The 222153-nt window shown below is 27.9% G+C and overlaps 5 protein-coding genes and 2 long non-coding RNA genes across 11 annotated transcripts; 2 read left to right on the top strand and 5 right to left on the bottom strand.

The window, feature by feature from the left end:
- Window positions 1-15131: 15131 nt before the first annotated feature.
- LOC136084013 (uncharacterized) lies at window positions 15132-19328 on the bottom strand. 4 transcript variants are annotated; one of them, XR_010640281.1, is made up of 8 exons: window positions 19076-19328; window positions 18847-18976; window positions 18532-18748; window positions 18362-18458; window positions 16680-16767; window positions 16351-16562; window positions 15976-16134; window positions 15132-15363 (listed from the first exon to the last, which is right to left on the bottom strand). XR_010640281.1 is itself a non-coding variant. In XM_065804007.1 (7 exons), exons 4-7 carry the CDS (start codon window positions 18449-18451, stop codon window positions 16033-16035), a joined length of 492 nt encoding a protein of 163 aa, XP_065660079.1. In that variant the 5' UTR covers window positions 18452-18458; window positions 18532-18748; window positions 18847-18976; window positions 19076-19328; the 3' UTR covers window positions 15889-16032. The 4 variants fall into 4 exon arrangements, 3 of the variants coding, with proteins under 3 accessions (XP_065660081.1, XP_065660079.1, XP_065660080.1); XM_065804007.1 differs by lacking the exon at window positions 15132-15363 and having other exon boundaries at window positions 15889-16134; XM_065804009.1 differs by having other exon boundaries at window positions 15132-16134; window positions 18532-18976.
- A 2866-nt stretch (window positions 19329-22194) lies between these two features.
- Window positions 22195-25213, bottom strand: LOC136084012 (uncharacterized). The gene is made up of 2 exons (XM_065804006.1): window positions 25036-25213; window positions 22195-24870 (listed from the first exon to the last, which is right to left on the bottom strand). Exons 1-2 carry the CDS (start codon window positions 25059-25061, stop codon window positions 24183-24185), a joined length of 714 nt encoding a protein of 237 aa, XP_065660078.1. The 5' UTR covers window positions 25062-25213; the 3' UTR covers window positions 22195-24182.
- Window positions 25214-32242: 7029 nt separating this feature from the next.
- On the bottom strand, window positions 32243-38864 carry LOC136083480 (protein FAM200C-like). Its single transcript, XM_065802881.1, has 5 exons — window positions 38810-38864; window positions 38155-38413; window positions 33375-33563; window positions 32822-33279; window positions 32243-32727 (listed from the first exon to the last, which is right to left on the bottom strand). Exons 1-5 carry the CDS (start codon window positions 38862-38864, stop codon window positions 32243-32245), a joined length of 1446 nt encoding a protein of 481 aa, XP_065658953.1.
- A 20901-nt stretch (window positions 38865-59765) lies between these two features.
- LOC136084011 (TNF receptor-associated factor 3-like) lies at window positions 59766-138567 on the bottom strand. The gene is made up of 9 exons (XM_065804005.1): window positions 138414-138567; window positions 117809-117988; window positions 109158-109212; window positions 108904-109008; window positions 107956-108120; window positions 87231-87305; window positions 86945-87022; window positions 66896-67342; window positions 59766-60030 (listed from the first exon to the last, which is right to left on the bottom strand). The coding sequence occupies exons 2-9, from the start codon at window positions 117973-117975 to the stop codon at window positions 59776-59778; spliced, it is 1347 nt and encodes a 448-aa protein (XP_065660077.1). The 5' UTR covers window positions 117976-117988; window positions 138414-138567; the 3' UTR covers window positions 59766-59775.
- Window positions 138568-151475: 12908 nt separating this feature from the next.
- Window positions 151476-152555, top strand: LOC136084392 (uncharacterized). The gene is made up of 3 exons (XR_010640536.1): window positions 151476-151980; window positions 152278-152380; window positions 152459-152555. It is a non-coding gene; the product is annotated as an uncharacterized LOC136084392 (long non-coding RNA).
- Window positions 152556-154849: 2294 nt separating this feature from the next.
- On the top strand, window positions 154850-187703 carry LOC136084010 (intraflagellar transport protein 140 homolog). Of its 2 annotated transcripts, none has more exons than XM_065804004.1 (9): window positions 154850-155123; window positions 155316-155388; window positions 177423-177477; window positions 181160-181342; window positions 181419-181619; window positions 181697-181908; window positions 186631-186795; window positions 186938-187079; window positions 187283-187703. In XM_065804004.1, the coding sequence occupies exons 1-4, from the start codon at window positions 154971-154973 to the stop codon at window positions 181224-181226; spliced, it is 348 nt and encodes a 115-aa protein (XP_065660076.1). In that variant the 5' UTR covers window positions 154850-154970; the 3' UTR covers window positions 181227-181342; window positions 181419-181619; window positions 181697-181908; window positions 186631-186795; window positions 186938-187079; window positions 187283-187703. The 2 variants fall into 2 exon arrangements, with proteins under 2 accessions (XP_065660076.1, XP_065660075.1); XM_065804003.1 differs by having other exon boundaries at window positions 154884-155123.
- Window positions 187704-194576: 6873 nt separating this feature from the next.
- Window positions 194577-195202, bottom strand: LOC136084009 (uncharacterized). The gene is made up of 2 exons (XR_010640280.1): window positions 194966-195202; window positions 194577-194891 (listed from the first exon to the last, which is right to left on the bottom strand). It is a non-coding gene; the product is annotated as an uncharacterized LOC136084009 (long non-coding RNA).
- Window positions 195203-222153: the final 26951 nt, after the last annotated feature.

Below are 222153 nucleotides of genomic sequence, written 5' to 3'. Positions count from 1 at the left end.
GACTTTCGGCTGACTTTACCAACAACTTCATGAAATAATATATAAGAGAAAATAGTCCACTGACAAACATTGTCATTTGGTATCTTCAAACCTCCACGATTTATTTCTGCAGTATAATCACCAAATTCTCCATAGTAAAATTTAGCTTCTTCTTGCTTTTCCACTTCATTTCGCACAATACATCCAGCAATATATACTAATCCTGCTTTTGTATCTATTTGTAAACTTTTTTCTAACTCAGGAAAATTATCAAATATATCAATAGCATTACTGCTAAGAAAGTATCCACATTTTTGGCAGTTATGTCCACTTTCTGCAGATAAAGAATTAATATCTATACCAATGTCGAGACTTAATTTTGCTCTTTGATTTTTAACTTTTTTTATGACATTTTGCACATTGATAAAATATGTGCCTCCAGATCCTAGTCGAAGTTTTCCAAACATTTTTTTTAGTGGATCAGTTGTAAATTTTCCTAGTATTACATACTTAAAAGAATGTTGTAACAAAAATTTAGTAATGGATACTAAACCACGACACGTATGAGCTAAAGCTGCACCTGTATCTCTGATCAACTGAAATTGTCTGTTTCCCTGTTAGCTGGACATTTGTTCTGCCATTGTTGTAAGGAAAAGTAAAAAAACTAGTCTAGCATCTTCTGAAGTTGATATAACTGCTCTGTCTTGATCTTTATATCGAATATCAGCATATGGTCCTTTTGACAATTTTCCAGAATTTTACAAGTATTTCAATAAAAGTAATGGTATCGCCTGCTTCTTTTATGCTACTGTTTGATTTTAGAGCAGTTGCGGTTTCATCACAAAAGACTTGTAGGCAAGTAGACACTTTTTGTCTCTCAATTTAAAACATGAAATCTTATCAGCAGCTAAAAACATATCAAGTTCATCGGCTATAATGTTTCGGACAGATGAAGATGCTTTAAAAGTTGTTCTTAATGGTAGTGGGAAAGTGGGTATCAAACTAGGCTTGACACATGTGAAAACTAATGGAGGATCGCGAGGCCTTTTATGGCCAAATTTGGTAATTGTTGGATATCCAGGTGGAAAGTGTCTTTCGCAAACAACTGCATCAGGGCTGTCAGGTATATTATTTCGTGGAATGGCATTCATCCAACGATTATATTCTTCTTTTTCAGACGGAAGCCGAAAAACCTTTTCTTTATTTTGCTTATTATAATTACCATTACAGTTGGTCACGCAACATATTTTAGGCATTCTAGATAGACTTTAGATTTAAACAAGATAATACTTTACTTAAATTGAAAATTAACCAAGATGTCGCTAGAACTTACAAGATAAGTTTAAGAGTATTAGATTACGAAGTTTACGAGGCCTGTTAGTACAGACGGCCATGTAAGAATAACAATAGCAATAGGAAACATTTGCGTCACAAAACAATGGGAAACATTTGCGTCACGTGGAAATACTTTAATATGATTATACATCAAAATGGCAACTGTCTCATTTATCCATTTATATAAAAAAACTTAATTGTGCAAATTATTGTGATTAATATATTTTACTATTTTGTTTAAAACTGTTATATCTATTTAATTACCCTTGTATAACTCCTGTATAACTACATTATATTACAAAAAGTTTTTGAATCATATAAGTATTCACGAACCCTACTAAAACAAATTCAAATACCAAAAAATATCAAAACAAAGTTGTGAGACAAAAAACGATTTGATTTTCATCAAAAGTGAGAAGTTTAAATCTGTAAGAAAATGGTAAATTTAAAGTGAAGGGAGTAATGGTCTCTTGTTCAATCTTTAAATGATCTTTGATATAACCTACAACACGTAGATAATTCTTTTTACTTTACAATATTCATATTAGTATATCATATATTACATTTTTACAAAAACATTATTTTTGACGTCAAAGTTTTTTTACAAATAAGTTAATATTACCCCGCAAACATTTGGTCTAAAAAAGACCAAATGTTTACTGGGTAAATATCTTAAGGTGGTTCACCTATAAAAAAAATTTTTTGATAAAAATAAGCTCTACCGAGATAATTTTTATATAATAAAATATTGAAGAATTGAAAAAATAAATTGAAAGTAATTTGCCTCGATTATCCATACCTTTTTTGTACACTTTCGTGTAAAAAAATGAAAATTTCATCACAGGAAACTAAAAATGTTTACATCAGATACTGCCAAAAATTTACATACTTGTTCTAAACTACCTTATCTCTCATTTGTGCCATGGTTTTTAAAAATACATGCTCCTGTGTGATGATATTATTATTATTTTTTTAAAGATTGCACTAAAAATCAACATTATTGCGTGTTACATTGCATAAAAATAATATTTCCCATTATTAGTATTATAAATCCATGGCATAAATGAATCTCTTAACTATAATGAACAAACTGTGAAAATTTCAAGTGTTTATTACTTAAAAGCAGGTGTTTAACTAAAATTACAATGTTTTGAACTTCTGAAAAATTGTAAAAACTAAAAATCAAGTAAATCAAGTTTTAAAACTTTTTTTTATAGTTTTAGACAATTACAAGTTGAACAAACGCATCAAAAACCCCCAGCTTCATATCCCAGTTGTTCCTTTTGGTTTTTAATATCAAGATACCCTTTTTTTATTGTTCTTAAAGTTTTCCAACGCTCTTTAACAGGTTGACGAGACTTGTGTTCCATACGTGTTATTCGAAGAATATCTTGTTTCTGAGTTTTAGCGGCTGTTACAAAACCATCACATCCAAATGATGATAAAACTTCTCTAATACCATTTCCTCCATCATTAAAATGTAAGACTTCAGAGTATACTGCCATTTCAAAAACCTCTCTGGTAACAAAAACTGATTTTGGACACTTTTGCCACACTAATGAATTAAGACATTCATTAGCATTTTGAGTTTCCCCATGGAGACATTTTAATAACAAGGTATCAGCAGATAAATCAAAGAATATAGGCTTAATTATATCATGAATCCACTTTGGTAGTGATATTTTGTTTTTATAGAAAGAGGTTTCTTTGATTTTATCATATTGCCATTTACACCAGGTGTTTTCAGACCGTGGGCAAAATGAATGTCTAAAGTTTTGATCCGGAAACTCCGAGTGAAAAAGAATAGCAAAAACTGCTTTCTTCATATCATAGACATTACTCAAATTTTTTCTTATAACAAGACCATAATAATATTTCATACTGTTTATAGCAGACTCAGTCAATTTATTTCTACCATGAATTGGGGTCTTCGTACTTTTATATGACTGTACAATACTGCGCAATCGTGATCCTATTCGCTTTTGAGCATGTCCTACACATTCAAGTTTTTCTGGTGTTATATTGTAAGACTTGTATGGCTGAGAATCAATAACTTCTTTATAAGAACTTGAATCGCCATCTCCAAGGTATCTATCATAAATGATGTTATAATTTTCAATGGAACGACTGAAAATGTTTATCGCACCAGCACTTTCCATAGAACGAGAAGACTTTAAATGATTAATTGAACAACTATGAGATAGTTTCCAAGTTTTATATTTCAAAGAACCTTTACGACTCTCAACATTTTACACCCCCGACAAAACTTAGAAAGTACTTCTACATCAACACATTTGTCTGCAATGATTCCAGACACGTAACCATTTAATGAAATATATCCTCTTTTTTGTCAAGCACCATCAATTTTAATACATCTTCTTATTGGTTCATTATTAAAGTCTATTTCCTTACAAGCTGCATTTTCCATGGATACAATGGCTACATTTTTATATTCCTTTGCAACCTTTTTTTGTATGTAATAAATGAATTGTTTGTCATACTAAACATATTCATGCATTTTGTAAATTTCTCCATTCCACTGAAACCTTTTCCTATCTCACGAAAAGCAAAAACAGCACGTAGGTTTGCTTCAAACACAGTTTTACCTTGAGACTTATCTGTAGTTGAACACTTTACTGATGTGTATGAAGACTCATTCCAATCACAACAAGTACAACTAAATTTGAATAAATGACAAAAACCCTTTCGAGATGTTAGGTTATCTGTTAACGTTAATTTACTGTTACACTCAGGGCATTTTAGAAGTGTTACTAGATTCTTTAAATTCCAAAAGTTTACAATACATAAATAATTTTCATTGTTATTAATACTTTTGTTTGTGTCATTGCATTGATATTTTTTTCCAACTAATTTTCCAACAAATTGGTTGCCAGTATGTTGCTATGTGCGTTGCCATGCGTTTTAAAAATACGTAGTACAAGATTTTGTTTAATAACAAAAAAACTAAAATATATTTTAAACTTTTTTTTTCACAATAAGAAAGCTGTATAAATTTTGTACAAAAATCATCCAACATAGAAAAAACGCTTTTTTTTTGAATTTTGTGCCGTTTTTTTATAGGTGAACCACCTTGAATATGTCTTTTACACGTATTAGACGTGTTTTATTATTTTATTCGAAATGTTTGCTGGGTAAACAAAGCTTACATATTAATTAAAAAGTTTTCAAATGCATGAGACATTCTTTATTACATAAAATGCATTTATATTTTTCAAAAGTTAGTATTTTACGACTATTAAAACATTTACTGAATAAAGTTAGCCTAAACAAAAATATCGGTTAAGAGCCGGTTTATTTTACAAAACTATTTCGAAAAATGACGCTGAGAATTCCAACCCGCATAGAAATTCAGTAATTTGCGGCGCCTCTGATCTAGAACAATGCGTTAAACGTCTATTTAAACGTACTTGGTTTCCATTGCGGCGGTAACAATTTTATAATTTTATAAAGTTGACGAGGTTTCATACCTACTAATTGTTAATCAAGAAATCCCTACAGAAATACTTTGGAAATATCTGCTAATTTAATTATTTTGTTTTTCTCTGCCGCATCTTTCCAGGCTTTATTGTGTTGTCGATCAAAAAGTTTTAAGATTTAGCTGAGCTGTATTGACTTTTATTTAGTCGTCGATAAAATTAAGGCCACCTTTTTTGATAGAAATTTTGGAAATTTTTTTTATTTTTATGGTATTATTGTCGCATAAGTATTTTTTAAATTAGTATTAAAAAATACTTATGCGACAACAGTACCATATATAATAATCTTTCTATGGATTTAATTTTTTAGCATTCAGCAACGGAACTGATACTGTAAAAGCAAGACGGTATATGTTGCTGAGGAAACTTTGGTTAATTACAATTCTTTTCTTTTAAACAATTTAAAAAGTTTTCAACTTATTATTTTTTTCGATTGTATTAATGCATTTAACTCATTGTTGTTGGGTGTCAAGTTTGTGTTGGAGAAGACGACACCTAAACTTTTGAATAAATGGTCTTTCTAAAAGAAGTTCAAATAAATTTCTTTAATTTCATTTCTGATTTTACCCAGCCAGATACCCTGGCATTTGTTTAAGTTTATCTTAGTTTATGTTGTTAAATTATTACGAGCAAGGGCTTCTCTAAAAGTTATGATTGAATTATCAGTTGTAAGAAAAATATTGGTATCATCAGCATACTGTTAGAGTTTCGTTTCTTTGTTGTTCATAGTAATGCGTTTTATTTGTGTATTTTTTTCTGATTTAGCTTGCAAATATCTCCGCTTGTATTATGTACAGAGTCATAGATATAGTGTTCCCGTAGACAGGTGACTTTGAAAGTTTTGTCATTATAATAGGATAAAAATGTAAACAAAGCCGATATAAAAAAAAATTAATTGTGCAGTATTTTAAATAGAATTTAATTGCGAGCGTTTTTTTATTTATAAAACATAAAGTATTATTTTTATTACATAATAGCTATCATATATATTAAATAACGATATGGTTTCTTCTTGTGGAGTGTTTGGTTGCTCCGTAACTGAAAAAAAGCAACCAGATATCAGAATTAACAGACTTCCTGGAATTATTAATTATGACGAAGAGTCGCGCTCCCTTTCAGAGGAACGTAGAAGTAAATGGTTAGCTTCATAAAACAGAACTAAACTCAAAAACAGTTGTCAACAATTTATTCAACTTTACTAGTTTGTGGAAAACACTTTATCAACGGTGAGATTCTGTATATACTGTGTATATAAGCCTTGAAAATAGATTGCAGTTTAAATTTACAATAAAGTTAGTATAAAACCTGCTCTAGATACTTCTATATCTTTTATGTTGCATTATATTTATTTACGTATTTTGTATTTTAGGAAAAACAGCAAAACTATTTGAAAAAGATTTTGCAGATTAGGTTCCAACACGTTATATGAGTAGGAAAGGAGGTTTAATGTCAATGAAATTAAAAGATGATTTAGAATTAAAAGTAGATAGATTAAAATGACTTAAAAAAATAAAGGCAATGCAAATTCCTCATGTTATTGATAATAAAAGAAGTAAATTTGACAAAGGTACTTTTTTGTTAATGAGTTATTAAGGATAATCTTAATAACTGATAAATCAAGTTTCATTTTGTTTTACTTTAAAAAGTACGTACATATTTTTTGTTTGCTATTGTTTTAGATATTGAAGAAGTTGAAATCAATTTATGCCAAGAAAGTTCATCAGAAGTCAGAAAAGAAAAGATAGTTGATAAATTGAATGATGAAATCAGGATGTTAAATGAGAAATATGAACCATTTATTGATCAAAATCAAAAAAATTTAAATGATGCAACAGAAGCATTGATTTCTAAACAACTTTTTAAAAATAATGCTGAAGCAGTCATATTCTTCACTGGTTTACCAGATTATAATACCTTATGTGCTGTGATTGAACTTGTAAATAGATAGTGCAATTATTCCATGTACTCTAAATAGTTTTTTGTCAGGTAGTTTTGTGTCAAATGAAACTTCGTTTGTGATCTGGAACAATTGATTTTGCACACCGTTTTCGTGTTTCAAAAACAACTGTCTCAAGATTATTTCTTCACATGATCAATTTATTTTTCATTAAACTATCACCACTCCTTATATGGTCCGAACGCTCAGAAGTAATAAAGAATATACCTCTTATATTTAAAACGAAATTTGGAGACAAAATTACAAGTATTACAGGTTGCTTTGAGTTGTTTATTGATAGACCTTTTAACCTAACAGCAAGATACTTAACATGGTCATCATATAAACACAACAACAACGCAAAATATTTGATTAGTATGACTTCACAAGGTACAATAAGTATTATTTCAAAAGAATGAAGTGGTAGATCGAATTACAAAGTAATTACTGAAAACTTTGATTATTTGAATAAGCTGGCTTATGGGGACCCAGTTATGGCTGATAAAGGTTTTAATACTGATGATATTGTAAGGTAATTTGGAGCACACCTGGAAATTCCTGGTTTTACACAGAGAAAACATTAGTTTAGTGCTATTAAAGCTATCATAACACGTCAATTAGCAAAAATTAGAATACATGTTGAGCGCGTTATTGGTACTTTAAGACAAAAATTTTCATTTCATTCAAGTTTTCAACAACAAAATACCAACTGACTATTTGTTTACTAAAGACGGAAATTGTTCATTCTACCTGTGCTTTAGTTGTTAACTTATGTCCATCTTTAGTAGCACTTAATTTGCATTTACTTTGAATAATAGTTTGACAATATGTTATCATATTAATTAATTAATATGTATATATTACATAATATAATATAATATCTTAAAACGAATGTAAAACATCTCTATCTAAATAACTAAATATAATATATAAAAAAATAGAGTATATATGTTTAATATATATATATATATATATATATATATATATACATATTTATATATATATATATATATATATATATATATATATATATATATATATATATATATATATATATATATATATAGTATATATATATATATATATATATATATATATATATATATATATATATATATATATATATATATATATATATATATATATATATATATATATATATATATATATATATGTATATATATAAATATATATATATATATATATATATATATATATATATATATATATATATATGTATATATATATATATATATATATATATATATATAGCGAGCCATCGGATAAAGCGAGCCGGTCGCCTAAATATTGCAATTTTACGAAATCAAATTATGCTTTCGATTTAAACAATTTATTTAATATTAGTTATTCATTTTAAAGTCTAATGAATATTTAAAAACAGTTGCTAAGCAATTATTTTCGCGGTGGTATAATTATAATCATTCGAGTAGTAACAAAACGTATTTTCGCTTTAAGACCTTATATTTTGTTTAGCTTCAATTAAGAAAAGTGAGTATTTCATATTTGACACTATTTATAGTAAAACCCTCTTGATGCCAGTGCCACACAGAGATCGACCACAAAGCAGTCGGCCACGTAAGAAACCACCATCTTATGAATTGACATCAGAAGAAAATGTAGCATTTATTCAAGAAAGAGCCAAACCAATAACAAAAAAAGCAGCTAAAGAGCAAGAGACCAGCAAAGAAAAGAAACAGAAGAAAACTGTTAAACAGAAGGTTATAAAGAAAAAGAAAGAATCCAAAAAAGAAAAGAAACAAAAAGAAGAGGACATTTGCAAATATTGTGGGTTTGCATATGGTGAAGCAACTGATCCTCTCATTGATGATGAATGGATTGAGTGTGACGCGTGCCGTGATTGGTTACATGAGAGCTGTATCGAAATAACCGTGCGTGGACAACTATGTGCTGATTGTGTTCAAACAACAACTAAGTAAATTAACTCTAGTTAAGACTTGATATTTTGCATTTTGTACTGCATCATTTATCTGCAGCTTTAGCAGTATTATTTTTATTAGACTAGTCGCTGACATTTTTATATTGCTTTTGTTCTTTAAATTTTTTGCATTGTATGCATTTGAGGTTAATGTTTGCAAACTTTTAATACCAGTTTACTATATTGTAGGTAATAAAGTTAATATTAATATAGAAAATATTATTTGTAATAATACTTCCAATTTTGTAAATTTTTGTCTGAAATAAAAGCCTAATGGCTCACTTTAGAATAATCATATAAGCTATTCGCTCGCTTTACCAATAATGGTGGCTCACTTTATAAATTTGTTAATATAAAGCGAGCCTTTCCTATGTATCATATATAGTTTACTTGGCTCACTTTATATTAGTGTGGCTCACTTTACATTATATCATAGTTTAGGTATCTGTTATAGAGTTTTCTAGTACAAGAAGTATTAAGATATCTCACATAGTTATTAATACACACTGATTTTAGTTTTATTGGCTCGCTTTATCCGAAATGACCCTAGTTTAAAAAATTTATCATGTAAAAACTCACTGATAAACCTTTCTCTCCATATTAAAAATTTGAAGATCAAGAAGTACATTGTATGTGATACAACTGTACAGAATTATTATTTACTTGGATGTAATAAATTGGTATAATGCTCAAATCTTCATAGAAAATTCTATTACAAAAGACAACAATAAATGATATATAAACAAAAATCCAAAAAGTCAAACAGTCAACATAATTTTTTCATAAATAGAATAGCCAACAAATGAAACCATTTATAACTAGAAGTTGTGAAAGCGAAAAACCTAATTATACTTTTAACACTCTACGATAAATAAATACTTAACTGTAAAAAGCTGTTAAGGTCTGACATCTACTTTTGTAAGACTATACACTAATAATGTGCATCAAAATTTGTTGGTTTATTTATATTTATTTATTGTATTTATAAGTAAACAAATTAGCAAATTTATTTAGATAAAAATATTAAATATTGATTAAACTCCTAGAAAAAAATAAAAGTAAAGTCCACAACGAATATTTCAAATTATTCTATTCCAAATCTAGATATATACACTTGATTATTTTTCCTATCTAATGCCTCATATGTTAATAATACTTAGGTATCCATTTTTTGACTTCAACAACTTAGTATAACACTACAATAATAATTTTCTTAATCTTTACATATAAATAAGATGTTATTTTCATATATTTTAATTTATAAAAGATAAATGTGTTAATAACACCCAAATTATATTAAAGAAAAGTTATAATTATTACAACAAAAAGATAATAAAATAAAGCAAAATTATATCTACACAATAATATAAATATATTTAATACATTTCCTTTTCTATCAAGGCAACATTTCTATCAATTTTTTTCTATCAATATCTATCATTTTTCAATTGCCGTTGATTCCATAAACTAGGTTTAAAGTTTCTCTAACTAGTTTAGCTTGGCAAAAAAATTTAATTTAAACATTAAACCAATTTAGGGTGGAATGCAAGAAGCGAACTTGAGTCAAGTTCGACTTGAACTTTACATTGAAACCAATACAGTGGGCCAGAATGCACTTTTACTGGACAAAATTCATAACTAATTTAATATTAGAGCTATATTCACTAAAATTAGTATGAGTACTAATATGATGTCTGCGCTTTTTATGAAGGTAACATTTTTTTATTTCGTTGCTATGGATACCTTTATTTTGCTTAGCAACAACCTACTTTTGTTATCTGCAGATATTTTATAAGTGCTATATTCACTAAATTTGGCATGAGTACCAATATGAGATCACACTTCTTACAAAAGTGATAATTTTTTAAATTTAGTTGTTATGGATACTTATATTGCTTAGTTACCGGATACTTTCCTTAGTTACAAAGTGGTAAATTGATATTTGAATATCTTATCGGATTTTTGACCCACCTATATTGAATAAAAATTGAGTATTTAGGTAAATAATGTTTTAGGAATAATAAAAGCAAAAAATAGTGCAAGAAAACGTTATCAATTTTAAATTACATCAAAAAAATATAAAACAATAATATCGTTTGAAGATTGTTTAAGTAATTGTAAAACATCTGAAGGAAATGCTTTATGATTTGTTTGGTGTGATGTTGATTTACGCAATGATGAAATAACAGGATCACTGGAAACTAGGAGTCTATTGATAAGATCAGTATTTGTTGCTTTTCTGGATGTTTTTCGGCTGAAATTTTCGCGATAAGATTTAAAGTCTTTATTTCTAGCCTCTTGAGCTTCCTCTGACATAAGTCCGATGGGTAATGTAAGGCTTTTAATTATGTCATGTCCATGTATCAATACTTTGTGAACTGATTGAGCCATGTAATACCATGGATAAAGGGACACATATAGTCTAAAAGTGTCAAAACAATAATCCTTGAACTTTAAGCAGTCTATTTCATATCCTGAAGAGAGCGTTACCAAGATAATGTAAAATCTGAATATAAGGTTTTGGTCAATACCCAGAATTTCAGCTGTTTGTTCATATGCTGCAAAAGCACGCCTTGAGGTATTGCCATCATTACTTGTTCCAGAACCACCACTTTTAGGGAAATCAACAACAAGTCCCATTTTGTTCATAAAATCAGTCTGAATCTTTTGTTTAGCTACAGATGCCTTTTCTTTGTGTTTCTGTGTGTTTTCTTTAGATCTTGCTTGCCACTTTCTTGATTCTTTTTTATATGCAATGTGCAATAACATCTCAAAAAATCGAATCCATGCATGAAGACTGGAAAGACCATATTTGAACTCTCTGTTAGTATAATCTATATTAGGATATCAAGACTATTCATATTTTTTGGAGAGACACCACACACTGAACAGCATTGGTATGAGTTATTTTTTTCAGATAATATTGTTTGAACCTTCCCATCAATCATTGTAAGTTCAATAATACAATTCACTTCAATAGAAGATCCGCAAACCTCTAATAAAATCATACCCAAGCTTTCTATCTCACTTTTAATGTACTGATCTTCTTCAATCACAGATTCCTTGGATTCCATTTTGTATGCAAATCTTATGGGTCTACAATAGGCTGTGGAGGACGACTTTTGATTTCTCCAAATAGGCACCTTTTCGTTGTTGTTGTTAAATCCAGTCAAATCCAATGGGACAAGACAAGTAATAAATAATGATTCTTCACGCTTTAAATCTCTGTTAATGTCGGGTTCTGATAAAACTTGTTTATAAATGCTTTGGCCAGTAGCACCATCAAAACCAGCCTTACACGTTAGTGTCATTGTTTTTATTGCTTTGTCGTTCAATATCAAGTGCCTTAGCACAGGTTCCTGAACTGCACAGATTCTTTGCAAAGTATGAGTCATTAAATCTTTTAAAGGAACTGAAGCTGAATAGTCCTCCACTGTTATGTTTGCAGGATAACATTTCAATTTTGCATCTCTGACATCATTGTAAGCGGGGTAGATGTTATATTCTTTCTCCAAGGCTCCGCTTCTAATCAATTGATAGGAAGCTTTTGTCAGACTTGCATCAATTATTAAAGCCAGTGCTTCGTCTGCTGAATATTTAGTTGCTTTATTTGTATTTGATATATTTAAAACATTCTTGGCAGCAATAACAATAGATTCATCTCTAAATTTTTTATTAGCAGCAAAAAATAATTCATTGGATGAATGAGATTCAATTAAACAAGATACACGCCGTTTTTTAGTTTTATTAGAACTATTATCAAATGCAACTAGTTTTCGACCACTTCTACTTGCAGTTGGTTCATTGTCTTTTTTTCTGACAATTAAATATTCATTAAGCCAGTTCACAAACTTCTTTTCAAAGTTTTTCACAGTATAGTTTGCAGATTTCCACTTTTTTTTATACAAGTAAACAAATCGTTGAACAGCATGTCTAAAATCAATTATTGTAACAAGTATTTTGTATTTAAAAGTAAAATGTTATAATATAAATGCCGCCTGGACTACTAATACTTGTTAGTAATTAAGTTACTACAAGTGTTAGTAATTAAAATTAAAAGTAATTAAATTACTGTCAGTGTTAGTAATTAAATTACTAACAACTACCGAAAATATGTTGTTGCTATGTTATGCAAAGTAAGGTATCCATAGTAACCAAAAAAAGTTAACCTCATAAGAATTCTGAATCTCATTTTAATACATACCCCCAATATTGTGTATTTAGCGCAAGTAAAATACTGTTAAAACAACGTTAATGTAAAAATGAGTTGTTGCTATGCAAAATTTAGTACCATAGCAACCAAGTTAAAACATACATAAAATCTGAACGGGGATTTAAGGGGACGAGCAAACAGTTAAAACTCGATTAAAGCATCATATAGCTCAAAAATAAGTTTTTTTTTTTAATCTATGATTTTCAAAGTATAACTGAGATAACATGCTATGACAAATTTATTTCACACATTGGTTTTTCTTATCTCTAAATACTCTAGAATAACATGTACTAATTTTTTGTTTCAAAAACGTAGATGTAATTGAAATATAACACAACATTGATGTCACCGTTAATTACTTATTTATAATTTTTTTTTTTATTTTATCTCAATATTCAAATGCTTAGAGTCCTGGTAACTAAGGGATTTAATATAAATAAATTATCAATAGATTTCTCCTAATATATGTAGATACTAAAATTAAATAGGTTTTCAAGATTAGACAACTAAAATTTTTCCCATTTTGTCCACCTACTGGCCCACTGTGCAATAGCGGCAGAAAATGGGTTTTCCCCTTAAAAAACACTCTGCTACTATTGGTTACAATGTAAAGTTCAAGTCGAACTTGACTCAAGTTCACTTCTTGCATTCCACCCTTAATGGTTAATGTTTGATGTAAATAATTACGTTTGAAATAAATAGACTTGTAAACGATGTTGACATAACATGATTAATATGTTATTTGTAGTCTAACAATACATTCTATACAAAGCTTTATTTATTTAAAAAAGGATTATCTTGCAATAATTTATTTAGCAATTATTTAAAAAACATAAATCTCCTTTTATAAAACATTGATTTTTAAAACTTATCTAGAAATTATTATGTACGCAATGTAGAATATAAAAAAACAGAATAGATTCTCACCTGAAAGTATTTTTTTAAACGATAAAGTTTTTAGATATATTTGTATGAAAAGTGGAAAAAACGACTTTCAAGATGGATGCGAAAATCTGCTCTGTAAACGTAAGTGCTCTTGTTTCTATCATTACTAATTTGATTTTACCACCGATGGGCCAGTATCGGCTAAGTCTCTGTTGTTCTGCTTTGGCAAATCTTTGTTGAACCATTAATGGTTTTTTTGCGGCTACCCAGCTCAGGCAATTTTGTAAATGACCCTGTTGCGGCTTCCCAGAACGGGCAATCCAAGAACGGAACTTTATCGGGTCTGTAATGAATTCACTGGCATAGGCTAGCCACTATCGGACCAGTGCTGTCCTTGCTGTCTGGGTATAGTTGATAGCTACGTTATTTATGACAAATATAATAGAGAGGTTCAAAGATACTTAGAAATTTGTAAAAATTAAATAAGAAATACATGAACCTTACCGCATGCTCATCTAAAATGCCTCGTGCATCATCAGTTATTAGTGTTTCAGTTGACTCATCCGAACTATTATACGAAGTATAATACTATTTTAACAGTTTTCTAAATTATGTCATCGTTGCGCATTTGGTTTAGAATAAATAACAGGGTTCTTATGAAAAAGCGGTAAACCGCCAAATTTCAATAGTATAAATAACTTTTATGTTAATATTAGCTAATAAGAGTTGCTGTTCTATTAAGTCTTAAAGTTAACAAAAGTGCAGGACCAAATAAAGTCAGTGTCAATATATTAAAATTCGTCTATGATATAATTGAACCACCCTTAATTCAAGTTTTTAGTCTACATTTAATATCAGGTATAGTTCCGGATAATTTAAAAGTTGCACGGGTCCCTCCAACATTTATGGCTGAAGATGAGTCAGACTACGGCCGTCGATCACGGGCCTGCATCGAAACGTCCAATGGAGCAGCATTAGCCCGCTAACCTTGAGCCAGCATTGGCCCGGAATTGTTCGCCAGCACTGGCCTTCGATCGTTTGCCAGCACTGGCCGGAATCGTTCATCAGCACTGCCCGCGATTGCTTGCCAGCACTGGCCCGTTAGCTGATCCCAGTACCTTATCTGTTACCAGTACCAGTATCCGTTATCTGTTACCAGTACCAGTATCCGTGATCATTTTCCAACATTCTTTTGTGGTTGCGTGTCAGCATTAAACCGTTACTAATTCATACACTAGCACGTTATTATTAGCTGTTTTTGTTTAAATTATGTGTTATCGCACATAATTTAAACAAAAAAGTATATTTCGAAACTTAAATTGAGAAAAATAGTAAGCATTTTTGAAATTTATTGCCAACAAAAAAGTTGTTGATAAATAATAAAATTATTATTACAAAATGTAAAACAAATTAAATATTTATTTTTGCAAGGAATTTTTTCGTTCTTCCCGAGCTTTACGTCCGCCATTTCTATCACCAGAAAGCTGAAAATATTTCTTCAGCCAACGTTCAACCTCTTCTGCTGATGCTCCTGAAGTTAAATGATTTACTTTTACAGCACCTAAAAAGTGTGAATACATTGTATATATTGGATATATTTACATATACATTAGTAAATAATTAAACTAATTCACACAAATACATATTTTTATGTATGTAAGTTGATTCGTTTAACAACTTTTTTTAAATAGTCTACTGCTCAATCTTAAATGTGTTCTATATAATAAAATAACACTACAATTAAAGTTTTTTTTTAACAAAATAATTTTAGAAGTTGCAAAAGAACCGAATTCGTAATATTATTGGGAAAAAATCAAAATAATATCAACCTGGTATTTAAAAGATGCACAACTCAATAAAAAACATGTTAAAAACATTTTTTATCAAAACTAGATGTTATAAATATAGAATAAAGATTAAATAATTAGCATAAACTTTTTTATGTCAGTTAAAAGAACACTTTTTTCAACTTTTTATGTAATAAATTTTGAAAAAACAATTTGCATATAGAATTATTACTATTTTTGTACCAGAACTAATATTTTAAATCTTGTTTTAGTATATAAAACACATTTAGGGTTGAGGAGCGGACTATATATTAAAAAAATCTGTTTTTTGAGTCACCCTAATATACATTTATACAAATGTTATATATAGAATAAAATTTCTTAACCAATAAAACTTTTTTTAATGGCATCGCTTTCAAAGCCATTTTATTGTTTGCATTGGATCAATTGATTTTCTTTTCTATATTGGGACCAATCACCATTGGAATTAAATTCCACACAATTCCCTTAACTGTTGAGCCATCCTGGGATGCCAATTTTCTGCTCTAAAATTTATATCATACATGATGCATTACATAATAACCAAATGCTTTTAAATCTAATATAAAAGTAACAAATTTTACCATACTTTCATTAATAACTTTTTAAAATTTTATTGATTGTAAAATACTTAGTACTGTAAATACTAAATAAAAATAATTTTAAAATGTTCTGTATAAGGAAATAAGAAAACAACAAATAAATGTATGGATCACATTTACCAATGCATTCATTACTTTCTTGTCTGATTCAATGTCTTCATTTAATTTGAGCAAACTTGCCTCATCACTTACTGGAATCCCAAAAGGTTCATCAACCAAAACCGATTCACTTTTTTGTTTAAACATTCCGATAAGCTGACTTATTAAAGCATTATTTGTATCTAACTTTTTATGCAGATTTTCTACTGAAATAAGCAACTCTTTTTCAACTGCTGTAAAAATATTTAATATAACATAAAATTTTTCAGTTAATGCATTTTAAAAAGTTATAGTTATAACTGAGCATTATAAAATTAACTCTAAGTTTTAATTATAAGCATACTAATAACCAGTGCATTGGAGTGTTCCTTCGTTTACTTTGGCGAATAACCGCCTCACAGATGAACATCCACTGGATGTCAATGAAGATCCCAAAAACTAGAATTATAAAAAAATAATAAATGGGACAGTTTCATTCAGTTTAATAGATTAGCGTGTATTTAAATGTATAAATATATATATATATATATAACATATATATATTTAGATCTTTTGGTCCCCTTGATATTGGGGACCATAAAATACCTATTCAGTTACTTAAAACATTTATTTGGTTGAAAATAACTTTGCAATGCATTTCATATATATATATATATATATATATATATATATATATATATATATATATATATATATATATATATATATATATATATATATATATATATATATATATATATATATATATACATATATATATATATATATATATATATATATATATATATATATATATATATATATATATATATATATATATATATATATATATATATATATATATATATATATATATATAAACAATTTTAAAATGCATTCTACAAATAAGAGTGCTCAATGTTCTTAAAAGAATATAGCAAGTATAAATTAGCAGAAAATCACTTAACAAATATTTTTCTCATTTTACACTGTCTTTCATCAATAAAAACTCATCAGAAATAAAATATAAATTAATAAAACTTCAATTTATACCAAAAATTAATTACAGGAAGTCGTAAATGTCTTAACTACTGTAAATTTTTACACATTTTTGGAATTTGCTGACACTATTATAAAAAGAATTCTTTGTGAATGATTACTTATGCTTTTTTAGAAAAATATTTTTTAAAATAGGGGACTTAATGTAACTATTACTTGAGCTCATTTATTTTTATAGTTTTTTAGGAGAAAAAACTTGTTTTTGTGCCTGCATTAAGAAATTAATTTTTTGTTTAATAAAAATTCTTGGTTTGCATGTGTAATTATTTCAAATTTTTCTTCTGGACATAATATACATTTTTTGGAAATATTGCTATATGCAGGCGCTGTTTTAAGGATGAACGAATTCAGTATAAAAACATCAATATTTTTATCTTTTAAGTCCCATATATATTTTGAAAGCATGGTGTCTTTTGAATACTTTTTACCCTCTGTTATGCCAATATATTGTTTACCAGGTACATTCTTGGAGGAAACAACACATTTTTTATACCACGATTTTTGATAAACAATTTCCACTCATTGGACAATTGTTTTTTTGTTTACAATTACACTTTTCTGTATTTTTTCATTTAGGGTTTCTTATTTGTTTAACAAAGCATTTTTATAATTCTTTCCATATTTTTTGTACAACTGCAGCTAACTTTAATTGTAATTCGATTAAAAAATTTATGTAATTTAATAGAGGGCGGGAAATGGCTATCGACCAATTTTAAAAACACTTTTCCTATGTTAGTGGAAACATTTTTGCTATGTGGGGGGTTGAACCAAATTACATTTCTAGTTCTATTTCGCTTTTTTTTATTCTTTTTTTCAGGGTCAAATTTTAGTTCAAAATTTTAGTTCAAAAGCAATCCTAAATGAAAGCTGATAGTACCTATGGTTTAAGTAAATTGATGTATGCACAAAACAAAATTAGAAAAATAACAATACACACACAAGCAAATTCTTCATTAATAAAAAATAAAAATTTTTAGTCAATAAAGCAAATTACCCCAGAATTGGCTGCAGACAACTGATTGCTTTCGCATAAAGCACCATCAAACTTGGTAAATTTTGATGCATGTTTGTGTCCCATTGACATAAACTAACTATATGATAACTTCAGAACATTATGGAATTCAGTTACATTTAGATTAAAACATATTCAAATGAAAATCATACCTCCTCTTCTAACACTTCCAAGACAGAACTTTGTCTTGAAAATTTATTTGATTTTAAGCAATCTGAAAAAGTAAAATATTCAGTACATAATATGGTTAAAGGATGAATAACAGGTGCCGGAACAAGTGTCTTTTTTTTATTAATAACTTTCTTTTGCTTTTTCTGTGGAGTGTCAGTTTCTTAACTTGAATACTCAAAGTTATGATACGATATGTCTCTGTAAAATAATGAAAGAAAACCAGCATGACGATATGATGATCATCTTCTAAATTATATATATTATCATCGAAATCACATTATGATTATGAGCATCACCTGATAGGACGAAGACTTTTCTGAATTCTGTTTTCTTCTGAATTTATTAGATCTTCACCTTCGTTGTTTGAGAAAAAATTTGAAGAAACTTCTGCTATAGTTAACTTCTCTCTTGCTTTGTCATATGTCACTAAATAAATTGGAATTTAAAAATCATAATATTGAAATATTTTTAAAACGAAATGAAAAAATTCAAAAAACTTATAAAAATTTATGTAAAATAACTAACCAGAGGGGACTAAACGAAGGAACACTCCAATGCACTAAATGATACTTATATCATAATCAGTCCAATCATCCCCTGGAACTTCACATTTTTTAATGGCTCTCTTAAGGCGTTCGGGCTTATAGGAGTAGAGCCACCTACAAATACCATTTGTTACCCATTTTACAGGAACAACAGCCGCCGAATCTTTTTCATCAATAAATTTAACAATATGATACATTTTATCCATTGTTCTTTTAGAAGAAGATTATAGACTAAATATAGTTGTATTATCGTTAATAATTATAGTCATTAATTATATTATCGTTAATAACTATAGGCATTAACTGCATTGATTGATAATCAAAATAACTTAAATTTTATAAATTTAAAAATATAGAACAATAAAAAATAGTAAAAGTATTTTAAAAAACATAATGCAAATAAAAATTGAAAGCATTTAAAAACAAATACAAAAAACACATTACGTAACATTTATAGAAAAAATGTTTATGATGTCATTTATATGATCAAAGTCATTTATTTAAATTATTAACTACCAAAGGTGTTATTATAAAAAATATTAATATAAAATTGTTAGTATTAGAAAATAGATACTTACAAAATAATAAAACAATTTATTTATTTTTTCATCAATAATAAAAGTAAATAAACTAATTACAAATTCCAACAAATATAATTATAATAAGTGAAGCAAGGGTGACACAACAAAACCATTGTCAACTTGCAACAAGACACATTTGAGAAATTTGTCATCTAAAATTGCAACATTTTCAACTTTATCTAAATGCGATACTAGAAATATTCCTAACAGACTTGAATCACAAGGATAAGTAAAAAAATTTGATTTATTCAAAAATGATCAGTACACGATATAGGTATATAAACAAATTTCATTTTCTATTTTAACAAAATTATTGCCACAAGTTGTCTTAAGACAAAAATGTGGTAAATATACTTCATTATATTGTATTGAAAATCATAAAAAATATGGGCATGGTCCTTTGTTATGTTGGTTTTTGAATATATTTTTTTTATCAGGTAAAAACTCATTTACTACAGTGTCACGTTCAGACTGTCTACGAATAAATTGACCTAAAGGGTGTTTTGGTTTTCTTACCATTTTTTTTAAATGTTGCAAATAATTTTCAACATTTAAAAAATAATAATTTGATTAATAAAATTAATAATAATTTGATTAATAAAATAATAATTTGATTAATAAAATAATAATTTGATTAATAAAATAATAATTTGATTAATAAAATAATAATTTGATTAATAAAATAATAAATTTGATTAATAAAATAATAATTTGATTAATAAAATAATAATTTGATTAATAAAATTAATAATATTTTAGAATAACTACAGCAAGTTACACAAAAGGTTAGACTTGCTAAAATAAATGTTGCTACATATAAAAGCATAAAATTGTTATACAACTCAATTGGAAGCACATTATGTAAAACAACCGCACCTGTTTACAACAAAAACTGGCGATATTCTGTTGCCTTCCATCGTGAAACTTCTTTGAGTGAACGAGGTTTTTGTGCAAACTCAGTAATAAGCCATTTGCCTAAAATAATTAACTCATTTGATATGTTTTCAGCAGAAGAAGATTGTAATCGACAAAACAATAGTCCTGACAACCACAACTTGAGCATTTTCTTTCAAACCCCAAAACAGACTGAATGCATATTACCTCGTGAAAATTGAGTGACAATTCCAATATCAGTATCCGAAAATGGACTTCGAATGTTATTTTCACCAATTTTCAAATGATGATCATCATTATGCATAAATCGAAAACTTTCATCTGTCCTTAAAGGTGCATCTACCAATGGATAGGTCATCGATTATCTATATGCTTACCAATTTGGATACATTTATCACAACCATAATACACATTGTGACCTTTTACAGCTTTAACAAATGCTCCAGCAGGAGCATCACAAATTACGCTACAAACTTTGATAATGATTTCTTTTTCACGAAATTAAAATCCTTTACCAATCTTATTTAACTCTAATACAAGATAACTAAAATATTCTAAAAAATTGTTTGGTTTAGCTGTTCCACGAAAAAGACCAACTAAAACAGGTTTTTTAATTTTAAAACTTTGCAGAAGACACAGAATAGGCCAAAATGAAATTTTTCTGCTTTAAAATAATGGTAAACCATCAATATTCATCTGCACATAAAGCGTTGAAAAGTTAGTAATTTTATCATAATAGTGATTTAATAAATTTGCTAAACTATTTACCAAACCGAAATAGAAGTAATTACCACCTGCTCAATGCTCAATTATAAAATTGCGTTTAGTTTTTAGAATAATTCTTGCATCTTTTGGCAAACTAGAATAAAACTGACGGAGAATACAAAGTAAAGATAATAAAGCAGTTAACGTAATATTAAACTGAACAGCAACAATCCTACCTGACACTTTGCACGGTTATATCTTACAGTCTAACATGGTTTCAGTATTGGCTTTTGTATTTTAATTATTTTTAGAAAGTATTTTACCCAGCACTATATATATGTATATATATATATATATATATATATATATATATATATATATATATACATATATATATATAAATATATATATATATATTTATATATATAATATATATATGTATATATATTATATATATATATATATATATATATATATATATATATATATATATATATATATATATATATATATATATATATATACATATATATAGTGCTGGGTAAAATACTTTCTAAAAATAATTAAAATACAAAAGCCAATACTGAAACCATGTTAGACTGTAAGAGATAAACAAGAAATAATTAGTGTAGAATAAGTAGTGGCAGAGTGACACTATGACTGAATAGTTGTTCATGTGCGGTATATGTGCATTGTGAATATTTAAGCAGTATTTGAGATAAAGGTATATATATATATATATATATATATATATATATATATATATATATATATATATATATATATATATATATATATATATACATATATATATATATATATATATATATATATATATATATATATATATATATATATATGTATATATATATATATATATATATATACATATATATATATATACTATTATTTTTCAGCTGTCAATTATGTCCACGAAAATAAAACTGGTCAAAGCCAATACAACGCTCATCACTAGTCTATATGAACTTGATGGATTCTCAAGCACAGGATCCAATAAAACAGAGCAACTAGACTATATAATATTCGCAGAATTTCTAACTGTAAAAGCACGCATTGTATTTCTAGAAAACAAAGTCTTGACATTAGAAGCAAAAAACAAAACCTTACAAAAATCTCTTTGCAAACAAAAAATTCTCATCACATCAACCGCAAATCTAATGAAAGTAAAAATGATCGGAATCTATTTCTAAATAAAGTAGGACATGAGCAGATATAAAGACAGCAAAAAGAATCAAGTGTTATAGTGGTGGGACTAGAGGTCTCAGACAAATATGACGAAAACAAACAGGCAGCCGAGAATTTTTTTAGAGCTGTTGGTATCGACACCTCAATTATTATATCAGAGGTTTTAATCTTAAAAAACCCAACACAGAACTCAGAAAAATCAAACTCATGTAGGTCACAGTTAAAGACTCTGAATCGCATGCCTCGGTCTCATCGAAAGCCAGGCATCACAGTCTCATCCCAGTAAACACAGATTGGTACAGAACTGGTCAATATTTAGGTGAAACCGGTTAAAAAATGGATATAACGTTTAGCGACTTATTATTAAGGAGATTTAGCAACGAGACGCGGGCATTATTTGACAACGGCGTTGCGCTATCAGCGCGTCGTGTAACTTCCACGATTTAGCATTTGTTGTGAAACGCGCGCTCAAAAATCGTAAACAAACATGGCGGCCAACTACAGTTTGAAATCCGTACGAGAATTAGTTCTTTTAAGTTATGCTGACGATTTAATTGATGACGAAGAGTATATAATTTTAAATGAGTTAAACGAGTCTCGTGAATCATATCCATATTGGAAATATGACAGGTTTGATATTAACAATTTTGATGATGCACAGTGTCAAGTTGATTTTCGTTTCAAGAAGAACGACCTAGCCACCCTAGTTGCTGTTTTTGGATTACCAGAAAAAATTATAACCTCGCAGAGAACAGTATGCAGTGGTTTAGAAGGACTTTGTGTTTTACTAAAACGACTTGCTTTTCCGTGTAGATACACGGATATGGCATCCTTATTTGGAAGAAACCCTACTGAGATATGCCTTATTTTATATTTTTAATACAGTAATTGATTTTATGTATGAAACCCACTGTCATAGACTTAAAAATTGGAATCAATCTATCCTCCAACCTCAAAAATTGAAAGAATACTGCGATGCCATTTACCAAAAAGGATCCCCATTAAATAATTGTTTTGGATTTATCGATGGTACAGTCCGAGGAATCGCTAGACCTGAAGTTGATCAAAGAGTTGTTTATAACGGCCATAAAAAAAAGCATGCTCTCAAATATCAAAGTTTAGTATTGCCTAACGGTTTGGTGAGCAATTTTGCAGGGCCATACGAAGGAAGGAAACACGATGCTACTATGCTGTATGAGTCTGGGTTGTTAGTTCAACTGGAAAACCATGCTTGGTTCAACAGACAACCTTTGTGCATATATGGAGACCCAGCTTATCCATTAAGTGTACATTTGCAAGCACCATTTCGGAATGCAAACATAACACCAGACCAGCATGCTTATAATAAGGCCATGAGTGCAGTTCGTGTTTCAGTTGAATGGTTATTTGGACTTATTTCTAACTATTTTAAACTTGTGGATTTTCAAAAAATGCAGAAAGTTGGCTTAAGCGCAGTTGGAAAAATATATGGTACATGTGCATTGTTACAAAATGCTCATACATGTCTGTATGGAAATATAGTATCCGAATATTTTGATTGTCAACCTCCAACATTACAACAATACTTTGCTTAGTAAAACAGTTATTGTATTTTTTTTAACAAAATAACAAAAAGATTTAATATATATTAGAATAATAACAGCAGCTAAAACATAAAACTAATCTTTAAGCAGTGTATTTTATGTTTTCAAAACACGTTTATTATTTATTCAAAAACGCATTGAGTATAGTGTTCTGTTGAGCCATCATGGCAATCATCTGTTGCAACATAGCATTGTGTTGCTGCTGTTGGATTTCAAATTGTTGTCTTGCAAGTTCTTGAGCATGAGCAACTTGCTCTCTCTCCAGTCTTTTATTTTCCTTATCATATTCTAACTTTTCTTTTAGAAAAATAAGTGTGTCTGAACTGCTTCTTCGATTTACCAATTTTTTTTTTTCACTTACATTGTCCTCGTCTTTTCGTTTTCGAGTCTCACCAAATCTTTCCATGGCCTTTGTTCGCATTTCTACTGCTTTATTTTTTTCAGTTTCATTTACTAGTTTCTTCTGTTGAGACTCATTGTCATTTTTTTTTTCAGTGTCTGTAAAAATATTATACAATTCTTCTATTAAGCCTTCTGATTCGGTAGGAATGTCACCTCCAAGTCCTGATGCTAGTTTAGCTTTGCTAGCTTTTGCTTTATACTTTCTCAACAAAATCATGAATCTTTCACGTACACCTCGAGGCGTGGCAACACATGGAAAAATATCAAGAGTGTTAATCACATCTGCAACAGCTGACCACCCTTGTCCGCGCTCTCTGCTTCCTTGTTTGTGTAAAAGAATTCCATTTCCAGCTATTTCTCTTAACATGAGAATGTCTTTTTCATCATCCCATTGCATGGATAACCTAAAAATATTTACTAAAAACTTTAACTTGGTAGAAAAAACGTTAAAAAATAAATATAAATAAAAACATTAATAAATATAATATACTCAGCTTATATTTAAAAAAGTAGAATACTTTAAAACGATAAGCATTGTTTTTTTTTAATGTTTGAATTATATAACTTACTTTTTGTCCGCAAAATATTCTGCCATTTTTAACGTACTGTAAACAACGTGAAAACTGAAGTTTTGAAGTTGAGAACGGGACGTATAAATTTAACACGCGTCAAATTACTTGTCACCAGGCTACTTTTAGGGTTTTCACTGAGAAAACATACGTACGCGTCGCATTTGCTAAATCTCCATATTGACTAAAAGCCGACGCATGATTTGAGATGTATATTTCAAACTTTTTAATATACACGTTTACAAAACGTCAATCCAACGTTTAGAATATCAACTTACATAAGTCAATATTGTAAACTTTTAATTGACCATAACTAAACGTAAATATTAAGAGATTTAAAGTCTACGTTTTAAATCTTTAAATATATACGTTTATTAAACGTCGATCAAACGTTTACATTATTGAATAATATAAGTCGTTATTTTAAAAATGTTTGATTTATATTATAATTTAGTAAAAAAGCCATCGGGCAGAAGAATTACATAACAGCTTAAGTCACGCGGTTTTAATAGGCATAGTTAAAACGAAATAAAAAACTATTTAAAAAATTATTTTTTTTCGTCAAATAATTAAATTAGACTTAAACGCGTTTTCAAGATTTACAACAGTTGAAAAGAAATCTACTGATAAATAAATAATTAACGAGTTTCGGGTGCGCCATTTTAATTCATGGAAGTTAAAAAGCTCTTATCGAAACAATCTACCCTCCTAAATGCCAACAAATCAATGGACACCGATGTTTTAGAAACTATTAATGGCAACATTGAGACGGTTAAAGTTATGAAAGTCCTGCTGCAAGAACTTTTTTTGTAAGTTTAACAAACAGTTTAAATTCATTTTGTAAACGCTAATATGATAGTGTAACAGTAGATATTCATCTTTGCAATAATCAAGAGGTTTAATAACTAAATATTCATTTTTTTGTTTTAGATGCAATTTAGCTTATTTTAGTTACATTTGCTAAATGAAATTGGTGGAACAGAGCTAGTAAAAACCACTTCATATGTTATGTTGTGACGTCACTAACTTTTTAATGTCAAAAATAAACATGGATGGTACAGGAAATTTCCTCCTAATAAAGGAGGTTTTATACATTATTTTATAACATTTATTTTTTAATATAACGCATCCAAATTTATACATCTTTCAATAATTATAAAATAAAAACTTTAATAAAAAATAAATATAGTTTTTAATTTTTATTTTAACTAATACTAATGCAGATATCAGAAAAAATTTTACCTAATTTACCCCTTATTTTAACTAAACTAATATATTTCCAAGACGAGAAAATAGTTCAGTTCGGTAGTTAAATAGTTTTAAATTTCGGAAGGTTCAATCGCTTAATCTAAGTGCTATTTTTTTTTTTTTTTTTTTTTTTTTAATAAATATAAATTCTACTTGTTGTTGTTGCTGGGAAAAGTATGACGAAAGATCTAAATCATTAAAAAATATCTATAAAAACTTAAAGGAACAAGTTCAGCTGTTTATCTTTCCAGGATATTCGATAAAAAACGAATGCTATCCATTAGTTGTTTGTTCTGGGTGCAGAAGAAATCTTTATAGACTTAAGAAGGGAGATTCGCCTCGTGGTGAAGGGAAGCTAAAGTAGCCAAGGTATATTTAATGATTTTTAAGTCCTAATTTTTATTATTCTTTCTTTCTTTTTTATAAAAGTTTCTTTATTTAGGTTGTGGAAAACTCTTTTAAGGAGTTTTTCCAGTGCCAATGTCACTCTTCAAGATGTGACAATCAATTTACTTAAATCTGAATTGAGCTTATGTTCTTTTTGTTATACATATCTTGCACCTGGTTATCCTCAAAACTGTAAACCCACCAGTGCAGTGACTAATACTATTTCATTAGCATTCTTACTAGGTTCTCTTCAAACTGAGCAGGTAAAAAAAAAAGTTTTTGGTGATTTTACATACGTATTAACAAATTATATTTAGGTTACTTCTGGAATCACAAAAAGTAAAATGGCTTCAGAAAATTGGGTTGATAGATCTACTTTTTGTTTATCTACAAGAAGAAATTCTCTTAAAGTCACAATTGGCACACCAGAATATAAAGCAAAAAGAAGTTCTATCCAACTGCTTTCCCTTGAAATAATTAAGCAATTGTGCTAGAGCTTTCAAACAGAAAAACAAAAGAGATGGTTGCTACTCTACGCAAAGGTTTAGGAAGTAAACTATCCATAAAGCCCAATATTTTTGGTCGTCTTCCTGATTTAGTATATTATATTTATAATTACTACCATGTACAGAAGTGTGCATTTATTGACAATATAGGCCATGTAACTTCAAGAGATCTTGCATATATTCAACATACATCAGATTTTGTGCTAGACTTGTTAAAATTACGTGGTTTAGACTCAACTTCAGCCTTTATAAGAATTTCACTGGATGGCGGTGGTTCATTTTTTGAAGCGATTATCAATACCTTTAATTGTCATAACAATAAAGATGATTCAGATGAGTTTTTGAATAGTGGTGTACAACGATCACAATTTGTAGCTATTGTTGAAGATATATTCCTGAATCTAATTATAATTTGAGGCAAATTATAGAAAAGTTAAATTTGCAATGTGTCAGTTTTTATGTTGCTTTTGACCAAAAATGTGGAAATGCGTTATTTGGCTTATCTGAGTATTCTGGGAAAGAGCTTGTTTATGGTGTGAGGGAATATCCACATTAGATTCAGGGACAAAACGAATTCTTGGCAGTATTGATTATTGGCACAATAAGTATTTAGAAAATAAATCAGTTAAATCATCTATGAAAAACTTCATGAACTGCATTAATCCCCGAATTTTGTATATTGATCTATATCCAGATACTTTAATTGAGCAACTAGTTCTTTTGCCTGAACTTCATTTGGCTTTGTTTCACTGCTAGGAAATTCTTTGTTGGATATCTGGCCAGGATTCGATAATTGGCTGAAGTCAAAAAATGTCATTCAGAGAGGCTATCAAGGTAGAGGCTGGGATGAAAACAATTCAAACAAAGTATTAGAAAACTTAGATTCCCTTGAAATAAAAATATTAGAGTCGTTTACATGTTTGATTCCAATTGTTCAGTGTTTAAAAGGTTTTCGTAACGTAAAAAATTGTTGTTTTTCTAGCAAGGTACAACCTGGCTTCAAAAAAGCAATAACAAATTTAAAGAAATCATTTCTTTTTGCACAAGAGGTTGCATTAAATTTAAATTAAACAATTAATGCAACATGAAAAGTTCACATTCTACTGTGTTATAAACAGCCATATTTGGAATACCATAACCAATAATTAGGAAACTTTGCTGAACAAATTGATAAAAGTATTCATGCAAAGTTTAAACCAACATGAACTAGATTTAGGAGACAAAAAAAGAATCCAGATCATGGCGACAGGCTATTATAGCAGTGGTGGATTTTGGGCGTGTACATATATATATATATATATATATATATATATATATATATATATATATATTTATATATATATATATATATATATATATATATATATATATATATATATATATATATATTTATATATATATATACACACATACATACATACATACATACATACATACATACATACATACATACATACATACATACATACATACATACATACATACATACATACATACATACATACATTCATACATACATACATACATACATACATACATACATACATACATACATACATACATACATACATACATACATACATACATACATACATACATACTACAGCATATTTATGTGAGCATTTGCTCACTTTTTTGCTTATCTAACTTGATACAAGTTTTTTTAGAAAAAAAACAAAGAATAATGAATGAAAAGATTACTGCCCCATGCCAAACCATTAGTCGATGTTGCAGCACTCCGCTGCGAGTCAGGCTATTTGTCAGTTGATGTATGTACTGAAGCCCCCGACAGCAGGCTATTTCAGTATGACGTCACACTGCTCATCTAAATCATCAGTATAAGATATATGTATATATATATATATATATATATATATATATATATATATATATATATATATATATATATGTATATATTTATTTATTTATTATACTTAAGTTAAGTTAGCGTATTCTACAAATAGAGTGCTTAAAGAACATAGCAATAATAAATAAATATATATATATATATATATATATATATATATATATATATATATATATATATATATATATATATATATATATATATATATGCATGATATTCATAAAGAACAAATAAATAATGTATATTTTATATCTATGCATATCATGTTTGCACGTTTATTAACATATTAGGTACATTAAAACATGTAGTTGTATCTACATATATCTACTTATATATCTGTGGCTTATATACTTATATATCTGTGGCTTATTAAAAGAAGTAGCAGAGATACTTTTAGTAGAAGCAATTTTTTGATTTTCGCATCTTTTATCAATCCACAAATATAAGTGTATAAGTGTGTGTGTACACATATATACATGTAAATTATATATAAACATATACACATGATTTATAAATATGCAAGTATATATTTTTATGCATACATTGGAATATATGTATATTCATATCTGAGTGTACATTTATTTACGTATTTAAATAGATGTATATAAATTCATATATTAATTATAGGTATATACATGTATTGATATGAACGTACTGTAACAGATATTTATAACTATGCTGTTGAAGATGTTATTTATGTATGAAGTTAAATAAAAGCATTTATGCTAATTTTTTTCAGAGTACAATTTCCTTATTAAAAAATATAAACAGTTTGATGTAACAGATTAACTACAAACAAAAATTGACAAAAAACAAAAATAATATTAAAAAAAAACGACTTTTAATTTTATAATTGGGCCGGAGACTCCCTCAGGCTTCCCCTTTTGCCCCGTTTTTGACCTTTAGCATTTTGTCCAGATTTTAAAAACTTATTTTTCAAAACCTACAGGACAAATACTGTTAAGTTCAAAAGGTTTTATATGAGTGCCACGAGATAAAACCTGGCGGTCTCTTTTGTTCACAGTGATGGGCCTAAACGTAATATTTTTCTTTGGATCTTTCCTTAACTACGCTGAACTAGCGTTGCCGAGTGGTTTGCTTGCAGAGCTTCTGGGCAAAAAACTTCTTTGGTTCGAGTCCTACCATTTTTTTTTTTATTTCTTTCAATTTTTTTTCAAATACAAAATAAAACACTTTTTAAGTTTTATAGTTATAATATACACAACATATGTAAAGATATTATACACTATAACAAAGGAAAGGACTTTTAAAAAAGCTAAAAATTCTAAAAACATCGAGAGAAATTTATTGCGTAAATTTGTGTCATGTCCTGCGGATGATCTGAAAAAAGTTATGATCCAAAAGTTAACAAAAAAATTGAATAAGACAGAAAGGTGCCGTAGAGTAGGGTGTGTCATAATTTTTATTTTTTATTTGAACAAAAACCTGTTATAAAGAAAACTTGTGAACAACTAAAACCAAATAACTAAAACTATATTTTTAACTAATAATTTTATAAAAAATTTCCCCAATCGAAGACCTTGACCGCGTCCTTTTTTAACTAGATCTTCTTATATAACATCTATAAAAGAAACAAAAAAAGAAAACTAAATACGACTATCAGAACATCGCTGATAAAACCAAAGAAGAATAAAGTGTATATTTTAACTGTTTTACTTGTTTTTAATTGTTTTTAATTTTCAAAAGGACATACATTTGTAACAGTGTTTTTTACATTAAACTTAAAAGTTTATGGTTTGATACAGATAAGCATTTACTTATAACTAAAACCAAAAGTAAAAATATGTTAAGCTATCGGAAAGTGTGTGTTAAAATTGCATATTTATGGCAAAATTTTCGTAATTAGCTTTGAACCGAACCACAGATACAGCTTTGCGTCCACGCATTTTTAAACAAATTTAAATACTTTAAACATGTATATATCTCCATGACATCCCAAAACAATTTTTTTCCAATAAATTCTATATTCTCGATTGAGACTGCGAATTTATCGGAGAAAAACCCTACCTCGCAGCTGCTGTTGACAGTCACTCAAACCATTATGAGTGAAATATGGAACAACAGATGCCACCATATGTTTAACAATTCAAATATTGACCCAATGGCACTGATCAGGATAATTACCAGAAACATCAGGAATATTATTACTTTAAAATATAATTATCATATATATATATGAAGTCTCGAAGGTATTATAAAAATTTTGGCATACAGGGAGTAGAATTTTTGAAAAGTTTGGTGTTAAATTTATGTAAAAAAGTTTTTTTTTTGTCATAATATGAATGCATATAATAAAAATATTTAAAAATTGAAAAATATATACAAAGAGGAACATATGTAAAACTTTTTGTAATTCGTATATAAGTATTTTTTATGCAGAGATAGTTGAAATATTTGTAAATAATTATTATTTTGTAATATCATACAAAAAAAAAAAAAAAAAAATTCACCCATTCATTTTAAATTCTACGTGTGACATGTGATATCAAAACTATAAAAAGTTGTCAACTTATAAATTGTAAAATAATAGCTTTTATGTTATTTTTTAATGTCAAAAAAAATTATTAAAAAAAAAATATTTACGCAAAATTAGGGTTAGTAATCCCATGCTATTTTTTAAATTTTGAGATTTCCGCATTACATTTAGTTATTACCGAGATCCTGGGATTTTTAAATACCTGTTGTGGAAAGATTTTAACGTATTATTTAAGTAAGGTTTTTATAAAGTTAATAACTTATTCAAAATATGTTTAGAAAAAACTAATTAAATTACAAGGAAGTTCTTTGGTTTTTCAATACTAAACCTACTTAATTATTATATTAAAAAGAACTTGTTGTTTTTATAGATATAATACAGTGGTTCTCAACCTTTTCTAACCCGTTCCCCAAATTATATATCATAAGATCTCCATGGACCCCTTTACTTTTAAAAGTTATTACAAGGCGAAAATTTTAATAATGTAATTTTTATTCATCAGGAAAACATTTTATTCAAGGTATTTTTTAATAGAATAGACTATCTATGACCCTAAAATATTTTATCTTAATTAATATATGATACAAAAACTGGTCAATGTGAATTCTGGCACTGCTTACCAGCATTTAATATCTGAAAATCTGGTTTAGTTTTTGATAGAGCACATCTAATATCTGCATCAATTTCAAGTCTATTTCTTTTTTAGGTTTTTATAGATAACATGGCTGAAAACCCTGCTTCACACAAACATGATGTTGAAAAAGGAATAAGAGCTTTAAGTGCAATTGTTGAACACAATGGATATGAATTCCTCATTTTCAACCAGAAGTTATTTAATGGTGTTATTTTGAAGTGATCCTTAGCAGTGGTATCATTCTTTAACTCTATAAATTCTTCTTGTGCTTCCTCATTCACATTTTTCACATCACAAGAAAATGGTGATATAATTACTTCACTGCTCAAAAGGTTCACATCTGGAAAATAGTTACCAAATTCATTAATCAAATTATCTAGGTGACAAAGTATTTCTATCTTTAAAACTTCGGGAAGCATGTTATTTCCAATTACGCTAGTTAAATTTTGAAACATTATCAAATTTCCATTATTGATTCTAGTCTTATACAGTTTGAGCTTTTCAATAAATGCCTTCAGTTTATCCGAGTGTGTAATGACATTACCATTTTTGCCTTAAAGTTGCAAATTTAACTTGTTAAAATGACCCACAATTTCCACAAGATAAGCAGTTGTTATTTCAAAATTGTCAAATTCAAAATATTCTACCAGTCCACTTTTCATTTGACAAATTTCCAGCAGAAAGCCATCGCACTGAAGTATAAAACAATAACTTATTGTGTTCAGCATCTAGGTCAGAACAAAATTTTGTAAAAAGTCGAGTGTTAAAAGCAGAAGATTTTATATGATTCACTAATTTGACCAATTGATTAAATACAGTTTTCAAACTACCTGGCAATGTTTTGGTTGCCAAAGCCTGTCTATGAATAAAACAGTATACACCAACTACATTTGGAGCAATCTCTTTTATCCTAGTCTGCAATCCAGACTTACAACCCATCATGGCAGGAGCTCCATCAGTAGTAATTCCTAACAAATATTTCCATTGTAATTTATTGTCATTGAAAAACTGTTTCATAATTTCCATAATATCAGCTGCTTTTGTTGTTGTTTCAAGGAAAGAAGAGAACAAAAATTTTTCTTTGAATTTATTATTGTGAATATACCTACAAAATACAATTAATTGTGCCATTGAACTTACATCTGTGGACTCATCCAACTGAATAGAAAAATATGGTGATTCTTTAATTTCATTAATAACATTTTTGTTCGAAGATCAGGATGGCACTTATTCAAGTGAATAGCAAGCTTTGAGGGTTTCATAGAGTCATTTCCTAGTACTTTATAACAAATAACACACTGTGGGTAGCAAATGGTTTCTTTTAGCATGTAGGTAAAACCATATTTCATATATTCATCTGAATATGACCTTTTTTTTACTTTTAGACATCTAAAGAATTTAAAAAATAATATAAAATAATGTAATATATTAACTCGAGATTTGTATAATTCATTTGAGAGAAGTATATTAACGACTATTCAAAGAAAATAATACAAATTACTTTCTTTCAAACCAATTAGTTAGAAAAAATATTTTTACCATAAGATAAGATAATTTTATATAGCATTTAAAATTTACGGATGTAAGAATAATATAAAATATCTATTGTTTCATAGTGGTCCGCAAGTCATTGACGGTTAACGTCGAATTGGCTTACACAGATTTTGTGCAACATATGTAGCCTAGCATGAATTACATTTTGAATTTAAGAATTATTTTTTTCTTTAAGACAGAGAAAAATATCAAAATTAAAAACTCAAATTTATTTTGAATTTACGTTTACCTTGTGGTCCGTTTCAAAAGTTCATATGGACCCCCAGGGGTCCATGGACCACCGTTTGGGAACCACTGATATAATATAAATATGTAATTATTTTTAATTATATTTAAAATAAGTTTTGAAGAAGCAGAGCACATCCAAAGTTTTATCGGCCATCGACTTATTATTTTTGTTGCAAAAAGACACGAAAAACTTCAAATTCCACACTGGTTCAATAGTCATTAAAAAATTATTAGCTTTTTGCAAAAAATCACCGCGTATTCTTTTATTTTCAAACAACAGCTTTCCGTTTGAACTTTCATTAACAGCCTCTTACATCGAATTGGTATGCAATTGGTATTACGCAAAAGGTTTGCAAATTTGCTATGAATCATGACAGTCGATATCATCAAGAATTAGAAAAAAGGAGCGAATCAAAGCTTTCTGAGTATATAGATTATGGAACAGATTTTCTTGTATCGGAGTTACCAACGCTAAAAGATCTTCTTTGATATGGTATAGAAAGAAACAATAAAAACGAATAAGAAAAAAGCAATAAAAACAATAGAATTTATCTGATTAAATACGTAATGAACGATGTTCACTCGAAGTTGATTGGTAAATGAATCCATGCAATTGCTTTATTTCTATATCCTGTAACACATATCGAACAACAGAAATATAAAATTACTGCGAGATTGGTGGATGATTGGAATGTAGCCAACCTGGTTGTTTAGGTAAAAGGAAGCTTAAAGGATAAAGAAATTCAAGACTAAACTTAACTGAATGGTAATTGCGAAATTATACTTGTAAAGAGAATTGCACGTTACAAAAGAAAAAAGATTCCTAAGAAAGAGTTTGTTTTTAGCTAAAATAACGACTACCGGTACACATCAAGTCGGATTAGCAGACTTAAAAGAAAAACAAAAAGCTAGATAAAATTGGAAAAGAAGATTGAAATAAGATTTTTTTAAATAGTAATGTTTTTAATTAATTATTAGTTAATAAATCAAAGTTAATTAAACTCCTTCGTAATATTAATTTTAGTTACATTACAAATATCTTCCTGCTTCGACGTAAAACTAACAAAATATAATTATATTCAAATAAATTTGACATACGGCCATTTGTATTTTACCTATGTTAAAACAAAACAGATAAAAAATACATTATTAAAACTACTTAGACTTTAAGTATTTTACAAACTTTAATGAAGGTTCAATTATTTTATCTATATTTAAAAAAAAGCGTCTGAAGAACAAATAAATAGAAGTCAGAAGAAAAGTTTGAATTTGAATTAACAAAACATTTATTACGAAACTACTTAGTAACGAATGTTGCATCACAAACAGCAATACAAAGCTCAATCAAATGTGTTGACAAAATAAAGTTCAGGAAAGTTTAAGAGGACAAAGGAACTATGAAAATTTAAGTCGCACACAGGTTTACTGAAGAACCGAGACACATCTTTTACCAGCTTAACCTTTTAAAACATCAATTAAGTGAAGTAGTTATGTCAATAGTTCGACGTTGAGCTTGGTACGCTTTCTCTGACTCCATGTTCTGCTCAGAGAATGTTGAGGAAAGACAGAACGTTATAGAGTTAATTAACGAAAAACTTGTCTGATAAAAATGACTTCATAAAACCTGATTCAAAAACACTAATACAACTAATCAACTAGTAGTTGATGTCTACTAATCGGTCAAAGTAAGATTTGATCTTTCTTTGACCGATTGACAAAAATAAAAATTGACCGATGACAAAAATGAAAAAAATGTGTAAATTTCGTTTTATTAAAACAATTATATAATAATTATAATAAAATTATAATAAAAAGAGTTCTTACTTTATTGATCAATAATAACAACTAAATAATGGATAAATGAATTTAGAAACTATTATAAAAGTTTTAATAATAATAGATAAAAAAAACTAAAAGAATACTAGAAAGATAATTAAAAGAAAAAGTTTAAGCCGTCAAAAATATGCAGCCAAAAGCAAATATTTATCATTCTTTAAAGAATTCTTCCGCAAACAAAATGATAATTCAAAATTTAAAATTCTTTTAAATTCGCGGAAATACGATCATCATAATTTCCGGTAGCTTAAGCAGCTGATTGCAAAGAGGAAGTAATGAATTATTTGCAACTTCTCATATTGAAACATTTTTTTTAATAAAAAAATTATAGTACTAATATTTTGTGTTATAAGTTAAAAAAAACAAACAATATTAATGTTTTTTTTTAAACTTAAAAAGTGTAAGCTTAAATGTAACCTAACGTTAAAAAAATCCATACTTTAAATAGAGTTACAATTACGTTTTGCTCGGTTATACTTTATAAATTTAAAAGCTTAAAAAAAATTCTTTTCCAAATGAAACTCAAAACCAATTTAATTATAATAAAGCTATTAAATTTATCATATCTTTATCAAGTTAATTAATTTAATATATCTTTATCAAATTAATTAAAGAGCTTAGTCTCTATTTGTAGTCCATTTAAGGGATTATTTATAGCTGCTTTACCGAAACTAGATAGCACTAAAAAATTGTTTTTTTGTTGTACTTTTCAATATAATTTTATATCTTTTATTTTGTTTTCGTAAAATTTTTTTTATTTGTTTTATTTTTTTTTTTTTAAGTGGTTTTAAAAGTTTGATTGTTTATGTAACTTTTTTAATTAGTACTTTTAGTTTTTACTACTATACCAGGATACATACACTATATAACGGGCGAGAATAAATTAGTTACACAAAAGTTAACTTGAAATCCATAATATTTTAATTTAGCATTCGAAATTATTCAAAAAAATTACTCAAAAAATTTACTCAAAAAATTTATTCAAAAAATATATTCAAAAAATTTACGAAAAATTACTCATAAAAATTGCTCAAAAAAAAACGTTAAACGGAAAAGAAAGGGCAGTTCTTCAATATAATGTCAAAAACTATTTTGTAAAAAATTCAAAAGTTACCAAAGTTGAAGTTGCTAACCATTATATTAAAAAAGGAATCTGTCGCAAAACAGCATATAATTATATCAATCAACACCTTACAGGACGAATATGAAAAAAAATATTCATATGAAAAAAAATCATTTAAAGTTGCTTTTAGCATAATTTGAATAAATAGACAAATAAATGTGTTTTAAAACAATGTTATTTACAAAAAACACCAAGAAATCAATATTTACATATACTCTTATTTATAAATAAGTAATTTCATAAATATATACTATCTTCAAATAAATCTCTTTAGTCTGGGATAAGCAATACGAGCAATGACAACTTAGTCATTGTTTTCAACTTCAACTATTTCGGTTGTTGGCCACATATAAATTTCAGAATAAAAATCTTCAAACTCCACTGGAATATAGGGTTGTAGTTTTTTTATGTTTGCCATTTTTTCAATCTTTATTGATACTTTAACTGCAGGTAAGCTTCTTTACTTGGAAAACATAAGTTTGGGAGACCTGTTGCTCTAAAAGAAAAGCTGTGATTCATTATAGAATCAATGAAATCGGCCAATAACCTTAGAAGGAAATGTTATATCATATGTGCATTGCATGAACTTGCTTATTGAAAAGTACTGCTTTTTGTCCTTTTTGACTTGCTTACCTTTGGCTTCATAGGAAACACAACTTTTTATATAAAACTGCGGCCACCACGTCTTGAAGTCTAAAATTTCTGAAGATTGAACTTTTTGTACCATAAATTTATCATTTTTGGAGGATGCGCTAATAAGGTCACATACTTAGTCTACTGTGTACAGCCTATCGTGTCAGTTTAGTTCTCGCTTTATTATACTGAAATCCATATCACATGGTAGGAAGGAGTGCCCTCCTATTGGGTAGAATTGCTGCTGCTCTACCTTCATTAAATAGTTAAATAGAAGGGAGCACACTACATCTGGACCCTTGCCTGCTGTGTTTTTGGAGCATTTAGGAACAGTCAGTTTTTGGAGCATTTAGGAACAGTCACAGAAAAAAGGATAACACTTAATTGAATGACGAGTAACACGAGAATGAATTTTAGTAGATGGCACCAGAGACGCTAGCTCTTTAGAGCAGTGCCCATTATAGTATTTGTAGAAAAGAGAAAGAGAAGCAACATTACGACAATGTGATAATGGTTGGAGCTTGGCTGCAAGACCAGGTCGAACTATGTTTACAATGCGGCCTTCCAAAGGAAAGATTATAGTTTTCTTTAAAGTAGTCAAAATACTTTGTTCCTCCAAATTTTATTGAAAAGTATTTCTCTTTAAACAGCCTATACAAAGTTTTAACATTTAAAGTGGCATCTAGATAGCATATAGGCTTTCCAAGATAATGGTTTTCTTTAGTTGGAAAGCTTTCAATGTGCTGTCTGATGAAAAGTTTGATTTCTTCAGACAGTACTTGTCTTATATGACGTCCTCTATTACCCACTGGGCTTTTCGCAATCATTTTCAAAGCTCGCAATCTTTCAACTCGTTTTTTAGTAACTGCATGAAAACATAAAAAAGCTTTAAAACAAACCGGCATTTGATCAGAACCCACCATAACGTGATACTTAAAGGTAGCATTTTTTTTTTTTTAGAACTCTCTTCCTTCCTGGGTCGTCTCTGCTTTACTTTTTGGGAATCAATAAAGGATTGTAGGAACAAATCTTGCTCATCTTTAGTGTTGAAGGTATGGAAATGGTTTAATATATCCATTTGATCCTCTTCATTAATAGTCTCAAGACAGTTGTTTCTCTTGCAGCCAATAGAACAAAAAAATATTTTATACTGTGTATTATGTTATACATTATGTGTATTATGTTATACAAGTTCTACCAATAAAAATAAAATTGTAAAACTGTAAAACTATTCAGTAATATTGAATACAAAATAACATACCTGCAGGGGATGCCAATACACTTTCGAGTTTTAGTATTTCCTTGGTAGTTAACATATTCTTCACCTTTTATTCTGGCAATCTCTATAATGTTTCTCAAAAACTTTGATCTGATTTTCTTTTCTTTGCTGAATTTTTTTCAAAAACCTCATCACGTTCATCTGAATTTATTTCCATATTTCCTCACTTAATTATGATATAACATAATACTAAGAAAACAAAACATAGAGTTAATTCATAAAGTTAATTCACATTTAGGGTAAGCTATATATAGTACAATATACACAAGACTAAGAACACAAGACATAAAGTTAAAAATAAATTTAATTCCGATTTAGATTAAGCTATACAGTACAATAACATAAGACTAAAAACAAAAGACAAAAAGTTAAATATAAAGTAAAATTCCTATTTAGTTTAAGCTATACGATACAGTAAAATAAATAAAAACAACAACTGCTCTCTGTTGCAGTCAATTGCGCAGTTCCGTCTACAGACGGCATAGGATGATTTTTTATGCTAAAAGGGGGTAAGTCAGTGATATAACTCCTTCTATCATGAACAGCTCTACAACTGATTCCAGTTACTGGGGTAACCAAGCGTCTGGCATGTCTGATTTTATCATAAATAGTTAAAACTAATTAAAACATGAAAACCATTATTAACTCAGTTTTCAATTATTGTGACTTATCCCCTTTTAGCATGACCCGATTTTATTGGTCTTATCCCTAGCGCCTTAGTCTTTACAGTAAGTATAAGACAACAAAATCAAAAAACGTAACACTATATAATATAAAATGTTTTTCTTAATACTTAATAAAATAAAAATCAATTGGTCCTAAAGTCCTACTTTAACTTTTCGCTTTTGCATTGATTAAGAAAAATTTAAAAAAAAAGAAGAAAAGAATATAGAAAGAGTATAGAAAAAAAGAACATAGAAACTATATTACTAAAAAACATGCAAGCAAATACGCATAATCCTGAAACTTTTCTTTTACACCAGCATATATCTTAAAATATGGGAATAATTTTTTCAAACCATAATTTTTTATATATATTTTTTATAAAAAAAAAAAAGAAGAAGATTTTAAGCAATAACAAGTGGCACAATACTTTTCTAAGGTCAAGCCCATAATGACAAACGTAAAATTGTTGGGTAAGTTTAACAGTAGCAATCATTAAAACTTCAGAAAAAGCTGAACGCTATGTCGTTCATCAGTAGTCTTTGCTTCAATTTGTTCTTACAATCATTAAGCGTAGAAATTGTTTTAAGTTCATTAGTTAATATTTTATTCCATAATTTCAGCCCTCTAGTAATAATTAATAATTCAGTTGCCGCAAAACAACTTTTGGGTTGAATATAACTGAAAGTCTGGTTAATTATCTATTCCGATTTATTTTGAATAATGGGTAAAATATTTTAGGAGATATATTTTTATTAATTTTAAACATAAATATAAGGATTTGAAAGACATTTAATTGATAAACATTCATTATATTTGAATTAACAAAGAATGCTAGGGTGTGTGGATAACAGCCCACATTGGAAATGATTCTGATTGATGGCATGCTTTTATTTATTAAACATTTTTTTTTTTTTAATTTGTACTTACTTTATTTGTGCCAAGCAATATTTGTATAATTAAGATGGCAATGAATGAACGAGAAATATAACTTGAAACAGCTTGATTGATTGAAACAGCTTAAAGCTTTTATAAATAAAAGCTTTAAGCTGTTTCAATCAAGAAAATCGAATTTATCGGATTTATGGGATGTCAAAGAGTTATTTACATATTTAAAATACTCCCATATTTCAACTAGAAGAAAACAGAAAGAAAAGATGTAAACGTTGTCCTCAATTTAACCCAAGTTTTGCATGTTATTTTTCACGATCTGTTGCCTTATGCTTTGGCAAGCAGAAGGTAAACTGTTCTTTAAAATACAAAAGAGTGTAATTTGTGTTCTGCTGACACATCTTTTTGCCTTTTTTGCCTTGATTTCAATTGTTGTTTTGTAGTACTGAGATGTTTTGTTGTTCCAGGGTTTTGGAAAATTAATTTGCCTTAAAAAAGTCGAGCTTCGGTTTTGTTTGGTAAATTTTAAAAGTGAACTTGCCACCCAATACTTTGAAAGGTAATAATCGTGGGTCCGCATTCTTTCAGTGTCACAAAGAGTGTTTTAAGACTTTAGACGGATAAAAAAAGTGCAAGTAAAAAAAGGGCTTATCTACCGACCGGATTGAAATTGGTATTTTGCAAAACTTGTCAACAAATAGTACTATACAGACGTTTTATTACCCATTCAGGAATGGGCAACACCTTTGCCAGATGCCGTTTGACATTGACATTGTTTATGTATTTATCATCATTGTCTTTTTTTTTTTTTTTTTCTAATATTTATTGTTGCTTTTTTTTTCTTTCTTTTATTACAAAATAATAAATATTTACAATTTTTTCTTTTAAAATTACATTAACTCATGTTTTATAGTCTTACAATTTATATTTTTGCAAATGTTCGTAAATATATACATTTTCTATTTTTAATTTATTTTATTATATATTTTTTGTATTTTTTATTTTTATTTTTTTGTGTTTTTTGATTTTTCATGTTTTTGTGTTTTTTTATTTTATATTTTTGTGTACTTTTTGTTTTTTATTTTTTTTGCCGTTGTGCAAAAAGAAATTGAGAGTTTAGGTTAGGTTAAAAAAAGGGGAAATTCTAAAATAGATTAAAGAAAGAATCCTAGGAAAAAAAGATTTGTATCAAAACAAATAAAAAAGAATTACAGGACTTTTACATAAACATTACGTTACGAACACTATAGATAAACACTTGTGTATTAAAATAATATTTCAAAAAAATAGGGCCGGCAGTGATTTGCTAATCATATATAATAACAATTTTGTTGTATAACATAGAAAAAAATTTCAAGAGGGAAGAAAGTCTTCACTAAACATACAACGAGCCGTTGTTTTATTTTAGCTCATATGCTTAGTTTCAGATTTCTATTCTCTATTTGACAGAAAACATTTTTAATACAAAAATACTCACAGAAAATGTCCGCGGTGTTTCTACGGACATGATAATTATATTTTAACGTATAATATTCCTGATGTTCCTGATTATTACCCTGATCACTGCCATTGGGTCAATTTTTTTGTAACTAAACATGTGGTGGCATCTACTGTTCCGATAAATCGAATTTATCGGAGAAAAGTTATTTCGGGATGTCAAGGAATTATATACATGTTTAAAATACTCCCAAATTTCAACAGAAGGAGGACAGTAGGCAAAGATATGGATGTTGTCCTCGATTTTACCACAAGTTTTGCATTTGTTATTTTTGACGATCTGTTTACTTGTGCTTTTGGCTAGCAAGGCCGCAGAAGGTAAACTGTTATGTAAAAAACGAAAAAGGATGTTTTGAGTCGGTCCGCATGCGTGGGAGGTGAAGTTTTTTTTCCAAATTTGGGTCCTCGGCATTGTTGTTTTTGTTGAACCGTTCAAGAAAAGTTCTGCGGGCACGATTGTCTTTTTGTTTTTTGCCAATTCTAAGTAAAAATATTTTGTTGTTTTTTAGGGGGATGTTAAAAAGGGACCCGTTTTTGCCTAATATTTCGATTGTAGTTTTGTAGTATTGAGACGTTTTGTTGTCCCAGTGTTTTGAAAAATTGTTCTGCTTTAAAAAGTTCCGGCCTTGGTTTTGCTTCGTAAATTTTATAAGTGAACTCGCCAACCAATACTTTGAAAAGTAGTAATAATCGTGAGCTTTGTCCTCTTCACATTCTTTCAGTTGAAAGAGTGTTTTGAGGCGAAGTGCAAGACTTTGCACCTTCGGTGATAAAATTCCGAGACCCCTTTTGACGAGTAAAAAAAGTGTCTCTCTTTTGACCGTATTGAAATTGGTCTTTTGCCACAGATTTTCGAAAATGGCTCTGTGCAGACGTTCTATTGCCCATTCAAGAAATGGCAGCACGTTTGCCAGAAACCGGGTACATTTTAGGATCAAAACCCCCAAGGGCGAGACCCTTGGTTTTTGAAGCATTGATCACTAAACCACTTGCCTTTTCAAACGGTTTTATTTTTTTCGAAAAAAAGCGGACCGATTTTACGTCCCTGGCAAAAATGTTCGAATCGTCTGCTTACTTATTTGCGTACGTATGTATTTTGAGGGGTTTAGGTGTATAAGGTAACAGGAAACCTTCTATTCTGCTGTCCGCTCTGATCACCAAAGCGAGAGCTTAGACAACAAAAACGTACAGCAAGAGAGTTAGGGGGTTGCCCTGTCTAACTCCTTTTTCCGTAGGAAAGGCAACTTTAAATTTTTTTAAATAAAATTTTTTTATTTGGTAGATCCTCTATATTTAGCAGAAAGAGGGATGTACCAAGTTAAATGGTTTCAAAGCTAAAAGTTTTTCATTAATGTTTCTTATTACTTTACACACAGCTCTAGCCTTGCTGCAGAAGATAAAGAGGTGAAGAGTGTCATTTTTTACAACTTTTGCACTTGGAGTTTCCATGGAATTGCTCACGTTAAAGTTTCCAAGTGCTTGATCCCTTAGCATAAGACTCAAAGTTCTGTTCCCATATTTGTTTTCATCGGATTGATTTTTTGAATTTTGCCTCCATTTGAGTTGAATTAGTTTAATGTTCATGTTTTCTTTTTGTTCAGAGATATGGGTTTAAATATATTTTTGTTTTTTTTTGGTAATGTTGAAGATCTCAACATTACCTTTTTCAAATAGATCTTTATAATAAAACTGGAGTTGATTTATGGATTTTGTATTACTTTTTCAAGTAAGTAACAGTCATTAAGGATATTTAGTTTCAACTTAGAGAGTATGCCAGGAAGTATTTTTGCTAGAAAATACTTTCTGGCAGAAAAATCCTTGGTTTCACTTACTTATTTACCCTTATTATCGGGTAATTTCAAAATGTCTCTTGTAATGGGTTCAGAGTATATGCTCTGCCAAAGGTAGGTAGAGATTGTTTTATCTATTTTTTTGAGGTCTTGTTTTGAGATAGGGAATACGTTTGCCACATGCCACACCATGACAGAGCAAGGGTGTTGACAAAGATTCGTTTGCATTTCAAGGAAAGGCAATTTTGGATATTTTTTTAGAATTTTTTTTGGCAGTGTGGCAGTTTGTTCTGTCTGTATAGGCAAAATCTGTGTGGAATATAATTCCGAGTATTTTTAAACCTGCCGTCTATAAACTTATTAGACTGAAATTCGCGAGTAAGCGTTTCCTCTGCCAGGCAGTACAGTATGAGGGATAATGGGTCTCCTTGACAGACACCCCTCTCAATTTTAAAGAGTTTGCCCTTCATAAACCTTGTTGTTTATGATAATGGATTGAGTGTCATTCATAAATTGTTTAAATGTGTATATAAAATTTTGACCCAAGTCAAATTTTTCGAGGATTTTAATAAAAAATTTTCGATTAATTTTGTCAAATACTTTTTCCTGATCGATAGTGATCTGGCAGCTTCCAATACATTTGTGTAATGAATAACATCTTTGGCAAGAACTATATTTAGAAGATGTTTCTTCTGGGTACTGCGCACGTTTGCGTTGATCCGAATAATACGTTCAGGAGTTTTGAGAGTCTCAGTTCTAGCGCTTTTGCAATTCATTTTTAGTCTGCGCATAGCAGTGAGATTGGTCTCCAGTTTTGTATTAGTGCTCGGTTCCCATCTTTGGGTAGTAGAAAGATGAGGGCCGTTTTTTGTGTTCAAGATAACTCGTTATTTAAATTAAAAATTTTTTTGTCAAAAAGGTTAGTCAGCTCCTCACCGCATATGTCCCAGTATTCTTGGTAAAGCACAATTGAGATGGTGTCAATGCGTGGGTTTTTCCCTTTGCCTAAAGATTTTGCGGCATTGTAGAGTTCCTCACTGTTTAATCATTGTGGAGTTTCTCAATGTTTAAAAAAGCGTTTCGATCATCGTTTAGAATATTTTGGAATGAATTTTCGTGTCTTTTGATTTTCTCTTTCCATTTAAAACAGAGATTTTGTGGGTTGCCTTCTTTATATTTAATTTGCTTTGTACTCACAAATATTCCTGTCAATGCAGAGGTTTTTTTCTCCTTTTGGAGTTGCTTAACTTTTTATTATCTGTGCTAGTTTTACTTTTTTTTAACTTCTATTCTTTATTCTAATAAAGTCTCTCGTTGTCTTTTTTTTTTTTTTTTCTTTTATTATCAATTTATAAATATTTACAATTTTTCTATATATTAACATTAACTCAAGTTTTATAGTATACAATATATGGTTTTTACAAATCTTCGTAAATACATTTTCTGTTTTGTGTATTTTATTATATAATTTTTGTATTTTTGATTTTTGATTTTTTTATGTTTTTTGATTTTATATATTTTTTTTGTTTTTTGTATTTTTTTTGTTTTTTGTATTTTTTTTTTTTTGCCATTGTGCAAATAGAAATCGAGAGTTTAGATTAGGTTAAAAAAAAGGAGAATTTTAGAAATAGGTAAAAGATAGATTTATATCAAAATTAAAAAGAATTACAGAACCTTTACATAAACATTACGTTGCGAACACTGTAGATAAAAACTTATGTGTTAAATAATATTTTATAAAATAAGGGCTGGGAGTGATTTGCTAATCATATATAATAATAATTTTGTTGTATAACATAGAAAAAAATTGCAAGGGGGAAGAAAGTCTTTACTAAACATACAACGAGCCGTTGTTTTATTTTAGCTCATATGTTTAGTTTCAGATTTCCATTCACTACTTGACAGAAAAAATTATTAATACAAAAATACTCACAGAAAATGTCCGCGGTGTTATTTCGGGATGTCAAGGAATTATATACATGTTTAAAATACTCCCAAATTTCAACAGAAGGAGGACAGTAGGCAAAGATATGGATGTTGTCCTCGATTTTACCACAAGTTTTGCATTTGGTATTTTTGACGCTCTGTTTACTTGTGCTTTTGGCTAGCAAGGCTGCAGAAGGTACACTGTTGTGTAAAAAACGAAAGAGGATGTTTTGATTCGGTCCGCATGCGTGGGAGGTGAAGTTTTTTTTCCAAATTTGGGTCCTCGGCATTGTTGTTTTTGTTGAACCGTTCCAGAAAGGTTTTGCTGGCACGACTGTCATTTTGTTTTTTGCCACTTCTAAATAAATATTTTTTGTTGTTTTTAGGGGGATGTTAAAAAGGGACCCGTTTTTGCCTAATATTTCAATTGTAGTTTTGTAGTACTGAGAAGTTTTGTTGTCCCAGTGTTTTGGAAAATTGTTCTGCTTTAAAAAGTTCCAGCCTTGGTTTGGGTTCGTAAATTTTATAAGTGTATTCGCCAACCAATACTTTGAAAAGTAGTAATAATCGTGAGCTTTGTCCTCTTTGCATTCTTTCAGTTGAAAGAGTGTTTTGAGGCGAAGTGCAAGACTTTGCACCTTCGGTGATAAAATTCCGAGACCCCCGCTTTTGACGGTTAAAAAAAGTGTCTCTCTTTTGACCGTATTGAAATTGGTCTTTTGCCACAGATTTTCGAAAATGGCTCTGTGCAGACGTTCTATTGCCCATTCGGGAACGGGCAGCACGTTTTCCAGAAACCACACTTTTGACATTGCTAACGTACTTTTCATCATAGTCTTTCCCCTAGGTGACAAAGTACGTAGTCCCAGAAACTTGAGTTTTTTCTCTATTTTGTTTAGAGTTACTAACCAGATAAAATTGGTAGTATCACTCAGTCTGGTGTAAAAAGTAACGCCTAATATTTTGACACCTGTCTTGTTGTTCTACTCTATGTCGTCCACTTCTGGCGTTCTTTTTAGGACCAAAACCCCCAAGGTTCAGTGATCAATGCCACAAAAACCTTTGGTTTTTGAGGCATTGATCACTGAACCACTTGCTTTTTCAAACAGTTTTATTTTTTCGAAAAAAAAGCGGACTGATTTTACGTCCCGGGAAAAAAGCTCGAATCGTCTGTGTTCTGCTGTAATTTGAGGGGTTTAGGTGTACTAGGTAATGGGAAACCCTTCTATTCTGCTGTCCGCTCTGATGACCAAAGCGAGAGCTTCGGTAACGAAAACGTACAGCAAGAGAGAGAGGGGGTCATCCTGTCTAATTTCTCTTTCCGTTGGAAAGGAGGCTGACAGGAAACCGCAATTCAAAACAGATGCCGAGACTTCTGAATATAAGGTGTTGACAAAAGATACAAAATTTACTCCGAAATTGAATGTTCGGAGAATCTGAAGCAGAAACGCATGATCAACTTTTTAAACGCCTTTTCTTGATCTATTGACAAAATGAAACTAGGTAGATTTTTAAATTCCGCGTAATCTGTAAGATCAAGGACTAAATGTAAATTTGAGAATATTGTTCTACTGGGATTCCGCAAATTTGATTTGGTTCTATAATTTTCCCCATTATTTATGCAAGTCTAAGTGCTAGCGCTTTCATGATTGTTTTGTAATCAGCGCCGATTAAGGATATGGGCCTCCAGTTTTTGCATTCGGTAAGATCTCCTTGTTTGGGAGTCAGTGAAATAATAGATTTTTTCATAGAGTGGCTGGTATGTTTTTCTACGAAAAGTATTTCGAAGGCAAGTTCTTCAAAATCTTTTTTAAAATGTGCCAAAAGGTTTTATAAAATTCAGCTGGAAGTCCGTCATAGTCCGGACATTTTCCGTTTTCAAATTTAAAAAGGGCTTCTTCTTGTTTCGCGACGGTTACGCGGGTGTTTAAAAATTGACTTTATGTTTTAGTGATGTGTGACAAGACTCAATTTTGGCTGTCTTTGCACAGACTAGTATTGGTGTAAATGTTTTTATAATATGAAACTAGGGAGTTTAGTATTTCACCAGGTTCACTCGTCAATGTGCCGTCATTCTTGCGAATTTTAGTAATTGACTTGTTCCTCTGTTGAACTTTTTCCAAATTATACAAAATTTTTGAAGGTTTTTCACCTTCTTTGATTTGTTTTTGTTTCGTGCGTAAAAACGCTCCTGGAAACTGGAGCAAGAAAAGAGCATCGTGTTTTTCTTTGATGCTGTCTAGATTCGGGTTAGCGTTTTGTCGCTCTCGTTGGATTTTGTTTTCAATCATTTTGATGTTTTTTTTGTTTCTCGCACTTTCCTGTATCGATACTTGTTGTAATTAAGCCCCAACAAGAAGTTTTCAGTCGTCCCACCATTTTAAAATTGAAATATAGGACCGTTTTTTGTTCGCCAATCTTGGATTAAGAGCTCATTTTTTTGCCTATGCATCTCTATTCCCAAGAGGGAGCAGTTTAATTTCCAGTATTCTGATCCTCTCCTGGTTTTTTTAAAATTTACAGTTGTTGACACGAACTCGTGGTCGGAAAAAGGGTTCGTGATAATTTTGTTGTATGTTGTTTTTTAGGCGACTTTTTCAGGGCAGTAGATTCTGTCGAGTCTACATTTAACCGTCTGATTGCGCCGTGTGAATTCTCTTCTGTTGGAAAAATTATAACAAAAAACATCTACGAGGTCATACTTACCTTGGAAGACCTTGAGTTCAGCAATGCCGTAGGTGTGATATTTAGCATTGTTTGTGCCCAGAGTTGTTACGACATAATATGTCTGGCAAGTCTGTCGACATATTTTCAGACATATTTTCTGCCGACATAAAATATGTCCCACATATTTTCGATTGACATATTTTGACATAATTTTATGTCTGAATTATTTTCTGCTGACATAAAACATTTCAGACATATTTTCTATCGACATATTTTGACATAATCTTATGTCTGAATTATTTTCTGCTGACATAAAATATGCCAGACATATTTTCTGTTGACATATTTTGACATAATTTTATGTCTAAATTATTTTCTGCTTACGTAAAATATGTCAGACATATTTTCTGTTGACATATTTTGACATAATTTTATGTCTGAATTATTTTCTGCTGAAATAAAATATGTCAGACATATTTTTTATCGACATATTTTGACATATTTTTATGGCTGAAATATTTTCTGCTGACGTAAAATATGTAAGATATAATTTCTATGGACATATTTTGACATAATTTTATATCTGAATTATTTGCTGTTTGATATTCTTGAAGAAAAAATCAATTTTACAAATTTATTGCGCATTTCAACTTAATTTACAGAGTTAATTAAAAATAGTTTAATAAATTTGTTGCTTTTTTGCAATCAATTATAATTGAAGGTCAACAAAAAAAATTTTGTTTCCTGGTGCCGAGCAAAGAATTTGTTTTTTGGATTGCATTTCACATTTTGATTTCAAATATGCAACTCATATTTTACCATCACGTCAAGTTGTAAAGATATTTTCAAATCTTTAGAATTTGGGGTAAAGTCCCTAATATTGTCAAAAAAAAAGTTGTTCAAAAGTATGTCAACTTGGGTCTCAAAAAAAGCGTATTTTAGAAGATAGTATAGAGATTTTAGAAAACATAAAAATTTTTCCGTAAAATTTTTTGGCAAAAAAATTATTTGAAAAAATGCTAAAGACTCTTAAAAAAATGTCAACGAAATGCTTTTCAGCAATAATACAAAAATTACTTATTTTTATTACAAACGAATAACATCTTTAAAATCTCTATAAAAATACGCTTCTTTTGAGACTCAGGTTGACATACTTTTGAACAACTTTATTTTCGACAATATTAGGGAGTTTACCCCAAATTCTAAAAATTAGAAAATATCTTTACAACTTGACGTGATGGTAAAAAATGAGTTGCATATTTGAAATCAAAATAAGAAATCCTACATAAAAAAAAAATTTTGTTTTTGTTGACCTGTGTTATGCCTTATAAAACTTTTATTTTAAATCCTATAAGCAAATATCTTTTGTTTCATAAAGGTCTTTTTCTGCCCTTTTTAGCGAAGTATCATTTGATAGTATTGACAAAGTATTTTTAGCGATGTATCATTTGAGAGTATCGACTAGTATTGATGCATCATTTGATAGTATTTGATAGTATTTGATAGTATTTGATAGTATTTGATAGTATTTGATAGTATTTGATAGTATTTGATAGTATTTGATAGTATTTGATAGTATTTGATAGTATTTGATAGTATTTGATAGTATTTGATAGTATTTGATAGTATTTGATAGTATTTGATAGTATTTGATAGTATTTGATAGTATTTGATAGTATTTGATAGTATTTGATAGTATTTGATAGTATTGATTAGTATGGATTAGTATTGGCGATTTCCCTTATGAGAATATAAAAACCATCTCAAGCTGAGCTTTTATTACTGAAAATGGTTTTTATTAATATGACTAAACTTAAAATTATTCTCTTGATTAAAATAATATTTGAAAAAAAACATTTTTAGTTACTTTTAACTAATAGTTGATTCATTCAATAAATTATTCTCCATTTTTGACTTTAAATCGTAAGGAAAACGAAAAAAATAATTATTCCAATATATATTTCACTCAAAACATTTTATGCAAGTTTATGGCAGTTAATTATGCTGTTATAATGCAATTGTCAATTATTTTATTGTTAAATAAATAGTAGTAGTATTGTATTTGCCGATTGAAAATAGTTTACACTCGTAATTTATAAAAACAAATATTTACATGACTGGGGCTTGAAGAAGACAAAATTCATCTTATCATTAAGCCCCCCCCAAAAAAATGCATATTCATCAAATAAAATGTTTTAACAAAATGCAAAAAATAAAATATAAAACGTTTAAAATATTTAGTAATTCAAAGAGTATTTATATTTAAGAACTGATTAGTAAAATAAGATGATATATAAGTATTAATATTACAAAAAGAATTTACAATAACTTTTTTTAATAAAAATTGAAATTATAAAATTTTACAATATTTTTAGTAATTAGTATTTCAAATAATAAAACTTAAAAAAATCGTTTGTAAATTCAAAACTTATAAGATAAGAAATACATTTACAATAGCAGACTATTGTTTAGAATATTAAATATAATATTAAAGAGTAATTAGTAGGTTAATTTTTGTTTTTGTTTGCTAGTTTAAAAAACATTTTAGAAGAACTTTAATTCATTTTCATGTATCATCAGTAATTGCTTAAGTTTTGTTTTAAACTGGTTTAAAGAATAATTAGATTTCAGCTCATTATTTAATATTGTATTCCACAGCTTAGGACCTCGGTTAGCAATTGAGAATTTGGTTGCTGAATAATGTGTTTTGGATTGAATGTAATTGTTTTTTGAAAATCTGGTACGGTATATGTGGTTTATTTTTTCAAAAAGTGAATTAAATAACATTGGTGATATTTTTTTATCAAGTTTAAACATGAAGATAAGAATATGGAAAAGGTTTAGTTTATATACATTTAGAATATTAAGTTTATTAAATAATGTTTGAGTGTGAGAGAAACGGTCTACGTTTGTAATTATCCTTATAGCCTGTTTTTGTTTACTAAACAGTTTTTTTACTTTTGTTGCGTTTGTGCTGCACCAAGCAACGTTTGCATAATTTAAGTAGCAATGAATTAAAGAAAAATATAAGTTTTTTAAACAAGATAGATTTAAAAACTGCTTGGCTTTATACAAAACACCTATATTTTTTGATATTTTATTTTCAATTAGACCTATGTGGTCCCTCCCGGTTAAATTTTCATCCAGAACCACACCTAAAAATTTTATTGATTGCTCTCTTTTTAATAATGCGTTATCAATAAAAAGATCAGGAAGTTTTAATGGAATATCTTGTTTTTTATGAAGACGATGGAACAAAGTGTATTTGGATTTATTGATGTTCAAAGATAGTTTGTTTGATTTGAACCATTGGGTTAATTTTTCAAGTTCTTTGTTTACTGTTTGAAATAATTTACTGATATCTTTACTAGAATAAAACAAGTTTATATCATCTGCAAACAAAATTAAGTTTAAAATGTTAGAAAATTTATATAAGTCGTTAATATAAACGAGAAATAAAAGTGGTCCTAAAATTGATCCTTGAGGAACAATTTTAGGTGATTGACTTATATTCCGTTTTTCCGCTATCATATGAAATAAACTGCTTTCTATTAGACAAGTAACTATCAAACCAGGACAAATTAGTATTTATTATACCATAACTTTTCAGTTTGGATAGAAGGATTTGATGATTGACAGTGTCAAAAGCTTTACTTAAATCGATAAATACACCTAGGGTATACTTGTCTTCATCAAACCCTTTAAATATATCATGATTAAGGTGAGTGATTGCATCATAACTATTAATACTAAAATCATAACTATTAATCATAACTATTAATACTAAAATTAATACTAAAAAATAAAAAAATCATAACTATTAATACTAAAAGTATATTTTTCGTAATTAGTTAAAAATTATTACCGGTTAGTCTTCTTAATATGAATTTAATGAGCTCAATATAACTTTTGTGAAATATTTCAAATTCTTCAGCTTAAATGAATTTAATTTGGCACGAATTTTTTGAAATTCTGTGAACCGTTTTTTTCATTGAATCTTTTGAATTCAATTTTTCATAATCAAATCTTTTTCAGGATCAACTAATACTTAAAAAAAATTGAAAAAGTTTTTTTTTTATTATTATTTTAATTAAAGATATAATTTTAAATTTAGTCATACTAATAAAAACCACTTTCAGTAATAAAAACTCAGCTTGAGATGGTTTTTACATTCTAATAAGAGAAAGCGCCAATACTAATCAATACTAATCAATACTATGAAATACTATCAAATGATGCCTCAATACTAGTCAATATTAGTCAATACTATCAAATGTCAATATTAGTCAATACTATCAATGTCAATATTAGTCATAATCAATAAATAAGTCATAATCAATAAATAAGTCATAATCAATAAATAAGTCATAATCAATAAATAAGTCATAATCAATAAATAAGTCAATAAATGCTAATATTAGTCAATCCTATCAAATGATACATCGCTAAAAAGGGCAGAAAAAGACCTTTATGAAACAACTGATGTTTGCTTAAAGGGTTTAAAGTAAAAGTTTTATGAAGCATAATTGATTGCAAAAAAGCAACAAATTTATTAAACTATTTTTACTTAACTCTGTAAATTAAGTTGAAATACGCAATAAATTTGTTAGATTGATTTTTTCTTCAAGAATATCAAACAGCAAATAATTCAGATATAAAATTATGTCAAAATATGTCGATAGAAAATATGTCTGACATAATTTATGTCAGCAGAAAATAATTCAGACATAAAATTATGTCAAAATATGTCGACAGAAAATTTGTCTGACATATTTTATGTCAGAAGAAAGTAATTCAGACATAAAATTATGTCAAAATATGTCAATAGAAATTATGTGGGACATATTTTACGTCGGCAGAAAATATTTCTCAGACATATTTGACAGATAACAACCCTGTTTGTGCCCTCTGTGTCAGGAGGCAGGCTTTCGACCATGTTGAAATCCCCGGCCATCAAGACGGGTTGTCCTGTGTCCTGCAAGATGTCTCCAAGGTCGCCAAAAATTCGTTCGTGTAAACAAACATTGGATTTAGAGAGTATCGCCACCCTACAACAGTTATGATTCGGACCAGAGTTCCAAATAGACTCGCCAGTCCATTCGTCACTCCACTGTTTAATGGTGGAAGGTCCGGATTTTATTTCCTGAAGGAGGATAAGATCGAAAAAGTACAATTTGAGAAACCCAAAAAAATTATCGCGTTTGTCTTGGTCGTTTAAAACGTTTATGTTGCACGTTAAAATATTAATTGCCATGTTGGAGAGGATCAGCTTTCCTAATTTGAAAACTCGTGCATCTTAAACGTAAATATAATAATTTTACAACCTGACATAAATTACACACATATAAACCTTAATCTTATGGCACGAGTTTTCGGTTGCTCTGACGTAATACGAACAGATGGACGCACTGGACAATAACATCTTACACAAAAGCGCAAACTACAACATTTTGAATTAACTGCTTAAGCGCTTATTTAAAAATGTGACATGCATAATTAATGAGTAAAAAAATAGAACGAAGAAAAATCGAAAAAAAAGGAATTTTTGTAGAAAAAAAAATGAAAGTTTAGAACGAAAATATTCGGAAAAAGAGATCAGAGTTGAGAACAAAGCGAAACAAAAAAAGTGAAAAGAAAAAAAACTCATACTAAAACTTTTTAGTCTCTGTGTTTTATCTTTCCGTTTTCCTGCAACGGGTTGCCTGTAAGGCAACTTTAGTTTGTCGGGTTTTTTTAAAGTTGCCTCGGGTTTTTTTAAAGTTGCCTAAAGTTGCCATAAACCTATACTACTCAACGATTGCCTGTAAGGCAATCGTTGAGTAGTATAGGTTTATGTGTCTAGAGTCTTTTACCCTTCCCTTACATCGGGTTGCAAGTAAGGTAACTTTAGTTTGTAAGGGCATTAAGTTGTTACAAAACAACTTTTGAGTAGAGAAAATTGTGTATGTGTGAAATACGAGCGTTGAAGGAAAATACTTAATCGTCAAACCCTGACCACGTAAACGTCTCTAATAAAAGCTTGCTATAGCAACTAATTTTAACTCAAAATTGTCTAATGAATTTAGTACATTGAAAAGAACCCTTTGTGTAAAATAACAGAAAATATAACTGAACCGAATACTTTATTCGCTCTTGAAAACGCCAATTTAGATCACGATCTGGAAGGCCTGCAAATTATTCGTAAAGAGACAATGACCGAGCTTGTCATGAAAACTAACAAGTCGAAATCGTTGATCCTTGAAAATGGACTTTTAATTAATGATGTAACCCACCATTTTCATAACTCTACTTCAACTAGAAACATATGCAAACGAGTTGCAGTATCTGTAATGGGTTTGCCTCTCGAAAAAAAATATTTACCTGTCGGTGTGGCTCTTGAGCAACTCGGATATGGGAAACACATACACACAAAAGCAATATATCGCAAAACGCCTAAAAACTGAACATCGTACAATACAGGAATACTTGTTGCCATGATGGATCAATTAATTAAACCAATACCTAGGTCCTTAAGACTAGGTGGATATAACGTCAGGATAATCTATACCGGTCAAAACAAAAAAGATGACCAAAAACCAAAAGAAAATTTTATTGAAGTGACTGAAGAACCTTGATAAAAAGTAGCGGAAACTAATGAACCAGAAGCATCGGAAAAAATACTTAAACCAACAGTTAAATTTTCTAAAACACAAGAACCAGAAGCCCCTATGGTGATATGCCAAAACTCTCTCGAAAACCAAATTATAAACAAAGATACCAATGACATAAATAAAACAAAACCAAAGACACTTGACCAAACACCACAACCGCCTGAAATAAATTCTCAAACACAAGAAACAGAAGCTCACACGGAAGAAAGCCAAAATTTTAAGAATAACAATATTGGAAACAAAATCGAACCTCACAATGACAACATCGTAAATGAAGCAAACATAACGTTAAAAGAAAAAGTAGAAGGACCAGAAAAAATAATCGAACTTCCCTCAGAATATCTTGTTTATAATATAATTGTTTGTTAATATAATATAATATAATTGTTTAGAATATACTGGGAGACATTTATACAACTTAAATTTGTTTTACGGTTTCGATAAAAAGAAAATGCTCAGAAGATGAACTATTAATATTTTAGGCATAGAAAAAAGCAGAATATGATCAGAGAAAATCCGAAAGACAAATAAAAAGAAACAAAGCATATAAGATACCCATCGGACAATCAACGGATTATATTAAAAGCAATTCACAAATCCAAAAAAGTTCTTCATACAATCATGATGACTGGACTTAAAACTAATCCAAAAAACAAAAGTAATACTTCAGAAATTAAAACTCTAAAAATATAAAAATTATATTAGAAAAAAAAAAAATATTGAAAAAATTAAAAAAAAGATTTCAAAAATTAATAAAATGCAAATAAAAAAAATACAGTATCCATTAACTTTAAACTAAGGTGAAAAAAACAAAGGTATAACATTAAAAATTAAAACTACAAAAATTAATAAAAAAATTATCTATAAAATTCAAAAAAAAAAAAAAAAAAATAAGAAAAGAAAAAAATAAATAGAGAAAATTTTTTTACGATTTCTTTTTCGCACACGACTGGCCTTCGTATTCTTCGTCAATAACTAAAATGTCAGCCTCATCTTCGCCAAGATCCAGATCTATTCCCCGGCGTAACAATTCCTCCTCCACGTCCATCGTTTCTGTAGTTTCCGGAATCGTGGTGTCCTGCTCAAAACTTTAGTGTTTGTGACTTTTTTGGGGGTTTCACCCTCCGACTGTCCCAGTCTTTTTCTGGTTGACTGGGTAAGTCTTTTTCTGGGTTGACTTTATTTGATGTGGTTTTTGTATTCAATGTAACTTCGTTACTTTTTTATCACTGTTTACACTATCTATGTTATTGCTTTCTTTTTCCTTGTTGTTTACTTCAGTTGGTTCAACAAGTTTGGGTTCAGTGGGTGAAACGATTGGATTTGTTTTAGGAGTGTTGTTTTCGGGTTGACCGACGTGTTTGTATCTAAGAATCAGCCCGTCCACGTTTTGGTAGCGAGGTAGAGGATTTTGTGAAGGGTTTTTCCAATTTTTAATAATGATAATTACACTACCGGTAAAAATATCTTCACCTTGTACTTTGACTTTCTGAAGGTAAAAAGCGTCGAATTCACCTCTGCCAGTTGCTAGGTGTTTTCCAAGTAAACTTTAGTTTACTTGGAAAACACCTAGCAACTGGCAGAGGTGAATTCGACGCTTTCGTAGTACACCAAAAATTGTAGTGTGCAACCTTTAATTTCGATTTCGCTGTTTAAAAATAACTCTACTGTAGAATTATTGATTACCGCAAACTCAATGAGCTTATTCGAGTAATGTCTCGTTACCCCCCAGACGCATGCTAACAGTTTGGAAAATGTTTCTGCGCAGATCTACGCAAACAATACACAAAATGTTCTACTTCTGTAAATGAAATTTTGAATTCTGAAACAAACTAAACACTGATGTCTGAAGGCTGGACAAACATAAGAGGCGATCACATAGTGAGTTTTTGTATTAAAGCGCCCGATCAGAAGTCTTTTTTTTACACGTAGATAAATACATCCGGAATCATTCAAAAATTTTCTGTAGTTGCCGCGGCAATCTTACAAGTTATTGAGAAGATTAACTCACAAAAATTTACCAGTTTCATAAGCGACAACGCTCCTGTTATGAAATCAGCGTGGAGGATCATCGAGGAGAAGTATCCACACATCTCGGCTAGCAGATGCGGAGCTCATGGAGTCAACTTGCTTGTGAAGGTCATAGTTTCTACAACTGAGGCCAGTCAAAGATGCAGAGAAAATTATCAAATATGTGAAAAATTATAACATCGTGAAAGCAAAGCTTGATGAAAGACGAATTGCAGCAAATATTTCTCTTTCATTGTCCGTGCCTGTATAACACAATGGTTTAGTTATTATAAATCAATGAGCAGCCTCCAGCTATTAAAATACGTTCTTATTAAGTTGGTAGACGAAGAAAGTGCATTCCTAAAAGAAATTCAACCAAAGAATACTTCTGCTGATGTTATGGCGTTGATAAAATCTAACCCATTTTGGAACCGTCTCTTTAAGCTTGTCAAAAGCATTGAATTTCCTTCCGACGTGAACGAAAAGCTAGAAAAGGATGAAGCTCCATTGTCTCTCGTGTATGATTACATTGGTCAAATGTACAATTCCTATATGGACGATAAAGACATACAACAAAAAGTGCAATCTCGCCTCGATTTTCTCTTTACACCAGGTATTGGAATTGCTTTCATAATAACGCCCAAAAATGCCGCAGAAGGTTTTTATTTGAATGAAGATAAAACCAATTTTATCACAGCTACAGTTGAGTTCACCAAAAAGATTAAATCTGAAATTGCTGAGGATGAATTGAATGCTTTTATAGGAGAAATGGCTGCGCTGCCTGAGAGAAGAAAGGAAACAATATTCAAGATGAACGCGCGAAATTATTGGAACATTATCGGTCGCGATAAATATCCTGCTCTTTACGAAATTGCTTAGCTTATTAACGAAATGATCTGCTCATCGGCTAGAGCAGAAAGAGCTTGGTCGACCTTTCGATTTATTCACTAAGAAATTTGGATTTATTCACTAAGAAATCGTCTTACGAATGAGAGAGTTGAAAAGCTGGTATTCTTGTATACCAATAGCGTGCTGATGAACACAAATGACAAGACTGTTTACATTCTTGAAGAAGGTGCAATTCTCAATGAAATTGAATGTCGAGAAATCACCGCATAGGCGCCGGCATTATATTTTTTTATTACTGTAAGAATCTTTGAAAACTCCTATTGTTACTAATCACTGAATTTATAATAAGTTAAAATATTACTTAAAACATTTTTTAAGTTTAAAACTATTTTTGTTGAATTCAAAAAATTGTCTGCAAAGCAGTAAATTTTGTCGGCATCGACGTCTGCACAGACGTCTGCGCAGACAAATCACACGGCCAGCGCATATCTGCGCAGATCTGCCCAGACAGTCCGAACCCTAATAAAAATAAACTAAAGGATTTTTTAAAAGGGGTTTTTAATGTTTACGTTTTCAGAACATTTCTAGCATTTCGAATGAGGTAATAACAATATCATCACGTATAATATGCGTGATCATATCAGTTGTTTAATTCATAAATGATCTCCATTTATTGGTGATTGTTCCTGTTACACGTTATATAACTCTTTATTTATAATGAATTGTACTCCAACCTTTCTCGAGAACAAAAAATAGAATAGTATATCATGCGGCTTTACGACTAAATAGAAATTGGCTTTTGCAAAATTTACCGCTAAAATTATGATAATTACTCACGCAGATAGTAAATGAAACATTCAGTCTAGTTAAAGTGACTTTTGCCATCAGATTTGAAAAAAAAAAAAAAAAAAAGAAAATTCCATTAAGTAGTCAGATAAGACGAAACACATTTCCCACTTATTTTCTTAAATACCCCCTGTACATCACTGAACATCTGTTTAAATAGTATAGCTATTACGTCAACACTTTTTCTAATATCTATTTGTAGTATTATCTTTTCCTAATATCATTTATTCTATCAGGCATTTACCGGTTAGGTAATGACGTACTATATCGTTCTTACTATTTGTCTTTATTTTTTGTCATAGATTTTTGAATTTTTGCTACCTTTGTTTTTTTCTTGATGGTAGATATGGAAAATATGGATCGTAGATATGAAATATTTGGAAGCCGTAGTTACTTTGACTAGAGCTTAAAAGGTCTTTAAATTCGTTTTAATCTTTATTATTGTATTCTTTATGAATTGTTATCTTGTCATAAATATGCAATTTTAAAACACTGTTCTCGATAGCTTAACATCATTTTTTAAATTTTAGGCTTTAGTTTTAAATTAGCTGTACGCAAATTTTCTTTCTCGGGGGTTTTTGTTAATACTTTTTTTTAAAAAAATCTTATAGTAAGACACACCCTATTTGTTATTTGGTTGTTGTTTGGAGTTTTTGCTTTGTTATACCTTCACGAAATCCGTTAAAAAAGTCTCGAAAAGGGATAGAAAATGGAAAGGAAAAAAATGGAAACTCTGCAAGGGATAAGGTAACTTTAAAAAACTTTTTTCTTTGTTAAAATCACGAAACGGTTGTTATACAGATATAATTAGGGCCTATTATGCTATTATGAGCGATAACTGCACGTTTGCGCACCTGATTTTGATATATGAATTTATATAATACAGCAGCAACATCTTAAAGACATTAAAGAGAAAACTTGGGACTGGTTAACTTCCGAAAGTCTTACTGATTTATTAGCAGATACTGGTTACTTGTTTCAGATTTATTAGCAGATACTGGTTAAAGTTTTTATAAAAATTTCTAAAAAAAAATTAGAAAACTGTTTAATACTAAGACTTTTGCGTGCATGGGGAAGCATAGGGGAGTTTTTAGGATAAATTATTTAGGGTTAGGGAAGGGTTTTTTAAGGAAATTTATGTCCCACAAGTAAAACATTATTAGGAATCAATATATTTTGTTTGCATATTTTGGTGGTACGTAAACACTGAGCCGTAGTGAATATGAAGGTCAGCTAATAGCGTTCGACTTTCCTCGTCGTCGTAACAATCTCGGAAGATGTCGAGCATCTCGGTGCGATATATCGCTTTATCGTCTTCTGTAAGCTCTGAACGGTGGCACGTCTTGGGGTTGTTACACGGTTGGGGCGTCCACACTGGCGTTTCGTAATAAAGAAGGAACGGGACAAAGTGATGCTAAACAAAAAAGTAGAAAACCATGAAACTGACACCGTAAGACAGGGGAATCGGGAAACGGGAAGTGGTCTCGGGATTTTGCGCTATGTTGGTTTAAGGCCACCCTTTGCAGTGGTGATAAGAATTATCATGTCAATGAATAATGTATTAAGTATGATCCTAAATTAGCCACAAACTTATTCCAGTAGGCAAAAGTACAATAAATTACATAATCCTTGGGTGCAAAAATTAAATTTGTTTCCCCTGGATCCCACTCTAGGTTAGCTCTTTATTATTTTCCACTATCAAGTAAAATAAATATAGAATCATACAGCATTTAGTTTTCACAGATGCCTCATGAAACTTTCGAAAACCGTTGTCAATGGTTACATCTCCTTCCAATGGCATTGGAATTAGATGTAAAGCATAAAAGAACTTTATTCTGGTCACAAAAAACGTTTGTGATTCCAGTGCAGCCTGGGCATTTACAATGACCCTTTTTATCTACGAAAGAAGGAAAATGACCAATATTACTTTTTCTAGTGGATGGCTCAGGTATATTTGCAGCAGGATCCCTTCTCTTTTTTGCTCTAGGAAGATGGTCAACAGAAACATCCTCGCCTATGGGATACCTTATTAGACTAGACTAAGCTTTTGGCCATTATTAATTTAACGGGGGATGCGGAAGTTATCGGACAAATCCTAATTTCATTATTTGAGCATAATAATAAGTTTTTGTGGTTTTATGCGTAGGCATAAACGTTCTATAAAATATAAATTTTATTATTTGAAACACAATTATTTAAAATGAGGTTAAATACAGCTGAACGAGAATCTTTTCGAAAGCGACTAAAAATGTTTTTTGTAAATAAACCTAATATAAAAAATAAAAAAAATCGTAAATCATTTTGAAAAGGAAGGATTTGCTCGAAGTACAAAATATGATAACCTAAAAAGACTTGAAACTGTTCAATCGTTTTCTGATAGAAAGCACCCTGGTCGTCCGACATCCTGGACTAGAGAAAAGAAAACCGAATTAACGAGTCTTGTCAACAATTGAAAAGGGTTCAGTCAGAGAAAAATTGGTATTAAATTCGGTGTAAATCAATCGACAATTGGTCGTCAGTTAAAAAAAATGAATATTGAATATATAAAACGTGAAAAGACTCCAAAATACACTATAGAACAACAAATAAAGGCAAAGAAAAGAAGCAGGAAACTAGTTAACCAACTTTATAACACAAAATCGCTTCTAGTCATCGATGACGAAAAATACTTTTGTTTTGCAGGGGACAACATGCTTGGAAATTCTGGATACTACACAAACAACAAAAAGACATGCCCAGAAAGTGTTCGTTTTATAGGAAAAGAGAAAATTTCCAAAAAAATTATTAATGTGGATAGCCATATCTGACCGTGGTATGTCCGAGCCATTGTTTTGCACTTCCGAGGCTGTAGCGATCAATTCATCAATCTATATTAATGAATGTTTAGAAAAACGACTTCTTCCATTTATTCACAAGTATCTTTACTTTTTATTTTGGAGACTTTAACTATTTATTTTGGCCAGATTTAGCAAGTTCTCATTATTCTAAAGATTCTCTAAATTGAATGGACCAATATGTCTATTACGTTGATAAAGAATCCAATCCCCCAAATGTGCCTCAAGCACGACCAATTGAAAAATTTTGGGGACATTTGGCACAGAAGGTTTACGAGGGAGATTGGCAAGCTTCAACGGAGCAGGTTTTGATTTATCGCATTTAACTAAAACTACAAGAAATTGATTTAAACTTTTTACAGTCGCATATGAAAGGCGTCAGAGCAAAATTGAGATCAAATGCAGAAGGTGGTGTTTTTTCATATAAAAAATAATATATTTTTATTAAAAGATAAATGCTTTATATAAAAAAAATATAATATTAGTTTGTTTTTTTATTTATAAATAAGTTAATGACGTTTTTATTTTGTCCGATAACTTCCGCATCACCGGTTAAATATGCGTAGTGGAAGAATATCTTTCTTAGAAGCTGGTGCCATTTTCAACAATAGAGTATCCATTCTTGCACTACAAGCAAGTCAAGAAAATGCCAAATGAGTTTGTGATACTGTGGTACCACTTTTTGGATCGAATATGGATCTTGTACAGACTCCGCATGCCATCAAAGAGATCTACTCCACCCATATATTTCTTGTGCATAGTAACAATAGAGGGTTGTTTGACTGGAACAAATCTCTGGGATTTTCTATCCCAGCAATTATGTTGGCAATGGTTATTGGATTCACTCTCTCATTGTTAGCAATGCAACACCCCTGTTATTGAACCATTTGACAACACGAAGTTCAACATAATAAACTGTAGTAACCCTGATGGCAGCTGAACCTCTGCCTTCTTTTTTTAATTCACCATAAGTGGGCATGTGGTCATTTAGGAATCTGTTTATACACATTGTGCATGCTATGCCTTGATCGTAAAGCATTTTCACCAGTTCCCATCCAGTGCACCAATTGTCAAAGAATAGCTCGTGCCATTTATGCTTTGGTACATTTGGTACTTGCCTTGGTACTAACAAGTGCATCACAATATATCAAGATGCTTCCAAATCAGACTGTCTTTTACAAATATCAATGGAAACTGAATGTATCTTAAAATTATGAACAAGTCCATCAACACTACCCAAGATATAAAACTTATAACTCCACTTTTTATGTTTTTGAGGATTTTATTGTTTCAAAGAGGATCTTCTTTTGAAAGGAACAACTTGTTCATCAATACACATAATTTCTTCATGTTTCAGGCTAATAAAAGATTCCTTCAGCTTGCTGACGATCGGACGAACTTTGTAAAACTTATCAGTACAGTTTTCTGGACACTGAATATCGTCATTGCAGAAACAACTTTATTTTTTCAAATCGGTTTAATATCATCACTGAGTCAACTTTTTAAAAATACAACTCATTGCTCGAGTCCATACATGTGGAAGGGAGCTTTGCAATACTCATTAAATACAAAATGCCAATAAATTACTTTAGTTCATTTTTGTCCAAATGTAAATTCTTCTCTATATTTTTTTGTAAGGCATATTTATTAGGCTCATCAACAATATTTTGAAGAAATCAGTTAGAAATCTTGGAATATATGATATCGGCTCATCTGAGATTATATTACCGTGACCTTCTTAATTGTTACTGTTTTGAAATGGAAGATTTATTTGCTCAGCATCATCAGCTTTCTTTATCTTCCTAATATGATTTGGTTTTTTTTTCTGCGTACTGGTGGTGGTGGTTGCAGTATCGGATGAGTTTTATCTAATGGGAACTGTGGTGCTTATTGTTGTTTATTATAATCAGAAACATCACTATCCGATTCTGAATTAGCATATTCTGATTCTGACTCGGATCTAATAAAGTCTTCATCAGATTTACACGATAGATCCCTGACATCAGACGACTGAGGTAGGTCTGCAGAGATAACAGTTTCTCTAAATGGAATTTTTAACTTCTTTGAAAATCCACAAGAAGATTCATCTATAACATTAAATCAGCAATGTAAAAATATTCTCATCTTTTCATAAAGGAGATTGTATGGAATGATAAAATTATTTTAACAGTGCTGCAAAGGTTTAGAAGCAAAACAAATAATCTTCCCAAGTATATAACTATATATGCTATATATTCTATATATGCTATATATTCTATATATGCTATATATATATATATATGCTATATATATATATATATATATATATATATATATATATATATATATATATATATATATATATATATATATATATATATATAAATATATATATATATATATATATATATAAATATATATATATATATATATATATATATATATATATATATATATATATGTATATATATATTATTTAAATAAGAAAATAGTATGTATGTATGTATGTATTTAAATAAGAAAATAATATGAAAATATGAAAATAATATTTGTTTATATAAATTATTCAAATAAAACACTTATTAACAATAAGCAATGACAATAAAAAAAAGTCAGGGTCAAACTTTTAATAAAGTTACCATTAATCTTGAAATGTCTTAGTTTTCATAGAACCCATTTTATGTTGCATGTTCCAAATCATTGGATAATTTGTTTTTTAAGTTTGATAAACATGCATAAAAAGGTATGTCATGAAATGATAACTTCACAAATGTTGTATTTGTAATTGTTCTTAATTTCAGGGATAATCTTTTACGGGATATTTCCGAAATCTTCCGGTAATATTGAAAAAATTCCGGTAATTCTATAAGTTATTATTATTTTATTATTTTTTTCTCATTAAATAATTAAAACATTAAAGTTATCATTCATCTATTGCTCTACGCTCTGCTTTACTTAGGGTGAATCATTATTTGTACAAATATTTTTTTCTTACTTGTATGCGTATATTTATTATTATAGGGATTCCTAAATGCTGAGACAAATTATTTCTTATTTGTTAATTTTGTGCTTTGTGTTAATAGATGTCTTGGTTTACTTTTACGTTGTTGTCTTTAGTTTAAAATGATTATTGGGTAGTTTTATTACCGAAACTGGCTATATAAAATCAATCATTAAAAGCTTAGAGTTCAGTTTTCAAATAAAAACAAACCTTTATATTTTGATCATTCATTTTTAGCTTTGCTTTTTAAAAAGAGTTGTTAATACAAACTGGCATTAATACAAATATAAATCTTGAAACTTTCACAGAAGAAAAACCACCTTGCAAAGTAAGTTTCTTATTTGTTATCTGTTTAGTCACATTTTTGAGTTTTCATATAAATACATAGAGTACATAACAAAGTTCCTACATAGCAGAATTTAAGAAATGTACTGAATGTTGATTGTATTTAAAAAGCTAAAACGAAGTTTAATAGTTTTTACACAATACTGAAGTAAATAAGTACAACTCTTACGTAAATTAATTGTTTACCAAATAATAAAACATGATAAAAAAATAAAATTGTTAAACTGAACTTTAAAGCAATAAAATTGTTAAACTGAACTTTTTTGCCGTTTACTAAAATAATTTAAAGTATAGAGACCAAATTAAGAACAAGTTTAGAAATAGTCGGGTGTGGAACAGACTTACCACGACCCATGGTTATGGTAATGGACTGTCATGACTGCGAAATCAATCATATAAGTCGTGTGTGTTTTTTTTAATGAAAATGCTTTCTCCCAAATAGTTATACTTTTTGGTATTTTTTTTATTTAAACAACCAAATCGTAAGCAAGATATTATTGGATCTTTTTTTTTTTGCTGTTGCAAATTCGAAATCTTAATAAAGTTCTTTACAAAAATAAAGTTACCTCATTAATAAATTAAAAAATATAGTAAAAAAAAACAAACTTCACAAAAACTTTATGTGGTCATTTTCAACTTTTTCAACAAAATATGAAGTTTCCTTATCACTAAACATAATATTTACTGAGTATATAAAAATTTACATTAAATTATTTTTTCATTTATAACTATGCATATTTTAGTCGTTTTCCTTGTTCCCAAAACAACGTGCACCACTCAAATATCAGTAAAAAATTTTCTTTATGCAGATTTAAATCTTATTAAGTTCTTCACTTAAATTTACAGTCTTGTTTTTTGATTTTTTTTTACTCTTATAAAACCAATATTGAGTAGAGTGCAGCTAGTTAAGCAAGTTGGGCAGTTAAAATATCTCAAAAACTATGCATCACATGACAAAACATCTAATAGATGAAAATTGGGGATTTAAAATGTTAACACAATGCGTAACAAAAGATTGCTGAAAAGCTATTGAGTAAGATTCTTGGGCACTTTTTCTGTTTTGGACCAAAAAAGTAAAAAAAAAATTATGCCATATTTCTCTTGCATGCTTATTAACTTTTGTATCTGGTATCACTTAATTGTTGATAATTTATCATTTCATCAAACTTTATTTATAATTACTTTAATTAAAATTAATGCGTCACCTTGTCTAGAGGGGTAAGTTGAGCAGCTTTGAGAAAAATAAATTAAACTGAACTATCGAACACAAATTTGCAAATCACAACTTTGATTAGAAATAGTAGTACATTTTATGCATATATTTTTAAAATTAGTCATGTTTAGATTGGGCTTCAAAGTTGATGATAGTTGTATAAAATTATAGTTTATAAGACTTTCCTAATATTAAAGTTTTTCACTTTTTTTCTTACGTCATGTGTATAAAATAAAAAGTTAATAATCTATACACACGCTTACTGTTAGTGAAAGTTTTATTGATGGTTCACCCAAGTTTCGTACCATACATATTCATTTGTTTGATTATTTTTCAACTTGCTACACACTGTTGCATAACTTACCCCGCTGGTGCAGGTTGAACAGCTCTGCAAAATTTAGGCAATATGTTTAAAAAGAAATTAAAAACAATACTTTATTCTTAACAAATTTTTAACCGGTTAAATTATCTTTCAAATATTGGAAAAACTATGTAAGTCCAATACAATGTTCATGAGATCTGCAAGATTTAGTAAAACTTGCTCAACCAGCCCCCCTCTACCCTCTAAAACGTTTTTTGAAATTGGAACTTTACACAATTAATTTGATTGCCCAAGAATACTTTTTTTTAAATAACTTCAAAAATTATAACTATATATCTTTTTCATATGAAGAAAAATAGTTTTTTCAATCTTTTCTAATTATTTTATTTTAATGCATGTTCAATCTTTTTTTTAAATTTTTTTATAAATAAATATTATAAGCTTTACTTCTCAACTCTGAGCAAAACACATTCACGGCTGGACGCAATAAGTAAGTAATTGATTATTACATATATTTTTTGTCAATTTTTGGTTTTTATTTTTTATCTACTTTAAAACACGTTTTTATTTAAATCATTTTCTTACCATTTTAACTGCTAGAAAGGCCTTTATTATTTCCAAATTTTTCTCATGTAACATAATTTCATCTTTTTGTGCATCCACTTTTGAAATAAGTTCATTTTTAAGTGCATTCACTGTTGATGTAATTTTATTTTCCAGTGCAACCACTTCTGATGCATTTTTGTTTTCAAATGATTTCACTTTCGAGGTAATTTTATTTTCGAGTACAACCGCTTTCGAAACAGTTTTGGTTTCAAGTGATTTCACTTTTGACATAATTTTATTTTTAAGTGCATCCACTCTTAACGTAATTTTATTTTCAAGTGCATTCACTTTTGACGCAATTTTATTTTCAAGTTTATCCACTGTTAATGAAATTTTGTTTTCAAGTGCGTCCAATTTTGATATTGCCATTGAAAGATGGTTTTGCATTGAAGAATTGGCGTGCGTTTTATGTTCTTTTTTCATTCCCTTTTTAATATAGCAAATATCCTAATTATTTTAATACAAATTAAGATAAGAAATTATCTATATTACACATATCAAAAAACAAAATCAACAGTTCATTAACTGATTCAAAAGTTGTAGAGAAAAAAAGGGGAGGAAAAATAAACAATAACGCGGCATCCGTGATTTACTGTTGTTTTCTACCACCCCTTCTTGCCATTGAAAGTAGCTAATTAACAATCATGAGCCAGAAAATAAAAAGTCCTTACTATAAATTTATAATTTATAGTAAGGACTACTATAAATTTATAAACTTATAATTCTAAAAGAATTAAAAGTTTCTGACTCAGGGTAGAATATTTAATTTATGCTTAGTAAGGTTGTTTTTTTTTTAATTTATAATTTTATTTCAAGTAGATTTTTACATGATGTAAACTAGTTTTAGTTAACACTAAAACTAATTTAAATCAACACATTTAACTATAGTTAAATGTGTTGATTTAAATAAATAGTTATTAAAAATATTAATCAATAAAGAGTTATAAGAGGTGATGTTTTTTACTAAAGTGATATGTTTGTTAGAGTGACCTGATTTATCTGAAAAGAAAGGTTTTGTTAAATTCCAGAGAGATGTATCTGAAAGGTATAGTTTTCACCCTTTTAAGGTAGAAAATTGTATTAAAAAATGATTTTATTAAAATACATTATTATGTATTTTTAGAATAGTTAATAATAAAGGTCTGAAAACACCTAGACCTAAAGCAGTAACAGTTTGACACTAAACACTATCGTGTAGCCCTATGCTACAAGTACATCACTTGGCTGGCAAGGTTGACACATCTTGCTCTTCACGTTTACGAAGTCACAGCACTTTGAAAACATGGAAACAACATAATATAAAATTATGTACCAACTATAAACACAAAAGTGTGTTTAAATATGTTTATAGTTAAATATATACCTTATATATATACATATTTGAACACATTTAAAAAATGTGTGTGTGTATATATATATATATATATATATATATATATATATATATATATATATATATACACACACCCATATATATATATATGTGTGTGTATATATATATATATAAATATATATATATATATATATATATATATATATATATATATATATATATATATATATATATATATATATTTACCACACACACACACACACACACACACGCACACATATATATATATATACATATATATATATATATATATACATATATATATATATACATATATATATATATATATATATATATATATATATATATATCGCTTAAGAGATCTTTCTCCAATGACCGTGTGCATTTGGAGAACGTGTTCTTTCAAAGCCTAGTAACTAATGAAACGACGTTAAACATTAAATGTTTCTGTAGCAATTATATTATATATATATATATATATATATATATATATATATATATATATATATATATATATATATATATATAATATATATATATATATATATATATATATATATATATATATATATATATATATATATATATATATATATATATATATATATCCTTGGAGTCGCGGCAGCTTCATAGTTTAGGTGTTAAAAGGGAGGGGGGTGGGAATTTACAAACCCGCGTTAATAACCTATTTTATATTGTACATAACGCATTTATAATTTTTCTTATGTGTTTTGTTCAATGTTTTCTCCCAACACATGAACTTTGACACTGTCTGCGACTCCAAGGATATAAATGTATATATATATATATATATATATATATATATATATATATATATATATATATATATATATATATATATATATATATATATATATACATTTATATATATATATATATAAATATATATATATATATATATATATATATATATATATATATATATATATATATATATATATATATATATATATATATATATATATATATATATATATATATATATATATATATATATATATATATATATATATATATATATATATATATATATATATATAATATAATTGCTACAGAAACATTTAATGTTTAACGTCGTTTCATTAGTTACTAGGCTTTGAAAGAGCGCGTTCTCCAAATGCACACGGTCATTGGAGAAAGATCTCTTAAGCGAGTTAAAACTTTTTACCTTTTAGAATTTAATTATTATTTATTAGTTTAGAAATATTATATAAAAAATCATATTAAGATAAATAATTATCATTAAGATCATATTATAAATAAAGTAAGAAAGGGTCACTCCTTTTAATTTTTAAAATCATTTACATTTTGTTTGATTTAGTTTTTCTTTTAGCTTTGTTTTTTTTTTTTAAGCAGTATTGTTGTTATTGAGCTTATATTTTATTTTTTAGAAGGAAAAAAGGGGCATGGATGAGGCCTAAATATTTTTTATGCAACAAAAAAGTTATACTAATGGTATTTCCATAAAATTGGTTTTTACAACTAAAAAAATGAAGGTAAAAAGTATTGTTTGTATATGTTTATTTTGTTTACTTTGATTCTCTTTAAATTTTCTCGCGTCATTTTTAAAATTTTTGTTTGCACATGTTTATTGTTTGCTTTTTTGATAAGTATGTGTATGTGGTAATAAGTGCTTTATAGTTGTTTTATCAATGTTTTTTTATAATAATGTAAAGTGTTTTTTTATTGTTTGTGTATGTTAATATGTGTTATATAACTGTTTTATAAATGTGTTCAAATATGTATATAAGGTTTATATTTAACTATAAACATATTTAAACACATTTTTGTGTTTATAGTTGGTACATAATTTTATATTATATTGTTTCCATGTTTTCAAAGTGCTGTGACTTCGTAAACGTGTAGAGCAAGATGTGTCAACCTTGCCAGCCAAGTGATGTACTTATAGCATAGGGTTACACGACAGTGTTTAGTGTCAAACTGTTACTGCTTTAGGTCTAGGTGCTTTCAAGCATTTATTATTAACTATTCTAAAAATACATAATAATGTATTTTAATAACATTTTGTCTAATGTTGTTAATTATGTTCTGTTATATATGAATGTTATGTTACTTAAGTTATGTTATATGCATATTATAATAACTTATGGTGTGTGCTATTGTTGTGTGTTGTTGCTGTGGTGTTGTTTTCTTGTTATCTTTTGAGTTGATAGACATTTGGCTTACCTTCATTTGGTGTCTATTGTTAAAAATGATAAATAGGTAATTTTATTATTAAAAATCACTGCCTTAAATCACTGCCTTAAAATCATTTACTAAAAGCCTAGACAAATTATTTTGCCATATATGCAATTTATTTTATCTCAATTTAATTATTTGTCTTTAGCACTGTTTATTATATGATTTTGCTATAAATATTTTGAAATCATGATGTACCAGCATAATTTATTTTTTAAAAGCTGACATGAATTAATACTATTTAACAACTACTACTCTGGTAAATCACAACAGTTTTTCTCTATAAGGTATATTGACTTTCATTTTTTGTATGTAATGTTTTTCTAATTTATTTACTTATTCATTACATTTTTTATTTTAGATTTATCAGATGATGTATTTATGTTGTACATAATACATCATCTGATAAATCTAAAGCTAAATTAATTTTTTTTCATACATCTCCTAGCTGATATATTTTTTTTTTTAAAGTCATAAGAGTATTTTATTGTATATGTAATCTTAGGCCAAATCAAGATGTTCCGCTGACATATTGTCAACTATACATCTATGAACCACTTTCAACAGTAAATTTTAGAATGCAACAATGTGGTAATGATCTTTGCATAAATGGTTTAATGTTTCGATTGCAAAATTTTATTAGTGAAGAAAACCTCCTGCTTTTAAAACCATAGCTGAAATGTAAGAGGATTTCTCCTGCATTTAAAACCATAGCTGAAGTGTAAGAGGAAGAAATTCGCCGAACAGCTATAGAAGGTTGCTCAGTCTCAGTTATAAAAATGACTTTACTTGAAGGGGAAGATAGACGTTGCTAAAATCTCCTTTCACATGATGTTGCAGTTGTATTTGTTGGCAAAGATGGTGCTCCACCTGCTTCCAGGGAAGTTGTTATTTACCCAAGAGGTTATCCTCTTAAAACTATATCAAGTATGTCTGCCAACTTAGATCCTATGCTTTATTCTCTACTTTTTCGAAGGGGTGGTGCTGGTTGGCATAATCAAATGGTTCACAACCCTGAATGTGCTACATTGGTTAGAAATCATGTTACATTATCTCAGTATTACAATTATAGACTTTCAGTTATACAATTAACCTAAACAGAGCAGAAGAAGCGAGCAGTATGATGCCTTACACAAACATGTAAACAACCTTGGAAATGATCATAATATTAGACCAGGACGTGCTGTAGTTTTGCCATCAACAATGTAGGAAGTTCTAGAGATTTATTTAATTTAATTTGTTTAAACATAGTAGTTTTAGTGAAAGATATGTTTGTTCCAGGTTTTTTGCTTTTCTGTTTATATATTGCTTTTCTGTTTATATACTTAAAAAAAGACATGGATTTCAATTAATCTTAAGTTAAAATATAGTCTTTAGTTAGAAAAGATCACAATTTGTAAGATTCTTTTACATTTATTTATTATCCAATTGTAACAATAGTAGTACTGGTAATATGTTTAAGGAAAAGAGTGAAATTGAAATGGCTATTAATAGGCGAAGAATTTATTTGTGTAAATTTTAATAGGCAAAAATAGTTGTTGTCCAAATGAAAGAGATAGAGCTAGGTAAGGTGAAATTAGTCATTGTTGAAACGTAAAATATGCTGCTTGGCAAGCAGAAAACTTTTTTGCTAGAATTCAGTGTCAAGCAGTGTTAATATTTGTTTATTTGATTTTAAACACTTTAGAACAATACAAAAAATGAATTTTACTATTCATAGTAACAAATGATAACAGTTTTAAATTAAAATGATTTTAAGTTTTTTTATAAATTCAAACATAATTATGTTCTTTTTTTTTAGTTATCTTTGTCATCACTTGATTAGTTTGCTTACTGTTGAAACATGGTTTTAATTTTGTAAATTTAATGATATGAAATTTACTCTATTAGTCATTAGTCAACAGTTAGAGAGAAGCTGGAACTTCAAATAACAAAAGTAAAAATAGTTTCGTTTAATGGTAACTCAATAAAACCAGTTAATATTATTTATTGCGTGTCTTTTACTTTTTTTAATATGCTGCTATGGAAACACTTTCTTTCTATCCCTCATAGTAAGCACACATTATAGACATAGTAATGTCTGTAATGTGTGCTTACAAATATCTTATGCTATGCGCTATTGTTTCTGTGTTTTGTGTTGATAGAGCTGGGCTGTTATAGCTATTTTTTTAATTCTTTGTATTTTCTGTTATATTATTATCGGTTATATTCTACAAACGATAAAATGCAAATGATACTTTTGTAATTAAAATTGTAATTATTTTTCATTTCTTTTTTTAGGTGTTGGTAGGCTTTACTTGACTTTCTTTTTATGGTAACTGCTGTGAGTAACAGATTTTAAAAAGAACTTAACGATGTTAATGTAGTCTTTTTTTGTCGTTAACTATAAGCAATGATTTTATTACTAATAACCCGTATTACGGGTTGCTTACTGCTAGTATATATAATTATTGTATCATATTCTAAAAACGTTTATGATTTTTTTTCAAAATTTCAGATTTGGTGTTGACTGAAAATGGTTAGAAATAGAATTTTGAATACAGATAGAGGAATGGTACCTCCCGAAACAATGAAAGCAGCTGTGGATGAAGTTTTATTGAAAAACAGGCCTAACAATGAAGTTGCTCGAGAGTTGGTATCGATCGTATGACATTGAAAAGATATGTTAAAAAGCAAAGACTTAATCCGGGTGTTACATTTAAACCGAGATGTAATACACGACAGGTCTTCACAGAAGAAGAAGACTACTTATCAAATTATTTGCTTCAAGCTTCCAAGATAAACTATGACCTTTCAACGAAAACAATTCGCCAATTAGCATATGAAATGGCTGTTGCTAATAATAAAGTTTATCCGGATTCATGGATTAAGAACAAAGTGGCAGGCATCGATTGGTTACAGAGCTTTATGAAAAGAAAACCAGAATTATCTTTACGAGCTCCAGAAGCCACCAGCTTTGCAAGAGCAACAGCTTTCAACAGATTCACCGTTAGTGAATTTTTTCGGAATCTCCGGGAGATTCCGGGAGTGCGAGAACGTGATCAGTTTGGTCCAGAAAGCATTTACAATGTGGACGAAACAGGAATAACAACCGTACAAAAATCTGTTAAGGTTATTGCTAGTAAAGGTGTCAAACAAGTAGGTAGCATAACATCTGCAGAAAGAGGAACTCTCGTCACAGCTTGCTGTGCTGTAAATCGGCAATTCGATACCACCACTGTTCGTTTTTTCGAGGGTGAAGTTTCAAGATTTTATGAATAAAGATGGTCCACCCGTATGCGTAAAATTTGCTAATCCATCTGGTTGGATGACATCAGATATCTTTGTTGAGTTGTTGAAACATTTTATCAAACATTAGCACTGTTTTAAAGGTTCTCAAGTTCTTCTCGTGCTAGACAACCACGAGAGTCATATATATGTGACAGCCCTCGATTTGGCAAAAGAAAACGGAATAACTATGCTTAGTTTTCCACCACACTGCAGTCACAAGCTGGAACTGTTGGATAGATCTGTGTATGGGCCTGAAGAGGTATTACAATGCGGCTTGCGGCAACCAGACCGATGAATATATATAACATTGTTCCGATTGTGTGTGAAGTATACGGTAAAGCCTTTACAAAATCAAACATTGAATCTGGATCTAAAGTTGCTGGGATCGAACCATTATATGCGGACATTTTTACAGATGACGAATATCTGCCAGCATCAGTGACCGATTGTCCAGCACTCACTCCTACTATTGAACATCCAGAAATCATTGCAGATATTGCAGAAACTATTATATCTAAACCCGATGAAAATCTGCAGGAAATGGCTAAGCGAATTAGATAGGCGAGACTTCTGAATTAGCAGGACCCTCTGTTGCTGTAGCAGAACCATCTGTTGCCGACCCTTTCCAAAGGCTCCAGATAGAAAAAAACAATTTAAAAGTTGGCAACAAAAAAAAGAGTTTAAGACAGACAATCCTGTTCGAAAAGAGGTTTGCTTGGCAAAAGAAAAAACAAAGCAAAACAAACAGAAAAAAAAAAAAAGTTTATCAGAGATGATATCGTCTGCAAGCTTCCAAATCCAATACAGCATGGTGGCACAACTCGTGTCGGTCGAAATTTGATTTTCGAATTTGATTTTTCTGTTTTCCAAACATTTCTTAAAATTTCTGGTGAAAAAACTTGTTCACTAAACTTTAAATGTGAATCTCTTAGCAGAAATTTAAAGAACTGTGTTTTTAATTATGCTTAAATGCCAACTTTTTATTGATTTTGTATAAAACTGTATATAAGATCAAAGTGCCCCATACAAGGGGTACCGTGATCCATTGTAGGTGATGTTATAAAGTTGAGTTCTAGCTTACTAAAAATCACTTGGACTAAAATTAGCTTGATGGTTTGAATAAAGAAATAAATATTCTTTTAAAAATATTGAAAATAGTATTGTTGTCTGCAAGGGCTTCCAAGTAATCAAGCATAAAAAGGTTAAAGGTGCCCCCATCTCCCCTATAGTCTAATAACTAAACAATAAATTATGGAAACATATACACTATGTTTATCACAAGTTATAAAAAATCTTATCACAAATCTAAACAAAAAACGTCAGTATGCTTGAGCAGCGCAAATATTTTAATGTTACGCCAAGGTTAAGGTAGCTTCAATTAAACATAACTTTTCTTGCTTAAATCAGGCTGAGTATTTTCTGAAGATGTTTTGTAAATAAAATAATTTGAGAATTGAACTAACAAAAAATAAATCCTAAATTTTGTATTAGGCTGCCAAGCAGTTTTGTGAATACAAAAATTAGTAAATTTTGAACTTACGCCAAACTTGCGCTAAACTTACACTTAAAAATGTTTTGTGAAAATACACAAGTATTTAAAGAATAAAATAGCGTACCGTTCACAACAATACCGTTAACAAAAGAATGCCGTTAAACGGCAATATTCAAAAACTCAAATTTCGAATTTAAAACACTTTTCGTATAAATGTTATTAAGGGTGTTCCGGATAACACGTTTCATTATCCGACCGGATATGGAATACCCGGATATTTAAAATTATCTGACCGGATATCCGGATAACCTAATTCAAATCCTAAATAATATATTATATAATGACAAAATATTATTGTGATAAAGCTTTAAAATGGCGAACTTTGTTTCAAAACCTTTCTTAATTAATGATAACTGTAATTTAAGAGCAATATGGATTGCATGTGGAAATCAGATAAGCAGGGGTGTAATAAATCTGGTCAGAAGTCATTTTGCACAACACCGCCGCATAATCTTGCAAAAAAATTTCCTTGTAATTTGTATGAAGAGGAAAAAAAATTAATACTGAATCTCCTTCAGTGGCACATAGAAGTTCAAAACGTATTAAAATCTGATCAAGTCTCCTTTTAAAAAACTGCACATAAAGATGATATTTTCTTTAATCACTCGATTATTGAAAGAAATAATGACTAAAGTTTTAAATTATTGGAAACATGAAGAGAAGTTTCCACTGCTAAAAGAGTTAGCACTTAATTTACTAGCACCACCTGCATCCTCTGTAATTTTGGAAGATTGTTTTCATTCTTTATGAGAAAAAGCAATCAAGGCTAAATATTTTAGTTTCTCTACATTGAGGTAAAAAAAATATAAATGAGTGATAAACTGATGTATTTATTGCGCATATATAATTTTAGTAGTATTTTAATAATAATAAGGGAGTGACCTAAAACAGGCCCCTTTTGAAAAACAGGTAGAATAAACTAGCTGTAACCAACCAAAAACTACATAAAAATTTTCCGGATATTTAACCTATCTACAACTTTACATCAGAAAATTAAAGGTGTAACTATGCCTTATGTTAAGAAACAACCGTTGAACACAGAAATGCTACCCAGTGAAAAATAAAACCGCGTCCCTCTTGAGTTCCGCGTGGGTTCCGTGTGGGATTGATGGGATTTACGTGGATGGATTTTCCCATGTGGTATCCGTATGGAAATTTGTCACCTTAAACCCATATGGGCAATCCCACATGGGTTACATGTGGGAACCATATGTTATTTACACACATGGGAAATCCCACGTGGGTTTCCTGTGGGATTTGCATGGGAATTAATTTGAAAGCTAGAAACAAAAAAAAAATTTTTTTAAAAAACTAAACAAAAATTTTTTGAATCGACATTGCATTGCGTTACGTTTATATTGTGTGAAAATATTTTATATTAATATAGAGAATGGCAAGCAAGTATGTAATTACCACGAATAATGTTTATCTTTCTTTATAGAAATAAGATTAAGATTTGTGCAAATAGACGTATTATTAGGATAATATAATAGTTATTTGAATATAGATCTTGAGTAAATTATTTGCTAACAATTAACTGATGCAAGTTGAAATGTTGTCAAAAACCAATCTTGTATGCATGGGACACTGCAGTGTCCCACAAAGAAATGCAGGTTTGAAAGTCAAAGAATTCCCAATTTTCTTTATTAAAAAAAGAAAAAAATAGGATGGAGATGGGTTTCTGTAACTTTTTTCATGCTCCAAAACTTTTAACTTTAGATATAATAAGGTCCTTAAGACTTAAGGGAATTACGAACTACATTGAGGAACAAAACCAGGATATTTACCGAAACTTTTCAATTTTTAATCTGGAGTACCACAGTGTTATTGGGAATAAAGCCTCTGGGTCCAGTTTTCAAAGTAATATGATCTAAAGTAATGTTTAAATAAAATAATATGCTTTAAAATGCATATAGTTATACATATAACTCCTGATAGTTAACTATATGTATAACTAGTTATACCTATAATTTGTTATAAAAACTTATTTTTCAAGGTTATGCTTGAACAAATTAGTACCAATTAAATCAAATTCAAGATTTAGTTAAAGTTCAAGTTAAAGTTCTTATTTATACATATATATATATATATATATATATAAATATATATATATATATATATATATATATATATATATTATTTTTATTTTATTTACAACACCATTTGATATACAACAAACTCTTACAAAGCTTACAATAATTCAGTTAAAATTCAATCTGAGTTATTGAAACGTAATAAGTTTAACATCAATAGAAAAGTAAAGCTGTCATCATTTAAAATGTAAAGGGTGTTGTCAAAATATGTTGAAAGTAAAATTAAGTTACTAATAAAATCACGTTCAACAATGATAAATATTCTTACTGTAGTAAGAATTAGTACTAGTTAACAAATTTGAACAAATAAATATAAAATTGTGAAAAAACAATGAACAAATAAGAACTTGAACTTGGACTAAATCTTGAATTTGAATTAATTGGTACTAGTTTGTTCAAGCATGACCTTAAAAAATAAGTTAATATAATAAATTTTAGGTATAACTAGTTATACATATAGTTAACTATCAGGAGTTATATGTATAACTGCATGCATTTTAAAGCATTTTATTTAATTTATATATTACTTTAGATCATATTACTTTGAATACTGGACCCAGAGACTTTATTCCCAATTACACTGTGGTACTCCAGATTAAAAATTGAAAAGTCTCTGTAAGTATCCTGTTTTTGTTCCTCAATGTACTTCGTAAGTCCCTTAAGTTTTATTTACCTTATTATATATAAAGTTAAAAGTTTTCGAGCCTAAAAAAAGTTACAGAAACCTCCCTATCTCCCCCCTATTTTATTATTTTTTTTTAATAAAGAAAATTTGACTTTCAAACCAGCATTTCTTTGTGGGACACTGCAGTGTCCCATGCATGCATGCTTGGTTTTTGACAACATTTGAACTTGGATCAGTCAATTGTTTGCAGATAATATACTCAAGAACTATATTCAAATATCATATGAACATGTTAGAGAATGTTCATATGATATTTAAACATCACAAATTTAATAATATTGTTGTGATATGTTATATAAATAATACCATAATAGATTATGATATGAAAATAAGATAGGATATGAAGGCAATGATCAAAGAATAAATTTACTTATAGAAATTAAGATGTTTGTTTATTAGTTTCAGAATATTATATTATGTGTGACCACGGCCTTCTATCAGGCCTTGACATCGTGCAACAAATTGTTTACAATTTCATCTTTCAACATTAGACGAAAGTTTATGTTCACGCTTTTTTAGTAAATCTTTAAAATTTGATTGGTTTATAAATTAGATAGCGCAACTTCAAGACGATAGTGTTGTAAGGTTCAAGGTGTTACATTGTAAGATAATAATATTGTCAAACTAACGATAAGTTTTTTTATAAGTAAAATGCCTTTAAAATACTGTGTATCTCTTTGCAAGTCGAACTATTTCAACTACAACAAATATATCAATTTATACAACTACAACTACAATATCAATTACAACTACAACAAAAATATCAATACTCAACAAAAACAAAAATATCAATTTATAAATTCCCGAAGAATCTAGAGGAGAGAAAAAGATGTAGTGAAGCTATCCCAAGAACTGGTTTTATTGTTACAGACTATACAGCAGTATGTCAACTTCATTGGCCAAATGAAGCACCTTTTGAAAGCAAATATGGGAAGCAACGACCTTTAAACCCACCATCTGTTTTTAAAAATATTCCGCCTAGTTGTTTAGCCACACCAGCAAGTAAAGTTAGAAAAACTGTAACAAAAAGCGGTTTTCGAAGCATTTTACCAGATGAGTTAAATGATTTTCTCTAAGAGGATGAACTTATATTTGACGATATTCAATCTTTGTTAAGTGATAATAACGATGTTATTGTTTTCCAGCTTAATGAAAAAAGTTTACACATACAATCAAAAATGTACAAACTTGGTGTTCCATTATTTATTTTAGTAATTTTCAATGATTATTCATTTGTAGCTAACCATAATGGCACAACTTGTAATATTTCATCTTTAGCTGTAAACAAATTAAAGTTAATAAAAACAAAATCAGCTTTATTTGAAGCAGTTAGATTTTCAAAAAATAAAGAAAGTTCGCTTCAGTCAAATATTCTATTCGAACACCTTAATGCTATGAGAAAAGTTAATGTTGGTGAAGTTTTATATACTTCAGATATTACATGTAGAGCATATGAGTATTTTGCTATGCAACGAAGTTTATATGATTGTTTGTGTATTGACTACAAGTTGCCAAGTATAAGGTCTTTAACACGACTGACTTCAAAAATAAGCTCAATGGAGGACATAAGTTTCACAAATAGTATTTTTATGAATTTAAATCCATTGAAAAGAACTTCCATACTACTAATTGATGAGATCTATGTAAAAGCTTTATTACTTTACCAAAGAGGTGCTTTGTTTGGTCAAGCAGTAAACTACCCTGAAAAGTTAGCTAAAACAATTTTATCATGTATGATTAAATATCTTTTTGGAGGTCCAGAATTTATATGTAGAGCTTAACCTGTTGCAAATCTTTCCTCTGAATTTCAGTTTGCTCAATGTCAACAAATTGTTGATACGATAAATAATATTGAAAATAGTAAGACACTGGTAATAATTACTGATGGTAACCGTGTAAATCAAAGATTTTTTGGAATGTTTAAAACAGTTGATAGTAAACCATGGTTAACAACATCAGGTATATATTTATTGTATGATTATGTGCATCTCTTAAAATCTATACGAAACAATTGGTTGACAGAAAAAACTGACGAACTTCAATTTTTGAACAATAAAGAACTGGCTTTGGCTAAGTGGAGTGATTTAGAAACTTTTTATAAAACTGAGTGCAATAGTCTTTTTAAAATCTCTAAACTTACAGCTAAATCAGTTTATCCAAAACCAATAGAGAGACAATCTGTAAAGTTTTGTTTGTCTGTTTTTTGCAAAGAAGCAGTAGCTGCATTAAGAACGCATCCAGAGATTGAAAATAAAGCATTTGAAGGTACTGCTGTATTTATTGAAAAATAACTTTTTTTTCGAATGTTGTTAATGTCAAAGCACCTGGTGCTGGCATTCGGTTTAGAAATGAATTATGCGGAGAAATCCAGTTGGTGATCAACAGTTACAACTGCTACGAGACATTGCTGAACTTGCAAATTTTATGAAACCTACAGGTAAGCGTGTAGAACAGCTTACGCTAGATACTAGCAATGCAATAGCGCATTCATGTTATGGCTTTATTGATCTCGTAGAAACTTTGTTGAGTAATGGAGCAAAGTATGTCTTATTAGGTTGGTTTTCAACAGATTCACTTGAAAAAGCTTTATCTAAGCTTCGACAGGGATCTGGAGGTACTTACTTTATAAACGCTAAATCTGAATTTGAAAAAATTATTATTCAACATACTAAATTGGTATTACAAATTGACATTCCTGTTGATGGTATCGATGGTCATACTTGTGACATATGTTTTAGAGATATTTCTACTGATGAAAAAGAACTTCTGGATAATATACATGATCTTGAAAGCTCAGTTAATAAATCTACATTAGTGGCTATAGTTTACATAGCTGGCTATGTGCAAAAAAGCGAAATAAAAATTTATGAGGATTCTACCAATTATTATTATAAATGTGGAAGTTATTTGTATAGCCTAAACAGAGGCGGACTTGAAATTCCTTCTGATACTTTTGTCTAATGGTCAATATTTTGCTTTTTTTTTTTTCAAGGTGCTACTGACCTTTATGCTGAACATTTTGTGTTACTCAGTTTCAGTTCATTGCTGCTAAATATAAATTTAAAATCACATAAAAACAATGCAGAGTTTATTCTAATATTCTGCTAAAGAATTACTCACTAATTACCACTCCCAAAATACTAAAGCTATCATAATTTATGTGAAAATTAGTTTTGTAATTTATTATGCTATTTACTTGTTATATTTTTTATTTTCTCATTAGCCTATATGTCTCTCAATATGTTTGGATATGTAAATATTTACCCTGTTGAGATATATTGATAAAATTTTTTTTTTGCTTGAATCAACTTTTGTTGGTGTTTTTTATTGTTGGTGATTTTTATTGTTATCATTTTTAGCAAAAAAAATTAAAAATACAGTTATCTTTCTAATATATAGATATATACTTTGTTATGGTTCTGCTTGTTATTGATACTATTTAATATTACATAAATATTCTTAATGAAATTTGAAATACGAAAAATATGATTATCTTTTAATAATTTTTTGGTTTTCTTTTTATATTTCCGTCTTTACTAGAGATTATTATTAGAAAACATAGACTACCATTACACCCTACCTAATATAAAAATATATCAATATAAGTAAAAGTGAAAGTTAAATCGGCCTTCAGTTTTTACGGCATTTTGCGCGATGTCAAGGCCTGTTATTATAGAAGGCCGTGTGTGTGACGAAAAAGTAAAGATACTTTTGCATCCAGTGGCTATTGCACCCAACGTCTACATCATTGAAAAAGTAGATTTTTACATTTTTGTTTTTGTTTTTTTTTGTTTAACTACTTATCCTAATTGATCACTTTTTTTCAGGATTCTCCTCATGGGTTCAAGCTCATAACGCATAATATGTGTTCAATTACCCATAATACGTTAGTCATTGTAAGTAATAAATTAGGAAATAATTATTTGTGAAATATTGTAGTCATTAATGACTTCAACCTGGCTAATAATAAAAATTGCTCGACTAAAAAGGTTCCTTATTAATATTTCTCTCTCTCTCTCTCTCTCTCTCTCTCTCTCTCTCTCTCTCTCTCTCTCTCTCTCTCTCTCTCTCTCTCTCTCTGTCTCGCTATCTCTCTCTCTCTATATCTAACTCTCTCACTCTCACTTACAATATATATATATATATATATATATATATATATATATATATATATATATATATATATATTTATATTTATATATAATTGTATTTATAATTTTTTTTTTTTAGAAAATGTTTGAAGAAAGTTAGAAGATACTAAAAACCTTGGTATTATGCAAGCCGAAGCGATATAATTAATTCAATCGACAAAAAATCGCAAAAGAAAAAATAATATTTTTAATTTTCATTTTAGATGTATTGATTAATAGCATTTATTTTAAAATAAATTCATTTTGCAACACGTTTTTTAATTTTATAAAATTTCGTCATAATAGTTTAAGGTAAATCCCACATAGGTTATAGGTGGAAAACATCACATGTAAAAGATCAAAAATGCTACACATTTTGAATAACAAATGGGATAAAGTAGCAAATACCAGATTAAGTTCAGCCTCTCTGAAAGCTTCGATGATTAATTTTAAATGACTATTTAAGTAATTTTTAAATTAAAAGAATTTTGAAAATTTTAATAGAAGCATTCGGACTTTTATTTGTCTAGTATTGACTACTTTTAAACTATTTGGATTAAAATGTGTGGCATTTAAGATCTATAACATGTACTATTCCACCTATATCCCATGTAGGATTTACCTCATAAAACCCATGTGGGATTTACCATATGAAACCCACATGAGACAAAATAATAATCCCCATATGGATTACATATGGCAAAAACCCACGCGTTACCATATGAAACCCACATGGGACAAAATAATAATCCCTATATGGGTTACATATGGAAAAAATCCACGCGTATCCCATATGCGCTTTTTCACTGGGTAGGAGCCCATTTTCTGTGGAAGTAGCCTATAATGGGGCCCTTAATTTAATTTTCTGAATAAAAAACCTGATTATTAACCAAAAATTGACTATAACTGATTTGTTGATGATACATAATCTTCTGTTCATTGTCTACATTGAAAAATGACACTCTGAATAGAAAAAAATTGACAATAATTTTAACTATAGTCAAACTAAAATAAAACTTAGCTCAATAAAATTTTAAAAGTCGTACTCTTAAATATTCATTTTGCCAAAAATTAACAATAAAAAAACTATTTTTTGGATGGTTCACTTAAATGTTTAAGGTCAGCTGAACAATATTCTAAAGCCAAATTTGCAATAATCAATGTCCAAGCAAGAGATTTGATAGGGGCCTATCTCACCATTGGGGCACGTTGAGGAACACTATGCCTTGATAATAACAATATTATAAAGTAACCATTAACATTAGATTATTTAAAAATATAACATTTCTAGGTTTCTTTCAACTATCAAATGATATTAACATGAAATATCCGGTATATATAAATCCGGATAAAGTTATTATCCGGCCGAATAACGGATACAGTATAGAGTTTACCCGGGACACCACTAAATATTATATAAACAACCTAATAATTCTTATATTACGTTAAGGAATCACACAATACGAATCGAAATAAGGATCAAGCTCAAAAGAACTCGAATATATTATCAATTAAGAAAATAACTTTTTTAAACTCATTTTTAAATAAAAGAAAACTTCAAGAAAAATCAAAATTTTTTAAAACTTTTATGTTCCGACTAAAAGCTCCGTGATATAATATAAGAGATCTTCCAAAATTTTTATGCAAATTATGTTTATGAACAAGATTGTAATTTCTTAGGTCAGATTTTTTTTGGTTTTATTACAAATAAATTTGGAAAGGATATAGGCATAAAATTTATTTTACAGTGTACATAAAGCAACAGATATTAAAAATATTTAGTCGATATATTTTAAGAACATTCATTTCCAATAAAAGAGGTCTGGGATGAGTTTAACGATCTTTAAAGTTTGAATAAATGCATGTCTATTAAGAAAATTTCTTACTTATTGCAATACTTCATTATTTTTTAAAACTTTATGGCATAAAGTATCGATATGACTTTTACTTTTAAGATTTTTACCAATGAAAACACCAAGGAAATGTATAACTTTTGATTGCTTTATTATTACTACATTAGACTGCCTAATTTTGAATCACCAATACATTTGGCTAGGATGCTTCTAACGAAATAAACATTATTAAGCGCTGTAAAAAGAAAGAAATTTTTCCACATTTTGTTTGTGTCATCATCACTATTTATTTGTGTAAAGCAGCACGTGATATATTCAGATGCCTTTATTTCAATTTCTTATGGTCTTGATTTATATTTTTTCAAAACTCATTTATACCAAAAGAACTATAAGGATATCAAGTCTGAAAATGAAAGAATATTTTATTTCCAGACTTGATATGAAGGATGGTTTTTTCACAATGATGGCTCATATATTTGGAAAAACTATTGTTGCCTAATTTATATATGCATAAATAATATATTAGATAATGTTGAAAGTAAAAATATAGGTAAATAAAAAACATAAATAGTTTACAATGCCCATAGAAAACAACGGTTCCTATTATGAACAGACGTTTCTTTGATTAGAAAACAATCGCCTAACGTGCATTGGATCTCTCGATTTGCAAAAAACCATAATTCTCTAAGTACGTGCTAAAAAAAAAGAAAATATTTCCTTTATTAGTTCTAAATCGACTGCGTTTAGTTTATTGCACACTGGTGGTACCTTTATCAACTTCAGCTTTTTTTAAAATATTATGAGGCAATTATGGAGGATGAGAAAATTAAACCTAGTGACTAAAAACATAATCACTGATAGTCGACTTCATTCTTTTGCAAATGCAAAAAAAACTTACAAAGACATCAATAACCGAAAGATTTGGAGTATTGCTTCAAGCCACTGTTATTCTTAACGTAAGCTAATTTACTGAATTGAAAACATCTTTAGAGATTGATAATAACAAATTTGCTAGGGAGAGCTATCGAACCATGGAAGAGCTTAAACTTGATTGTTCAAAAATTGATAATAATTATATATCAAGTCTTTCCTTTAAAGGACAACATGACAAAATATTTTCAACAGGAAAAAAGGTAAATAAATACTATCAAAGAGCATTTGTAGAGGAGTTATGATACATCAGTTTCTGAAAAAAAGTATACCCTTTGCTGAAGCCTTTGTCCATAGGTTAAAACCACGTTTTTGTTTTGTGGTGATAAAACTGCGATAAAACTGTGATAAAACTGTGATAGAACTGTGATAAAATATATGATACATCAGTTTCTGAAAAAAAGTATACCCTTTGCTGAAGCCTTTGTCCATAGGTTAAAACCACGTTTTTGTTTTGTGGTGATAAAACTGCGATAAAACTGTGATAAAACTGTGATAGAACTGTGATAAAACTGTTGTAAATACTGGAGTTTACAGTTGTCTCGAACCAAAGATTAGCAAAAAGCAGTACAATGGATAGTATTTCAACTACATTTTTAACGATTTTTTTCTCCACTATCTATTCAAGAACTTTAATGGTTCACTTCATGACGTACTTTCTACACTGGTTCTAAGCCTGAACTCAAACCACTGCGCCAAGGTCGCACATAATGATGTTATTTAACAAATTGATGTTTCTTATCACAAAACAAATATTTTGAGACAAAGTATAATTGCTAGTATACGGAGACCAAGCAGTGATAAATGGTAGTGAGCTGTATGAAAAACGCCTCGTTTTTTATTGCTGTTGGCAAAAACTTTTTTTTGTTGTTGAAATAAAACAAACCTGATTTAAAGTTTTTTGGTTGTCAAAATAAAAAATCACTAATAAAAAGTCTTAATAGAAATTTTTCAGTCCTGAACTGCAAAATCTATTAACGCCAGAAAAGACATCAAGCTGAAATAAAAAGCCTGAAATTTTTCAATTTGTTTTTGTTGTATAAAAAAGAAAATGGCATTAACGAAAACTGTGTACTGTGTGTTTTCTAAATGTGTGTTTTCATATGTGTATTTTCTAAATAATAAGCTTAACGTAATAATATAATTTTTATAAACGATTTCCACTTATTTTAATGTCTCTAGTTATCGAATCGTATTAAAACTTACTATATCAAAATGAAAGTTATAATTGAAGGTTATTGGTTTTTATAGTGATAGACCACGTCCATGTATATAATATCAAAATAATAATTTGGATATTATACACAAATAAAAAGATTAACTGTCAAAAAAATTTGCTTTGACAAGCAATTTTTTTTGATAGTTAATTTAACTTTTTTATGCAAGGAAGCGCTGTTTGTGTTCACTTTGTCTTTGACCTGCTAATCCTTTAGAAAAAGTGAAATTTTTTTTCATTTACAGTGATTTTACCATACCTTTTATTTTGACTTTTTTAATTTAAAGTTAAAATAATGAGTAAAAACAAATTGTGTACTAGGAAAGTTGGTGTAAAATTTTCGAAACTTGCATTAAATAAAAAATCTTTTAAATAAAATACTGCTTTTCCAGTAATTTTATCAATGTATAACTAAAACCTTTTATCAAGGTATGTATAAAAGTTAGTTGACTGTACATACATTCTGAAAACTTAATCACTGTAAATTTAAAAGTTTTTGAATAACCAATTTTTAATGAAAAACTTAACTTATTGAACACTTTGATTTTTTTTAAGAAATGTTGTGGTTAGGGATCAATATATATAGATAATATATAACTGATTGATATACTTATGATATATGTTGGCATATACCTGATTTCTCGATTGTTATTATTTAAGAATTTTATACAATTTTATATTTCAAATTATAAAAACTTTAAATTTTTCAAAACATATTTTCTTACCTTAAACTTGCATCCAATATTTAAATATTGACATGGAATAATTGTATTAGCGCAACTATCAGTAATATGGCAAGACATCTATGAAAAGTTTCAAAGATAAAGTTTTTACCCAAGTAAATTGAATGTTCAGTAAACACACGACGTTTAAAAGACGTATTAAAGACGTGTTAAAGATGTCTTGAAGTAAAATAGACGTTGTTTAGACGTTTTTAATGAGTCAAGTGTTTACTTCGGTAAAAAAATTACACTTTGAATATAAAACAGCTATTTCAATTTTAAATCAAACCTCTTTACGCATAATTTTCATGCCACATTGATTTACACAACAAAGAGGTAAACATTTGCAGTTTTCTTCATGAATCTAAATGTAAATTTACAAGAAAATTTTTTTTTTACTTTGATTTTATTAAACTTCACATTTCTTTTAGCACATTCATCAATAAACATTATCATCATCATTACCATCATCATCGTCATCATTATCATAAGGGCCGTCCCGAGGAGACGCGTCGGAGGTGTCTCTCCCCACCTCCTTTTCCAACGAAAATTTGGACATTTGAGTTGGCAAATAATAGCCAAATAGGATTTTTTTTTTGTAATATCTTAGTTAGCAAATCTTTTTTCTAAACCTTAAATGAAAAGAACAGACACGTCAACCCTCTTCCCCACTCCTTATCAAGAACTCTTTAGGAAGGCCCTATTCTATTCTACTATTACCATCCCTAAATACCATCATATTCTTGAAGTTTTATTACTAATAGCATATATTATTTTATTAGGGGTGTTCGGAAACAAAATATTTGAGAATCGTAAAAACTAAATAAATATAAAACGTATTTTACATTTAAAATCACATTTAAACCTTATCTTTTAAAATATGTATTTATGTTTATTGTATATTCTTTATTATTATTATTTGTTGTTAATATTGGTGGTGTTTTTTCTATTGTCAAATATATTTGTAATTACTTATATAACGCCCTTTCAATAAAAACTGAAAACTTAATTTCTTTTATTAAAATAATAAAGCCATTTACTATTTTTATTTAATGCTCAAAAAAATTTTTTTTCCAACTTCTACCGCCTAACGTTTTTTAAGCATATTAACCAACTCTTAAAATCTAATATGTCTAAACACTTTGATATTATTATTTTTTAATACATAACGCAATATTTTTAATTCTCAAGATTTTTTTGCTTTTTGCATGCAATTTTTAGTGCGATATTGATATTCATTAAACATGCATTTGGTAAAACAAATTGAATTATGCGCAGAACATCATACATAGCTATAGTAAGATGTCACTTGAAAAATGATATACTAGTATGGTCACCTTATTTGAAAATATATTTGAAATCCTCAAACAGATTTAGCACCGCTGCACACGTTTATGGACATAAATACAGTTCGAGATTAAAATTATTTTATTTAACAACTCTCGAAATAGGACGCGTTAGAATCGATTTAACTGTAATCTTTACATTTTTCAAAGGAATAAATATTAATAAAAATTAAAAATTGCAAAGTTTCAATAAAAGCACTTGAGGTCATGCACCGATATCTCAAAAAACTGTGTTTTTAAAAGTTGTCGTCAAAGGCATAACTGTCTACTAAACCGCATTTGAAACGTTTGAAATTTTTTACAAAACGTTTGAAATCTCTCACAAAAAAGAATAATTTAATAGCAAACGTCATCAAAAGATAAATTTTAAATGCATGATATTTTGTAAATAGTTCAGTGCTAATAAAGTGGGATTTAGTATTCTAACTCAATTGTTTTCTTAGTAACTTATGCAACAAATTGAGGAATGGACTTGCAATACCTGATAATTCACTTTTTCAAAAAATCTGACTTGCGCACACCACTGGATAGCTCTTGTAATTTTGCATCAGGAAAATAATTCAGGACATGCAGAATCCAATATTTCTATCACAAATTAATATGCATACAATAGTGTTTCAATTACAACTGCATAAGAAACAGATTTTCTGAAAACAGTTTTTGCCAATTATCTCAAAATGACAAAAAAGTGAATTATCAGGTTTTGCAAGTCCACTCCTCAATTGATAGTAATAATAAAAATAACAACTAATGGTAACAAGCGAAAAGCATAGAAAACTTAAATCTTACAACCATATTTAACATTAAATATAGCTTTATTTTTTTATTTGATATAGAATGTTTGAAAACTTTTAAAAATATATTTATCAAAAGAATCCTTTAGAATTAGAGTAAATTTAGATAGGCCTATTGTTTTTTATAATTTTTTTAAAAAGGACTTATTTTCAAGTCTTCAATATAGAATTGTGTTCAGTTTTTTTATTTAGTAAACTTTCTTGATGCAAATAAGTAATAATTTCGAATTTTTCTTGTAAGCATAGTATGCCTTTTTTGGAAATGTTATTATAGGCAAGCGCAGATTTTAGAATCATCATCAGAGGCATTTAGCACGTTGAAAAAATTTTAGTTAATGTTTTACCCTTGCAGAGCGTAGGAAAAATGAATGCACTAAATATATATCAACTTATAGTTCTTTGTTTTATGTTTTTATGTAAAATCGATTCTTCCCCAGTTTCTTTTCATAACTTGTATTTGATAAAAGTTAAAAATAATTGCATTCTATTCAATGTTACTATTGTTAAGCAGCCATGTTTTCAAACAAGTTATAGCAAGTTTTCCATTGCTTTTTGCGGACCATTTTTATGTAACAAAATAGTTTTGAAAATTTTTCTCAAGTTTTATTGAAAAATGAATTGATGGTTTGTTAATATACTTTTATATATATTTTTTGGATATTCCTTTTTACCTATATATATATATATACAGTGTTGGCCATTAAATTAGGACATTGACAAGTTACATATTACATTTATTTTCATATATAAATGCACCAAAATGAAATAATCATAATGAAATAGTTAGTGAGTGCATCCTAAATCACATAATAAACCAGTTTGAAAAAAATTAATATATTGTATGTCCTCCTCTGGCATCTATGAGCGCTTTTACACGTCTTGGCATTCCACGAATAAATTGATCTGCAAGTTTCTTGAGACGCTCATCATGATGCCAGACATAAGACATATATATATATATATATATGTATATATATATATATATATATATATATATATATATATATATATATATATATATATATATATATATATATATATATATATATATATATATATATATATATATATATATATATATATATACCAAGACTTTTATGCAATTTTGTTGAATATATAGTATATATAACAGATTTATATATTTTCAACGGACTTTCTGTAAAAAATCTTTTACCAATATAAAAAAAAATTATTATCTTTATGTTAACCGTTCTCGACGACAAGACCTAACGGTCTTCTATGTGTCCCCGCTTCCTTTTATTTTTTATCGATCTATTTTTGCAAATTTTTTATTTAATTATTCTGTAAACTTTTTATTTTTTACCAAAATGTTGCTTAAAATGTAATAAAGCACCACAAAAAACAAAAAAAATGACCAATTTAATTTAAAACTATTATTTTTTAGTTGTATTAGTTTAAGAGATAGTTTTAAATTTTTAATTTCTATCAAATTGCACAAAATTTTTAACGGAAGTACTATTTAAGTAAGATATAGCTGTACAGAAATTATTAAAAGAATTATAAAGAGGCCTCAAATTTGCATTGGATAATAAAAATGAATTTCTTAAAGAAAAAAAATACTGAATAATGTGATTAAAAACAAAAAGTTTACTAACATATAAATAGCAAACGCTTATCAAAAAGTATTATTTACAAGTGCATAGTTTTTTTTACAAAATAATCCTAATAAATAATATATTGGCTTAACCGAGCGCGAATTGAAAAAACATTATTCCATCCTGATGAACAACTGACGAAGAAGCAATGTGTTAAAAAAAAAGTTCTCAATCTTCTTAAAAATGTTAGTAAAATACACAGCCATAATTTATATATATATATATATATATATATATATATATATATATATATATATATATATATATATATATATATATATATATATATATATATATATATATATATATATATATATATATATATATATATATATATATATATATATATATATATGTATATATATGACGTATATCGGTATAGATATAGTAGATATAGATATAGATTTAGATATATATCTTTTTATTATTGCTGAAGTAGTGTCCCTTCGTGCGTGTTTGATATGGAACTCTTTGCAGCCATTGCAGGGTAATGGCGCGAAAAGGTTGTAGGTTGTAGCACATTTATTTGAAAGCAAAAGTAATCAAAAGTGATCAGAAGGCTATTATCTATTTACCTGTAAATTACATAGCGGTAACATTTTCTTAACTTGATACATAGCTTTTGTTTCCGTTTTATAAAGTTATTTATTTCTTATACAGTTTTCAAACTTTCGAGTGGTTACCTTGAAAAATTTCTGAAAAAAGCGCCACGGTTCGTATCATACCGCTGGCGCCTTTTTTTTTGTAATCATTATATTTTTCTAAAATACTAAATAAAAAATTTTTGAAGATTTTGGATATTATATACATTTATTACGGAAGAACATATAATTAGAACTATTTCAAAATAAAAATTAAAAAAATCTCCTGACTCTTTCGGTATCTCAGCAAAACATCTGAAATGCACCAATTTTCATACTTTAACAAAATAGCGTACAAAAAATCTTTAGATAGCCCGAGCAACTATCGCGGTATTAGCATTAAACCAATTTTTACAAAGGTTCTAGAATACCTAATGCTCATTTTATATGTCCGGATATTAGAGATACTCATCCCCTACAAATTCAATTCAATGCTAACTGTTCAGCACTACATCCTAAATTTCTTATTAGCGAAAGAATTAAACATTATAACAGCAACAATTCCCCTGTGTACCCATGCTCTTTAGATGCAGTAAAAGCTTTTGATAGCTGTCACTGGGATATAATATTTGATAAATTATATTTCGATAACAAATTACGACTCTGTATAGCTAACACTATATCTGCGTTATATAACAATAGTAGTGAAACTCATATCAAGGTTGTAAATCAAACTCTTTCTTCTAAAGATAGGAGTGAGACAAGGATCGATTCTTTTACCTCACCTCTATAACAATTACACTGAAAGTCTTCTTGAAAGTATTAAAAATTGAGGTATTGTTGGCATATCTATATTCGGAAACATTACGAGTTTGGTAGCATATGCAGATGATATCATACTTTTAAGCTCTACTCTCTCTGGTCTCAAAAAGCTGATAAAAACATGCAATACTTACCGTAATTTAAATTTTATTAAACTAAATGCCAAAAAACTGAGTTCTTTATATCAGGTAAAAATACAAACCAATACGATAGCGATTTCTAGTAATTAAATAAATTTTTATAATAAACTTAGTCATCTGGGATTTACATGGGAAACTGAACATTTAATTTTTGCTTCTTTCAGTTATACAAATGTTGATATAAAATCTTTAACTTTAGAGCTGTTGTTTAAACTCATATTTAATCTGGAATCCGGTTTGCCCACCCAAGTTCTATTTCCTGTAAATATAAGTTATTGGCAGTCCCTACCTTAACTTATGAAATGAAGCTATGTGAAAAGAATTCTGCTTTGATGAAAAAGCTAGATGTAATACGAAGGAGTGCGCTAAAATCGCGTTTAAATGTTTCGAAACTCAGAAAGAATTATACCAATTCGCAATTTAATATCCAGAAATTTTCAAAAAGTATTCATCAGAATAAATTAATTTTGTTGCTTCGTCTTCTTAATATTAAAACAACTGCACGCATTATCTTTTCACTACTGAAACACCCTTTATTTCAACATTCGTTTCTTGGCAATATCCAGGAGCTATGATGTTTTCAGATGTTAAATATTCAAAATTTAATTCAAAAAAAAAAAAGAAGGTGAAAATACCACTTTCCAAAAGTGAAATTCCCTCCAAAGTTTAACAAATTTTAAAGTATGCAATAGAGTGCTGGAATGCAAATAAATAAAGCAGAATTTTAGACAGAATTTTAAACAAATTCAGGAAGAAAAAGTTCTTAAGTGAAAATCACGAGAAACAACTTTCTTCTTTTTTTTTTTACCTTGTTAATTACATTAGGAGTTAGATAAATGAAATAATAATAAAGAAATAATACACTATAACAAACGAAACTTAGAGAATTTTTAAAAAAGCCTAATATTTATAATACCATCAAAACATCGGCAAAAATTTTTTGTGCATTTGCTATGATAGAAATGCATAGGTAATAAGTCCTAACAAGCTGCGGATGGTCTGAAAAAATTATGGTCTGAAACTTAATAAAGAAAAAATTTAATAAAAAAATCTATATTAAATAAAAAAAAGCAGTAGTTAGAAAAAAAAAATTTTTTAACTATTGAAATTTATATTTTGAATATATCAAAAACTTACATACAGCTTTTTGCTGTATGTAAGTTTTTGATATATATATATATATATATATATATATGTATATATATATATATATATATATATATATATATATATATATATATATATATATATATATATATATATATATATATATATATATATTTATATATATATATATATAAATATATATATATATATATATATATATATATATATATATATATATATATATATAAATATATATATATATATATATGTATATATACTACTGTGATCAAAAAGTAAGGTGAATTTTTTTATAAAATGAAAAATCTTTATTTATTCTTCCAAATCTGTATCGTCCCCCTCAAAATAATCCCCCCCGGCCCCAATGCACTTTTGCCAACGTTTTTTCCAGTCTTCGAAGCATGCCGAAAAGTCCTCGGTAGGGATAGCCTTCAATGCACGTGCCGATTCACGTTGGATCTCTTCAATGGACTCAAAACGATTTCCCCAGAATGGTCTCTTGAGCTTTGGGAACAGCCAGAAGTCACACGGTGCTAAGTCGGGCGAATACGGTGGTTGTGGAGCAACATGGGTTGAGTTTTTGGCGAAAAACTCACGAAGAACCAGTGCTGTGTGCGAAGGCGCATTATCGTGGTGCAAAATCCAAGAGTTATTGGCCCATAATTCCGGTCTCTTTTTGCGAGTAGCTTCACGCAAACGTCGCATAACGCTTAAATAATATTCCTTGTTGACAGTTTGGCCAGTTAAAAGGAATTCGAAGTGCACGACACCACAATAATCAAAGAAAACAGTCAACATGACCTTGATTTTTGAGCGACTTTGACGTGGTTGCTTCGGTCTCGGCTCGCCATTTTTCACGGTATTCACTCGATTGGTCGGTTGTTTCAGGGTCGTATGCGTAGACCCAAGTCTCATCGCCAGTAATAATTTGTTTGTAGACGTCTTGATAGTCAGAAAGCATTGCTTCACAAGTTTTAACGCGACGCTCTTTTTCAAAGAAATTGAGAAATTTCGGCACCAAACGTGATTTGAGTCTGATGAGGCCCAAATGATCCTTCAAAGACGCTTGCACCGACCCAAATGATATTCCAACCATGTCAACAAGGTCTCGAATGGTTAACCGACGATTTGCAAGCACCAATTCTTTGATTTTGTTGATGTGGCGATCATCAATCGAAGTCGATGGTCGTCCGGAGCGTTCCAAGTCATCAACACGTTCTCGGCCTTCTTTGAAGCCTTTGTACCACTTGTAAACATTTTTTTGAGACATAGTCTCTTCACCGAAGGCCTTTTGCAACATTCGATACGTTTCAGCAGCAGAAATATCATTCCGCAAACAAAATTTAATAGCACTTCTTTGCTCAACAAAATTAGACATCGTGAAAATCGCCGAATGCACTTTTAGTACTTCAGAAACAAGCGTAAACAAAAAAAAATAATTATGAGTTTGACATGTAATTTGGCGCAAATGTTAATGACATTCCTACCAACTTAAAAATAAAAAAGATTGGACGATTCGAATAAGGCGGGAAGTTTAAATTAAAAATTCACCTTACTTTTTGATCACAGTAGTACATATATATATCTATATATATATATATATTTATATATATATATATATATATATATATATATATATATATATATATATATATATATATATATATATATATATATATATATATATATATGTATATATATATATATATATGTATATATATATATATATATATATATATATATATATATATATATATATATATATATATATTATTACGAACGCCTTCACGATTAATACTGCGGTTGACAATCTCCCACAGGGTCTCGATAGGGTTGAGATCCGGAGATTGAGGCGGCAAATCCATCACCGATAGGTGATTGTCTTGAAGTCACTGCTTGACTACTTTTGCAGTGTGTTTCGGATCGTTGTCTTTCTGTAAAACACATATTATTGGCATATTCCATTCAGCATGAGGTAACATAACATCTTTCAGGATTTTTTTATACATGAAACGGTCCATTATTTCATCGTTTCGATGTAGTGGACCTAGACCGTTAGCAGAAAAACACCCCCAGACCATTACATTGCCTCCACCATGCTTCACGGTTTTATGGAAGTAATGTAAATCGAGGCGTTTTCCGGCCGGTCGACGTAGACGGCAAATGCCATCGCTCCCAATGATATTGAACTTCGATTCATCAATGAACAGGACAGTTTGTCATTTCTACACATTCCAGTCAATATGAGATGTAGCAAGCTGTAGTCTTTTCTTCTGGTTTTTTAGTGAAATCAGCGGTTTCTTTGCAGGGCGTTGAGAAAACAATTAGGCTTCAACAGTACGTCGTCTGATTGTTCAGTCCGATAAAGGCAGCTCTAATTGATTTTGTATCTTGACTGATGATATCCAGGGATACTTGTTGATGGATCTGACGATCATATAATCCTCTCTAGAAGTGGTGGAACGCGGTCTTCCACCTTTTTTATCTGCTGCCAACTTTCCCGTAGAACGATATTTGGAACACAGTCTTGATACGGTCCATTTTTTCACGCTATATTTATCACAAATACTTTTTTGAGACATTTCACTTACGTAATTGTCAATAATTTTCTTTCTTAGTTCCAATCCAAGAATGTCGGGAGCCATTTTTGCACTTGAAGTCATAAAAATACTATAGTTCGTTTCGTTTTGACATGACATGTAAAACACTTTTTAGCATTGTTCGATGTTGGTTGCAAATGTTTTGTCGAATACTGTATATATATATATATATATATATATATATATATATATATATATATATATATATATATATATATATATATATATATATATATATATATATATATATATATATATATTTATATATATATATATATATATATATATATATATATATATGTATATATATATATATATATATATATATATATATATATATATATATATATATATGTATATAAACATATATATATACATATATGTATATATGTATATATACATATATATATATGTGTATATATACATATATACATATATATATTTATATATATATATATATATATTTATATATATACATATATATATATATATATATATATATATATATTCATATATATATATATATATATATATATATATATATACATATATATATATATATATATATATATTCATATATATATATATATATATATATATATATATATACATATATATATATATATATATATATATATATATATATATATATATATATATGTTTATACACATGTATATATATATATATATATATATATATTTATATATATATATATATATATATATATATATATATATATATATATATATATATATATATATATATATATATATATATATATATATATATATATATATATATATATATATATATATATATATATATATATGTTTATATGTATATTATATGTATGTATGTATGTATGTATGCATGCATGTATGTATATATGTATCAAACATATTCTTTTAACACTTCTTTGTGATTATCGGTTCTTTATAGTTATTAGTACCTTACAACTTAAAATTTACTTGCTTATATCTTTTTTTTAAGGTTAGTAAGGTTAGTAACTTGAGATTTTTTGCATTATTTAGTACTCAACCTTCTTTCAACCATATATTGAAAGTACTATGCTTTCTATGGTTTCACTTGTATTTTTTACTTTTCAGAGTTTTAGCGAAAGTTTATGATTCAACTTGATGAAACAAAAACATGTTGGTAGACAGAACTGCGCAGTTTTTTAAAGATCCAGAAGAAAGTTTTAAACAATGTAAGAGTTCAGATAAAATTAATGCTTTGAAAAGAAAAGTTGCACATGGAGATATCCAATACATCACTTATGTATGCATGAACCTAATGTTTATAGTTTAGGGATTGTTCATAAACTATGCAACGCTAAATTCCCCCAATAAACAAAACAAAAGTGATTGTAAGGTTTCCCTCGCAGAGCCAGAGAAAAAAATAAAAACAGCCCTATTAAGTGTAATTAAAATCGCTACGTAAAACAGCCTAAGATCACCTTTCCTTTTTTTAAAAATAAATTTAGCGTAGCGTAATTTTTGGACGATATGTTATATATTACTTCAATATTTTTTTAAAATTGTCATTAACATTTTCAATGTTTTTTACATTGTTTCTTTTTAGATAAAATAGTTAATATTAATTGGCGTTAAAAATCCACCTGATACAATAAAAAATGTTTTGCTAATTATAATAAATATTATAATTTTTTATAATTTAAAATAAAAGTTCGAATTTTAAAATGCATGTTTGACAGTATGACATTTATCATCTTTTTTGTATTTGTAGACTGACAACAGACATAATTTTGTCGAAATACAGCATGAATTGTCTCAAGAAGAAAAAAAAAGTTTAAAGAGTTGATAAGACTATGTAACGCTATTACTGGTATTCTCATTAGCTTATTATTGTGTTTGATTTGCTTTTAAAATCACAAAGGATGATTTGATAAAAAAAATTTAATTTTTTATAACATTTTTTTGGCTATGGAACATGACATGTGTTTAAGTATATTTTATTGTATGATTTTATTGAACTATGAGTTGTTTTTATTAGATGCTACTTTAAAGCCAAATAAAAACTTAACCAAATGGATGCCATGCAAACTATTGGGAGGGTAAGGGTTCGTACATAAATTACGTCACACTGTTAGGGTAGGGAGGGGGTTTTTCAAGGATAGGTGACGACTCATATAAAACTTGCTACTTAAGAGTTACGATTTTGTGACAAGGGATGAGGGGGGGGGGGTTAACGAAGGTAGAAAATTGCGTTACTTATTTATTGGACAATCTCTAATTAAGCATTCTTCTGAACGATTAAAAAGAACATTTACTAATATTGATATCGATCAGTATCACTAGTTTCAAAACTTTTTTCTTTTTTTCCATCAATTTATGGTCAAATTAAGTTGTGTGTTCATCCTTTTGATTTAATATTTTTATCTTTAGGGTATGCATTACATCCCAGCTAATAAAATTAAAATTGAGTTTTAATTGAGGATGGTAAGACTCAATCGTACGTGTCTAGTTTTAAATTATCGTCATTTTGTAAGATAATATATTCTGTACTTTAAAATAACTTGTCTCTACGATTCGTTACTAAATATATATCAAAGCTATGAGCCATAAATGCATTTTAATGTCTTGTATTGAACTGAAAACAAAATGTATAAATGTCTAGATTTGCGATATATTGTTGTTGTCATTCTTATTTTATAATTATGAACCAATCATTTCTATAGTTTACTGAATAACGATAGATTATAAAATTTTTTTTTCTAATGGTTAAATTACAAGAGTTGCTTATAGGTAGAACTAATTAATATAATTATGTGCTAGTATTCAACAATTACTAAGTCATTAGGTATTGCTTTTAGGTTGAGTTTCTTAAGATTATCTCTTGCACAATAAGTTCTACTAACTTTCTTTAAATTATATCAGTGTGTTTCTTTTTAAATGGGAGAGAGTTAGGGTGTTTGACTCAACAGTAGTATGTCCTGTCAAATCTTGCGACATAAGAAGGCTTTGACGGCTTAAGAGTGTGTTTTATTTGTTTATTTTGAATGATGATACTTACGAGGATTTTAAAAAAAAATGAAATTTTGTTAATTGATTGGTTCATTACAGAATCCTTATATTTTATTTTTGACAATACTTTTAGAATTCCCGCCATACGTTGAATAATAAAAAATACTATCGCTGCCCAATCCCAAACCCTTGGTTGATGAGGTAGCTACTTTTTTATGTGCTCGGCCTAAATCAGTCAATTGATATATAAACTATAATTATATATAAACTAAGTATAAAACGATTATATCCACTAAAACGGTATATCTTGTAATTAAATATGTATTATGCTTAATACAAACAATTTTACGAAAACGGTATACATTCTGATTAAATAAAAACTATATAACGATTAAATAAAAACTATATAAACTGATTAAATAAAAATTATATAACTGATTAAATAAAAACTATATAACTGATTACATGAACTATATAACTATATAACTATATAACTATATAACTATATAACTATATAACTATACTATATAACTATATAACTATATAACTATATAACTATATAACTATATAACTATATAACTATATAACTATATAACTATATAACTATATAACTATATAACTATATAACTATATAACTATATAACTATATAACTATATAACTATGAAACTATATAACTGTATAACTATATAACTATATAACTATATAACTATATGAACTATATAACTGATTAAATAAAAACTATATAACTATATAACGATTAAATAAAAACTATATAACTGATTAAATAAAAACTATATAAACTTATATAACGAATATTTCCAGTTAAAGGGTTTTAATTAAAGTTAAATATAAACTTTTTTTCCACTATTACGAATATTTCAGCTGAAGCATTATAGAACAATGAACAAATAATATAAAACAATAATAGACTTAACCCTTCAGATAAAAACATACGTTTTTTGGTTATGAATATTCTTACGTCTAAATTTTATGCTTTCTGAACTTTTGTCCTTTTTTTATAAGTACTCGGTTACTACATACTTCAATATAGACTTTTGCATTTTCACTTAGAAGTTAACGACCGATGTGTTCCAAATAATGACAAGACTTTTGCTTTAGTTACAAACAATAATAAAAAAGTGCCGCGGTCAAGGATAACACGGAGTTAATGTCGTGAATGACATTTGAGGAATGGACTTGCAAAACCTGATAATTCACTTTTTCAAAAAATCTGACTTGCACACACCATTATCAGGAATTGCACAATGAATTATCAGGTTTTGCAAGTCCACTCCTCATTTAATTAGAAGTTAAAAATTGTGACAACTGCGCAATATAATCATTGCACGAATCTTAGTTTAAATCTGGTTGAAAACTACGCTGTTCCTGGTCTCCGAGAAGAAAATGATTTTTTTTTAATTTTACAGGACATTTACTTCTTTTTCAACCACAGTTATAAATAATAGGATTTGTTATTAAATTTTAGCAGGAAGTCGGAAGGAACATTAAAAGAGCTTCTATAAAGTTATAAAGTTTTTAAAGCTTTTTAGATATAGTTAGTACTTTAACAGAAACTTCTTTAAAGAAGTTCGAAAAGAGAGGAAAAAATTGAAGCTCTGAAATTAAGAGACAAAATATCAAACTTTGAATTTATTTTTATTTGGCTGATTTTGTATCAAATAATAACAAATGTAAGTTATGCGTTTAAAAATTTACAAAAGTAGTCCGTAGATCTAAATGAAGCGGCCACATTAGTTAATATGAAAATCAAGTTTATTTTTTTAATAATGACTGTGTTTATGTACAATAACCATGTACGTTCCTAATCTAGGCTTTAACAGCTGTTTTATGTTAAAAACAAAAACAACTTTGATTTAAACTATTTAGCTATTTTAGAATATACAATGTTTTGATCTGAGTTATTACTACTGTTAATAACACTGTTTGTTAGGAAGTAGTATCTCTTTGGATTTTTTTTATTAATTCGCGACGTTAGAATTAATTTTAAAAATAAAAACTTTATGAGACGGCATAAATAAATATTTAAAAATTTTTTTTTTTCTCTACAACTTTTTTACTTATAAATTAGGTTTTAATATAGTGGAAAAACATTATTATGAGGAAACTAGAGCTATCAATAGCTCAATTTTTTCAATAAGTAGAGATAGAACAAGATAATTGTAATGTAGAGAAATTTTTTTTTCTTTTTTAAGTGCCCCACGAAGACCTTACGGTCTTATCATAGAGCACCGCGGAGAAGCACTTAATGGGAAGTTCACTCCTTCTTCCCAAACGTTATCGCAAAACTTACCCAGAGGTGGGGTTTGAACCACGGATCTTACGTTTCTGAGGCATGTGCGCTACCACTGCGCCACGGCTGCACAAATCGTCAACAAAGCCTAATATTATGACCTCTTGTATTTGAAACTATTAAATCAGGTTGGTATTCCGAGTTAAATTATCTACATAAATTACCCTTACGTAAAATATTATTAGATCATTACGGTCTTTTTTTCAAGAGTCGTTAATTTAAAGTAGGTTAGTCTTGTTTCATAGTTTTTCCCTTAAAGACACTTTGTTCGTTTGCTTTAATTTGTATTTTTTCCGTTTTTTTTTATCTTGTCTAAGTAAACTTACCACACCGATGTTGTGTTGTTTAGATGCGCTCTTTCAAGAGAGGTGTATAATAGTTTAGACGCGTTTATATCTACGTTTTTAAATAAATGTTCTATTATTGTTAACACTTTATAAGCTTTACTGAACATAAAACTAACATGAATAGACCATTTTAAGTCGTTTGAAACCAGAGCTCCTAAATCTTTTTCAATTTTTGTTTCAGGTTTTTAAACACTAGCTAACACCTAATAATACATTGTATATATGTAAACTACTACTTTTGCTACCGATATGCGAGCGTTTACATTTGCTAACGTTAAATTTTATTAGCTATAGTTTTGATTTTTTCATTAATTTGCTTTGAATTTTTTCTATATCCAATTATTTTGAGTCTTATCCAAAAATGATCTAGTTATGTTAATAAGTTTTAAATAACCAGCATATATTTTACACTTAGTTGAAAACTCATTCGGTAAGTCATTTATCTAAACAGTAAACATAAACGGACCAAAGACAGAGCTTTGTGGCACTCCACCTGCAACTTTGAAAACCGATTTGAAAATTCACTGTTGCAGATAACACGTTGCACTCTTTTACATACAAAATTATAAAACATACAAAACTTGAATCTATTTTTTACTCTTTTTTTATTTCTTAAAATGCTTTCTGATATTTTATGATATTACAACTTATAAATTTGTTATTATTATCATAAGGAATTATTTTTTAGAGAATTTTTATAGTTTTAATCTTTGTCACTACATATTTTATTAAGTTTTCATCAAAACTATTCATAATTTTTGCATACTAAATGACTTTTTTTATATATAAATTCAAACATTATCTAATTAAACTATTTTCTTTTATAGATGATTTTGTAATTGTTTTATTAGTTTGTTTACTTAATTAAAATCATGTTAAAACATGATTTTAATTTAGTAAATTTATATATGATTTGAGATTTACTAAATTAATCAAAAGTCAGCTGTTAGATAAAAATAGAATTTTACATAATTAAGGTAAAAATAGTTTTGTCTACTGGTATCATTGCAAAACTAACTTTATGTTTTTTTTATCGCTATTTTTAACTTCTTTATTTTATAATATACAAAAAATTTACAAAATTGGTTACGATGAAATTAAATATTTTAATAAGTTTTAATGATTTGTTGTGTATCTTTTTAACTTTTTTTAACGCAGTGTCTTAGAAACGCCGTCAACCTCTCGTCAACGTCTCTCTCTCTCTCTCTCTCACTCTCTCTCTCTCTCTCTCTCTCTCTTTCACTCTGTCTTACTCTCTCTCCTCAGTATTCAGGTATTTCTATGTATTTACTGATTTAATATCTGATGTTATCTATGTCGTCATCTAAAAGCATGCGGAGCTAAATAGTTTGTTTTAAAGATAAATTAGTATTTTATTATAATTTAAAAATAATATATCAACTTAAATTGCTTCTATTAATTCATTTACTAACAACTGTAATATATGACTGCTTACTGCTAGTCGTATATTACAGTTAAAAAAATGTTTCAGACGTTTAAACTTTCGTGGAAAACTTGTAATTGAAAATACTTAAAAATAACGAAGTTAGCAACCAAGTTTGGTTATTTCAGCACAATTGTAAGGTAAATTCATACTTAAATGCATACTTACTTGCATACAAGATTTTAAAAACAATTCATGAAATTTAAAACATCATAAATAAATTCAACTCTACATCCTTTAAATTCACGGTCAGGTACAATGATGTTATTACTCGCTATTGACATATTGCTTAAAATTATATCAATAAAAAAGACGAAGAAAAACAATATTTCAACCACCGTTTCTTCAACAAATCCACATATTAAAAATATGCCTCTCAAAACTTCATAACATATAAAATGAGTGCTTACTGTTGTTAAAAAACGTAGTAGGAAAAAAAAAAAAAAAAAAAAAATATATATATATATATATATATATATATATATATATATATATATATATATATATATATATATATATATATATATATATATATATATATATATATATATATATATATATATTAGGGTAAGTCAAATTTTTTTTTTTTTAAGAAACATGAAAATAAAGTTGCATTTTGTTGTCTCTATTAATGATATGTAAAAGAAATGTAATAAAAATTTGATTTAGTTTTGCCAACTTTAACTTGAATTTTACTATATTAGGTCAAAATGATGCTATTTTACAACAGTTGTATAATTGCAGGATAAAAGCATTAAGATTTAGGTTTTTTGATGATTCATGTTAATAATATTTTATTAATAGTATACAGAACTTTGCAAAAGTTTAGAGCACCCTACGAAATATAAGACAAAAAGCTGTTAGTGTTGTTTGTTGACTTCCGATAACATGTTCCTGTACTTCATTATAAGATATATACTTGTAACAATAATAAGATATATACTTGTAACAATTGTTATATATTACATTTAAATTACGTTGTTTGTTTTTTTGTTTTAGTTTAATTAGTTAAAATTGAAAATAAAAATGGCTACTGTTAAAACAAGAAGTGAAACTGAACATGGTATACTTGGACAACCTAGACCATTCCAAACAAATCAACTGCCAACTTCTGCTGATGTTTTCAAAGCATATGACTATTTATTAAAAAATAACAATTGCGCAAGTGTTACTGAAAGAGCAACAGTCATAGCTAATGAAACTAAAGCACTGTACAACAAAGCAAGTATTCCTACCATTGCAGTCAGCAGCTTAGTTATTCGCATAAAGAGACTAATTAACAAAGTACATGAGCTTGGTAAATACTCTGATCGCAAGAAGTCCTCTGCAACATTTAATTCAAGTTTACAGATGTTAGACCAACTATTCCATATTTGTCTGTGTAAGTGTTTTAATAAAGGTGTTCGAGAAAGGTCAGCTTGTTCATGTCCACTGCCAAAAAAAATTCCAACACTTGAATGGGAGTTCTGGATAGATCAAAAAACGGTACGGAAGATGGTAATAGGAAAGGTAGACAAAGAAGAAACAATTAAGCTGCAGAAGAGAGAAAAAAGAGGAAGTAAAACATGCAATTTACCGATTACAGATACGAAAATGAAGTTTGATAAAGAAATTGATCCAAATGAAACATATTGCAGTGATAATGAACAGTCAAAGCCAGATGAAGAATTTTTGCCAATTGAGATGTCAGATGGTAAAGTGATGTCAAGTTATGAAGTGATGTCAAGTGATAATGAGATGTCAAGTGATGAAGAGATGAAGGTTTACAACACTAAACAGTATCCTGAGTTGTGTAAGGCCATGGATAGGTGTAAAATCAGTAACAGGGATGCTTGCCTAATAGCAAATGCTGTACTAAAAGATTTAGATCTTATAACACCAGAGAATGCTATTGATCCAGCAAAACTTCGTCGTCAGAGAAATATGTGGAGGAAAAAAGAAGTTAAGAAGCATGCTGCTGAAGTCCAAAAAAATACTTTGCATTGGATTTGATGGAAAGCAGGATATCACTTCCGTTAAAACAAGTGGTGTCCAACGTAATTTCAAAGAAGAACATTATGTGATAGTGTCATTTCCGCAAAACAAATATGTCAATCATGTCATGCCACAAAGTAGTAAAGCTGTTGATATTGCACAAGAGATATTATTGAGCATCAACAACATCAAATCCTCAGACACTTTAGCAGCAGTTGTTTGCGATGGTTCTGTGAATAACACAGGTCAACATAATGGAGTAATCAGAAAATTAGAAGAAGGTCTTGGGAGAACATTGCAATGGTTGGTCTGCTTGTTACATGCAAATGAACTACCTTTTAGAAAATATTTCTCTGTTGTGGATGGTGGACGTTCAACAGGTCCAGCTACTTCAACAGGTAAAATAGACATTGCACTTGATTTTGATCAAAAAGATTTAGATATTGTGAACTTTAAACATATACCTGGTAATGTTGAGGATGTAAGTGTTGATGTCAAGAAAGATTTAAGCTCTGATCAGATATACCTTCTAAAAGCTTGCTTAGCTGTTCAGCAGGGATACACTGCTTGTGATCAAATATTTTTCCTCCAGACTGCTATGCCAGGAAATCTGAACCATTCAACGTGGCTAACAAAGGCCAATCGTATTTTACGTTTGTGTATGTCTAAGGAAAATCCTTCAAAACCATTGCAAAGAATTACAAGATTCATCGTAAATGTTTATTCGCCATCGTGGTTCAACATAAAGCGTCATTCTTCCTGCCTTGACGGAGCAAGAAACTTCTTTTATCTTATGAAGCAGTGCTATGAACTAGGGAAAGAAGAGTGGAAAATTCTTGAACCAGTGTTGCAAAACAACTGCTATTTTGCTCATCCTGAGAACATTCTTATTGGAGGAGTTACAGATGAAAGTGTATCAATTCGTCAGTTTTCGTGTGTAAATAATTGACGCACGAGCTACATCACAAAGTAGCAAGATACGTGTCTTTGATAAATCAAGCATCAAGCTTGATCCGGAAGCTTCATCATTCATAAAAATGATTGACTGGTCTGTTGCTATTGCAACACCACCACCGCTTTTATCAACTGTTTCTAATGATGATCTTGAACATTTCCAGTTCCACGTTGATGTCTTGAGTGGTATTCAATGCCATTCTCAGGCAGTTGAACGTACTATTAAAGACATCTCAGCAACAACTATGAACGTTTTCGGGCACAAATCACGACATGGAATGATTTTGCAGTGTCGTAAATCTCGAGCAGAATTACCGAAAATTGACTCTAAATCTGACTTCTTGAGCCATAACAAATAGCAAATAACTGAAACAAATTGCTGTTATGTGTTGCCTACTACACTCTGACTATTTCTCCTTTAACAACTACTTGCATTTTTAAATTTAATGTAACAAGATGTCGAGTAATGGAATATAGCATTAAACCACGTGTATTTACATTATACGATTATACAGTAATTTTAATTCCCAAAGTTGCGGATCCAAGACACGCTTCAATTTTATTTCAAAAGGAGTTTTTTTCATAAGTAGACTGTAATGCAACATTTTAGTAATGTTTCACAGCCCCAACTTAACATTTACATCATAATGACCCACCCTAATATATATATATATATATATATATATATATATATATATATATATATATATATATATATATATATATATATATATATATATATATATATATATATATATATATATATATATATATATATATATATATATATATATATATATATATATATATATATATATATATATATATATATATATATATATATATATATACATATTCTAAGAAAAAAAACATCTCAAGCTATTGAAGGATAAAAATTAAAGACCATGTAAAAAAAAATATATATATATATATATATATATATTTATATATATACATATGTTAATTCACCTCCTCAATGCCGAGAAGGCTATTACAGACGAGGAGGCTATTTAATTGTGGTTATAACCCTCTCTAAACTCTATAACTTCGAAATACAAACTTTGACGAACAAGGACGCTGTGCGGATTAACAAGTTGAGCGCGGACGTGTTTGGTATCGAACTCGGAACCTCTCGTATATGAAGAGAGCACTCTACACTACACCACTACCGCATTATACCACACTTTTCTCTTTTTTATATAATTTTTAAAACATTTTTACTACCCCTAATAATGATTTTTAAGAAAATAATTTTTGAGTCTTTAAATCAACTTTGCTCAATTGATTTTTGTTAAAAATTTCTGAAAAAATTGCTTCAACCCAATATAGATCCTAGTTCTAATCTATTCTTGTACATATTACTTAAATAAAGTTGTCAAAAGACAACATTTCTGTAAATTTTCACCAAAAATTTACAAAAGTGTTGTGTTTAAAAAGTTCTGATATGATGAATTTCGAAAAACTGCCTATAAAAATCATAACAAATCATGTTATTGAACTATGATATTCCTTTAACCTAAACAACGCATTTAATTCAAATTTAATTTCAAATCTGGTAAGCAAACGTAACTTTTAGGAGAATAAAAAAAATTAGTAATAATCTCCGATTAAAAATAAAAAAATAGTAATAATCTGAGTTTTCTCGCCACAAACACTTTTATTTTATGTTGCGGCAAAATTTAGAAACTCCTATAGTTTTTTTATTCCTCTTTTCATAGTTCAGGAACCTGGTCATTTAATAAAACTATGTTGTGGTCAGCAAAATATCATTCAGACGCTTTAATATTTTAAAATCGCCTTAACTACACCGAGTAAGAAGTCCAGAAAGTGTTTAAAAAACTTAAAAATTGTGTGTGTGTGTGTGTTCATGTGTGTGTGTGTGATAACAAACTTTAAGTTGAATTTTATTTTTTGAAAACAAAATATAAATATTAGCAGAATTAAAAATGAAGTAAAATAAATGATTGCTTTTACTTGCTTCTCACTAAAAATAATCTTCTGTTTGCAATATTGACAGGTAACCAAACGATAAATGCAACGTTTTTCCATGTGTTCTTTTAGATTCTTAGATAAAAGTGAAGTAGAACACGGTTTATTAAGACATTTTAATGTTTGATATTCGCAAGAACCCAAATGTTCCTTAAAAAAAAAGAACTTATTTAAATTACTTTAAAATAACAACAATTTTTGAAAAAACCTTGTTTTATAAATACAGACTGTTGGAATTTTTTTTTATCTCTGCAAAGTTATCTAAAAGAACAATCCCTTTAAAATATTTAAAATTAGATAAAATCTTTTTAGATTACATTAACCTAACCACTAACTAATTAACTACTTATTAGATTACTAATTAATTATTAGGTTACATTAAGTTTAAAAATAAGCTAAACTGTTATAAATCGAAACATTTATCCCTCTATATTTTTTATTGCATATGGTTAAAAAACTTGTCATAATTGTCATCAAGTAGAATACCATATTAAATCAAAAACCTTTGGTCTGCCTCAGTTAAACTGTTATAAAATTACTTATACTTTATAAATCCATTTATAAGTGAAGAGCGAGTTTTTAAAGTGGAGCTAAGCTATTGTTCCCAAAATTGAGATTTTCAAAGGTTCAGATTCTCGACTAAAAAAGAACTCTAACTATGTCAGTATGAATAAAAAAACTCTTCATCATCTTTGTTTACGGTTAAAAATCTATTGATTTTCAAAACATATTTTGCCAGACAATTAGATTATTATTTTTTTTCCCAAAACAATGAAATAAACGCTTTAACCCTTATAGCAAAACGCTCTTTAAATAGTAATAATAGTCATACTAAAAAAAAACAATAATGAAGAATGTTTTTAGGTTTTTCAACACCGAGATATAGTAATATTGTTGCATGAAATATTTTTGAATAAAATTTAAATAACATACATTAAGTATTTTTAATTCTCCGGTCCATTCACAACCATTGGAAAAATTACTACATTTAACTTTTAATTGCATAATAACTCTTTTAACAGCTATATCGAAAAAAATCTATGAGAAAACATTTTATCAATTGTTACTAACAGACATATTTTTTGAAAAACAAAATATGGATTTTTCTTTATAATTTCAATAAGTTATATAAACTGTTTTAAAAAAATTAAAATTGTTAACTTAAAAATAAAGTTAAAAATAGTTACTTTGCTAGAATCCAAAATGCTATTGTCTAATGGACAAATTAAGACTCCCTTATTTCTAAAAAAAGAAAAACGTTTCTTGTTTTGATTACATATATATATATATATATATATATATATATATATATATATATATATATATATATATATATATATATATATATATATATATATATATATATATATATATATATATATATATATATATATATATATATATATATATATATATATATATATACAGTGGCGGGCATTGACAATACACTTTGGTAGGGCCAGGAAATATTACCCAAATTATCTCGCGACGACTTACTGTCAGCGTAATTGATGCTTTGGTGTTTGTTAGGATGCTAGCGTTATTTGATTAGTTTAGAGTAAAGGGCTAGCATACTTTCAAAATAAAGTATTTAATCAAATTGAATCTTTTAAACCTACGCAAAAACCAACAAAAACTCACTGAAAACTGCCCTAATAGTTCAAAAGTGTCTTAACTCTTTTTAAAGTAATAAAACACCGTTCAGCATCAGCTGTAGACACCGACGTGACCAAAACAATCTCTATCAACTTTGATACTTCAGAAAATATTTTAATCAGGTTATTTTCATGCATAATTGGGATAGGGCATTAATTGTACCGATATCACTAAAAACAGCATTTTCAACAAAACGGTTAATTCCGACATCAACTTAACTTCGCTTAGTATTGGTTAGTTATTTTAATATTTTATATATGTTTCCGTGAAAAATGTTGTATATTAAAATTGAAATTTTTCGGATCCAAAATTGGTTTTTGGATCCCAATAACGAGAAACATTTAGCCAATAAACTGTCAATTTTGTTCATGTTTATTTATCTTCTTAGTGAACCTAAAATATTGATAAATAAGATAACTTTAAACTATATTGTAACTATGGCTTTGGCATGATTTAAAAGCAAACTTCATCAACAGTAGTTTAGTCAAGAAGGGCTTCTTAATTACCAATCGATAAAATAATAAAGAATGTAACATTACATATACATTGAACTCTCTGATAGGTTCACATAAAGTTTTCTGAGAATGGCGAAAGGGTCAACAAAAACAAAAAGTTACTTTTAAAACATTAAAAATTTTTAAACATGTTTTTTAACTATTTTTTTCATAATACAACATTTTTTTAAATACAACATTTACAATGTCAGTCATTAATAATAGTAAACTTCACAAGATTATTTACATTGTCAAAGATGCTTTAATGATTTCATGTAATTAAAGATAAAAACTTAACATCTGTTTGTAAGCATACATAACAGTACTTTAATGTTTATATAGTTTTAGTTATTTGGCTTCAGCTTTAACCCAAAAAAAAAACATTTCAATAAAATATTCTGATTATTATTATTTTTTAATGGTAATGGTAAATGTCAAACATGTTAAAATAATCTAAACTTTGCATATTTTTTTAATTAGTGTCTATTTGGAAGTATTAACTATTGAAGCTGTATTAAGAAATGTAACAGTACCACCAGTGCTACAGTTTTTGTGATTAAAAAAAAATTTCTTTATATCTTTTGTTGTTTTAGTTGTTTGTACCTTTGTTGTATCAAACTATTAATAATTTTATCTAATTTTAAAATATTTCTTGAAAACCCAGTTGCATTTTTTTGTTGATAAAAAAATTCTTTAAAACTTGTTATTTATGATTATCATCATGGTTGAAATTGGCTCTGGTTCAGCGTTGATCTAATTGGCAACTTAAAAGGTAGAATAACTCAACTGCCACCAAAAATTGTAAACAATTTTCAATGTCTGATTCATTATGCTGCAGAATATAATACGTAACCTATTTGGAAAAAATAAACTTTCCAATACCTCATTTAGAATAGAACAAGAATTTCAAAAGTACATACAGTTTGTAGCTCTTATTATATTTGTAGAAATGACTAAGCTTTCTCACGTCACAATATATAAACTTGCTAAACATTGCCATACACTAGCGATGCATTTGTTCGATTAATACACAAATCAAGATTCTTATTAATATGGCTGAGCCACTATTTTTTCTCTGTAAAAAAACAAACAAGCGTTATAAATTTTTAAAAAATTAAAACAATATATGCCTGAAAATGTAGTTCACTAACAAAAGTTATAAAATGTACAAGATTGTTGATTATAAAAGAAATGCGAAACCTTTTCATGATACTTTAAATCAGTTTTCTAAACTGTTCAATTCCCCTAGAATTTCTAAACTTATAATTTTATTCTTTTTACCATTATTATTTCTGTTATAATTATAGAATAAAATGACTTGTCCTAGAAAATCTATTTTCTGAAAATTAATAAAAGTTATTTTTTTTTTTACCTAACTGTATCTCTTTAAATGTTTATGTCAAACCAACATTTATACCAGTAATTTCTGTTACATTGTTTTAAATATCATGTTTTTACCATGCTCCTATTCCTATTAATCCTAATAACTACATGGTAAATTTTATATCTACATATCCAGGTGAAGAAACCAATATTAACACTGTTAATGTTGTAATATTAACACTGTTAATAATGTAATATTAACACTGTTAATATTGTAATATTAACACTGTTAATATTCACAGTAAAATTGCAATATTAACAAATGTATGATGTTTACAACATTATTTTTACAAATAAATGTTTACATTTAATGTTATAAAGTTTCCTAATATTACTGTACCTTATTGAGTCAACAAACTTCTGACTTTTTGCAGCAGTAAATTCTTCACTCTTTGAATCGAGAAATTTTACAGCTTAGTGATGTTTTCAAACTTCTTTCTTTCTCGGGCCAATTTAATGAGGCCCTGCGGTGCGCTTTTTCGTCCAATCTGAAAGCACACTAACTTCTGCGCGCCCATCAAAATTTATATTACTACAAATGAATTAAATGGAGCCAGTAAAAATCGGCCCAGCCGTTATAGGCAATGAAATAAAACAACGCTACAATACTTTAAATAATTTCCAAATAAAAGTATTATTTAAAATAAAATGATTCAAAATTAAAACTAACTTAGAGCTATTTATTTTTATAAAACCTGTCTGCAAATAGTTTAGCTAATAGTTGCATATTTAAATATATATAAAAACATATTTACTTTAATAAATACTTTATTTTAAATAAATCTAGGTGGGGCCGGGCCCCTATGGCCCCTATTGACGAGCCGCCACTGTATATATAAATATAAATATAAATATATATATATAAATATAAATACATATATATATATATATATATATATATATATATATATATATATATATATATATATATATATATATATATAAATATATATATATATATATATATATATATATATATATATATATATATATATATATATATATATATATATATAAAACTTTTGCAACATATTTAATTTTACAAAAGTATAAAAAAAAAATTATATTATTAATTTACAGTGTTTTCATGCAGTTCTAGGGCTCTTTTTATTATTTCAGGAAACCAATACATAATCTATATAAAAATGAACCTAATGCTTAAACCATTTTTTGTTTATAATAGTATAAAAATTTTGGTTTATAAATAATTTTTATTCAAAAACTCATATATTCTGATAATTGTAAAGCAGCTTTAGCTTCTTTTTCTTTGCCATCTCGGTGCAAACTACAATCCGATGCAAACAATAGTTAGGAAGATGAAAAAGATGCAACTAATGGTGCCAATCTTCTTTTCTTTGTTTTATTACTTGAAGAATCATAATTCATCTCGGGTCTGGAAACTACAATTGAATAAGAGCAGAGTTATCTTTATCAATGAAGGCAGTTAAAAGAATGTTCTTACCAATATCAAAATGAACCGATATCGGTTCATTTTGTACCCATTGTTTGTTATTCTCTTCGAAACAAATTTTTGAGCTTTTGCATATTCCACCTTTATCAAAGATGGTTTATAACATTGGACAAGTTATTATGTGCAGTTAAGTTCGTACCATTTACAATTGCATCCAACATATTATGATCAGCTAACTTCAAGTTTTCTTATTTTATATATGAATAAATATCAATATTTTTCATGGTTTAAGAATATAAAAAAAAAAAGAATTACACTTACAAAATCTTATAAATAGATATTTTAAGATGTATCAATATTAAAAGAAGTTTATAACACTAATCTAGACTCACTGAAACCCAATTATTACATTGCCATTTAAAACAAAACACATATCATGTTTTCGCCACTTAAAATTGAATACATCAGTTAATTTGTAAAAATCATAATTGGAGACCAGGCGGACATCCACGGATTATAGACCAAATTTATATTGATAGTATACATATTAAAAAATGCATTTAAAGTCTCAAATTACTGGACCACCTTGCAACGTAAAAGTATTTGATTATATAAATGAAATTTTACCTAAAAAAAGTACTTCAAGTACGCCGTTATCTGAAATCATTTTATTTGACATAACTTACGTGCAAAATAGTGTTGCAATAGCTCAATTCAAAGATAATACTTGATTTTATTAAATTGTGCAATAAAAAAAGAGGTTTTAAAATTAACAATTTTTTAATGGTTATTAGTGACGTAAAAAATATTTTTGAAAAAAAAAAAAACCTAAATATTTTTAATTAAAAAAAGCTTTTTATTTTACAACTTAGAAGCATACTGCTTGATAATTATACAAAAATATATACATTTTAAAGCTGAATGTTTAAGCTATGAATTGGTATACAATAATGTATTTTTTGAGATTTTTTTTTACTTATGTCAACCACCTGGCCCACTGTGCATTCTATAGACGTTTTCATATAGGGACAATATTACATTCAAATTATACAAATGTAGATAGAAATTTATATTTTTGTTTTTCTCTTAAAAAAAAAAACAAAAAAATATATGAAAATCGTTCTTTTTAATGTTAACTTAAAACTGTTTTTTTGTTTTTTTTGCTTTGCCAAATTTTTTGCCGAAAACAACAACCGCTCCGAAGAAATAAAAACAAAAACAGTGCAAAAGTTTTTTAAGCTATTTTTATTTTTTTCTATTTAAATTTATATTAATTTCCTATTTAGTTAGTTTGCTTTCGTTATTTTTGAAACTTAGTTTTTTCGGCAACCCCTTAAGAACTTGCCGTGACCAAATTGTCTAAAATATTATACTCATGCGTGGACATACAAGACAAAAAACCGCACGCGTTACCTCGGAAGACTTGTCTAAAAACATCTCACATTAACCTGATAAAATTGAATTACAAGTTAAGTCAAGCCCTTTTTTTCAATTGTTGTCAGGAAGTTTAGAAACCATTGATTTTAATATAGTAAATGCTTTTCTAATACTTTAGCTATTCCAGCTATGTATTCCAGCTATTTATTCCAGTAATAACTCACTTTACCATCAAGAATGATAGAAGAATCATAGATAATAACAACATCACATTACAGGAAATCATTATTTTAATAATCTGAAAAATCAAAAAATTTAAAACAACAAAAAATATAAACTGAATGTGGGTAAGGACAGGGTGTAGAAAGGGTGGAAAGTTTAAGCGTTGAAAACTGGGAATATTACGTTTTGTAATAGATTATGAAGTAAGGCTGCAAGAAGAAAAGTGGAGTTAATGTTTAAAATGTACAACTTGGGCTCATTCGGACAGTTATATATTTAAAAACTGGTAAAGCAATTTGTGGTTTAAGTGACAAGTGACAGTGCGTTTGATTACATGATTGGCTAGTGACAATTTGAATATGTATTATGCTTATAATTTATATATTATTAATAGCTGCATTATACTATAAAATAATTAACTTATAGAACATCTTAAAATTATCTTTGGTTTATCATTATTTATTTAAATTACTTCAAGAAAAATCTGTATTATTTTGCCTTGCATAGCAAGGGTAGGTGTTGTCAATAAAGTTGTCAATATCTCCGATGATCAAAGCAATGTAGTTTTGAAACTTTTATTTTGTTAGACTTTCGTAGAATGGTAGAAGATTTAAAAAGTATCAAGTTCTTTTTACAAAAGTTATTAGACGGCCTGTATTCAATTAATTAGTACCTAAGTGTCTCATTTGCCCCTCGTTACCCTAATACTACTTCATGCAACATAAGTTGTTGAAGTAATTATTACTATACATATATTATTTTCATATATTATCGTATATAATAATGTGATATATTATCATATACCATAGTATATAGTATATATGTATAATAAGGTAAAATTGCAATAACTGAATAATGTATAATAATGATTACTGCAACAAGTTAAGAACTACAACAGTTTTACTGTACTTGCAATTTTACTGTACTTGCAATATTTACAGCATTATAAAAATTTACGTTATTAAACATATTTTTGTAATTCTATAATAAATTAACTTTGTTTCTTAGTTATACTTTACAAATGTTTTTTTTTAATGAAATGTTTAAACTTGTTTAAATTAAACAAGTAAACTTTAAAAGCGCCGATTGCCAAAGAATTTGTATCAAATCACACAATACCCTTGTCACCATGTACAGCCAAATCACCATTAGCTGTTCGCATAAACTCTTAAAGCACACGCTTTTAACTCATTCCAAACCTCATTGTTCTAACATTTTGTCAAACAAAACGACTCTTCTTTTCAAAAAACTGCAATTTGTCTTAACCAAACACACACTGGCATTTTTGGTATTAAATTGCATGAACCTCGAGTAGATGGTTTATAAAAAAATAATAGTTAACTCAAAAATAAAAAAGTCAAAAGTTAACTAGTTGCTATCTTATTTGAAAAATAAGTTTGAAAAATCAACATAAACCACTTTAAAGACACCGTTTTTGTTGAATTACAAAAAAATGCGTTATTAAAAAATGTGTGAAGGTAATCAAAACTAAAGTTTTCCAGTGCTATATTAATATTTCTATATGTGTCTATCTAAACCCAAGCAAATTGCAACCACGTTTTTTTAATCTAAATATATGGCTTTTATTTAAAACTACTCATTTTTACAGGACCCAAATATGTCTAAAAAATTATAAAAAATAAAAAATAAGTTATTTACGTTTAATTACGTATAAAAAAACGCGAATTAAAGTTTTACACCAAAATTCGTATTAAAGTTAGTTAATTATAACTTACTTTAGTTAATGTTTTATTATAAACCAAATGTAAAAAGTTAAAACTTAAATAAGACACAATTGGGAAGACTTGCAACTTTCAAACTTTGGTTCTCACAAATGCAAAACACAATTCTTCTGATTAAATTTTTCAAAATCACTTCAAATCAATTCCCGCTTTACTACATAAGCTAGCCACCAACCTCGCTCACACACAATCTCAATGCACGAGCCCCATTACATCTAATTTTTTCCCCTCCTGACTATCCAAACTAAATCTCATTGACAAAAATATTGTCCATGTTGGCGGATACTCCCCACTTCACCAAATCATCTCGATCTTTAATGACACTCAAAGATTTTTCATAATCACTGGCGCAACATTTAATCCAATACCAAGTCGTGTCAGCTCTTGATTACGTTTTGATAAAACTGCTTCTCTCCAGTCCAAAATATGTCTGATTTTATATCTTTATTTTTTTATATAACAACCATTAAGAGGGTTTTACCTTTGGATAGTTCTTCTTTGTTTTCGTCATCTTCAATTAACCATTTTTGACTAATCCAATCTTCTAGTTTGTTTTCGGATTCTGCACTTGCATGTTTTGGTATGTTGTATTGGGAAACTTTGTTAAATAATTGGTTGGAGTCTTCTCTACTTCTCCATTTCTATTTAACTTTCTATTTGACACTACCAAATATTGATGATTTTCAAGATCTTGCTTTTTATGCCAAAAATACATTTCTTTCCAACATTCAATTGTCGTTTTATAAAAAGTTTGTACGCAGTATAAGCATCTACACAAACTCTGCTAAAAAAAAAAGCTCAACTTTCCCCTTTTATCTTGCTTACCTTCAGCGTTTAAAGCATCATATTTTATATATGTTATAATAAATTTTTCAAAGAAGGGGATGAAAAAATTAATTGCAGTTTTACATTCTGCATTATAGCAACTACTTTCGGTCGTTGGATCCAAATGGCAACGTCCGAAATTCCATCATACGTTTGAAATATGTCAAATAATTTTATAGCTGAATACCTGTCCAGTTAGCTTGTAATTTTCTTTGTTGAAACAAAAACTTCTTTTCATTCCAAATAAATTATCATTTGTTTCAAACTACCCACAATAATCGGCATTAAAAAACCGCTTCATACATAATTACAATTAAAATAATTAGGAGCTGAATTAAAAAAGAAACCACATACCAACCAAAGACTACTCTTGTACTTTCTACACCCAAATTACATTTTATTCATTGAATGAAAATAAACCCATTTACATTAAATGAACATTGGGTCAGATATATTGGATCAATGTTGTGTTAATATTGTAAAAAAATCAACTTTCGCAAGATTAATCTTACATTGGATCAATATAACAAATCAAGCTGCTTTTAAAATTAAAGTTGATATTAGATCAACGTTGGGTTAGCGTCGAAACAAAAAAAAGGCAGCATTAACAATAGTTTTACATATTTCGGTCTAGTGTATGCATGCTAGCTCGGAAATATGTAGTCTATTAAATGTATATTTATATGCATGCCACATTACTTGCAATTTCAATCTACAAAAGTTAATACCTTTTTATCATTTCTTCTGCGCATGACAAACAAAGTCGATGACCACATTGTGTTTGAATAGGCTCACGAAGAGCCATTTTACATACAGGACATTCATGTTCATCTAAAAGTTCATTTATAAAATACGCATCGTATCCACCGAAGCTCTCCTCATTTAGGCTTTCCATTTTTTTTATTTTGCTAAATATAAATATGTTAATATTAAACTTTTTTTTTTAACTTTTTTTAGTTAAAACAAATAAACTTTTATTCTATTTTGTAAACTGAAATATTGAAACTTTAATATTTTATTCTAATACTTTAATGATTGTTTGCTTTCATTAAAGTGCCATTTTATCAAATTTGCTAAACCTGTTATAGTGGGTTTGATTTAGTTTATTCTTGTTGTGTTGTTTAACATGGCTACATCACTTTTTTGGTTGGTTGTTCTAGTCACTCAATGATACTTAAAAGCAGAAAAAACTTATTTTTAAAGTTCAAAAACGCATATAAAAAGATCCTATTAGCTAACACTCCTATTACTTTAAACCTAGTCTTTTGTTAAAACATCAGTTTGACATAATAACTCATATTCATTAATGACGTTTTGCTAAATCATTTCTAATAGTTTATTTATACTTTGTATAAGTGAAAAACAAATATATTTTTTATTAAAAAAGGTTTAAGATAAGATAACATACCCGATAAGATATTTTTGCACATTATTATTTACATTAAATTCCAGTTGCGACGGAACACGCATAAAAGTACAACTGTACTAGTCTATCATAGCTGTAGATGAAAGTTTGTGGATAGTCGTAAAGATCAATCGTTATGTGTACCAGGAAAGAAACTACGATCTTTATTTGAAGAAGTATTTGATAGAAAATCAAAACGTTTTCTTCGTACCAAAAAGTTAGACCACAAGCATTCAGCAATTGCTAAAGTTGAGTCCATACCATTGATTAACAAAAAGATTCAACGTTCTTTGAATAGAGAGGAAGAATGGGGAAATGCTGTAGATTCTCGTTGGATGTCTTTTTATGACTGACTGCGAACTTTGTACCCTTTCGGATGTGCGCATTTAGATCAAAAAACTTAGTTATGGTTATCCGTATTACTCAACGAAAAAGAAAGTTACTTGAACATTATGAAGATCATATTTTTTAAGGATAAACTCTCTGGTCAATCTAATTTAGTTTGTGCTCAGAGACATGGCTTCTTTTACTATATCAAAATTTCAAAGAAATAAAGATTGCACTAAAAATAATATTATTGCTTCCGCTGCAAGTATTAAATAAGAGCAAATTTAGAAAAATGGATGTAAATAAATCTGTATATCAATCACAAGAGGATATGGGTGACATTGAATATAGACTTAACTGGGTTCCAAAGAGTTTACAGCAATTCCTAAGCCATTTAATAGTTGTAAAGCTTCGACAAATTAGTTTAGGATAATGAATTACTCAAGTTTCGCGACCAAAATTTATGAATGCACCAATTCCGTTAGGAATTGGCTTAGATATTGATATAACTTTTGTAACAAAATGGCTTGTGAATCACCTTTACAAATTTGGATCTTCAATATCCACCGATGAACAGAATTTGTTTAAGTCATCTGCTGCAGTTAGTAGAGTAAATGCTGTGTAAGAACAAAAGCCGAACTTCCTACATTGAGTGGCTGACAATCTAGATCACAAGGAACATTTCACGGAATAAGTTTAATATCAACATGTTCTTCTTCTAAATACAATTATGAAAGCATGACATGTTTGAAAAACAAGTCTATTAAAAACATATCTGATGTGTCATCTAAAATAATGCCTTATCACGGATCAAGCTATCACGGTTTGTTAAAAGTAAGTTTTAAACCAATAAAAGAATTGTATCAGAAGTATTTTGTGCGCCCTAAATGAGTGATATTGTTTTGGTAATTCATATGTTTAAAAGAAAAGCTGTTGCAAGTTCTTTAAGAGGTCAAATGTTGGTCTAATAGTGCATTCATAAGTCATATTATAGATATTTTAGTTGAGAAATCAAAACTAGATATATCTGGATTTGAATACAGTTATAAAATGACAATGCAAAATGATATTAGCAAGAAAGAGGTAATCAGACTTGGTAATACATATGCTTTCAAAAATATTGAATGTGCCATATTAACCTACACATCATATAAATGACGCACTGCAAAACTTTGTATCTTGTACATATACTACATTGATACCATAAAGGAACTTTAAGTTCCAGAGAGAAATTGTAACTGTTATTTGCATCTTCAAGAAATCTCAAAAATGGTAAATTATTTGCCGCATTAGGACATTAAAACTATGCCAAGTATTCCAGGTTATACTTGCCAGAAATGCAATATCTTTCAGACACAAACCGGTAGTTACACAACAATTTTTAGATGGTCGTCACGCAGTGCACCAATCTAAAAGTTATTGGGCTGGCCTATCTTCTGATCTTGTAATTTAGCAGACCCTGATGCGTTTAATAAATGCAAAGTTGATTTAATATACTATGGAATAAAAATAAATAAAAAAAAACACACAAAAAAAAAAAAGAAATCCATTAAATATTGATGATAGAAAGCTATATTTATTATCCACGGTTGTTGTGTGAGTCAATGGTAAAGATCATGTCAACATCGACGAGGCTGAGAACATATGCATTTGTCTATAAACTTGTCTTGACGGTCATGAGTTCAATGAAGCAAAGTTTAAAAAAAAGAAAAGGTTTTTTTCTTTGGATGTTTTTACTAATAGCGTAAAACTAGACTAACAAACAAATTGTGTCGATTCAACACTCCTTTTTAATAGGTTTGCAGTATCTGCAGAAAGAGAGGGTGACGCTTAACTATACTTTGATTATGAGCTCATTCATACCCCACAAGTATTATTTAAAAACAACCTAACGCTGAAAGTAAACAAATCATCTTAACGCAAAGTGATTCTTCCTGACAACAAAATTAAGTCTAGTACAAACGTCAGCTTGTGCATGTATGTCCTTGACAAAGGTTCCTTTCTCCATAGAGTTATTTGTAACAAAGGTATGAGATTTGTAAAAATTGTTGAGACCTACGTCAGCTATATAAGAAAAAACTATGCCACCACTTATATTATATTTAATGGTTATAATAAATTGTCTTAAATTAAATCTAATAAACACATATTTAGAACAAAATGCAAGGGTTTTTCCCAAAATTTTGTCATGAGAGAAAAAAATCAGATTCCAAACTCACATAAGCGTTTCCTATCAAATTCACACAACAAAGCCTAGTTAATTTTATTTTGTCAGATTATCTTAAACAAGATGTCCAAGAAGTATATATTTTAAAAGGGGATGCTGATACAAAAATTGTCTCTAAACTGTTGGAAGTTGCAAAAAAATTTTGATATGCATTGTTTTTCCGATGATACTGATATAGCAGTGATGCCAATGTATCATTGGAAAGATTAATTAAATGAAGTTTTTTTTATCATAAAAGCAAGAAAAAACTCTGGAGAATAAAAGATGCTTAATCTCGAATAATGGATTTTAGAGAACATCTGTTATTTGTTTATGAAGAGTCAGGATGTGACTCGACATCATCAATACTGGTTAAAGGAAAACGTAGTTTTTGAAAAATATTTCAAAAATCAATCAAGTATCTGAAAATTATTTTGATATACTGGGCAACCAAAAAAGAAGTTAGAGAATCTGCTGTAAAGGCTTTATCTGTTTTTTTTAGTGAAAAATAGAAAAATGCGGTAAACATTTGAACGTTTAATTTTAACTTTTAGGACTTACTTCCTTCATTTAGATTGAGAAAATTTAGATTTAGATTTAGAAAATGTAATATTTTTATATTATTATTTCTTAGATATTTGAAATATAAACAAATGGTTTGTGAAAGAAATATTAGGCCAAAAAAGTTACCACCAACAGATTGTGCTGCTTTTTTTATGGTTTTAGAGTTCGTGTCCAGGTTATTGAAAGGAAAATGCTAGATGAATCTTTCAACTTAGATCCAAAAGAATGGGGATGGAAATTAGATAATGATTATCTTCTTTCAATACCTACAGAAAAAAATGTAACACAAAGCAATATCTCATAGTGATTCATTGTGATTGTAAAACTTTGTCAAGAAATATGAGCAGAAGTATTTTGTGTTCTTGCAAGAAACACGGATTAAAATGTCTAAATGCTGTATCTGTATATATATATATATATATATATATATATATATATATATATATATATATATATATATATATATATATATATATATATATATATATATGTATATATATATATATATGTATATATATATATATATATATATATATATATATATATATATATATATATATATATATATATATATATATATATATATATATATATATATATATATATAGGTACCTTCATTCGCGTCCGTTTAATATCCCTTTTTTATTTCGACAGCGCTTTCAGAAAGTTTCCGGTCTTTTTATGTTTTTCAAATTACGCTATATACATCATGAAAGAGTTTTAAAAAGCTAGCAAAAAAATAAACAGTTAAATTTGGTTATATTATTTCGTTTTAAGTAAAGGTTCAACTTGATCATAGTGCTAATTTTTTTTAATTTCGAGATTTTCACTGTTAACGAAACTTTTAAAATTAGGTAATTTTCATATGAAAAATTTATTTTACCAATACAAATGCTCCTAAATGAAATCAATATGTTTAAATAAATTATTTAAATATCTTTCTTTTGATATACAGTAATCAATATGTAAAAATCTCCTTCATGTTTAAAAATATTGCATACAGTTGCTCCCGACAAAATGACTTATTTTTGATTGCGCTATTTTGTATTGCAATTCTCTGTCTCTTTTTATTGCTAATTTTTTTCTTGTATTTAGATGGACAACAAGACTGCAGATGATATTTACCTTTTAATTAACTCGTATAAATAGTAATCTAAGCCAGTGTTGAATGGTAATAGTTACAATAATTTTTCTAAAAATAAATTCAGATTATCAAAAACTTATCTGAAACTAAAAAAACTTAACATCGAATCTAAAAATTCATCTGATTTAAAGATATTCACTAACAATATATGACACTTACATAAAACGATAAAGATCTTCAAAAGAAACCCTACCAAGTCATGGACTACTGTTGCTAATATTTTGCAACAGCCATTTAAATATGAAAGAAAAATAAATAGATCCAATGAATTTAAATACAGAGCCTGGTGTAGCTTGTCAATCAATGGAAATTTCAATAGACATACTAACGATTAAAGCTCAATCACATGAACATAAATTTTCATCTTTTCTATAAAAATGTCTCTTACCTCTAGTAACCTTAGCTCTTCTACTTTAACTATTGCCTCAGACGCAACACAGAGAATAAAATGCAATTTAGGCAAAATAAAAAAAAATGCGCTAAGTTATTTACAAGAAAAGAACAGAAAATTGCAACGGACAGTTTGTTTTTTAAGAAGTTCAATGACCCAAAACAAACTTACAAACAAAAAACTTAAAAGACAGTGTTTTTCAATAAATTTGTGGAAATTAAAGTATTCAAACGAAAAAAGAAAAAATTAATTCAGCAGAATCAGTTCTATACTCCAGAATGTATAAATGAGTTAAGAATTCTTAAAATAAGTAGAACAAAGTTGTAAACCAAAAAACTAAAAACATATGACCAATTTCTAAAACATGACACAATACAGAACAACAGGAAACACCCCACTCATCCACAATAAATAGAATTAGCATTATTCACTCAAAAAATCAAAATTAGTTTTAGATATATTCACTCAAAAAATCAAAGGATGTCTGTCAGTCAGAGCACCTTTTATTTTTTGTGTGAAAAATATGCTTCAGGAGGAGATGGACATTGAATTAATACAACTGCACTACAATGTTCATCCACTGGAAACTATTGATTTAGAGACATAGTAAGCTCATAGAACAATAGATAACGAGATGAAGGAAAAACCAGCTAAAGAAACTGATGGAATTGCCGTAACAGTCCTCAAAAATATTTCGAAAATAAGGTAATGGCTATTTTTGTTTGACTTTATAAAATATTTAATAATAATATTAAAAGCTTCATTTTCTTTATTGTTTCACAAATTGCTTTGAAAATATGAAATTGTAATTTTTTTCTCTCTGAAAATCAGGTATGGTTTAAAAGGAGATCTTGCTGCATTCAAAAGCTATCATAAAAAAGACAATGTTGCTCCAGGGCTATTCCTTCGATAAGTTGGTAACAGATTCCATGTCTTGTTTCATATGGCAGGGAATGTTCTTAGACATGAAAAACTTATAAAAACTTTCTTGAAAGGTACAGATATTTTAGATAAATATTAAGTTTAAGAGAATTTCATAACAACTGTATTATACTTGAATTTTTTTGTTTTTGCTTTGTTATCAGAAACAGATTTGTTGCTCTCATAATTAGAGCTGTTGTTCAAACTCTTATTCAATCTGGAATCCGGTTTGCCCACCCAAGTTCTATTTCTTATATATATAAATTATTGGCAGTCCCTACCTTAACTTATGGTATGGAGATGTGTGAAAATAATTCTGATTTGATGAAAAAGCTAGATGTAATTGGAAGGAGTGCACTAAAATCGCTTTTAAATGTTTCAAAACACAGTAAGAACTATACAAATTCGCTCTTTAAAATCCAGGAAATTTCAAAAAGTATTCAACAAAATAAATTAAACTTGTTTCTTCGTCTTCTTAATAATAAAACAACTTCAAACATTATCTTTTCACAACTGAAACACCCCTTATTTAAACATTCGTTTGTTGGCGATATTCAGGACCTATGCCGTTTTCGGATGCTAAATTTTCAAAACTTAATTCAAAATAAAAAGAAGATAAAAATAGCACTTTCTAAAAGTGAAAATCCCTCCGAAGTTGAGCAAACTTTGAAACATGCAATAGAGTGCTGGAATGCGAAAGAGCAAAGAGGAATTTTTAAACAAATTCTGGAAGAAAAAATTCTTAAGTGAAAATCACGAGAAATAACTTTCTTATTTTTCTTTTTTACCTTGTAAATTACATTGGGTGTTAAATAAATGAAATAATAATAATACCATACAGAGGCAAAAGCACGATACTCAATCGCTCTGGTTATATTCGCTCTGGTTAGCTATCTAAAATTGATTGAATAAAAGAAAAGTCAATCAATGTAAGGGAAAAAAACACGTGCTGAAACTTTTTAGTCCCTGTGTAATAAGGTTAAATAATAAATAAACTTAAATAATTTCTCGACCAAGAGGTAACCCACTGTTTTTCAGAGTGGTAGCCCTTTTATCAAATATCAAACATCAGACTGAGCAATTGTCAATTATTGGTGATTATAAGCACACCTTATTCAACCGGCCAACTCTCAGCTCTAGCAGACAACTAGCAAGGCCGAGGTCAAGTCCCTGTGTAATAAGGTTTAATTGATCAAAAAAATTTTCAACATATCTCCAAAAAAAGCAAATGAAGATGATTTAAACAACTTGAAAATGATGGTAGAAGCGTTAAAAACAAGAGTTGATGCCCTTGAGCAAAAAAATTCTTGTTTAAAAACTAGGTTAGCAGTATTAAAGAAGAGAAAACAACTTCAAGCAATATAAATCATATGAATTGGAATGCTATTGTTAAAGATGACAAAAATAAATCGAAAGAAGAATTAAATGTCATGAATGCAATAGTCGCTGTCAAAAAAAAAGAAAAAAATATAGTTATTGTTGGATTACAACTATCAACTGAGTCTGAAGGTGAGAAACATAAAGAAGAGGATAGAGTTAAAGTTAAAGAACTATTTACAAAAATTGGTGTTGATAAGGATAAAATTCAACGTATGTTTAGATTTAAAACAAAAAAAGATAGTAATAACAGAAAAAAATTCAACAGCAGTCCTATTTTAGCTGAATTAACAAGCAAAGATGATCAAATGAGTGTACTGAAATCAGCCAAAAAAATTAAAAATAAAAATAAATTTACAAATATTTATATCAATCCTGTTTAAAATGTAGCTGAAAGAAACCTTACAAGAAAACTGGTCAAAGAAAGAAATGAAAAAAAATGCAAAGTTAGATGAAAATGGTAAGTTGAATAAACCTTTTCGATATGGGATTAGAGGCAACAGAGTTGTTAAAATCCTTATCGATAAACAACCATAATAAAAATAGCAATATTAAAAGATGTCTGTCTTGTTGGTACACCAATACAACGTCTTTAAATAACAAGTAAAACCTCAAACAATAATTGGGGTGTGAAACATGGTGGACAGATATCTCTTCAACAAATGTACCAGGTTATTCACTATATCGCAAAGATCGTTCTTATAGTAAGGGTGGTGGCGTTTGCATTTATGTTCACAATAGTATCAAATCATTTGAATTATCAAATAGTATTTTAAACAATAATTGCATTGAGCAGATATGGTGTTCTATTGATATAGCAAATGAACTGATATTATGTGGATGCATTTATCTTACAGGTGATAGCAGTTTTGAAGTATGTGAAAACATAATAAAATCAATTATTGTGCAACTGATTTAATTGAAAAAAGCAAATTTTATGGTTTATTGCTATGTGGTGATTTTAATTTTCATATAGTAAAATGGAATGATGAAAATATTGGTATTTGGAATGACAATAATGAATCAGCCTCAGCATTTATTGAATGTTTACAAGATAATTTTTTGGATTAAAATGTAATAAAACCGACATATCAAATGAATGCAAACCAACAAACAAATGTTCTTTATTTAATTTTAACTGAATGAAATAGTAGAATATTCATGTTAGAACACTCCCCACCTCTAGGAAATATACAACATGGCCATCATAATCTTAGACTTCAAATTTTCTTTAAAATCAGAAGGCAAAACAAAAAAGTTAAGTAATCAAAAATTTATGTTCAATAAACTAAATTATGATGAATTATCTAAATATTTTAATGATTATAATTAGGAAAAAATGTTTGAAAATCTCGATGTAAATGAGTGTTATCAAAAACGGTTAGAAATTTATAATAAAGGATGTGATGGTTTTATTCCGAAGCTTCAATACAATGAAATAATTAGACGTAAACGTCTATGGATGACAAATGAGTTAAAATATTTATTAAAATATAAAAGAAATTTTTGGTATACTTGCAAAAGCAATCGATTTAAAGACAAAAAACTGACAAAAGAATATAAAAAAAAAGTAATACGCTGAAAAAATTAATTAAAAAAGCGATTAAGAAATATGAAAAACGATTGCAACAAACGCTAAAAAGAATCCGAAAAGTGTATATGCTTATATCAACAGCAAGACGAAGATAAAAGATACAATCGAAGCATTGAAAGACAAAAATGGGGAAATAATAACTGAAGGTTCAAAAATTGCGAATATACTAAATGATTTTTTCAGTTCAGTCTTTGTTAAAGAAGAAAAAAATAGTCTACCAAGTGTTCAAAATCATGAAAATGTCAAACTCCTTTATTCACTTTAGAAGCAATAGAAAAACAATTATTGAAACTAAATGTAAATAAATCAACTGGAGTTGACAAAGTACACCCAAGAGTTTTAAAGAATGTTCAAGTGCGTTAGCGAAACCACTATCAATTATATTCAATAGATCATATTCAACTGGAGTTTTACCAAAACAATGGTTATGTGCAAAGGTTACACCTCTATTCAAAAAAAGCAACAAACTGGAAGCTTCAAATTACAGACCAGTCTCTTTAACATCAATTGTATAAATTATTAATTGTATTAATTAACAATCAACATCAATTGTATTACAAATAACATCAATTGTATTATAAATAACAAATAACATCAATTGTATTAATTAACAATCAAATTGCAAAGTAATGGAAAGTATTGTAAGAGATTGTATAATGGACCATTTGATTACCAATGATTTGATTATAAACAAACGGCATGGTTTTGTAAATAACGTTTCAGATTGGAAATTGGTTTTAAGTGGCATTCCTCAAGGTTTGGTACCTTGTCCGCAATTGTTTATTATATTCATCAATGATATGGTTGTAAATTTACAAAATCAATGTGAACTTTATGCTGACGATACAAAAATAATTTCAATATTGCAAAATTGAGTCTGAGCAGAATAATTTACAAGGTGATTTCGATAAATTGTTGGATTGGTTAAGCAAATGGTTAATCAAGCTTAATGTAGATAAATGCAAAGTTATGGATATTGGACCAAATAATCCTCGATGCATCTATAAAATGGTAGACGGCAGTAATGATGATTAGACAAACATAACAACAACTGCTCTGGAAAGAGATTTAGGCATTTATATCTCAAATGATTTAAAATGGGAAAAAATATCAATATTTAAGTTGGTAAAGCAAACAAGAAGTTACCATTGATAAAGAGGTATTTCAGTTATTTGGATAAAGAAAGTACAAAATTATTTTTTACATTGTTAGTTCGTCCTCATTTAGAATATGGTGCTTCGATATGGAACCTTTATCTTGAAAAAGATATTGAGAAAATAGAAAAAGTACAACAAAGAGCAACAAGAAATCATCAATTAAAATGTTTAAGTTATCATGAAAGATTAGATGAATTAAAAATGACAACGTTAAGTGAAAGAAGATTAAAAGGTAACATGATTCAAATGTTTGAATTTAAAATTATATATATATATATATATATATATATATATATATATATATATATATATATATATATATATATATATATATATATATAATATATATACTTCAAACGTCAGAAACTTCAAGTCGAAGATAAAAGTTAGATAAGTGTTTTTTACTAATTTATTATTGCTCTGTTCTTTAAGAACATTGAGCACTCTATTTGTAAAATACACTAACATAACTTACATATATATATATATATATATATATATATATATATATATATATATATATATATATATATATATATATATATATATATATATATATATATATATATATATACATATATATATATATATATATGTATATATATTTATACATGTATATATATATATATATATATATATATATATATATATATATATATATATATATATATGTATATATATATATATATATATATATATATATATATGTATTTATATATATATATATATACAGTGGCGACAACATAAATAGCACACTTTCATGACCAGTTGGTTTTACTTTTTGATGCCAACTTTTTTGTATTTATAGCAATGTGTTTACCTTTTGGCGGTCATTTTAAATAGCACACATTTACTTTTTATTTAAAAAAAACTTAAATTCTTTTATTATATTAAAAGATAATCATTCTATTCAGTATTTAAAGAATATTCTCGTAATTCATTTGGCAAAAAAAAAAAAAAAATTATTATCTATCAACAATGGGGCCAGGTAAACATGGAACAGATGTCTTTCGAGGACAAGTACAGGCATTTTGAGATCTAGGATTGAACAATTCTGAAATAGCTCAACGATTGGGTTGTTCTCTTAAGAAAGTTATCAATACTATTAATTTATTTAACGATACTGGTTCATTAAGCAACAAAAAACGCAAGTCTCGCGAACGAAAGACAACCCCCAGAGAAGACTCAGCCATTGCCCGTATTTCTAAGCTGAATCCTTTTATTGGCGCACCAAAAATTTAAAGAACAATTTGCTCAAAATTTTAAATTTGATCTGTCTGTCAGCACTGTTAAAAGTCGCTTATGCTAAAATATGCTATTTGGAAGGGTTGCCCGAAAAAAACTATTGGTCTCAAAACGTAATCTCGTCAGCCTTTTGAAGTTTGCAAAACAGCAAGTACACAAAGATTTAAGTTTTTGTCAAAATGTACTTTGGACTGACGAGTCTAAGTTTAATCGCTTTGGATCCGACGGAAAACAATATGTTCGTTGTCCCCAAAACCAAGAACTCAGTCCTCGCTATACTTTTATGACCTTAAAACATGGTGGTGGCAATGTGATAGTTTGGGGCAGTTTTTCATGGTGTGGTGTGGGCTCGTTGCATACAATTCAAGGGACAATTGATCAATAGATGTACAAAGAAATACTTGAAAACGTCATGTTTCCATTTGCCGAGGAAAATCTCCCTTTGCTTTGGAAATTCCAACAAGACAACGACCTTAAGCACATAGCAAAAAGTGTTAAAATGCGGTTCAACGCTAAGAAGATTAATGTATTGGAGTGGCCCGCACAGTCACCAGACCTAAATCCGATAGAAAATATTTGGGAGGAAGTTGACAGAAACCGGTCAACTGCAACAAATTTAGACTGACTTTGGATTGAAATGAAGGCTGCTTGGAACGCCATTACGCCTGAATGATGCCAAAAATTGATCTCGTCAATGGGCTGTCGTTGTCAAGCAGTTATTGACTCAAAAGTATACCCCACTAAACCTTAATGTACCTCTAATAAAGTTTTCTAAACTATTTATACAAAGAACCTCCGTGACTTTGGTAGCAAAAGGACGAAATGATAGTTTTGTACAGGGTGTGCTATTTAAATTGCCACCTTATTCTGTACTTCTAAATCATTTATACGATTGTACTTTTTTTTAACGAAGTTACTCCCTTTTCTTACTCAGTGATGTTATCTTCTGAAAATAATATTTTATTTGGCTAAAAAAGTTTAGATCTCAAAAACTCAGATCTCTTGAAAATATATCATTACATATTGAACATCGATCTGTGCTATTTATTTTGTCGCCACTGTATATATATATATATATATATATATATATTATATATATATATATATATATATATATATATATATATATATATATATATATATATATATATATATATATATATATATATATATATAGATATATATATATATATATATATGTATATATATATATTTTTTTTTGTACTATATATTTTAGATTTGTTAATTAAAATAATCAATATAAAAGATTTAGGCCTTTACCGCGACGATGGTTTAATAGTAATGTCTAGAAAATCTGGTCCACAGCTCGATAAAATTAGAAAAGCTATGTTAAAAAGTTTTAAAAATATTGGCTTTCAAATGGAAATAAACATAAATTTTAAAATTGTGAATTTTCTTGATGTCACATTTAACCTCTCTGAAAATTCATATAAGCCTTTCAAAATCCAAACGATGAGTTATTGTATATTAATATTAATTCAAATTATCCACCCCAAATTCTAAAACAAATCCCGATTTCAATTAATAACAGATTAAACCAAAACTCCTCTAATGAAAATGTATTCAATTCCTCCAAACGAATATTTGAAGATGCCCTAAAAAAATGTGATTTTGAATATTTTGAACTAAAATTTGACCCTGAAAAAAAGTTTCCCCTAACATAGAAAAAGTGTTTTTAAAATTGGTCGATAAGCATTTCCCGCCCTCTAATAAATTACATAAAATTTTTAATCAAAATACAATTAAAGTTAGCTACAGTTGCACAAAAAGTATGGAAAGAATTATAAAAGTTCATAATAATGCTTTGTTAAACAAAAGAGAAATCCTAAATGAAAAAACTACAGAAAATTTTAATTGTAAACAAAAACACACCGATTGTCCAAAGAGTGGAATGTACCTGATAAACAATATATTGGCATACCAGAGGGTGAATGGAAAAAACGTTTTGCTAATCATAAGCAATCTTTCAAAAAAAAAAAGTATTCAAAAATACCATGCTGTCAAAATATTTATGGGAATTAAAAGAAAAAAAATATTGATGATTTTATACTGAATTGGTGCGTCCTTAAAACAGCGCCTGCATAAACAATATTTCAAAAAAATGCATACTACGCCTACAAGAAAAATTTGAAATAATTACACATGCAAATCAAGAATGCTTATTGAACAAAAAATCGAAATTAATTTCTAAATGTAGGCACAAAAATAAGTTTCTCCTAAAAACTATTAAAATAAATGAGTTCAAATAATATTTACATTAAATACCATTTATAAAAATTAAAAAATTAAAAAAAACAAATAAAAAAAGCATAAGTAATCATTTCTAAAGAATTTTTTTTATAATAGTGTCAGCAAATTTCACAAATGTGTGAAAATTTACAGTAGTTAAGAAATTTGCGACTTCCTGTAATTTAATTTTTGTATAAATTGAAGTTTTATTAATTTGATCATCCATTTCTGATGAATCTTTGTTGATGAAACACAGTGTAAAATGAAAGAAAATTTTTGTTAAGTGATTTTCCTCTAATATATAATTGCTCTGTTCTTTTAAGAACATTGAGCACTCTATTGTGTAGAATACATTATAAAGTTGTTTAAATATATACATATATATATATATATATATATATATATATATATATATATATATATATATATATATATATATATATATATATATATATATATATATATATATATATATATATGTATATATATGTATATATATATATATTATTTACATATTAAAAATAAAACAAATAATGCCTATTTAGATAATATATTATAATGGCTTTACAATCTTGAGCTTTAGTTGTTTATTTTAAAAAAAGGGATTGAAGCAGAGGCAGTTGTGTTATCTTGATGAGTAAAAGATGGTTGGTTATTTTGGCCAGCTGGTGTTTACGCTATAAAAGCTGCTTATAATAATTTTCCAATTGATGATTTCTGGAAAAAGCTTAGAGTTAAAAGAATTAAAGTAACTGGAGGTCATTTTCCATTACTCATTGCTATTGTAATTGTTTTATATGAATAAAAAAACTGTTATAGTTTTGTATTAATGGTGAAGTACTATATCAATTAAACTGTTTTACTTTTACTTTGGGATAAGTAATATTTTGAGTCTGTTTATTGCATTATTATAGCCTAGATATCTATCGTTTTCCGTTTACACTTATTTTACATTTTAGTGTTTTCATTTTTGTTTATTTTTATTTTCCTAAATAATCACTAATAAATAAAGAAGTATGCAAAGGATTTAATTTCACGACTATAGAGAATTTGAGTAATTATGCTTGTGAATAATTGTTTTTTTTTGGATTTTGTTTTTATATGGTAAGGAATAAAAAAAACTTAATTTAACCTACTGGCCCTAGCTGATTTTAGTTATAATGTCTACATTTTTTTGACTTGTAGTTAGGACTAAAAATCAAATTTGTTGGTTTAATTTTCAGTGCAAGTTTTTTTAGTAATGTTCTAATGCATGTATATATATAAATATATATATATATATATATATATATATATATATATATATATATATATATATATATATATATATATATATATAAATATATACAACCCTCGGAAATAGGAAAATTGAGGTCGGCATCAGCTCGGCAGAAAAAATTTAATACAAAGGTCTAACCATAAAAAAATGATATGATGTCAGTAATTTATAATATAAGTATATATATATATATATATATATATATATATATATATATATATATATATATATATATATATATAATATATATATATATATATATATATATATATATATATATATGTATATATATATATATACTTATATTGGTAAATATATATGTATTATATTGGTAAATATATATATGGTAAATATATATATATATATATATATATATATATATATAAACAGTTAACACCCAAATATTCGAACCTCGAAGGGGAATAAAAGTTTACTTTTAATTAACGAAAGTTTGAATATCTGAAAATGATCATTAAGTGACCTACTTCAAGTTACTTTCAAATTTTAATAAAAGTAGAAAGTAAAAAGGAAAAAGACACTTGGAATGAGATGCTTTTTAAGTTTTTTCCTTGTATAACAATAAATATTTTACAATTTATTGAAAAATTGTCTATTTTTTACATTTTTTTTGTGTTAAATGTGCTTTATTTATTATCAAGGAGATAAATAAATGTGCTTTGTTTATTATTTTAAATGTGCTTTGTTTATTATCAAGAAGAGTAAAAAATTGTTTCGAATAACCAAAATTTCTAATACCTGCAGGCTAGAATAACTGATGGTAAATCGTATTTTTGACACATAAACTAAGTTTTCAGAAAGAAAAACTCTTAACATACCACCATATTTTGATAGTTAAATGTAAATTACTAGAAATAATAAAAACCACAAGTGTCTGAATTTATATGCAAAGTACTTTTAGAATTAATAACTAAAAAATCTTGCGAAACACACATTTTTTATGTCAATGGATTTCGACTTTTTTTGAAAATTAAAACTCAAATATAATTCCAATAAGTATAATATAATTCAAATATAATTCCAAACATAATTCTATAAAATATATTCTATATAAGTATAATATAATTAAATATATTCTATATAAGTATAAATATATTCTATATTCAAATATATTCTATAAAAGTATAATATAATTCAAATATAATTCCAAATATAATTCCAAATATAATTCCAAATATAACTCAAATATAATTCCAAATATAATTCCAATAACCCTTGTGGCTCTAAAAATTAGATTTATTAAACTTTTTCGCAAAGCGTACTAGGATCAAAACGCGAACAAACATTTCAAAATGCAAAGAAACTTAATACAAGTTCAGAAAATATTATAAGGATCTATTCTCATTAGATTTTTGCTACCTTAAACGTTTGCCAGCTGGTGCAATTAAAAACAAGTTATAGAAAGAACAAAATATTCAAAAAGTTTACATCTCGATAATTTTTGAAAAAATGTTGAAAAAATGAAACTTGTTGAAAAAATGAAAATAAAATTAACATAGATGCAAATAATATCTATAATCATTATAACAAAGAAATTTGTAAATTTTCCATTAGTTCTGATTTAAATATAGAGTGCAGCATTGTTCATTTTAATACTGGAAAAAGCCATGATTTTAATGTTGTTTTCTGTTTCATTTAGTCATTTATTGTATATAATTTCTTTGCTTTAATGAATCTCAATTATTTAGTTTTTTGACTTTCTTGGACCTGCAAACTTTCAAATTTCATACTTCAGGTCAAGGAGTGCGAGGTTTGAAACAAAGTCTTTTAAGTTATCTGTAAAAAAGTACAATCATGAATCAAATTTTATATCAGTATGCATTAGCGATGTGGTTATTTTTCAAAAGTGTGGAATTTTGGAGTATATTAATTTTTAAGTTTTTTTTTCTTGATTATAAAAGAATTTAAAATTCAAAAGTTGCTTTTTTCCACTAGTTTGTTTTGAACGATTCAATTAACGCATTAAGATTTAAACAAAAATAAACAATTGAACTAATAGTTTGGATTATTTGATGGAGTAATGCTTTATTTTTTGGCTAGTTTATGTTACTTTATGATTGGTAAATTTTTACCAATTATGAAATTATGCTTGTGTGTTTTAATATATTTATAAATTAAAGTTTTGTTTTTACAAGCTTACCTCTTTATTTATTTTATTATCTTTTTTGCAGGTTGAAATTTTTTCATTTTTTTTTTATGAGTATATAAAGATTCCTTGGTGTAACCCTTATACAAGTAAAAATATAAAAACAAGTAAATTTAAAAAGATTAAAAACCATTTTAAACAAATTTTTTAGAGTTGAAATTTAGGCTTTCATAAAAATTATGGATTAAAATTTATTCATCAACAATTTTGTAAATATGTATTAATTTTGTTTGGTCGCAACTTTTAAAAATATTTTTATATAAAAAAAATCATTTTAACATTCAATATTTAGAGAGCTCGCTATAATTTCTCTGACCTTGTCAAAATTATTTTGTTTAAGCATTTACTATCATGTGCTTCATACGAAGGAAGTTTATCAACCCTGAGCGTATTAAGAATCTTTAAATTCTTTCGTTTATTTAATTTCACTTTTTGTCAAAGAAAGCTATCGACTAATAAAAATATAAACATGGAATAATCAGGTTTTGAAATGTCAATTTTAAACTAAGCGATCAAAAAAAAACTTTAATTGTATTCAGCTCTTAAGTGAGTTTGTATTGAAAACTGAGAAACTTAAATGGCTGTTGTTATAGATTTTCGAGTTTTTTGTCCGCATTTTAATCCCAGAATTCTCATTTAATATTTGTGGGATGAATGCTAAACGGTACCCAATAGAATGTAATGCCGAATTATCTAAACGTAACTTTACATTCAAATCTATTGTTTCAACTTGTATTCGTTGTTCTGTACAAACAATTGAATTTGTTTAGTTTCTGGTAATTCTATAATGTTGAGATTAAGATATTTAAGTTGATACACCCTCATGCATTGATTTTAATGTTGGGATAACAATAAACTTCAATTAAAATGTTTTATTCAGAATGTTTAATTCAGAATTTAAATGTTTTAATTAGTAGAATGTTTTAAAATGTAGAAATTAACATGTTTAAATGTTTTAAAATGTAGAAACTAAATTGTTTTATTCAAAAATGTTTTATTCAGAAAAACGTATTCAATTGATATATAGTTTTGATTAAGTATTTTTTACTTCATGTATTTTTTCAACACTCACTTATACATCATGGTTTTCACCCAACCACGAGTATTATGAGTTTACCAATACTACGTTGTGCAACAAATGAGCTCAGGTGTCAGGAGTTATGTTAGAAATTATGACTTTGTTACTTATAACCGATATATATTTAACGGGTTGGGTGGAAATATTTCTTCTATGACAACGATCTACACTTTGATCATTGAATGTATAAATGCCCGTGTGTTAAAAGTTTTTTTTTAGCTTTATGATATAGATATTCATTAATTTAAAAAATTTCCCAACAACATCTCTTTAATTTCCTTTTTTTTTTTGATTTCTTTGTTTCCAATCGCATGCTTCTTTTTCCCAACCATGTTTCGTTGCTCCAAACATAGGAACTTCTGCCAATCGTTAAACGTGCATATCATTCGATGACAAACTTATTAAATAAACTTGCTTTTTTTTTGCACCATTGAAATAAATTTTAGTTTTTAAGAATGCTGTGGTTATCATAAAAAGTCACCAACTTGTTTTTAACTCAATTATTTCTTTTCTATAAAGTAATTATGGAAAGACTCTCTTTTTTCCATCCGTTTAGAGTTTGAGTTAAAACAAAATTGGCAGCAATTGCACTACAAGAATAAGCAACATCGTGTATCCAACTAAATGAATTTTTAAATATTATTTGACGTTGAATTATTAATACAACGGCAGAAAAACAGTAGATAACAGTTGCAACTCTTGCAACACCATTTGAAACGTTTCATGGAATTAAGAGCAGTAGTCGTATAGATTTTTTAGTTTGAAAGCCAATAGGTTTAAACTTGCGCTAAATAGGTTTAAATTAATTGACGAGAACTTTCCATATTTGTACACCGTAAATAAAATTTTTAGTTTGCGGAACCATTTTATTGTCTAACTCTATATTCAATCAGGTGGTATGCGAAAAAACATGCAACTTAAAACAGCCTATTGCACTTCTTTTAAAATTGCACTTAGATTAAATTGCTTCACCAGTAGTTTAACACATTTGTGTAAAAAGATTTTCATTTTTTAAGTTTCATAAATACTGCAAAATTATATCACAATTAACAAACATATAAATGTCTTTATCTTTTCTTCAACACGTATACCCCTTACAATTTTTATTTAAGTTAGAGATATCCAATATTTTAGTTTTTTTGACCCCTCTTGCAAATTAACAATTATCATGCCTCTAACAATGTAATTTTTGATAAATTGTTGAGATACTTTAATAAAATTTACTTAAAATAACTGATGACTTTACTTAAAATAACTGACTTTTCTATCTTATCTCGAGGACCGCGGTTATGGAATTCGATCCTTAAATTAAAAATAAAAAATATGATGTCATCAAATCTCTTTAAAGCAGCAGCCAAACAGCACCTATTTAACTCAAATGACGTCAACATACTCTCTTATTTTTAAAAATCAAATTAATCATAACTAACTAAAACAAATTTATCTCTTTTAAATGACCACAAACGATTATTATATCATAATACAAATAGTTTTTTAATTCTTTTTTATACTCATCTATCAAATCGTTACGTACAAGGCTTTGTTTACGTACAAGGCTTTGTTTTTGGTTTATTTCTACTTATGAATTTTTAATATCACGTTAATCTCACGTGAAACTTATTGCAAAGTTACAAATGAATGAGACCTAATAGATAAGACTGCAGTCTTCTACTTGCTTCTGTCATTAATTTAATTTTTTTTAATCTTATTTATAAGTGTATACATATAATTATACTTGTATTTATAAATGTATTTAAGTAAATTATATGTAAAATTAATAGTGACAAAATAAATTACAAAAAAAAATAATGAAGTATTAATGAAAAAACTAAAATCAGATACAGCTTGCTCATGTTTTTGTAGTTTACAAGTCTAGACAATATATATTGAAGAGAAAAGGTATCGCCAAATTAAAATATTATGTACCAGATAGCTACTTATTATATTTATGTATAAAAAATCTGGTTGAAAAAAAATCTTTTATTTCAGAAGATATTGTTTATTGAATAAATTTTGGTTAAAAAAGTAATTTTTTGGCATTCTGTCTATAGCTTGATTAACTAAGACTTATCTTGAAAAGTATTTTAATGAGAAATTTTAAATTACAGTATTATTCCACAAACACCACTTTTTAGATTCAATGGTGTGTCAATATTAATGCCAGTTTTGGTATTCTTTCATTTGTTATGAAAAACTTTCAAATAAAAAATCTATTAAAGAAAAATTCTTACCTTTTTTTTTCTTAACTGAAATCGAGTTAATGAATCAATAGAATATTCTCTGCAATGTTGTAATAATGAAATAATATTAAACTGTGTTTTATTTCTTTAATGTTTTAAACGTCAATCCTTTAGCCTCAATATAAAAATACTCTCTTAAATTGAAATAAGAGCTATCAAACGCATTCAACCATTAAATATTTATCTTAGCTGTTGTAGTTTTATAATGTTGTTTGTTATAATGTTGATTTACTTTGATGTACAAAGAATGATAAAACACTTTAATATTTTGTGCTCGGGTAATTTTTACTTATTGCACACATAAATACTTGACGTTTTATTTATAATTTAAACTATCAAATAATGTAAAAAGTTCTATTATAACCCTATTATGGCAGAAAAAAAATCTAAAAAACAAGACTTTTAAATAATCTTTAAATTTTTTAAGTTATTATAAGTAACTTATAAAATATGCTACAGTACTGAAATGCAGATTGATAAAGAAATATCTTTCTCTTTTCTTGAAAGTATACTTTTTTTGTTTACAAAGGTAAGAAGCTTTTTCTATGCTAGAGATATTCGTGAAAAACATCAGATCAACAAGCGACAAACACGCAAATCTTCTATAAGAACAGAGATCTTAAAAGCAATGTGCAGCAACGTATTGCTCCTTAACTCTGGTCTTTAGAGTTTCTGCGCGGAAAAATACAAATTAATATTTTTATAGCTACAAATTTAATAAAAGTATTATGGCTAAAACAATTTAATTCTTTTTATATAAATATGTTGCAAGTTATATGTTGAATGAAAAAGATATTATTAGCTTTCAAATAGTTGCGTGTTTTATATATAACTACGTACAAGTGAGGCAGGTTGACATCCTGTCACCTATTTATAAATTATAAACCGTCCTACCACCTTTTATATATCTTCTAATACAATAACAATTGAGCATATATATATATATATATATATATATATATATATATATAAATATATATATATATAAATATATATATATATATATAAATATAGATATATAAATATATATATATATATATATATATATTTTTTTTTTTTTTTTTTAAAATAAATATTAAGGTTAAGTCTTAAAAGTAAATTCAACAAATTTAGGGACAATAATTAAGTTTTAGCCTGCATATTGATCCAAAATTTATATATATATATATATATATATATATATATATATATATATATATATATATATATATATATATATATATATATATATATATATATATATATATATATATGTATATATATATATATATATATGTATATATATATATATATATATATATATATATATATATATATATATATATATATATATATATATATATATATATATATATATATATATATATATATATATATATATATATATATATATATATATATATATAGATATATGGCTAGCTCCACGATGGAAGAGTTTTTGTGTTCAAAAACTTCCTTTTTTCAAAAAACGTTTTTTTTTAATTTTAGTTTAAATACCTTAAAATTATTATTAAAATAAATTTTGAGTAGAAAATATTTAAACCGAGTAGATAAATTTGATAAATGTTAGCAGCTGTTTTTTTTTATTATTCGAAGAAGTGAGTAAAACTTGAGGACAAGCTATTGCAACAATTTAAGCAAAACATATCCATTTTTTGTTCAGAAAGAGTCTTTGAGATTATATATATCTCTTGAGTAAAAAAGCTTTTACTCTTTAAAAATAATTCAAGTTTTTTTTGTCACAAACACATTTACAAAAATTAGGTTGCGTCACTAAACTAAAAGCTAAAAATGTTTAATTTTCACAATGAAATTAGACTTTAAGGCAAGGTTTTTTTTGGAAATTCTATTTTTTAATGTAATTTTTCCATCACTATTCAAAAAAAGTTGGTTAAAAATTATAAGAATTATATTACCTTATAGTTATAGTCACTGTTGAGTCACTGAACCCATCAACGGGATAATTAGCGTTTTATAAAATAGCTTGGTAATGAAGTCAAAATATCATTCAAGTGTTCAGATTTCGTTCTGGGTTTTGGTCGCTATTAAGGACTATTAGTTATTATTTGTAAATTATTGGATTTATGTCGACATTTTCTTATAAAGTTGTAAATTTTTAAATAATGGAATCAAAATTAGAAGTAAGAAAACTAGCTTATGCAGAATACCAAGCTAATTATGTTTCTCGGAATGCTGATAAAAAAAAAGAAATGTTCAGAGTTAGATCTTAGAGATATTGAGAAAATTGAAACCCAATCCTAATAATAAAGCAGCTTACACTGCTAAAGCAAAATTAGAAGTAAAAAGTTGCGCTCTAAAAAAAAAACTTTTAAATCAATCTTAAAGACTTAGCTCATCTTTTAAAAACGTATTTTAAACATTAAAACATTTAAAAAAGTACTTCCAAATTCAAAGAAAAAACAAGCTGAAGTTCTTTCTATTCTTTCAAATAGTTCCGCTTGTAAAGAAAATTCGGGTTTAACTTCAGCATGTTCAAAGGTGCATGGTCTTTCTGAAAGTGATGTTTTAGCAGGCGTAAACTTTTATAATGAAGATGAAATTTCCAAATATCACCAAATAAAAAAGATGTCACTATAATTCAATTACCTGACGGAAATACAAACAATATTCCGATACGTCATTTATATTATGTACTAAAAGAAGCTTTCGAGTTATTCAAGGAAAAGCATCAGCACATAAAAATTGGACTCAACAAATTTTACGACCTTTGTCCACGCAATGTGAAATTTGTTACAAAATTTCCGCAAAATGCATGTGTTTGTAATTTGCATAAAAATATACGATTTGCCTTAGATGCATTAAGAAAATCAATTCAAGCGTCTTCAATCAAAATTAAATCTGAAATGATAATTAACTGTGTTTGTGAACCGTACACATACGATTGCCCTTATGACAAATGCGTTGCATGCAAAAGAATGAAACAGTCGATAAACTCTTGCAAACTGTTAACACATTTGGTTTTGATGTATCCTGGACCAAATGGAGAAATCCTAATACTAAAACATATGCAAACATGGAAAAAATTTCAATAAAGTCTACTGTAACAGAACTCATCCAACACATTTAAGCGATGCGTGATAAGTTCGTTAAACACACATTTGTAAAGGAAAACCAATTACAAATTTTTAAGAAACTGAAGGAAGTATCGATGAGTATTAATTTTGAAATTGCGATAATCCAAGTTGACTGGGCTGAAAACGCTAGGTGTTTCTATCAAAATAAACGGCAAGCGGCTCATTTTGGTAAAAATCGATCAACTTCAAAAACGCTTTTCCTTTGTTTGTGAAAACAATTTTGCTATATGGGGGTTGAAGCAAATTACATTTCAAGTTCTAATTTGCTTTTTCGTATTCTTTTTTTCAGGGTCAAATTTTGGTTCAAAGTTTTCAAAACCACTTTTTTTAATGGCATCTTCATACATCGTTTGGAGGAACTGAATACATTTTCATTAGAGGAGTTTTGGTTTAGCCTGTTATTAATTGAAATCAGGATATGTTTGAAAATTGTTATGTTTGGATGAGTTAATATTAATATACAATAATTTATCCTTTGGTTTTTTGAAAGGCTTATATGAACTTTCAGATTGATTAAATGTGACATCAAGAAAATTAACAATTTTTAAGTTCATGTTTATTTCGATTTGAAAACCAATATTTTAAAAAATTTTTACAACAACTTTCCTAACTTTATCGAGCTATGGATCAGGTTTTTTACGCATTACCATCGTCGCAATAATGGCCTAAATCATTTATATTGATTATTTTACTTAATAAATTTAATATATGTAGTCCAACAAATTCACAAATTTCTGCTCCGTCATAACTGCCCATTGTTACATCAAAGCAGTCATATATGTTTTTCTTTTTTGTTACATCAAAGCAGTCATTTTTGTTTTTCTTTTAAGTTTCCTTATTAAAATAAAGTAAGGCTTTTCTGCAGTTATTGTGGGGTAAAAATCATAAAAGTCAAGTTAAGTAAATGTACAGTCATTTTTATTTTCAATTATGGAGAACCAATTTAAAGCACTATTGGCATTTTTCCACTGTAGCAAATTTAATTTATTTCTAAGAATATTATTAATTTTATCTAATTTAATTTTGCTTACATGTTTAAAAAATTGATTACTCATATGTCCAAAAAGTTGATACTTCTGCTATTTAAAAAAGCAGAAATAATCAATTCAAAAGAAATCTTTTTGTAATAGTGTCAACATATTCCACAAATGTGTGAAAATTTACAGTAGTTAAGACATTTGCGACTCCCTGTAATTTAATCTTTGGTATAAATTGAAGTTTTATTAATTTAATCGTTCATTTCTGATGAGACTTTAATAATGAAACACAGTGTTAAAGGAAAAAAAAATTTATTAAATGATTTTCTACAAATTTATAACTGCTCCGCTCTTTTAAGATTATTGAGCACTCTATTTTGTAGAATACATTTAAAAAGTGTTTAAATATACATTAGGCTTCTTATTAACACTTGTTGAGCAGTTTTATTTGTATTTTAAAGTTCTGTGTAAATATGGAAACTTATAATTTCACTTTCTCGTTGAAAATTATACCTTTGAAAAAGTTATACTAGTTCTTAAATTGAAAAAGTTGAGCATTTTATAAAAGAATTCGTTGGAAAGATGTATAGATGATGTATTTGATAAGTTTCAAGATAATGATAATTATGGATTTAAAACAAAAAATACACTACCTTTTGTACTTGATTTGGAAATTTCTGAAAATGACCTATTGCATTTAACTAAAAAAAAAAAGATTCGCCCTATAAAAAACGAATTACAAATAGAATTAAAGATGTTAAAAAAATTAAATCGAACTCTAATATTTTGGTTTTTGCTGATAAAACAAATAACATTTATCAACTTACAACAGAAAACTATGAAAAAACGTTACGCGACAATGTTACTAGTTCTTACAAGAAAGCCCATTAAAATATGGAAAATACAATTAATTTAGAAGCGCAAAGTATTGCTACAAAAATAAACCTTGATGACAGAATCGAATCAAGTACCCCTGGCCAAGCCTTCCTTAAACTAAAAGACCATAAACCAAATTTTCAAAACAAACTTCTTTGTAGGTTATTGTTTACCTCAAAAAGTGAGACTGGACGTGTAAGAAAAATTTAGTTTGGACAAAATTAATAAGAAAATAATAAATAAAATTTTGAAAATTTTGAAAATTTTGAACTAAAATTTGACCCTGAAAAAAGAATATAAAAAAGCGAAACAGAACTAGAAATGTAATTTGGTTCAACCTCCCACCCCCCCAACCCCCTATATAGCAAAAATGTTTTCACTAACATAGGAAAACTGTTTTAAAAAATCGCTGATAAGCATTTCCCGCCCTGTAATAAATTACATAAAATTTTTTTATCAATATACAATTAGTTCACTAACTAAATTTAACTACACTTGCACAAAAAATATGAAAAAAAATATAAAAGGTTACACTAATGCTTTGTTAAGAAAAAAAAAATCCTAAATGAAAAAACTGCAATACTATGTCTAAATCAATGCATACTATGTCTAAATCAAAAATTTAAAATAATTGCGCATGCAAACTAAGAATTTTTATCTAACAACACCTGGGAATTGATTTCTAAATGAAAGCACAAAAATAACTTTCTCCTAAAAAACTATAAAAATAAGTCACCCCTTTTAAATTTTTTTTTTTTAAAAAAGTTACCATGAGCGAGATCTCGTTCTCGTTTCTCGTGAGAAATGGGACTTCTCGTGAGAAACGAGAAATAGAAAATTCTCGCGAGAAGTAGAACGAGACTTAAATATTATATTATTTTCCAAATTAAAAATTATCATAATTTACAAAATGCTTAATAATTTGTTTTTTTAGTTAATATTTTGAATCCGTGATTTTAATAAATCTAATTAAAAATTTAATTTTTTTTTGACAAAAACAAATTAAATTTTTAATTTTATTTTTTAATAAGATTTAAAAAAAAAAACTAATTAAAAAATTTTAATTAGATTTTATATTTTTAATTAGATTTTAAATACAAAAACTTTTTGTACAAAATGGTGCACTTTCGACTTAATTTCATTAGTTTACCAGTGGAATTCAACTTGACAAATATTGTTCATATTGAAATGAAATATTTTTGCCTCTTTTCAACGATCAAAAATGTCACCAAGAAAAGACAAAATCTGGAGATATTTTCAAAAAACAAGTGACGGTGCTGAATGCAAGGCGTGCAAAAAGTCTTTGAAAACAAAAGATGGAAACACAAGCGGACATCATCGTCACCTCGAAAAAAAACACAGCCAAGATAACGTTGAATATTCTGAAAAAATTGACGACTCACTTCTTCCTCCTCCTAAGAAGAAACAACGAATCATCGTCGAAATGCTTGAAACAAAGTCCAAATATGACTAAGACAATTCCATTCAAAAACAGTTTGACTCTGCAATGCTGGAATACTTTTGCACTGATCTGGCATCCTTTTCAGCAGTCGAAGAAAGAGGTTTCAAGAAATTGTTTGACATTGCACACCCTAAACTGAGCCTTCATCACAGAATAACATATTTAAGAAAGCTTTCAATTCAGTCAAGAGAAGTTCAAGCTGGAATGAAGAGCATAATAACGGAGATTACCCCAAATCTAAAAAATGCTGCATTTATATCTGACTTTTGGACTTCTAAAGCTCAGGACAGCTACATCTCTTGAACTTTTCATGCTATTGACAAAAATTGGAGACTACATCACTGGACACCCTATGTCCAACAGTTCCCAGGCAGACACACAGGTATCTTAATTGAAGGAAAGTTGGATTCTTTCTTAGAAGAACTAAATTTGCTTGTTGATTTGCCAATGTACTGCGTGAACAACCAGGCAAGAAACATGAAATTCGCAGTCAAATTGTCAAAGCGCCTTAACCAATACTTGTGCAACAATCATATTTTGCAATGTGCAGTTCGAGATTCATTTGGAATGACTGCTGGAATGGATGATGCGTTGCAAACATGCAGTGATTTGGCTTCTTTAACTCATCAACAGTTGCAGCTGAGTTGCTTGAATCAGAATCAGACGCTCAAGGAATCAATTTTAGACAGCTACGCCAATCTGTTGACACAAGATGGAATAGTGAACTGGATTGCATGGCTTCTGTCCTACATCTAAAGATTGCAATTATCAGCTTATGTGCAAATGAAGATATTTTTTCTTCAAAGACCATCAGTGCATCACAGTAGAAATCAATCGAGGGAGCAGTAGAAATTTTGGCACCACTTTAAGAAGCTACAGAAACGTGGTTGGCTGAGTCTAATCCAACAGTTAACACTGTCGCCGATTCAATTTATTTAATCCATGACAAAATTGATCAATTAATTGAGACGGATGGAAAAAATGGCTACGGTGTCTTGTATGCAAAAAACTTGAAAAGCTGCATTGAGAAAAGATTTCCTCTTTGTTACACTGGAAACTTATTGAGTACTGCAGTAAACTACTTAAATCCGGCTTTAAAGGGACTTCACTTGAAGTTCTTCTAAAACTTGCAAACAACAAAAGAATGGTTAGCTACACAGGTTAAAGATAATGTTGAGTGCCAACCTGTTGCCAGAGTCCATTCAGCAGATTTGTCCCCTAATTCAAAACTGAAGCGCAAGTTAAACGTCAGACTTGAAACACAAGAGCCAACATCTGAACTGAATCCTATTTTGAGCGAAATGTGCCAGTATGAATATCTCCCTGATGCCAAAAAAGACTTTCCGATTCTTGTTTGGTGGAAATTGCATTCAAATACATTGCCAGATCTCTCTTTATTAGCTCGATAAATTTTAGCTATTCCAGCAAGTTGAACTAAATTAGAGAGAGTTTTTATCTCAGGTGGAAATGTCGTCCTATCATCCAGACACAACTTTTACCCAGAAAAAGTAGAACAAATCATCTTAATCAGAGAAAACATTGTTTTGTTGGAAAAGTTTGGCAAAAAAATTCTGAATTAATATTTGGAAAAGTTGTTTACATTTGACAAATGTCATTTGTGTCTATTTGTCAAAACCATGTTTACATTTTTTTTTTTGCTTGGATTTTAATAAATTTGTTTTCAAAAATTTTTTAATTTCTCGTCTCGTCTCGTTTTCGGTCTCACGAGAAGTACTAACTTCTCGTCTCGGTCTCGTCTTGGTTTGAAAAATCCTAGTCTCGCTCATAGTTATTTATTTACTACACAACAACAGCTAACAGATGCTATCAAAGGTTTTTACTACTTTTATATGTTTTATTAAGTACTTAGATTAAAGTTGGGGTTGGGGGGCAGCAGAATTTTGTATATTAAGTAGAAAGTAGTATTAGGCAAGTACACATATCTACTAATGGGTTTAGAGTGTTGACTATTAATATCTATGTATAAAATAAATTTTTTATGTCAAAATTATAATACTTATCTTAAATGGCAATTTCACTTAAACCTTCTGAATAAAGTTTTCTTTTAACAAAGTTGTTGAATGTTTGACAAAATCAGTAAACGTATTTTTTTCAGTAGCTGATCTATGTTTTAATGGGCATACCTTATTTTGCACTGTGTTTCCAAACATACATCATATATACTTTTAATCCGTCATTATGTTTTAGGTTATGTGCCTAAATCAGTGTTTTGGGATTCTATTGAGCCAAAACTTTTAGTATATGAGACAGTTCGAATGAGTTCTATTAGCCAAGAAAAAACAAGTATTGAAAAAGATCTTTATGATAATGTATTTTTTAGAATTTGTTATTCGCCTCCTTAAGATATTGTTTTAATCTTTAGGATTTGTTTTTATTATATTTTCTCCTTTTTATCTATTTTATTTTTATTTTCTAATTCTTTTGATGTTTTTCAAAAATATTAAAATGTTTATTAAATTTACTAAGAAACTATTATAGATAAAAAAATTGTTATACTTTTATGAAAATAATTTTTAATAACTTTTTGACTTTAGAATTCATTAATTGTTACAATGTTTAGCTGTCCTGATTATGGCTTCGTTGTCCAAGATCATTTTAAAATAGATCCTAGTTATACTGGTTGCTTTTAATTAAATTTTTTTTGAATTTTATAACTTTATATAGAACTTAAAGTTTCATGACTTTTAGCAATCATCAGCCATATTATTCAAAAATAAGAAATAATAACTACAAGTTTATAAACTTGTATTTTTTATTGCAATAAAAAATAATTTTTAAGTCAAATTTATAAGCCTGCAAGATCTGCAGTTATTTGAACTTCAGATCCACTGGCGTATGATGTTGAAAATGTTTTTAAAAGTTTTAATCTAAGCCTTCACTATCCGTTTGTAATTTTTGTTGGAGCAGGATCTAGAACTGTTTTTAGTTTTTCACAAGTTCAATAGCTAATTTTTGTGTGGATAGGCCATTGATTATTTATGTTGACAGAAAACATTTTCCAGCCATACCTGGTGAATCAGAAAAAAAAGTTACCAATATTGTTTTGGGAAAAGAGGTAGAAAAACTTCTTGCTATACGAAAAAATGCTAAAAGGGCAGGAAATCTAGTTACACAGACTAACTGTTTTGTTAAAGTAGCTATAAAGTATATTATACAAAGTTGTTGCCCTGAGGATGGAGTTTCACCTACATTAGTCCACTACTTAATTTTAATTGGATCTTACAACACCATGATTTTTATTATCTTTTTAACATATTTAAATACTTTGTTTTGTTAAACTATTTGTTTTTTTTTATTAAAATATTAAACCCTATTCAAAAAATAATACTCACCATCTAACGGGCCATTTATGCATTTTTTTTAATTATAAAGTATAATATTTACCTCATTGAAGCAGTTTCGAATGCTGTCGGTTAACTGTCATTTTATTTATAATAGTAAGTATTATATGCTATAAACAAATGTTATTAGAAACTTTTTAAAACAGAAAAGTAGAAAATAGTTGTTCTATACTTTTTTAATTTTGAAGCTTTTTAACTATAACATTTTACAAGAAGATAAAAATAAAGTTTACCTGCTGACTGCTAATTCTTTGTTGATGACATTTATTTTAGATTTATGGCTAGATTTTTTTATGTATAGTTTATACATTTTTAAATGTTATTTTTTAATTATAAGACAATTTTTACTTTTCAATTCATGCTTAAATGTAGCTTTTTAAAAAACTATTTATTCTAATTTTTTATTTTCTACTTTTTTAATCTCTTCCATTGTTAGGTTAATCATTTTTATGCCCTAATTATTTTCCATAGTTAGGTTAATCATTTTCAAAATAAATAATTTTTTTGATAAATTGTTAAATTTTTAACTGCATAAAAGTAGCCATTAAAGAAACTTTGAATGAAATGTTGTAAATATTAATCGTTTTAAAATTATAATCAATTCAATAATTTATTATATAGGTTTATAAAAGTATAGTATAGGTTTATAAAAAGAAGAAAAACTCATAGAAGACTTTAGGGTCTTGTTGTCAAGACCTTAAGGGTATTGACAACAAGACCCTTAGCTTTGTTTTTCAATTACATTTGTCACGTTTATAGTGTTGAATCTATATTTATTTAAAGTAAAAATTCATATATATAAATATTTAGAAGTGAGTTAAAAAGATTTTACTTAATGAAAATTAAAAATATAAAAGTATTTTATTAGTTGATAAAAATATTTGTTTAAGTTTTAAATGTGTTGTAATTCCATTATTGAGAAAAATTAAAATGTTTCAAAACTTCTTTGTTCCATAAAAAAGTTCCTTGATAAGAAATACAATGATCTACAAATATTTTTTATGCAAAAAAGGTTGTTGAAGAAACTTTTTATTTCAAAGGTAGTATTTGTTTTTTTTCTGAGAGCTGTTGGTTTTACATTTATATTTAAAGCAAAAAACATTAAAAAACTTAGGTATGCTTACATTACGAATATTCATTTTAAGTAAGAGAGGCTTGGTATGATTAAAATGGTCTTTGAAGTTTATAAGGCATGCAGCTTCTTTTAATGATGAAGAGGTTCTAGTATACTTTTGTTTACACCACCCCATGCAGTATTAGCATAATTAATATGGCAATGAACAAATGAGTAGTAAAATTCTATTAAATTATTTTTACTTAAGAGATTTCTTGTCTTGTATATCATTCTTATACCTTTAGCTATTTTATTGTTTAAATTGTTAATTCGATTTTTCCACATGAAAATTTCATCAAAATAAATATCTAAATCATTTCTAACTTTGACTCACTTTATTTCAGTATTATTAATAAACAGAAAAGGAATATTCTGAAGTAGATTTTTTTTTCAAAAACTGGTAAAAGAGGAACTCTATTTCATGGAGTTCGTTATTCATTTTTTTCAAATAATATTGATAAATTATTGTCAGTTAAAAAAAGGTTTATGTAATGAGTAAACATTTGTTGTTAAATTTGATGCTTTATAAAGAACGTTAATGTAAATAAAAGCAAAGGATCTAGTAAAATCTAAAGGATTTAATCTTTCTGGAATTCTCCAGCATATTGTTATTCTCCAGCATATTGTTATTCTCCAGTGTATTGTGGTTTTTTAGGCAAATTTGAAATACTTCTAGTTAGTTGAAGTATTGCATGTTCAGCCAAATTATTTTTTTAAATCTACATTTATTATTATATATTTCATTTATAGTTAGATGGTTATACGTTCTATTATACAAAAATCTTTCTAAAATTTTTGAAAAAACTGAACTGAAATTAAATGACAATTATTGAGTTTTGTTAATTCCCCTCGTTTAAAGATTGGGGTAACTCTAGCCATATTGAGAACGTCTAGATATACATCCATGTTTTATTAATTTAGTCTTAGATGGATGCTTGACACATGTTACCTATCATGTCATACTTATTAGCATTAAAAATAATATCTTGTTAATTTGCTTACTAGTTGTTACACATTCTACAGCCACTAGATGTTGCCATATCATTAGAGTTAAGTGCAAATTGCAGTTTAGTCTGCAAAGTGTAAACTGCAGAGATAAAGTTTAGCAATTTATCAAAAGAATGCATTAGTCAGCTTCAAACATAATTTTCAGCTCTTGAGAAGTTTTTACATGCATGCAAGTAGTCATTAGATTTTAAAATAATATTTATTTTCACTCAACATCTATAAAATCCATTAAATCAAAATTACAAATTGCTAATTTATTTGAAACACCATCATCTCAACCGTCAAAATCAAAAACATCCAACATCAGCATAAAGTTGTATAGCATCAGCCTAAAGTCAACTCGTCTGCAACTAATCTTAAGTATTGCATTTTAAGCTGTTTAAAAAGAAGTTAATAGGTGATTGCAACTGGCCTAATTGTTTGCCACAGCTTATGCAACAAATGTTATGCATCCAACATGTCCACACAAAAAAATGAAAAAATGTAGGGGTACAAAGACTTAAAAGGAGGTGTCTTAACAAACTTAAAATGCTCAAGAGATTGAATGATGCTGATAGAAAAAAAGCGCCAAAGAATGCTTGAAAACAGCGTAAGCTTAACTTTGATAAAGAGCAGCAAATAAATCAAGAACAACAGTGACTCCAACAGCAACAAAACAAGCCTAGTTTAAAATGAGTTTTAGGCAAAGCTGCAACAAGCAAAAATAGGGAATGGTAAAAATGCAAAAAATGCATTGTTTGGCTTTGTCAAACTGCATACCAAAAGTAATTGTAAAAGACGACAGGTTTTATTACACCAAAAAATACACAAGGGATAGCTCAACACATCCTCCAGACATTTTTTCAATTGATATATTAATGACACCAAAACTTATATTGTTATTAATCCTTTTTTTTTTGCAAACTAATGATTTCTTTGCTTGGTTACAACAGCTATAAGCACATAATACATAAATGATTGAATTTCACTAATTTTTAAATGAAATATAGTTAACAATTGAAAATCAAAATATATTTTTCTTGAAAATATAATTATTTTCATTAACCTTAACAATACTAAATTTGATTATTTTGCTTAATACTTTACTTGTTTTAGATTTCAATATAATCCATGGTTTCAAAACTGTTATTTTTCTAATCAGTTAATCAAGCAGATAACAAATAAAGGTCTTTTTATAAAGTTTCATATACATGAAGTTGCAAAATTATTGCAAAAAAGATTTATGCTTTTTTACAATTTATTTTTTAATGGCAACAGTAGTAACTATCACCATATATGGTGAATGAACTTAGTTGATTTTATGTTATTGCATAATTAATATTTTAAAAATATATTTACCTCCTTATGACCCAGGGTGTTTTAATTTTTAATTATACTTGTTGTTATATACCTCTTTCTTAACTCCAAAACCCTGAAACTTTACTGAGCAAGGTGGCTACAAAGAGAAACAAGTTTAAAACACTTCCATGGATTTGATGGGTTTAATCTCTGTTTCTCTTATTGGTGAGGATAACATAATTATAAATGTTATATTAGTAATTACTAAAATAAATTACAGTTATATTATGTGTGTTAAATTAGGAAGAAGCAGAGCAATTGTACAAGAATTGTCATCAATATGATCTTCTTAATATCTTTTATCAACTTCAAACAATTAAACTCAGGTTGTTTTTATAATTATTAAAGTCAATTTATAATATAAAAGTTTTTAGTTTGTTGTTGTAACATTTTATTTTAATTTATTCTTGTATTCTGTAATTTCAATTTATTCTTGTTATCTTTTTATTAATTAGTTCTTGAAACTTTTACTTTCAATTTATTATTGCATTCTGTACTTTCAATTAGTTCTTGTATTCTGTACTTTCAGTTTTTTCTTGTAATTTGTACTTTTAGTTTGTTCTTGTAATTTGTACTTTTCTTGTATTCAAATGCAATGTCATGATAGAATATTTATGTAATAGGCTATTGAATGTGCTGAAAAGCATGATTTCATTTAAGAACCACTTTCTACTGTTATGGGCAATACCTTGAAGATCTGGGTAATAAAGAAGGTGTCGTTGAAAAGTATGAGTTTTTTTTTTCAGTGTACAAATATTCATGTTAAATATATTAAAAGTTTAATAAAATTATTAACATGTTTAGTTTTGAAAAATCTGGTACTTTTCGCTTTGAAGTACCAAGAATGATGATGGATGATGTGGATGAACTACAAGCATATATTCTCAAAAGAAAAGACAGGCATGAGTTTTAGTTATTACAGATTTTAATCCGTTAATAATGTTTCTTTTGTTATTACCAGTTACTTTTAACCTGAGAATAAAACAACATGATATCTAATAAATAGAATTAATCAACATTACTAACTGTCTAATTTTGTTGAACATTATTAATATTATTTAATTAAAATTGCCAGTTGAACATTATTAATACAAATAACAATTTTTTAAATTTTCAAATAAATCATATAGTTTAACAGCATGCTAAAAAAATGTTATAAAAAAAAGTCTGAAACTAACTCTTTTCAAATATAAAACTGTTCATAGATTTGTGTTTCATTCTTGATTTTTTTTTTTGATGCCACGAATTTAAAGGTTGAAAATACCTTTGATTGACATTAGTTTTATTGTAAAAACAGGATTATATAATAAATCCACATATTTCTAAATTCAATTTTAATGGCTTTATAAAATTGAAATTTTGTGTAAAGATAAAAGTTATCTCCATTATATTAAATTATCGAATTGAAAAAATTAAAAGAAAAAAACAAAAACAAAAATTCGTTACATTGTGTTATATTAAAAAAAGACGGAATTGGGCAGTAGCTAGAGAGATCAAAGCAATCTTTAGATTTTTTAAAAATTACAACCACAAGAGCCATTTTTCAGCAGGCGAAAAAGTAAGATTCAGTTATTAACTTAATTTATTTAGCTTAGAGAGAAAATAATTTGTTCAGAAAGTATTAAAGAGAGTCCTGGAAAACACTTGTTTCTCTGAAATAACAGGATGAGTGGTCATTGGATTCAAGAATCAGAAAAAGTCTTTGCAAATAGAACTGATATCTGGTATCTGGTAATCTCTGATCTATCTATAAACTATGTATGTAAGAAGAAATGTTATTATTACATTTTATCGCTCAAATATATATTTGGGTGTTAAACCCTAATTCCCAGAGGAAAATTGAAAGAAATAAAAGCTTTAAAATTTGATATAATTAGAAACACTGATTCTAAATACTTTAATAGATCTATGAAACTATTAGTACAATAGTTTTCTTTTTGTAACAAAGGTTCAATTACTTATTAGATTGGTATTTAAAGAAGGCTATATATATATATATATATATATAATATATATATATATATATATATATATATATATATATATATATATATATATATATATATATATATATATATATATATATATATATATAAATATATAAATATATATATATATATATACATATATATATACATATATATATATATATATATATATATAATATATATATATATATATATATATATATATATATATATATATATATATATATATATATATATAAATATATATATATATATATATATATATATAAATATATATATATATATATATATATATATATATATATATATATATATATATATATATATATATATATATATATATATATATATATATATATATATATATATATATATATATATATATATATATAATATATATATATATTAGAAACGCGTAACGCATTTCTAAGTAACTCAACTTTGCAAATATATTTTGTATTGTTAGAAGTTATATTGCGTCACTTTCGTCTTTTCAAGTATCACATTGTAATTAAAGTTATTTTATTAACACGTTAAAAATCAAACAGTTTTTTTTTTCTCACTATAACAAAAGTTACAAATAAAATCTAAGTTCCTATTTGAAAAATCATTTTTATTATTTTTTTTATATAACTAAGTTTTATTTTGAAAAAAATATTTTTTTTATAAAATGTAAAATGATATTTGTTTATTTTCTTATAATTTTACAGCTGGTTTTTGGTTATTTTATGAACTGCTAATAAATTTTTTTTTATTTATTTTGTGAACTCCTTTTAATTATGTTTTTAAACAATAAAGAGCTTTTTTTTATTATTTATCAGTTACCAATAACATATTCGTGATCATAATTCATTTTCATAAATTAAATGAACGTCATTAAAACTTTATGTTATTGAATTAACAATAAACAAAATATCTTATTAATAAAAAAATTTAAATCAAAATAAACTTTTATGACAAAAAATAATTTTTAAATTTAAAAGTAATTTATATATTTAATTCCTTAAGATGAAACTTAAAACACTTTATTTTTTTTTAACTAATTTTTAACAACAAAAAAAAAATTGTTAAACAAACTGTTTTTTTAACAAAAAATCTATTATTTTATAATTGCGGTTAAATGCTTTTACTTATGACTTTATTTATTCTGAATAAACATCACGTTAACGACGTCGAAAGATAATTTCGACGTCGATAATTTTTAAATATTCTAAAAGGTTTTTGCATAGCGCAAAACTGCTGAACGCGTAGGCAAATTGCCTTTTCGCAAGCAAAATGCGAGCTGCGTAACGCTTCTTAACAAGGCCTGATATATACAATATAAAAATATGAAAGAAGCAGAGCAGCTTTGTCAGGATACTGGAGATAAAAAAGCATGCTACCATCTTGCATGTCAATTTGAAATTTCTGGAAATATACCAAAATCAATCCATTTTTTTTCTCGTGCACAATGTTATTCAAATGCAATTCGTTTAGCAAAGGTAAAAATTTTTAAAAAAACTGTAAAATGTAAAATAGTATAAGTTTTATGTATTTGTTGCATGTTTTATGTAAAATTGTGTGAACATTTAAAGTTTTATGTAAAATTGTGATGGCTATAATGCCAGTTGTCTAAAATTAATGGGTAAAATATATATTGAATACATTTTAAAATTTCAAATTCATTTGGCTAGGAAAAACAGCTAGATCAAGAGTTGATGAATTTATCCATGCTTAGTACTCAAGAAGATATGCCAAATGTGCCCAGTAATATTTTTATTACTTTATTTTTTATTAGTTAATGATAATAGTTTATTCATATAATAATAAATACATATAAATAAGTATATATATATATATATATATATATATATATATATATATATATATATATATATATATATATATATATATATATATATATATATATATATATATATATATATATATATATATATATATATATATATATATATATATATATATATATATATATATATATATATATATATATATATATATATATATATATATATATTTTACTGATGCAGAAAATATTTAACAGATATATCTCAAAAAGGTATATTTAAAAAATATATTTATTTAATTGAGTTCACAGAAAACTTTTTGAAAATCTGTAAAAACAGAAAGTCTTCTATATATTTTTAAAGCAAATTTACTTACAATGCATAAATGATATATAGTTGAATATGTAACAAACAAAAAAAACAAAAATGCAGCACAACACTTGTCATTGTTTTTAGAAAAAAATTAATGTTGAAGACTGCATATCTTTTGTAATGAAGGTACTTTTTAAAATCAGTTATAACAGCCGCCATCTACAGGAATGTAGAATTCAAGCACAAATTATAGTAAAGAAAACCATATTATAATAATTAAAAATATTTACTACCAATGGTGACAGTTAATGTGTATTAAAAAGTTAGAATTCCATAGTAACAGGAAGTTATTAATTAAAAAAAAAATTTGAAAAAATCTCAAATAAAATTGAAAACAAATTTTTAAAAATTACTTTATTATGAAAACATTTTGATGACAGGATCAATTTCGAAATCAATTTCTTTAATGAAAAACTGATAATATCTCCTTCGAAAAGCAAAATTATTAGTAACACAAATGATAAAAAAAGAATTTGAGGTTTAAACAATTGCACTAAAAGCCACAACAATTGTTTGGCTAATTTAACAGGCTAGCTCTACACTTACTGCAACACACAACACTTGAGTGGTTAGTTTTACGACCTTGCTCTACACGATTTTCTGTAGATAATAACATTAGTAACTTTCTAAAATCATTTATAACAGCAGGCAAAGCAGCAAAAACTTTTTATTTATTATTAAATTTTTTTATCAAAAAATGCAATGTTTAATGGTAAAAAAAATATTTGTTTATAAATTAAGTTTATTTGTAAATAAAACATTACTTGTATCTCATACTGTAAATCATTCAAAGATCCAGCTTTTGGAATTTTATATGGAATTTTTGAAACAATACTAGTTCATTCCCTTTAAAAATCTTGCAATTTATGAGTTTTTTACTAATTTAGTTAGATAATGCAATAAAATAATATTCAAATAAATAAAAAGTACAAATGATAAATAAAAAGTTCTATTAATAACTAAAAGTTATAACATACATACATATTACTATGATTTTTTCAAAATAAAAAATATTAAGACTATAAATAAAGGACACAAAACATCATTTGTGTAACTTTTTTCACCTATCATACCTTGAATTAGATGTTTATCAATTTTGAAAAACTATTAAATCCCCAAGTTCTTGCACATGCAACATATAGTTGCCCATGAGAGAAACACGTTTTTTTTTTAGATATACACCAACTATCAAATATTTGACTTTTATTCATTGTCATTGAATATGCCAATCTGACAGGAAACTGACAGAAAACACCTCTGCATCAATATAACTATTTTAAAGAGTACTAACTTTCATTAGCGTGCCATTGCATAACCAACAGCTTTGAGATTTCTAAGTAGTATAATTAAACAACCAATTTTCAATTTTAAACAATGAGGAGACATACCAGAAGGAGTTAAGCTGTTCCAAAACTCAACAGAAAAGTTGAGTTTTGAAACAGCTTAACTCCTTTTCCAGCTTAAAAAATTTTTGTCATTTAAGTCATCAGACAATAATGAAAGAAATAATATTCAATTACTTCTTCATTGATTGATAATGAAATGCATTGTGGGTGTTAAAACAACATTAGTGGGTGTTAAAACTACATTAGTGGGTGTTAAAATCACATGTTTAATCATCTTGTTCAACATCTTCAAATATCTTATCAACAATTAAGTCATTTTTTCTAATAATGCACTGATGCAGTATTTCAATTCATCCTTTAAAAGGATCCTCCTCTTTTACAGGTATTCTTCCACTACCAAGTTTTAATAGAAATTGGGAAAATTCTCCTTTCCCATCGTGTACTCTCATATTTCCAGTTTTTTCTTTTCTCGACAGGCAGCATTAAAGTCACCACCAAAAAGAATGAATTTTCGTCTAAATGAAAAGTTATTGTTCCAAACATATATATATTCTTTAAAGCATATATATATAAACCTCTACAATTTAACTCATTAGTTTAACAATAGGTTTACCATTTAAGTCAAAAATACTTATTATAAAAGCAATGTTTTTATGTTTTAACCTCTATGTAACATAGAGGTTATCTGTTTTTTTGTTTTTTTTGTTTTCCAAGGTAAACTTGAAAACTATGTTGCTTAGAGAAAAAGTAAAAAATGAACTTTGTTTATAATCAATCTGAAAAGGATCTTAGCAAAAAAAAATTAAAAATAATCAATTTAATAAGTATTAATGGTTGTTTTAGTGAAAGAAAAAAAAGTAAATATTAAAAAAAAATTTCAACGCAATTTTTTTGGTGTTAATTGACGCCAAATTAATGTGTACAACTTTTAATTTGATATCATAAAAATCAGGTAGTATTCAGTTAAAATTAAAAATTTTAATGTTTAAGAGCCATTTTCTGATAAAATCAGGCAAAAGTACTGTCGGCTCAAAAGTGATATCCTTTATTCGCGCTCAATTTTATATACAGTAATGCTAATAGGGCAAAAAAGAAGTCTGTAAATTTTTTGGAAAGTACTTACTTGGAAAGTCACTTTTGGGGTTTTATGATTTTTAAACTAAGATTAAAAGCAATGAGACCACTGCACCCTAAGTTTCTTTTCATATTATAGAAGTATAGGTAATACTTTAAAAAAAGAAAATCAAAAAACCTGAGGTCAACCCTTCCTTTGTCTAAAAATCATAAGCTGAAATCACACATTTTTAAATTTGGGGCCTACTTTAAATGCATTTATCTCGGAGCGTAAAAAGTGCCTGCGACTTATCCTACACTTTTTTGAAAGAGTATCTCATTTTTATTTGAATGGTTTAAAGAAACTGAGAGGATATTGTTTACAAAAAAAGTTATGAGTCATCAAAGTGTCAAAAAATGTTTTTATCAGCGTTCAATTATCAGCCATTATGGGAAATGGGAAAGGTCCCAAGATTGAAGATACAGATATTATATTACTTCATATTACAATTTTTTTAATGCGAAAAAAAAACTTAGGGGGTAATATTTCATTGTTGAAATAACTCCACCAAAAAAAAGTTAAATTTTTTATATATTTAAAAAAAAAACCCGAATGTAGCAGCAGAATTAATCAATATATTATATGATGTCCTTATCTTATTATGTCATTGTTTGCGTCATAAATCAGTTTTACATATCCTATATCTTTGATTTTAATGCATTGTTGCTTGAAATGCCTTTGGGCTTTTTCAAATTGATCATCCATAAGCTTATAGTCTTCAGACTGTTTTAACGGTAAAGGTGGTAGAATTCCACAAATGATTTCACTGTCTTTGTACTTTATAACATCAGGAAAAGCTGGCCATTTAAAAAGTTTCTTGATTGCAGAAGCATACTTTATACAGCTCACCATGTAACCATCACTGAGAACCTAATATGAGTAATGATTTTTCTAATTTGAAAAATAGTTTGAAAAATCTGATTCTCATTTGACAAAAGTAAAACTTGGTTTAAATTTAGTGACACATTCAATATGATCAAATAATGTTTAAAAAAAAATGTTTTTATTTAAATGAAAAACATTTATTTTAAACATTGAATAAAAATGAAGTACCTCATTTATAATCCAGGGTTACCTATTGCCCATATAAATAACGACAATCCAATCGTTTTCATGCCATGCACCAGATAAATCAATGGCAATGCTTATAAATTCCTTTTTTAAATTCGTCATTTGCTAATTCTTCTTGATCTACAAAAAGAAAAAGAAAAATATTTATACAAACACTTGTACAAATTTTTATAATTACAAAATAATATTAAAATATATATTAATAAAAGTAGACATAACAATTATTACCTTGTTTTGCTGTCTCTTCTTCTTCTTCTTCTTCTTCTTCGTTATCCGCATTAGTACTACCAACATATATTGGTTCATTTAATCTGTTGTCTTTTTTTAGCCTGCTCCAATGTGAAAATAGTGATCTTATTTGCTGAGTTGTTACGTATTCTGAAACTTGAAGCTCTTTTCTTATCAAAAGGTGCACCTGCTCCGGGCTAAACTTTTTCCAGATACTTCACCTTCCATAAAGAGTTTATATAATATATCTTTTTGTCTCATACTATACCGGAAGGTACTGCGTGTAGGTAAAGCCCAACCTTTAACATGTTTGCTAATGTCAGAACATTCTTCTTCAAATACCTCCTGTTCTGAGTTTGGTTGATAACTATGTAAGTTTCCATTCCTGATTTTAAAGTGCTGATATTGTGTCTTCCCGACATCATGTGTTCTTCTAGTTCTTCTGATGTATGGAATGATCCATTACAAATTGGCTCAGAGCAAAAGTTAAATAAATTTAGTGATCTGTCTTTGCGAAACTTTTCCTTCATATTGCTTTTAAAAACTCTTGTTTTCTTGTCAGTATCACTACATGGGTGTGTTAAAAACATTTGCAGATCAAAATTAACATTAGAATATTCTCGTTTAACTCCATCGCCAACTGCATAGTACCGCCACATTGTCATATAGTTATGAAAGAACTCAAACGAATGATACTGACTTATTTTAGCTATTTTTGTTCCACTCAACTTGCTTTTGCCTATAATAGTGGCAACACCAACAGCAGAATTTTTCAGCCCATGTCCGTAATGTAAAGCAGTATAAATGTCCTCTGCACACATCAAATTGTTACCAGCATCAACAAAGCTACAAATCAATGACTTTGCTCCGGCAGCTTCTCAGTCGCACTGATCCTTGCCACGACAAGGTTCGTTATAATCGTAGCGCTGAAGCTGTATTTGGTTATTTTTGCTCAACAAGAGCTTCCATTATAAAGTTGCAATGGTACGATGAAGCATTGTCAGGTTTTGCAAAGAGTTTATTAACACCTGAATGGTCATGCTCAAACTTCGTAAGAACTAATTGGGCAATTGATAGTGTTTCCGATAAACCTTGCTCACACCTATAAAGAGCTGTAAAATACACCTTTTTATGAAAATGTTGTTTTTCTTAGTGAAGAAAATGTCTACATGCAGTGACATCCCCTTTTTTCCAAAATATTTTTTTTGACCTTCCCTGAATTTGGATGGTAGAACTTTTTGGCAATAGTCTTTCAACCAAAATCCAGCTTCTTCATCAAGACTTTTAAAAGCCAAAATTTTGGCTTTTTTCTGTTGACAATCACGCATTAAATGTTTTTTATAATCAATGATATCTTTTTCAGCAATTTCAATATCATAAATAGTATCCTCGTTGGCAGAATTATTTGATGCTAATCTTTTTATCTCAACTAAGGATTTGTTTAAATTTTCACACTCATAACAAATCTCATCATTAGGTGCTATTGAAATCTATTGCAATTGCTTGTCGGTTAAATCACTCAAAGCAAATATTGGGCAGTGGGAGAATTAGGGTAGCTCGCAATGTAGTTAAACCGAAAATTAGTTTTGTAATATCATTTGCTGCGTTCAAATAAATTACACAGCTCTCTATTCTGGTACTTCAAAGAAAAATCTTGATACATAGAGAAGCCATTCATAGCTGCAGCAGTAATATCATCCAGTCCCGCTAAACATTTTCGTTGAGATGGTTTAACAACATGAAGTATTTGCCACAAACTGCTTTCTGATAAAGGAGAGTAGTTCTCACTTCTGCAAACTTCATTATAAAATGCAATTGTATGACTAATTTTAGCTGTCAAAACTGCACGAGATATTTTATATACATCATTTGAGTCAAATTTACTTTTTGTGACTCCATATGCAACATCTTGAAGAAGGTTTCTGTAAAGTATGAAATCGAGAAAATGTTCAGCTTTTTTCCAGTCTAGTCGATTTCGCGTAATTTCCTTTAGACAGGAATAGTTATACCTAAGTTAGCATTCTTCATTTTTCGTGCCTGGTCTATCTTGTATTTGGAGCACCCAAAAACTTTCATAATAACTTCTTAGTAAATTTTTCATGTTCAATTAAACACAGAACAATATGTTTACCCATAGAGTCAATTTCTTCATAAATTTTAACAAATTTTTTTAGATCATCAGGTACTGCATCATTGTCTGAAGTTTCCAAAGATCTATTTAAAACAATTGAGATAAAGTCTTCACTCTGATCTGGGGCAACAACTTCAGCGATCCTCTTTGCAAGCTGTACCTTGGCTCTTTCAAATTTTCTTCGTAAATTATTTTTGGTTCCATTGCTGAGATCAGCTATCATTTTATTCTTTATCTGAAACTGAAAAGGGCTGATGTGGAGTGCTTCTGATAGGTTGTTACCAGTAGATGTAGCACCTTCAACCTTTTCTCCAGATAATAAAATTTCTTTAGGCTCAAAATCAAAATCAGTTGTATCCTCAACTAACTCTTCGTTAGTGGCAGTACTTGTTTTAGTTTGAATAAGAATGCGCTCTGACTTAAGGTGATTGTGACAAAATACGGAACCTACAGGAACATTTTTGTTGTAAGGTTTTGAAACATTTGTTGACATATTTATTGAAACACTTCTAACAGCTGGTGATTTTTTACCAACACTTAGTTCATGCATTGGATGACAGCATCTTTTTGGAGGAACCCAGCGAATACTTTAAATTTTAACAAAAATCAAAATTAGAAAAATTTATTTTAAAGGTTTAGTAATTAAATTTTGTTGTTGTTGAAATGCGGTTGTAAAAAAATTCTTACCAAAGTTAAATCTATGGTAAGGACATATATAGTCGTTATCAGAAAGTGATATGCACCCTCAGTTTTCTATAAGAGACTTTTCTGTCCATTCTGTCTCTTGGTGCGCCTTTAAAACTTAAAAACATAAAACTTAGATATTATGCAATGTAAACTGAGGGAATTAAACAACAATCGTTTTACACTACTATATGATGCTAAAGGGTTTTTTTTTTACAACTTGTAAGAGCATTTCTTACTTTAATTTTTACAAAGTGTGCTTTGACATCCAAAGTCAGATCTTGTATCTTGAATAACCTTTTTTCATTGAAACGAGGATATGGTCCACACTTGACATCATTAACTTTGCAAACATTTTCAACAACAACCTCTTGCTCTGACATACTTTTTGCAACTAAGTGTTTTTTTTTTAAATTACAATTAGCATAAAATGCTCATTCTCTGTTCTGAATAAATCAGAAGTAAATGTTCAAGAAACATCAAGTTAAAAATGTTTACTGGAAAAAATTTTTTTTCAAGTCCACAATGGTATAAATGAAAAACAAAACAAAACAGATTTAGCATCATTTTGACGTAAAATTATTTCAACAATGTAATATTACCCCCTAAGTTTTTTTTTTGCATTAAAAAATTGTAATATGAAGTAATATAATATCTTCAATCCTGGGACCTTTCCCATAATGGCTGATAATTGAACGCTGATTAAAACTTTTTTTGACACTTTGATGACTCATAAGCTTTTTTGTAAACAATACACTCTCAGTTTCTTTAAACCATTCAAATAACAATGAGATACTCTTTCAAAAAAGAATAAGATGAGTCGCGGGCACTTTTTACGCTCCGAGATAAATGCATTTAAAGTAGGCCCCAAATTCAAAAATGCGTGATTTCAGCTTATGATTTTTAGACAAAGGAAGGGTTGTCCTCAGATTATTTGATTTTTTTTTTTAAAGTATTACCTATACTTCCATAATATGAAAAGAAACTTAGGGTGCAGTGGTCTCATTGCTTTTAATCTTAGTTTAAAAATCATAAAACCCCAAAAGTGACTTTCCAAGTATTAAAAGGGCAAAAGTTTGACCGACCATAACTCAGGAACTAGAAATATTTTTAAAAAAAAATTAACAGGCTTCTTTTTAATATTACAAACATTATAATATTAAAAATTCTAAAAATGATGAACAATCATTTTTGAAACTAAAATAGATATAAATTCTTCTTCTACCTGCAGTAGTTTAATAAAAACAGTTTTGGCAAATATAAAAAAATTTCTTACTGTAATTAGAGAGAGTGCTGAGCATTAGGCAGGTCCGTTTTTAGGGGTTGGAAAAATTACAACTTTCCTAACTTATTTTCCCATTCTATGTTGTCATAAAAGCCTTTTTCTAAATAAATTTTTAAAAATTTTAAAATTTCTTGACCTCCCTAGGGGTTTGAATATTTTATATTTGGTACATTTTTAGGGAATATATTTTTTTTTAGTTTGCTCTGCCGGACCTTTGCAGAGTTATAACCACAGCGCGCAATAATAAATTTTATGAAAATGCGCTGCGTTTGTAACTTTAAATTTAAAATGGCAATATCAACACGTTCAAATACTAAAATATATTTATTAGGACAAACCCACAAAATTGATTGCGGAAGATTGCCTACAAAAGGCGACATTTTAAGATATTTTTATCACTGCTGCAGATTACTAAATTTCAAAGAAAATAATAATAAAAAACACACCGAAATTAATTTCTACCCTCTAGATATAAATCACGAGCTGCTTTGTAATAATAAAACATGTCAGCCCAAATGTGTTGTTTCTGCTCTTAGTAAACCGTGGCTTATGGGTGGTATACCACACATTAGTTGCAGAAGTATTAGGTAACTGTTGATTTAAATAATGTTCATAGTTTATTACATAATTATTGATATAAAAATTTAAGCTAAATGACAAATAAGAATTTATTAAATTATTTTAGGGAAAATGTTTCCAAATTAATATATCATCACAAGAAACTGGTTTCATATCCTTCAAAAAAAAAATGGAAACAAAAAAGCTGTATGAAAATAATTTTTTGGTATTAAAAAAAGAATTGTTTGACATAGGGCACCCAAAACTTTATGAAATAATTGAAAAAGACAGAATTTCCTTCAAAAGATGCAAAAGAATGTGATATTTTATTTTATGAAGACCAAAAAACTGAAAGAACAATGATAATTGATAAAGTAGACAAAAAATATCAAAAAGTTTTTTCCAACAGAGAGTTTTGCAAAAGGAAAGCCATTGAGTTTGAGCAAAAGGAGGAATCTGCCACAAAAAACTCAAAGTTAAAACAATTTTTATCAAATAGCAATTGTATTAATAAAAATCAAGAGTTATTTTTGTTAGAAAATTTTGATAATGAAGAATTTCAATATAATAACTATGATGAAATTGAAAAACAATCAACTAACATAAAACGAAACAAAGTGACAGTAACAGTAGATATTGATGGACTTATTAAAAAAGCTTCAACATTTTGTGGGCGTTTAGGAATTTCTGTTGGAGTACAGACAGGATTATTAGCATTATTTTTAAGAAATATCAATCTTAATGAAGTAAAACTTTCAAGACAAAAGTAGAAAAAATAAGAAAAGACTTATATATAAGTAAATTAGAATTAATTAAGGAAAAAATAAAATGAAAATGTAAAAATAGTAATTTAATTTTGCCCATTGATACAAAAAAGTTACAGCTTTAAATGAAGACTATATTTCTGAAGTAAACAAACGCCTAGCTATTGTTGTTACAAGTCCAGACTGGGATTTAAATACAAAAGGAAAACAACAGGATGAGCTCCTAGGCATAGTTGAATGTCAATCTGGAAAAGGATATGATCAAGCATTGGCATGTTTTAATGTTATAAAAAAGTTTGGAATTGAAACCTTTATAATTGGAATTTGTGCTGGTACAACAGCATGTTACACTGGTTGTCATTATAGTTGTATAAGTATTTTAGAAGAACTTTTAAATTGACCTCTGTTGAGGCTTCTTTGTAGAAAACATTCTCAAGAACGACATATTTTATATGCAATAAATGCAATCACTAAAATAGAAAGCAAAGGTCCATCAAAATCTATATATACGAGATTCAAAACTGCTTGGCTAAAGCATTATAAAAATGTTCAAAAAAATATGGATCAGTTATCAAAGTTTCCATTGTGCAAAGATAGTGGAACTCCATTAGAAGATATGGCTAAAAAAAGTTTATCTTTTTGCAAAAAAGCTTTGGAATTTCATACTTTCCCCAGAATTGTTTATAAACATCTGTGTCAATATGTCATTGCTTTTCTGGAAAGAAGGGAGGCAGTTCCTGGATTTATTAAACACAAACGAGCTGCTGAACATGAAGCTAGATTTATGGCAGACGCTTTATACATTTTGGCAATGAAACTTACACAACCAATCATAAAGTTTTTAACCCTAGAGGAAGAAACAGTATTTTCAAAGGCTGCGATTATCTAGCTTCAGTTCATGCAAAAAACTTTCTTCAATCAAGTCAAATTGTTTCTGCTGCTCATAATGATTTGTGTACGGTTAAAAAGATGATAAAAATGAAAGATTTTGATGCTGATGTTCCTCAAGCTTTTATTTCAAGCTATCTTAGACACAGTTATTATCTTTCTGAAAAAACAATTGTCTTTTGTTTATTTGATTAAAGTCTTGACAATAAAGTTAAAGAAAAAGTTGCTCAGCAGTTGTTAAAATCAAATAAACCTGAAATCTTTCAACTTAAAAAGTTTAAGCCTTTAGAAATAAATGAAAATCACCTGATTTGTGAACTGATGATTCTGATTACAAAAAAATGCAAAGATCAATAAATTGGTAAAAGACTTTATTGATTATAAAGAGATTAGTCTGTGTCAATGACCGTTGTGAAAGAGCTATTAAATTGGTAAAAGACTTTATTGATTCAACAATTAAAGAGGAAAAGTTACAAGATATTTTACTGGTTTTGAAGGAACACAGAGTTAATTTTCCATTTTATAAGTGTAACTGGTCCAAAGAAATTCTTAATAAATTGTTAGAAAAGTTTAACTTTTTATAAGAAAAAGTTTTTATGTATATTATTTACAAAACGTGTTTGTAAAACCGTTAGTCAAAGTATTTTACATTTTTAACAGTTTACTTTTATTTTTTTATCTTTATTAAGTACAATATTTGGATTCCTTATTTAACAAACTTCTTAAATGCAAATTTTTTAAAATTTTCAATGAATATTTAGGAGTATTTAGATAAATATACAATTGAAAGCATAGTAATAAAAACCAGGTCTTTAAAAGAAACCAGGTCATATTTCAAAATGTGTTATCTCGAGAAATTTTAATTATTTTGAGCTCAAATTTTATACGAACATACCAAATAGTAGAGTCAGCTCACACAAATAAAATTTATTAGTTTTGTTGGTCCTTGATCCAATTAAGATAGCAATTTAACAAATAATTGGTCAAAAATGACTTTTTTTAAAATATTCAAACCCTCAGGGAGGTCAGGAAAATTAAAATATTTTTATAACTTTTTTTGGAATTGTCTTGTATATCAACGTAGAATGGGAAAATAAAGTGGCAAAGTTACAGTTTTTCCGACTCCTAAAAACGAACCTGCCTACTGAGCATGTGCAAAGTTATTATACATTAAGCTAGCTTATATAATCAATCAATTTGATCTCTATATTTTTCATTAGTTCTCTCACAATCTATACAATATTTGTACAAAAGTATTATTTAAAAAAAATATTTTTAAAGACAAAACATAAATTTGTAAAATTAACCCAGCATTAACAAGTATTATTGAAACTTTGTATAATTAAGGGATTATTCTATTCAATAGTCAATTTGTCATATTTTAGAAATTTTATGTATTTAAGCGTGCGCACATTTATGTATACTAGCAGAAAGCAACCCGTAATACGGGTTACGGTCGGTCTGTAAATTTATAGTATCTGTTTTCCACAATTTAAAGTTGCGATACCTTAACTAATACCCTGTAAGAAAAACTCCTTCAAATTAAAAAATTAAACTATCTGTAAAATTAAAATAAATTAATTTACCAATTATTTAACGTTATTTGAGTAATTTACAACGGACATAGGTCACATGTTTCTTTAAAAAAGGAAATTGTCTTTAAAACGATAAATGCACACAACTAAATAAATTTATTATAAATAACTAAGCAATTGAGTACAAATACGTTTCAAACAAAAAAAAGTCGATTTACAATCAAACATGTGTATTAGGGTGGAGCGATTTTCGTAGCAAAAAAAATAAGAGTTTAAAAACCAAAATTACTGAGACACAAATCAATGTCTATTAATTATAAGATAAAAGTAAAAAAATGTTTTTTGATTTTGATGAGATCTTGAGGGTCCTCTTTGGAATTTAAGTTCTTGACAGGTCCTAATAATTTTGAATTTTTTTTTTCTAAACCATTATCAACCTTGGACTCGAAAAAAGCAGAAAAAAATGCTTGTTTCATAAATAATAATTTTATTAGAAAAATTTTTTAGTAAAAAAAATACTTGCAAAAATATACCTTAAAACCCCCGTTTTGTTGAGGACGGGGGTTTTTAATGAAAAAAACAACTCTACTTTTTTAATTTTAATTTTTTAATAAAAACAAATATTATTTTCAAAATCAGTATATTATTTTGCTTCTTTTAAGTATCAAGTTGATATAGTTTAGAAAAAAAAAAATTTAAACAATATTAGGACCCATCGAAAATATAGAATTTAAAGGGGAACCTCAAGAACTCATCTAAACTATAAAAAAAAGAGTAAGGTTCTTTTTTCACCAAAAGATATTGATTTGCTGCTCAGGCAAATCAAATTTCAAAAATTTTCAAAATCGCTCTACCCTAATGTGTATTACAAATTGTAAAAAATATGTAAACTTTGATCTTTTATATTGCATTAATGCGTCATATGACAAACCTAAAATAAAAATTGTAACAGATAAGTAGACATAAAAGAAAAAAAAAACAAACAAACTGGAAAACAATTTACCTGCTTTTTGGTAGCCTGTTGTCATACTTAAACTGCTGTCATGATGCAACTTGTCGGTGTTGTTTTATGACGTTATTTCACGTTGGCTTTTAGTAAACTTTAGTTATATTTAAAAGACATTACAATAGATTTAAAATATTTTAATTAAAAAATAAAAAAAAAATGCTTCAAGGAGTCAAACTAAAAACATTAAAGATAAAAAATCAAATAGATATAAATAAATTGCATTTATATAGCTAAATAGTCTTGGCTTATAGTAAATTTTAAAAGCAGTGTTTTCAATAAATTAAACTACCAATTAATTATTTTTAACAAATAGAATGTAGCATCCTATTATGATGATTGGGTAGTGAATCAATTTAACTATATTTAAGTTTAATTGGTGAAAAACAAATAAAATTTCAATTAAAAAAGACAAATACAAACAATAGTATATTATAAAAAATAAAAAATTACAAATTAAAAAAAAAATTACAAAATTAAAAAATATAAAAAAAAGTCACCGAAGAAAAAACAGCAACAAAAAAGTTATAAATATCTTCACTGATAGAAGACATTTACAACCTTTTGGTTGCTGTTTTTTCTTCGGTGTCTCCCAACACCCCGGTATGGATGACCCCTCTATTTGAAGGATGGCTCATCCATACCGCCATTACTTTGCCACTTATTGAAGGACCTCTCCGAGAGAGGCAGGGAGCAATATCTTTTGTATTCCTCAAATGTTAACGACTCTAAAATTACAAATAGAAGGATATAATAAAATTTAAAAATATTTACAATTTTTTTTAATCAAAATATAAAGCATAACCTCACCATTTTCACAGGATGAAGAGGATGCTAAAAATAAATTAAAAAAAAGTAAATTAAAAAAAGTTAAACTTGTGAGAAATTTAATTTTAATAAAAATATGAGTAAAATGCAAACAGTTTAAAAATGTCATATTTATATTAAATAATTCTTTCACCTATTGCACATATTTCTCCGTAAAAAATATATAAAATTTAAAACACAGCCCTACCAGTTATGCTTCTACCAGACACTAAAGATAAAAAATATACCTCAGAATAATTGATAGAATTATATTTACATATAAATAAATATTTAACTATAATTTTTTTTTACCTATTCCCCTCATTTCTTCCATGAAGTTGTCTAAAGTAAGATAAAAGATAACTGAAGCTAAAACTAATTAAAACTAAACTAAAATTAACTATAAACTAAACCAAAACTAAAAAAAACTTAAAATTTTAATATCTGTACCTCAGAAGACAAAGGTCGGTTATCCAGTTTTTTGTGAAAATGAGTTATGTATGAGACCTTTTTAATTTCTTCAGTATCTACATAGGTATAAAGACTGTTTTCCTGCAACAATGTGAAACAAAGTTTGGTCAATATAAAGGGTCTGGTGTCCCCACAATGTTCAAAGGAAAAACGTCTGTAGTTCAGAAATGACTTTTCACTTTTTTTATTTAACTTTTTATTTTTGTCAAAATTATATTTCATGTGCCTCAAGACAAATTAAATAAGACAAATTAAATAAAACATAAATTTAACCATCAAGAATAAAAAAGCCAATAAAGACTAATTATTTTACTATTTACTCTCTCCTGGACAATTTCTAAAATGTGACAACTGACTTGGACTACTGAGTGTACAGATATAAATGCTTTATTTAACTATACTAATCACATAATTTATACTTAGTTTTTTTTCCAACTCTCCTAAAAGAAAAAAAAAAATAAAGCTTTAGTACTTGAAGTGTTAAAATTCCAGTTACAGTACAAATAAACAAATTCCTATTAACAATTATTTTAATAGCAAAAACACTGACTTATTTCAGTCTTCAATTCTGTGTCTAAACAATAAAAGCACTTAAATGTATAGACGTTAAAATATCTACTTAACTTTTTAAAAATAAATTCACCAAACTAATGTAACTTATACCTTTATTAGCTCTCTCTTGATCAACTAAAGAAAATAAATTTTAATTAAACTAACTTGAGGTAAAATAATAAGAAGCTGTCTTACTGAGAATTTTAAATTTCTTCTCTATTATTGACAATATAATTTTAAGTATTACCTTAGTTAAGCCCAAAAACTATAAGTTCTTGGGCTTATTGTATAAAAATATAAAAACCTACTGTTTTACTTTTAAGTCAACAACAATATTTTAAAAAACATTTTAGTTACTTTATAAAAAAATAAAAATCCTTTTAAATATACAACCTCTCTCTTCATTGTTGTCAACTAAACAGAAAAACAAACAAACAACTGATAGTAAATTTTTCCTTTGGTAGTAGGTTATTAAATAGATTAAATAGATCAAAGATCTATAATCTGCTCTAACAGTCTACAACACTATTATTAAACTATAACTATTTTCGACAACCTGGTGTAATTTAACATTGATATATTTTTTTTCAAATAACAAAAATTATTAAAGTACATTATATAAACATAGAACAAATGTAGTGATAGTGGATTTAATCCAAAAATAGAAAGAACCTTTAGAAAAAAGCTTACTGCTTTTAAATCTGCAAAAATTTCCAACTTACATTTTTTTATCTACATTTATCTATAATAAAATATGAACTAATGAGTTACCATTATTTAAAGTTGATCCAGAAACAACTAAAATAAATTATCAAATAAAAAGTTTATTTATATAATCTTGACGATAATGTTGAAATAAACAATATTTATTGCTTGAAAAGTTAAGTAACAAATGTAATTCAAGTATATTAAAATAAATGTACGAAGTTACCTGTTGTGGCTGGTGCAACTGAAGTTTTAACTAAATAAAGAAATATTAAATAAAAAAGCTATTTTATCTATCTTATCTATTTTATCTTGATGATTATGTTTAAATAAACAATATTTATTGATTCTTTTTAAAATAAATTAAAAAACATTACTATTTGCTGTAAAATAAAATAAAAGACATTACTACCACTTGCACCAACTGATGATGCTACCACACCTAAATGACAAAATTTATTAAAATATTTAAAACATATTCAATGCTTTAAAAGAATATTAAAAAGAAGTTTTTAAATCTACAAAATTTAAGTCCTTACTGAGTTCTACCTGTCTGTCTAAAAATAAAAATTGAGATAAAATTTTATACAATAAAATTGCTAATGCTACATTTGTACTCAAATAAAATCTAAATGATAAAACTTACTTAAGTCGCTGTCAGCTAGCCTGTCTAAAAAAAAAATTGTATTCTCATTAATCCTAATCTATAATCTATAAATAAACTCACTAATATAAACCATAAATAAACTTGAACTAATATAAATTATAAATAAACTACTATATACTATATAAACTAATATAAACTATAAATAAACTAATATAACTATGTTACTAATATGAACTATAAATAAACTACTATACACTATATACTTACTAAAAAGGCCTTCAGCTCCTTCTAACTGCTCTAAAATAATGAAACAATACTTGCTTAAAATGATCTAAAAAGACTGAAGACAAAACTGAAACACTTTACTAAAAAAGAAACATTGCACTAAAAAAAATTTTTTTACCAGTCATTTTAGTTTTAACTTCTTCTAAAAAAAAAAACAGAAAAATAAAAACAACGAACAACAAACAAATTTTAGTTTTTAAACAATGAACAACATCAGTTCCACTTGAAACTAAAAATTTATCAGCTCTAATCGGCTGGAAGACCTTGCTTGAAAGACCGCGTGGAGTAAAGAAACGCTTTTAGAAAAGCCTAGAAAGTTCTTTATTAAAAAAGAAAGTGAAACGACACTTACACTATTGAATTACAGTATTCATATTTAGAAGATTAGATAAATTACAGCATTCATGTTTAGATTGTACTAAAAAAACTATTTTACCAGACATTTTATTTCTAACTTCTTCTAAAAAATGAAAACAGGCTATAAAAATTAGAATAATAAAAACAACCAACAACAAACAAACGATTATTTAAATTTTTGTTTTAAACAATGAAGAACATCAACTCTTCTTGAGAATAAAAGTACATCATTTCAAATTCGCAAGCTGACTTAACTTGAAAGACCGCATGGAAAATGTAAACGCGCATAAAAAAGTCTAGAAACTTCCTAAAAACTAAGAAATAGTGTATTTTACAGAATACAGAACCGTAAATAACAATACGAACAATAGGCGAAACATTAGGCGTAACTATGCGCACTATTCATTACCGTATTAATATATAGATAAACTTACATGTTAACAATCTTTTTTTATTATTAATTTTAAATACATAAAATAAAATTCCAACTAAAAATAAATCTAATTAGTAAACTCAAACCTAATCTGTAAACTCAAAAATAATTCTAAAAATAATTCTGAAAAATAATTCTTCAAAAATAATTCTCAAAAAATAAATCTAATTAGTAAACTCAAATCTAATTAGTAAACTCAAACCAGTATCAGTTTGACTTGAAAAAATTTTGTTTTTATTTACCCTTCTAATTTATGCAAAACAAAAAATAATAAATAATAAAATGAATTGAGTTAACTAAAAAGGGATTCAGCTTCTTACAATTTTTCTGAAAAATAAAACAGTACTTGCTTAGAATGTTCTAAAAAAGAATTTAAGACAAAACTGAAACACTATACTAAAAAAAAAATTTACCAGTCGTTTTAGTACTATCTAAAGTGATAAAATCAATCATTATATTAAACCAAACACCGTTTAGCTTTTAAAAAGTAAAGTTAAATTTTTTTTAATTATTTTTTTTTAAGTTAATCTTTTAATTGCCACTGTAATTCCAATAACTGAACAAAAATTTTTAAAACTTTCACATTATAAATAAAACTCACATGGTTGCTAGTTTAGATTTAAGTTTCTTTTAATATTTTATTTTTCGTTCATTTATGTCATATTGAAACAACTGACAAATTATTCTTCTGTTGCTCAATATTTCAATTAAAAATTATTTTAAAAATTTTTTTAAAATTAATATCTTTTTTTTTTAAATTTAAACCTTGATTACTCCATTAAAATATTTTTTAAATAAAAGTTAAAACTTTTTAAAAAGACTGATTAGAAATCTCTTAAGAGTTGTTTAAATATTACCAAACAAAAAAGATTTTAGCTTAACCTAAATAACGTAGTTTTACGTAAATTTGTTCTTCGCATATGTGAAATGCACATTTTTGATCCTAACGGATGAACAGTAAAATTTGAGATTTTTTTTGAAACTTTGCAGTTGATCAATATTTTTTGATAAAATAAAAAAACAGCTCGTAGATTTATAATCAAATAATTTATTTTTGAAGTTGCAATAGACTTGTTTCACCGTTTCGTCTTACAAAATCAAGCTTTCTATACACCCCTCCACACATAGTCTGTACATCATTTACATCTACTTTCTTCAAACAATACTTGATCCGTTGTTTTAATTCATCAACTGAAGTAGCCTGCCAATTGTTCTTATTAGCCATTCCCTTCAAAATTGACCAAAAGGTCTCAACTGGACGAAGTTCAGGTACTACAGGAGGATTATCGGCTTTTTGTACGAAAGTGATGTTTTTTGAGATCAAGTAGCTTTTCACTGATTTAGCATAATGGGCCAAAGCCAAGTTAGGCTAAAATTACCCTCAGGATGATTTATTTTTAAGGCATCAGTCTTTTGATAATGCACTCTTTCAAATACACATTTTGTTTGACAGTATGGCCCAAAGGAACAAAATAGAATGTTGTGATGTCTCGAGGTGAAATTGCTAACCATACAAGCATTTTCTTTTCAAACTTTGCCTTGGACTTGTATTTCACACGACAAGAGACTGCTTTTGGATTGCTTGACCAATACCCAACGTTTGAGTTCTTATCAGACTGAGAAAATGTGAAGTATGATTCATCACCAATTATGAAATCACACCATGTATCTGTAAATGCTTGCTCTTGGGTGATTTTCTTTCAAAAAATGATCTACAACGACTTTTCTACCTTTCTTTAAATGCGAATCACAATACCTGTACACATGAGCAATCAAACTTTCATGCTTCATTTTGATGTAGATTACAAAATAGTAAGAATATTTTCATAAAACTTTGCCAGCAGCAGGCACAGAGAGTGGGCTCTAAATAGAAACAATAAATGAATCAGTGCACAAAAAAAAAATTCAAAAATAAAAACCGTTAAAAAAATCTCAAATTTTACTGTTCACCCATTAGTTAATGCTCAGTTTCTCCACACTCACCCTTTAGTTCTTCTGATCATGGTTTGATATCTCTAAAACTATTATCTCATTCTTATTCATCATCAGAATCCCCCTATGGTTGTATCTCTTATAACTACCTTAAAACTGACTGGGATTCTTTCTGTAATTTTTCTTTTTTGTGATGGCCCTTGGGTAGAAATCTTTTGTCTTCCTGCTGACAAATTTTGCTTCTTAAATGTATTCTTGGACTTCGGCTGGCATGGAGTTTTTTATTCCCTCTTGACCATTTCAACTCAAGCATCACTCTCCTTCATGGTTTTCCTCACACTGTGCTGCTGCAATTTCCAATCCTAACCATTACTTCCATATCCATCACCAAAACTAATATCCAGAAAACAGACATCTGTTTAATATATTGCTAGAAATCATTGTAAAAAGGTTTTGTCTAGTGCCAAAGCCTGCAATTCTCAGATCACAAAATCTTGTATTTCATCTCAAAAATTAGGCTCCCGAGACTTCTTGAGAATCTTTAATAGTGTCTATAATAAGAGAAAATCTGTTATTCCACCTCTCTTGTATGATTCAGATTTTGTTACCTCACCTAAAGACCAAGCTGAATTGTTTGCTAAGAACTTTTCATCAATCTCATTTCTTGATTCCACTAATGACATCCTACCTGATATAGCCGACAAACAGGTTGATCCATTGCTTGACATTCGTATCACTACAGCTTCTGTATCTAAAGTGGTTTCCTGCTTAGACTCTTCTACAGCTTATGGTCCGGGCAACATACATGTTATAGTTTTGTAGAAGTGTTCTCCATAGCTGTTGTCTATACTTTCAAAACTATTTAACAAGTGCTTAACAGAGTCTATTTTTCCAGTCTGCATCTATTATCCCTACGTTTAAAATGTCTGGAGAGATATCTGACTCGTCTAAGTACCATCTCATTAGTTTTCTTCCTATCATAAGTAAGGCTTTTGAGTCTTTATTTAACAAACACTTAATTTCTTATCTTGAGTCTATTAATTTACTTTCATTCTACTGCTTATTTGTTAGCAGTAATAATCAATTGGTTTTATTGTCCGTTATATGGACCTAGAGAGGTTAGGGCTATCGCTCTCAACATTTCTAAAGCTTTTGATAAGATTTGGTAAACTAGTCTACTCCATAACTTCTCTTCTTACAGTGTATCAGGTAACATCTTTAAGATTATTGAATCCTTCCTTACCAATCGTAGTATAAAAGTTGCCCTCAATGGACAGCACTTTTGATATCCTGTAACTCCAGAGGTTCCTCAAGGTTCAATCCTTGGCCCTATACTTTTTTAAATTTACATAAACAATCTCCCAGAAATTCTTACATCTAAAGTTTGCTGATGGTACTACCATTTATTCTTGTCTTGATAAGAACCCAACACTCTCTGGTTGCTTGGAGGGGACTTAGCTTGAAAAGGTTCTCACTTCTACTACAGCATGGGGCTCTTAGTGGCCGATGATGATAAAACTCAATTTTTTTTAGCAAATCGTTATTGCAGCAATCTGAATCTTCCTATATTTATGAAAGGTCATTTACTTGAGGCATCTACCCTTTGTCTTCTCTAACTTTAAATCTTTTTTGGAAACCATATAACAAATCAATTGCAAAATTAGCATCTAACATGCTAAGGTTGCATCTCTTTATCATGCTTGTCACTCTCCTACTATTTATAGAGACAAAGAATAAAACCTACCAGGTTTTATTCTTTGTCTCTATAAATCTCAAGTTCTTTCTTGTATGGAATACTGTTGCCATATCTGTAGCGGATCTTTAAATGATGCTCTTTCTCTTTTAGGCATTATGAACATATTTGGACCTGCTCTTGTAACCAAATACTCAACCATTGTCACATCATTATAATATTGCTTCTCTTTCTCTCACATCATTATAATATTGCTTCTCTTTCTCTTTTATATACTATTTTTAATACTACAATGGGTGCTGCTCTAAAGAGTCAGCGCCTCTTGTGCTATCTACTAAAATTTACTCTCATGTTACTCATCGTTTAATTAAGTGTCATCCTTATACTGTGAATTCCTAAGTGCTCCAAAAATCCTAGTTTGTCTAGTTTTTTTCCTGAAACTTCATTTTTTTGGAATTTCATCTTGTTTTCCTGATTCATACAATTTGCAACGTTTTAAGTTACATGTTAATCGCTATCTTGTTTATAAACCTCATCTTTTCTCCTCCATTGGTTGCTTTCGGCCTTGTTGCAAGTGAAGATGTTTATATATATATAATAATATATATATATATAATAATAATAATAATAATATATATATATATATATTATATATATATATATATATATATATATATATATATATATATATATATATATATATATATATATATATATATTATATATATATATATATATATATATATATATATATATATATATATATATATATATATATAGATAGATAGATAGATAGATAGATATAAGTATAAATATAGATGTAGATATTGATGTTAGAAGATTTATAAAAAGGTAGCAGGATGGTTTATAGTTTATTAAAAGGTGACCAGATGACATCCTGCCTTGCTTCAAGCACTATATACCTTATAATGATAAGAAATATATATATTAATGTGTATATATATATATATATATATATATATATATATATATATATATATATATATATAATATATATATATATATATATATAATATATATATATATATATATATATATATATATATATATATATATATATATATATATATATATATATATATATATATATATATATATATATATATGTATATAAATTATTGACCTTAAAATATTAATTTCTTATAAAGGTATTTTGAAGAAAAAGGAGGTATGGATGATAAAGCTATTGCACTGTATCACAGGGTTTGTAGTCTATTTCTTTTTCTTTCTTTTTTTTTTTACATATTTACTTTTTAAAGGATGAGGGAGGCACTTTTTTAAATTATTGTAACCCTCTCTCAACCTTAAACTCTTGTTACACAATAAACAAACAAGTCTGCTGCAGTGAGAATTGTTTTGAGCCCTTTCTTCTAGGTATTTGGCAGACTAGAACTCTGTACCTCCTTTATGATGGAAGCATTCTACTAATGTGCTACTATTTGAATAAGTTAAGTTTTGAAATACTAACTGCACTATAGTTTTATATTTAGACTTTGCACTAATATGACCATGGTGAGTACAACCAAAGTATTTATAGCTCTAAGAAATATCAATACAAATATAGTTTTACAACCAAAGTATCTATATCACTAAAAATTTCAATATAAATATAGTAAATAAAACCAAAATATGTATTTATATTTCAATATAAATGTAGTAAGTACAACCAAAGTATCTATAGCTCTAAGAGATATTAATTCAAAAAACTTTTATGTTTACAACAAAAAGTTAAAAATATTCTCTGATCCTTTCAAGGACTTCATTTAAACAATGATGGAAACATTTTTTTTTAAATAATGAAGATTTTTTATTATTAAGATTTTTAATTTTATTAAGGTGTTATTCTTAACATATATTTTATCATCAACTTCATCTTTAGAATTATCAACTTCATCCTTAGGATTATCATCTTCATCTTTAGGATTATCATCTTCATCTTTAGGATTATCATCTTAATAATTGTCATTATCATCAACAAAACTGAAAATCAAAACAAATAAATTTAAATGAATTACAATTTTGTAAAAGTTGTATGAAATATCTATGTAATAAAATCTAAATTGCATCCTAGCAACTCAGCAATTAAGAATATAAATTTTAATTTAAGTTATTACTCAAATAATTAACATGCATAAAGGAAGACCTTGCAATAAATATATAGACAGATACAAACTTTCATTATCTATAATTCTTGAATTCATTCTTTCAATAATAAAATAGTAAAATTATTCAATTCAAACAACAAAAGCCAAAAGAACTTTTTTTTGACAAAAAGCTTTTGTCAATAAATCCATTAAAAAATAGATAAGACAAAATAATAATAGTTTAACTGCACTTATGATTAACTTGACAATTTTGATGGTAAATGCAAGTACATACTTTATGCTTACCCTATATGTATCTTATGTATTATTTTTATTTTATACGTGTTTAAAAAAAAACAAATGCTTTTGCATGTGAGATCTTTTTTTTAACATTTTTTGTTTTTTTTGTTTTTCACATTTCATTGTTGGACTTGTAATAATTCATTATTTATAACGAGAAATTTTTAAATTTCACAGGATGTATTTTATGAAGACTTGCATTTTAGGAGGACTTTTCATAAAAGTTAAAGAAGAATCAAGATTTTCTTTTGAAATTTCAGCAGTAGCAAGTTCATTATCTTTATTTTCATAATTTCAGTTGCTAGCCAGTTCTTCTGATCCATCATCTCTTAGATACGATCTATTTAATCTTACATAAATTACAATATTTTTACAATATCAATTACATATCCTCAGATATAATAATATCAATGCTTTTCAATTCACCATAAAAATTTCAATGCAAATAAATCAGATTTAAAATAGAAAATCCCTACATTTTTTTTTTTTTTTTCGCACTTTTGTTGTTTTGAGCTTGTCACATATAAAACCATAGAAAAAATTCTGAATTACATTTATATGAATCTCATTACATACTTTTTTATGTACAAGACTTAAAAAAAGTTTAATCATTTTGAAATTGAATTTTGATATAGAAGCTTAAATTTTTTATGGATTTTTAATTGTTTTTGAATTCTACTTTTCCATAAAAACCTTGATTAAAAGCAGAAAAAATGACTTAATAAATTGAAAACAATTAAAAGTGTGGAACTGGTAATGAAGTTGTATAAATGAACAATAAAAATGAGCCATGAACAATGAAGTACTTTTAGAGAATAAAGATAGTTTTAAGTCAACCTTTATGATAAAAAACTTCTTTTTATCCATTTGTTCAACAATAAAACTGAAAAAGTTACAAGCTCATTCACAATTTTACGTTGTCTTCCTTCTAGATAAACTAATAATAATCATTAGAGTGACACCTTAATTACATAACTAGTCATTAGAGTGACACCTTAATTACATAACTAGTCATTAGAATGACACCTTAATTACATAACTAGTCATTAGAGTGACACCTTAATTACATAACTAGTCATTAGGGTGACACCTTAATTACATAATTAGTCATTATATTGACACATTAAATACATAACTAGTCATTAGAATGACACCTTAATTACATAACTAGTCATTAGAATGACACCCTAATTACATAACTAGTCATTAGAGTGACACCTTAATTACATAAAAAATGAAAGAACAAAAAGTGATAAAAGAGATTTAAAAAAAAATGAAAAGAACAACAATAAAAAATGAAAAGAACAACAACAGTATTTAAAATGACAAGACTAATAACAAAAAAAAGAAAATGAGTGGATGAGATGATATGAGAGATAATGAATGAATGAGAAAACACAATGTTTAATGAGATATGATCATAAGGATGGTAAAATATAAAAATAAAACAAATGGATATATTTAAATATTAAGATGAAATATCATTTGAATTATAGCAACAAATGTAATAAGCAACAACATTACAAAAATTAAAAAATAATAAAAAGTACACAACAGTAATACAAAAATAATTCATAATAACATTAATAATGCAATAAATTTTGCAAGAATGTTAACTTCTCAACTTTTTGTTGTAGATCGGGTTGAAATTATTAAATTAATAGTTTGCCACTGTCAATACTTTCATAATTTCAATCAATGTAAACATTAAACCATCATTTATATATGTGAATATTTGAAATGTTACAACTTACAAAAACAATAAAGTACAAAAAAAACTTTATTCTTTTAATAAGCTATTACTAAGGAAAAATTTATAATTTCCTAAACGTTAAAAAATAGAAAAACGTGTTTTTTTAAATCCTGAAACAATAAACATTTTAAACAAAAATCAGTTTTTTTTTCAAAATCTTAAAAAAGTAGAAAGCTGTTTTGTAAAAAAGCTAAAACACCAAACAGTTGTTTTTTCATATTTTCAGAAATCCTATTTGCCCTCTCTAACCTCTCTATATTTACCCTCACTTATCTCCCTCTATTTAACCTCTTTTACCTAGCTCTATTTACCCATTCTTATCTCCCTCTGTTAACCCTCTCTTACTTCCCTCTATTTAACCTCTTTTACCTCCTTCTATTTACCCTCTCTTAAATCCCTCTGTTAACCCTCTTGTACTTCCCTCTATTTACTCTCTCTTACTTCCCTCTATTTACCCTCTCTTACCTCCCACTATTAAACCTTTCATACCTCTCAGGAATGTTTGGTACCAAGAAAATTTGAGTGTCATGTTTAATGAGATTAAACTTGAATATGTCCAAGATTACTTAAAAATGTGTCACTGAGTATCAAAAACCAATTTTAAAACACCTACTGACATTTTTAGTAAAACAATGAAATTCAGCTGTTGCCAATAATATTTATAAGAAATTATAATATAGAAGTTTTAGCTTGTATGATTTACATTTTTATTTATTTAATATTGTGTTTTTAATTTACTCTGATTCAGGGAGGGAGTGTTTCAAAAGCTATTGATCTTGCCTTCAGTTCAAAGCAGTTTGGTGCTTTGCAGTTAATATCAGATGATCTTGATGAGAATGTTGATCCACAAGTACTACATAAATGTGCAGATTTTTTCATAGAAAATGATCAGTTTGACAAAGCAGTCAACCTTCTTATTGCTTCAAAAAAGGTGAAAATGTAGATTTTTTAGAAAATTAAAAATTTTATTTGAGTTATTTTTTATTTCATAATTTACTTTTATTTAGTTTGAAAACGTACTTTGAATGTGCCTTGATCATGATATCCAAATAACAGAAGAAATTGCAGAAAAAATGACTTTTCCCAAAGAACACTCTGATGCAAAATATCGTTTATATTTACTTGAAAAAATTGGAGAATGTGCATACAAATAAGGTTCTTTTCACCTTGCCACAAAAAAATTTACTCAGGCCGTAAACAAGATGAAGGTTACTGCGTCAAATTTTTATTATTTTAACATTATCCTGGTTTTGGTTTTGTTATATGTTTATAATTTATTTTTTAGGCTATGAAGTCATTATTAAAATCAGGAGATACAGAAAAGATAGTGTTTTTTGCTGGTGTATCAAGACAAAAAGAAATATATGTAATGGCTGCAAACTATTTGCAGTCTTTAGATTGGAAGAAAGATCCAGAAAACTTAAAAATATCATTAGTTTTTATACTAAAAGATGTGCTCTTGAATCATTATCAACATTTTATGAGTCTTGCGCTTAGGTTTGTTTTTTTACTCTACAAAGAGAATTAAGGAAGAGTGGGGTGAGAATGTTTCCATGTTGTGTTTTTTTCCATAAAGTACCATAAAATTTGTGTTGAATTTATAGGGTTGGAGTGAACTTAGAAAAAAAAATTCATAATATATCATACCAATATGCATAATTTATTTATGCTAAGCAAAATGAAATATTTTAAAAGTCACTTTACTTTTCTTATATTGTTTTAATTATAAATTAGTTTTTTTCTATAATAAAAAAACATGAACATTAAATAAATATTGAAATCTTATAAACATAAAAAAGTAATGTCTTTTCAGTTTTTGCTTTTTAACATAAAAAAATTTATTATAAAAATAAAAATAGAGTAAATTTAAACAGGGATGAATTTGGACAGCTTCCCATTTCATTCCATTGTCCCTGAAATTTTAGGATTTGATACCAAGGAAACATCCAATAAAAACCTTTGTAAGGTTAATTACATATTCCAGTAAATATCTGTATCAAGTGGTTTTAAAATCCTATACATAGGATTTTTTACATTTTTCACATGTAAGATTGTTTTACATTTTATCATTTTACATTTACACACAATCTAATAATAAAAGTAGAAATAAATAAAGTAGGAAAAATACTTGAAATAAATAAAAATCAAACAGAAAGAATATTTTTACTCATTTCAAGTATTTTTTCTACTTCTACGGTTAGATTTTGTGTAAAATGAAATATAAAACAATTTTTGGATAAAAGTTTAGGAAATAATAACAACCACACTAGAGTGTTTAATTAACGGTTTGTTTTAAGAGGTTGTTCAACATGGCCATTTTTCACGAGGCTCCTAGTTAATTAATTATTTTTTTTATTTAATTATGTGATAAAATTTCATTATTATAAAGCTCTGCACTGTGACCGCCAGGTTCAGAGTCTCCCCGCACCCAATTCTTTTTTTGTTATTAAGAAATAAAACAGTAGTTAAATTAAGTAAGGGTATTGAGAACCTCCATAGAAATAGTTAAAATAAAAATTTTACACAATTTGACTTTTGATTAAAAGGGGTGGGGCGGTACATGGGTAATATTATTGAAGTTCATGTGTTTCACATAATTTTAGGAAAAAATAAAATTTATCAGATGCCTAAACCTATATTTACTCTATAATTGTGTATACTTATATTATAAATGTATTAAAAAGTGTTTGATCATATATTCTCTAGCAGATAACATAGCAAAAAAATTGATATAAAAAACTAACAAAATATAATAAATCGATTTAATGTGAACAAATATCTAGACTAAGCTTTAGAATTACATAAATAGTATTAAATTTTATCAATACTTAATCTTACATGCTATTAAAATACTTAAGAAGCAACACTTTTTGACACTATTGTCAAAATAGTGTTGCTCAATCAAGAGAACCAAGAATTCATTTTACTCCACAATCCAAAAGACTCTGTCCTTCACACCACAAACAACTATATTTTCCAGCATGGTTTGTAATGCCAAACATTGAGTTGGCACACTTTAAATCAAATGCATAGGAATCTTAATATTTTGAAGATTAAGAGGATCAACTAATTTCTTGAGATATCTATTGTGTTCAGAAATTCCTTCTACAATAGCAACAATAAAACAGCGCTTCACTCCAGCATCATCAAGGTTGCTAGTTTTATCATGTGGATTAAAAACATTCATTGTGAATTTAAAAAACCTTGACCAGAATCCTCAGCAACCCTTATAATTGTTGAAAGAGGGTCAATATTTCTTTCGGTGATTATAACATGAATAAATTCATCAATATGCTTTATATAAACCATTGATTTATTAACTATATCACCAACTTCAAAAAATTCTTCTTCTTTACATAAAAAATGTTCATTCATTTCAGCTTTTAAAGTCTCTAATTTTTTAAATATATTTCCTTCGATACTACTTTGAAACCCAAGATTCTTTCATATGGAACACATTTTTTTGGTTTGTCACTGGGATAGTTCTAAACATTTTACAAGCTTCATAATTGTTCCAAAATACACTTGATTTAATCTTACAGGATTACTTTTTTTGTCTGTAGTCCCAGCTACAATACTCAATGATTTCCCATGAGTAGCAATTGTAAATTTTTCACCTCTAAAAATATTTTCATTTTACATTTTAGTTCTTATGTTACTTGAAGCAACAGGTTCTGTACTTGTTGATCCCATCTCGACAAAGGTGAATAATTCCCGGCTTAACAATTCCACAACATATAAAACACATCCTTTCATTTTTATCTTTACTTAACTCAGAAGTAATAATTTTGTTATCTATTGATATTTCTAAAACATCTGAAGTTCTTCTGATAACTTGATGGTTTATCTAAACAAAAAAATTATTTCTCAATTCAGAATAATTTACTTTTTATGGTGTAGAGCAAAACTGAATTTCAATGACCTTGTAAATTAAAAAAGACTACTTAAATCCATTATTCTATTTATATAAAACTGTACAAACTAGTAATATAAATAGTATAACACATTATTTAGATAGCATTTTATATGCTAAAATAAGCTGTCTAAATAACTTTTCTTTCAAATTTATGGAGGTTCATTGAGACACAGTTCTTTCTTTTTACAAAATTAATAAAAACAAAACAAATTTAAGTTATTTAACACTTAGTCATAAATATAATTTTTAATTCAGTTTAATAACTAATCTGAAAAATTTCGTTTAGCCACTTATTAAGGTATTTTTTATCATTTTTTTCTAAACACTGAAGGTTTTTATAACAATTGCTACAAATTTTTTTTTTTTTTTTTTTTTTTTGTTATTCACCTCCTCAAGGCCAAGAAGGCCACTACAGATGAGGAGGCTACTTGATAGTGGTTATAACCCTCTCTCAACTCTATAACTCCGAAACACGAATCTCGACGAACAAGGCCGCTGCGCGGAGAAACAAGTTGAGCGCGGTACTACCAGGGACGAGGTAGGGATCGAACTCGGAACCTCTTGCTTATGAAGCGAGCGCTTTACCACTACTCCACTACCGCATAACTTTAGGATGGTTAAACTCTAATCAAAGCTGTCCCAAATAAAAGTTTTTATTTTTACTTCAATAGCTTTGGTTATTTTATGAAGCTTTGATGACTTTTTACCAAAAGTTTTAAAACAAACAGCACATATATTGCTGACTTCCATTTTATCATTATGTCGTTGTGCACCAGAGAATGTTTAAAAACAAAAACCGCCGACGAATGAAAGTTATTTTTTTGAAAATGGCGAATAATTAATATAACTTAAAAGTATTAATTTTATTTTTTGATTTTATACATTTTCCAATTAACTGGAGGTTTTAAGTAATCAATTATTTATTGTTCTATATGTAACTAAGTTTCTTCAACTTGTTTCTCCAAGCGGCGCCCTTGTTCGTCAAGTTTCGTGTTTCGGAGTTATAGGGTTGAGAGAGGGTTATGACCACAATTAAGTAGCCTCCTCGTCTGTAGTGGCCTTCTGGGCCTTGGGCAGGTGAATAACAAAGAAAAAAAAAAAAAAAGTATATATAAATTAAAATCTGATGTGGGGAGATTTTAAACCAGACGGTTACTGTGGTTGACAGTGTCTGGGGAGACATAATTGAAAAAAAAACTTCAAGAATGTTATCCATTAGCCATTGCTTGAGTTTCCTGGTAGCAAGTTTTTGTTTGAAGCTATTCCATCCATGGAGCTTCATTTGCTACTTGGGGTAGTGAATCATTTTGTCAAATAACAAAACATCACTGCATATTCCAATTCGACCTTATTATGGAGGGCATTTCAATAGTAATGATTGTATAAAGCTTTTTAGAGAGTTGTATAAAAAAGATGTTATCTTCCTGTCTCAGCCACACAAAAAGTACATGTTATTTTCCATCATGTACCACAATTAAAAAAAAAATTATCATTGGTTCATTTAGTAAACAACAACTCTATTCAATGTCAAGACACACTGGGTGAGATACAAAAGACATACTTCTCATCCTGATTTTTCAAAAAATCAGGGACAATAAGTGGAAAATAGCCTCATTAAAAAATATGTAGTTCCCTAAAAAATTTCTTGAATTAGACACTGACAGGTAGATATTACCGTCTAAACTTTTATCTAAAAAAAATAATTTAGTAAAAGTCTTTAAAAACTTAAATATCTCTCACAGATAGTAATTTAAGATTTAAAAACTATATAAATAAAAATAAAAGCCGGCAATACATGAGTATTTTCTATTAGTGATGTTTTTGAAGTTGAGGAAACTTGTTGAATTTTCATATATGGTATTTCATGCTGTAGTGGTAGAGCGCTTGCCTCATAAGCAAGAAATTTCGAGTTTGATCCTCATCACTTCCCTGGTAGTACCACGCTTAACTTGTTTCTCCACGTGGCCTTTTTTGTCAAGGTTTGTGCTTGGAAGTTATAGAGTTGGAGAGGGTTGTAACCACAACTAAAGTAGCCACCCTGACTGTAGCGGCCTTCTAGGCCTTGAGGAGGTGAATTAACATAAAAAAGTATATACATATATTCACAAATAATTTGAAAAAAAAAAATTAACTCATCTAAAATTCAAAAGCACAATAATATTATTTAGTGGACAGAAATTTATCACTAATAAATTTTTACGTTTAAATTTTCTCTTGAGATATTCCCATGTCCTCATCTAATGTCTCATCTAACCTTTTTGATTTTTTAATAACTATTTTTATATAAATGTATTATTATTCAGGTTGAGATAGACGAGTTTGAGAATTATGAAAAAGTGTTTGGTGCACTTACTGAAGCTTACAAGTGTCTTTTAAAAGCTAAACCAAAAAATGTTACAGTTCAAGAAGAAAAACTTGCATTAATCAAAACAAAATTAACTCATGAAAAAATATATACATGCGAGAAAGTGAGTTTTTTCAGCGTTATTATTATTATTATATATATATATATATATATATATATATATATATATATATATATATATATATATATATATATATATATATAATTTGGTTGTGTTGTCAAAACTAAAAAATTGCGTATTTTAGAGAGTATTCGAGCAATCCTGATGAAAGTGTCAGCTCTTGTGAATTGCTTTTAGAAGATCCGGATGTTAATGTAGCAGTACAAGTTAAACATATTTACGCTTTCTTAATAGAGCATTACATTAATGTTCGTAACTATAAAAAAGTAAAAATATTATTTTATTAAGTGTTTTTTGTAGTTAATTTTATATTGCATTGTTTTGTAGAAGTTGTGATGTTCTTAATGTTGTAGGTGACGGTGTTAGTGTTATTGTCATTATTCTAGATTATTTTTTGTAATTTGTTAATAATATTATTGCCATACACATCATAATATTTCTTTCATTAAACTTCTAAAGTATTTATTAGGCATATCATTTAATGGAAGATTTTCGCAAGTGCTGTCCTTCCGTAAAACTCGAAAAAGTTATTTCTAAAGGGCATATTCAAGAAGTATATACAGAACTTAGAATTGCATTAAAATCAACTAAAGACAAAGAAATAGATAAAGAGCCAGAAGAAGAGATAGATGAAGAGGATGGATACATTTAGTTATAAAAACGTTTTTTTTAGGATTAAGTACATTGAGGGTTTGATTTTCTTTTCTCATAAAAATAAAAGAAATTCAAATCCTCAATAGTTTTAGTTACGTTGATAAGCGCCCATACACGCCCTCGTACTTACACACAGCTTTACAAATTAAAAAAACTATAATTTATTTGTAAATTTTGTTGTAAATAAGAATATTCAGTAAAGATTTTTAAAACATTCAAAATATATAATATAGAAATACCAAGAAGCTTTTTTATACTTCACTGTCTCCTTATTTGGTTTGTGTCTGAAGTCAATTTAAATAAGCTTAATCGAATAGATTTAAATATGTTAAATTGACGTTATAAATTCAAAAAAAAGTTCTTGCTTTTGATGCAATATTCCAAATATTTTGAATAAGGTACGGTCTTACGTCCATAACATTATTTTAAATTTACATTCCGGGATTCCCGATGTGTATCAATGTACTTAAGGACATATTTATAAAATAAGTTATTCTTAAGGGGTATAAAAAATCGAAAAGTAAAATTTCTATTTTACCAGGTTCCAAACAAAATATTTCAAATCAACGATCATTATTGCTTCTCCTATAAGAGGAGCTATTTTGATAAGGATCGTTGAAAAATTCTTTTCAAAATCTCTTATAATAGGAGCTATTTCAATAAGAATCGTTTGAAAAAAAAAATCGGAATATTTTGGAACCTGGTAAAATAAAAACTTTACTTTTTTAATTCCTTTAAAAGTTGTATATTATATTGTTAAAAATTGCGTATTTTTAACAGCGAAATATTACTTAAGTTTTTAATTGCGGAATATATCTTAAGCTTAAAATTAGGGAATGCAAATTTCGACGAAAATAAAAAAATCGGAATTCGGAATTAGAAATTAAACTTTTTCGAAATTCGGTCTAATTCTGAAAATATTTTAAATTTTTTTATGTCTATAAAATAAAATAAAAAATAACTTATTTGTGATAATTCATTGTTATTTATTGCATAAAAAAACTCTCTTTAAAAATAAAAATGAAATATAAAGTCATGCCAAATTCAATTAATACAGAAACATTCTAATATGGTGTATCATTTAATAATAACAAATATAGAATTATTGTTTTATTTGCCTAAAATATGCCTTGAGGAAGCAGAGATCACTTAAAGCTGCGAGTCCGAGTCTCGTTCGAACTTTTGTACAAAAGTTACCAGCAATTGAGAAGGCTCACTCAGATTCCACGCTCGATGACGGAATCAAAATCAAATGTGAGTAGACGGACTCTAATATTTTGCCACGAACGCCGTTCTCTTCAAAGAACTTCATTTTAGATTTAATTTTTGAAATTAGGCTCCTATTTATTATTTGTTGAGTTGAACGTTATGTTAGACGTAAATTCAATCGAATTTTGTTCTCTAACTTTTGCATTAATGTTAAGGGCTTAGTTTGTTCTTCCAACATCACTTCTATCACATCGTCAGCTTCTGACTGCTCGTCTGAGAAAGTTTCCATGTCAGTGTTAAATATCAATCTTTGTACAAAGTTTTCAATAACTTTGTTTATTGTTTTTTACAATGGTCTAGTGAAAGATGCATGAATATCACTTTTTCCGCAATTGTGTAAATACTGAAGAGTTCCAGACATATTAGTTCGTCTTTGGCTTATTCAGTCTTCTGATTTCTGATTTTAATTATTCAGTCTGATTTATTATTCAGTCTGATTTATTATTCAGTCTGATTTATTATTCAGTCTGATTTATTATTCAGTCTGATTTATTATTCAGTCTGATTTATTATTCAGTCTGATTTATTATTCAGTCTGATTTATTATTCAGTCTGATTTATTATTCAGTCTGATTTATTATTCAGTCTGATTTATTATTCAGTCTGATTTATTATTCAGTCTGATTTATTATTCAGTCTGATTTATTATTCAGTCTTCTGATTTTAATTTTAATGAAAGTTCATCAGATCCAAAACTCTCAAACATAAAAGAAAATCCTGCATCAGCAGAAAGCATATTTGCATCTTCTCGACAAAGGGCTTCAACAGTAAGCTTCACTGGGAGAAGTGCAGAGATAATGTTTTTAATCGACAAAATTTCAGCATCTAGAATAACGATATCAGATGAAATGTCAACCAATGCTTTTCTAACACAGCTTTTTAGCTTGTTAAACCTTTCAAGCATTTTGACTAAGCTATTCCATTTAGTTCTAGTGTCAATAATAAGTTTCAACTGTTTTCCAAATTCTTGTTTCACGTATACTTGAAGAATATCATATGATGTTCTCGTAAAACGAAATTTCTTTACAATCGAGCGAACCTTTTTAATGAGAAAACTAAATCCAAATTCTTCAGTCTCAACAAGCTCAGCTTCATTATCAGCTTCATTACAGCTGCCCCATCAGTAGTTATAGACGTAATATCTTTATCAATATTTAGATGTTGTCTTGCAATGTGGTTTTCTTAGCCGCAATGCATTTCTCTACAGGAAAACGTCCTTCAACAGGTACTAAACCTAAATTCCAAAACTGTTTCTTGCCATGGACATTCACATTTAAATAACATCGGTTTCTTGAAGATGTCTATTCATCTATAGTAAAGCAAAATCTTGTTCCATCTTCTTTTAAATTTATAAAATCCTGCATCATTTTAGCCCGCATTTTTTGCGCGTACTTGAAAACCATTTTGCGAATCGAGTTAGGTGATTTTGGTAATACATAATCTCGAGCGCCTCTAGACAAAAAGAAATTTCTCAAATCAATAGACGTACAGAAAACTTTGAATGCCATATTATCTAAGGCACACATTTGTGATGCAATTGCAGAAGGTGATTCATCTTTTTTGTTGAATGAATAATTTGTAATCATCATTTTTGGTGCGCTGCTTTCTGGTTCTTCGATTTGCGCGACAACCCGTTCACGGTTAGCACGGATCCTGATACTGCCTACCTAGCTGACCCAAGAACACTTTGTTATACAGAAAGATAGCGTACACATTAAGGTACCCTGTGATGCAAATTTTGAAATCTTTTAATTTTGTCCGCGGAAAAAAAAACTTAATTTGAATGTTCAAATTGAGTAAAATTTCAAATTGAGTAAAATTTTGACTTCAAAGTGCGCCAATAAAAACAATTGTAGAATATGAACCACTATATAATTTGATAAAAATTGGTGCAAATGTAGCCTATAGCCACACCAAACTCTTGACAAAATTTCAGTCTAATTGGTTGACTGGTTTAGGATTTATAGCAGTTTTAGTTTAAATTTTGTCAGTTTTTTGCTAGTTATACCTCAAAGCGTTACCGATTACTTTTATGGGGCCTTCCAGAACCAAAATGGCTATTTTTATTGTTCATAAGATTTCTTTGAAGCCAACGATTTTCTTTTTTGTATAAATGTATCATAATTTCGTCCACATTGTTTTAGTTTTTTCTTCAACTTTGAAATAAATATAACTAAAGCAACCTTTACTTTATTTAAGTTTTCTTTGCGAATTTCTTCAGTATTTTTTATTTCGTTAAGTAAATTCTTCCATAATCTTAATATATCCACTCCTAATTCACGTACATTTTTAAAGAACGATTTATTATTCGAAAAGAATGTTTGAAAATGCTTAACTGAACAACTTTATTATTTCCTTTAATATTAAGTTAACTTAGTAATATAGTGTTTTTACATGATGTAACAATGTGAAAATTGCTAAAGCCATAACAAAATAAATTTTTAAACAGTGTAAAGTAAAAAAATATATAGTGTAATTTAAAATGTTTCTGATATATTAGTTTTATTATATTGATGGTTCTTAAAACTAATAACAATGAAAAGATTAGATCTTATCCCAAATAAACGTGAATTAGGAGTGGATAAATTAAGATTATGGAAGAATTTACTTAACGAAATAAAAAATACTGAAGAAATTCGCAAAGAAAACTTAAATAAAGTAAAGGTTGCTTTAGTTATATTTATTTCAAAGGTGAAGAAAAAACTAAAACAATGTGGACGAAATTATGATACATTTATACAAAAAAGAAAATCGTTGGCTTCAAAGAAATCTTATGAACAATAAAAATAGCCATTTTGGTTCTGGAAGGCCCCATAAACAATGGAGTGTTCTTGAAGAGCGAAGCAAAAAAATAAAAATAAAAGAACTTGCCACTGAACATCATTAAGTTTTATTTTTAGCTTCTGCAAAAAGTGCAAATGCTGCTGAAGAAAAAAAAAAGCCTCTATTTTAAAAAACAATATTTTTAATGTTTTAGAGAGGTTAGAAAAAGTTTATGAAACTTTGCTTAAAACCTTTCCATTAATATGAGTGTAGAGGAAGCTCTTGCGTTAAAAATGAACACTAATCTTAGCGATAAACAATATCAAATGATCAAAAACTCAGCTCTTGTACACAATGTACATATTTATCCTACCTTGCACGATACTTTCGAGGAAAAATTGAAATGCTATCCTGAGAATATACACTTTTCTGAAATTTCTGCAAAGTGTTCTTTTTAAAGCATGTTAGATCACACTGTGAGTAGAATAACTGAAATGATTGATATGCCTAATTGTGGTCAAGGTAACAAAATATTTGGAGTTTTATATGAAAGATTGGTTTTGATGGAGCATCAAGCCAAAGTATTTATAAACAGAAATACGAGACAAGCAACACAAGTATAGAACTTAAAGTGAAGAAAATCTTTTTAGTACAGCTTTTGTGCCTCTATTGCTCAAAGTATAAGATGGCGAAATTTGGAACAATGGAAATCCTTCAAGTTGTCACTTTTGTAGACCTTTTCATCTACAATATAAAAAAGAAAGTCCAATTTTATCCAGAGAAGAAGAATCAGATCTAAAAAATCAAAAAAATACCTTAAAGACGTTTTGCAAAGTTTTTGATCTTGCAAGAAGAAAGGTGACCTTTAATATCAGCAATAGAGTTGATCTTACAATGTTTGATAATAAAGTAGTTAACGCACTTACAGAGACAAAATCCACTCAATCCTGCAATGTGTGCAATGCTAAACCCAACGAAATGAACAATATTGGTTTATTAAAAGCAAAAACTGAGAATGAGTCAGCCTTGGGGCTAGGAATTTTAGCTTTGCATTGCTGGATAAAATGCTTGGAATTTATTCTTCATTTGAGTTATAAAGTTGAAATTAAAAAGTATAAGCCAAAAACAATTGAGGAAAAATTATCTATAGACTTAAAAAAAAAAAGATTCAGATACTCTTCAGAGAACGGTTAAGCCTTTATGTTGACATGCCTAAAACTGGGTCTGGAAATACCAATGACGGCAATACTGCCAGAAGAGCATTTAAAAATAATGACGTTTTTTCTGAAATTACTAAAGCTGATTGTGATATAACTGAAAGATTGCATAATATTCTCATAACCATATTTTGTTGATATCCTATTAATATCAATGAATTAGATTTATAGTGCACTGAAACAGCTAAACGTATAGTGAGTTTGTACGACTGGTATGTTATGCCTCCTACTGTACATAAACTGCTACAACATAGTTCTTCTATATCACATTAAATACCTTTGCCATTCGGGGTATATTCGGAAGATGCATCGGAGTGTTTAAATAAACAGATAAGAAATTCTAGACTTAAGCACGTGGCAAAAATATCAAGGTTAAACACAATGATGAATCAGATGCGCTACCTTCTAGTAAGATCAGATCCAAAAGTATCTAGCATATCTTTTAGAAAACATAAGAGCTATCGAGGAAAACCGTTACCAAATGAAGTTATTAAATTAATTGTAATGTAAATAATAAAATAAATGTAACAAAATAGAGTTTTTTTTCTCTATATATCAACATCCTTTAAAAACCTTTTTTTTTTTAAATATTAAGAATATATCAAGATAATGTGTTTGTCTTAAAGATTCTAAAACTTGAAGAAAATTTTTTTTGTGCGCGTATAGTCACCTTTAACGCGCGTTATACGCGTCGAAGCTGCGCGTAAATAAAAAGTTTATCAACAAATTTGAAATCTTTGACCCAAAAAATATTATTTCGATATATAACATTATTTATTTACAATTTATGTCAAATTTTATCTAATTTTTGCCGTTTTTTGATCGTCCTGAGTCACTTTGCTCCGGTTCGATGAGCTCGTTCAATTTCTATTCCATTTAGTCCCAACTTCTTTGCTAAAAATAATTTATCTTTATCCTTAGTTTTATTCCATGTTTCTTTAACACTTTCTGGTAATCCGTCTATTCTTAAATTGTTTCTTCCCGATCTATCTTTAAACTAAACATCGTACTAACCAATTTTTCTTTTTTGTGATATTTTGGTCTAATTTGTATAAACCATCATCAGACACGGCTGTTTCAAACCGAGCTTAACGGCTTCTTGTTATTTTTTGAAAATATTGACTTAAGGGGTGTTACTAAAACTTCTATAACTTTTAAAATATTAAAGATAATTTTGTTTTGTAAAAAGAATAAAAGCACCAATAAAATGTTTCATCTTACGACATTTAATGCATTAGTAAAAAAACTTCTTTAAGTTTAAAAAAAACGCGACAAATGATGAAGTTGGCTGAATTCAAGTAATTTGCTGTTACTTTTTATCAAAAAAAAATCAGAAAAATTTATTTCTGATAGTTATTCTCAAATATACCCATTGTTTGACCATTATAAAAACAAAAAAATCTTACTTAATTGTTTAAGGATAGCTAAAACAGACTTTATTGAGGTCTGAAAGCAAACCGCACTTTTCGCTAAGTTATGAAAAATGTAGTTAAAAGGATGATTAGCTGTTAAAAGAGTACATTTTTAAACCTAGGAGTTCTCGTTTTAGAAACTTATTTTCCTAAGCCAATAAATTCATTGCATTGCAAAATAAAGCCAGATTTCGATTTTGGAATATGTAGTCAAAACATTTAAAGCTTAAGCATTTATTTTTTTCTGTGCATACAGTTCTAATAATATGGTGTTAAGTTGTTAATAAATAAACACTCACCAAGTCTAATAAAATAATTCATGACCAAATTTGAGTTTAAGTTTTTGAATTAACCTCGCTTTTGGTAGTATAATTATTTTATAGCACTTGAATCTATAGTCTCTTCTCTCAGTAAATAAAGTGTTTGAATATACAAATAGCTAATTGAATTTTTTTGAAAATTTGTTTTTATTCCCATTAAAAACTGTTTTATAATCAGTTGGTTTACTGATAGGTTCTTTAAGTAGTTAACTATCTTTGTACATCCAATTGATTCATACTCATGCTAAACCAGAAAAACAATTGCTCCACTCAAAATTTTGATAACGTTTACAAATTCTTAATTTATTGAACTAAATTTTTACACCAACTTGATATGAGATTTATATTCCATTCTTTAACCAGCGAGGAGGTATGTAGAGCAGAGGTACTGCAAAGGTAGAACTAACTTCTGGTGATAAACATCAAATGGATATGTAATATATCTATAAAAAAATGTTACATATAATGAAGGACAATACATTTTTTAAATTAAATACACAAACATACAAGATCATACCCAACCAACATACCAGTTGCTCTGATCACAAGTTAATATATAAAAGCTAGATTTTTACATACATTTGATGCAAGACTAGTATTTCATTCTTTAACCTGAGCAAAGGTATTGCATAGGTATAAATAACTTCTGAAGATAGGAACAAAATGGGCACCTACCTAATATATAAAATCAATATATTAAAAAATAATATTTTAAACTAACATTACACAAATATTAGAACAGAATAAAATTATCTTATATAAATTAAAGATCTCATATAATTTATCTTACTTGTAAATAGTTTTTTTTGTTGTTGTTGTTGTTTTTAATTTTTTAAATATTTTAACTAAATTTGATGACCACAAACAAGACAAAGACCTTGTCTATAAAATGAACTTTCGCCACGCTCACAACACACTTTCTCACCTTAGAGGCTTGAAGCTTCCTATCAGCTTTGCTGTGCAATTCAAAGCGTTTTAAAACAAGATGTTTATGTTTTAAAAGTGGTTTTAATTTGGATTGTGTAGAGTAAGATTGTTATCCTTGCCAGTAAAGCAGTGTTTCTAAGTTGTAGTGTTACTTGACAGCATTTTTTGCTAAATGGTCTCAACTTCTATTAATTATTTTTTACACTTGAACTAAGAAACTTATAACTAAGTTTGAATCTTAAATATTATAATTATTATAATTAATTATCAAAATCAAAATGAAAAAAATTAGTTAAACTACATATCTTTATTCTTTATTATTTTTTAAGTTACTAACTTGTAAACAACATGGACTTTTTGTATTTTTTGTAACTAACTTGTAAACAACATAGACAAATCACTTTCTAAATCTGAACAAGCTAATAATCGAAGGAATATAAAAGCAAGTTTAGATCGTCTAGCTGCAGCATGCCTGCCTAACTTAGAATAAGGTTTAATATTTCCAAACTTAATGTAAGTATATTTTTTACTAACTATTGGCTTTTTAACTGATATATTCTGTGGATTACTTAATTTAAACCCACAAAATAATTCAGAGGAACCAATGTTGTCGTAGTCTAAATAAGAATCAACCACAACTAAATCCTTATCGCTACTAGCAAAACATTTGCAAATTTGGCAACTGTTCTGGCTTAAATCATAATTTTTGCAATTTTTTTTTCAATATTAATTTTTTTTAGCAATCTTACATTTTTGGCACGAGCAGATGCAAATTTACGCTGTGCTGTTTTAATTTTTTTTTAAAAAAAAGTTGGAACTGCTCCTCCTGTTTTAGCCTAATACTCATAGTCTCTAATTGAGAACTTAATGAGTTACAATGTGTGTTGAGAGCCCTATTTTTAGAATTTAAATCTGTAATTTCAGCTTCCAACTTAAATACTTGCATTTTAAATTTTTCTATTTGCTCCATACTTGTTTTATTTTCAGAAGTTAATTGATCAATTTGATTCAGTAGCTCCTGACTGTTATTTAAAGTGAAAAAGTCATCTGCATCTGCTGATTTTTTTTTTTTTTTGGGTGGAGCTTGCGACAGTTGCATTTTAAAAAATTTTTCGTTTTTTATAGCTTTAAAATTTTTTTTATATTTCTTTTTTTGGCGTGTTAACTTTAGGCACATTTTATCAAACTCGTCATTACTAGGCATATCAAAATCAATTGGCAAAAAAAAACTCATAAAACTAAATAAATCACCTCTCATTTTAAAGACTGTCATTAAAATGGAAATGACATTGTTACTGATCTTATCTGTCCTAATTAATCGCTTAACAAAAGGAAAGTTACACCTATCTTCCCAACCATTTTTCCATCCAATATGTTGTTTTAGAATTTCCCTCTCAGTTGAATACACTGTTATCAAAATAATATTGACTTATTAATAAATATAATAAAAACAAATAAAATAATATTATTTAACAAATATATGCACTAGATAAAAGTGGATTTAACAACTTATCTGATATTAGTTTGATAATCCAAAGAGAAAAATTCCGCGTAACTTTGTTTACTTTTATACTTCAAAAATTGACTCGCCGAAACAGTTGTTTGAAGAATATTCGTTAATAAATAGTTTGGGACGTAACGCATAAAGGTTACGTCATCGCAAAAAAGCGTCAACACAAATGTACACCTAAAACTAACAAGATTAGTTGTAAAACATGACATTTTTGAAAACATATTTCATAACATAGCTGAAGGCACGTAAAATAATTTTTTTATTTTCATTTGCATAAAAGGTTGAAATTTCATTAACTTACGTCATCCATCAAAAAAGTTACGTTTTGCATTTAAAAACGATCAATTAAAAAATATAAATGCTTTAAAAACAGTCTTTTTGTAAAAAATTCTTTAGGATGACGCAGGAATCTGATAGAATGGACATTTAGGGTTAAGTGTTCCAAATTTCAAATATCAAGCACAAAGCTATGTTATGAAATCTTAGTTGGCCCAACTCATGTTTTCCGGAAAATATACGAAAATTAAAAAAGTGGTTCTAAATTATTTAAAATATTTTGGCAATATTTATTTTTATACCAATTAATGTAAATATTTATTTAACAAGGAAAGATAGATCTTTTATATTTTTTTAATTGCAAGATGAAAGCATTTATATAAAAAAGTTACTATTAATTTAAAGTTTGTGAATTTTTATACTTTTTATGCGGAAATACTTTTTTTTTTGATAAACTCATGACGTCACGCTCGTTTTTATATTGAGTGAAACAGCCACGTAACCAAAACAAACGCAAAAACCAAAACAGGTAACATCATTAAATACGCAAAGAAAAGCATATATATGCACATAATTTATATATGCAAATCCGTGGGGATTCGGTTGTTTTGCCGAAAAATGCAAATTTTGAATTTGTCATACATACAGTTAAATTTTATTTATATCTAAATATAAATAAAATTTAACTCGTACCATAGCTACAGTTAAAATGGATAAAGTTTTTATTAAAAAAAGCGTACCAATTGAACATAGAAGGACATATGATTTCATAAATGTATTTCAATACAGTCTTGGTTTAAATTTTATTATGTATTTTCAATACAGAATAAATGTAATGAAACCTTTGAGCTATTTTCTTTAAATTTTTCAAAGAGTTTCCACAATTTTTCCACCATAAAATAGGACTTTCTTTTTCCATAACAAGAGGGAGTTTTAAATACTCTTCAATCTCCACGTTGATCTTTTGCACATTAGAGTGTGATATTTTAAACCTTTTGCTATCTTTAGTAATTGAAAAATTGGAGTCACATTCATTTATAGTTGTCAGTTTGGAAACTAGCTGAAATCATTCATTAAGTTTTGGTTACGCTGGTTTCACAAACACTTCATTTGTGTCACTTACTGTGGGTTCTTCACAATCAGAATCAGAGGATTCAAGTTCTAAATTATGTTGCTGCGATTCTTGCATCTGCTTATATAGACAATTTTTTATTACATTCTCATCTTCTTTTTGATACATTAATTTATGTCTAGGGTTACAAAAAGTGGAAAGACATAAATACTTATCATGTAAAAGTATACTCAGTCTTTTGTCTACGGAGTCTTTCAACTGCTCAACTAAAGTATTTATACTTAAAAATGTCTCATAAACTAATGCTTGATTAAAAAATACTTTAAGAGCCATAATCGAAGGAATAACATCTGATAAAAATGCCTCATGTTTGCTGAGATTTAACAGGTAAAGTTTTAAATGGTTCTAAAATATGAAAAACTTTATCTAATAAGCCCCATTGGAATGAATTTAATGTTGATTGGGTAGCATGATCAGCTGTATAAGTTGCCAAAGGAACTCTTTGATCAATCACCCTTTCAATAATGTTGTAGGAACTATTCCATCTTGTAGTAACATTTTGTATTAACCTATGCTTATTTGTACCAAGTTGTACCTAAATTGCTTCTAATTTTGCTGCTGCTGTTGGTGAATGATGAAAATGTGTTGCCAGTCGTCTGCAACAAACTAAAATTTCTTTCACAGATTGTTGCGACAACATTAAGTTATGTGTACATAACTGTTATGTATGTATACAACATGGAAATGACTTAAAACCACGGTCTCTAACGCCACCATATTGGCAGCATTATCTCGTAAAACAATGTGAAGTTTTGTGTGTGGAATTTCAAAACTTAGCAAACCTTTATGTAAATACTCACTTACATTTTTTCCTGTGTTACTTTCTGGAAAATGCATGACTCTGAGTACTGCTCTCTGTTGGGAAAATTCATTATTGAGCCAGTGTGCTTATGAAAGCAACATTTAAACTATTTGCTGTCCAAGTATCAGTTGTAAGGGAGATATAACTGGCAGAAGATATATTACTTTTGATTAAATTAAACAGATTACCATATATTTGTGGAACAATTTTTTCACTAAAGTAACTCCTACTGGGTATTTGGTATTTAGTGCATATCACTTCAATTAGATTTCTAAAACCAAGATCTTCTACAATTGTGTATGGTTGAATATCCAATGCCATCATTTCTCCAATGCAAATGTGAATCTTGATTGCTCTATGGTCATTAATATTTCACAACCTTTTTTTATTAATACTCTCTACTAATGTTAATTGTTTTTTTTATTTCCGAATCACTTGATATAGAAACAGGCAATGTTTCGATAATTTTTTTTCTATCAGACTCTTTTTCAGCCAATACATACTCCACAAGGTGCTTTTTTTTTAATTGGCGCCTAATTACACTAGTGATAAATGTCTTTGGACAATTTCCACCTCTAGAGAGTATTACTTTGCATAGTAGGCAGATAAAAAAACGAATGTCTTTCTTAGAAACTTTAAAGTATTTCCACACAGTACTTTTAAAATAAATTTTTTTCAGAAGACATTGTTTTATACTTTTACAAGATTAAAATATTTTTCTAAATTATAAAAAAGGAGTTCGACCGAAAATAAAGCATTTTAAACTTAAACTGTAAATATATCTTAAAATATAACCAACATGTTACATATTTTGTTATTTTGTCCAATACGTTACAGGTTATACATTTGTTTATATTACCTAACTTTAATAATTGTATTAATTATTTTTTTCAAAAAAAAAATCGTTAACCTTTTTATTTACACTACAAATATTAGTATTTATTTTCTTTACACCACAAACAATCATCCAATAATAAATTAACTTTTCAAAGTTACTTTATAATTTTTCAAACAAAATTTATAAACCCTTACTAATGTTTTAACAAATTTTTAATAACACAATAAAATTTTAAATGTTTAATAACACAATTTTTCAAAACCAATGTTTTTTTTTTCAAAAATAGTAAAGGTTCGGTTGCCGAACCGTTGTGTGTTCGGTAAAATTTCATAGCCGAACGTTCGGACTCCGTGATCGGCCAAAAACCGGGTTCGGCGCATCCCTAATAAATATGAAAAGTTTCATAAAAATTAGATGTGTTTAAGTTCTAAGGAATCTTTGCCTTCAAAAGCTTCGTTTTAAAAAAACCTTCCCGCGACAAGTTTTTTAATGAAAAGTGGTCTCAAGATATGGATAATATATAAACGAAGCAATACAAAGCTTAGTACTTTCTATATATCGTTGGAAGGAGGTTGAATAACTCTAAATGATGCAAAAAACCTTGTATCTTATGAAACTTTCCATATTTATTAGGGATGCGCCGAACCCGGTTTTTGGCCGAACACCGAGTCCGAACGTTCGGCCATGAAATATTACCGAACACCGAACGGTTCGGCAACCGAACCTTTACTATTTTTGAAAAAAAAAACATTGGTTTTGAAAAATTGTGTTATTAAACATTTAAAATTTTATTGTGTTATTAAAAATTTGTTAAAACATTAGTAAGGGTTTATAAATTTTGTTCTCTTATATCTTTTCGCTTGTTTAACCATGCGAAAAGATATAAGAGAGCAAGTTTTATAAAAGTTATGTGTTTTATGTCAAACGTCAAATGTTTTTTGTTAAGCCGTGGATTTGCTAACTCTGGTAGGAAATGATGTTTTTAGAAAGCATATTGGACTCTTAATAGGTAAAATATTTAACAGTAACAAATTAAAAATAAACATTTACATTTTTCATGGATATTGTTTCCTCTGGCGATGATTTCCAGGCCAACTGTATTGCTTTTGTTATTATTTTTATTTCTTTGTCATTGTCTTAGTACAGAACACTGAGTAAATCAGGATCAGGCCTTTCGTTGTTTTTGAGTGCCTGGAGAAGAAAAACGTCGTTGAAAATAAGATGATTTTCCCATGGTGAACATAAGTTTGAATAAATTTTAAAACTTGAAATTGATAATGCATAAATATCAGTATACACTGAAATTTTTGGATTTCGGTCTGGTGCCACATAGCAAACTGTTAATCCTTTTAAATAGTTGTTAAAATTGGATGTGATTGTATTTTTTATTGTGGTCATATCACCAAAATCTGATATTTTTATTGTAAAATTTTTGATAGAGCCACTTACCAACATATTACTTGGCTTAATGTCTCAATCAAAGATGTTTTTTTCATGGAGATACATTATACCGTTGCACGCTCTAGTTAAATACAAAGTTTGTTCCTTTAAATTGAAATAATCATTGCCGTTAAAAATATTAACAAGCTCCTTTAAAGAATAGACATGAGTGTCGTGGACTTTCACACAGAATACTTCCAAACATAGAGCTGACGGTCTAAGACTATAACCAATAATGTTATCTATATTTGTCTGTTCAAATTGCTTCAGTTCATTTCATACTGTTAAAGTTCGTTTTTTTGCAAACTGTATCTTGAATACTTTTACCCCTAATTACTCTCCTTTAATAGATGATTTATATACTTTGGCAGCACTGCCTTCATCGATTAATTTTGAGAAATTTAAAGTCAATTCAGAGATCTCCAGATGTAGAACTAATCTTTCCAAATCATTAATTTTAAAAGAAAAAAGACTCATCTTTTTAACAAATTATTTACAATTAGAGATATGAATAATTTTAGGCTGCAGATCAGACAGCTGTTGCACAATCCAGATATCTAAAGAAAAAAAATCATTTTTATTTTTGTCACATATTTAAAAACTCTTCCATAATTTATTTCTAAAGTCTTCCGTTAATGTTATTTTGCGTATATTTTGATAGCATATAAAAGTGTAAACGCTTTACTGTAAATCAGTGTAACTCCTCTGTGTAGTTACAGTATATTTCATTAGTCAGGGTTACCAATAATTAAAATAAGGAGAAGTAGAGAGAATTTTTTTAAAATATAATTAGAATTACGGAGAAATTCATAACTTTTTATAAAAAATCTTTCATTTTAAATAAATAGCAAAGTGCCAAATGATATAGTATATATTTGCGTATATCACCAGGGTGTAAGCTAGCCTAACTGGACCGTCTTGGCCACTAAATTTTCTATGGGCTCTATGCCCTGATTTTTGTTGCGTAGTGGTAATACGACAATTTCAATAATTATTCCAAAAATTTTGTAAAAATTATATTCCGGGCTAACACCCTGGCAACATAAATTTTTATACGATTTCAAATCAACAAAGATTTATTTGCTTAGAATTAGTAATACAATCACTTTAATAAAATTTTCTAGAAGATAAAAAGACAATAAAGAAAAATCTTTTTAAGGTTATTTAAGGACTTAGGAAAGATATAATAAATAGAGGCCTTTATATTGGTCAGGTGTATACTAATGAGTGCAGAAGCATATTTTAGCCTAAAAGGCCTTAACTACCCTTCAATTATTGAAATCCGAAACCCCAGCTGCATAACCCTTGAGAGTTTTTCACAATCTCAAAGTACCTACAGTGGCGGACTGTTTAAATATGTTTTACCGGCCAGACAATTAATTAGGAGCATCCCGACCATGCATGTTACATAACAATATAATCTGTGCGATGTCTACTTACTTTTTTAACAGCACGTTATGCATATGCTACACAAAACATGAAATTACAGTAGGATTGACAAATTACCAAACAGGAATTTATATAAAATATTCAGGGCCCATGTTTGATTTTCTAAATTAATTGAAGGAACCATTATTGGTTAAATAAATTTAAATTCTTAGGGAAATTAGGGGCAAAACGCTCTAACCATTGCACAACAGATTCTTTTATTAAAAAATATGCCGTGCACATTTTTCCCTCGTCAAAAAGGTTAACTTTTACTTAAATTTAGAAATAGATAGAATTTTAAAAGTAATTTTATTTTATAACAACATTTTACAGCCTATAAATGACCTAATTTGTGCAATATTAGCTAAAAAACTGTTTTTTTTTTAACTTTTACCCCCTGCTTTAAACTTGATCATGAAAAATAAGAAAAAGAAAGATACCAGTTTTTAATAACGTTACAGCTTATAAAAGGCCTAATTTATGCAATATTGACTAAATATCAACAATTTTAAATTATTATTACCCCCTAAAAATGTAGTATCAAACTTGATCTTTTAGGTTTTCTTTTATTCATGAAGAATCAGAATAAGATTGACTAATAACAGCCATTAATAACATTTTACAGTATTTAAAAAGTATAATTTGGGCAAAAATGGCTAAAAATATACCATTTTAAATTATTTTTACCCCCTAAAAATAAATAACATTAAATTTTATCTTTGAAGTTCACTTTTGTTTTAATTATGAGAAATTGTGAGAAAAATTAAAAGAAATTATGAGAAAAAATTATGAGAAAAATTTAATTCTGAGAAAAGTAAAAGATGGTCAGATTACAGTCACTAATAACATTTTCCAACCTATAAAAGACCTAATTTAGTTTTTAAACTTCAAAAGTTTGGAAACATGTATCATTAACCAATTTCCCACCCACCCTCTTTTTAACCCCTCCCCCTCCGCCCTCCCGCCACACACACACCTTTAGTATTGCAGGCGTGTAGTGCAGTGGGTAGCGCACTTGTCTCAGACTCCAGCGATCCGGGGTTCGAAACCCACCTCTGGGCAAGTTTTTCTATATCGGTTAAGAAGGAGGCATGAACTTCTTATTAATTGCGCTTATCTGCGGTGTTCTGTAACAAGACCGTAAAGGGTTGCTTAGGGCACCTAAAACAAACTTAAAAAAAAAAAAAAAGTATATTTGAAAAAGATTGAACCTTAAAATAAAAAAATTTCCTAGTACAAGTACGTTTGCTAGATTTCTTATTTAAAAAATAAATTTGATTTCTTATTTAACTTAATAAATTTGTTAATAATTTAAACTTAATTTTAACAGCATTTATAACAAGCATTATACAACTTTAACATTAATATTCATATTTTGCTTTTTGCTTATTAGCGAAATAAATTGTATAACTATTTTTGTACAGTTTTTAAATATATTTGCGATATTTAAATGTATTTTTTAAATGGGATTTTAGGAAAAGTTTTTACGAATTTCTCGGAGACATAAGGGTACGCTGATTTAATAACGTTGAAAAAACCTTTGTTTTTGAATATTAACCAATTAAAATATATATTGTTAAAAGGTGTGCTTTTAATAAACGTTACGTTGTACATATTTTTAATGATTATCAGTTGTTTGAAGTACTTTAAACTTGTATTTTAAACTTTTTAAAAAGTACAATTCCAAATTACTCAAATTGTTTTTTTATAAGAAACTAGTTACATTCCCCAAAAAATTGTAAGAAACTATTAGTACTGCGTTACCTATGGATAAGAAAATTATTTTAGTTTAAGCTCAAGGCAGTGTGGTGGCTAGGTCTAGATCTAGCACCTTCTTTCTATAGAGAGAAGGTTCCCCCTCCCTCTTCCATTAAAAATTCGTTCAGGCCCCAAGTTTTTAAAAAACCTTCTATAATACTTCGTATTACTTTAAAAAAAAAAAGTAACTAAATTTTGTAAAGGACACTCTAAAATTTTAAATAAACCCCTATAATAGCCGCGGCCTGACTCTAGGATTTTTACTTACATTTTTTTTACAACGTATAATTATTATAGATTATTATAGAATCATTATAAAATTATATAGATCTAGTACCTTCTCTCTTAGAGAGGTTCTAGGTCTAGCACCTTCTTTTCTATAGAGAAAAGGTTCCCCCTCCCTCTTCCATTAAAAATTCGTTCAGGCCCCAAGTTTTTTAAAAAACTTTTATAATACTTCGAACTACTTTAAAAAAAAAAAAAAAACTAAATTTTGTTAAGGGCCCTCTAAAATTTTAAATAAACCCCTATGATAGCCGCCTCCTGACTCTAGGATTTTTACTTACATATTTTTTACTTACCGTTTATCTCTATTTACATCTACTTTAAATGTGCAATATATCCTCTTAAATCTTTGAATCGTTAATATTTTGTATATTTTAGCTTTTCTGTTTGTGGTAACAGAAAAGCTAAAACTTCCTTACACAAATACACAATTTAGCTATAGCTTTATTATAGACCTTTTTTTGAAAGTTCTGTTTTTGTTACCTATTTAAAAAACGAGTAATGTTGTTGATTATGAAAGTATGTTATTATATTATGTAATGTAGTTAGTTAGTTTTTTAAAGTGTGCTGTCTTTTTAGTCGCAGAATTGCTGAGAAGTAAGCTTTTTCCATAAATTGCAGTTTGCATATATTTTTCAATTTATATAACCTATTACTATCCATTTGTTATTTATATATCAGTGGTTCATCTAATAGGTTAGCTTAAAATAACTTTAAATAAGTTTAATAAATTAAATATTAAATATTCTACTTTAGTATCTGTCATCATTAATGATATATAAAATAATATAATGCGTATTTTTTGTTGAAGTTTTGCGAAGTTTTTTTTTTATTTACAACTAACTAGGGTTTCTCATTTCCCGTAAATTTAGCAACCCGGGATTCCCGGTGTGTAACTTATTTATCCCGGAATTTACCGGGATTTGCCGGCATTATTTTTAATATAATATCAAGCGGTTTAATTTGTCACTTAATCGTAAACGAACTTTTCCCATAAATAGACTCGCGGCAAAAAAAGCTCATTCTGATTCAATTGATGTCGGATTGATGGTCATTAATGTGGAGTATATTCTTTCTAAACTTTCGCTACGCTTTCCAGTTGCCTTAAAAAGTTTGATTTCTTTTGTGAGGCTTTTTAAATTGCTAATGTCTTCTAGAGCTGCTTTTTGCTTTTTTCAAATATTTGCATCCAATTTTTGTTCAAGTGTCAAAATATTTTTGCCTAAAAAATTTGGGAGCAACAGGTTAAGGTATTGACGGGTGAAAAACCATGCTTTTTTAACACGACTCATTACAACTATTTCATTATTTGATGAACTAGTCCTAGCATCCTCTATGCACAACCAGGTATAATTTTTTTTCGCTGCTTTTAATGCATGTTTGACGGTAAGAGTAGTTTGTAGTTGATATTTAATTCCTGATTATAGCTAATTGGGTTGTTTGAAAATTTTAGTAGTCCAATTAAATTGGTATTTCTGCGTTCTTTAATTCTCTGCTGAACAGATTGAAGCAGTTTATTTGCTATCAAATTTTTTTTTCTCCGCCAAATCGTCTAAGATGAATATCATTAAACCTTCTGCGCCAAGTAGAGTAGCATTACTTTTACCATGTCTTTCTATTCCAACTTTTATCGATTGCCGAGAAATTGTTATGGCGTTCATAATTGCATATTCATCTTCGGAGATATTCAGAACTTCTTTTAAATCGATCATTGCTTTTAGTATACATGTTTTTAGTTAAAGCAATCTTTCTGGCATTGCAACAAGTCAATTCTACTTTGTTTTGACATCTAATATCAGCTTTAGTACTTTATGAAACATAGATTTTACGTTGATTTGTAAAACGTCATTTTTAAAAGGTGATTTGCGGATCATTCGTACCACTTTTTGAACCATCTGAATTGTTAAGGCTATATTTACGCTATTTTGTAAATCATCAATAAACGTAATGCCTGTTGAGCTGTATGACTCATCACTACAGTCAAATACATCATCAAACTAATCGTAAACTGCGATTCAAATTCAATATATTTTGCTGATGAGTTTGACTTTTTGTAAAGAATATCACATACTGCCAAATTAAGTCCGTGGGCATAACACAGCTGATGTTCAATACCACTTAGCCGTCCAAATTTTTTCATTACGGATGCTCCGCCAGTGACACTAGCTATGATGTGCTTTTTAATTGATAAATTGAAATCTGACAGTTTATTTTCAACCAGATCAACAACTTCTTCTACAGGAAGTGATCCAGCTATCGTAGTCATTCCCAGGTTTCAAAACTTTGTTAATAAGTGTAAATTTACGTTTAAATAACGTCAGTTTTTTAAACACGTATTCATCTAACGATAAAGAAATTGCGATTCGCTAGATATTTCTTTTGTCAACTCTAAAACCACAGTTTTTTTGGCTAAATCATATTATTTTTTTATCATACTCATAACATGGGATGGATTTTTTGGTTATAAAATGCCTTTTTCAGACAATGATTATTTAATGAATTCACTTTTTGTTATGGCATTTATTGAGAAGCCACCCACCGTTACTAGCTTTGACACAATGTCCTCGATAATCTGCTGCTTAACAAATTATGTGATTTTCTTTTGTACAATTTTAATTTCCGAACCAGTATCTTCATGTTGACACTTCATATTTAAATTTAAATCTTTATGTGCGTTTTTTGAATGACAAAGGAGCCCGCTTGTCCAAAATTCCTTTTAACATTAACTTTACGTTGCACTTTTTTCAAATTGCAGATTTGCAAGATTTTCTTTAAAAAAATACTACCATGCTTTCGATCCACTTACAATTGACATGATATAACTAAATTGAATCGTAAAACAACTAAAGGTAAAGTTATAAATATTTTTTACGTATATATATGCTATCTTACGTATGACTTAAATGTCTTCGTTTGCCGTTTTTTAAATACAAAAATTATTAAATATTTCAATAATTCAATACAGAAAAAGTTTAACTTTTCAATAATTTAGAAGTTCAAAAATCAAACTTACTGTTTTTGTCGCAGGAAATCTTTTCTTTTTTTCCCTCATATTTTATAATAACGAGAAAAAAGAAAACTTCGCATTTTAAATTGCAATGCATTCCTTGAATTAAATAGTTTAAGATAGTTTCAATAACATTTCTTGTTGTGCTAGGTTTTAATATAAGATATGAACACATAAAACACAACTAAATGCGATAATATTTTTCTTATTTTTGGTCGAATTAGTTCAAACAGTTATCATATGTAAAGTTAATAAAAATTATGTTTCGGGATAAAAGAGTGATATCCCTGGAAATCCCACTGCCACTTTTAACCTCGGGTTCCCGGGAAAACGGGATTCCGTTTGAGAAACCCTACAACTAACCTCCCGTTTACGGAAATAAACGTGATATGCTCGATATATTCAAAATTAAATATTTGATTTAAATGTGTGCAATGCTCATTTTACTTTTATTAAGGTTTGATAATTTTCAATTGGCTTTAAGTGCTTTATAGATAAATGCGATACCTTGAGTTTATTAAATAAAGAATATCATAAAACCTGGGAAAGAAACGTCGTGAACACATGAAATTAAACTTTTTTAATCTTGTTTTTCCTAAGCGCGCTTTCCCTAAGGAAAAGTAGGTTTATTAAAAATTTTTGTTTGCTGAATTTTTCAGCCATATTTTTAAAAATATTATATTTAATATATATAGTATTTCATATACCGCTTTCCTGACAATATTTTAACATTAACATTTTATAGTGTTATTACAAAATACAGTTACAGTCAAAATACTTTGTCGTAATAAATGTATAACTTATTATAATAAATGTTCGTAAGTTCTGCTATAATAAGTCTTGTTTATTTTTAAAATTTTAATAGAAATTATACAAAATTGATATTTTTACATTTTTTCATTTAGAATATGTTAAAGTTACCACATAACAAGATCTTTACAAAGTGTTACATCTTCATTATGACACATTTAATATCATATTGCTATTAATCAATTTTATCATCATACCACCACTTTAATTTTTTTTTCCTAATAATATATATATATATACATTCAAGCGAGATGGTAACTAAAATTTGCCCCCTCGTTTGTCGAGGGGACAAATTTAAAGGGTTCAAAAAATTTTAAAAGAAACTACTTGTTTACAAACTCTTTAACGGACGCTAAAACGGACACGGACCATTGGACCTGCTCAATCTGGGAAGCTTTTGTCTCTCTCCCGTCGTTGTAATGTTGTCGCAAAAAATTTTCTTTTCTACAAATACTATCATAATCACTGCTCAAAGGAGCTACTATCTCTAGTTCCATCAACTAAAACTCATTCTCGCTATTTAGCAAAGTCTAAAGCACTAATTATTTCAGATACTCTTTTTATGAATTCAAAAAAGGAGCATAGGGTTACACTAATTTAGATCGATTAGAGGAAAAAAGTACAACATACTAATTAAAAACACTAACATATTATTTCAAATTTAATACACAGTATAATTAATTTATCACAAAACAGTCAGAACAAACAATGTTTATACTTTTAGCTACTTTCTTAGCTCAGTTTTTAATTGATCGTTAATATCTTTCACGTTAATACCGGTACCTTAAAACAAATTTCTAATTTTACTTTAACTAGTCTCACAAGTTTAACCTGTTATATTTTGGTAACTTATAGATTTTATTTTGTCGAAAAAAATTTTTTCAACAAATCAAACCAATCGCCTTAAGGGGGAAAGTCCCTCAAAATTTAGGAATTTTTTGAATTTTTTTTTTATTGCTAACTGAAAAATAAAATTGTTAGGAAATTAAATGGTCAAAACAGTTTTTAAAAAGCAAAACTTTTTGTTAAATAAATTACGTTTTTGTATGGTCATCTATGTGTCATTCTTCCCTAGCAACGTCCCTGGTTACATGAAAATTATAAATAAAACACATTCTGGACCACTTTATTTCTTCAGATTTGTTAGAAATGCAAGCTTTAAAATCATATTTCAAAACCTCCTATTTGAAAATCCCTGCCATATGTAGGTATGATTTTAAGTCATCTTTTTAAGCTAAAAAACTGTAATTGAGTTAAAATGAACAAATCTATAATAGCAAAATGTGATGAAAGTGTTACTGATAGAGTAAAATTTTCTACTAAACGTCTAGAAATTTCTAGAAAACGTAAAAGTTCTTTTTATGGAATGAGAAAGCAAGAAAATAATGTAAATATTGGTTTAATGGTGTTACCGCAGCATTGTCCATAACAAATGGGAAGATTTTAGATGTTGAACCATTATCTAGAAAATGTAAAATATGTGAAAAAATTCAAAATACAGCTAATTCAAACCAGCAACCAGCAGAAAAAAAAGAACACATTTGCAATAAAAACTATGAAGGATCAGCTGGTGGGATGGAAACTGCTGGTGCGATAAAGATATTTAATCGCTCTCTAGAGAAATATAACTTGCGATACACAGAATACTTAGGTGATGGTGATAGCAAAAGCTACACTACTGTCAAAGGAACATACAAGGATGTTCAAATAATTAAACTGGATTGTATTGGGCATTTTCAAAAGCGTCTTGGATCTCGTTGTCGACAATTAAAAAAACAAGTCAAGGGCTTAAATGGTAAAGGTCGTTTAACAAATGCTTTAATTGATCGTCTGCAAAATTATTTTGGAATTGCTATTAGGAAAAATTCTGGAAATCTTGAAGGTATGAGATCATCTGCTTTAGCAAGTTTATTTCATGTAGCATCTTCCAGAAAAAATAATTGGCATTACCCGCATTGTCCCACAGGTACAGACAGTTGGTGTAAATACAATCGTGATAAAGCTAATGGTACGAATGAGTATAAACCAGGACTTGGTCTTCCTATGGATATTGTACTTAGATTGAAGCCTATATATGTAGAACTAACTTCAGATGCTTACTTGAATCGATTACTTCATGGAAAAACACAGAACCAGAATGAAAGCTTCAACGCAATGATATGGTCCAGAATACCAAAGTCCAAATATGTTTCGCTTACACAACTAAAATTTGGACTTTACGATGCTATTGGAGTCTTTAATATAGGATTAAAGTCTAGTATCCTTGTATTTGAAAAACTTTGTATGATACCAGGACAGCATACCATTTCTGGATGCAATTACTTGAACCAGAGAAGAGTCAGCCTGTCAGTATATAAAAACAAAGACACGATCAAGAAACGAAGAATGATTTTAAGAGGCCGCAAACATAAAAAATCTGACAAATTTGAACAGAAAGAAGGAAGTATGTATGGGGCTGGTGTTTATGATTAAAAATTATCAACAATATGCTGTTTTATATTATATTTCTTTTATTACTGTTAATTTATAATGTTTTTCATCCGAACTTTCTCTTATTTGTCATTTTTCTCAGAACGCGGGTTTTTAACCTCCCGGCAGAAGTATCTTGAAAACCGCTTGACCAATTTATATGAAATTTTTAGGATATGTTCCTCTCATAAAGATGTATACAATAAGCAGACAACATTTTTTAAACGTTTTTTAAAACAGAAAAAAAATTAGAAAACGTTTATAATTTTTGAGCTTAAAATGGTAGTAAGAGTTAAACATGGCTACCACCTGAAAGAAAAGTTGTTAGCAAAAACTGTCTGCTTATTGCGTAGATCTATCTTTCATCAATAAACTGGGAAAAAATTACCTATTAATGCCTTTCTGATCGACTGAAATCTTTGCCAGGGTGAAGGAGCTAATTTCCCTTTTTCCTTAGTTACCAAGTTACCTTAACAACAGGGTGCTATATTTTATGATAGAATCTTTTGATTACTATTATAGTTTTGTTTAAAATATATAACAACTTTGTAAATGCTTTACTTTAGAAAATAATTTTTTGAGGGATCTTCCCCCCTAAAAAAAAGCGTATTAAAAAAATTGTTATGAAGCAAAAACTAAAAGTGTGTCATGGTGCCCCACTCTCCCCTACATTGTTTCCGAAATAATGCTAAAAATAATTAAAATCTAAATAGACACACAACATTATTACCATTTATATAACAAAAGTTATTACTATTAACATGAAAGATACAATATAGTAATGACATAATAATATACAATATAGTAGTAACACAATATAGTAATAACATGAACATTAATCGTAAACTTTGCTAAACAATGTAAACAAACTTGCGATGCGGCCGGTTATCACTTACTTTAACTGTATTGAAGTCATTTTTTTCCATAAACTGCTGGGTAATAATCAATAAAGTAAATTTCAAGTCATGAAAGTTTACAAAATTAAAACCATATTTTAACAGTTTAGCAAGGTAAACTAAAATAATGGCGCTGAGTCGAACGTTTTAAAAGGTAGAACTAAAAAATAGAAAAAAGATAAATTTAATAAAATAAATATTTAAATTTGTATAAAACATAATGCTCTTAATTAAAATATAAAAAATACAGTACATCAAAAAGTAAAATCATAAATATTTTTTAAATATAAAAACGGATAAAATCCTATTTACTAATTGAAGGTGTTAAGGTTACTAAAGAGAGAGAAAAAAAAAAAAAGTATATTCAGAATCAAAATTTTGAAATATTATTTTATACTAAAAGATCTAATTAAAATAATTTTACTTTCATAGTTTTAATTTATTTTATTTCATAAGTTTTATAAAATATAAATAAGAAAAAAATCATTTTAAACTAAAAAAATATTTAAAAAAAGTAATACTAACATTTCACTTTTTTTTTCAATCAAATTAATTCAATTAAACTGATATGTTGGAAGAACAACTACTTGTAATATTTATACTTATTCTTAGTCTTATATTTATAACATAATCCTGTTCATTGCTTGTTTACAATTGAGGAAGGACTAACCTTTGGAATTTTAACAACACACCTTTTGTTCAGAAAAAAGGTAACTGTATTGTATTTCAAAAAAAAAAAAAGATTTTGTTACTAATATGGCCCAGACACTAAGTATTAAATAAACTAATTATATATGGAGTTAAAAATTTAAAACAACTTAAAAAGCATTAAACATAAAATATTAAAAGTTAACTTACAAATTAACAAATAAAAAAAAACTTGTTAAAGAAAATGAATAATAAAAAAAAAAAAGAATGGTTAACAATTTTTATCTGTAAAATTTAAGTGCAAATAAGTCTATAACTTTTTCAACATTAGGTTCTATCTCTTGGTGAATATGCAATAAAGCAAGACTGTTCATTCTCTTAGTTGACATAGTACTTCGTGTGTAGTTTTTTATTCGTCTCATAGCTGAAAACGATCTTTCACACGCAGAAGAGCATACAGGCAATGTTTCTAGAATGCGAAGACAAACTCTTAAATTTGCAAATTGATTGTTAGGAAGACTTTTTAAAGTACTTGAAATATTATCTGGTAAGCAAATTTTTTCTTGAACCCATAAGCTTTCCCACAAATCAAGTTCTGCGCTTAAAGAAATTGCACATGGCAAATCTGTTGAATAAAAATTTACAAAAGATTGAAACTTAATTTTCCAGTCAATCTTCTTAGAAACTTAAGACATCATTTTATCTGGAATAATAACCAAACCATCATAAGCAACCAAAGCATCATCACTAAACCTATTATTAACTGCGAATAGGAGGTGATCTATAAGTGGTATGGTTAACGATTTCTTGAAATAATCTGAAGTTGAACATGAAGGAACATTATTTCTATATATTTGACACCTTGATACTCTTGGTTTAACTTCAGCAACATCAACTTTAGAAGCAAGACAAAGAATTGTATCATATCACTTTATGTGATAATCATCTATTAGATTTCTAAGTGTAAGCATACAACTTTTTAAAGCTGAAATAGAACTTAAACCATCACAAATGTCAAAAGTTTTACCTTGCAACATTTGTGTAACAGAAAAAGTGTAGTCAAGAACTGTTCGAGTAATCACTAAAGATGCAATAAAATCAAAAGTTGAGGAAGTTTCTTTATTGCACTTTTTTTCTAAGTTCATACTCATTTCTTCAAGACAAAAAAGAATAGGTACAAACAAACTTTCAAAATCATCCAACCCAGTTGTGCGTTCAACCCATCTTGTGCGACAAACATCAATTAATTTTTTCTTTGTAGCAGAAGGAAATGTTTGGTGATAGCTGCTTCTAATAAATTTTGTCTTGACTCAGAAAAATTAAAAAAATAAGATAATTGTTTTACTTGCTCCATCATCTGACTTCTTGAAGTTCTACACCAAGATTAAGACGATGACTAAAACAGTGAGTATAAACTGCTTTGTCATTGTGATCTTTAATTCTCTTTGCAAGACCTTTAATATGACCAGCAACAGATCCTGCACCATCATACCCCTGGCCTCGACAACTGCAAATGTCAAGAGAATAATCTTTAAGACATGATAAAATAGTTTTGCAAAGAGATTTTCCTGATAAACCATATTCGCAATGCAAAAAACCCATAAATTCTTCTCTAAAATCAAAAAAACTATCTCATAATTAAAGACATTTGTTCCTGATTGGAGCAATCAGATACTTCATCAGCAATTATCGAAAAAAATTAATTTTCCTTTATATTGGAAATTAAAATATTCTGGATATATTTTCCACAACAATTTATTAATTCATTTTGTGACGAATTAGAAATATAAGATGCATTCTTTGCACAGTTGTTAAGATGATGCTCAAGAACTTTATCCCCACCTCTGATCCTGTAGTTTAAAAGTTCAACAAAATTTCCTACTCCATTTACTAAATAATATTTTCCAACAGTAGGATGATGTTAGGAATCGTCACGTTGACCACTAAAAGCTATATTAAGACGGCCTAAGAAAATGATTTAGTCAACAATTGAATGCAATTTGTCCCGATTTAAAGCAACCTCCTTTTCAATTTCTTTATTAATTAAAATATCAATATTTTGAATACTTCCATTAATTGTATTTAAAACTGCTGAAAATACGGTTCAGGTGTTATAATGAAGACTTTGTACAGCTAAGTGATGTTCATTAATCTTTCCTTTTTTCCCATGATAATGTCTTTTAAAAGCACAGGCTGAGAAAACAAGTTTTTACATCTACTAGATTTCAAAAAGTACTTAAACCCAAACAAAACAAAACTCAAACAATATGCTCCATCTTCAGATGGTGAATAACTAAGCCATAAAAATTGCTTTAACCAGATAAGTTGGAAAGATTGTCCATTTGTTTTTGGAAAACAATAACGCTCATCAGGCACAAAAATATTTCTAATCAAGTTTTTAATTGCAAATCATTTAAAGTAGATGCTTTGAACGAAAGCATGCAATATCATATTTACTAGGGAATTTACCTGACAACTTATTTGTATTAGACTCTAGTTTTAAAATTTTTGCAGATAAAAACTTTTTTTTTTAATTTTACAATCATTTTCATTTAAAGGTAGCAAAGTATTGGCTGAACACAATTTTGAATCTATAAAGGAATCAAAGACACTATTTCTCTGAGGCGATGTTATAAATTTGTTGTTATTAAGTTCATATAAAAAAGATTTATCAGCAATTTATCAGCAAATTACTTTTTAACGGCATACCTTTAAAAGTACTTTTTTTACTTTTTTAAGTAAAAATAAACTGCATTTAAAGTCAATTTTATTGCGTACTTTTTCAAGTCACAGTAACGCATTTGAGTAAATAAATTTATGTAATTAAGTTTTACTTGAAATATGATTTCTGTAAAAAAAAAATAACTACTTTTAAATGTAAGGGAATTATATATTTTAATATGAATTATATATTTTAATATGAAAGTAATTTACGCTTGAAATTAATTCGAGTTTTTACATCAAAATAATTAAAAGAGCTTAGCCTGGCTACGATAAAATATTATTCGAACTTACACTATTGAAAAAAACAGAGTTTAAAAAATCAAAAAATAGTATTGAAAATAAGAATAACTTCATAAAAAAGAAAATAGCTGAACTTGAAGACAAAATCCGCAGAGACTTATAGGGGATAAAGGAGGAAGTTAACGACACTTGGGAAAAAAGTAAATTTGTAATCAGTAGAGCTTATCGTTTATGCTAGAGTCACTTAGTAAAAAGTAATTATTTTATTTTGCGGGTTTTCTAACAAAAAAAATGGATTCAAGTGAGAACAAAAACTTAGAGTTATACTTTTTAAATTTTTTCACATTAGTAGTTTTTTCCAAGACAATGAATCAGATACTGATCTAAATCATTTTAATGCAGCTGGAACTTTGCAAAGTAAAGTAAATATTTTTTTACCCGTTCAGATGATGTAAAATCTTTTACTAAACTATAAATAAATTTGTTCAATTTCTTTATGAATTTCTTTAAACTTATCGTTTTCTCTTGCAATTTAGTATTTCTCATTATCAAAAGCGCAATCCTTAAAAACTTTTTTTTGGAACGACTTTTGTCTATTACAATACATTTTATATAAACACTTGTTTACTATAATTTTGCCAGCATTATATAATTATAAACTTTGTGGTGATGCAAAAAGAAGTATTTTGAATGTGTTTTTTAGATGTGTAATGTGTGGCTTGATTATGTTAATGAGTGCAGTTGAGTATTTTTATTATTTGATAAACTTTTTTGCAGGTGTATATCATGCGTGGCTTTCTTTTGCTTTCATGTATCGGTGACAGAGTTTATCGGTTGTATATCCTCTTTTTTTAAAGATGTGATTTGTTGGTGGTTTGAAATGTATTTGGAATAATTTTCCCATTTTTTTATCTGTGATGTTATTTATACTGTTTTTAAAATGTCTTTATTTCGAGTGGTTCACAGTAATTTTACCATATTTTTTTTGGTTAGGTAAGATTTTATAAAGTACTTTTGGTGAAGTGATTTGGATAGAACGGTTGTTAATTAAATAGGTAGATGAGCTCAGCTCACTAAACAGTATCATAACCCGCTTTGCAGACCAAGAGTAAGTAAGTTTGAGAAGAACAAAGGATAATAGAGTAAAAGTCCGAAGAAGTCGAGTAAGAAAACATAGGGAAAACGGAGAGATGTTGAACTACTGTAAGAATGTGCAACTAAGAAAAAAAAGAAAAAATTTTGGCTAAGGTTTTGCTTACGGTTTTTATATATAGAAATGATATGGTTGTGTTGTGGACATATTTTTTACTTGCATTGTTGATTCTTAGTATCCACAAGAACGATTTAACAGATAGATATGAGAAACATTTGCGTCACGTGGATATACTCTAATATGATTATACATCAAAATTACAACTGTCTCATCTATCCATTTATATAAAAAAAACTTAATTGTGCAAATTATTGTGATTAATATATTTTACTATTTTGTTAAAAACTATTCTATCAATTCAATTACCCTTGTATAATTACATTAAGTTATACCCTTGTATAACTACATTATATTACAAAAAGTTTTTAAATCATATGATTATTCTCGAACGCTACTAAAACAAATTCAAACACAAAAAAATATCAAAACAAAATTGTGAGACAAAAAACGATTTGATTTTCGTCAAAGATAAGATGTTTAAATCTTTAAGAAAATGGTAAACTTAAAGTGAAGGGAGTAATGGTTGCCAACAATCTCTTGTTCAATCTTTAAATGATCTTTGATATAACCTACAACATGTTGAAAATTCTTTTTACTTTACAATATTCATATTAGTATACCATATATTGCATTTTTACAAAAACATTATTTTTGAAGTCAAAGTTTTTTTACAAATAAGTTATTATTACCCAGCAAACATTTGGTCTAAAAAAGACCAAATGTTTACTGGGAAAATATCTTAAATATGTCTTTAACACGTATTAGACGTTTTTTTTACATCTTAAAGACGTCTTTTTTAGCCTAAATGTTTGCTGGGTAAACAAAGCTTACATATTAATTAAAAAGTTTTCAAATACATGAGACATTCTTAATTACATAAAATGCATTTATATTTTTCAAAAGTTAGTATTTTACAACTAATAAAACATTTACTGAATAATGTTAGCCTAAACAAAAATATTGGTTAATAGTCGGTTTTTTTGTAAAACTATTTCAAAACATGACGCTAAGAATTCCAACCTGCATAGAATTTCAGTAATTTGCGGCGCCTATGATCTATAACCATTAACCGTTAAACGTCTATTAAACATATAACCGTTAAACGTCTATTAAAACGCACTTGGTTTCCATTGCGGCGGTAACAATTTTATATTTTTATAAAGTTTCCGTGGTTTCATACCGACTAATTGTTGATCAAGAAATCCCTACGCAAATACTTTGGAAATGTCTGTTAATTATTTTGTTTTTCTCTGCCGCATCTTTCAAGGCTTTATTGTGTTGTCGATCAAAAAGTTGTGAGATTTAGCTGAGGTGTATTGACTTTTATTTGGTTGTCGATAATATTAAGGCCACTTTTTTCGACAGAAATTTTGGAAATTTCTTTTTATTTTTCATGGTATTGTTGTCGCATAAGTATTTTTTAATTTAGTATTTATTAATCTTCCTATGGATTTGAGTTTTTAGCATTCAGCAACGGAACTGCAACTATAAAAGCAAGATGGTATATGCTGCTGAGGAAACTTTGGTTAACTACAATTCTTTTCTTTAAAACGTTTTCAACTTATTATTTTTTTCTTGATTGTCTTAATGCATTCATCTCATTGTTGTTGGATGTTCAGTTTGTGTTGGAGAAGACGACACCTAAACTTTTGAATAAATGGACTTTCCAAAAGAAGTTTAAATAACTTTCTTTTATTTCATTTCTGTTTTTACCTAGTCAGATACCCTGGTATTTATTTAAGTTTATCTAAGTTCCTGTTGTTAAATTATTACGAGCAAGGGCTTCTCTAAAAGCTATGATTGAATTATCGTCAGCATTACTGTTAGAGTTTCGTTTCTTTATTGTTTATAGTGATGCCTTTTATTTGTGTATTTTTTCTGATTTAGCCTGCAAATATCTCCGCTTGTATTATGTGCAGAGTCATAGATATAGTGTTCCCGTAGACACGTGACTTTAAAATTCTGCCATTATGAGAGGATAAAAATGTAAACAAAGCCGATATAAAAAAAAATTAATTGTGCAGTATTTTAAATAGATTTTAATTGAGAGCGTTTTTTTATTTATAAAACATTATAAAACATTATTTTCATGACATAATAGGTATTATATATATTAAATATTGATATGGTTTCTTCTTGTGGAGTGTTTGGTTGCTCATTAACTAAAAAAAAGCAACCAGATACCAGATTTAACAGGCTTCCTGGAATTATTAATTATGACAAAGAGCCACACTCCATTTCAGAGGAAAGTAGAAGTAAATTGTTAGCTTCATTAAACTGAACTAAACTCAAAAACAGTTGTCAACTATTTATTCAACTTTACTAGTTTGTGGAAAACACTATATCAACGGTGAGATTCTGTATATACTGTGTATATAATCCTTGAAAATAGGTTGTAGTTTATATTTAAAATGAAATTAGTATAAAACCTGCTCTAGTTACTTCTATATCTTTTATGTTGCGTTATATTTATTTACGTATTTTGTATTTTAGGAAAAACAGCAAAACTATTTGAAAAAGATTTTGCAGATTAGGTTCCAACACGTTTTATGAGTAGAAAAAGAGGTTTAATGTCAATGAAATTAAAAGATGATTTAGAATTAAAAGTAAATAAATCAAAATGGCGTAACAAAATAAAAGCAATGCAAATTCCTTAAGTTATTGATAATAAAAGAAGTAAATTTGGCAAAGGTACTTTTTCGTTAATGAGTTATTAAGGGAACTGATAAATCAAATTTCAATTTGTTTTACTTTAAAAAATACGTACATCTTTTTTGTTTGTTATTGTTTTAAAAGAAGTTGAAATCTATTTATGCCAAGAAAGTTTATCAGAAGTTAGTAAAGAAAAGATAGTTGATAAATTGAATGATGAAATCAGGATGTTAAATGAGAAATATGAACCATTTCTTGATCAAAATTAAAATATTTTAAATCATGCAACAGAAGCATTGGTTTCTAAACAACTTTTTAAAAATAATGCTGAAGCAGTCATATAGTTTACTGCTTTACCAGATTATAACACTTTATGTGCTGTTGTTGAACTTGTGAATAGATAGTGCAATTATTCCATGTATTCTAAATAGCTTTTTGTCAGGTAGTTTTGTGTCTAATGAAACTTTGTTTGGGATCTGGAATAATTGATATTGCACACCGTTTTCACGTTTCAAAAACAACTGTCTCAAGATTGTTTCTTCACACGAGTGACAAAGTAATTACTAAAAATTGTGGTTATTTGAATAAGCTGGCTTATGGGGAGACAGTTATGGCTAATAGATGTTTTAATATTAATGATATTGTAGGGTCATTCGGAGCACACCTGAAAATTACACATAATATATATATATATATATATATATATATATATATATATATATATATATATATATATATATATATATATATATATATATATATATATATATATATATATATATATATATATATATATATATTTATGTGTGTGTGTAAAACTGTTAATGAAATATAGAATTGTTTCCTTTCGTAGCAAGTTTCTTTTTTACTCTTAAAATGTTTCTTTTTCATCTGCATTTTGGATAAAACCAATTGCCTTTAGGCATTTTATAAATTTTCATACATTTCACACGGAAACATCTAATTTTACAATGTTTATAGTACAACTAATCATATAGTCGTCATTTGAACTCATGTGACAGTAGCAAATCTTACCTTGAAATGATAAAACATTATTTTCAATATGTACAGGTTCACAATAAAACTTTGAAATCAGTTCAGGAATGATAATCCTTTTAAAAAACTCCTTCGATATGTTAAGAATATTTTCTATCAAATTTTCATTGCGAGAAATTCTAAGAATTATGTCTTTCACTGTCCATACAAAAAAATCACTGAATTCCTATTCAGCAATTCTTGTTAATGAATATGAATTCTGTGAGTTGAGCTTGAACTTGATAGTGAAAGTGATAGTTCACCACTTTTTCTAAATAAAGATAATTAGATTTTTCATTTTCAACTGTATCTTGTAATACGTTGTTTCTAAGGTTGTTAGGACATTTAATTTCTAAACATATTTTTCCACAACAAGAACACTTAACAACACCATCTGGTGACGCACCCATATAACTAAAATCTGTTTATTATTATTAATAAATAAACCTGAAAAACCATTATTATTAAAAAATACCATAAAACCATTATTATTATTAAATAAACCTGAGTCAAGAACTTTTAAGTTTTTTGGAGAAAAACATCGATTTCGACCACATCGAAATTGCTAACAACTGGAACTTGATTGTAATCGTGTCAAGCTTTCTATTTTAACTACTTGCTCAGTTGTTAAAGTTAAGGTAGGATAAATAAATTTACAATAAGATTGCAACTCCATGTAATTAAGAGTTTTTTCTATATAAAGAATATAAATCGCTCATTAAAGGTACTTTAAGATGATCAGATTTTGCAGAGTATGCATGATCATATTCAGGGATTGTTTTTAAGATAGCTATCTTTGATTTTGATTTATTAAATTTATTAAAAAACATACTTAGTTCTTAATGTGTTGGCTTTTCAACAGATTTCTTAATGGTAGAACAAACTAATGCAGAAATACTGCAATCATTTGAGTCATCGTCCAAACTTTTGTCTAATATTCGTTTTTTGATTATACTTGATCAAAAATTGTTTTAACATAAACGTTTTGGTGTTAACAGCGCAAGAGTTTGGGGGTAGCCAGTAAGATTTATAATCAGTTACTGCTTTAGATTTCGCATTTTAACAGTTATGTCATCCAAAAAAAAGAAGCTGCAGCAATATGTGTGCATGCTTCAGCAAGACCTGCCATGCAATTACAGTGTGTACATACTATTATACCACTGCATTCTGCAACAATCCATGGACTAAGTTGGGCCTCATTAAGGCGTGGTGAATGAAACCTTAAAATACTATTTATAAAGTAATAAATAGATATAAACATTAAACAATTATAAAATTATATGTACATGCTTTTTTAATATTTTCTTTCTTACATTTCCAAAAACAGTTCTCAAACTTCCTATGCTAATAACTCCCACATTCCTAACCCATCCTCCTAACACTTGATTAATCGCTACTAAGCTTTTATAGGCCTTCATATCCTCAGCTGTAATAAGAACTTGGTAAAAATACAAGATAATTTACTACATCAGCGTAAGTTACAGGTGGAAAAGTTTCTTCACTATTTTCGAATTCGCTGTCTGGTATTGAGTAAGGATCTACACCATTAATAAGTCGAATTTTTTTTATCATATCTGCTTTTGGAAGGCAGATCAAGTGTTTTGTAATAAGA

Source organism: Hydra vulgaris, chromosome 08 (assembly GCF_038396675.1).
Source record: "Hydra vulgaris chromosome 08, alternate assembly HydraT2T_AEP".
Taxonomy (NCBI): Eukaryota; Metazoa; Cnidaria; class Hydrozoa; order Anthoathecata; family Hydridae; genus Hydra; species Hydra vulgaris.
This window is presented reverse-complemented; position numbering and strand designations above follow the sequence as displayed.

Coding starts and splice junctions, on each gene's coding strand:
- LOC136084013 (XM_065804009.1), bottom strand. CDS start 18,451: ATGTCAATGGGACACAAACATGCATCAAAATTTACCAAGTTTGATGGT. Junction 16,768..18,361: donor TGTCTGCAGCCAATTCTGGG/GTAATTTGCTTT, acceptor TTATAATTCTAG/TTTTTGGGATCTTCATTGAC. Junction 16,135..16,350: donor AGAAAGTAATGAATGCATTG/GTAAATGTGATC, acceptor TATAAATTTTAG/AGCAGAAAATTGGCATCCCA.
- LOC136084012 (XM_065804006.1), bottom strand. CDS start 25,061: ATGGCAGAATATTTTGCGGACAAAAA. Junction 24,871..25,035: donor GAATATTTTGCGGACAAAAA/GTAAGTTATATA, acceptor AAATATTTTTAG/GTTATCCATGCAATGGGATG.
- LOC136083480 (XM_065802881.1), bottom strand. CDS start 38,864: ATGTTAACTACCAAGGAAATACTAAAACTCGAAAGTGTATTGGCATCC. Junction 38,414..38,809: donor TGTATTGGCATCCCCTGCAG/GTATGTTATTTT, acceptor GTTTTCATGCAG/TTACTAAAAAACGAGTTGAA. Junction 33,564..38,154: donor ATAAAATTTGGAGGAACAAA/GTATTTTGACTA, acceptor TAAATTCTTTAG/ATGTCTAAAAGTAAAAAAAA.
- LOC136084011 (XM_065804005.1), bottom strand. CDS start 117,975: ATGGAAAGCCTAAATGAGGAGAGCTTCGGTGGATACGATGCGTATTTT. Junction 109,213..117,808: donor GCAGAAGAAATGATAAAAAG/GTATTAACTTTT, acceptor TTCTTTTTTTAG/AAATAAGGGAGTCTTAATTT. Junction 87,023..87,230: donor TGAAAATTATGCGTAAAGAG/GTTTGATTTAAA, acceptor AACTTTTCATAG/ATGTCTTGCCATATTACTGA.
- LOC136084010 (XM_065804003.1), top strand. CDS start 186,770: ATGAAAAAATATATACATGCGAGAAA. Junction 186,796..186,937: donor AAATATATACATGCGAGAAA/GTGAGTTTTTTC, acceptor TGCGTATTTTAG/AGAGTATTCGAGCAATCCTG. Junction 187,080..187,282: donor ATGTTCGTAACTATAAAAAA/GTAAAAATATTA, acceptor AGTATTTATTAG/GCATATCATTTAATGGAAGA.